This window comes from Rhinolophus sinicus, linkage group LG01 (genome assembly GCF_036562045.2).
Source record: "Rhinolophus sinicus isolate RSC01 linkage group LG01, ASM3656204v1, whole genome shotgun sequence".
NCBI classification, from domain to species: Eukaryota; Metazoa; Chordata; class Mammalia; order Chiroptera; family Rhinolophidae; genus Rhinolophus; species Rhinolophus sinicus.
The window spans coordinates 193564304-193840173 of record NC_133751.1 but is presented as its reverse complement, the minus strand read 5'-3'; the positions used below and the strand labels follow the sequence as shown (position 1 = coordinate 193840173).

The 275870-nt window shown below is 52.8% G+C and overlaps 13 protein-coding genes, 3 long non-coding RNA genes and 1 pseudogene across 54 annotated transcripts; 7 read left to right on the top strand and 10 right to left on the bottom strand.

The window, feature by feature from the left end:
• Window positions 1-21646: 21646 nt before the first annotated feature.
• On the bottom strand, window positions 21647-36516 carry SLC4A3 (solute carrier family 4 member 3). Of its 4 annotated transcripts, none has more exons than XM_074313945.1 (23): window positions 36232-36516; window positions 35333-35476; window positions 34865-35030; window positions 33976-34259; window positions 33711-33826; window positions 33104-33303; window positions 31365-31513; window positions 31026-31206; window positions 30427-30562; window positions 29958-30141; window positions 29399-29498; window positions 28754-28938; window positions 27920-28145; window positions 27521-27739; window positions 26994-27142; window positions 26609-26803; window positions 25893-26111; window positions 25475-25564; window positions 24773-24939; window positions 24055-24308; window positions 23541-23710; window positions 23198-23371; window positions 21647-21982 (listed from the first exon to the last, which is right to left on the bottom strand). In XM_074313945.1, the coding sequence occupies exons 2-23, from the start codon at window positions 35381-35383 to the stop codon at window positions 21905-21907; spliced, it is 3693 nt and encodes a 1230-aa protein (XP_074170046.1). In that variant the 5' UTR covers window positions 35384-35476; window positions 36232-36516; the 3' UTR covers window positions 21647-21904. The 4 variants fall into 4 exon arrangements, with proteins under 4 accessions (XP_074170046.1, XP_074170043.1, XP_074170038.1 ...); XM_074313942.1 differs by lacking the exon at window positions 36232-36516 and adding an exon at window positions 35909-35939; XM_074313937.1 differs by lacking the exon at window positions 36232-36516 and adding an exon at window positions 35638-35906.
• Window positions 36517-45342: 8826 nt separating this feature from the next.
• On the bottom strand, window positions 45343-61142 carry STK11IP (serine/threonine kinase 11 interacting protein). 2 transcript variants are annotated; one of them, XM_019741860.2, is made up of 25 exons: window positions 61045-61142; window positions 60806-60891; window positions 58228-58433; window positions 57953-58027; window positions 57636-57731; window positions 57155-57262; window positions 56970-57041; window positions 55756-55882; window positions 55372-55475; window positions 55144-55239; window positions 54853-54894; window positions 54509-54643; window positions 54245-54329; window positions 52461-52769; window positions 52096-52301; window positions 51304-51420; window positions 51039-51216; window positions 49298-49534; window positions 49093-49196; window positions 48115-48212; window positions 47848-48026; window positions 47549-47630; window positions 47258-47328; window positions 46500-46747; window positions 45343-45729 (listed from the first exon to the last, which is right to left on the bottom strand). In XM_019741860.2, exons 2-25 carry the CDS (start codon window positions 60864-60866, stop codon window positions 45580-45582), a joined length of 3186 nt encoding a protein of 1061 aa, XP_019597419.2. In that variant the 5' UTR covers window positions 60867-60891; window positions 61045-61142; the 3' UTR covers window positions 45343-45579. The 2 variants fall into 2 exon arrangements, with proteins under 2 accessions (XP_019597419.2, XP_019597420.2); XM_019741861.2 differs by having other exon boundaries at window positions 58209-58433; window positions 61045-61072.
• Window positions 61143-65880: 4738 nt separating this feature from the next.
• LOC109452648 (UBX domain-containing protein 2B) lies at window positions 65881-69137 on the top strand (annotated as a pseudogene).
• Window positions 69138-78108: 8971 nt separating this feature from the next.
• Window positions 78109-81280, bottom strand: INHA (inhibin subunit alpha). 2 transcript variants are annotated; one of them, XM_074313911.1, is made up of 3 exons: window positions 80428-81280; window positions 79858-79900; window positions 78109-79115 (listed from the first exon to the last, which is right to left on the bottom strand). In XM_074313911.1, exons 1-3 carry the CDS (start codon window positions 80506-80508, stop codon window positions 78283-78285), a joined length of 957 nt encoding a protein of 318 aa, XP_074170012.1. In that variant the 5' UTR covers window positions 80509-81280; the 3' UTR covers window positions 78109-78282. The 2 variants fall into 2 exon arrangements, with proteins under 2 accessions (XP_074170012.1, XP_019597372.2); XM_019741813.2 differs by lacking the exon at window positions 79858-79900.
• Window positions 81281-81488: 208 nt separating this feature from the next.
• OBSL1 (obscurin like cytoskeletal adaptor 1) lies at window positions 81489-108389 on the top strand. 7 transcript variants are annotated; one of them, XM_019741794.2, is made up of 21 exons: window positions 81489-82791; window positions 84765-85034; window positions 85119-85370; window positions 85536-85838; window positions 86007-86303; window positions 87440-87712; window positions 88893-89165; window positions 89813-90085; window positions 92862-93134; window positions 93932-94207; window positions 94281-94568; window positions 94757-95032; window positions 95631-95900; window positions 96068-96340; window positions 97339-97605; window positions 98523-98635; window positions 99194-99350; window positions 99514-99675; window positions 99972-100076; window positions 100369-100638; window positions 101354-101613. In XM_019741794.2, exons 1-21 carry the CDS (start codon window positions 81780-81782, stop codon window positions 101602-101604), a joined length of 5934 nt encoding a protein of 1977 aa, XP_019597353.2. In that variant the 5' UTR covers window positions 81489-81779; the 3' UTR covers window positions 101605-101613. The 7 variants fall into 7 exon arrangements, with proteins under 7 accessions (XP_019597353.2, XP_019597354.2, XP_019597355.2 ...); XM_019741796.2 differs by lacking the exon at window positions 101354-101613 and adding an exon at window positions 108259-108389 and having other exon boundaries at window positions 81490-82791; XM_019741798.2 differs by having other exon boundaries at window positions 81490-82791; window positions 101350-101483.
• Window positions 101618-107859, bottom strand: TMEM198 (transmembrane protein 198). Its single transcript, XM_019741815.2, has 5 exons — window positions 107727-107859; window positions 107206-107375; window positions 104091-104666; window positions 102871-103073; window positions 101618-102507 (listed from the first exon to the last, which is right to left on the bottom strand). Exons 2-5 carry the CDS (start codon window positions 107369-107371, stop codon window positions 102370-102372), a joined length of 1083 nt encoding a protein of 360 aa, XP_019597374.2. The 5' UTR covers window positions 107372-107375; window positions 107727-107859; the 3' UTR covers window positions 101618-102369.
• Window positions 108390-108557: 168 nt separating the features above from the next.
• Window positions 108558-113184, top strand: CHPF (chondroitin polymerizing factor). The gene is made up of 4 exons (XM_019741804.2): window positions 108558-108871; window positions 109917-110490; window positions 110992-111171; window positions 111490-113184. The coding sequence occupies exons 1-4, from the start codon at window positions 108558-108560 to the stop codon at window positions 112747-112749; spliced, it is 2328 nt and encodes a 775-aa protein (XP_019597363.2). The 3' UTR covers window positions 112750-113184.
• Window positions 113185-113352: 168 nt separating this feature from the next.
• On the bottom strand, window positions 113353-135946 carry ASIC4 (acid sensing ion channel subunit family member 4). 2 transcript variants are annotated; one of them, XM_074313894.1, is made up of 10 exons: window positions 134726-135946; window positions 119359-119503; window positions 119134-119261; window positions 118723-118945; window positions 118209-118265; window positions 116091-116244; window positions 114900-114991; window positions 114746-114825; window positions 114374-114478; window positions 113353-114188 (listed from the first exon to the last, which is right to left on the bottom strand). In XM_074313894.1, the coding sequence occupies exons 1-10, from the start codon at window positions 135305-135307 to the stop codon at window positions 114075-114077; spliced, it is 1680 nt and encodes a 559-aa protein (XP_074169995.1). In that variant the 5' UTR covers window positions 135308-135946; the 3' UTR covers window positions 113353-114074. The 2 variants fall into 2 exon arrangements, with proteins under 2 accessions (XP_074169995.1, XP_019597364.2); XM_019741805.2 differs by having other exon boundaries at window positions 118783-118945; window positions 134726-135758.
• LOC141567313 (uncharacterized) lies at window positions 126836-148403 on the top strand. Its single transcript, XR_012489892.1, has 2 exons — window positions 126836-127125; window positions 145778-148403. It is a non-coding gene; the product is annotated as an uncharacterized LOC141567313 (long non-coding RNA).
• Window positions 142937-149934, bottom strand: GMPPA (GDP-mannose pyrophosphorylase A). 4 transcript variants are annotated; one of them, XM_019741807.2, is made up of 14 exons: window positions 149719-149917; window positions 148926-148980; window positions 148722-148819; window positions 147698-147801; window positions 147242-147428; window positions 146844-146903; window positions 145655-145785; window positions 145027-145041; window positions 144517-144651; window positions 144308-144405; window positions 144093-144139; window positions 143791-143883; window positions 143495-143663; window positions 142937-143198 (listed from the first exon to the last, which is right to left on the bottom strand). In XM_019741807.2, the coding sequence occupies exons 2-14, from the start codon at window positions 148963-148965 to the stop codon at window positions 143098-143100; spliced, it is 1278 nt and encodes a 425-aa protein (XP_019597366.1). In that variant the 5' UTR covers window positions 148966-148980; window positions 149719-149917; the 3' UTR covers window positions 142937-143097. The 4 variants fall into 4 exon arrangements, with proteins under 4 accessions (XP_019597366.1, XP_019597370.1, XP_074170003.1 ...); XM_019741811.2 differs by lacking the exon at window positions 145027-145041 and having other exon boundaries at window positions 149719-149916; XM_074313902.1 differs by lacking the exon at window positions 145027-145041 and having other exon boundaries at window positions 144093-144405; window positions 149857-149934.
• A 590-nt stretch (window positions 149935-150524) lies between these two features.
• Window positions 150525-152784, bottom strand: SPEGNB (SPEG neighbor). The gene is made up of 5 exons (XM_019741822.2): window positions 152562-152784; window positions 152305-152432; window positions 151655-151962; window positions 150934-151075; window positions 150525-150759 (listed from the first exon to the last, which is right to left on the bottom strand). The coding sequence occupies exons 2-5, from the start codon at window positions 152430-152432 to the stop codon at window positions 150621-150623; spliced, it is 717 nt and encodes a 238-aa protein (XP_019597381.1). The 5' UTR covers window positions 152562-152784; the 3' UTR covers window positions 150525-150620.
• LOC141567301 (uncharacterized) lies at window positions 152389-154719 on the top strand. The gene is made up of 3 exons (XR_012489862.1): window positions 152389-152524; window positions 152777-153000; window positions 153607-154719. It is a non-coding gene; the product is annotated as an uncharacterized LOC141567301 (long non-coding RNA).
• Window positions 154720-154834: 115 nt separating this feature from the next.
• SPEG (striated muscle enriched protein kinase) lies at window positions 154835-210545 on the bottom strand. Of its 18 annotated transcripts, none has more exons than XM_074313806.1 (43): window positions 203742-203824; window positions 202683-202725; window positions 201726-201755; window positions 201057-201146; window positions 200638-200974; window positions 196573-197876; window positions 194222-194365; window positions 193608-193790; window positions 184344-184519; window positions 184008-184096; window positions 182941-183116; window positions 180249-180509; window positions 178985-179143; window positions 178688-178877; window positions 178359-178582; window positions 175936-176055; window positions 175602-175706; window positions 174810-175016; window positions 174291-174414; window positions 174028-174203; window positions 171599-171711; window positions 171007-171175; window positions 170689-170785; window positions 170370-170570; window positions 169227-169284; window positions 168554-168631; window positions 168271-168449; window positions 167747-167773; window positions 166941-167093; window positions 166707-166749; window positions 165599-165667; window positions 163360-165331; window positions 162896-163027; window positions 160179-160295; window positions 159862-160029; window positions 159627-159749; window positions 159285-159452; window positions 158544-159153; window positions 157822-158061; window positions 157510-157733; window positions 156584-156659; window positions 156236-156385; window positions 154835-155886 (listed from the first exon to the last, which is right to left on the bottom strand). In XM_074313806.1, the coding sequence occupies exons 1-43, from the start codon at window positions 203772-203774 to the stop codon at window positions 155694-155696; spliced, it is 9531 nt and encodes a 3176-aa protein (XP_074169907.1). In that variant the 5' UTR covers window positions 203775-203824; the 3' UTR covers window positions 154835-155693. The 18 variants fall into 18 exon arrangements, 17 of the variants coding, with proteins under 17 accessions (XP_074169907.1, XP_074169914.1, XP_074169909.1 ...); XM_074313813.1 differs by having other exon boundaries at window positions 200815-200974; XM_074313808.1 differs by having other exon boundaries at window positions 201726-201796; window positions 203742-203807.
• Window positions 210546-216523: 5978 nt separating this feature from the next.
• DES (desmin) lies at window positions 216524-224008 on the bottom strand. The gene is made up of 9 exons (XM_019741859.2): window positions 223333-224008; window positions 222304-222364; window positions 222090-222185; window positions 221767-221928; window positions 221492-221617; window positions 220860-221080; window positions 219264-219307; window positions 217530-217612; window positions 216524-217336 (listed from the first exon to the last, which is right to left on the bottom strand). The coding sequence occupies exons 1-9, from the start codon at window positions 223908-223910 to the stop codon at window positions 217295-217297; spliced, it is 1413 nt and encodes a 470-aa protein (XP_019597418.2). The 5' UTR covers window positions 223911-224008; the 3' UTR covers window positions 216524-217294.
• Window positions 224009-240507: 16499 nt separating this feature from the next.
• Window positions 240508-250918, bottom strand: LOC109452698 (uncharacterized). 2 transcript variants are annotated; one of them, XR_012489838.1, is made up of 5 exons: window positions 250823-250918; window positions 247608-247805; window positions 247129-247233; window positions 242521-242598; window positions 240508-240946 (listed from the first exon to the last, which is right to left on the bottom strand). It is a non-coding gene; the product is annotated as an uncharacterized LOC109452698 (long non-coding RNA). The 2 variants fall into 2 exon arrangements; XR_012489837.1 differs by having other exon boundaries at window positions 240508-242598.
• Window positions 250919-250996: 78 nt separating this feature from the next.
• Window positions 250997-262572, top strand: DNPEP (aspartyl aminopeptidase). Of its 4 annotated transcripts, none has more exons than XM_074313754.1 (15): window positions 250997-251129; window positions 251753-251846; window positions 251931-252019; window positions 252126-252239; window positions 252502-252627; window positions 252849-252979; window positions 253266-253341; window positions 253457-253564; window positions 254312-254389; window positions 255369-255452; window positions 256407-256567; window positions 256939-256978; window positions 257103-257204; window positions 261914-262081; window positions 262434-262572. In XM_074313754.1, exons 1-15 carry the CDS (start codon window positions 251124-251126, stop codon window positions 262482-262484), a joined length of 1428 nt encoding a protein of 475 aa, XP_074169855.1. In that variant the 5' UTR covers window positions 250997-251123; the 3' UTR covers window positions 262485-262572. The 4 variants fall into 4 exon arrangements, with proteins under 4 accessions (XP_074169855.1, XP_019597415.1, XP_019597413.1 ...); XM_019741856.2 differs by having other exon boundaries at window positions 253266-253377; XM_019741854.2 differs by lacking the exon at window positions 250997-251129 and adding an exon at window positions 251523-251656 and having other exon boundaries at window positions 253266-253377.
• Window positions 262573-265640: 3068 nt separating this feature from the next.
• On the top strand, window positions 265641-273547 carry LOC109452706 (regulated endocrine-specific protein 18). Of its 3 annotated transcripts, XM_074313741.1 has the most exons (7): window positions 265647-265897; window positions 269163-269213; window positions 270300-270423; window positions 270630-270669; window positions 270782-270889; window positions 271295-271396; window positions 272739-272866. In XM_074313741.1, the coding sequence occupies exons 1-6, from the start codon at window positions 265828-265830 to the stop codon at window positions 271379-271381; spliced, it is 480 nt and encodes a 159-aa protein (XP_074169842.1). In that variant the 5' UTR covers window positions 265647-265827; the 3' UTR covers window positions 271382-271396; window positions 272739-272866. The 3 variants fall into 3 exon arrangements, with proteins under 3 accessions (XP_019597433.2, XP_074169842.1, XP_019597435.2); XM_019741874.2 differs by lacking the exon at window positions 271295-271396 and having other exon boundaries at window positions 265641-265897; window positions 272739-273547; XM_019741876.2 differs by lacking the exons at window positions 269163-269213; window positions 271295-271396 and having other exon boundaries at window positions 272739-273547.
• Window positions 273548-275870: the final 2323 nt, after the last annotated feature.

The window sequence follows — 275870 nt, the reverse complement described above, 5'->3', positions numbered from 1 at the left end:
CTCTTGACGCAAAAACACTGCAGAGCCCTCTGCCCGTGTGTAAACCCCTATTCTCCTAAATCAAGCAGGATGGAATTTTCTCGCTCTCTCTTAAGTCAGAATGATAAAAAAAACGTCACCCCAAGGCTTTGGGGAAGTGAGAAAAAAAAGCTTCCAGGAGCATATTCACGCACTTGACCTTTGGGCTAAGAGGAGATCAATAGTAGCACAAGAAAGATGCTCATCTTTACACCTTTTACTCTGGGGTGACCAGAAAAGCCAGGCTGCCACCCAGAAGCAGGTGTTCTAAGAAGCTAATGAGGCCCCCTCTGACACCTGAGTGGTAGACAGGGGCTCACCATGGACAAACAAGGTCAATGGTTTTGTAAAATTTGCAAAAGTAAAACATTTTCGTATTCTTGTTCTTAAGACTCCCAAGATAGTATAAACTTCAAACCCCATAAAATCCAGTTCCACTCCTGCCCAGACCCGGGACTATGCCCACAGCCTCTGCCTCCTTCTCACAGGACGTGAAGCTAATTGGCTGGCATACCGACCACAGAAAACAGAGGGTAGAGGAGGGAGGAGTGGAACCCAGGGAGAGGATAGAGCCAGAGGGGAGGAGAAAAGAGCCAGGAAGGAGGAGCTTCTGAAGAGCCCACCCTCCCCACCAAGAGGGCCTCTGAGGGGACTGGTGAGCAGCGAGGCAGAGAACCTGTTACCAAGTTCCTTTGGACTCCAAGTGTAGTCTAGGCACCATAGTGTGGTGGAATCAGCCTGCCTTGGTTCAATACGGGCTTGACCACTTACTGGCTGGGTGATCTTGGGCAAGTTACTTGACTTCTCTGTGTCACAGTTCCCTCATTGGTCAAATAATAAAAGTAGCTACCTCACTGGATTGAACAACCATATGTGTGTAAAATGCTTAGAACAGTGGGGCATATAGAAAATGCTAGATGGTGACAGTGCCTTCCTGCTCTTTTAAACATCAAATGCATAGCTAAGGTATTCTGTCAGCAAGCCCAAGACCACTGGATATTTTGTCACTCAAATCACCTGGCACTTGGCGACACCACCTTCCTAAAAACATCCTAAGACCAGCAAACCTTACCCACTGTGTACTTTCTACACCAGCATAGAGGCTTGTCCATCTTCCAGCATCATCCCCACTTCCTCTCACACAAACTGCCCTTCCCGGCTGCTGACCCCCTTCTCTCTGTCATGACCAAGCCATGCTCTGCAAAGCCTCAAACATTTGTTTTCCCCCAGCAGGAATGCCTTTCACCCTCCCCTCTAAATCCAAATCTCTGAATTCCTGACACTCAGGTATTTTCTTCTCTGTCACTCTTCCCCTTAATTATTTCCCTGTGGCTCCGTAAAGAAAACATTGCTTTGCATTCAGTGCTAATTATCATCTGAGCTTCTGCCAAAAAATGAGAACAAAAAAAGAAACAGACACTGTGGTGGTTGTTACACATAGCCATTCATTCATTCATTCATTCATTCATTCATTCATTCATTCATGCAAACAATGGTTAACAGGTGCCCAGCCTATGCTTAGATTCTGTAAAGGGGCCCAGTGTGATAGAACAGTGAGCATCACGGTCACCTGAAGACTGAAAACACAAAGTCCCAGGTCTGGAGTTGGCCCCATGAATTTGTGTTCATAACAAGTTCCTGGATGATTCGCTGCTGGTTCAAGACTACACTTTGAGTAGCGTGCCACCAAAAGCAGCCCTCACTCAGTGGCTGATCTATGATGATTCATAACTCATAGTCACCTCCCAAGCCCTGTTCACTCACCCATGCTTGCATACCTGCCTCTGTCAGGCCTCTGCACATGCTCTTTCTTCTGTAATACTCTTAACCCCTTCCCTGCAAGCCCCTCCCTCCCTCCACCCTTCCCTACATGGCTTGTCCTACCTCGACACACATATACACACACATGACATTCACTATTTCTGCTCTCTATTTGGCTCCTTCATGGAACTTTCAGAATTTGTATTAGTATTTGTTTGTTTACCAGTCTCTCCCACTAGAATAGAAACTCCTTGACAGCAGGAATAATACCCATTTGATTTTTTTTTTTTTGGGGGGGGTATTTTTTTTTTTTTATTAAATTTATTGGGGTGACAATTGTTAGTAAAATTACATAGATTTCAGGTGTACAATTCTGCATTACATCATCTATAAATCCCATTGTGTGTTCATCACCCAGAGTCAGTTCTCCTTCCATCACCATATATTTGATCCCCCTTACCCTCATCTCCCACCCCCCACCCCCCACCCCCCTTACCCTCTGGCAACCACCAAACCATTGTCTGTGTCTATGAGTTTCTGTTTCTCGTTCGTTTGTCTTGTTCTTTTGTTGCTTTTGGTTTATATACCACATATCAGTGAAATCACATGGTTCTCTGCTTTTTCTGTCTGACTTATTTCGCTCAGCATGATTTTTTTTATGTATCCGCACTGCCTAGCACAGAGCCTGGAACACAGGAGGCTCTCAATAAATATGTTGATTCATTAATTAATTCCTTTGATCAATATTTCATGAGTACCAACTCTGTGCCAGGCATTGTTCTAGATGTTGAGGCTACAACAATAAACAAACGTGGCCAAAACCCCTATTCTTAAAGCATACATTTTCATGGGGGGAGACTGCCAATAATCAATGAGCATAATAAATAAGTATATAATAGGCTATAAGGGGTTAAGTGCTATAGAAAAATAGAGCAGAGCAAGGGAGCAGAAATGATTGGAGGGGGAGTTGGGTTGTAGGCTGACATTATTAAATCAGGGTGGGCCTCTTGGAGAAGGTAACATTTGAGCAAAGACTTGGGAGTTGAGGTAGTTTGCCATGTGGGTATCTTTGGAAAGAGCTTTCCAGCCAGTGTCAAGTCCCTAAAGCAACACTGTGTAGTAGAACTTTCTGTGATAATGGAAATGTTCTGTAAGTACATGGTCCAATATGATAGTCACTAACCACGTGTGTCTGGTGGGAATGGAACTGGGCGGTGCAGCCCTAAAGCACAAACATGTGCTTTTTCCGGTCAAGATGAGAAGTAGGTAAATGCTGTGCTTTCTTCCTCTCACGACCACATCAAAATTACAACTATACTACAGAACAAACATTATTGAAAATCACCTGAAGTCTAGATGAACCGAACTCCTAATTCTAAAGACATACAGAAGAAGCTACCTCAAGACTGGTAGGAGGGGCAGAGACACAGAACAGGCTGGTCCCACACCCATCTGTGACTGTTAAAAATCGGGAGGATATCTCAGCTGCAGAGGTCTCCACCAAGAAGAGTAAGGGTCTCCACCCACACCAAGCTCCCCAGCCCAGGGTTCCAGTGTTGGGAAGAGAAGTCCCCATAACTTCTCTCTGTGAAAACCAGCAGAGATTGTGGCTGAGTGAGACAAGGGCAACTTTAGTCCCAGGTGCTCCTCTTAAAGGATCCATGCACACACTTACTCGTTGATGAACTCACTGGCTCTGAACTCCAATGCTGGGGTAGCAACTCAAAAGGCAACAGGGACATATGGGGAAGAAATGAGTTGTCTGGCTACAGGGCAACAGCTGGAGAGGCAGCTTTCTCCAAGACTGAGGAGTAGATGGAAGCCATTGTTTCTTTGTTGAACCCGCCCCCCACTCCCCTTCCTGGCATGCAGACGCAGGTGGCTGCCTTATCTAAATCTCCGTCAACCTGGATAACACCATTCATTCACCCTGCCCTGGTGATTCCCAGAGACCATGCCCCACCCAACATTTTTGGCACACCCAAACCGCTTCCAGTGGTTTTTCTGTACAAACAGCCTATCTGACCTCACGCTGCGGACTTTCCTAAAATCTCTCAAATGTTCACAAAATCCAAAAAAGCAGCATCTGGCTTCAGCATGTCCCATACATCTTACTAAGCAGCCCCAAGCCCCACACTAATGACAGCCTGTCTCAGTTCATGGCTGGGCTTCTTGAGGCACCTCCAAGCCCAGCACATGTGGCAGCCATCTGTGGACTGCTTTGTGGCTTACGCCAGGTAGCCCCAGGCAAGACACAGGCTGTGGGTAAACTTGGCCTGTAGTGGTGCACCTTCCAGGAGTCCTTGGGAACCGGCACACCTGGAGGCCAGCTTTGGATCAAACCCGAGCATCACCTGGCCACCTCCAAGGATGACACACCTAAAGGGCAGATCGGATAGGCATCAGAACCCCATGAAAGCAAATCTTGCTCCGTAGGATCAGCCCCCTGCACCACAGCTCCTCCACTGTAGTCACGGTCAGTCCTCACAACCAATCAGCCCGAGAGTCAATCCCTACACAAACCACACAAGGGACACACCTGGAGCACCCGGCTCTGGTGACCAGGGAGACTGCACCACTGGGCCCCACAGGACACAGGCCCAAAGACCAAGAGACAAAGCAGCCCTACCTCATATATAAAAACAAACACAGGGAGGCAGCCAAAATGGAGAGACAAAGAAACATGTCCCAACTAAAAGAATAGAACAAAGCTTTGGAAAAAGAACTAAACAAAATGGAGACAAGCAATCTACTAAATGCAGAGTTTAAAACACTGGTTATAAGAATGCTCAATGATCTCAGGGAGAACTTCAACTAAGAAATAGGAAACATAAAAATAAAGATAAAAATCACAAAAAGAATTAATCAGAAATAAAGAATACAATAACTGAGATGAAGAAGACATTAGAGGGCATCAACAGTAGATTAGATGAAGCAGAAGATCAAAACATCAATTTAGAAGATAAAGTAGCAGAAAATACTCAAACTGAACAGCAAAAAGAAAAAAGAATCCAAAAACCGAGGATAGTTTAAGGGGCCTCTGGGAAAACATCAAGTGTACCAACATTCGCATCATACGAGTACCACAAGGAGAAGAGAGAGAGAGAGCAAAGAATTGAAAACCTATTTGAAAAAATAATAACAGAAAACTTCCCTAACCTGGTGAAAGAAAGAAATATACAAGCCCAGGAAGTGTAGAGAGTCCCAAAGATGAACACAAACAGGCCCACACCAAGACACATCATAATTAAAATGCCAAAGGATAAAGACAAAAAGAGACTCTTAAAAGCAGCAAGAGAAAAGCAGTTAGTTACCTACAAGGGAGCTCCCATAAGAGTGTCAGCTGATTTATCAATAGGAACTTTGCTGGCCAGAAGGGATTGGCACAAAATATTCAATGTGATGAAAAGCAAGGACTTACAACCAAAATTACTCTACACAACAAAGCTATCATTTAGAATCAAAGGACAAATAAAGAGCTTCCCAAACAAGAAAAAGCTAAAGGAGTTCATCATCACCACGTCAGTATTACAAGGAATCTTAAAGGTACTACTTTAAGACAAAAAAGATCAAATATATGACTAATAAAATGACAATAACTACATATCTATCAACAATTACTTTAAATGTAAATGGATTAAATGTTCCAATCAAAAGAGAGGGTGGCTGAATGGATAAGAAAACAAGACCCCTACATATGCTGCCTACAAGAGACTCATTTCAGATTGAAAGACACACATAGACTGAAAGTAAAGAGATGGAAAAAGATATTTCATGAAAATGGAAATGAAAAAGAAAACAAACACTGGGGTAGCGTACTTATAGCAGATGAAATAGACTTTAAAATAAATGCTATAACAGGAGATAAAGAAGGACCCAACAATCCCACTTCTGGGTATTTATCTGAAAAAACCCAAAATGCTGCTTCGAGGGGACATGTGCATCCATATGTTCATTACAGCATTGTTTACTATTGCCAAGATGTGGAAGCAGCCTGAGTGTCCGTTGATGGATGAATGGATAAAAAACATATGGTAATGGGTAAAAAAATAGAGGTTGCAAAAAAATGTATACACATTTTAAGAAAGGAAAAAACTGTATTAAAATTGTAATACTCAATATATACCGATAATAAAGATGAATACAAGTCATGTGTATACATTTTTTTGGCACCCCTGGTACAATGGAACATTGCTTAGTCATGGAAGGGAATGGGTTCTTGCCATCTGTGTCATCATGGATAGACCTGGAGGAAACTATGCTGAGTGGAGTATGTCAGACAGAGAAAGACAGATGCAATGTGATTTTGCTTATATATGGAATTTAAAGAACAAAATAAACAAATAAACAAAATAGAAATAGACTCACAGATACAGAGAACAATTTGGTGGTTGCCCGATGAGAGGGGCTGAGGGGGTGGATGAAAAAGGGGAAGGAATTAAGAAGTGCAAACTGGTTGTTACAAGGTAATCATGGGGGTGTAGGGTATAGCATAAGGAATATAGTCATAATATTGTAATAACTATGTATGGTGTCAGAGGGGTACTAGATTTATCAGGGTGATAGATGGGAGGGCAGGGTGAAATAGGTAAAGAGATTAAAAACTACAAATTCGTAGTTACAAAATAGTCATAGGGTTATAAAGTAAAGCATAGGGAATATAGTCAATAATATAGTAATAACTATGTATAACGCCAGGTGGGTACTAGACTAGTCAGGGGGATAACTTCTTAAATTATATAAATGTCTAACCATTATGCTGTACACCTGAAATTAATATAAAATAATATTGAACATCAACTGTAATTGAAAATTTTTTAAAAGGAGGAAAAATGGTGAAGTGGAATAAGAGGTTCACATTTCCAGGTATAAAAGGGGATGTACTCGGCCGGCCTGGTGGCTCAGGCAGTTGGAGCTCCATGCTCCTGACTCCAAAGGCTGCCGGTTCGATTCCCACATGGGCCAGTGGGCTCTCAACCACAAGGTTGCCAGTTCAATTCCTCAGTCCCACAAGGGATGGTGGGCTGGGCCCCCTGCAACTAGCAATGGCAACTGGTCCTGGAGCTGAGCTGCGCCCTCCACGACTAAGATTGAAAGGACAACAATTTGACTTGGAAAAAAGTCCTGGAATTACTCACTGTTCCCCAATAAAGTCCTGTACCCCTTCCCCAATAAAATCTTTTAAAAAAAAAAAGGGGGGGGGATATACTAAATATATGGCGTAGGGAGTATAGTCAATAATATTGTGATAGCGTGGTACAGTGTCAGATGTTTGCTGGACTTAATATAGTGATTACTTGTTTAGGTCCATAAAAGTTGAATAACTACTAGTATGTTGTATACCTGAAATAAATATAATATTGTATGTTAGCTATATTTAAATAAAAATCTGAGGAAAATAAACACTAAGCACGAACACGTGGAGTGCAGACGAGGGAATAGAGGCAAGTAGGAGCCGGTGAACTCAGAAAGGTTAGACTGGATGACAAGGACCTTGCCGGTCCTCACAAGGACTTCAGCTTTTATTCCAAGTGAGATGGGAGCCAGAGGGTTCTGAGAAGAGCAGTGATCTGATACGATTTATGTCTAAAAAGATTCCTCTGGCTGCTGCGTTAAGAATAAACTGCAGGGAGACAAGTGGGGAGGCTGCTGAAGGCGGGCAGGTCAAAGATGATGGCGGATCAGAGCAGGATAGTGACAGTAAAGAAGGTGCTAAGTGCCAGGGTCTAAATATATTTTGAAGATGGAGCCCAAAGGATTTCCTGACAGGTGCTGATTAAAACATACATTACACTCCTAATATATGCCAAGCACTAGCTATGAACTTCATCTAAGCCAGATTTGCCCAAAAAAATGTCACCCAGGCTTTGACTGGTACCAGCTTTCCCTAAGACAGATAGCACTACGGGACATTTCTCACTTTCAGTGTCCCACCATTTGGTCTTCAAACATTGCCTCTTAGATCAGAGCCAATATAGCCTGCTGACACCGTGAAATGTGTTGTTATTATTAGTCACCCAGCATCACTCCATGGTATGTACATTAAGAAAATAGATGACCCAAGTCCTACATAAATCCTTCATTCTCCTGTTTTATTCCCCTGTCCATCACTACCCTCATTTATTCTTAATATTCAGGTTTTGCATTCAAGGCCAGGTCAGCTCTCTGAAGGACTTCCATCTTCCTCCTCTCACATCTGCCCGGTCTTCCTTCTGAGACCCACACACCCTGAGGACGGGAAATTGAATCATCCGTCTTCTGTAACCATATGGATAAGATGTAGTCATTACCGTGTTGGCATTGTTGTGCTTCAGAAGCTAATTAAGACAATTAGCTATTAAATACCAAAAACAATTAAGCTAATTGAAATAAACCATATGCAGTTTACACTCTTACGTAGACAAAAAGTTAACATGTGGCTAGATGGTAGCACTACAGATGTTCTGGAGCAAAAATAAATCAGGGAACATGGCAGCCGAAGACAGAGGTGTCTTGGCACCCAATCAGTTTCCACCATAAAATGTTTCTCAAAACATTTGGCTTGATTTTTCAGAGGTTTCGTCTATATTGAAAAAAAAAAAAGTGTATCCCTGCCCAACTGTTCCTTTCAGGCTATAAAACAGCAGAATCGTCCTGTTCTGCCTCTGACTCAACGCCACGGCTGGCTGCAGCATCCAAAGATGCTCAGAGGAGAGAAGCAGCCTGCTCAGAGGACCTCTGAAGATTATGAGTAATTTAACCAGATCTGTAGGTGGAGAGCAGTTTCCTATGGTGTGAGGTTGTGGCTGGAAGTTTTAGATCACATATGTGAATTCCAAATGGAGGGGTGAGGGATTGAGACCCAGAGGAGAGAAGCCATAGAGACCAAGGGAGACTTTATAAGGAATGTGTATTTATCTGGAATTTTTTTTGGCTGCATGTGCCAAAAAAAATTCAAACAGAATTTGCTTAAGCCAAAAATGGAAGTTAGCTAGGAAGCCTGTGATGCAGGGAACAGAGCCTCAGGGTCTCCCAGGGACTCAGCCTAAATAAGACTATTGTCTGTCTGTCTGGCCCTCTCTTATCTGTCCAGCTTTGTGTTGACCACATTCTGGCTGCAGGGAAGTCCTTTCTTTGTGGCAGGATGCTGCCAGTGCCGATTTAGCAACCCTAGTGGATGAAGAGTACTCCTATACCCAATGTCCCTGTATCCCCTCTTCTGTGCATACCAATGGACCAGTCACTATAGCTACAGTATAAGATAGGATGGTTAACCAGGTACCTATCCACAGGCCCACCTCTCCCCATTCCCATCCCACCTGTGGCCAAAAAGAGAAGCATGGGAGGAAAAGTTTGCTGGAAGAGCATAAGCAATGGCCCCGAGATCAGGGTGCTAAAGAAAGGATCAGCATTGGATGAAAAGAAAGTAGAGAGGACATTGCCTAGGGAAACATATACAGATATCTAGCACTCATAAGGCTCTATTTATTTCCAATTCTGCCATTTATCTGCTGAATATTCAAAAAACAAGATTGACAGCCAGGATTCCTTTTCCCAGCATCCACTTTACCCACACTCCACAAATGCCATGTGTAAAATGAGAGCAGCAATAAAGTAGAGAGAAAATAGCCTTAAGAAGAGCCCAGCTTTTTCCTCTTCTCATAACTGACCTGAGTCAGTATCCATTTTTGAATGGATATTTGGTATTTGGTTGGGAGTAGGGGTAATCATAAGCAGTGATGTCCTGGTAAAAGTTTAACAGCCTGCTATGAAGAGAGGGATACCTAATTTGCAATGTTTGCTCATTTCTATGGTATAGATACTCCCACTGTGGCTAATATCCAACTATCAGTGTGATGTCACTGAATGCATTATTGGCAAGAGAGTCACAGTAGCACATTATTTTAGAATATCTCCACCATACAGGTACAACAGGCATGAATAACTTCAAAGGCATAGATAATAGTAAAAGTAATAAAATAATAAGAAGTGACAAGTTTGAGTATTAAATACCTTTGGTTTTAATATAATGTATTTAATTAAATTTCTATAATTTACTTTTTAAAATTAAGCTTTTCATTCTGAGATCAATATCACAAGAATACTGACCTTGACCCAGCCAAGACACAGAACATTGCCATCACAATAATGACCCCCTCATGCTGCCCTTTTATAGCCACCCACTTTCCTCCTACCCACAGCCCCTTCTTAACCCCTGGAAACCACTCACCTATTCTCTATTTCTACAATTTTGTCACTTTAAGAGTATTATATAAATGGAATCACACAGCGTGTACCCTTTGGGATTGACTTTTTTCACTCTGCATTATTCTCTGGAGATACACACAGGTCATTGTTTTTCATCGCTCACTAGTATTCCAGTTTGTTTAGCCATTTACCCCTTAAAGAACATCTGGGTTTCAGATGGTTGCTGGACTTATCATAGTGATCACTTCTTTAGGTATGTAAATGTTAAATAACTATAGTGTACCCCTGAAACTAATATAATATTGTATGTTGGCTATATTTTTAATAAAAATCTTTTAAAAATAAAATAAAAGTACGCATGCCTCAGGAAGGAAGGAAGGAAGGAAGGAAGGAAGGAAGGAAGGAAGGAAGGAAGGAAGGAAGGAAGGAAGGAAGGGAAGGAAGGAAAGGAAAGAAACTGCCAAACTCTTTCAGAGTAGTTGTTCCATTTCACCTTCCCATCAGAAATGTATGAGTGACCCAGTTTCTCCACAGCCTCACTAGCTTTTGGTGTTGTCACTATTTTTTGTATAGCCATTCTGATAAGAATGTAGTCATATCTTGTTGCAGTTTTAACTTGCATTTCCCTAATGGCTAATAAAGTTGAATACTTTTTTCACATGCTTATTTGCCTTCTGCATATTCTCTTCAGTGAAATGTTTTTCATGTGTTTTGCCTATTTTTTTAAATTAGATTGTTACTTCGCTATTAAGTTTTGGAAATTCTTTATATAGTCTAGATATTAGTCCTTTGTCAGATACGTGGTTTGCAAATGTTTTCTCCTATTTGGTAATTTATCTTTTCATCCTCTTAACAGGGTCTTTTGCAGAGCAAAATTTTAAAATTTTGATGAAGTCCAATTTATCACTTTCTCCTATTATGGATCATGCTTCTGTTGTCAAGTCTAAGTAAGAACTCTGCCTAGACTTAGATACAAAAGATTTTCTCCTATTTTATTCCAAAAGTTTTATAGTTTTAAGTTTTACATTTAAATCTGTGATCTATTTTGAGTTCATTTGTATATAAGGGGTAGGACTTAAGTTAGTTTTCATCTTTTTCCTATGAATATCCAATTGCTCCAGCACCATTTGTTGAAAAGTCTGTCTTTCCTCCATTGAATTACTTTTACATTTTTTGTCAAAAATCATTTGGGCATATTTGTGTGTTTCTCTATCTGAGGTCTCTATTCTGTTCCATTAATCCTGCGTCTATTCCTCCATCCACACCCACAGTCTTGATTACTGTAACTATGTAATTAGTCTTGAAATCAGATAAACTAATTCATCCCACTTTATTCTTCTTTTTCAAAACTGTTTCAGCTATCAGTTCCTATGCCTTTCCATATACATTTTAGAATAATTTTGTCTTTATCTACCAAAACCCTTGCTTAGATTTTAATAAAAATTGCATTAAAATTATATATCACTTTTGGTAGAATTGATGTGATGTTGAGTCTTCCAATCCGTGCATACAGTATGTATCTCCATTTATGTAGATCTTCTTTGATTTCTTTCATCAACTTTGTGTAGTTTTTAGCATATAAACCCTCTACATTTTTGTTAGATTTATATTTAAGTATTTCTTCTTTTTAATAGCTGTAAATGGTATTGTATTTTTAATTTTGGTGTCCATGTGTTTATTGCTAGTATATAGAATGCAATTAATTTCTGTATGTTTGTATTGTATACTGTGGCCTTGTCAAACTCATTTATTAGTTCTAGGAGTTTTATTTGTTTTCTTCTACAGATTTTTTAGGGTTTTCTATGTAGACAATCATGTCATCTGCAAAAGAGGACAATTTTATTTCATCCTTCTGCTCTGTATGGCTTTTTTTTTTTTTCTTGCTAATTGTACTGGCTGGAACTTCCAACACTGTGTTGAATAAGCATGGCAAGAGAGGACATCCTTACTTTCTTCTGATCTTAGTGGTATCACATTCAATTTTTCACCAGTAAGTATAATGTTAGCTATAAATTTTTTTGTAGATGCCCTTTATCACATTGAGGAAATTCCTCCTCTATTTCTATTTTTCTGAGAGTTTTGATCATGAACAGATGTTGAATTTTGTCAAAGGCTTTTTTCTATATCAGTTGATATGATGTATTAACATGGTGATTTCATTGATTGATGTTTTTAATTTAAATAACTTTGCATCTCTAGAATAAGCCCCCCACTTGGTTATGATATATAATTCTTTTTATGTATTGCTGAATTATATTTGCTAATTGTTAAAAAGATTTATTACATCTATATTCATGAGAGATGCTGGTCTTTAGATTTCCTTTTTTGTATTATCTTTGCCTGTTCTTGGTATCAGGGTAATACTAGCTTCATAAAATGAATTAAGATGTGTTCCCTCCTCTTCTATTTTCTGGAAGAAATTGTGTAGAAATAGTGTTATTATTTTTTAAGTATTTAGTAGAATTCTCCAGTGAAACCATCTGGGTTTTGATATTTCATTTATGGGAATTTTTAAATTAAGAATTCTATTTCCTTAATTGTTGTAGAGCTATTCAAGTTATCTCTTTCATATTGACTGAATTGTGGTAGTTTGTGTTTTTTGAGAAATGGTTCATTTCTTCTAAGTTGTCAAGTTTATATGTACAGTCTTGTTCATAGTATTCTCTTATTAGTCATTTGATATCAGGGTAGGTAGTGAAACCATTAGTTTCATTCATAATGGTGGTAATTTTTGTCTTCTCTCTCTTTTTTTCTTTGTCAGTCTTGCTAGAGGTTTGTCAATTATACTGACCTTTCCAAAGGACCATCTCTTCGTTTCATTGATTTTCTTTATTGTTTTTCTGCTTTTTCGTTTTACTGATTTCTGTCCTTATCTTTATTATTTCCATCTTTCCTTTTGCTTTGGGTTGAGTTTGCTTATCTTAATTCTAGATTCTTGAGGTAGGAGCTTAGCTTATTGATTTGAGACTTTTCCTCTTCTAGTATATGCATTTACTGCTATAAATTTTCCTCTCTGCACTTAGTTGTCCCTCAAATTTTGACATATTGCATTTTAATTTCATTGAGTTCAATAACTTTTATTTCCCTTGAGACTTTCTTTTTGACTCATAAATTATTAAAAGTGTGTTATTCAGTTTCCAAGTGTTTGGAGATTTTCCTGTAATTGATATTCCATCTTGATTCCATTGTGGTCAGAGAACAAACTGTATGATTTTAATTTTTAAATTTGTTTCAATTTGTTTTATTGCCCAAGATATATGGTCTATCTTGGTATATGTTCCCTGAGCACTTGAAAAGAATGTGTATTCTGACATTGTTGGGTTACTGTTCTTATAAATGTCAGTTTGATCCTATTGATGGTGTTTTTGAGTTCTGTATCATTGCTGATTTTCTATCAATTGTTCTATCGATTTGAAGTCTCCAGCTATAATTGTGATTTGTCTGTTTCTCCTTTCTGTTCAGTTTTTGCTTTGCATATTTAATAGCCCTGTTGTTTGGTGCACACACATTTAGGATTGCTAAATCTTCTTTGTGGATAGACTCATTTATCATTATATAATATTCCTTTCTGTCTCTAATTGCTGGACAGTGTGAAAGTTCTGACTCTCCACTGGGCCTCCTCTGAGACCACCCAAATGGGAGGGGGAAGGGACCCTCATTACTGCTGCACAGATACAGGAAAACCAGGTCTCCTCTCTGGTCTCCTATGACACCATCCCAGCAGGAATGTTGAGAAGCCTTATCACCATCTCTCAAGACTAGAAGTCTAAGCTCCCAATTTAGCCTTTGTTAGCATGGGTGGGGGTGGGGCCACAGTCTTCTGTGGGTTTTGGCACTTATTGTCTGCAAGTTTTCTGTCTTGCTATGTTGTCCCTTTCCTGGTCCTTTGCCTAGAGAAAGCAGTTTGTTGGAGCTTTTTTTGTCTGCACCCATTGGTATTTCTTGTTGCCAGCTTCTTCAGCTCCAAGTCTGGGAAATATGAGGAAAAAAAAAAAAATCCCAAGAAACTCACTGATGTATTATTCCTCAGGTCCTAAATTCCCTAGCTGGTCTGCCTCCTTCTCTCCTCTTTTGAGAGTCTTTTTATGTTTCTCTTATATATAATGCCCAAGGATTTTAGTTATACTTTTCAAGAGGAATAGGAAGAACTGCACCTACTATAACTTACATTTTAATGGTGGTTGTGTTTAACAATTGGCTCAATTCCCTGAAATTTTAACAATGGGCTCTCGTAAGATGGCTCCAACACAACACTGCTATGAGTCTCAGAGAGTCATAGCCCACTGCCCACCACAGAATCTTAAAAATCACATACTCTTTCCCAGCCTTCCCTGCAGCTTGGGCACAGGTGCATGATATAAGTTGCCCAGACACATCCACCTGAGACCTCGGACTAAGTGCTGGTGATGCAGAGAGGCAGGATAGTAGCAAACCTTCCTGGTAGTCATTCCAGGAACAACATGGCAGCAATACCCATGTTGGCATCCACCACCAGGGTCTCAAACTGGTATTTCATGCTCAGTGGTGGCAGCTTTTTTCTCTCCAAGCTTTTTCTACTCCGTATCTTTGACAGTAATTCTGGCTAATACTGCTTCTGAGCTGGATTTTACCAGTGGTTTTGTGAGTAGCTTTTCAACAGCTTTATTTCTGCTAAAACTGGCTAGAGCTGGCTTCTGTTGGATGCAAATAAGAATTCTGACGGGTGCATATTCCATTGGCTCTCAAACCACTCTGGAAGACAAAAACCTCAGGCTCTACCATGGAACATCCTTATTCTTGCTCAGGGGAAATGATTTGAGGAATAACTTGCAGCAAACAGAGCAGTGGAACTCCACCTAGAAGGGCTTGCTGAGAGGGGCTTTTAGGAGCCCACAGCCATCACGACTTAACATGCTATCTTAGTTGCCAAACACCCTCATCAGCTATTCTGATTCCCCACATGGTGAGCATAGGTTTAATTATAGTCTCTCCCCGTGAGATGAGCTGTTTGGCATTGTATCACACTAACTAGCCTGACCTTGAGAATGAGACAACACCTGGGACACTAAAAATCTTATTTTCCCTTCTCCACTCCCTCTTCACCCTCCTCCCTCCTGCACCACTGAAGACCCACTCACTGGTTAAAGGAAAGGTTTTTAAGTCCTCAAGGTGGCTTTTGTGCACAGAAAAGACTACCCATAGCTTTCCTTGGGTCTTGAAAATTAGTATTTGATTTATTAAATGTATCGTTTCAGAAATTTATGGCTCTTCCTTAAGCTTTTAAAATCAGCTTAGGAATCTTATTATCCTATGTATAAGTCTAGCAAATATTAACAATCACTTTGAGAGGGCTTTTGATTAATGTTCAGTCCCATTTATACACTTAGTTAATTAAACCTCTGTAACATTTTAAGCAGCATTTATAAATTTAATATATTCAATTCCTTTTTAAGTACTTCATCTGACTAAGAAACCTTCCCAAGTACTAAAATGACTCTTAAAGATTTTTAAAATGAAGCACACAAAAAACAGTGACGCTGAAATTCTCTTAACTTTCCAATCTCTATGTAAACTTAGAAAGATTTAAAATCACACATCTCAATCAATTATTCAAGTGCAAACATAAAAAGTAGAATGTTAGGAGTGGCCCATCATTCTAATAGACAAATTCTCATTAAAACTGCATGTATATAATGTATCAGTGGCATGGGCTGAATGCTTGTGCCTGCCCCAAAACTCATATGTTGAAATCTGAACCCCCCCAACGTGATGGTATGTAGGCGGTGGGGCTTTAGGGAGGTGATTAAGTCATGAGGGTGGAGCCCCCATGAATAGGATTAGTGCCCTAATAAAAGAGACTCCAGACAGCTCCTTTGTCCCTTCCACCATGAGGACACAGACAGAAGACGGCAGTTTATGAACTAAGAAGCATGCTCTCACCAGGCACCAAATCTGCAACACCTTGAGCTTGGACTTTCCAGCCTCAAGAGCTATGAGAAACAAATTTCTGTTATTTATAAACCACCCAGTCTATGGTATTTTATTATGCCAGCCTGAACAGGCAAAGACAATAACATATGCACAATTTTTTTTAACTTGTAAATACAGATACTCTTTGACTTACAGTGGGGTGAAATCCCTATAAACCCATTGTAAGTTGAAAATATCGTTAAGTCAAAATGCATTTAATACCACGCTGTAATCAGTTGTTTATCCTCACGATCACGCGCTTGACGGGGAGCTGTGGCTCACTGCTGCTTCCCAGCCTCATGAGAGAGTATTGAAACTGCTAATTGCTAGCCCAGAAAAGATCAAAATTCAAAATTTGGTTGCTACTGAATGTGTATCATCTTTGCACCATTGTAAAGACAAAAACTTGTAAGTTGAACCATTGTGAGTCAAGGACCATCTGTATTAAAACTAGTTTTGATTCCTTTAAACATTTGTGTGCTGAAGTTTAATTTTTCCTGGGCTACTAAAATGTCTACCCATAGGGAGATAATTTCCTTCTCTTTAACTGAGGCTGTTAATCAATGAGAGATTTTGTGTGAATGCTGACTGGATCCTCATTGGTGACTCTATGGACCAATCAGGCCCTAGCTCCTGTCTCTAATATTCTAATTTAAAGATGGAGGTGGCTGAGGAGATCGCTCCCTTAAATACAAGTGATTGATTACTAGTTTTCAAACCACAGTACCGTCCATAACCTTTCTCCAGGGCCCACTCCTGATTTTGCATTTATTTGACACTTAAGGCATGTAACTATATATTTCTCCATCTAACTCTAAAGAATCCTGCATTCTTTTCATACGCTTTGTATCCCTTGAAACTGAAGTTCTTATGGATATTAAAATTTTATCTAATTGAATTTTGATTATTGCTTGGAGTTTTGTCTGATTATTTAGTCATGACTCCCAAAGTCATTCTCCAAGGTCATTGCTCAGCCCCACCACCACACCCTACCTCACCCCCTGTGGTCCTTGACTTTCTAATTCCCCTGAGAAAGGAAAAGTGAGCTCCCCCAAGATCTATGCTCCCTTCCACCTGGGAGGCTAAGGAAAAAATTCTAAAGCTTAGTAATTTCGCCCAGGGGTTGTTTGGGAGTTATCATGGCACTAAAGCCTCCGGCTTCCCACCCTTCTAGGAGCAGGCACTGCAGTGGTCGAGGTCTGTTGGAAGAAGACGGTTCACATAAGAGGCCCTGGAGCCAAACCCCTAATCTCCCAAAAGGATGAGGGGACATAACCAAAGTCGCCAGCTAGTGCTAGAACCCAGGACTCCCAATTCCCAGCCTGTTCTGGCCACTCAACTTCAATGCCCTTAATGAGAGTCAAGTCAGCAAATCCAGGAAAGAGTTCATGGGTCACAGCCCCAACCAACCAGCCCAAACTTAGGGTGTGCTATGTACAGCCCTTTGGTTGCTTGATAAACAGAATAGAAATAGGCATGATTCCTGCCCTTTCCAAAATAAATATACGTACCATGTATTTGTATTTCCATACTAAGGGACAGTGATAATAACAAATGACTTTCAGCTACAGTGGGAATGGGGGGTAGGTCTGTGCCCCAGAGAGCAGAGGCTGGAGGAGAGAAAACGGGGCAGAACGGAGGCCTCCAGGGGTCCCATCTTTGGGGAAAATTCTTACAAAAAAGCCCTGTACACGATGGGCCCTCCAAAAGCCAGAATGAAAAAGCTGCTCTGGCCCTCCATCATTAGCATTTTAAAGAACCACTGGAGAAACAGGAACAGACAGCTAAGATGGAACACGGGCCCTCCGGCTGGCTCGAGTCCCAGCACCATCTCTCAGGCTCCCCATCCACCCTCATCTTGTCTCCTATGGCTCCTGGGGCCTCTGATGGCACTTTCTCTTTCCCACCTACCACTGTCTACTCATCAGCCTAGAATGCAGAATCGCCACCATCTCTCCCTCCAGCTGGCTCGGAAGGAAACCCACAGTGGTCTTTGGGTTTTGAGGATATTATTTTGAACAAACACAGAAAAAGTGATGGCTGTAATTGAAACTACCAAACATGAACATCAAAACATTTCCAGAATTCTTTAAAAGTTCTCCTGGTTTCACCCTTGGCTTTCACTGGATCCTAAATGTGGCAGCATCTTGACCTCATGGCCCTTCTTTCTCTGCCACCTGCTCACTCCTATGCCCTCCATGCACCCCTATGACCAAGCACTGGTGTTTTTTGTTCCTAGGAGACAAACAAGTACAAGCCACAGGAGTGCAGTGGGAGAGGTGCCATGGCGGGCATGCTGAGAGAGCCTCAAATCAAAGTCTCGTCTTGCACGCTCCTCAGTGGCCCCTTCTCTCTGCCACATCAGCCCAGCAGCTCCCAACCCGTTCCATCTCCAGCTGTGCCCCACCTCCTCTCTGTCCCTCACCTCGCACAGACCTGGCAGCCCTATCCTGGGAGCCCCTTGCTTCTGCTCCAGGTCCCCAGATCTACTTAGTCAGCACTTGATAAAGAGTTGTTTAATAAAAAGAAATATTTCCAACTAAAGTGAAAAAAAAAAAGAAAAAAAAACCAGCAGAGTTCTCAAATATTAAATCTTCATTCTGGAACATAAACCCTACAAATATTGGAGTTTGCACTTTGGACAAGTGGTGAGAAGCAATCAGGTTCTCTCTCAGACAATTCGATATCTGGAAACCAAATCCCTCACTTTGGGCTTCCTATTTGCCACATTGGATCAATCCACTGTTCGGTGCTTGTCCAGAACCTGTTTTACTATGGTTTTCAGCCATAGCTTACACACCAGCTGTATGGGCAGCATTTGGCACGTGTGCCCTTGAGTTGTTTTGCCCTTTAATTGCTGCTCAGAATTCCCTTGGTGAGCTGGAAGTGTCAACAGGCATGATCATTATTTGAGTCACCTGATATAATACAAGAAGAGCTGTCACACAGGCTGCCAAACAGAACACATTATTGCCAGGTTCTGTGCCCTGAAGGAGGGGCCCCGGGGAATCCAGGCAGATGGTCTGTGAGCTCTGACAGCCAGACGCATTCACGAGGGCATCGGACGTCTCAAGTGAGCTAAATCCTCAGCGTGGAACAAGGAAATGCCAGCCGCCCTCTTTGCTCAAAGTAGAAGAATGAGTTAGCACTTCTCTGGGCCTGAAGTGGGCTTGAACTTGTCCAAGGATAATGAAAGCTCTGGGCAGCTGGCCAAGATGTGGCCATAACCCCACTCAGAAAAGCGTAACGGGAGGGGTAAGATGGCAATGGACCTGCTAGCCTCCTTATTGGAAGAATGCTGTGCCACCTTGCACATTTGTCAAGTTGCTTCCAGTCTAAAGCAGATGGCCGTGGGGACTGTCACTCAAAAATACCATGGCCTCTAACCTTCCCATGGTCCGCCAGATTTGTGCCACCAGGGCCAGATGAGGTTCCCCTCCACTCATTCCTCTCTACAGCTGGAAGAAGACATCCATCAAGCTGCTCAGCCCCCCAGAAGGATAAGGTTGGAGCATCAGTGAAGTCAGAGGAAACACAGGGGCTACAAATGACTTTGGGACAAACTCCAAGTATCTCCAAATGAAATGATCTGTGATTGCCCAGACCCAATGCCAGGCCAGTTGCCTATCTATGGGTTTGCCACTGTCCCATCATCCCTTGTCTTTCTCCCTTCCATGCCCAACCTGGTTCCTGCTGATACTCCTTTCCTCTCCCATCCCTCAAAGTACCCATCCCTAGCAAGGTTTTGGGTTGCTGCAGCCCTTTCGGTCCTCTCAGAGCCTCCACAGGCCCCCAGCCCCCACCCTGGGTGAGACTCTCCCCTAACCAGGCCCAGCCCAGCATGTTTTGGCCAACTCTGGCCTCCGGTACTTAACTAAACTGCAGCTACCTTCCCTTGGGGTTGGGGGGGATGGGGCGGAGGGTAAAGGAGGGTGGGAATGGTGGTGGTCTTCAAAGGCTCCAGGCTCTTAGGTCTTATTTGTGGCCTAAGGGCCTTCACATTGAGTGACATGTTCACTAGCCAGAGGTCATGTCTGGTTCTACCTTTCACTGAAATTTTTTCACCTATTGTTCTGAGGCTTCAGGGCCTAATTATACTAGAGGCAGCCCTGACAAACCAGCCAGGACCAGGTCTCATTTCCTGTTTCAAAACCCCCACCTTCTTATTTCTCATTTTCCAGTTGAGGAATACCCACAGTTCTCAACTACCTGCCAAGCAGAGATGACTGACACAAGGCATGTCCAATGATGAGCAGAGCCACTCTGGTTCAGGTCGCCTCTTCCTCTCAGGGGTTCAGGAACATGTGGTTCCTTTCAAACAGGGGAGCGTGCCCACACTGAGGCCCAGGGGGAATGAGGCAACTTAACAGAGGGTTCGAGAAAGGAACGAAGTTCTGCATGCAAGCTTCTCAACCAAGCCTGTCTGTGTGGCCCCTGCCATCTCTGCATTTGGAATCTGCTCTGCACACATCTGTGCTGTTGGTTTTTGCATTTGACCTTTGGCCTTTGCTTTACTCCTTGGCAAAGTTCCTCTGAAATTCCCCCTGGCCTTGGCAATCTCAGGGAAAAGGGATTTTGTCCTCACTTAGGCCAAGGGACTCTGTCAGAGGCCAGATACTGTTAGAGACCATCGTGATGCCAGAGACCGAGGGAGTCAGGGCGACTGGAATGAAATGCTTAAACCCGGGTGACGATAATCTGGGACAGGTGGAAGGGCGCATCTCTATAAACACGACCAAAAACAGCTTCACAGCAGTCGGCCCCTTCTCTCCTGACCAGCTACAGGGCTCTAGCTGTTGGCCTGAATACCTGGGAGGAAACTGGGAAAAGGATAAGGAAGTAGGGCCGACTGCAGAGGATATGGCTCACGTGGGGCCGACGGATCCCCGCTCTGGATGCTCACAGCCGACCAGGGCTGTGGAACTCCACGAACCTCTCCCGCCCTCCTAGTGTCTGTCCCAACCAGGAACTGAATGTGCTTGAATGGGATCTTTAAGCACAGCGGGTCCACCAGGTGGCAGTGTTACCCCTGCCCAGTTGGGGCAGAGACCGCAGTGTAAGAGAGCGGCCACCAGAAGGCAACGCAGACACGAGCAGCTCCACCACGCTGGCGGTTGCCTAGCAACTGTGACGCAAAGGGCTCCCAGTTTGCACCCTTAAGGCCTCCAGGTTATTTCTGGCATAACAGACTGTTGCACAAGGAGTGGCCTCAGGAATCCCAGGACTGCCTCTCTTTAAGCCGGGAGACTAAAATGGTCCAGGGACCCCAAATCCAGCACCACCCTGGCGTCTAGGGGATTGGGCTACTGTCCCTGCTCCTTGGAATGCCACAGATCAGGAAAAGAGCATAAAGGTGCTATTCTGCTCTGTAGCTCCACAGCCATTGGGCAAGCTCTGATTTCCCTAGTGCTGAAGCAGAGCAACCCCCTTCTTCTCTCCTCCCCCACCCTCTCCCTTCTAAACTGGGGCAGGATTAAAGGCATGTGACCTTGAGCCCAACCTTGAGCCTCCCCTGCTCCTCAGCTGCACTTGAGGGGGCTCAAAGGGGTGATGATAAGGCCCAGCTCTGACCTTCTGTGGTCTTGATTCTACCCCTTTCCCCAAAGAATTCTGTCCTTGCCTCAAACCTCTCCTGTTTTGATGGCCCTGAAAACAGAATTAATTCTTCCAGTTCTTCCAATTCTAGATGGATAAGTATGACCTGAGACACCAAGACATGGAACCAAGAAAGTGAGGCAGACACAAGACAAGGAGTGTGGTTATAATGAGTTCAACGCCTGTGCCAGTCTGGTATGTGAAAGGGCCTGGGTGAGACAAGGTCAGAGCCCCAGGCAGAGTCAGGGGGCCCCTCGGGCCGTGGCATCAGTAGTGGTTCCAGGCATGTCTCTGGGTCATGAGGAGCCCGCTGGCCCTGGAGCTGGGCTCTGACAGGGGCCCAGGTGTCGGTCACTAAGGTGTCAGGGTCTCTGAGGGGCACCACGTTGGAGGATCACACAGGCATGTGGAGCTCATTGTACTCATCCTGGCCATCCTCATCGAAGTTTGGTTCAGCATCTTCCGAGTCCAGCTGCAGAAGGAGCAGAAGGTCGGGAGAGGCAGGGAAGCGGACTCGCACCCTCCGGTTCTCCAGCTCCTCCCCTGGCCAGCAGCCCTCACTGCTCCTGGACCCTTCCCGGCCTCACTGTCTGCAGGGACCAGGACCCCAGATTAAGCACTTCCCTCAGGCCAAAACCTTCTGGTCACTCCATCACTCCACCCCCAGTGAGACCTCCCAGTAATAATAATGATGATTGCAGCTACCACTATGAAATACTTTCTGATAAAACGGGAAGAGGGCTGTGATGGTGGCACTAAATTTTCTATTTCGAGATTTGGACCTCTGATATAACTTGATTTAACAAGTGTAATTTAGCTGGTGACTTTTTGAAAACTTTCCTTTCTTTTCTTTGCCTTTTACCCCACCACCACCATCACACCTAATGAGTCTGTTTACTATACATTTACTATGCATACCAGTTTTAATGTTTCTATTTACTTTGGCCTTGCATGCCAGGCCCTGAGACTTGGGAGAGGTTTTTTTACACCTGTATGGGATCCACTCCTGGTTCCAATTTAAATCTACATGACAAATGCAAAGGTTGCAGACAGTTTAACCACCACATCTTCCCCCACCATAACGGACAAAGCCGAACGTAACAGATTTCATTACAGGCCGAAGCAATTTACATCCTGGTTAGAAAATATAAAACTTCAGATGAAACAAAGACTCGGGCAGCAGTCTCCAGCAGACTCTGCCCAGCCGACCCTCCTCTTACTTTAATAAAGCTTCCTTCTGTATTTCTACCCATGAGCGAGCAGCCACAATACTTTCCGGGGGCCACTCCTAGTTCCTGTGTCATGTCTGTAGATCATGTTTGGGTGAACGATTTGCAAAAAGATATCCCTTCCTCTAGATGACAAAAATAGGGCTCAGGATGAATTTCAGCACCACCCCACCCCCACTCATCCCTCAGCTAAGTGCTTTCGTTCAATACACAACCTGACCAGCTGTGTACAGCAGCCACCATCTACTCAGTGCTTTACCTGGATTACTGTTTAATCCTCACAACAATCCCGTAAAATGGACTCTGTTATTAGCCCCATCATACAGATGAAAAAAAGATTTCAGAAAGTTAGGCGACTTGTCACATAACTACACAGGTGGTGCAGCAGAGATTGGAACCCAGGTCTCCCTGACTCCAAGCCCGTCCACCTTGATACGGCCCCAAGCACTATCCCTTACCGCCTGCAGCTCCCTGTCCTGGAAGAGCCGGGGCAGAAGGCAACGCCTCAGAGGCACTGTGAGCAGCAGCAGGAAGGGAAAGGCGAGCGAGGCCGCCGTGGACTTGACCACCCAGAGCAGTGCGATGCAGCCCAGCTGGATGCAAGTGAACAGGTGCATCCGCCACGTCTTCACCTGGGGAACGGGCATCGGGTCTCACCACACTCCTACCCGTATCTCTGGAGACTCAGCTCTCCAGGTCCCAACTTATCTTCATAGCCATCCTATCCATCTCTGGCCCAGGAACCCCTCAGACCCCGTCCCCTTCACCCCATCTCCCCATCTCCATGCTTCCTGGACCTACCTTGGTCACGTAGGGCTGCTCAGGATGGTGTTTTGCTGGCATGAAGATGAGCAACAGACGCTGGGACAGCTGGATACCAGACAGCGACGTGACCCCCATGTACAGGAAAATCCCAAAGAGCACGGCCAATGGGATCCGGCGCAGCACAGACCCCATGACAATGGACAGGCCTGGAGGAGGTGACACAGACCTACCTGACCCCTCGAACAGCCCTGTAAGGATGGGCAGGCCTGGAGGGGAAGGGGACCTGGACCATCCAACAGAGGAACTGGGCCTCATCACCACGAGAAGAGTGGAGATGGAGAAGATGGAGCAGGACAGAGAACCAGAAAAGGGTTCATGGAAGGTCAAGAAGCAGGTTTGGGGGGCAGGGCAGGGGCCAGACAGGCTGAATTTGGAGATTCAGAAGAAAACTGGGCCAAGCCTGGAATAGAGACTTGATTTAAAGCCTTGGGGTCCAAGAAGGCAAGTCTGTGGGGTGATGGCCAGGGCCTTGGAAGGTGGACGTTCTCACCCACGAGGCTGGCAATGAGCACGCCGGTGACGCGCTGCTCCCGCACCTCCTGGATCTGGGGCTTGTCGCCAGGCGCAATGGCAGTGCGCATAACAGTCAGGGCGTTGACGTGGGTGACTGAGCGGACAGTGGCAGCTGTGAGCCAGGGCAACCCAAACAGCCCGCAGAGCCCGCCCAGGGAGCCAATCAGCAGCAGGTCCAGGTGGAAGCCGGAGCCTTTGAGCAGCCTCCGCGCCTTCTGGCTGACAATGAGCCTGCAGGGAGAGGACGGAAGGGGGCTGAGTAGCTGGGCGGGCAGGCCAGGCACACACAGCAGGGACCGGCTAGTAGGGGAAGCACGTGCAGAGCTCTCCAAAGAGCTCTCCCCAGGACCTGCCAGCTTCCTCTTTCAAGTTCCTAAATTGAAGTTCTCACATTTAAGCAAATTTGAGCCAAATTCCTATACTGCGGATGTTTAAAACACCACAAGAGCCAGACGCCAGATCTCACCACTTTACTGTGTTTTAACCAAAATGAGATACATGTGAGCATCACAGGGTGAAAGGACATACTGCCGCTGTTCTGAGAACTATCAAGTGCCACGCTGCAAATGGTGGTGGCAACAGAGATCATGTTAAAGCACCAAAGGGAAACTGTGTCCCAGGGGCATGTACCCACCCTTGCTGCCAATCCCGCCACTCCCCACTCCTCTGCCCAGGGTCCCCCTCAGCCCTCTCACGCAGTGATTTGTGTCTCCATGAAGATCAGGATGAGGACCAGGAGGGCGGGGACAGAGGCTGCCACCATCATCCAGGGCGGGAAAGGACGGGCACTGCCCAAGGGCGGGATGAACCATGTACGCTTATGGGGGGAGGTCACCGAGAGCCCCGTGGGCACGGTCAGCTTCTGCATGGCCACAAGGAAGACAGGGTTCAGGGACACTGCCACCCCATGCTAGGAACCCATGCAGCAGCTGCTCCCACCAAGCTGTATGTCCCCAACACCAGGACTCCAGGGAATTTGGGTGTGAACAGGCTTGGGGGAAATTAGTTTTGCATCCTCCAAAATCGCTGTCCCCACAAGGGTCCAGTATAAAACAGACATGGCATACCTTCTCCCCGATCCCCAGAGCTGCCAGAAGACCTGCTGTGGGGACACCTATCATTCTGCCCCCAGCCCCATACCTGCTCCTCTAAGATTCTTGACTAAGGGTCACACATGGCCTCAGCCCCCTGGTGGCCTCCTCAGCTGGACTATGTGGCAGCTTCTGCAAGGCCCTGCCCACCCATCTGTGTGGCCCCAGCAGGTCACTGCCACTCCACTAGGAAAGCTGGGTTCCAGCCCTGATCTTAGCTGCTAGGGCAATGGAGATATGGCATAGCTCGCCTCTCGAAGCCCTGGGGTGAGAACCAGCTGCCAGAAAGAGTCGGAGTTCACTCACCTGTGTGTAGGTATCTGTGATGGAGTAATCCACCAGGACCATCACCAGAATGGAGATGGGGATGCCGAAATCGCCGATGATGCGGCGAGCCTTGAGAAGGGAGCAGAGGTGGAGGTAAGGGTCAGGAGACTAACATGGGGCTTCTTACCCCTGACCACTCTGGGGTCTGAGCTGGTGCCAGAAATTCCCCAACCTGTCCCTTTAAACCCCATGGTGCCAGCCCAGCCCAGACAGGCACTCCTCTCCTGATTAGACTTCTCTGAGGCTTCTGATGGGGTGAGACTACACAGACGTGGTTTAGGTCCATGGGTTGACTAGAAGAAGGGAGCACCCCTTCTCTGGAGTGCAGCCTGGCAGTGACAGCAGGAATGAGTGTCTCACAGGGACTCTACAGGCCCTGCTCCCAGCAGCCACGCACCTTGCCTCCCAGGAAGCGGCTGTTCCTGAACTTGCGTAGGAAGAAGGCAATGAGAAAGGTCCCGAGCATGAGGATGAGGGACAGCAGAGCCGTGTTGGGCTGGTTCCTCGGGCCTGGCGGCCCCTCAGTGGGGGACAAGGCGCTCCCATTCAGGTCCAGCCCAGCCTCCAGTGCCCCCTCAGGGGGGTAGAATGGCAGCAGTGGGTGCTCCATGAACACCTGTGTGGGTTATAAGGTTGCCCTAGCACTCACCTGGCCAGGTGACCCTGATTGCATCACCATCAGTACACCTGCAAGGGAAAGACCTACCCCCTCACATACCTGACCAGGCAGTAGTAACACTGGACATCCTCTCTCTCTCTCTCTCTCTCTCTCTCTCTCTCTCTCTCTCTCTCAACACACACACACACACACACACTGTACAAAAGATGACCCAAGGACACCCAGCCCCATAGTGCTAACAATGCCCACTCTTTCACATACCTGTGCAGGTGAGTCCTGCAGTTCTGACCGATACTCTACGGGTTTGGTTCGCTCCCCTTCAGCTCAGACCTAATACAGGGTGTCCCCAATCCCCCACGCCCACACCCAACAGAGGCCCTCTTTGTCCCCTCTGACCCAATCCTCCATGCCGCTCCCTCCCATGCCCTCCCTGGGCACTGCCCAGCCCCCATCTGCACCCCACCCCCCACCCCCAGACCTCTCTGGACCTCCACCTTGTACAGCTTATGGAAGGTCTCATAGATGAAAATGAAAGAGATCAGGAAGGCAAAGATCTCCTGGGTGAAAGGCGAGATGTAGCGGACCAGGAAGCTGCCCTCAGCGGCCACCAGGGCAAGGACGAAGACCACCAGCCAGAGGCCAACCCACACCCGGCCGGTGAGGTATTCCAGGTCCTGGGCTTGGCAGAACTGGTGGCCAGGAGGGAGGGGTGGTTACCGCATGGGTCTGCCCTGGACATCAGGGCCCCACAGGATGGGCTGGGGGTAGGGGGACTCCAAGGGGAAAGGAGGGAGAGAAAGCAGGGACCTGTCACCTGGCTGAGGGACTGGGGAGTGGGGGGCAGGTGATGCCTGGGGAGGGGAAGGGCCGGGCTGTCACCTTGAAGAAGGCTTCTTCGAAGACCAGCAGAGGCCCTGAGAAGCCAACCACAAGCAGTGGCTGGGCCCCCAGCAGAGAGAAGAGGACTCCAAGCACAGCCGTGGACACGATCAGCTCGGACACACCCATCAACCCCTCCGTCTTCTCACCTAGGGCGCGCAAGGGTCAGTGGGATGGCCCTGGCCTGGCGCGCACCTGGCCCCTCTTCCTTATCTAGCTTTCCCTAACCTAAGGACCCCAAAAGAATGGAGCAGCTGCCCAGAGCGATAGGGCCCCCCATTAGTGCTATCCCTTCTGCCCCCTCATCACCAGCCCCTCAAGGTGATCACAGGATCCCCCACCCCTTCTCACTTTATAAGTGATCCCGAAAAGTGACCCCAAAAATGATCACTAGAATTCCACGACCCAGCAGCTCAAGATGGTTATACCGTCACCCATCAGGCCCGAAGCTGAGCACTGGAACATTCCGACCCAGAAACCATGCAGGTGCCGCTGAGCCCCCTCAGCTCTCCTCCCTGCCCTCTCACCTAGCAGCCCCCCAAAGGTGATGGCCGGGCTGAGGGCAGCAAAGTAGATGAAGAGCACGGCTGCCACACACTGGGTGTGCAGGGCGTCGCGCAGGTCACTTGGGTAGTGCGGGTACCGGCGCTTCACATCCCGGATAAGCCCCCCAAACACTGAGCCAGTCCGCAGCAGGGGGTCATCTTCAGGGGTTGCCTCCGAGCCCCCCAACTCCACTGACAGCTCTGGGGAAACAAGGGGCTGCTGGAGCCCAGACCACCCCTCCTGCTTGGACGTGCTCAATCCTTCCCAGCCTGGGCAGAGTGGAAGCCACAGACAGGCCTCTGGGAGTCAGGACAGGGCTGGGGTCACAGTCTTAGGAGCTGTGGGGGAGTGAGGGGGGTCTGGGGTCCAAAGAGTCTGACCTTTCCCAGGGGCCACATAGCCTCCCCGGGTGGTCATGTCAACTTTGGTCTGTTCGCGTTCCCGTCGCTTCCTCAGCAGCTCTCGCTGGAAGGCAGCCACGGAGCGTAGCAGGTCCCGGCCCTCCACCTCCGACGGGGGGATCACAATGCTGCCGTCCAGGAACTCGCTGATGGCACTCAGGAGGTCCTGCCGGTCGTCTGCTTGGTAGGCAGCCTCATGAAACAGCTGAGGGCAGGAAGGCAGGGGCTGAGGGGGTCCAGGGAACCCCTGGAAGGGGGCTTCAGGAAGGGGGTGTTGGGACGTTCAGCTACATACCCAGGTCCAGGCCAGTTGTCAAAATTATGACTCACAGCCCTGCTGGCCAGCCAGCAGCCACAGTCCTGAACACTGCCCCCTCTGAGTGCCCTCTGTTCCCCTGGGAGCCTCTAGCCTTTTCCACAATGCAGAAACTAAAGGGGTAATGCCTGGCATACCAGAGCGCCCATGCGCTGTAGGTTGGTAAGGATTTCGACCATCACCCCTGGCTAGAAAGCCCAGGAGAAGCCATAGCAAAGACCAACACATCCAGCCCTCCCATTCAAATCTCATGTCATATCCAAAACGTGGGGGTCTGGGCTGCTTCTCCCCCTGCATCCACCTCCCCGTCCCAGTCCCAGCTGTGAAGGGCTCTCTTTTCTCCCCTCAGCCAACAGCCCTCTCCGCCACTCCAAAGCACTGCCTCCACCCAGCAGGGCCTTGGGGCACCCTGGGGGCAGTGAGAGGGACAGGGAACAAGGAGGGAGGGCTCAGGGGAACAGGCCTAGAGTGCCCAGCCCATGGGCTGCAGGACCAACCTTGTCAGACATGAGGGTGGCAATGGAGCGCCCAAGCTCATGATAGTCAGTGCTGGTGTGGCGGGGACCCAGCATCACGAAGAGGAAGCGAACCGGCACCGGGACCTCAAGCACAGACTCCAGCAGTACAGCCTCACTCAGTCGCACAAAAGCTGCTGCTGGCTGCTCTAGGAAAGGCACACAGCCTGGGGAGAAAGCGAGGTACAGGGCGCTGGGCAAAGGGGAGAGGTCAAGGCAGGCCCTGGAGGGGACTTCTCAGGCCACCATGTACAGTGGAGCAGGTAGTGCACTGCATAAAGAAACCCCAGTCTAAAGGAGACTGATTCCTTTATATGTTTGTATATTTGTCACAACTGACCAACAGATGGAAATTCAGGGTCTTAAGGAAGGAGTGCTTTTTCTAATTCTCACAAAGGAGCGATATGGACTAGCATTGTCCAAGACAGCAGAAAAGTGGAAGGGAGGCAGGCAGAGGACTGGGGAACAAAGGGCTGGGGGCAAGACTGGTTGTGAGGAAGAAGAAAGGCAGATGAGGGCCTGGGTAAGGATGGAAGAGGCAGCCTGCAGGCCAGAGCTCAAGACAAGCAGACCACAGTGGAGGCACCCCCCTGGGGCCCCTGCCCCCAGCACAGGAGCCCTCCTTACCCACGAGCACCACAGTAGCCTCAGCGTCTTCGGGGATCTTCTCCAGCAGCTTCAGGCTTTTCCCCCGGTGACCATCTCCCCCAGGCATGTGCAGGGGCTTCTGAGGACGCAGAACTGGAATAGGGCTGGGACCCAGACGGGAGGCCGTGGCAGGCCTCTCCCTTCTCTAGCTCTAGCCCTGGACTCTGTCCTCCAACCCCTGGATGCGGGCCCTGCTTTCTCCCACCCCAGCCAGGGTAGGGGCTGTTGGTGATGTGCCCCCATCAGGAGGGGACCAGCATAGAACCTAGACCCTTTCCCCAAGCCCCCCACAACCACCTCAGCCTTATCTTGTTGTTTAAATGGCTCCCCTGTATCAGCCACATCACCCCATTTAAACCTTCTATTTCTCCAGAGTAGGCGTCCCTTGTGCACGTCCCCTGTAGGTCCCCCCACATGCCTAGTATAGTGCCAGGCATCCCACCTCCCTAACCCACTCAATGAAGCCGTCAGTGGTTTCCGCTGAAACTGGAAGCCCCCTCAGTCCCCCCGGCCCAGGTCAAAGCACAAGGTGACTGACCTCCTTAGCATCCGGGTCATGAGGCCAGAGTGGGGCTGGCTCCCCCAGGTCATCGGCCATGGTAGGAACCGCCCCATCAGGGCCATGGCTCGGGGTGGGGTGGTGATTGCCCAGGACTGAGTTCACGCTGGAGCTGGACGTGTTTCGGGGAAAGAAGCCACTGTCTTTGTCATCGTTGGGATGGCTGGGGAGAGGGCAGAGGGGGCAAGGCCGGTTAAGAGGAGAGGCCAGCCCTTGGTGGACTGAGGTCATCAGGAAGTGAGACATGGAGGGTCAGGGCCTCTATCCCACTGCCTCGGTGTAAGAAAGAACTTTCTAATAGCCGGTGCTGTCCAAAGATGAATCAGGAATGAGCTCGCCATCACTTGAGGTTATCGAAGCAGAAGCTGGAGAGTCATGCAGGAGAGTCTGTGCTCCTGGAAGGGCAGCTGAATCAGGAGGCCCCCTCCCGGGCACCCCACCCTGGCACCTGTGCTTCAATAGCAGGGTACGCAGGACACTGGCCCTGTCCTCTGGCCGGATCTGGTCGGACACAATCATGGTCTCCACCACAAGATGTGCGATGCCTGGCAGAGTGGTCTGCTCCAGGTCCAGGAGTGCAGCTCCTGGGGGCACAGTCGGGGGCGGGGGGGAGGGACATGGTCCCATCAGATAGGAAAACGCTGCCCCTCCACCCAGCTGCCTTGCTCCCCCAGGGCAGGCAAATGTACTGGGTGGGCCAAGCGCCCGACACACCCAGGCAGATACAGTTTCCTGTGGCCATAGCCCAGCCAGAGGAATGAGGGCACGGCCGCTCCTCACCCAGGGAAGGGAGTCATTTGTTGCTTTACTCCATGTCGACTGATACCTACTATGCCCCAGGTATAATGCCAGGTACCAGGAGCACAGCCCTGCCCCTCAGAGCCTACGACTGTGCAGGCAGTTGGACTCCACATCCCCAAAGTGGCAACCAGTCCTTAGCCGGCCCCAGGACTCCAAGAAGTGGTCCCCGGGAGCCAGGCAGCCTGGCACGGGCCTTGCGGTCTAGGAAGAGGGCATGCAGCCCCAGGGCCGTCTGTGGGTCCCTACCATGGGCGATGGTCCTCCTGAGTTCCAGGAGGCTGCGGAAGGACAGGGAGGCCACGTGGGGCTTTCCCCAGCGCTCTGTCTCTTCCTCCACATCCTCTTCAAACTTGATCCAACGGGCCGTCTCCCGCCAGTGGGGATCCTGGCTGCGGTCCAGCATCAGCTCGTTCAGCTCCACGAACACCTGGGGTGGGTGCCAAGGGTGAGAGTCTGGGGGTCAACCAGGTAGGACCAGCTGTCTCGGGAACATGGCAGCAGGGCAAGGCGGGGAGGAAGGGAAAGGGACGCTCTGGGGAGGAGAGGCAAGGGGAAGCTGCAGGCCCACCGCCTCGGGTCCTGTACCTCGTGAGGCCTCCGGTCCAGCTTCTTCTTCTTCTTCTTCCTGCGCAGGATGGGAGCCGTGCCGCCAGGACTGCCCCTGCCGCCCTGTGTCCGAGATGGCTTCTTCACTAGGTGCCGACGCATGCCAGGGTTGTCCTCCAGCCGGTGACCTGCAGAGAAGGCGGGCTTGGCAGTCCCAGGGGTCCCGCTTGGGGCCTCGGGGTCATGACCAGCCTCTCCAGACCCCTCTCTGCCCAGCCAGTCCACTTGGTGGGTGCCACAGTCACCCAGGGGCCTTGCCAACAGGACCACCTTGTTCAATGCGGCTATTTTCAGAGACTGGGGCCCAGAGAGGAGGAAGAACTAGCTCAAAGTCACAGAGGGCACCACTAGCCAAGCCACAGTGAAAAGGCAGTCCCTGCCACGGCCACTGCCTCTCACATTGGAGTGCCACGATCCACATCAAGTCGCCAGGCCCCAGCCCCCTCCTCCCCCCGCACTTTCCCTGAGCCCTCTCTTGGCACCCACGTCTAACCCCATAGGTACAAATCCGGGCAGAATCAGGCAGAGCCTCTCTCCCTTCCTCCCTGCCTACCCCTTCCAAGCAAGCAGATGGGGAAAAGGCCAGCAGCCCAGTTACTCACAAGCTGGTCCCCCTGCCATGGGGCTCAGATGGCCCCGGGTGGACTCCCACAGGTCACCGTCCTCAAGGTCCAGCATGAACATCTCTAAGTCCTCTGAGGCCAGCGAGTCTCGAGGGCTGGGAGAGGGAGCCCTCCCAGCGCCCTGGCCCTCGGCATCCCGGGGCTCAGGGCTCAGTGTCCCATTGGGCCCTGTGACCTCCTCCAGCAGACTCAGCATTCCCCCGACAGCCAAGGCCTCAGCGCCTGCTCCCTCCCAGAGCCCCGGCTATCAGAAGAGGTAGGAGCCTGGACAGCAGTGGTCTGTGTCCAACCAGAGCTGGAAACGGCTGGGCCTTCGCCCCCGACTACCCACGTCCCCAGGCCTGCTCCCAGCTGCTTCCAACCCAATACCCTGGATCTGTAAACACGTCCTCCCTTTGACCCCCCCCCCCCATCCTGCCACTACCACTGTTGCTGCCATCGGATTGTTCCTGTCCCTGTCCTCGGGCCCTGGCAACTTTCCATGACGTACTGAGCTCAAAGCCCTCCTCCCCACCCCCGCCCACAACTGTGGTTCCAAGAGGGAGGAGGGTGGGTCAGCGATGTCCCTGGCCTGGGCACAGAGCCCCATGGGTGATGACAGGTGGCACAGAAACCATGGCGCTGATAAGATGGAAAGAATGTGCCGAGATCACAGCCAGGTCTGGCCAAGAGTGGTGCGATGGGAGGGGGCCCAACATAGGGAGAAGCAGGGCCTGGCAGAGTGGCTCAAACTCAGGGGGCTGGTTTGAAGGGGTAAAGAGTCGGCCCTGAGAAGAGGAGTCTTGGGGGAGGGGAGGATATAATGATTCTCCAAACATCATGTGGAAGGGGGGCTGCCTTATTCCGGGGGTGACTCAGAGGACAGAATCAGGACGGAAGGTCAGAGGTGTCGCAAAGGGAAATCTCAGCTCCAGCAACCAGAGAGGTGGCTTGGGGAGGAAGTGAGCTCCTCATCAGTGGCCACATTCCAGAAGACAGGGATACCGCAGAGGGGCTTCAGCCTTGGGTGGGGAGAGCACAGAGCCCCTCCAACGCCCTCCCAGGCTCAGTGTGCATGGGACTGGGCCACGGGGGCTGCCACTGGGTGTCACTCACTCTTCATGTCGTCCAGGTCTGCGGAGCCCAGCATCTGGGCCTCTGCCTCATCAGTGGGCACCTGCTGCTCTGGGCCACCTAGGCTGCCCAGGGCACTGCCTGGGCATAGTCGCTCCCGCAGATCATAGCTGGCTGATGGGCTCCAGGGACGGCTCTTCTCCCCATTGACTCTGGAGGCCCGGGCCCGGGGGCTGGGAGAGCTGAGGAGGCAATATGACAGCCTTGGACTTGATAGGGAACCACAATGGAGATGGCCATGTTAGGGGGCTCCTTTGCCTCCAGCTTGGGGCAGGGCCTACAGTGGCCCTCTGGGCACTAAACATAGGCTTTCCTGGGCAGAGAAGGAAGCTCACCTCCAACATCCTGTCCCCATCATGCTGGTCCCCCTTCCTCTCAATTCCCATCCTCCTCTTCACTCTGACACCCTCTCTCCTGAAGGACTCCTTTCCCTCTTGGTCCTCCGGTTCTCTCCTCCTTGTCAATCATGTGTACTCTGCCTCCTCTGCCCCTCTCTTCCTTGCTTCTTCTCTGGGGTCAGAGCTGGACACACTCTCCAGGGTCAGGAAGGAGCCTGGGACCCCTTCTGGGCTGGGTTAGAGGTCAATACCTGACGGAGTGCTGGGGGCTCTTGTCAAAGCAAGAGCCCCTGGAGGGCAGGGGCTTGGTGAAAGCAGCCCTCCCCGAGAGGCCAGGGCTGTCATCCTCGTCACTTCCAATGGAGAACTGTGGACAAACCAGACATGCCCTGGGCCCCTGCCCCAACTCAGCCCCCAACCCACCGCTCAGCCTGACCGAGGCCCCTTGTCGCATCCTCCCCTCCTCTCTGCACCCCTCCCCCAGAAGCCAGCCCTCCTTCAGGAACACACCCCTACCTTTGCTTTCTGTGGGGACCCTGAGGATGGGGGCCCCACAGGCTCGGCCTCAGATTCCCCTTCCTCCTCCTCTTCTTCCTCCTCCTCTTCCTCCTCCTCCATCCCGGCTCCCCCTTCCTCCTGAATAGGAGGGGTCCCCACAGAGGGGGCAGCAGAGGTTTTCTCCTTCTTCCTCTTCCTCCTGGTTTGCCGGGCAGAGGCAGGGGGCAGTCGCCGCAGCTTGTGGGGTGGAGGCAGGCGCACCGAGAGCGGGTGGTGGGTGTGGTGGGATGTGTGCCGATGAACTGGGGGGTGCAGGAGAGCCGGTTGGGGCCCCCACAGCAGAAAGGGATCCCACATCACCCTGGGGGCACACACCTTATTCTAGCTCAAGGCCTCAAACAAGGGCACCCTAGTCCTTCCTCCAGAGCCAGGCGCCCCCCCCCCCTAACACCTGTGTCCATGTCCTGCCGTTGGTAAGGCCTGGTAGAGTGAGGGAATGGTAATGGCAGAGGGGTGGTCATGAAAGAGGGGTGGGGGAATGAGAGGGCACGATACAGCAAAGAAAAGTAGAGTCAGAAGAGCTAAGGAGGGGAGATGAGAAGGCAGAGGCAGCAGGGCCAGGGGTATGACAGACCCTGGGGGAAGACGAAGGTCACTGAGGGAGGCCTCAGGGCCATCTCCCTACATCTCTCCTGTGACTGGGGCCCGGGTCCCCTGGCAGGTGGACAGGCAATGGGTGAGTGAGGCAGGATGACTTAACATGGCATGGTGGCCCAGCACAGCGTCCAGCACAGCGTCCAGCACAAGATGGCACTGGGGTGACCAAGCCAGTGGAGAGCACGGTGATGGTGGCAATGAAGGTGATGGTGGTGAGGGCGGCCACACTAGGGGTCCCCAAGCTACCCACACTCAAAGTCTCGCTCGCTGTAGCTGCGGCTGGGCTTCTCAGGGTCCCAGGCTGGGGGCTTGCTGATGAGATCCCCAAACCTGCTCACAGCCAAGGTCTTGCCCAAGTCATCATCCTCCTCCTCCATGTCTGGACTCAGAGGGGGCTCCTCCAAGGGCACCCGGACCTGCAGGCTCAGACAGCCTCTCCTAAGGAACCTTGACCCATGAACACGCGCACACCCACCCCAACTCCAAGCCCTGGGTGGGGGCGGGGAGACCAGCAACCTCCATCTTCTTCAGCCCCTTCTCCCCAGGTCCCAGGGCTCGGGAGGTGAGGGGGCAACAGACCTGGAAGAATAGCAAAATACCCTCTCTTTTTCCATATCCCCCAGCCCAGCTCCATCCCTGGGTCTGGGGGTCCCAGGGTCAGCCAGAGGCCATCCCTCTCCTCCTTGGGGTCCCTCCCCAACTCCTGCGCGTCAGTCACCTGGGGTAGGGGGGAGGCGCCCCCGGGCGGCGGGATCACTCCGTTGGCCATGGCCGGAGAGGCAGCTTGCGAGGTTCTAGCTCACTGAGGGATCCGTGACCCGGGTGAGAAGAAGGGGGCGCTGCGGGGGCCTAGTGGGAAGCCCTGGGGGAGGAGGGCGGGGTCAGAATCCTCCCGCGGCCGCCCTCTCCCCCTCCCCGAGCCCGATCCCCCGCCTGCCAGAGCGCCCATCCGAGGCCCCGCCACGCCCGGGACACCCTGGGGCCCGGCCCTGGCCCGCCGCGCCCCGCCCCGCCCTGCGGTACCTCGGGGCTCCGGAGCGTGCGGGGCCCCGGCCGGCTGCCGCGCCCCATCTCCTCCCCGCCCTCGCTCCCGGGCCTGTCGCCGCACAGGGCAGGATGGCCGCGGGGCGCCCGCGGCGGCGGCGGCGGCGGCGAGCCGGGCCGGTCAGGCGAACGTGGGCGCCAGAGCCCGCAGCCCGCGACTCCACCTCCTCGCGCTCGGCTCCGCAGCTCCGCCGCCGCCGCCGCCGCCGCCGCCGGGCCACACAATGGGAGCGGGCGGGCCGTGACTCACCCCGCCCCAGCCGGTTCGGCCCCCGCGCGTGGGCCCGGCAGCACCCCACCTGCCCGCCAGCCCCTTCTCTGGGTGCCCCACGCATCGCTGGGGGCGGGGGCACGGCCTTCCAGTCCCACAATCCCCAGATTCCCTCCCCCAACTTGTTTTTAGCCTTCCCTCCCCTCAAGAGCCCTTGAGGCGACCCCTCCAAAGATAAGCCCCTCCAACGTTGGGAACTGAGCTCACAGCACCGGGAAGCACCCACCACCTTCCCCGATATAGCCCCAGATGTCGGGCTTCTGCTGCCATGCACCACCCAACATTTGACCTTGGTACATTACCTTCCCTTCCCCCGGCCTCCGCTTCTCCACCTGTAGCTAGCGGGCCTGGAATAGGAGTATTCCAAAGTTCCCACCGGCTGTCAGATTCTGTGGCTCAGTTTCCATCCACATCTCCTTCTCCTCTGCCCCGACTCCCTGAGGTCACATCTCCTTTTCCAAGAGCAAAGGTCTTTGGAAGGAACTACTGGGTCCCAATTTGAATGTCCAGGGTCTCGCTGAAACTGGGCACCTAGAGGAAGGCCATGTGCATAACGGCCCCTGGCCCTGGATAATATGCATTGAGGCCTCTTCCCAGAATCCTCAGGAAAACTTAAGAGGATGTGCAGGGAGAACTGGGGAGGGAGCTGATGCGCAGGGCAAGGTGGAACTGTCCAGGCCCAGGAGAGGGGAAAAAACTCCTACAGGGGGAGAGAAAGGTGCTGGCCGTGATGGTGTGGGGAAAAGGTTTAACCCTGCGACCTTGGACATGTAATTACCCTCTCCAACCCCTGCCCTCACCTGGGTCTCGGCTCAACCCAAAAGAAGATTTTCTAGATTCAGAGCCGCACAATGGGGAGAGGGGCAGGGCAACAAGTGAGTGTTGAATCCTCACTTTGCTTTATGCCAGCAACTATGTGCTAGGCGCTCTCCAGACCCATCTCAGCCTTCCCACAACCGAGATTCAGGTCGGCTTGTTGACCTGCCGTGGTCACAGCGGAGAGTAGGCCACCAACACAGCATCACTGGTACATGGAAGGTGACTGTCTGAGCCACAGCCATTTAACCACTGCAGGCCTCTTTCACTAAAGGATATGCTCTTGTCTCAACAGGGTATTGAGAGGGTAAAACAAGACACCAGTGTGGGAGCCAGCTGTGTGTAAGCAGAGCATGTGAACTGTGCCCCAAACCTCAGACGTGAGACCTATCTGTTATGGGTTGAAGTGTGTCCCCCCAAGATTCATATGTTGAAGTCCTAATCTCCAGTACCTCTGAATGTGGCCTTATTTGGAAATAGCACAGTTACAGATGTTAAGATGAGGTCATACTGGGGTAGGGTGGCTCCTTTTCCAAGATGACTGGTGTCCTTATGAAAAGGAGAATTTGGACGCAGACACACTCAGGGAGAACACCATGTGAAGACTAGAGTTATGTTGTCCCAAGCCAAGAAACTACCAGAACCTGGGAGAGAGGCCTGGAACAGAATCACCCCGAGCGCCTGCAGAGGGAACATGGCCCTGCCGACAGCTCGATCTCAGGCTTCCAGCCTCCAGAACCGTGAGATAATACATTTCTGTTGTTTAAGCCACTCCGTTTGTGGAATTTTGCTCTGGCAGCCCCACACACTAATACGCCATCCCAGTCCTTTGCCACTCTAAGCCAGGCAATTCGGTTCCAAGTCTGCCTTGAGTGTGGTTGGGGCAGAACCTTCACTTCCTCAGAGATAAGCAAGAGCCTTGGGGCCTTTCCCAGCAGGAACGCTGTGGAGGGCTGTCTGATCTTCAGTCTGCCTCCCACATCTGGGTGCTTGCTGCTCATGGCCCCAGTGCCACTCTCCTACCCCATCAAGTCAGACAGCAGCTACTTTAATTCCAACACAGCCTTTGGCGGGTCCTGCCAACCTGGGACCTCGTGTACCGGGCCCTGCACACTGACGCCTTACAGGAACCACTCTGCTCGTCCTCTGCGGCCCTGCCCCTCCCCAGGGGGCATGCTGAGCACAGGTCCTAGTGTTCTTGGACCCTCAGACAAGAGACTCTCCCACCCTACCCACACTCAGCAGCTTTGGTCCCTAGCCTTGTAAGCCCCTCCCTCTATCTCCTAGCCTCTGAGATGACAGAAGTGCAATGTCCCCTCAAAGGATCCGTAGGCACCCAAGTTCATCCCTCCTTTCAGGGTGGAGGTGGAAGAGATGCTGACAGCCCGCAGTTGTTCCGAAGCAGCTCGTCCTATCGGATGTCAGCGTTCGCCTTCATTATTCCCACTCCCACCTCCTGGCATCCTGGGTGGGGCTTCTTCATTGTGTCCTCCTGCCTCCAGCGCACCTGGGATTGTCAGTCCCTAGAATGTTCCCAATGGGGTCTTCATTCCTGGCACAAGAGTGCCCTTGTGTGCACAAAGGATGGCCAGTGTGTGTGTGTGTGTGTGTGTGTGTGAGAGAGAGAGAGAGAGAGAGAGAGAGAGAGAGAGAGAGAATGTGTGTGTGGTCGCCCTGTCTGCTCCCAACTCAGAGCTTGTAGATGCTCAAATGGTGACAGGAAGGGTGACAACAAGGGCAGAAGCTCAGAGTACCCCCTTACACCCTCCTGCACAGCCCAGTCTGATTTCAGTGTCCTCACCCTGAACTCCCCAGATACATTTAAGGAGACTGCATCTTTGCTCCTAGAAGCCTTAGAGGGGAGTGGTTAAGCATGGAGCCACGTAGCCTGGGGTCATAGCCCAGCTCTGCCATTTGACAGTTGCGTGTCCTTGAGCACGTTATTCCCCCTCTATGGGCCTCAGATTCCCCATCTGCAAGGCAGTGATGATAATGGGGTTGTTGAGAGGATGAAATGAGTCGAACCATGTAAAGCACTCACGACGGTGCCTGGTACATAGTAAGCGCTCAATAAATGTTAGCTAGTTTCACTACCAGTCAAAGACACACAAGCACTGGAAAGCCCTCGGTAGCTTGCAATATGAAAATGATGAAAACACACACGGAACAAGTGGAAGTGGGCAATCAGTCTTCCAGCCAAATCAAAGATACCAACCATGCAAATTCATGGTTGAAATAAAAGAAAACAGAAAGATCGGAATCCCTTTGGCCTCCACCAGGGTAGATTCTGACACTCCTTGGCCAATGGACCAATCTTTGCATTTGTAATCCTAACTTAGCAGGCTAAAGAGTTCCTGGAAGATGGTAGGATGTGGGTTCAGGTAGCGCCTAGTTGTCAGACTGACCTGGACTTCCCTCTTGTTAAAAAATAAATGTTATTTTAAGAACCTAAAAAAATAAAAATAAAATAAATAATATCTCCCTGCTCCGCAGAGCAGAGCACCCCATGCCATTTGCTGCTTGACAGGCCTCGTAGTGAGTAAGACCTTATTTTTACAAGAGAGATAACCTGTCATTGAGAAAGAGCCCAGACTCTGGAGTTAGAGATGCTATATATAAAATACCAGTTCAATGCTTGGCACAGAATAAGTGCTCAATAAATGTCATTCTTATTATTTACTATTGTTGTTACTCTGCGATGGTTCATCTCCTCCTAATTCTTGTGTCCCTCAGTAAACCTGGACTCAGCTTTGAAACAAAGCCAATCCCTGGACAGCACTGCCTGTCCCTAAAGGTTCTTTCACCCCCGCAGGGCCCACCTTTCAGCTCCAGAGGTACAGATTCATCTGTGGCTAGGGTGACATTTTGACTTAGGAAGCTGTTTGTCCTTTCTTTCTCCTCCCCCAACCCCACTGGAGCAGGCAGCCTTCTTTAAATTTTGTTTTTGGGGGATGGGTAGGACAGAAAGCCTGCAAGCCTTTCTGCCTTTTGTTCCTCCTGAGCCAAAGTCTCAGCAAGCCTAGGGAGGTTTGCAGAGGAGGAAAATGAAAAGGTTCGTGAGAGTAGGTGGCCAGAAGCTGGGGAGGGGGAGGAAGGAGGCTTTGCCCTCCCCATCAGTAAAGCAGAAGGAGGTTTCCCCACGATGGGGGAGGTGGGAGGGGGGCAGGGAATGAGTGAGGTCAGTGAGTCCTGCCAACCCCATGGGATGGTGCTTGAAATAAAAGGTTATTTTGAAAATGCTGTAAAGTAATATTTCATGCATACTCAAGAGCGTAACCTGAGACCCACACATTCACTCTACACCGGGCATTGGGTATATATCAGTGAAAAACCCTGACATGGCCCCTGCCTTGGGCAGCTTACAGACAACGAACAAGCAAACACATACATTTATAATTATAAAATGTGGCCAGAGCCATGGAGGGAAAGCACTGTCACAGAGAACATTCAGTCGGCATAGTTAAGGACATGCTCTGTAAGCAAGAGACAATTAAGCAAAGGCCTGAAGGAAGAAAGAATCAGCCATGCAATGCAGGGTGGACAGGGGAAGGGAGGGCATTCTGGGCAGAAGGAAGGGTTAGGGGAGGCCCCACGACAGAAAAGAACAGGTACTGCACGGATATTTGGGTGCTGAGGATCTGGATGGTTTTTCTGGTAGGTTGTGTTCTCCCTGGAACCTGGTGCCACAAGGGGACAGATTTAAAAGGACTACAGGGTGAACCACGGTGGCCATTCTAATAGATCTAGTTTCTGGCAAAGAGAGAGAGAGGGCCGGAGTTTGAGATCCCCTTGGTGAGAATCACCTTTCTTAACCTAAGCTTAGTTTCCTCACCTGTGAAATAGAGATCACACATTTCTTTCAGGGTTGTACTGAGTACGACAATGTCAATAAAATGATTAGTACACAGACGGGCACAAAGCAAGTGCCCAAAAATGGCCATTATTACGATATTCTCCTGCCGTAATCTTCCTCCTCCTTCATGGCCCAGCTCCCAAGTGCCTTTTTCCACTCCCTCGCTGGACTGTAAGCTCCTTGAAAGCAGGAGCATGTCCGATTCATCCTTATATTCCACCCTTCATTCCTCTCACATGGAGCCTGGCACACTTTACCAGCTCAATAAACACCTGTGGAATTGAAGGTGCGTGCACAATTATAGTACCTAATAAACTGAGGAATGTTTTTGTGGAGGACAAAGAAGTCACTGAACCCTAGATGATCAAATGACAAAGGATGAGCCAAGAACAAACATGGCAGGACTTGCTCACATGCCCAGCAGTGTTTGAAGCACACTGCAGCAATGTCCACTCCTGAACACACACATGGGCAGTAAGACACAGGCTGGCCCTCTCCCGATGGATGGCAAAGGGCATTTGTAGGCAACAAAGCAGGTTGTAATAACTAACAGGCAGGTTTTTAACCAGCACTTGCTTTGTGGTTCACATGGCACTGCCACGTACATTACTGCACCCAACAATTTTGTGAACTGGGTAAGTTATTGATTAGCCTCAAGCCTTCACTGTCGATGAAAGCACCATGGATGAAGAAGGGCAAGTTAAATAGTGAGCCACAAAAATAAGGCACAATCCTGGATCTTTGGAATGTGACTGCACGGTGCCTTCTCCTCCATGAGCACCACGCCACACTGACTCGTGAGTGGGAAGATGCAAATTACTGCATGTGCCTGGAGACGGGCAAAGCATCACACACAGAACCATGGCTGAATTTCCACCCACAGCTAACGGATCTGGGCAGGGTCTTCTCAGAAGCTACTGCAGCCTCTTGACAAAGGAAGAAGGACGTCACCCCTCACTCCACATGAAATGACCATCAGGAAAAATGGACCCTCTCCAGAAAGATGGGTCCTTCAAGCTCACCCGCTCTCCCCCTTCCAAAGCCTTAAGAATCAGTATTTATACCACTCAGTTGGTCCACTGTCCCTCTACGGTCTCATATACATTTTTAAATATAATTTTGAATCATAGTACATTGAGAGCTTAAAGTTTAGAAAAGAAGTAAAAACAACTCACTAGCACCCTTGCCTCTTTCTGCCTTGCCCTCATCTTCATCCCCCACTGACCATTTCTGTTTATCCCTCTAGAATTTATGGGTACAAATAGAATCAAACACGAGTCTGTGTTTTATCCCCTCCCACCTTTTTTCCCACAGAAAAGACAGCACCGTGCTATGGACAGTTTCAGAGAGCGACTCCTTTCTCTCCACCACGGCTGCCAGCAAGCCCGAGGCCACAGGTGGGCGATCAATAAGCACTTGTTGGAGGGGAGAGGCCAGCCCGGACAGACACATCAATCTCCGGGGACAGTCCAGGGGGTGGAAGGCAAGTCCTGCTGACTGACGTCCGCGCACAAGTGCCAGTGACATAGCAGGCCCGTCTGCCCAGAGTGCACCCTGGCACCTTCTCCTGGTGAGGTCCAGAGCTAAAGGTCACACAATTCCAGGCATGGTAACAGCCTCACCCTGACACTTCCTCGGCAGGCAACAGCAGCACCTGTCTTCTGAGTCGCCAGAGAAAGAGCACCTCGGGACAAAGGGTTTAGAGGGTGTCATTGACTTGTTAAAGAAGATAAAGCATCAGAGATCTTAGGCACAAAGACATGGAAGAAGCAGCAGCCTCACAGGGCTTTGCCAATCACCTGAAAAATGACTGGATGTTATTCTGCCCGTCTGGACCATGACCTGAAGGGGCTCCTGGGAAAGTGCTTGGACTGGGCGGCCTCCATGAAAGGCAGTTCTGGGCCAGAGGCTGAGGAAGTTCTTCCTCAGCACCAGCTCTGGCTCTTGTTTGCAGAAGGTGCAAAATCACCGATGGGGAAGGGGGTGTGTGCACTGCCAGGAAAGTGGACTAGTATTTTTGGGAAGTTTTAATTTGCTTCAATTAAAAATTCAGGCCAGCTCTGAGCAAAACAGAAGTAGGTGAACTTCTTTTCCGAATCTCTGCACAGTCCTTTCTGGGCCCCTCCACCCGTCTGCCAGCCTGTCACCAAGGGGCCTCCACCCCAGCCAGCATTTCCCAACTGTCACACCATTTCCTCCTCACTCTCCGGCCAGACCAGACCAGGGCCCTGCTGGGGAAGGGAAAGAAACCATCGTGCTCCACGAGACAGGAGAAACCCCACGTCTGGGGCCTCAGCACCAGCCTTCCAGGTCTGGGTCACTTCTATATACTGAGGGCTCTTTTCTTGAGCTAACTGGCTCTGTATCTTGTGATCAAGGGAGTATGAGAAACACTGGGGAAGATTAGCTGCTTTAAACAATGCACGGAACATAGTAAGGGCTCACTAAGCCCTCCTTTTAGGTTATTACCTTCACCATTATTTAGAGGTGTTCCTCAGTAAATCTTCAAGAAGGGGAGCTTTCAATACCGGCTCCACCCACCCACCCCCAGTTATGGCCCAGAGGAAGTAGTTGCCATGAGCCCCCGGGGAACCCCTCCCCTGCACTGATACGGCTCCAATGGGCTCAACAATAGGACGTGTGTCCTTCTGAGCTCTGTCCTGTGAAGGTATAAATACATTCACACATTCAGTGACTATGAGCGCGTATGTAGCGCACACATTTCGGCACAGGGACGTCGCTGACCATGGGGGTCAGGAAAGGCAGAGCTGTAAGAGCAGCCCGAGACACCCCTGCAGCCTTCTCCCACCGGGGCCACCAGTCCCTCCCCCCACACCTCCCGCACCCCAGAATCCGGGGGTCCCCATACCAGTCCTTCAAGAGTAGGGCCTGAGGCTGAGTGACTGTCCTCCAGGGGCACTGATTCTTTCCCACATACTTCTACCTGCCTGGGCCCCAGGGCTTTGCAGAGGACTGGCGGGGACCAGGGTGGTACTAGGCCCCCGGGGTAATTAAGCCTTCTCCAGCCTACTACAACCAGCCCCCACCTCCCCACCCAGCCCCCCACCCCGAAGGCCCCACCTTGGACTTCCCCAAAATGAAGCTTTACAGTGAGGCCTAAGCTACCTGAACACATTCCTCCCCCAGGAACCCTAAGTCAAAGGCCTTTTGGGGGGCAGGAAAAGTAACCCCCAGACCACTGTAAAAGAACCACCCGCCTTGCCCTCTAGGTCCCCATCTTCCAATGGTAACAGGTGGGAATTCCAGAAACATAGCCGCCCCCCACATTCAGGTACAGAAAAATACTTTTTCTCTATAACTCAACTTTATACTTGTAATGAGCCCCCATTAGTAACCAACAGAAAAGTTAACCTCGAACAATCAATTAAACTCAGCCCAATCATAGTGATTTAAACTCCATCAGTTCAAGGCTAACTGGGTCACATCCCCATTTGGGGGCTGGGCCTAACCATCCTCCCGCGGTGAGCACAGCTCACTCCCAGAGCCCACAGAATCCTCTGGCCCACCTCCACTCTCTGGGCAAGAGAAATGTGGGCAACTGTCACCAGCCATATCCTGCCAGTTCCTTCCAAACTGCCATTCCCATCCGCCCCGGGGCATGGGGATCATGTGATAGGTCCCTGTCCTAATTCCAAACAGGGAACAAGGCACAGGGCGCCACCCTGAGAACCCTGCAGCTAATGCTCTTCTCTAGAAGGCCTCCCCTCTCCACACTAGGAGTTCTTATCTATTCATGGTCCCTTTCCAAACCCTTCTTACAGCTCATCCCTTTCACCTGAAACCTAAAGATCCGTCATCTTTGTTCTCTCCAGTTCAGCCGGGAGGGGTGAGAATGACCCGTGAATTAATACGTCAGCTGTTATAACATCCCACCACACTCTGAAGCAAAGAAAATCTTCAGATATAGGGCAGCTGTACCTGCCTGTCCTGGTCAAGTGCAGGATTATTTATATTCGGCTCAAATTAGCTGAAGCCAAAAATTAAAAAGGAGGGGGTCCCCATTAGCTCACATGACCTAGAATTCCAGGGGTATCTGCCTCCGGGCACAATTGGACCAGGGACTCCAAGGATGCCAGCAGCACGTGTCCCTGCTTGCCCCACCTCTCAGCTCTGTCTTCCACGCTGCCAGTTCAGGAAAGCTCTCCCCTGGGGGTGAGCAACCCTCAGCGGGGAAACCTGCCTTTCTCAGTTGCTCCAGCAAAAGGCCGGGACTGGCCCTTTGTAGGCCAAGTGGGCTCCATGAGCACTCCAGACCAATCACCCTGGCCATGGAGACAGAGGTAAAGGAGTGGGGTCAACTCGGCCAGACCCCCGGCCTGCGCAAGGCCGTGCTGAGGAGGCGGGCAGAAACCAACAGAGGCCGACCCCACTCCACACACCCTCTTCCCAGTCACCCACTGCCAAGGGCCTCAGGCCCTCATTGGCTCCCAGTTGAAATTCCAGAGTGAGACTCTAAGTGGCCCAGCTATTCATAGGCAGTGATGTCCACACTGGGCCACATGGCAGGTGCGGCCGGCTGAGGGCTGGTGCCCACCACGCGTCAGGGGTCCTACTCGAGCCCCTCCGTGGGGGCAGAGGAGGGCTGGAGATATGCTCTCACGGTACAAACAAGGCTGCCTGGGCTGCCCACTGGGGAAGAGCTACAGGTGGGGCAGTTCCTGTTAGAAGAGGTACAAGAACCACAGCCCTCACAGCTGACACATCGAAGGACCTCCATAACATCTAAAACGGAAACAGCTTTATTGATACCTGAGAAAACAGTGCTGGAGAAACATTCCTACGGACCACTGAGCCTGTCCACTCAGGCCAGATCCTCCAGAGGCCCGACTGTGTCTCTCACCTTCCCTTGGGCCGTGGGTCATTTGGGGCCTCACTGGCCAGCACCCAAAGGCTAGAGTCTGGCAAGAGAACATCTGCAACCATGGCTCCTGCGGCCAGGGGCAGGGGCGGTGTGGAGGCCTCAGCGGTCAAGTTCTAGAGCATCTTGGGTCACAGTGCGGAGTCGGATGGAAAACAACTGTTCCCAGGGCTCCCGGATCCAGGCCAGCACGGCCGTCAGCTGCTCCAGACACACAACACGGAGCGCCCAAAAACTCTCCAGCCGGGACACCTGGCAGACCAAGCAGTGGTGAGGTGAGACTCACAGAGGGCCACACCAGTGGGAGGGAGGGGAGGCCTGGGGGGGGGGGCGGAGTGCTCAGGGAGCACCCACTGCCCCTCCCTCCTGGCTCATGGCCTCCTCCCCTCCCCAAGCCTGTGTCACTCACTCCCCACCAAAGATCCTGACTTTTTACATGGAACCCCATCAACACGAACTGAAGGCCCCCGAAGGGCTTTCACATTTACTATCTTGTTTCTTTCATCTTCCCTGTTTTCCAGAATGTAAGTTCTGGAGTCCATCCCAAGGAGTTGCTTGGGGTCGTTGCTGGCTCTACCACTTGTGACCTGGGCAAGTTGGTTACCAGCCCCAAACCTCAGTCTGCTCATCTGTAGTAGGACTGATAACAGTGCAGGCTGCAAAGGTGAAAGGGCTCGCACAAGGGCCCAATCAAACACGAACCCAAAGCAGCAAGAGCTGGGGCTTCAGTCAAGGCCGCGCAGCTAACACAAGGCTTGGCTCCAAGTCCAGGGTGTTTTCACGGCCAAAGCAGCCTCCCCTCTACTTACTGCTGTCCAAACACAGTGAACCTCCCAGTTCTCTGCACCCTACTTCTGTGTTCTCACCACCTGACTGTCCAAGGCAAGTTCCACACTGCCACAATTCCTAGCCTTCCTACCCCCACTTCTCACACGACACACCATACCCACTCATGATTTCTGTCTGTCTGTCTGTCTGTCTCTCTCTCTCTCTCTCACACACACACACACACACACACACACCTCATCATAGAAGACCAGCCGCAGATCCCCCGGGGCCGTGCGATACAGCAGCACGGAGCTCAGGCTGCTGAGTGGCTGCTGCTCCCTGACACGCAAGGACGGGCCTGGCCCCAGGGGCGGGGCCTCCTCAGAGGCCTCGCCAGATGCTGCTGGAAGAGGGGCCTCTGCCTGGGACCCTACAAGGTCCTCCTCTAACAGGTACAGGGTGGACGGAGTCAGCAACAGGGACACAGGGCAGGTAGCAGGGCCTGGAGGAGAAGACGCAGCGTGAGGCCCAGAGAGGAAGGCACGGAGGAGCCCAGACCGGGTGCTGCTTGGGAGGAGAAGCGAACCACTGAGGTGGCCACAAAAGCCGCCTGTGCCTCTAAGGGCCAAGGCCCTCCCTTTTCCAAACTCCAGGCATCTCCAGCCTCCAAAACCTGAGGTGCAAGACAAAGGAAGCCTGCCCCGCCACCCAGTGCTCTCAGAAAGGAGGATCCGCTCTCACCTTCTCCAACAGGATGAGGTGGAGCAGACCCAGCCAATCGGCTCCACTTCACAGAAAGCCTGGGCCCAGAAGCAAAAGTCTCTGGGCACCTGAGGCCCAGGCCACCTCCCAGCCCCACCCACAGAGGCCAGGAACACTGAGGGGGTCTCTTGGGTACGCCCATGAGTGACAGGAAGTCCAGACTCCAGGAACTGAGAAATGCTACAAGGGCACCCAGAGGCACTGGTGGCCCGGACAGTGAACTGGGACAAGAGGGGCACAGCGTCCTCACCTTCAACCAGGAACACCCGAAGATAGAAGAACCGGGGAGGGTCCGAGGAAGAGTCTCTTTCCAGCAGTGGCCTGAGGGGAGGCAGCAACCCCGGGAAGGAGTGGTCAGCGAGGGGTGGGAAGGACTCTGGGGCAGGAGAGCGGGAGGAAGGACCAGGCCTGTGGGCCTGAGGACAGGCGACCAGCCCAAGTGCCAGGGCCCGACCACGGCCGGGGCTTGTGGACGGAGGGCCTGTGCTCCCAGGGCGGCCGTGTGGATGCCAACCCTGGCCTCAGCCTCCTCCTGACTCACCAGAGTCGGTGCTTTGGGGTCACCTCCTCCTCCGTGGTGCTGACACTGCTTCTCCACGTGGGGGGCAGAGACTGCAAGACATCTGGACAGAGCCAGTCAGAGACAGGGGGCCCTCATGAACACCTCTTCTTTCCCAACCTCTCCACCTCTCAACACCTTCCCATTCTCCATATTTCTAGATTTCAGAAACTTCTCCGAGGGCTGAGTTCCATTACCTATCTTTCTCTACTGTGGGTGCCAGCCATGGGAGCTGTGACCGCCCTGGCCCGCCCTCCCTGCCTCTCCCTTCCCTCTCTCACCAGTGAGCTCCTCTAGGAAGGCCCGACAATGCTTGGCATCTCGGGGCAGCAGGACACAGCTGCCTGCCCCAGCCGCCCACTCCAGCCGCAGGCTCTGTCCGGCCAAGCCCAGCTCTATGCAACTCAGATCCTGTAGGGGGACAGCCAGGGCTGGCTGGAGCCAGCTAGCTGGAGGCCCGCTGTGGAGAGGAGGGGCAGAGTGGCCAAAAAGAGTGAGAGGGGAGTGAGACCCACAGGGGAGCCCCGGCCGCAGCCCGGCTCACTCACCAGATCTCCCCCGTCACCTTCAACACATAAAGCCTGTGGTCAGACACAACCACGAGACACAGACACTCCCCAGGCTGGCCTGCCAACACCAGTGGCACCTAAGGGGAAGGGGAAGTTGATGAGAAACGAGACCAGGGAGGCAGCTGCCAGACCGAGCGCTGACCGTACCTCCAGCCTGCTCATCCCCACAGCTCACACATCCAGCCTCTCCGTCGCCCCCGCCTGCCTCCGATTGCAGCAGGCTCTCAGCAGGTCTCCCTGCCTGGCATCGTGTCCCCTCCACTCCACCCTCCACACTGCCAGACTCTGTTCTAAAACACAAAACTGGTCATCACTCCCCTGCTCCCAACCCTCCAGCAGCTCCCGCGGCCCTTGGGATCAAGTCCAAACTCCTCAGCAGACACAAGAGGTTGCTCCTGAACTGGCCCCTGCCTGCCTGTTCAGACTCCTCTCGGGATGCTCCCTCTAACCGCCACCCCCATTCCAGCTGCCCCATCACAGGCAGGTCTCGCCACTAGCTCCTCTCTCAGGCCTCCGTGCACATGCTGCTTCCTTTTCCCACAACTCCTTCTGCTCCCTCCTCCGAAACTCATCCTTCAGGACTGGGCTTCGCCATCACCTCCCCACTCAGGCTGGATCAGATGCCCCTCTAGAGCCTTCGTGTGACTCCGCCCTTCACATCACACAACCGCTATCTACTGCTCACACCAGAATATAAGATCAAGGGCAGATCCTTAGTGTCTAGCCTAAGCTAGGTGCTCTGCAGAGGAGGCCCAACAACATCGTGTATTTATAACAATGACAGGAGTATCATTTATCGAGTGCTAGGTGCTGTGCTAGGCAGCTTAGAGACATGCGCTCTCACGGACGCCACGCTCTATATGGCGGGTAGTACACGCCCATGGTGAAGGAACAACTGAGACTCAAAGACCAAGGTCTGTGCTCAGAGGCGCGGGGCAGTGCTGGGCTGGCACAGACCTTGACGCAGCACTGGAACTCCTCCTGGGCATCGGTGAACACCTCGACGTCCAGGAATAGCCGGAGTCGGTGGTCCACCGAGCGGAGGCCAGAGCGCTCAGGGGCTGGGGACAAGCAATGGCCCATCAGCCTGCCCCGGCTGCTACGGCTCCGTCTCAGCTGCCCCCATAAGTGCCCCTTTCCCTCCCCAAACACCTGTACTCACGGGGGCTGAGGCTCCACCTGTGCTGGTCTGCGATCAGTGCCTGAGATGGGGCACTGTCGGCCCTGCTGCTCTGGTCGCTGGGGTCACTGTGGCTGGGAGGGTCATGGACAGCACCAGGGGACTGCGAGGGAGCTGACGCCTGCTCTTCCTGTGTCTTCTCCACACTGGGGGCTCCCACGGACAGAGCCAGGAGGACCACGTGGTCACTACCACAGTCTGGACACACAGCAGGAAATTCTGGAGAGAGGGGTGGGCACAGTCTCCATGAACCCCCCACACAGAACCACGACCCCCCGTCACACTCATAACGCTCCCCACCCACTCTCAGACTCACCTAGGCCCCCACCTCTGGCTTCGCGCACGACCCACCCGCCTCCCTCTGCAGGGCCCTCATTTCGGATTTTCTCAGAAAGGGCCAAACGCACCCAGGCCCTGCTCTGGTGCCCGCCCACGGCCCGGGGTTGATCGTGGCTTCCAGGCTCTACCAGCAACGTCTGAAAGCCCCAAATCCACAGATTGGGTCCAATTCCAGCTCTACCACTTAAAGACTGCCATCTAAGCTATAATGACAAGTCACCTAAGCCAGGCTCCCGCCTGTAAAATGGGGGCCGTGGCTGTGTCTATTCTCTAGCATTGCCAGGATGAGTGTCCGAAGCAGGTAAAGCAGCCAGGACACAGCAGCAACGAGAGAAGAACCATTGTTTGGGCAGCTGCAACACGGTGGGCCTGTGCTAGACTCTAACAGTAGTATCGCATTTTACAGGGAAGAAAAGCACAGATCAAACAACTGATGCCCCCTCCCAAGACCACAGAGCTGGGGGTGGCAGCAGCAGTGACTCTGTTTCGTGCCCTGTGCCTGGGGCCTTTATGTCACGTTAGCACCACGGGGCAAACTCACTCTCATCTCTGTTCTGATGAGGTGGCCGAGGCTCCAACAAAAGCAGCAATGTCATTAATGATGCCACCACTGAAGGGACACCCAGGCGCCACCTGACCCATGGAGTACAGAGTTCGGGAGGAAGGGGGGCTATTTCCCTGCACACAATGCACACAGTGCCCTGCTGCTGCCTGGGCAGGTTCAGGGCGGGGGGCAGAGATGGGTCCATTCTGTGAGTAACATGTAAACCCCTGCTCCAGCTGCAGCCAAGAGGAAAGGGACTAATAAAAAGCACACGTTTCAACACGAGTGTTATCAAGAACATTTCTTTCTTCTTCAATGTCTGCAAAGACACAGCTTTTTGACTGGTGTACAATGGAAAAAATCTCTCTTCTTAAAGAACAGAAAGTGAAGAGAAGCCACGAGGCATGGGTGGGGCTGAAGCCGCCTCCAAGGTCAGTCAGGAAGGACCATCTAAGCGACTCCCAAAGCATCACGCTCAGGGAGCAGCAGGACAGTCCGGTAACGCACTGAGGGCGCGGCAGGGTTGAGGTTGTTTCGGAAACACTAGCCAAAAGGGGGAAAAGCCTTCGCCTTATGAAAAAATGAGTACGTTTAAACAGTGACAAAGATTGTATTTCCTGACTTTCAGAAGGGGAGAAAAAAGGGATATAATTTCTTTCTCTCTTTCTCTCTTTCTTTCTTTCTCGCAAATGTAGGAGGCAGACGGTTTTATTTTTCCTCCAGGCAGAAAGATGGTCTCCTTTCTTCCCTGGGGGTCTGCCTCCACATTCCCTCCCTCAAAGCCATTTCCCTGTAACAGCAGGAGGCACGTGGGCAAGGAGGGCAGGGGCGGGCTTGTACCTGTGTTCTGGAACAGAGGCCTCCAGCCTTCCGCACTGTCCAGTCCCAACCGGGTCTCCACTGGCTTGAACTCGTGGCCACAACGTAGACACTGGAGTCTGTCCCCCAGCAGGTCTCTCGCTTCCCCAAGCTGACACCGAGCTGCGGTGATTGCTGGGGTCAACACAGCAAGCAGCTCCTGAGACGGGGGACCGGACGCAGCTGTGAGCAGGTGGAGCCCAGCCCCCAGCCTTCCGGTCGCCCACCAGCCTCCTGGGCCCCTCACCTGGACAGCGGCTTGGGCATCAGGCTCCAGCACCACATAACGACGTAAGTGCCGGTCCGGACAAATGTAAGAGAAGCGCAGAGTGAGGATGGGGGCCCCAGAGGGCAGCTCTGAGCCCTGTGGGAAGAGGGGACCAGGAAACAAGAGCACAGGGATTAGGGGATACCGAGGGCACAGAGGGAAACAATAGCTCTGCACTCCGTTCTAAAGCTTTTGCCCACATCTGCACTCCGGCCCAGAAGCTCTACTCCTGGGCCAGCCTTCTAAGCCACCTGGGGCTGACACTGCCCCCCAGCTCCATCCTCAGTGCCAATGAGAGACTGTGGGGACATGCAGCCTGGTACCCGGCTGTCGTGCGGGGTGGCCTGCGAGGCCTCTAGTCCCACTCCCCACATAAGAACGCAGGATATGGTGAAGCCAAAAAGGAACACCCACGGAGCCACAGATGAGGGAGTCACACCACTATATTCTCGCTGGCGGCATCTGCCTCTCTGCAATCCATTCTTGCTAGCTCAGCCACCATCTTCTTGCTAGCCCCCATTTTCCGCTAGCGTAGCCACAGCAGTTGTATTAGTGGCCAATGGCTCTCTGGTTACAGCTGATGGCCAACTAGCCACAGCTGAAGGCCATCCAATCACAGTTGATGGCCATTTACTATCTGAGCCAGCACCTTTCCACGTGAGGCCGAGAACCTGGAAATTGCACTCCTGGCTCTGTCCCCACACCGGTACCCAGAGCTGACTCCTGGAAACAGCCCAGCACCTCTTCCAGAACCCCCACACCCACACACACCTCGGGTACTGGTTCCCTCTGGGCTTGGGTCTCGGACTCTATCTCAGCTGCCTCCAGACTCTGGAGCTCAAGCCGTTCCAGGGTTCGAGCTGCTTGGAGTTCCACCTCAAACAGGTGGCTGGAAGTGACCCGGAGGAAGCACTGCCTGCCCCGCACGCCTTGGGGTCCCTCCAGGGGACACACCAATATGGGGCGACAGAGCTCCGCTGAGGAGAGACCAAGAGAGGGAGCCTGTAAGGAGGGAAAGGTACCAAGACTCTGCCCTCCCACAGAGAGGGCCTCTATCCACAAGGGCTCAGTCACACCACCCCTGGGTTTTCCTAACTCTCCCCAAGACCCTGCCCGTTGGGCCCCCGAGCACTCACCTTCCACTTCATTCTGCTCCTGCTCCTCCTCCTCCTCTTCCTCCTTTGGCTCCAGGCCCACCCTGACCTCCTCTGCCATTTCCTGTGGTGACTCGTTCTCTGAGGGCACAGGGCCAGTTGGGGGGCTAGGCATAGTCTCCGGGCTCAGGGCGTCTGGGGGCAGTGTGCTGAGGGCAGGGGTCTTGGCGGCAGCCAGAACAGGGGTCCCTGAGGTCTCCAGGTGATTCCTATACTGCAGCCAATCACGGCCAAACTGCTCCCGGAAGCTGTTCATGAGTTCAAGTTCTCGATGCTGCTGCACAAAGCGTCCTGGAAAGGGGGGGCATACAGCTTAGCCAGCCCGCACCACCCCCACCACCACCCCCGACAACCACAGCGGCTCCTGTGAGTGTTCCACAGGGTGAAGTAAAAGTGTGTGTAATAGGGTGGGGGTCAGAGAGAGGCTAAAGTCTTCCCCTCAGCAGCATGTCCCTAAGTGTGTTTTACGGAACACTATGGTCACATGCAATTCACAACTGCACATCATATGCTGCTTTTGGAAATTTGCAATACGAGGTGTCATCAAACAATACGGTGAATGTTTAAACAAAAAAACTTTATTACAGCAAAAGACACGTTGCCATTAATCCCCCTCAAAATACTCCCCCTCGCTTCAAACACACTTAGCCCATCGTTCTCGCCACTTTCTGAAGCAGTTCTGTAAGTCCTCTTTCATGAGTCTCTTTAGTTGCGCTATCGTGGCTGCCTCTGTCCTGAAATCATTTTGACTTTAGGGAAGAGCCAGAAGTTGCACGGTGCCAGATCCAGTGAATAAGGTGGATGAGGACACACCGTAATATTTTTATTTGACAGAAATTGCCATATGCCAGAAGTGATGTGTGACACAGAGCATTGTCATGATGGAGGATGATTTACGGCACAGTTTAAAACACACCTTCTCTCAACCATAGCTCACACCCGACTGACTGCACTGAACAAGTTGAAACTTGTCACACACTGTTACTAAGGTTTGATGTACCACTTCCCGTATTGAAGATCCCTGCCTTTCTGTTTGATGGCACTCAGCAGCAGCATTCACCGTATTTTGTGATCGCAACGAAAAGGCCCCATGTCACACATCACTTCTGGTATATGGCAATTTCTGTCAAATAAAAACTTTACGGCGTGTCCTCATCCACTTTATTCACCAGATCTGGCACCCTGCGACTTCTGGCTCTTCCCCAAAGTCAAAATGACCATAAAAGGTAAACATTTTGAATCAATTCTGAACATTGAGGCAGCCATGACAGTGCAACTAAAGACACTCAAAAAAGAGGACGTCCAAACTGCTTCAGAAAGTAGCTAGAATGATGGGATAAGTGTGTTGAAAGAAAGGGGGAGTATTTTGAGGGGGATTAATGGTAATGTGTCTTTTACTGTAATAAATTGTTTTTTATTTAAATATTCACCATATTGTTTGATCACACCTCGTACACACTAGCACATTTAAGGACCTGTGATGTCCTGGAGGAAGGACACCTCTTTGTCTAACTTAGCATCTCCCAAACATATCTGGCCATGGAATCCTTTTGACAACCCACAAAATTAATGTTCCTTGCAAAACACTTTGGAAAATGCTGCACAGAGGCAGTCTCTTCTCCTTCCCCCAAACTAAAAGGAAAAAGGAAAAGACCAGAAGGCATTCTACAATGCTCCACTCTACCAAAAATAAAGTTCTCCCTAACCAGAAGATTAAGGAGCACAGGCTGGGGAGAGGGAGGCTTGGGGGTAGGGAGGCGACTTACCAGCCGGGGAGGGGTCCAGAGTCCGGGGCTCTGGGTCTGTATCACTGGGTTCTGAGATACTTGCCCGCCTCACACGGACTCGACTCTGAGTTTGGATAGAAGGATGACACTCTATGAAAGCAAGGCCTGGCTGCCCACCCAACCTCACAAAAACCACCCCACCCACAGCAAGGGTAAGGCCTTACTATTCTCAGTCCAGCGACAACCCAGAGCCCCAGGAAAGGGACCCAACCCCAGGCACAGGGCAGCTTGGACACCATTTACCTTAACCTTACGAAGCGGCGGCTGGGCTATGACGCCCCCTGAGGACAGGCTGTCACTCAAGTCAGCGCCACCGGAGGTTTCGGTGGTACTCCCCACTGGGCAGGGCAGAGGTGGGGTCTCTGAGGACATGGAGGTCTGGTGTGTGACAACAGGAAGGAGAAAGAGGTCGGAGCCAGAAGAGCACCTCTGCCCTACCCACGCTGGACGAGAGACAGGCTCTACTCTCCAGCTGACCAGGAAGACCCTTACTCTGGAAACCCGTTTCCCTCAGCTCACACCCTCCCTTCCCGTCCTCCCAAACCAGTCCTTGCTGTCCCACTCCCGTCACTCCCCACCACACTAACCTGAAAATCAGTCAGTGACAAGACTTTTCCATCAAGAAGGAACTGAGCAAAGATAAAGGGGGAGGAGGCCGTGTTGGTGGAGCGCATGGCCTGGGGGAGCTCCAAGCCGGGGCGGGAGCCCTCCTAGGCCTGTAAGAAGTCAGGCTCAGCAAACGGTAACAGCATCATAAGCAGGGGGTCCAGGCTGGGCCCCGTCGCTAAGGAGGGGGTGGGGAAAGGCAAGAGGTGCAGGGGCGGGGGTGGCACTGGCCGGGACAGGGAAAGCGGAGCGGACACGAGAGGCTCACTCACCCCGGGAACAGCATCCCTGACTCGGGGTGACAAGTACTGGGCGGTGGCCACTCGGTGCGCAGGGTGAAACCACAAAGGGTTCCCCTCCAGGTAGAGCTGCGGGGCAAGGAGGAGACAGAGGTGGGCCTTGGGCCTCCCTGGGGGATGAAGGGCACTGACCACAGCAGCATGGGAAGGGGGGACAGGCGCAAGCCTGGCTCCCAGGTCTTTGAAGCATCCAAGTCTCACCTTTCGGAGCTCAGCCAGCGGCCACAGCGGCGACAGCTCTCTGTGTGCTTCCAGCAGGTTGTATGCCACGTCCAGGTGCCGCAGGTTCCTTAGCTGCTCCAGGCCTGGGGTGGAGGCGAAAAGGGAGGACAGGCATGTGAGTGAGAGAGAGGGTGGGGGGAGTGGGATAGGGTCAAAGGGGTGGGGTGCTGGGGGAGGATGCAGTAACAAGACAATCCTGGGTACCTCAGACCTGCCCATAAGCCCACATGAGGCTCTAGCAGTACATGGTTCCTGGGGCACACTGCCACCCTGAGTCACACACCGCCCCATCCCCTCCATGTTTGCCCTCTCCCCCTACTCTCTACCCCCCTCCCCCACACACACACACTCTCCTCCACTCACCATGCAGACTCCGGAGCTCATTGCCTCGCAGTATCAGGGTCCCCAGAGCAGGCCCTGAGGGTCCCATTCTCGGCACCAAATGAAGGTGATTGTAGGAGATGTCCAGATGGCAGAGCTCAGACAAGTCCTGGGAGGGGGTGGGGGGGACAAAGAGTCTCTCCTTGACCAAACTCCAGCCAGAAGCCTCTGAGCCCTCTTCTCAACTACGCCTCAACCTTGGCCTACGAAGACTGCAGACTCAGCACAAACGATTTCATCCACCCGCCCACTCTCCCACATTAAAAAACTTGAACAAATACTAGCATAGTTTCCAACAGCTCCAGCCCACATCCCTAGAATGACAACTCCAGCTCCCTTACATTCCTGCCTAGAAAAACTCAAGGTTGCCAGAAGAACTGAGTTTGTCCCAGGCAACACCTGAAGATGGGGCCCGTCTCTCAGCCTCTGTGGGAGGGGAGGGGCCTAATTTTGATAAGTACCAGTTAGCAAACCTAGACGGGGTGGCTTCACATGGACCAACGTGTCCTTCCCGCTTTTTGTAAATTTCCACTTCCCTGACTTCAGAGGAACCCGACTATAGACTTTGGTCAAGGAGGGAATCGGCTTAAGCCCCTGCTGGTCCCCTTCCCACTCTGTCACTCTCATGTGTCCAGTTATCTCTGTAGAAGTTGAACTTGAGTTCAGTTCACGCTGAATAGTTTATTACTGATTAAAATAGTTTTACAACTGATTAAATGCCACAGTAGTTTATTACTTAATAAACTACAGCGATACGTCATTATTATTAAGATCTACTCTTACCACTTTAACTAGTGTCCAGCTTGTTTATCTCTGATAGGGAGACATGGGAGAAGGGCTCGTCATCACCATCACAAGAGCTGCCCTGCTCTGGGCCAAGCCCTGGGCTAAGGAGCAGCAGATACTCTTCACAATCATTAACACTACAAAAGCAGGTACTCCTATGATTTCCACTTTATCGATGAAGAAACCAAGAGGTTACCCTGTGTCCCAAGTCACACAGGGATTATGAGCTGCGATTTGAACACTGGTTTGTCTTATGCTGAGCCTGAGCCCCCAAACAGCACTGCCTCCCAGGAGGTGGCTCCACGGGCGGCAAAAGCAGGTGGGAGCATAACCGGGCCCAGGAGAGCGGGTCAGACCAGAACGATGAGAGGCCCCAGCGGCGCCACCCCCAGCCAGGCTGTCATACTCACCACCAGGAAGCCCCTGCAGTCCTGGAGTTGATTGTGGCTCAGGTTTAAAAAGCGCAGAGCTGACAAGAGACGCTGGGGTGGGTGGGAAGAGGAAACAGAGGATCGGATACCCCCAGGCAGCCAGCTGGCCCCCCGAAGGGCCTATCCCTGTCATCCCCCAAACCGCTTTCCTCTGAGGCACTCACCAGTGAGCTGTCTAAGGCAGTCAGTGCATTGTAGCTGAAGTCGGCAGAAAGCAGAGCCAGCCAGGGCAGCGCAGAGCAGAGGTCGCCACCACAGGCTGACAGGAGCTCCTGAGACAAGGTGCTCGGTCACCTCCACTGTCCCATCCTCCCCACACCAAGGCCTCTCTCTGTGGCCCAACTAGTCACTTATTCTTTATACACTGAGCTCAGTCTGAAGATGCAGACTGAAAGAAAACCCTGGGCCCTGTCCCCAAGGAGTTCACTGTGGGGAGAGTAAGGAGGCAGACAGGAGAATATTGACTACAATATGGTCGGCGTGACTGTACACATACGGTCAGGCACCGCGTGCCGTGGGAGCACAGCGGAGGGAGCAAGTGCACAGTGCCGAGGGAGGTGGAAGGGGGCAGAGAAGGGGACCATCAGAGCTTGGTCCTCCGTGCTCCTCAGGAAAGGCACCCGGCTCACCGCCCATCCTCCTTACCTCCAGTGCCTGGATGCTTCTGCTGCAAACCAGGGTCTCCAGCTGGGAATAGATGCCACGGAGGCCGTGGAGACAGTGAACAGGGACACCTCGGAGCTGGGGCAAAGGAAGGGAACAGGGAAAAGGTGACAAAGCCAGCTATGGTACAGGGAAGCAGTACGGGGAAGAGAGTGGATGCCACATTACTGCAGAGCAATGGGTACTCTCAGGTCTGGTGCCCCCCACACCCCACCAAAAGAGGCCATCTCTCTTTCCCCATCCCCCAAAAGGCTCCCTCCAGCTGGTTCTGTGCACCAACATCCCCCAACACCCCGTACCTCCAGCTGCCGAAGGGACTTGAAGGGAAAAATCTTGATGGGCCCTTGGAGGCCAGGACGGGGGACATGGATGAGCTAAAAGAAAAACATTCAGGTCAGTAAAGCCTGGCACATGTCCCTTTCCTTGGCATCTCTTCCTTAGCACAGCCACCCAGAGTTGTCACATCTTCAGATCTGAGCCCTGAAGACTTCTTGCACCCATGCTATACCCCCAGCCCCGCCTCCACTGTTGTCCTGGGCTTTTTGTACATCCTACCCCATTCCCATCCCAGAACCTTGAGTGAAAGTGTTTTCTGCAGCACATCGAAGAGGAACTGAAGCTGAAGGATGATGGGGGAGTCGGTGGGGTGGGAGGGCAGAGCCACAAAGCCTGTCTGGCCAGGGCCCCACGGCCCCAGGTACAGCTCAAACACGTGGTTCAGCTGCTGCAGTGTGGCAGTCAGCAGGCTCAGTGTGCTACAGCCAGACAGGACCACATCCCCTGCAGGGAGAGGGGCAGACAGGAAGGAGGACGTAAGGAAACGGTCTTTCTCTTTATTCTGAGACTCTGTGACCCCAGCTTACACCCACTCCAATCTATATGTAGATTCTCCATTGCAGGATCAAACTTTGTATCTTCACTGCACTTAAAAGCCTTCAACAGCATTATCTTCAGAAAAAGAGTCCTGATTCTTCAGCCTGATATATGAGATTGCTTCACGACATACCTCCAACTTTTCTAAATTTTCTTTGCCCTTTTGATCTCAAAGCCAAGGCTGGTCTACTCACAGTGCTGGAAACAGAGTCAACTTGGTTCCCGGCTCCCGCATTTTCCAACACATCCCCTTCCACTCTGCCCAGCCCGACACCTACTTCCTTCGGGCAGCTTTCTCAATACACAAATTTTCACTGTAATTATTCATTTTATATAAAATTTTACTGGATGTTTCATCTTTTTGGGGGGCAGGGGGATGTTACAAAAGTAATATGCACACATATAGAAACTTTTAAACAATACTAAAATGCATGTCATAGAAAGAATAACCACTCATGATAGGTATTATTACTGCCCTCTATGTTAAAACTGCTCTCTCCAATGAGACTGTCATCCTTTAGGTCATCTTGGGTATTCATCACTGCACCTAAAAAAGTACAACTACAAGGTAGGTATGGAGAATTTTTTTTTAAGTTTTTTGAAAAAATAAGGACAGAGTCAAAGGATGTTGCAGCAATAGTACAAAGGGGTCCCCCTATACCTTTCACCCAGTTTCTCCCAATGGTTGTATTTTATATATAATATCAAAACCAGAAAATTGGCATTGGTACAATGTATATACAGAGAGTGCCAAAAAAATGTATACACATTTTAAGAAAGAAAACAACTGTATTAAAATTACGCTGATGGTCACCACTTTGAGCACATCTTGTAATTGCAGAAGTTAAACGTGACTTGTGTTCATTTTTTGTTATCGGTATGTATTGAGTATTACAATTTTAATACAGTTTTTTCCTTTCTTAAAATGTGTATACATTTTTTGGCACCCTCTGTATATATATATATATATATATATATATATATATATATATATATATATAGTCGTATGCCATTTTATATATATATATATATATATATATATATATATATATAGTCGTATGCCATTTTGTCGTATGTGTAGATTCCTATAACCAACACCACAATCAAAATATCAAACTATTCCATCACCACAAAGATTTCCCTCCTGCTACCTCTTTATAGTCACGCACACACACCATCATCCCTAACCCCTGGAGCCAAGTCAGAGTTTTGCTGAGTAAATTAACAAATCCTATAACCTTGCATGAAGGATTTTCTATGCACCAGACACTGAGGATAGATACAGATGTGGTTCAAGGACTTCTCCCACCCTCAAAGAGCCTCCCAGTCTAGAAAGGAAGATAAGACATGTGCAAAGTTAATAATATAAGCCAGTCGTAACTGCCGTACAGCGAGGTTTCACAGATACTATCAATGGGAGTGCAGAGAAATGGAAGGCAGCTAACATTCATTAGGTAATTGTACCAGACAAGTCTGTTACTTCATTTCAACTTCATGAGAATCTTCTAAAGAGCACTGTTAACCCCCTCTTACAAACGCAGAAATTGAAGCTCAGAGACGTTAAGAATCTTGATTGAGATCACATAGCTGGTAGGAAGTTGCTACTTCTGTCTGATCTCAAAGTGAAGGCTTTTCTACGACTAATGCCAACCACGTATTGCACTACTTGAGTCCACCGTGCCCAGACACAGAGAAGAAACTGTAACCGTAGCTACACTCATTTTGAGCACTTACTACACATGCAAACACTGTACTAAATGTTTTATGTGAATGAGAATTAGCTCCCACAACAAACTTTGAGTTAAATACAATCATTATGCCATTTTGCTGGTGAGAAAAACAGACTCAGAAAACTCAAATACTTTGGTGAAGTATGCAAGACAGTTGGGATTGCAACTCAGGTGGGTGTGACTTCTAATTGTGCTCTTAACTATGCTATGCTTTGCCACGCAACAATGATAATGACCAGTCCCTGATCTCCAAGGGCTGAAAGCCAAGTAAGGATCGCCTCCCTGTGAGAGGGTCAGAGAACGCACGGAAGGCGTGGCACTAGAATTTGGCCTCGAAGGCAGGCTAAGGTTGAGCTGTCAAAGAAAAAGGACACTGTAGGTAGCGGCACCAGAGCGAACAAATCCCAGAGAAGCAAAGAAATGAACTGACACCCAAACCCTCGTGACCCTAAACAGCTGCAACTCCATGACTCTTAAAGGGCGTGTCTCTGAAAGGTAGAAAGCACCCCCACCTCGCTGCAGCACCAGCTCAACCGGAAGTCCACTCACCGGACTCCCGCAGCAGCCCCGCGAGCTTCCACAACAGGGAGTCCCGCGGGACGGTCGTCATGGCCACAGGACGCTGGGGGCGGAGCCTGTGGAAAGAGGAAGCGGAAGAGCCTCAGGTAGGCCAGGACTCCGCGCAAACCAAGGCCTCGCGGGGAGAAGAAAAGCAAGAAAGAGAGTGAGGAAGAGCGTCCTCCATGGTGCCCTTTCGAGGATCATAAGGCCTGGTCAGCCAAACTCACCCTCCTGTGCGGTCCTCCAACCAGATCTGCAGCCCGGCGCCTGTCAATGACAAACAGGAAGTCCCACCCCGGAAAGAAAGCGAGCGGCAGATACTACCGGAAAGCACACCTCCGCTGCCGGAAACCACGCCCTAAGTCGTGCAAACGTGTCGGATGGGGGCGGTGCCCACTGGCTCGGACGGAGGCGGCCCTTCGGTCCCTGCTTCTTGGGCCGGGACTTCATCCCCGAGCTGGGCCCCCACCATCTCCACCCCTTAGTGGGGCCCTCGCAGCCTGGGGCGCCCGCTGGGTCCGCCAGGGCTCCTCCCCGGACCAGGGAGGAAAACCTGCCTTGCTTTTTGCAGACTTGGCGGGGAAGCAAAGTTTGCAGAAATTGAATTTGCTGTTAGGAAAAGACTTGTCCAAAGCAAACACTCATTTTCCAACTAAAAGAGAGCGTGTGTCCTCCATAGCAAGGAGTTTTTCGATAAGTGTGAAAGACCTGAAGCTGGCGGAGGTGCCACTTACGAGGTTCCCTTGGCGCTTTTTCCTTAATCTCCCTCCAAGCTCGTTTTTTTCCCTTCAGCGGTGTCAGGTATTCACATTAGTGATTGGGAACACTCCATGTACACCTAGTCCTTTGCTTTTGCTGTGCTTCGTCGCATCACACCGGCATCGAAAAGTAATTATTCAGGTTTGAAAACAGAAAACAGGTTCACAGAGGCTAGGTTACTTGTGAAGGTCATTCAATTAGTAACTGATTGCGCCAAGACTGCCAAAGTTTCTTGGTTCCAAGTTCCCCTTGGAGCTTTCACCTGGCTCCGGGTCAAATACTAACTAGATTTAAGCTTCTTTCAATGAAAAGTCTCTTAACGGAATTTCTGGTTTTCAAGGAGGGTTTGTTTGTTTTTGGGCTTTTTGGATTTTTTTTAATGAAGTGCCCCTTTCTGATTCATTTCAAAATGAATCTAGTTGAGAGTAGGAATAGGTTCATAATCATCTTTATCCCAAGTTGCAAAATTTTAAAGGTTGTATTTTCTAAAGATAAAATACTTTAAATGGCAATTTATGCCCCTAAACCATACAATTTGACATGGTATACTACATGTGATCTGAGCCAAAAGCCTAAAAGGGCAGTTAAATGGAATAAATTGAAGCACACTGTGAACAACAAAGCAGTATGCAAATATAAAGTTAAAAGGGGCTTGATATGTTTTTATTGAATTATTAATCCTGTAACCATGTGATCGTCAGTCCCTATTTATCGAATCACCTGGAACTCGGGAGGGAGGGTTTTCCCATATCATTGTCACTGCCAACTCTAAGCCTCTTAGGCAAGAAGAGACAGATTCTTTTGAAGTTGCAGTATTTTGAAACCTATTTCAGCAGTGCCTCCCAGCCTACAGAGTTTTTCTGAGAATTGCTCTATTCACACGGGTGACCCACTGTAGCCAAATTTGTTCTACAACCCCTTGCTTCCCAGAAATGTGAAAGTGGGACAGAGAGCAGCTAAGAAAGCGGAGCTCCAGAGGGAGAGAAAAACAGATCTACTGAGAGAAGCAGCAACAGGAGACAGCAGTTCTTTTTCTAGCCCCCTTTTGAGGCCCACTCCCCTTTTTGCCCTTTGCCTGCAGGGGAGGCTTTGGCCATCATCCAAAGAATTTTTTTTTTGGCCTAAGTTTCAGTGTATTTGTGTAAATTGCTACCCTAAGAACCATGACTAAGACAAAACCTTTTCAAAAACTTAAAGTCTAAAAAAGGAATAAAATTATTCCATTCACCATAACAGGAAGAAAAAAGAGAGAGTATATACCTAGAACATTTTGAGAAATATGCCAGATCTATAAGGACATTAGAAATGACCTAAGTAAATGAAAATGTAACATGTTCCTAATGAGAAGATTATTCAATGTAATTCAATATTATAATGATGTCAATTTAATGCAATTTCCTTCAAAATTCCAATGGGAAGATTTTGGAACTTAATAAGTTGATTCTAAAATTCCTCTGGAAGACTAAACACATGAGCACTGCCAAGGAATGTTGAAGAAAAAAAAGAACAAGAGGCACTAATAGGGGCCTTGCCCTACCAGATAGCAAAATGTCCTAGGAAGCCTCAGTAACCAAAGCAGCATGATACTGACACAGAGATAGACACATATTGATAGAAATACAGAAATAACCATGACTACATGAAAATTCTTTTATTATACACAATAAAATTTATTTTAATCGTATAAATAATGAGTTCTTCAGTAGTTTTGAGACAACTAGCTATCCATCTAGGGGACAAAAACTCAAGTTCCTTCCTTCATACCATGCACATTGAATTCCAGAAGGATCGAAAAGCTAAACACTGTTTTAGAAATTAAATCTAAAGTCTCTTCAAAGTCTGAGGTTCAAATCCACTTCTTACAGAATGATCTTTATTTAAAAAGGTATGCAATGTTATTTAAAAACAAAAATTGTCCTTGGAAAGTATTGTAATATATATAGCCTGCTACTGCATAATTTCATATTTCCATGAATGCATTTGGGTTTCTCAGAGAAATGCTATGATAGCACGCTCTTAACATACAACCACTCCTCTGAATTTTATTCCCCAAGAATAATACTCCACCTAAATCCGCAGCTGGACCTTCCAAGCACATGACCTAGACCTCCCAGCACAGCAGTGGATCTCACACTAGAGAGGCATGCACGACTCATCCACCTCAGGCTTCACACCCCACATCCACAATGTGTAAGGAGAGAAATGAGTTGTAAGCAGCTGCCACTGGTAGCTTCCTGCCAGCCCTAAGCCCCTAAGTTCCCTGGGGTAGCCTCCGCAACATGCATGCAATCAAAGAGGCAAGGAAAGGTGTGCTCATTACTAGTTTAGGCAGCAGGGATGGAAAGAAAGGAGAGGATATCTTCATACAAGAAGGACTAAGTCATTGGGGGTGACCAGTTAGCTCAGTTGTTTAGAGCGTGGTGCTAATAACACCAAGGCTGCCAGTTCAATCTCCACATGGGCCGCTGTGAGCTGTGCCCTCCTTAAAAAACAAAAACCAAAAACCGACAAAGTCAGCTACCGGGGAATACAGACCTCAGAGTCCTTGTCCAAAGCCAACTTGTTTCTGCTACCTTGGAGCATGCAACCCCCTGCACTGTTGTGCACAGGGAAACAGAAGTAATAGTTCATCTTTAAGACATGCGCCGTTGTCCTGGATCTAGACCTTACTACTCTGATGCTGCAGCGTCCTACAGCAGATCGGATGACAGACGCAAGGATTCCTTCAAAATGAAAATTTCACACTTGAAATTGTGTTTGTGGGTGGGAGGGTGAAATTGGGTGACCTACTTGTTTCATCAACTAGATATCTTCATGGAGTGGGAAAGAGGGGCAAATGGAAGAGAATGAAGAGGGGTGACCATTACCTCCAAAAATAGTGTCTGTGTGGCTGGTGCCACTGATCCCAGCATTGAGTAGTCAGAGGCAGTTTTTTTCTACATAAGTGACCACACATTGTGTCTCTTGGCTCTGCTACTAGACCTAGCCACAAAAGAATCCCAGGAATTGGCCCAGTCATGAAAATCAAACGTATGGGACAAACCAGCAACAATGGAGGAAGTCTAGCATGAGAACTCTGCATTGGACAGTGACCAAGCAAGCCCACTAGAGCCTTCTTCCAGGAGAGACTAAACATGAGATACACAGAGGGAAAGCTGGAGAGGCAGAAGCCAAGCTCAATGCAAAATCAGAGAAGCCAGGGGCTGAGAATGGCTGACTAAAAAGGAAGCAACAAAATAACAATATTCCAGTGACCCAGCAGCAGCTCTCATCACCCAGCCTGAGGGGACTTTGAAGTTCTGCACAAAATACACTAAGGGATTCCCTGAGTGGCTTTCTGGTAAACCTGAAGTCACCTGACAGTGCCTTTAATTCTTTTCGTTATCTATCCTGGAAACCCATGGAGTCATCTGAGAAGGGGTTACAGAGTGCTATAAGAAAGATGGGGACCTTGTGCTTAATTCAGAACCCAGAAAGGAGAAGATGAGATGAACACTACATTCTCCATTCCAGCTGGTAGGAAAAGAGCAGAAGCCTGATAGGAAATGTGAGTGGAGGTATCTATGGAGAGGGAGGAAAGCAGGCAGAGAGGAAGTCACTGTTTCAGACATAATCTGCAGAAGGCCTGTTGGCAAAGTCAGGTACATATGTGACATATGTCTTCCATCTCAATTCTCCCTGCACACAGGGCTGGAGAAAGGAGGGAGATGGTCCACAGTAAGGGAGGAAGCTGCAACTATATAGCAGTAAGACCTGCAATGAGAAACATGGGTCAGTGGGGAAAGGAAATGGGAAGAGTGAGGGCTAAGGGCTTAAGGTCTCCAGGGCTTAGAGAAGTGAAAGGCAAAGGCTGCTTTGGAATCTCAGAGCCTCTTTAGAACCTCAAAGTTAGAGCAGTCTTTCATTCTTTCATTCCTTCAACATGTATTTACTGAGCCCTGATTATGTGCCAGATCCTATGCTGGATTCTGGGTAAATAAAGGAGACAACAGTATTGCTCTTGTTCTCCAGAAGCAGGCAGTGTGGTGGAAGAGACAGACGCCAACAATCAAGTGTCAACATTGTGTTTGCTTCCTATTGCTGCTGCAACAATGTATATCAAACTTAGCTGCTTGAAACAACACATTTATTATCTCATAATTCTGAAGGTCAGAAGTCCAAAATGGATCTCACTAGGTTAAAATTAACGTGTCAGGAGAGCTATGTGCCTTTCTAGGAGAGAAATCTGTTTTCTTGTTTTTCCCAACTTTGACAGGCTGCCCATTTCCCTGCTTTGTGGTCCCGTCCCATCTTCACAGCCAACAATGGCCAGGTGAGTCTTTCTCATATCACATCGCTCTGACACTAACTCTTCTATCTTCCTCTTCCACCTTTAAGGACCCTTGTGATTGCATTGGGCCCACCTGGATAATCCATGATAATCTCCCTATTTTAAGGTCAGTGGATGAGGAACCTTAATTCCAACTGCAATCTTAATTCTCCTTTACCCTGTGACATAACATTTTCATAGTTTCTGGGGATTGGGATGTAGTCATCTTTGGAGGAGGGGGCTTTTATTTTGTCTACCACAAACATGATGCATATTATGGTAGAGATAGTGCTGTGGGAGATGGTTCCAGTCCAAGATTGCAAACTGAATACATGCTGCAGCCTCTCCCTCCCATCCCAAATGGTTAGAAATAATGGAAAAGTTATAAAACTAAGTAAATAAATTCATAATCGCCCAGGACAACGAGAGCCCTTGGTGGACCAGAAGCCATGATGAATCTCTGAAAGATGGATGACAGGTGGGAACTTGTCAGAGAGGAAAACCACAGCCCCAAATGTGCGTGTCACAGCAGACTGTCACAGGAGGTGAAACCATACCAAGAGCACTGTATGCCCAACGAGAGTGGCTGCTGGGAGCTCCTGACAGGGCACTGATTGTTCAGGGCGGCACAGCAGGCACCAACAAGCATGTCAGCTACTCCCCACACACTCCCTCTTCTTGTCTCCTGGGGCCAAGAGACTCCAGCAGAATTATCTGCCTCCAGGCAGGAGCGGTGGATGTGACATCATTAGGTGGGGACAAAAGACAGTGTTCCTGGTGACTGGTACCAGTAGGAGGAAAAGGAAGGACCCACTTGCAGATGAGCTGCCAAAATACCCCACCCAGCAGTATATGCCCCTGCCAGACCCTGACTGACAACACATTGTGATGTATGCCATGACATCGTCTTACATCCCTTTTGCTAAGGAGTGTACAATCAGAGAGGACAAGCAGTCTAACGGGGAATCTCGGATAAAGGATGAACTTCCAACCAATAATCACCAAACATTTTCAGAAAGTCAACATCTTGGAAGACATACTAAATCCAACGTACAGAACTTTCACCCAGTGAAATCGCTCATAGAGCAAGAACAGGACTTTAGAATAATGATAACATTCCTGGAGGCAAAAGGATATCACATTCACTTTTTTAAAAAGCAACTGAAAAATTGAACATGGTTATGAAACAACAAAAATCACCTCAGAAGAACAATCGGAATGAGCACAGCTAAAGGGTATGTGTATGACCCAGAGGAATGGACAAATATGTTTTTCTAACCCACAGTACAAGATAAAATACGAAAAGCATTTATTAAAATAAAAAGCTGAAATATTCAGAGGAATGATCTAAAACTTTCAATATCATCTAATAAAAGTTCTGGGGTAGAAAATAGAAAGAATGTGAGAGAAAGTTATATTTGAATAAATGAAAGAAGAAAATGTCCCAGAATTGAAGAAAACCATGAATTTTCAGATCGAAAGGGCCACCAAGTGCCAATCAGGATCTTTTTGGCACCAAAGGTTAGTTTTAAAACTAACATGCAGATCTAATGGGATGCAATTTCAGATGTCATGATAAGGAGGAAATCCTGAAAACTTCCAATGAGGAAAAAAAAAAAAAAGAACTACAAAGGTATAAGAATCATATTGACATTACATCTCTCACAGAAAAACAGGACACAAGAAGAAAAGAGAGAGGGTTTTTCAAAATTCAAAGGAAAAACACCTTTGAATCTAGAATTATATAAACAGCCCCACCATCATTCAAGGGTGAAAATAAAAAGACTTTTTCAGTTGGGGGCAGGGTTCAGAAAGTTTATCACCTACAGACTTACTCTGAAATAAATAAGAAAAGAGGATAAATCAGCACTAAGAAAAATGAGTTCAAGAGGAAGAGGCGAGAGGCAAAAACAATGGTGAAAACAAAGACTTCAGTAAATTTGTTCAAACTAAAGAGTAGGACAAAATAGACCGGGGGAAAAAAAAAGAGGAATAAAAGAAACATTGAAAGGATAAGAGCCCCAGGAGCTGGTGGTGAAAGATGGTGAGGGCAGCACCTAGCCCACAAAGTAAGAGAGGTCTTAGGGACTATGGACCCCAAAACCACAGGATTTGCAGAATTTAATCAGAATGTGAAGACCTTGCAAAAAAAAAAAAAAAAAAAACACCCCTGAAAACAACCAAAGTGATAATGTATCAAGAAATACATTGGCCTTGGCAGAATTATATGAAGATGAAGTGAAACGAAAATCTTCCAAATCTGATAGAATTAAAGTTAGTCTTAAAAACTGCATGAACACCATCTCAAAGGTTTTCCTGCTATTGAAGATGTGGTCACTTGATTAATATAAGGTGCTGACCAGCACGTCACGCCACTGTAAGGTTCTTTCTATTCAAGTGAACGTGAATAGTGGATTACAGATAATTTGGCCTTTTACTGGGAAAATTGTGAATGAATTTTTTCAAAGATACAAAGGAATATGGGACTGTCCCTCTGAACAAAGCCTCAAGACCTTTCGGTGATGATAAATCTGAGTCATCTACACTTAGAGGATACAGATCGGGTATTCCTTTTGTAAGCGGTCTGAATACATGTAATGGAGAAATCAGCTGCAGACTTTGCATAAACTGTGGGGCAACAATTTCAGTTTAGATGGTGGAGAAGTGAGACCTTACAATGACCTAACACATGCTTAATTTCTGGAGTCTGTTAAGGGAAAGGTGATTCTTATTGCATGCATGCCTGAAATTCAACAACTTACACGTATTAGAAATCTTTTAAAGTGGCATTATTGCTGGCAGAAGATTTAAAACAGGTTCCCCCAGGAACTTCTGCAACTGGTTCACGTAGGCCAATTTGGATATGGAAGACCATCAAGTCAAGAAGACATAAAACCTAGGAAAAGGTTCGAGACTTTTAGTGGAGAAAATAAAGTCTTACATCTGAAATAGGCCTCCTTCCTCCCCAGAAATGGAGGAGAAGTCAATTCTTAGGGCAGTTTTTTTCCTAACGATGATTTAGTGCCAATGACAAAAATTCAAATCAGGTTAGCAGATGAGAGCCATTTGATACAAAGATGCAACAGTGAGAACAGGATCTTGGGTGTCCTGGATTTTATTGTCCAGTCCCATCATGAATTTGCAACATTTAACTTTATTCTTGTGACTTCATTGGCAAACAGAGAGCTAACTGATGAAAGCCTGACACACAAAGCAGATATTCTTAACACTGTGATACTCCAGCAGCTATAATAATGTTACTCATATCCATGCAGTAGCAGGTAAGAAAATAGTGTCATATTAATAACACTTCCAGCATAAACACGATCAAGTTATTTTTATTACTTTTACAGATACATTTTGGGTTTGTTTTTATTCTATCTGCAGCCTCATTATAGATAAATTTGTATTAGGGATAGATCTTGAGATAAATATGTTGAGTTTTTAGTTTGCAGGGCTGGCTAATGTTGATAGGTTTTAAACATCCAGGCAAACCAATTTGTTACATGCTCAGTGTTAATGTAACAACATTTATTTGCAGGGAAAAAATGAACAAAACCCCTTTTTGATAAACGCATTTGATTACATTTGCATTAAAGTTTCTTTTTCCTTTTTTTTTCTTAAATTTTTTATTGGAGAATATTGGAGAACAGTGTGTTTCTCCAGGGCCCATCGGCTCCAAGTTGTCCTTCAATCTAGTTGTGAAGGGCGCAGCTCAGCTCTGGTCCAGGTGCTGTTTTCAATCTTATTTGCGGAGGGCGCAGTCCACCATCCCATGCGGGAGTTAAACCAGCAACCTTGTCAAGAGCTCATGCTCTAAACAAACTGAGCCATCCAGCTGCCCCTCCAGAGGCTCAGCGGAGGCTCAGTGGCAGCTCATTGTCTTCAATCTAGTTGTCTTCAATCTAGTTGTGGAGGGCGGAGCTCACTGGCCCATGTGGGAGTCGAACCGGCAGCCCTGTTGTTCAGAGCTGGTGCTCTAACCAACTGAGCCATCCGGCCAACCCCAATGTGTTCGAGTTTCTTGTTGCTGCCTTGGCCAACAACCATTAAGAAACCTTTTTATCAAGTAAATTGAAGTTTCTGTGATATATCCTGAAAAGTGTCTATCTTCTGATTTTAAAACAGTTTGATCATACAATAATTATTTCTGCTACTAAGATTTTATACATCCTTTTTACTTATTGATTTAGCTGTATTACTAGTATCAAAAAATACAGTTCAGCATTGTATTTTATACAGCGATGACCATCATAAACTAGAAATAAAAGACATAAAGGTCAGCGATCCTTGAGAAGCTGTGGTAAACAGCACTTTAAAGTTGAATAATTACAATGCCTCCCAGAGCCTATCTTGATCACATACATTTACACATTCAACACATTTTTCTAGGGGAACCATTATATATACTAAACACTGTCCTAGCTGCCTAATCCAGTACATATTCTATTCCAAGACAAAAACTAGTGTAGAAATTTAGGAATTTTTTTTTTTTTTCAGGCATGCTGGATCTACCGAATGGTAAGCATAAATGTTTGCATTTCTGCTAAAACTGCATATTTCCAAAATGAGGCATGCTATATTAGGAATGATAGAAAAAGCTTTCTTTCCTTCCCAGACACCACTTCATCTTTGGTGACTCCTGGTTAGTTTCCTATTGCTGCCATAACAAATTACTACAAACTTAGTGGCTTGCAATAACAGGTTTACCACCATCTGACAATTCTATAGGTTAGAAGTCTAACATGGGTCTCGCTGGGCTACAATCAAGGTCACAACAGGCCTGCATTCCTTTCATGGGCCTCTAGGAAAGAGTCATTTCTTTACCTTTCCAGCTTCTAGACGTCGCCTGCATTCCTTGCCTTGTGGCCGCCTACTTCCATCTTCAAAGCCAGCAATGCTGCCTCTCTCTGAGCCTTCTTCTGTCATCACAGCTCTCTGACAACAGCCAGGAAAGGTTCTCTGTATTTAAAGGACTCATGTGATTAGATTGGACCCACCAGATAATTGATGTTTATCATCTCCCACCCCATCCTAATGTCTGTAGTAACTTTAATCACACCTACAAAGTCCCCTTTGCCATGTAAAATAACAGGTTCCTATCACAGGTTCCTTCAGGAGGCTCCAAGGGGGAATCAGATCTTTGCTTCTTCTAATCTGTAGAGCAGGGGTGTCCAAACTTTTTTCAACGTTTTTCACCAAGGGCCATATGCGGTAAAATACACAAACAGCCGGGCCACTCACTCGAGGTGAAGTACGTATTGCCTCACCTGGTTTATTTAAGTAAACTAAATATATTTTTGGAATTTGCTGTGGGCCAATTAACAATGGATCGTGGGCCGCAGTTGGCCCGCAGGCCGCAGTTTGGACACCCCTGCTGTAGAGGCTTCTGGCATCCCTTGGTTCATGACCCTTTCACCCCAATCTCTGCTTCTGTCCTTACATTTTTCTACTACCAACTTTTATTCTTCTGCCTCCCTCTTATAAGGATTCTTGTGATTACATTTGGCCTCCCCAGGTAACCCACGCTAATCTCCTTATCGCAGGTTGCTTCACAATCTCATCTACAATGTCCCTTTTGCCATATAAGGTAACATATTCACAGATTTGGGCATCAGGACATGGAAGGCCATTATTCTGCATGCTACAGTCCCCCTTCACCCCAAAGAGTCACATCCATCTCAAATAAATCCACCCCCTCCAAAGGTGCTCAAAAGTCGCAATCCATTACAGCATCAACTCAACATCCAAAATCTTATCTAAATCTCACCAGCTTAAAAGTCCCACATCTCGGGCGGCCAGATGGCTCAGTTGGTTAGAGCGTGAGCTCTGAACAACAGGGTTGCCGGTTCGATTCCCACAAGGGGCAGTGATCTGCACCCTCCACAACTAGATTGAAGACAATGAGCTGCCACTGACCTGCTGGAGGGGCGGCCGGATGGCTCAGTTGGTTAGAGCATGAGCTCTTAACAAGGTTGCCGGTTCAGTTCCCGCATGGGAAGGTGGGCTATACCTCCTGCAACTAAAGATTGAAAACAGCAACTGGACTTGGAGCTGAGCTGCGCCCTCCACAACTAGATTGAAGGACAATGACTTGGAGCTGATGGGTCCTGGAGGAACACACTGTTCCCCAATATTCCCCAATAAAAATTAAAAAAAGAAAGAATTTAAAAAAAAATGTTCCACATCTCATTATGTAAATTACCTAAATCAAGTATGACGAAAATTTTGGTGTGATTCCTGGGGCACAATTCATCTTCATCTGTGCACCTGTGAACCTACAAAACAAGTCATCTGCTCCCAATATATTAGTAGAACAAGCATAGAAAAAGCATAGTTACAGACATTCCCATTCAAAAAGCAGAAAATTGAATGAAAAAAGGAGCTACCAGTCCCAAGAAATTTAGAAATTCGGCTAGGCACACCCCATTAGGTTTCAAGGTCTGGGAACAATCTTCAGTGGTTTGCAGCTCCATTCTTTGGGTTTGTGACTCCTTCTCAGAGTCGTCTTTCTTTTTTCATGAAAGGTTGCACATCTATGTAGCTGAGTGGTTTTATCAGCTTATTTCTTGCCTGTAGAATTTGGGAGTGGGTGTCCAACTGCTTTCTTTCTTTTCATCCTCTCTCTATCTCTTTCAATTTAAGATGGCAATGTTTCTGCTGACATAACATTCTCAAGAAACGTGTGGGTCTCCTATGTATGTCATGGAAGATAGTAAGCTCTGCCACAGATCTTTCCTAGATAATATTCATACCATCTTTATTTTGGGATATGGGTTTTAATACTAGGAGTGCTAGCAGAACTGCTACAGGATAAATGTGCTGAGTCCACCACCACAGAGAAACCCTTTTCTCAGTGTCATAATATAGTTAGAAGATTATTCACAAGTCTTCCCCTCAGAATAGGAAGCCTTGCTCCTTTTCACTTATTGAAAACAACTTGGATAATACATAAATACCAGTCAGTCCCAGTTCAAAAAGCTTACCAGGGATAAACTGCACTTTTACAGAAACAAAATCGTCTTCCCAAAGGAATAATTTATTGGGGGGAAAAAAAATGAACATTTTAAATAAAAGGGCATTGTCATGTTTTGGATTAACAAAACGGGAAAAAAATTAACCAAATCCTCTAAAATTATTTCAAATTTCATTCTTGCAGTTTCTATTTATCAGTTAGGTAGAATGCCTATAAGTGCACATATAAAAATAATTGTCATTTTGGTCTATAATAGTCTTCCAAAATATAGAAGTTTATATTAGGAGAGAAGTGAAACATCCAAAAGGGACGAACAATACTTCCACATATGCTACATATGTTTTGCTTAATTTAGAGTTGTTTTCCTGAATTCTTTTTATTGCCGCAGTAACTACCACTTTTAAAATTTATAAACATCTCAGAAAAGATTTTGGAACAATGAGGAGTTAGACAACCATGTATGAGGTCAGTCGCTTTGCATGATGTATGTAATCAAAAAGTTTGAAGTGTCTGCTTACCAATGAAGAATGTTTTCACTGAAAAAAAAAGATAAGAAATTTCAGAGATTAAAACTGCAAAAAAAAAAGTGATTGCTATCTGCACACGTGTCCTGGAGCTAAGATGCCCTCATTATCAACATACACAAATAGTTTCGTCTCCTCGGCAGACAAATTTGAAGAACAGAGGAGAGATGGTGTGGTAATGTACTAGAGGGGTGGTGTACAAACTCTGGAAACAGACTTCTGAGGTTCAAAGCCTCACTCCACCACCTACAAGGGATGTGACTGGGTAAATTACGTAATCTCTCTGAGCCTCAGTTTCTTCATTTGTGCAATGGGTGTTGTCATGCAGGGACTCTAGTCCTGCTCCCTGCACAAGAACGCAGGATATGGTGAGGCCAAAAAGGAACACCCATGGAGCCACAGATAAGGGAGTCGTACCACTATGTTCTCACTGGTTGCTGGGTTGGAGACACAGGAAGCAGGAGCCACACGATCTGCAATCCGCTGTCTGCTTCTCTACCAACCAATCCCACTTGCTAACCGCAATCCGCCGTCTGCTTCTCTGCCAACCAACTAACCCCCTTGCCAGCGTAGCCACGGCAGTTCTATTAGTGGCTAATCGCTACAGCTGGTTACAGCTGATGGCTACCAAGCCACAGCGGATGGCCATCTGATTATAGCTGATGGCCATCTACTACCTGAGCCAGCACCTTTCCACGTGAGGCCGAGAGCCTGGAAACTGCTCTCTGGGACTCTATGCCCACAGGTATTATAACCTCCTAGGGTTGTTGTGAGAATTGCATGAGATTTTAGTTGTAACATGCCTGGCACATAGTAAGCGCTGGGTACATGTTTGTTATATAAATAATAAAATTAACAAAAAAACCTTATTTCTTGGGGGGGCAAAAATGTGATTGGTAAGAAAAAAAGAAGGTAATAGCAAGACTGGAAAATAAGTCAAAGATAGCTCTCAGAAATAAAGTGAAAATGTTGCAGCACATCCATAAGACATACCATGACAGGGAGACAATTTCTACAAAGTAGATGTATGTATGTAAATTCATAGAAATAGGTCTGGCAGGACACTTACCTCCGTGGAGGGGACAGGAATTGGGAGAAACTATCAAGGGAACCTCAGCATTATTTTTAATATTTGAATTTTTACTGTGAGATTATATCTATGTGCTACTTATGAAATCAAAAACAAGTAACATTTTTTTTAAAATCAACATTTAAAAAACACACACAAAGTGCCCAGGAAGCAGTGAGGAGGGAGTGGCTGACCAGCACCCCAGGGAGTCGCAGAAGAGATGACATCAGAATTGGATCTTAAAGGAGGCATTGCCTGAGGAAAGGAGACTGCTGACTGGGCAGCTTGACAATAAAATGATGTATCTGAGGAATGACGGGACTTTGTACCAACAGAGTGTGGGTGTGTGTGGTTGGGTGGAGAGAGGAGGGAGGATGGGTTTAGGGTCAATTGTAAAGGGCACAAGTACCACACAAAGCAGGTTGAGCTTTGTGTAGACGAGTGTTTAAGCCACCTAAGGGACATGATCACAAAAGAAGAATCCTCTAGCTGCCAGGCGGAACAGGCACTGCGGGGATAGGAAGGGAGTGACTCTTGGTGACCGGTGAAGGAGGCTGCTGAATTGCTCGATCAAGAATTGCCCCCTAAATGATAAAATAGCATCCGGGTAGGGAGAGAGAAAGGGCTTCGTGTGAGAGATAATAAGGAGGACGGACCAACAGTACTTTTTTCTCAGCATCTACCTCACCTTTTGGGGATAACTGTACCCTGTTTTGGGGATATCACCTTTTTTTCACCTTTAGTCCTTGTGCTTTAGGCTCTGGGCTGCAGGGTAGGACACAAGACCTACGTCATTAACTCACTCTGTTTCCTCAGGCAACCTTCTTGGAGGAGCACATAACCCTAATCAGGACAATCAGGCCACCAAGACTCCTGAGGGACTTTTGCAAGCAAACTCCCTCCTGCTAGACCAAGTAGTGTGATGGTGAGAGCCTGGGGCTGCCCAGGCCTCCAGGGACCTGGGATGGAGCTGCCCCAGGGGATGCAGAGCCTAGAACTGGATCCTTGGAGCATCTTCAGAGCCCAGAATAAAGCCCACCTTAGCCAGCTGCGCTCATGCACTTGGTATGAGCCAGTGATTTATTTTTTATTTTTGGTCTAAGCCAGGTTAGGTTGGGTTTTCTATTCAGACTGACTCCGAATGAAGAGTACTCAAAATGTCCATAATAATTAGCACTGGGAACAGGGAGAATGTCTGGAGTCCACTGCTCTTAGTCTCAGAGCAAGGAGTGAGGACGAGAGACGTCCTTAGCCACTGCCGGCCCTTCTTAGGGGCGGCCATATCTTCCTGATTTGCTAACTTAGCAGAATCTAAGGCCGTAAGACCCTGGAAGGGGTGGGCCATACCAGTGACTCCCGGATTTTAGGACTTCGCAGATTCCACCGATTTGGGAATGTCCTAGATTTCATCAGCAAAATTACAAAGAAAAATCTTAGGGTCCAAATTAGAATTGCCAAATTTTAATTTTGTTAATTAAAAACGTTTAAAACAAACAAAGAACTACTACCTTCTACCATCATCATCATATCATGAAAGAAACAACATGTTGCCACACACAGAAAAAAAAAGATAACTTTAGAATAAAAGATAGCACTTTAACATGAACCCTTTTGGTTTTGTTAAAAGATACTACGTTGTACTCAGTTCTCTCACTGTGTCTCAGATACATGAAAACTTTTTACCAGCAACCCCATCTGCTTAGCGGCCTAGCGCAGAAGCCGTGCCCTTCAGCAGGGTCCCCAGCCCTCCGCCCTCATCCACATCCGTGGGACAGGGAAGTCTGAACAACACAGGGTCCTAGGTGGCCCCAGCAGGAAGAAGGAGAATCCTAAACCTGGTAGGAGGATTAAAGATCCCAGGGAAAGGCCCCACTCGGGCAGGGAGGACCTGACAAGGGAAGGAAGCCACAGCAGAGAGTGGCATTCGGGCAGGCTTGAGGGAAACATCCCAGTCCCAGCACTGGCCGACCCCCCGCAGCCCTCTCCCCAGACGACCATCTGAGGGGCTGCCACGCTGGGTCTAATGAAGGTGCTGGCAGAGACTTGGAACTGTGAGAGGCAAGTCCCCCTCCAGAGCCACAGAAGCCTCCTTGGGGATTCAGCATCAACAGAGACTGGGGCTATGGCAGGGACATGGCCGTGGGCTCTTGTGCTGCAGGGAACAGTAGCTCACTGAGCTCAGCTGAGGTAAGGGAAGGTGTGAGCCTATAGGATGCCCAGATGGGATTCTCTCCCCTCCACATCTCCTTCCTGGGGAGGTGCTTACCTGCCCACCCCATGAGCTGGGTTAGTAGGAGGGAGTTTTCGATGAGTCGCTCTGTTAGCAGAAATACACACTGCAGTGGTGCAGTCAGTATCAGAAAACGCTCTAAACATCCCCAACCTTCTGCATGACACCTACCTCCCTTAAAGGGAGACTGGATGGAACCAGCTGGCTGAGAGCCAGGACCTGGGGCAGGACAGCAGGAGCACACGACTGAGGGAGAAGGAGGAGAGTGAAAAAAGGAGGAAGGAAGGCTCTGGAAGTGGGGCTCCCGATGGCCAATCAAGGCAGGCAGAATGGACTGATAGGAGACCCAACGGGAAAAGGAAAAGGTTCCTTGCATCCTGCTGTGGACTCGGCACGTACACAAAGGGTGGACACAGATTCACCCAAGAGCATACTTTTTTCGGCAGTAGGCTCTGCCTTTCCATGCTTCCAACATTAAGGACTGACTGAGTTAAGGGGTTATCTAAAGACACACAGGGCACATCAAGGAAGCCAAAGACTTCAAGAACCCAGATTCCAGCACAACCAGGCTTCATGAAGGGCTACATGATAGGTTTGAGGGAGTCCCAGGCCCTCAGCAAATTAAAATCCTCAGGTCTTCATTCTGTCTCCTCTCTGCCCTTGTCAACTTTCAGATGCTGCCAACTCACACCATCTCTCCTTTACATGCCACCCAAGTTCCTGAGACACCCAAGGTCTGATCAGCTCCAAACATCTGTCTCAGTGGGACCCTAAGCCATGATCTCTGGCCGGTCTAGAATCACCTGACCTTGAGCTAGGTATCCATCAGCTAAGGCATAGAATGGTGGGGAGGGGCTTCTGGGTAGGCACTATAAGTACAGCAGTTGCCTTTAGGTGTGGCAGGGCAGGCACCCTGATTGACGTAGCAGGTCCAGCTGGCATGAGGGCCAGTTCTGTCTCCAGAGTGGCTGTCAGGAGCTACAGCACCTTTGCGTCACCAAGCATTGTAGCTTCCCACCAGATATACATCCAATTCCAGCTCTATCTTTCTTTTTTATTTTTTAAAATAGTGAGTCCAGTTTGTTTTTGTCTTGTTTTGCTTTTAATTTTATTGGGGAATATTGGGGAATAGAGTATTTCTCCAGGGCCCCTCAGCTCCAAGTCGTTGTCCTTCAATCCAGTTGTGGAGGGCGCAGCTCACCGGCCCATGTGGGAATCGAACCAGCAACCCTGTTGTTCAGAGCTTGCGCTCTAACCAGTTGAGCCATCCAGCTGCCCCCTCCAGCTATATCTTGAACCCCAGATCTCTGCGGTCAAGTGAGGCTGAGTGACCTAAGATCCTGCAGTCCCATGCTCCTGGGGCCCAGCCCTCCCCTCCACCACCCACTACCGCCATATCAGAAAAGCCGAGAATGCATGCCAAGTCATATGCACTGGGTTGTTTATTGTCACATTGCTCATGGGACAGGGGTGAGAGGGACAGGGGAGCCCTCAGACAGACAAGTGGAAGAGGGGGGAAATGGGAAACATCTATTTTCCAAATTCTGTTCTTCCTCCCAGCATGTGATGGTGGGGGCTCGGCCACCAGCAGGACTCCCTTAGATGCAAGCACAGTGCTGCGTGAGAAGTTTGGGCACCGTCTCGTACTTGAAAGAGTAGCCTCCATCCGAGGTGGTGCGGACACGGAGGGGCCTCATGGTTCCCGGGAGAGCAGCACAGCAGGGCTGGGCCCCTGGCACCAGAGAAAGGAGCTGGACAGGGGTAGGGGGAACCCCAGGGAACAGGAGAGGCCCGTCTGGTTGGGTGGGTGGCCCACAGCCACCGTGACAATAGTGGAAGATGAAACTGGGAGGGTGCACGATCCACTGTTCCCAGCCCAGCTCCTGGAAGGAGATGTTGAGGGCTGCCCTGTGGCAGTGGGCATGGGCAGCGGGCTCCTCTGGAGGCCTCTGCAGCAGGCGCAGTGCGGAGGGAGACCAAGGCCAGGGCAGCGGGGGAGTCGAGCGTCGGGCTCTTTCCCCTCGGCTAGGTGGCTTGGCCCGTGTGTGGGCCACCAGGAAGGGTGTGGTCTCAGGCTTGGCTGAGCAGGAACAGAGGGGACAACGCAGCAGTAGCACCAGGACAGGTTGGGTCAGCAGAGGGAGGGCAGAGGCAGCCAGGTTTAGCACAGCCCAGCGAGGAGGTGCCTGGCCCAATGACACCGGCACCGCTATGGGACCCCCGGATGACAGAGCCAGCAGGTCTAGCAGGGGCCCAGAGCTATTGGAGGCCGCTGTGCCCTGCCTGTCCAGTCCCATGTGAAACCACAGCTGGGCGGAAGTCACCTGGCGGCTGCGTGTGTGATGGGATGGCCGGAACATGTATGTGAAAAGGCCCTCCTCAGCCTCCCGGGCCAGCTCTCCCGCCGCTGGCTGGTCCTCACAGCTGGCACCTGCAGGAGACAGAGGGAAGGGAGAGGGCAGCCCTGACTGGAGGGACGCAGCTGCCATTCGTGAGCCTGCCCAAACTCCACTAAGTGCTCTGCCAGACTCAGGACGCCCCCCAGTCTGGGGAGAACTGACAGACGCTCCTCTTCTGTTACTTCATCACAAAAGGACTTAAAAAGTACAAGACATTGCCAACTTCTCTCAAGTGTTTTTACCAATTAATATACCCATCAGCAATGTGTAAGAAGCCCTGACACTCTACCTTCACCAACACTTGGAATCGTTAGTTACACTTAAATTTTTTGTTCATCTTAAAGTGTGAAAGGGCACCTTGAATGGAGTATAGGCAGGCATTTGTAGGATTACTCTTCATATCTTTTTACATGTCAATAATAGTATATAACAAAATTTTTAAGTAACTCCACTTTAATAAGATACGTTAACACCAAAAAGAAGGAGGAGGAGGAGAAAAGACATAGCTGAGAATAAAGGACAGTGCTTTCTAAGAAAGTGCAGTTGGCATCCTTACCCTGACAGGTATACAAACTACACTAAACAACCACGGACCAGCACCAGGTGAAGGTCTGGCAATTGGGGCTACACTGCTACATGGATTATCTCATGGATAACGTCACAACGACCGACCCATTTTTGGAGATAAGGAAACTGAGGGTTAGAAAGGTGAAGTGACATTGAACTACTAAGTGGCCATTCCGGGATTCCACCTGATCCCAAAGCCACACTTACCTACTGTGCTGCAGGGGGACTGAAGCACAGGGAGGCAGGGGTCCTAAGAGAAAGGTGAGCCAGATTACAAGAAAGTCCAGCCAGAGCAGGCCTTTACTCATTGAGTCAGTGGAACATGGGGCGGTGAGAAAGGAACTCAAGAGAACGTAGACTAGTTTCCCAACAAATCTTTCTCCTGCATCTCTGTTGTTTCTGTAGTCTCAGCTACTTGGGGCTAAAGAAAGGTTCAGAACAGGGAGCAGGGGCAGACATAGGAGGAAAGTGGCAGGAAGAGGCCACGCCCAGATATCGCTGACTCTAGAGACCCTTAGCCTCCCAGGAGACTATCTCCCGGCTACCTCGTATGAGCCATGCACTCTAAGTGCAGCATCTCCCCAAATCCTGAGCGGTAGACAGTATTGCCCATTTTATACATGAGGATACAGCGGCTCAGGGAGATTTAGTCATTGGCCCATTGTTGCAAAGCCAGTTGAATAGCAGGTCTGGGATTCAAACCCAGATCTGCCTGCCTTCCAAGCCCGTGCTGTCCCACACTGCTTCTCAAAGTCACCAGTTCCCCACCCTCATTACCTGTGGCTGGGAAAAGGATGGCCTGGGAGACATCCTCCTCCTCGGGCTCAGAGCCCCTGCGCATGGAGCCCCCCACAGCATGTCTTCGGGGCAAACGCCTGACTCCAAGATCTCTACTTTCACGAGTCACTGCTGGGGACCCCAAGGCATCCAGGAACAGGGCCCTCACTTTTGCCAAGACAAGTTCCCGGTCCACCTCCGGCCCATGGCAGCTATGCCCCCGCTGTGGGGCCACCAGCAAGAGGAGTAGCAGTGGCAGCCGGAGCAGCATAGCTCACCTGTCCGTGACAATGGCGAACCCACAACCTGCCCTGTGCCCCTCTGTCAGGGTCTGCCCAGGACCTCCCCCACTCTCCCTTCCCCATGCCACCACCTGCCTTCTTCTACCCTTCTCATCCCAGTCTTCCCTAGGCCTTCCCACACCCTGCAGTCCGAGTTGCCCCTGCCATGGCATTGAGGCCTCCTATCTCTGACGCAGATGTCTGTGACCCTGAGCCTTATCTCCCACTCCCGCCAGGAATGTGGGGGAGGGGGCTGGTGAGGGTTTTTCACCCCAAGTGACCTGACTCTCGCATACAACCCCTTCCCCCTACACACACACACACACACACACACACACACACACACACAGAGTCACATCCCAGCACCCAGCACAGAAGTGACATCAGGTGGAACAGGAGGCTGGGAGCTGTGGCCTGCCAGCTCTTAAAAGTGTTATTTGTTAAGGTGACAGAACACACCAGCCCCTCAGACCTTCTGGGGCCCCTTTCAGACAAACAGCTGCTGGGTCAGTCATGGGGGGAAGGGCTGAGGCTGGAGCTAGAACTGGGGTTAGTGCGGGGGGCAGGTGGTCCCGCCTGCTCTAAACTTAGCCTGGAGGAGCCAGTCTGGGCTCTTGTCTTCCAGCTGTGTCATCAGAGAATATTTTTGGGATTGGCAGCTGCAGGCGCCTCTGCCACTCAGGCCCTAGCCTGGCGGGAGGTTGGGGACCTGGCGGCGGGAGGTGGGAGGGAGGAGGGGAAAGAGGCCCAGGCTGTGGGAGGGGGCTGGGAAGAGAGGCTTTCAGGAGCAGGAAGCCAGGCCGCGGGCAGAGGAGGCCGCGGGGCCCCTCGCTGTAAAGGCAAACAGGAAGGACTGCCCCCTGAGCTCTGGGCCCCCGGCCCAGGAATCGCCGCCGCCGCAGAGCTGCCCCTCCGGGTCGACGGTAAGGAGACGACCCGGGAGCGGGCAGCCAGAGGGAGAGCTCCACGGATCCCCAGGCCGGGTCCCCAGACGCGCCCCGCCTCCCGGGCTCCAGGCCTCCGCCGCCCGCCCTTCCCCAGCGCAGCTGCGGGTCGTTTGCGGCCGCCGCGATGAAGGCGGGCTCGGGCGATCAGGGGAGCCCCCCGTGCTTCCTGCGCTTCCCGCGGCCTGTGCGGGTGGTAAGTGGCGCCGAAGCTGAGCTCAAGTGCGTCGTCCTGGGGGAACCACCGCCCATTGTCATGTGGGAGAAGGGCGGGCAGCAGCTGGCGGCCTCGGAGCGCCTCAGCTTCCCGGCCGACGGCGCCGAGCACTGTCTGCTGCTGAGCGTCGCGCTGCCCACCGACGCGGGGGTCTACGTGTGCCGCGCCCGCAACGCGGCCGGGGAGGCCTACGCTGCGGCCGCCGTCACCGTGCTGGAGCCGCCGGCCCCCGAGCCGGAGCCCCAGCCCGCTGAGCGCCCGCTGCCGCCGCCCGGGACTGGGGAGGGCGCCCCGGTGTTCCTGACGGGGCCCCGGTCGCAGTGGGTGTTGCGGGGAGCGGAGGTGATGCTGACGTGCCAGGTGGGGGGCCTCCCCGTGCCCACGCTGTACTGGGAAAAGGATGGGATGGCTCTGGACGAAGTGTGGGACAGCAGCCACTTCGCGCTGGAGCCGGGCCGCGCCGAGGGCGACAGGGGCGCAAGCCTGGCTCTACGCATCCTGGCGGCTCGGCTGCCCGACTCTGGCGTCTACGTGTGCCACGCCCGCAACGCCCACGGCCACGCGCAGGCGGGCGCGCTGCTCCAGGTGCAGCAGCCTCCCGAGAGCCCGCCCCAGGACCCCGATGAGGCCCCCAAGCCTGTGGTGGAGCCGGTCAAGTGCGCGCCCAAGACCTTTTGGGTGAACGAGGGCAAGCACGCCAAGTTCCGCTGCTACGTGATGGGCAAGCCCGAGCCTGAGATCGAATGGCACTGGGAGGGCCGCCCTCTGCTCCCCGACCGCCGCCGTCTGATGTACCGCGACCGCGACGGCGGCTTCGTGCTTAAGGTGCTCTACTGCCAGGCCAAGGATCGCGGGCTCTACGTGTGCGCCGCGCGCAACTCGGCGGGCCAGACGCTCAGCGCCGTGCAGCTGCACGTCAAAGGTACGGCGGCACCTCCTCCCAAGCCCTCCCAACGCCAGCCCCCTTCGGTGCCCGGTGCTGCCCTAGAAGGCGTTTTGGGGGTGGGGAGGCGGAGTACCAAAATGCCATTTCCTGCCCGCCTCCCGCCCCCAGGGATTCGGATTTAGTAAATCTCCAAGGTACCCAGGAGCTTCTTAGCAAACTCCCCAAGTGATTCTGAAGCAGATGGTGGAAAACCTCCCTTTGATTAAAGGCTTTAAGAAGTGATTGATGGACAAACCAAGAAGAGCCTAGAACTCTTCTAGTCCAGTGGTTTTCAACCTTTGTTATTTTACTTCCCCTCCCCCAATAGAAATCCCATCTGTGCCCCCAATATATAAGAAAGAGAAAAGAATCCTTTTATGGCAGTAAATTTCTAAGTCCAGATTTATAATGTGTACTTAGAAAGCCAATCAATGAGAACAAGGAGGCTGTGTTATTGAATATACACATTTTAAGTGAAGGCTGCGTTCATCACCGGGTCTGTGGGAAGGCCTGGCTGCAAGCAGTCACATCGAGAAACTCTTGATTCATAGTAAAGGTAAATCTGAGGGATAAAAACTGCTCTGTGATTTTGGACTATTCTTTCATTAGGCTGCTCTCCCCAGCTTTGCAAGAAGAAGGTGAAGGAGAGGAAATTTATATTTCAAAGTTGAGTCACCTCAACAATATCTAATAAATGCTCATAAACAGAAAACAGGGGAGAGCACCCCACACTCACCCTGGAAGATAAAGCTCTCCATAATAGGAATTCATCACAACCTGCAGGATTATATCTTTCGTAGTTATTGCCCAACGTTTTCCCTCAGGGGAAAAAAAGTTGGCAGATCTCCTGAGCCCTGCCTGGCATGCATTCAAGCATGTGGCACCTGTGCCATGGTGGTGTCCTCAGGGGTATGGTGACATGCATACACTGCCAGGCAGGCTGAACTCTAACTCCATCAAGAGCGGGGAAAAGCCCAGTGGGAAGGCAGGCAGACCTTCCCGGAGCTGCACAACAAATGCACTTTAGCAGCCCAGGTGAACCTACTGGTCGTTTCCAGCATCATGCTTTTTTTTTTTTTTTTTTTTTTTTTGCCCAAAAGAAATGCTTAAAGTACTTTAAAAAGGAAATGCAACTCGGAGGCCGGCCCAGTGGCTCAGGCAGTTAGAGCTCAGTGCTCCTAACTCCGAAGGCTGCCGGTTCGGTTCCCACATGGGCCAGTGGGCTCTCACGCACAAGGTTGCCAGTTCAATTCCTCGAGTCCCACAAAGGATGGTGGGCTCCGCCCCCTGCAATTAAGATTGAACACGGCACCTTGAGCTGAGCTGCTGCTGAGCTCCGGGATGGCTCAGTTGGTTGGAGCGCGTCCTCTCAACCTACAAGGTTGCCGGTTCGACTCCTGCAAGGGATGGTGGGCTGCGCCCCCTGCAACTAGCAATGGCAACTGGACCTGGAGTTGAGCTGCGCCCTCCACAACTAAGATTGAAAGGACAACTCGACTGGGAAAAAAGTCCTGGAAGTACACACTGTTCCCCAATAAAGTCCTGTTCCCCTTCCCCAATAAAATCTTTAAAAAAAAGAAAGAAAGATAAAAGGAAATGCAACTCAGAACCTTGCAGAATTTGTGCAGTGCCTCTGAGGGACCCCAGGGAGCAGTTTGAAAATCACTGATGTGGTCCAAGCCTTTCTACCCCTTTCCCCATTTTACAGGTATGGAAACTGAGGCCCAAGATCACTAAAATGGCCTTGCTGGAGGTGATGTGGCTAGTGAGTGTCAGGGTCAGATGAGAATTTAGACCATCTGATGTCCCTTTCTTGTGGTTTTTGTTTTTCTATGATTCCACAATGTCTTCGTGCTCCAGGAGAAAAGCAAACGGCATGAGCTAATGTGGGTGTAGGTATTTGATGCTAGGAGGAGTCTTCCTAGTCTGGCCTTCTCCAGAGCCTTCTCTGGTCTCTCCCCTCTCCACAGAGCCCCGCCTCCGCTTCTCGAGGCCTCTGCAGGATGTGGAGGGCCGGGAGCATGGGATTGCCGTGCTAGAGTGCAAAGTACCCAACTCCCGCATTCCCACTGCCTGGTTCCGTGAGGACCAACGGTTGCTGCCCTGCCGCAAGTACGAGCAGATCGAGGAGGGCACCGTCAGGCGCCTTATTATCCACAGGCTAAAGGCGGATGACGATGGCGTCTACCTATGCGAAATGCGTGGCCGGGTGCGCACTGTGGCCAACGTAACAGTCAAAGGTCGGCGGGCCAGCGGGAGGAGGCCGAGGCTGAGGCAGGCAGGTGCCCTGACCCCAGGCTAATGGACTCCCATCCACATCTCAGGGCCCATCCTGAAACGGCTGCCCCGGAAGCTGGACGTCCTGGAGGGCGAGAACGCAGTGCTATTGGTGGAGACACGAGATGCTGGGGTGGAGGGGCGCTGGAGCCGCGACGGGGAGGATTTGCCAACCACCTGCCAGAGCAGCTCTGGCCACATGCATGCCCTGGTCCTTCCGGGGGTCACCCGAGAAGATGCTGGCGAGGTCACCTTTAGCCTGGGCAACTCCCGTACCACCACTCTTCTCAGAGTCAAATGTGAGGGCGTGAAAACACGTAGGCAGACTCCTCAAGGGCTAGACAGGCTGGCCAGGGCGGGAGGGTGACCATATGCCAGAGTCAAGATTGGCAAAATGGACTTAAGATGGGAGGGCAGTAGGAGGCTGGAGCTGGGCTTGAATACAAACTCTGCCTTTGTCCCAGGCGTCAAGCACAATCCCCCGGGACCTCCAGTGTTGGCAGAGATGTTCAAGGGCCACAAGAACACGGTCCTGCTGACCTGGAAGCCTCCCGAGCCAGCTCCTGAGACCCCCTTCATCTACCGGCTGGAGCGGCAGGAGGTGGGCTCAGAAGACTGGATCCAGTGCTTCAGCATTGAGAAAGCCGGAGCCGTGGAGGTGCCGGGAGACTGTGTGCCCTCCGAGGGCGACTACCGCTTCCGCGTCTGCACGGTCAGCGAACACGGCCGCAGTCCTCACGTTGTGTTCCATGGATCAGCTCACCTTGGTGAGTCGGTCCTGCGAGACCCGGCCTGTCAGTGTCTCTATCCCAAGTCGCACCCTCTCTTCCCTTCTGCAGCCCTTGGTCCCTGTCCTCTTAAATGCCTTCCACTGGCAAACCTCTGCCCGCTGTCACCACTGTGTTTCTGATGGCTGTACTCTGTCCCCATCTCAGTGCCCACAGCTCGCCTGGTAGCAGGTCTGGAGGATGTGCAAGTATATGATGGGGAAGATGCTGTCTTCTCCCTCGACCTCTCCACCATCATCCAGGGTACCTGGTTCCTTAATGGGGAAGAGCTCAAGAGTACTGAGCCGGAGGGCCAGGTAGAGCCTGGGGCCCTGCGGTACCGTGTGGAGCACAACGGCCTGCAGCACAGACTCATCCTGCAAGCCGTCAAGCACCAGGACAGCGGGGCCCTGGTTGGCTTCAGCTGCCCAGGAGTGCAGGACTCTGCCGCCCTCACCATCCAAGGTTGGTGCTAGTGGGACCAGGATGGGCAGGTAGGGCCAAGACACAGGTCCTGTTGGCAAAATGAAGCAGATGCTGCTCCCATTTCTCACATCTGGGCCAGGAGAGTAAGGAACATCTGTGGCGGGCTCAGAGAGAGGACCCTGTCCAGAATGCCAATTTTCAACTCACATGCATCATCACACAGGGGACCTCTTGTGAATTCGTTAGCATCATATCCAAATCCTCCATTGTGCTTTTTGGTTTACAGAATTCTGTCACATTTGTCATTTCAGAGACACAGACCCTGGCGCCTAGACCCCTAGCTTCCTGCCCTATCATATAATCACTAACACTGTCATAGCTACTTTCTGTGTGCTAGCCACAGCCCTGACCACTTTACATATATTAATTAACACAATGCTCTCAATAGCCCTACAAGATAGGTTCTTTTGTCATCCCATTTTACGGATTGGGAAACTGAGGCCCAGAGAGGTTAAGTGACTGGCTCAAAGAAAGCCACGGAGCTAATGAGTGGTGGGACTAGAGTATGAACCCAGGCAGTCTGGCTCCAGAATCACACTCTGCCACCTGTGGAGACAGGGAAGGAGAAGGAATGAGGTTCCCTGAGGAGGACAGCTCTTAGTGAGGGCCATAAAGTTCAGGGAACATGCTGGCATTTGCCATCTCACCATTGCTGGAGATGGTAAGGCCAATCAAGGAATTCCTCGGCGCCCAAGCACAGGGCCTTCAAGCAGTGAGCTGCCAGCATCCTGGGCAGAGGACAAAGTCAGAAGTAACCAGCAGCCAGAGCAGCGTTTCCAAAATGCAACCCAGGGTCACCAACATCAGAATCACCTGGAAGTCTGGGTTATAATGCAGATTCCATGGCCCTTGTATGACTGGAGAGGAGGTGTCTAAGAATCTACCTTTTTAGCAGGCTCCCTAGGAATTCTGCCCACTGAAACCACTGCTCCTAAGAGTTGATATGTAAGCCCCAACCTATTTTTTAAAATTCCAACAAATGTGTGGACAGCAGTTGTCTGGCTTGATGTCTCCCCCCTCTACACTTAGCACGTGCACGGGGGGGGTGGGGGGGGTGTTTGTCCCAGGCAGTGCATGACGAGCGCCTGTGTGTGACCGCGCTTCTCCGCACGCAGAGAGCCCGGTGCACATCCTGAGCCCCCAGGACAAGGTGTCTTTGACCTTCACGACCTCAGAGCGGGTGGTGTTGACATGTGAGCTCTCCCGGGTGGACTTCCCGGCGAGCTGGTACAAGGATGGACAGAAGGTGGAGGAGAGCGAGTCACTGGTGGTGAAGACAGATGGGCACAGACACCGCCTGATCCTGCCCGCTGCTGAAGTCCAGGACAGCGGCGAGTTTGAGTGCAGAACAGAAGGGGTCTCGGCCTTCTTCAGCGTCACTGTCCAAGGTCAGGAACCATTGCAGCCTGGGCTCTTCCTGCTGAGGCTGACTCTGGAGCCATGCAAGCCCTGCCTTCTGGTCTGCCTGCTTGGGGGGGTCCCTGCCAGTGAGGTCCTGGTGGGCCAGGGGGCGTGTTTTCAGATCACTGCACTTGCTTCTTAATCCTCCCATGCACCAGCACCCTCCAACACACTCGCCTGTTGCAAACCGTCTGCTGGGGTAGAGTGGGGGGAACTAAATTCAACTAAGGGAAGGAGGGTGGGAGCTAACGTTGATTGGACATCTACTAGTCAAGTACTCTGCTACATACTTCAGGTATATACTTTCATTTAATCTTCACAACTACGTAGATGAAGGGCAATACATCTCCAGTTCACAGAGGAAAAAACTGAGGCTCAGAGAGGTTATGTGACTTGCGCATTATCACAGAGCCAGCAAACTCCCCAGCTGGGTTCACGCCCAAGACTGTGCTTACCCACTGCCCCAGGCGGCCAGAGTCAAAGGGAAGCGTTAAGTGCAGTGGTCCAGTGGTTCTCAGGAGCCAGGCCATGTTCTGGCTGCTTCAGAACCACCCTGGGAAGTAGTTATAAGTGTGCCTGTCCAGGCCCCCCAGACTGCCCGAGTCAAAATCCACAGGACAGAGCTGAGTTTCCTCTCTGGGAGGGCAGCTTGGGAAACACTGATCTAGCTCATCTCACTGTAAGTGGAAATCCTGTTTCAGCTCCATTGCCAGAAGGTCCTGTAGCGCCTGCCCGAAGGCACCCAGTAACAAGAAACTACCTATATGGAGCAGCTGTCCCACTGTGGCACCCCTTTCTGCCCCACCCACAACCAGGGCACTGGGGGCTTCTTTGTAAAAGCAGCAAACCTGGCCCTGATGTGGCACGTGATAGCGACCTTCTCTCAGCCTAGACAAAGACTCTCTGTGCCTGGCCCCTCCATGCCCCACCCCATGACCTCTGATCCTCTGGGGACTCACAGAGCACTGGTGCCACGTGATCTGTGACGCCTCAGCCACTACATTTGCAGTGTCCCATGTCATTACCCCAGACGCCCCTGCACAGCATGGACTCATCCACCCCCCCCATGTCCTCCAGAGAAGAGACCGTGTCCTGGTCAAGCAGCCAGTGTGGACTCACGTCTCTTGTGTGGGGGTTTTCTGTGACCCTATCTCTGCTCCCCCCCAGACCCCCCAGTGCACATCCTGGACCCCCAGGAGCATGTGTTTGTGCACGCCATAACGTCTGAGTGCGTCATGCTGACCTGTGAGGTCGACCGAGAGGACGCCCCTGTACACTGGTACAAGGATGGCCAGGAGGTGGAGGAGAGCGACTTCATGCTGCTGGAGCACGACGGACCCCATCACCGCCTGGTGCTGCCCGCCGCCCAGCCCCCCGATGGGGGCGAGTTTCAGTGTGTCGCAGGAGACGAGCGTGCCTACTTCACTGTCACCATCACAGGTGGGAGTCCAGGCAGGCGTATGGAACAGAAGAAGGTGCTCCCTGCTCCTGCCTGGGCAGCTGTCACACTTTCACTCCTGTGCCCGGCCTCCCTCCCCCAGCTGGTAACATGCACCCCCACCCATGGTCTGCACCCTAAGTTTCAGTCACTGCAAGAAATGCATTGTCACAAACACGCTGGTCGTAGCTACGAGTACAGAAGTCACAGGGAAGCCCTGCCTTTTTCATCCTCCTGAAGACCCTGCCAAGGAGAACTTGAGGGAAGACAGTACTGCTGGAGGGCGGGGTGTAGGACAGGTGGGCACCAGAGGGGTCAGAAGATCTGAGGCCTGCAGGAGACCCCAGCTCCCTCTGGGCACCCAACCCTCCTCTCCCTGGTCCCATCCTTCATACTGTCACTGTCCCAACCTAGAGAATGTGGAATACTCTACAGCTGAGGCTGACAACGTGCCCCTGATGTGCTTTGGTGACTGGTTTTGTCTCCAGCTGTGAGTGACTGAGTAGCTGTGAGACTATCCAAGGGAGGGCCCTCTTGTTCAATACGTGGCCTATTTTCCCGGAGTAGGGAACAGGTGTGGCTCCTGCAGGGCAGCAGGGCCCATAGGCCCCAGCCCCTGACGTTCGGCCACAATGTCCCTGCCCTCCAGACGTCTCCTCGTGGATTGTGTACCCCAGTGGCAAGGTGTACGTGGCCGCCGTGCGCCTGGAGCGCGTGGTGCTGACCTGCGAGCTGTGCCGGCCCTGGGCCGAGGTGCGCTGGACCAAGGATGGTGAAGAAGTGGTGGAGAGTCCGGCACTGCTCCTGCAGAAGGAGGACACCATCCGCCGCCTGCTGCTGCCTGCGGTCCAGCTCGAGGACTCCGGCGAGTACTTGTGTGAAATCGATGGCGAGTCAGCCTCCTTCACCGTCACTGTCACAGGTGTGGGCCCACCCCAGCTGCCCAGGGTCCCCAAAGGACAGTCTTGAGCCCTTGGAACTGGCCACATAGCCCCTAGCTAGCACACTGAGGAGGTGGGGCTGTGGGTGCATGTACCAGGGCTCTGCCTGAAGAGCCCAGGGCCCCCTATTTGAGTGAGCAGGCTCCTCCCGGCACCCAAGGTCAAGAATAGTTATGCCCCACCGGCTTATTTACTGAGCACTTTCTTTGCGCCAGGCAGGGCCAGGTGCTACGGGTAACTGGTGCGTAATGCAGATCTGGCCCCTGAGGTCAGCTGCCAGTCTAGCTGGGGCAGCAGCTGTTAACCAGGGGTCGCAAATGGGCAGTCCCTAGGGCCCCATGCAGCCCACAGATTTGTTTTGTTTGGCCTGCAGAATCTTACCAAAGTCAGGAAAGTTCAAATAACAATCCGGAGTTATGCGTCCTCTTGAAAAAGCCGAAGACCCGGCGGCTCTGGTCCCGCTTCCCCTCATGGCGACGAACAGCTGGCACTGAGTAGCAGCTGCCCCGTCACACACGGGGCCCACATTCCTGTCCCGCCCTCCCCACCCTTCCTTTTTTTTACTTCTCCCCAGACCGCTTCAGCCACTGACTTTACTTACCTGGCCCCTGTGGGCATGAGTTTGCGACCCCTGTGTTAAATCAATATACACGCAAATAAATGTACAGTGACACCTCGTGACAAGTGCTGTGAGGGACAAGGTCAGAGCGTTCAAGAAAGCAGAGCAGGAGAGTCGGGGAGGGCCTGGGAGAACGTTGCTGTACTGCCTTGGGCTGGCTCCGCCTGCTTCCCTCCAGGAGCTCACAGCCCGGCAGGAAAGTCAGACACTGTAGAGGGTCTTAGAGGGTGGGGGGTCAAGTGTCTTGACGGGATGCAGTGGGAGCCTGAGGCTCTGGGCGCTAACCTGGTCGGTAGGCAGGAAGTGCCTTCAAAATGGATGCTTGGAGCAGGGGCTGTTAGCAAAGTGGGGGTTTGGGGTTTGGGCTGAAGTTCGGGGGGAGAATGTTCAAAGTGAGACAAGCACAGGACATTATGGAAGAGAGGGTCATTCAGTGCCGGAAGCTTTGGGGCTGCAGCCCACAGTGCCAATCCCAACGTGTAGGTGTGGGGTGTGGGGGTGTTGGGGGGTCGAAGGGCCTAGGCAACTCAGGGTGTCACCGAAGAACCCTGTTGGCTGCAATGGAACAAGTGTCCTACTGCTGGCACAGTCATGTTGCACGCCCCCCCCCGCCCCGCCCTGCCCTAGGAAAAATGCCCTAGCCTAGGCTGAGCGTCTTAGGCTCACTCCCTATACCTCAAATAGTGAAGCCTGGCACACACAAGCCAACGAGGCCTTTCTGCACATGCTCTGTCCCATAGTGAGTCCCTTCAAGCTCTCCCACCCCAAGCCCTGGCCAGAAATAATGGCCACAGCCGGACACATGCCAGCCCACATTTGACCTCCCCACAAAACACCAGCATCTTCACAGGGAAGTTCACACACCACCGCCTGCGCTGGAGACCAGGGGAAATCAAATCTGACGGTAGGCTGAGGTCCCAGGGCTGTGCGGGCGCCCCTGCCCCATCTCCACCTCCTCCACATCCTACTGCCCCCGTACCCTCCCTCGCCCTTCAGGCGGCTGCACTCTGCAATAGACCAGCTTTCTGGGCCCCAGAGAACCAGCCTGCATCTCTAGACTCTCAGAGCAAGCCCAGGTAGGGAGGTGGATTGCAGAGGCAGAGCGTGTGCTGGTGGGCTTGGCTGCCCATGCTCGCGCCCCTGCAAAAAGCGAGTCCGGGAAGCTAGCAGTTCCCCAGCCCGGCCACAAGGGGGCCGAGTACTAAAGGAGCACTAAAGTGTCCTGGAGAGAAGATTCTGAGAGATCCCCCAGGGTGTGTGACCAGGTCCGGGCTCAGTGCACCCTCACCTACAGTATTGACGTAGTTTTTGCTCTATGGAGGAGTAACCACTTTCGAGCAGTTGGAGATGTACTCCCAGAATCCGCGTTTAGTGTCCCTGGGAAACTCTCAGACAGGTGTTGGCAACTCATGCACAGATGCAAAAGTCATTACTAAGTTCCCGCAAGCCTTGGCTTGGAATCCCTACCACTACTTGCAGAGTCTGAGCCTCACTTTAATAGATGGTAGCTCTTCCTCCTGCCCTAGAGTAGGTGTAGCCAGCTATGGAAGTTGCTTAATCACTGTGCCTCAGTTTCCTCATCTGGAAAACAGAGATAAAACACTACCTACATCCTAGGATCACTGTGAGGGTTAAATGTGTAAAGTGCTTAGGGCTGTTCCTGGAACCTTGGTTATAGATGTATTTGCTATTACAGATCCACTTTCGCTTATCCACAATTCTGAAATCCAAAGTCTATGAAAATCAAAAGGCTTTTGGGAAGTGTGGTATTATTCCAAATCTTTTTAGGAAACCCTAAGCTATTTGTACTCTTTAATTATCCTGCTGAGAGTGAATACATCTCTATGTTACACTGAAGACATGTTAATGTGATTGATTAGGGGAGTTGCCCCAGTGAGGGCGAAGGCCTGGTGGGTATGTGACATGATAAATGCACCATTTCTGGAATCTGAAGCATTCTGCATTCTGGCACACCTCTGGCCCCAGGGATTTCAGAGAACAGATTGTAGACCTATGATTCCTTGTTATTATCCTCATTACTCTTATTATTGTGGGTGACAGGGACTTCATGCTGCCAGATGGCTCCAGGGAGGCTGATGGTGAGTTTGTGACAGCACGTGATTGCCCCCACTCTGCAGAGCCCCCTGTACGCATCATACACCCCCGGGATGAGGTGACCTTGATCGCCGTGAGCTTGGAATGTGTAGTGCTGATGTGCGAGCTGTCGAGGGAGGATGCCCCAGTTCGCTGGTACAAGGATGGGCTGGAGGTGGAGGAGAGCGAGGCCTTGGTGCTGCAGAGCGACGGGCCCCACCGCCGCTTGGTGCTGCCTGCAGCGCAGCCCGAGGACGGGGGCGAGTTCGTGTGCGATGCTGGAGATGACTCAGCCTTCTTCACTGTGACCGTCACAGGTGAGCAGTCGCCAGAGCACCCTGGAGAGTTAGAGAGGCAGGAAGTTGAGGGACAGAAACCCATACCTCCCACTTCCTGCATCTTAGGGGCCCCCTTCTGCCTCACACAGCCTTCCCCTGCTCCAGCCTCCAGCCACCTCTCCTCCCCCAGCCTCCTTATTCTCAGCCATCAGAGAGCCCTGGCTGGCCCAAATCAGGTCAGGACAGTGAGCAGGGGCCTAGTGGAGAGACTCCAGCAATTAGGAGTACTCATTCATTCATTTATTCAACAAATACTTATTGAGCAACTACTAGGTGCTAAATAAACACTGTTCTCGATGCTGATGGGTACAGTAGTGAACCAATAAGAGAAAACCTGTCTTCACAGAGCTTGCATCTGAATGAGAGTGGACAGATAACAAATAAGTGAAATAGATGTTTTTTCAGGTGGTGTAGGTACATCAAAGGCAAAGCAGGGAAAGGGGATAGGAAGGGGGGTGGGATAGAAGGGGTGGGCACTGGGGTCAGACAGATCTGGGCTACCTCTTTCTGTCCATGTGTCCTTGGACAAGTCACTTCCCTCGAAAGAGGCCTCAGGTCCTCGTCTGTAAAGCGAAGCCAGCAGCGGTACCCCTCTAGGGAGTGTCAGGAGTAGAGAGAAAGGAGCTGCAATGTGCTTAGCACAGTGCCTGGCACACAGTAAGTGCCTTTGGGTTGTAGCTGGTACCATTCCCAAGAGCTACGCTGCAAAGGGAGAAGGCTGAGTAGCTTGCAGGTGAGGTTGAGCCCACGTGCCCCTCTCTCTGTCCACCCACCAGCCCCACCAGAGAGGATTGTGCGTCCGGCAGCCCGCTCTCTGGACCTGCAGTTTGGGGCTCCAGGGCGTGTGGAGCTGCACTGCGAGGTGGCCCCTGCTGGGTCCCAGGTGCGCTGGTACAAGGATGGGCTGGAGGTGGAAGCATCAGACACCCTGCTGCTGGGTGCTGAGGGGCCTTCTCGCACCCTGACCCTGCCCCACGCCCGGCCCGAGGATGCTGGGGAGTATGTGTGTGAGACCCATGATGAAGCCGTCACCTTCAACGTCAGCCTGGCTGGTGGGTGCTCTTGGCTGGCCCTGGTGGGGAGGTGGGAGCAAGCCTGAGCTGATCCCCTTCTCTCTCTATCCAGAGCCCCCCGTCCAGTTCCTTGCCCCAGAGGCAGCCCCTGGCCCACTCTGTGTGGCCCCCGGGGAGCCGCTGGTGCTCAGCTGTGAACTGTCCCGGGCTAGTGCCCTTGTCTTCTGGAGCCACAACGGGAGACCAGTGCAGGAGGGTGAGGGCTTGGAGCTACATGCCGAGGGCCCACGCCGCACCCTCTGCATCCGGGCTGCAGAGCTGGCCCACACAGGCCTGTACACCTGCCAGGCCGGGGTGGCCCCAGGAGCCCCCAGCCTCAGCTTCACTGTGCAAGTGGCTGGTGAGTACAGCCTGGGCAGGAAGTGTCAGACTTGCACCCCAAACCCATGGGTTTCCCTGCTTCTCTAGCATGCCTTGTCCACTGCTTGTCCCCCCTCCCTCAGTACCTTTCCCCATATTGCTTCCCGCTGCCCTCTTTATAGCCCTTGAGCCTCTTCCTCCCAGTGACCCCCAGCTCTGCCCCCACAGAGCCCCCCGTGCGGGTGGTGGCCCCCGAGGCGGCCCAGACGAGGGTTCGTAGCACCCCAGGCGGGGACCTAGAGCTGGTGGTGCACCTCTCCGGGCCGGGGGGCACTGTGCGCTGGTACAAAGACGGGGAGCGACTGGCGAGCCAGGGGCGGGTACAGCTGGAGCAGGCCGGGGCAAGGCAGGCGCTGCGGGTGCGGGGGGCACGGAGCAGGGACGCTGGGGAGTACCTGTGCGACGCACCCCAGGACAGCCGCATCTTCCTCGTCAGCGTGGAAGGTAACAGTGCACCCCTCACACCCTTTGGGCCCTGGCCCCCCAAGGTCCACACCCTCCGCACCATTTTCGGATCCCCTTATCCCCCACCCCACCTCTCTGCCTCTGGCTCCAACCAATTCATGCATAACTGTTCCTTGGATGGGGACTCAGGGTTCCCTTGTCCAGAAACCCTCAAATAGGAAGAGGCAGAGCCCAGTGGTTAAAAGCAGGGGCTCTGGAGTGACCCACCCAGGTTCCAATCTAGATTCTGCTTCGCAGTAGTTGTATGACACTGGCAGGTTACTTAAGCTCTCTGAGCCCCAGCGCTGAAGTGTGGGGATAGTACTTGCCTTATAGGGCTATTGTGACAGTTAAATGAGATAAATAGGTCCATGGTAAATAATTTATTATTATTAGGGAGTCAGAGAAGTGGGGTGCCAGGCCAGGATTCAGAGGAGTTGGCATCTAGCCCTTTGGGACACTCCCATGGCTGACACACAGTAGGCCTCAGGAAAGGTCTGTTAAATAACAGGATGAGGGCCTGTAACCTCTAGAGGGGATAAAAAGGAGGGAGGGGGAAAGACCCAGCCCACCTCACTGCCTGACCACCTCCCACCAGAACCACCGCAGGTGAAATTGATCTCGGAGCTGACACCACTCACCGTCCATGAGGGTGATGATGCCACATTCCGGTGTGAAGTCTCCCCTCCAGATGCCGATGTCACCTGGCTGCGCAATGGGGCCGTTGTCACTCCAGGGCCCCACCTAGAGATAGCCCAGAATGGGTCAAGCCGCACACTAACTGTGCGAGGGTGCCAGCTCGAAGACGCAGGAACCATGACTGCCCAAGCAGGGGGCACAGCCACAAGTGCCCGACTCCACGTTCGAGGTTTGGTCCTGATGGGGATGAAATTGTCTTGTTTCCTGTATCTATTCTTCCAGCCCCAGCCCTAGCAGCCTTGACCTTGTGCCCAGGGACAGACCTGGGAGATGGAGCAGGGGGTCAGCCTCCAGGTCCCACCAGGCTCCATGGCGTCCATTCCCCTTCCTCCCCAGAAACAGAGTTGCTGTTCCTCCGGAGGCTGCAGGATGTGCGGGTGGAAGAAGGCCAGGATGTGTGCCTCGAAGTGGAGACAGGTCGAGTGGGTGCCGCAGGGGCCGTGCGCTGGGTGCGAGGTGGGGAGCCCCTCCCCCCTGACCCTCGCCTGTCCGTGGCCCAGGATGGCCACATCTACCGCCTCTTCATCCATGGTGTCGTACTGGCTGACCAGGGCACATATGGCTGTGAGAGCCACCACGATCGAACTCTGGCCAGGCTCTGCGTAAGGCGTAAGTGCCCTGTCCTCTCCGAGCACCTCACCTGCCCCATGGCACAGCCTTTGCTGACTGGCCCAGGGCCCCTCAGACCCCCACCAAAGTGCCTCTTACCGCTGAGGCAAGTCAGCCCTGGCTGACCTCCAGGAGTGTGACCTGAAGCAACCTGCCCAAAGCAAAACTTTGCTTTTTCTAATGTTGTCTATTTACCTTAGAAGTCCATGTGGATTTTGCATTCCATTTCATATGTCCGTTGGCTTTGCTATAAACATAAATATACTCCAGAAAGACGTGCAGTGTTTATCCAGGTTACATGGGCCCATTTCAGAAGCAGGGATGGCTGGCAAATAGCACCCCCCACGCCCCAAGCTGGAGCCCTCTATTAACTATGTGACTTCATGCAAATTACTTAACCTCTCTGAGCCAAGTCTTCTTAAAAATGGGGCTGATCCCTACTTCAAAGGTCTTTGGAAACATTAACTGAGATAACACAAAAAATGGCCATGCAGAGCTTGGTAAATGGTTCTTGTTGATGATACATATTCTCTTCTAATTTATTTCATTCATTTAATCACAATAAACCCATGTCTCAATGCTATTCAACTTGTACAACTGGGGAAACTACGGCCCAGAGAGGTCAAGCAGTTTGCAAAAGGTCACACAGAAGCCAAACTATATGACAGAGCTATGGTTCAATCCTGGTGTGTGTGACTTCAAATCTTGTGCTCCTTCCAGTGTCACAGCACCCCTCACCCAGACTCCTCAACCCTCTAACCACATGTCACCTCTTTTTGTGTCCCCTCTCCTAACTCCAGTAAGCTCCTCTCTCCCCCTAAATCTGGTGGGCTGTGCTCCCTTCTTCCTGCACCGTGGTTCTAAGCTTCATTTGATAGGCCCTTACTAGGTTGTGTTAGGGGTGCTGCAGGTAGAGCCAATGGGTGTGTGAACCTCCCGAAATCCATGCCCAGAGCTGGAATCCTCATCCTCCCTCTCTCCCCATCTCCCCCCACCAGCAAGGCAACTAAGGGTGCTGCGGTCTCTGGAAGATGTAACCATCGTTGAGGGGGGCAGTGCCACCTTCCAGCTGGAGCTGTCCCAGGAGGGTGTGACTGGGGAATGGGCCCGGGGTGGAGTCCGGCTGCATCCGGGGCCTCAGTGCCACATTCACACAGAGGGCCACACTCACCACCTGGTACTCAGTGGCTTGGGGCTGGCTGACTCAGGCTGCATCTCCTTCACTGCGGACTCCCTGCGCTGTGCAGCTAGACTCACCGTGAGAGGTGCGGCCTCCAGGACTGCTGTCTGCCTGCTGACTGCCCTGGGTGTGACTCCACTGATCCTACTACCTGTGTGGCCCCCACTGACCATGCCTGTTCCAGTGTGTCCCTCACTACCTCTCTGCCAGAGTGATTCCCCTGACCCTTTGGCCTCGTGTGCTGGCAGTGACTGGCCTGACTGAGGGGGGCTCCTCTGACCAGTATGATCCAACATGGCTCCACTGACCCCACAGTCCCTGTGACCCACTGACTGTGCCACTGTGAACATGCCTGTGCCAGTGTGGTCCCTATTGCCTGCCTGCCTGACCACGGCCCCACTGACCATGCTGCCTGCTGTGACCACCTCTGCCTGCCTGAGTGTGCCCTTCTGACCACTCACGTCCCAGTGATCCACTGTGCCTAAGGTGACCACAGCAACTCTGCTTCAGCGTCCCCCATTTTTGCTTCTAGTCCAGTGTATTCCCCACTGACCACAGCTGCTTAGGGTCCCTATCTCCCATTGCTCCTCTGAACCCATTATGTCTCTCACTGTCCATTGTCTCCTGTTCATTCCTGCCAAGTGTGGCCCACACTGGCCATGCCTCTCTACAGGTGACTCCACTGGCATCTCTATTCCAGTTCCCCCCATGCCCCTCTAGCAACAGCATGTCCCCCACTGACCACCTTAAAGTGTGACCGCCAGCTGGCCACGTCTGCCCCTTGACCCCTATAATCCCACTGTGTCCTGCACTGACCAGCTTTCCCAATAGACCACTTGTTCCCACACATCCCCCACTCACTTGGCCTCCACTCATCACCTGTCTGAATGTGCCCACCACTGACCCCTGGTGCCCATGTGTGTCCTTCCTGGCCCTGCAAGCTGGGTCCCCATCCTGCCCTTACCCCTGCTCCCTGTGTGCTGTCCTTTTTCCACTCCCCAGAGGCCCCAGTGACCATCGTGCGGGGGCCACAAGACCTAGAGGTGACCGAGGGCGACTCAGCTACGTTCGAGTGCGAGATTTCCCAAGCCTTGGCTGATGTCACCTGGGAGAAGGTCAGAGCCCAACCCCAGCCCAGCCCACCTTGGCATCAAAACAACAATAATACTCAATACAAACAACTAATACTCAATGAGCACATGTGCCTGGCACTGTGCTCAGATGTACTTTACATTTAATCCTTTAATGTTTACAACAACCCTTTGAGGTAGGTCTTGTCATCGCCATGTTATCTATAAGGAGACTGAGGCTGGGTGGGGTGAAGTATTGCCCAGGGGCAGACAAAAGGGGTAGAACCCATATTTGAATCTAAGTTTGCCTAATTCCAGAATCCACGCTCATGGCCGGTGTGATGGGTACACGACTCTGGGATTCCCGCCCTCGTGGCGCCCCTTTTCAGCTCTAATGTCCCCAAAGGGTGACATCTTCCCAGTGAGGCTCCCGGCACAGCCCGCAGGCGCAGAACGGCCCGACCCCAGTGGGGAGGACACAGACAAGCATAAACGCACCTCAAAACCGCTTGGCATCAACAGAGGGCGCCGCTGCCTCCCAGGGGCCGCGGCCGCCGGTGCCCAGCCAAATTCACCCCGACCCTCTGCCATTCCCGCCCCTAGGACGGGCGCCCGCTCACTCCCAGCCCTCGGCTCAGGCTCCAGGCCCTCGGCACGCGGCGCCTTCTCCAGCTGCGGCGCTGCTGCCCCTTGGACGCCGGGACCTACAGCTGCGCGGCGGGGCCGGCTCGCGCCGGGCCTGTCCGCTTGACCGTGCGCGGTGGGTATGAGGCCCTGTCGGGGCCGGGTACTGATGTGGGCTCGAGGGTTGCAGACCCGCCTTCTCCCCCGACTGACTCTGGTGCTTCTTGGGAGAGGGGCGTGGCGTGGGCAGGGTCGGGTGCCTCCGTCCCGCCCCGCCTCACTCCCCGACTCCGCCCCAGAGCGCGTCGTGTCGGTGCTCTCAGAGCTCCAGTCTGTGCGCGCCCGCGAAGGCGACGGCGCCACGTTCCAGTGCACCGTATCCGAGGTCGAGACTACCGGGAGCTGGAAGCTCGGAGGCCGCCCACTAAGACCCGGAGGCCGCGTCCGCATCCGACAGGAAGGTGGGGCAGACTGTCTACCCACTCAAGCCCCTTGCTGCCCCGCCCCCGGCTCACACAGACCCCGCCCCACTAGGATAAGCCCCGCCTCCAGCTTGAATGGGCCCCGCCCCACGGCCCAAAGAGTGGTCTCCCTGATTTTCCGTGGCCCCGGGCTCTGAGGTCTCAGTCCTGGCTGGCTTTTCTTACCCCTCGGCATGTTAGTTCCGCCCACCCCAGTGCACATGGGGACGTACTCCGGCCCTACGAACCCTCCCCAGAGACGGCTCGGGCCTTGCTAGCGCGCCCCTCACCCTCAGGGAAGAAACATATTCTGGTGCTGAGCGAGCTGCGCACGGAGGACGCCGGTGAGGTCCGCTTCCAGGCGGGACCAGCCCAGTCCGTGGCTCAGCTAGAGGTGGAGGGTAAGCGGCTGTTTGGCGGCGGCCAGGAGTGGGCATCACCTTCCCTGGGACTGGCAGGCTGGCAGCTGGTCCAAGGAACGCTGCCTCCCCCACCTCCCTTCCTGGGGCAGGTCACAGGGGGCAGTGCGTTTCCTGAGGAGGAGATGGGGAGAAGGAGACTTTGAGTTGGGGGTACAGAGGAACAGGCCGGTGGCATAGAGATATGAGACCAGGAGTGGAGGCCTCAGGGGGAGGGAAGATGCGTTTCTCCTCTGTGTTCCTATTAACTTAAGCCCTCGTCCTCCACCCCCAGCACTGCCTCTCCAGATGTGCCGCCGCCCTCCCCGCGAGAAGACGGTTCTGATCGGCCGCCGTGCAGTGCTGGAGGTGACTGTGTCCCGTTCCGGAGGCCAAGTGTGCTGGTTGAGGGATGGGGTCGAGCTGTGCCCGGGAGACAAGTACGAGATGCGCAGCCATGGCCCCACCCACAGCTTGGTCATCCATGACGTGCGGCCTGAGGACCAGGGCACCTATCGCTGCCAGGCCGGAGAGGACAGCGCCCACACGCGGCTGCTGGTAGAGGGTGAGTGAAGCTGGACTGGGCAGAGGTCAGAGGGTCAGGCGGTCTGGCGAGGCAGGAGTCGCCTAGGAACTCGTGGGTTGAGACACACCTACTGAACGTTTTCCAGGACTGGGAATGGCAAGTTGGTTCTGGGATGTGTTGAAGGTAGGGAGTGGGGAGGCGGGAGATTTCACCCAGGCTGAGGAAAGGAGGGAGCTGCGTTCTCAGCAGGAACCACTTGCTTCAGGGCAGCTGTTTGCACCTTTCTACACCCCTTCCTGTCCCAGCTTCTCCTCACTCCCTCCTGCCTCTGCACCATGTTTGTCTCTCCTGAACACCCCATTTGTACCCGAGTTCCTCCTTCCCAACTACTGGCTCCTGGTCTTTGGCCCCCACCTATCCCTCCTGCTTTCTGCCCAGCTGGCTTCTGCTGGTTTCAGTGAGTTCAATATTAGCCTGGGCAGACGGCTCCTGAGCTAGTCCCATTTCTTTCTTCTTCCACATAGGAAATACCGCACCCTCCACCCAAATTTCTGCATTCCCTTCAAATGTCTTGCCCAACCCCTAACCGACCCCTACTTTCCTGCCCCCACTGATAGCCCTGACAGAGGCCCAAAAAGGGTGGGGCAGAGGGTAAGGGTCTTTCTCTTCCTCTGTGGGTGCCCAGGGTCTGCCAGGGGAGGAAGGTGGTACCCACTCTCCCCAGCCCCACGTGGAGTCATTCCTCTGCAGGTAGCTAGGAGGACGGAACCAAGCCAGGCGGGTGCCCTCGGACAGCTTGGAAGGCGCATGCCCTTACCCCGGGCAGGGGTGGGTGGTAGGGGAACAGAGGTGTTGGGAGACAATAAAAGTGGTGCAGCCCCTTTCCCTGGCTCTCTGTGTGAATATAGGAGGGCAGATCTTGCCTGGAGCCCCTGTGTAGTGAGTGACTCAGGGACCAAGAGCTACAGCACTTCAAACTTGGCCCATGGAATTGCCATCTACTGAAGACCACCACTCCTGGCAGAAGCCACACAGTTTGGCACATTTATAAAAGATGTAAAACAGGATGGGGTAGGGGGGAGACAGAAGCATGAGGTGTCCAGGGTGGCATGACAGACACCATACATGCACCGTGCATTTAAGCCCCCTCCCCTCAGATCCCTCCCCAATCCAGCCCAGAATAGCACCCCCACTCCTATCTCCTGCTATTGCCCTCAGGCTGGTGGCTTTGTAGAGGACAGGGGACCAGGGTGAGGGGTGCTGCAGTTTGCCCCATGGATCAGGACAAGAAGCCTTACATGAGTCTGGTTGAGAGGCAGAGCGATGAGGGAAGAAGGCAGACCTCCTCCCTTTAGACATGCAGGAGCGTGGCTCATGGGACCCCAGCAGTGGGGAGGAGGTGGGGCCAACCTTGCAGAAGCCCTACTGATCAGAAATCTAAGGCAAGGGTCCCAGTGTCCTCTCCAAGCCCACCTCTCCACGCACACACACACACACACGACACACTCATAACCCTGAGCACACCCCAATGGGGCTCACACCCCACATCCCTTAGGAGCCCCTTGGGAGCTTGGGAGGGAGCTTTCCCTCAGGCCAGGCCTAGCCTGAGACAGGTCCTCCCTTCTAGCAGCCAGGCCAGTCTTCTCCAGGTGGAGAGAGGAACAGCCATAGGCCATGGGGCCAGGCAGTCTGGGTGGTGGCCCAGCAGGCCTCCCCAAGCTGACAGAGCTGGTGACCACAGAGTCCTGGTGAACAGGAGTAGCTATACTGCTATACTCGCACAGGAGGCCCTGAGCAGGCTGTCAGTGGTCCCCGGGACCCATATTCATAGTCCGTGTCTGTGGGCGAGGCCATGAAGGAGCTCAGTGAGCTTCCTGTCTGCCGATCCCGGAAGCTCTGGATATAGCTCTGTGGGAGAGTAAACACAGGTGTGAGTACAGCCACAGACCCCTGCCCTGAGAGCCACCTCAAGCAGACATGCTCTCCCTGTACCCTCCCAAACCTGAGATTCACCCCAGACTCTGTAGGCCCAGGACCTCACCACGCCCATAGTCCTCAGCCTGAGACTCTGCCTCATACCATCCCTCATTAAAATTCACGCTGACACCTTTCCTCCATCCCAGGGCTGGCCCCTCAGGCTGCCGGTGCAGGAGTTACAAAGGGTGGACAAACGATAGTGACCAGCTCTCTGGGGAAGGCCCAGTCCTGCTTGGACAGAGTTTACAACACTCTTTTCTCCCCATTCGGACTGGAGGAGCTCAGGGTGCTCACCGGGGAGAGGACGTCTCCATTGAAGCGTTTGATGGGCACAGGCCTGCGCCGATAGGCAGGGTCAGGGAGCCCAGGCCTTGGAGGAGCCCGGGGACCTCTGGCGGGAGTCCGAAGGGGCCTCTTCTTGCGCCGCTTCTCCTTGTGCTCTTCCTGCTGCCGAATCCGCATCAGCTGCACACGTCGTCGCTGCCGGCTGATGACCACTGTGAAGGGATGGGCAGAGAAGGGTCTCACAGGCCCACCTGCCTCATCTGCACCTTTCCTACCTGGGGGCCCCAGGTTTCCAGATTCCCCTTTCCTTTTCTGGTCTTCCACCTTCCAGATGGGACTTCCATTGTTCTTTACCTCCAAAGGTCTTTATGGAAGATTCCTAGACTTCTAGGTACCCCCTCCCCAGCCGTTATCCCCCTCCCAAGCCCTAGGTGACTTGCCAGGACCAGCCATCATCATCTCTCTACTGGACAACCACAGCTGCCTCCTCACTGGTCCCCCTTCTACACTTGCCTTCCCTGGTGTTTTCTACACTCAGTATCCAGAATGAGTATCCCAAATACTAAATTAGGTCATATCCCCCCTGCTTTAAGTCTCCAACAGTCTCTCACCGCCCTTCTAATAAATTCGAGTCCCCCAGAGAGCCCACACAGTCAGCGTCCCTCAGTCACCACACTCCAGCCCCGCTTCCTCAACAAGCCAAGCCCATTCCTTCTTGGGCACTGCCCTTGCTAGTCCCTCTCCTCTAGTTCTTTGCATGGCTGGCCCCTTATCTTTCAGGACTCTACTTAAATTTCACCTCTTCCAAGTGGTCTTCCTTGAGCACCCTGTCCATAATAAGCTCTGCAGATCACTCTTTCGTATTACCCGACTCATCTCTTTCATATCACTCCACACAACTGGAGTTATCTTGTTTGTTTGCACATCTATTATCTGCCTCCCCCAACCGACTGTAACCCCATAGGGATAGGGAGGGACCTTTTCTGTTTTGTCTCTGCTGTATCCCCAGTATCTGGAATGGGCTCAGCATGGAGCCCACTGCCCCATACATTGTTGTGGAATGAATGGTGCCACTGAGACCCCATCTTCCCAAACACTGAGCGAATAACTTTTCTAAGCCTGTTGAGGTCTTACACTGTGGGTGTGTACAGCTTCTTCCCCCACTCTGCAATTGCTCGGCCCCGCCCCCACCACTTGTCTCAGGCCCACCCCGGCCCATGCCCTCTCACCTTCCGTGTGGGAGTCCCCCTCAGCCGTCACCCGCCACTGCACCAGAACGCCCATCAGGCTGAGCAGGGGCCAAAGTGCCAGCAGGGCCCAGCTCCGCCAGCAGAGTGGGGGTACAGGGGCAGCTCGCAGCCGCTCCACAGCATAGCGCCCCAGCAGCAGCAGCTCAGCAAAATAGTCAGCGGCAGTGGCGATGAGCGCAGCACCGGTCACGGCGGTGGCTAGGGTGGTGAGTGGGCGGGGCCAGCGCAGCGTGAGGAGGGCGCAGAGCAGGCCGCCCCCCAGCAGCAGCCCCAGTGGGCCCCACACGGAGCCAGGCTGGTAGTAGGGCGCGGAGCCCAGAAGGGCAGCAGCGGCGAGCAGCAGACCGAGCAGCAGCCCCACCAGGAAGAGGCCCACACTGCGCACCAGCATGGCCACCAGCCCGCACAGCAGCCCGATGCCCAGCGCGATGCCGGCACTCGCCCCGGCGCTCAGCTGCGTCTCCAGCACCCGCTCTCGGTAGCACAGCAGGAAGATGACCACCGAGCCAAACAGCAACCCAGTGAGGAAGAGCACTGCCTTGAAGCAGCGGTAACCTGGAGGGGAACAGGGGCTAGTGAGGGGCCAACGTGAGGTCACTGGGCTGGAGGCAAGAGGTCAGAGGGGTCAGGGACATGGAATCACAGGAGAACCAGAAGCAGGACACTAAGATCAAAGGATTGGGGGTCACGGGGGTCCTGAGGGAACCAGTGATGGGGCCACTGAGGTCAAGGGCGGTCAGAGAAAAAGGTCATTGGGAGTCACATGGAAAACGGAGAGACAGTCATTGAGATGAGTGCTGGGTCTTTGAGGGTCAGAGGAGTCGGAGATAGGTCATTGGAGTCAAGAGTGAATCAGTGATAGAGTCATTAGGGTCTTTGGGATGATAGGGGTCAGAGAGATAGGTCATGGGGTCACAGGGGGATCAGCAATAGAGTCATTGGGGTCTGTGGAGAGGGATTGTTCAGAGAGATGAGGTTTATGGAAGTTAGAAAGAATTTGAGAGATGAGGGTCACACAGGTTCAGAAAGATGAGGTCTTGGATGGGTCACAGGGCTTCAGAGACATGACAACATTAAAAGGTTACAAAGAGAACAGGGAGGCAGGGTTATTAGGGGGTGGTTCCAGAAGGTGAGGTCTTTGCAGGTCAGGGGGATTGACAGACGAGGAATCATTGAGAGTGTTAAAGGGTTTCAGACGGGGTAATACTGAGGCCAGAGAAATGGGATTATTGAGATCATGGTTGGGAGAGGGGCAATCAGGCAATGTGATCCTAGGGACCAGAGAGTTAGAGAAATGGAGTCGGAGGAATGAAAGGTGATGAGATAAAGGGGTGGCTTGGTGTCCCTAGCGCTTATAAGGGCTCATAGGGAGCCAAGAGGATTATAGGGTGAAATAGTGGTTGTTGAGTTTCAGGAAAATGGAAGTTATAGGGCCATTGGACCCATTAAGGGTACCTGGAAGAGTGAGGGACTTGTAGATCCTGAACAGTTGGGAAGATGGGGGTCAAAGGGTCAGGGAGAGGCAAAGAGAAAAGTCAAAGAGGATATTCAGTTCGAGGAATGAGAGCAAGCATCAAAGTCTAGGAGGTTTTGGGCTCAGAAAAAGGAGTAGGGCATATATAAGGGCTCAGAGTCCGAGGGCCAGGGAGTGAGGTCATCTGACGGGTAGGGTACCAGGGAAGCCCAGGAAAGGGAATATCAGGATGCACTGAGCAACTGCAGAGGAAGTGGATCTGGATAGGGGAGGGAGTGAGGTGACACAGACTCTTTGGAGGCCCAGAATGCGTCCTGAACCTTTAGAGGGGCAGTTCCTCCTGCCCACTCTGCAGTTGTTCAGCCAAGACTTTGGGGGTGGAAGAAAGGGGACCATCTGGCTCTCATTCCCAACTACTACCCAGCCATTCTAGGGGGGAGGTATAGAGGTATCAGAGCACAAGTCTCGCCCCACCTCTGCCCAGCCTGAAATCCAGACCTCTAAGCTTCCTTTGCACTTCTTCCAGTCACTTATAATGCTCTTCCTGCAGGCTTTCCTTGGGATCCCCAGCCTATAGAGCTCACTCTCCTCTCTGAAGTTCTACAACTCTTGCTGTAAAGTCACTGGGCACATACTCCATCTGGTAGCATTGTGCAAATTAGAAAAAGGTGTGCCTTCCTCTAGGCAAAATAGCCTTGTGCCAAGGCCTAGAGTTGGCAAGTGGAACATGGTTTGATTTCAGGCCCCACTTGCCTATTCAACTGATCTCCCTTGTATAGTACCCATTCTACACGACTGTTCACAGCAGCCCTGATTATTGGAGCCTGCCTTGTAGGAGATCTCCGTGTGTGACTACCATCTAGCCTACCCTACAGCTGATCCTTGAACAACACAAGTTTGAACTTTGAGGGTTCACTTATATGGGTGGGGTTTTTTTTTTCAGTAAATATACAGTCATCCCTCCATATCCCCAGGTTTCGCATCCATGGATTCAACTGACTGCAGATTGAAAACAGTATTTTGGATCCATGGTAGGGAATCTGTGGATGCTAAGGGCCAACTTAAGTTATACATGGATTTTCGACTACACCCCAAACCCCTGTGTTGTTCAAGTGTCAACTGTAATATGTATCACAGGTGTGAACGTTCCAGAAACCTCTTCCCCATCTATGCTCTGTGGTAAGGAACCATGTTTAATCACACTGCTAAATATTTTTAGTGCCTACCTAGCACAGTGACCCAAACACATCTTTACCACAATAGCTATTATTTATTGAGTCCCTACTAATTCTCACAACAACCCTATGTGAGGTAAATATCATTGTTCCCACTGTTCAGATGAGAAAACTGAGGCTCAGTCAGGTTAATGTGCCCAAGGCATCACAATTAGCAAGGTACAGAGCCAGGTTCAAATTGAAGCATGCCTAATTCAAAAACCTGTGTTCTCTAGGATCTAGAGTCTAGATGATCTACAAACATGTGGAATGAAAGAAAGAAAGAAGTTATTTGTGGTGGTGGCGGTGGTGGTGGTGAAGTTCTGGAGAAGATTTGGGGTGCCTCAGAAAAATAACTTAGGGAAACAATGGGGAGCCCAGATGATGGATGAGATGGGGGTCTCACCGAAGAAGCAGTAGACGACTCCAAACAGACAGCACATGATGCAGACGAGGGCCGGCAGTGCCTGGTACCTGCGCTCCAGAGGCTGTTCACAGGGTGCACCCCAGAAGGCATCATCTGGCTCAGGGGGCAGCAGCTGAAACCGCAGTGTCGCCACAGTCCCCGGCATAATGCTGGGAACAGAAGGGAGTCACCCTCCCAGGTCAGCCTGACAGAGGAAGTTCGAATCAAGGAGAAGACCTGGGTCTCCACCAGGATGGGGTGAGAATAGGAGTGGGAGAACGAGGCAAGGACAAAGGAGTGGTGCCCACATCAGGCAGCTCTGGAAGCATCCCTAAAGTGTGTGTGGGAGGCGGGGGGCAAAAGACAAAGGGAACAAAAGTGCCTGGCTAGAGGGGCTCAGAATGAAGAAGTTAAAAGGGGAACAGGGTTGGGGGGAGATGAGGGCGGTGTGCTGCCCGTGAGAAGGAGCAGCCAGGAGACTCCTCTGTGGGCGGCTAAATCTAGGATTGTCCAAAATCTACCTGGACTGGAGGCGACCTGAGCTTCTGGGCGAAAGAGGTTGTGCAGGGGCCGGAGGGCCCGGGGTTGCGGGGCGCCAGAGGCCCCAGCTGACTGGGGTCTGAGAAAAGTCCGTCGTGTGGGGAAGGGGGCTGCTGGGCCGGAGGAACCTCTCTCTGCGCGGCGGCGGCGCCGCTCTGCCTCCAACACCGGCTGGCACTCCAGTCCTGCGGCGTCCGGGTACTCGGACTGGACCTGGGGAAGTGAAAGAAGCGGGAACAGGGGCTCGGGCTCCCCCAGAGCAGCGGCCCCATGCCCTGATCCCGCCCGCGGCCTTTGGTGCTGATGGACAGCTCCGGCCTCGGCACCTGACGTCACTCAGGGCGCACCATCCAGGCAGGGGCGGGCTGCTTCTGACGTCACCCGGGACGCACCAACCACGCCGGGGGGAGCTAGGGGACTCCGCCCCCGGCGTCTCCCTCTCCGGCACTGAGGAGGGGGCACTTCCGGGGGTCCTTCGCCTTTAACCTCCCCCTTCTCCTCCCTCTCCGGTAGCTGGAGCCCGAGACCCCACCCCAGGGGCGGGGCTCTCGCAGTGACACGTAGGACAGCGGTGGAGACTCCCGCGCGGAAAGCAGGGACCCTAGGCGGTACAGAGCGGCGGCTGGAGTGGGATAGGAGCGCGGCGGAGGGGATTCGACTCGGGCTGCGGGCTCTGCTCGGTGGGGAGGGAGCGGACCCGCCAACTTGGCCCAGGCCCTCCGGATCCGCCCCCTCCCCGGTCCCGCCCCCTCGGAGCTTCCTCTGGCTGCTCTGGAGCTGCTCCGCGGCCCGGGGCCCACGGTCCGGGCGCCATGCGGGCATCGCTACTACTGTCGGTGCTGCGGCCCGCAGGGCCCGTGGCCGTGGGCATCTCCCTGGGCTTCACTCTGAGCCTGCTCAGCGTCACCTGGGTGGAGGAGCCGTGCGGCCCAGGGCCGCCCCAACCCGGAGACTCTGAGCTACCGCTTCGCGGCAACACCAACGCGGCGCGCCGGCCCAACTCAGTGCAGCCCGGAGCCGAGCGCGAGAAGCCCGGGGCCGGCACAGGCGCCGGGGAGAACTGGGAGCCGCGTGTCTTGCCCTACCACCCTGCACAGCCTGGCCAAGCCGCCAAAAAGGCCGTCAGGTAGGGATCAGCCCCGCCAGCCCCATCCCCTAGGCACCGGCCGACGTGGGCGTGCTGGGGAGGACGCCGGGGGCCGGGTCAGGCTCCGGAAGGAAGGGACTGGCTGACCAGGAAGTCTTTGGGCCCCGATAACTTCCGACAGCCCTGCTTCCCCGGGAGCTGTGGAGCCCATCTGAAGCCCTCTCTGGGCCCAGTCCCGGCCTGAGATGCACTTGCCCGCCTCTGTGCTAATCGGCCCGACCCCATGGTCCCCCAAAGATCCTCTTAGCTCCCTGGCTGGGATGTTGGGTTTAGAGAAATTATTGGTATGTAGAGTGGATTTACAGAGAGAGGGAAAGAGAAAAGAAAGAACAAGGATTTACCTGTATCTTTTGTTCCTGTGTGGGATACCTCCGGGTGAGATTAGTGGAAGAGGAGTGATGTAGCCAACCCATTAATGCCTCTGTCGATAATTTGAAATAAATTTTCCTAAGTAACACTGAGTTCAAATTCCAGTTCTGTACCTTAATCTTCTGTGTTATGGAGGGTAAGTTACTGGAACCCCTGAGCTCCAGTTTGCCCCTCCCCCAAACACACTCAATACGCCTTTATGCCATATATTCCATTACATCATTTATGTGATGTATTTGTTGTATAATGGCATATTTATATAGAAATAAGTACTATATACATGATGTGTAGAGTACCTATGAGCCAAACATTTGCCAAAATGCTTTAAATAAAATCAACCCCATTTTTCAGATTTGGCTACTGAGGCTCCAACAGGTTAAATAACTTGCTCAAGTACACAACTACTTAGTAGTGAAACTGAATCAGACACACAATATTTTTAATATCTGCATGGATATTGCCATCTCCCAAAAGCACTATGTAGGTAAGGCTATTTCACTGAAATCCTTATGACCCCTGAGAGAATTGTTATTCTTATCCTATTCATAGGTGAGGAAACAGACCCAGAGAGGACATGACCTGCAGGAGCCTATGTATGCTGCCTCCTACCCGCCCAGTTGTCTTTTTGATAATTTTGTGCCGTCTCCTCCCCTAGGACTCGCTACATCAGCACGGAGCTGGGCATCAGGCAGAGGCTGCTGGTGGCAGTGCTGACCTCACAGGCCACATTGCCCACGCTGGGCGTGGCCGTCAATCGCACGCTGGGGCACCGGCTAGAGCGTGTGGTGTTCCTGACAGGCTCGCGGGGCCGCCGGGCACCATCAGGCATGGCTGTGGTGACACTGGGCGAGGAGCGACCCATTGGGCACCTGCACCTGGCACTACGCCACCTGCTGGAGCAGCACGGCGACGACTTTGACTGGTTCTTTCTAGTACCTGATACCACCTACACCGAGGCTCACGGACTGGCGCGCCTAGCTGGCCGCCTCAGCCTGGCAGCCGCTGCCCACCTCTATCTGGGCCGGCCCCAGGACTTCATCGGCGGAGAGCCCGCCCCAGGCCGCTACTGCCACGGAGGCTTTGGGATACTCTTGTCGCGCACACTGCTGCAGCAGCTGCGCCCCCACCTGGAAGGCTGCCGCAATGACATCGTCAGTGCGCGTCCGGATGAGTGGCTGGGACGCTGCATCCTGGATGCCACCGGGGTGGGCTGCACAGGCGACCACGAGGTGGGGAAATAAGCTGCCCCACTGGTGCCTCCTATCTGAGCTTGTGCACTTCCCCTGAGAGGCAAAGGGGTGGTTGGCGATATAGGCCTGGGTTTCCATGACAGTTCTGCACTTTTCTATGCCTGTGACCTTGGGTAAATTACTGAATTTCCTGAGCTTCAGAATCTTCATCCATACCAATGGGAATAATTATCGCTAAGGGTTGTTATAAGGATTAGAAAGAAAGGGAACCTTGCACATAGTAGGTGTTTGCTATTATTTTATTTGAGCACCCAGACAGCTCTGAGATAGGATGCATGCCCATTTCATAGATGAGCTAGCAGAGGCTTGCCCAAAGGTCACACAAGCTCGCAACTAGTCAAGGTACCTAAACCCACATCATTCTGACTCCAAGTCCACAACAGGTCATAAGATGGGGAGATGAGCCATACACTGTGAGGCGAGGTGGGGAGGCTGTCCCATCATTCTCCCCATGTGGACCCCTTCTCTTTCTCACTGCAGGCAGTACACTATAGCTATCTGGAGCTGAGCCCTGGGGAGCCCGTGCAGGAGAGGGACCCTCGTTTCCGCAATGCCCTGACAGCCCACCCTGTGCGTGACCCTGTGCATATGTACCAGTTGCACAAGGCTTTTGCCCGAGCTGAGCTGGAACGCACGTACCAGGAGATCCAGGAGTTGCAGGTATGGGCCAGGGAATGGGGGGGGGCAGGTCCTGAGAGGTCTTAGCCCGCGAAATAATAAATGAACACTGGAATCACAGAACACACCAGTCCTTGTTTGTTTATCTCTTTTCTGAGAAGCCCCCCCTGCCCCGAAACCCCTATTTTAACTCTCAGGCTGCCTCCATCTGTGGGAATGCTAGGTGGGAGGCCCTAGGAGGGCAGAGGTTGGCAGGGGACTGGGGACCCATCGTGAGTGGCACCTGCTACCTGCCCAGTTCTCCAGCTGTGTGCTGGCCTCTGGGGTCTCTGTCGCTCATAGTCTGTTTCTCCAACCCAGTGGGAGATCCAGAACACTAGCCGCCTGGCAGCTGATGGGGAGCGTGCAGCCTCCTGGCCCATAGGCATTCCAGCACCATCTCGTCCGGCTTCCCGCTTTGAGGTGCTACGCTGGGACTATTTCACTGAGCAGCATGCTTTCTCCTGTGCTGATGGCTCTCCCCGCTGCCCGCTGCGTGGGGCTGACCGGGCTGACGTGGCTGACATTCTGGGGGCAGCCTTGGAAGAGCTCAACCGCCGCTACCACCCGGCCCTGCGGCTCCAGAAGCAGCAGCTGGTTAATGGCTACCGACGCTTTGATCCTGCCCGGGGTATGGAGTACACACTGGACTTGCAGCTGGAGGCACTGACCCCCCAGGGCGGCCGCTGGCCCCTCACCCGCCGGGTACAGCTGCTACGGCCACTGAGCCGCGTGGAGATCTTGCCTGTGCCCTATGTCACCGAGGCCTCACATCTCACCGTGTTACTTCCTCTGGCTGCGACTGAGCGTGACCTGGCCCCTGGCTTCCTGGAGGCCTTCGCCTCAGCAGCACTGGAGCCTGGTGATTCTGCAGCAGCCCTGACCCTGCTGCTCCTGTATGAGCCACGACAGGCCCAGAGGGCAGCCCATGCGGATGTCTTTGCACCTGTCAAGGCCCACGTGGCAGAGCTGGAGCAACGTTTCCCTGGTGCCCGGGTGCCCTGGCTCAGTGTGCAGACAGCTGCCCCCTCACCACTGCGCCTCATGGATCTGCTCTCCAAGAAGCACCCGCTGGACACGCTGTTCCTGCTGGCTGGGCCAGACACAGTGCTCACGCCGGACTTCCTGAACCGCTGCCGCATGCATGCCATCTCTGGCTGGCAGGCCTTCTTTCCCATGCACTTCCAGGCTTTCCACCCGGCCGTGGCCCCACCACAGGGCCCGGGGCCCCCGGAGCTGGGCCGAGATACGGGCCACTTTGATCGCCAGGCAGCCAGTGAGGCCTGCTTCTACAACTCCGACTATGTGGCAGCCCGTGGGCGGCTGGCAGCTGCCTTGGAGCAGGAGGAGGAGCTCCTGGAGAGCATGGATGTGTATGAGCTGTTCCTGCGCTTCTCGGGCCTGCATGTGCTGCGGGCCGTGGAGCCAGCGCTGCTGCAGCGCTACCGGGCCCAGACGTGCAGTGCGCGGCTCAGCGAGGACTTGTACCATCGCTGTCGCCAGAGCACGCTTGAGGGCCTGGGCTCCCGCACCCAGCTCGCCATGCTGCTCTTTGAGCAGGAGCAAGGCAACAGCACCTAACCCCACCCTGCACCCCTGAATCCTGGCCTGGTGGCACTTCTCCCCCAACCACTTAGAGCCACCTGCCAGCCTCTCTGGACAGGGCTGGCCACAGCCTCAGACCCCAGGGCAGCCCACTGGCCCCCTCTCTCTGGCTTTGTGGGTCCTCAGGCTCAGGACAAGCCCTGGGGAAGGGGCCCTCAGAGCCACCTCTTTCTGCCCCAAACCCAGTCTCCTTGCCCCCTGACGCTGCTGATTCAAGCTATGGCCTCAGTATTTATGCAGTACTCTGCCTGACGCCAGCGCTGCCTCTAGGGTCCGAGTCCTGGGGGCTGGGCTGTAGATGAGTTGTTGGGGAAGAAGGGAGCTAAGAGAGGAGGATGGGGTGTCTCCCAGCTTCTCCCTTCTATACCCCTGGTGAAGATCCCTGCCTTTAATAAACTGGCTGAGTGTGGACTGGTGATTCTGAGTTTTTGGAAGGCAGGCATGGGGGCAGGAAGGGCTGGTGGTGAGGATGGAGGCTCCCTGCCCTGGCGGGGCCTGGATTCCCTTCTCCCGGCGACCACGCTGTGCGTGTACCTAGCCCTGCTCCATCTCCTAGCTCGGTCACACAGACACACAGAATTCTTTATGCCGCTTTATTCCTAATTTCATCAGCACTTTTTAAAACCAAACTGGAGGCAAAGAGGCCTGAGAAGGCTTCTTTCCTCACCCCCAAGCTCAGCCAGGGTCTGAAAGGTCTGCCTGCTCCCTGCGGGGGGGTGGGGGGGGGTGGTCTTGAGGTCGGGGTGGGGCAGGGGGAATTGGGAGCTGGGCCAGGCCTGCTGGGCCACCGGCTCCCCCTGCCAAAAGGGGAGCTGGGCCTGGAGAGGAGTAGGAAATAGGCGTAGACGAGTAGTCCTGACTCCTGGGGGCCCACCCTCTCCTACTGACACTCCAGAGCTGGGACCCTGGCTGCCCCTGAATCATCCGCCCCCCATAGACCCACCCCCACCCTGTCCTCCCTAAGTATATACAAATGTACAGAGGGTTTCACCCCTACCGGGGTGGGCCACTTCCTCCACCTCCCTCTCATCTCCCCTCCTGTCCCCTCCACCAGGGCCCATGGCCTGCTCTCCAGCCCTCCCTGGGCACCAGCCTTGGGGTGGGGGGTGTGAACCCCCCATGGAAAGCAGCTGGTGCCAGGGTTGGTGAGAACAGGAACTGAGTACATCTGGTGAGCACCACCACCTCGCCCTCAGCCCTGGGCTGCCCCCCGGCATTCTGTCACAGAAGCAGGAGGATACTACACTGGGGATTCAAGGAGGGGTCCCAGACTCCTGGGTCCTTTCAGACACAGCATCATCTTAGCAAGCAAAGTCTTCAAAGAGGCCTCCTGGGGGGCCATGCGGGTGGTGGTGGTTGGGGAGCAGGCTGCTGGCTCCCCCACCTTCAGCCCGGCCTCGGCTTCGGCAGGGACTCTGAAAGGTCAAGAGGGAAAGAGTTCAAGCCATGCCCCCAAGCCTCATACAACCAGCCTTGTTCCCTGGCGCAGAGGCTCCAAGGGAGCCCTGGAACCCCTCCCATGGGCTGGTACAGAAATCATGGCAGGTATTCAGGCCTGGGAGAAGGTGCTGGATGCAAATTGTGTAGGGCTCATCCTTACCTGCTCCTTCAGCTCCTGCAGCCCCAAAGTGGAGATGCCCCCTGTGGAGGTCCGCAGAGGGGTCTTGGGACGACGCCACACCCGCTTCAGTCGGTCCCAGGACACCTAGGGGTCCAGGGATAGCAGCAGCTCAGGAAACTTGGTAGAGAACTGGCTGCCCAGCACATTCGCACTAGACTCCCTGACCCCCCACCCAACCCCTTCTCCTGACTCCTGTAGCCAGTCGGGGACCCAGGCAAAGAACGCAGAGCTTGACTTCCCAGCCCGACCAGCCTCACCAGCAAGCCCGCGCCGCCCCCTGCTTATCCCAGAGCCCCTCTGCTCATTGCCCACTCGCTGTCGGGGTGGCCCCCGCCAGGCCCTGCTCCTTGCCTCATAGATGTAGTCGAGGATCTCCAGCAGGGTGAGGATGCTGGCCCCAATGAATAGGCCCATTTGGCCCCCGAGGTCCCCTGCAGAGCAGAAGAGCAGAGTCAGAGGGAGCAGGCTGCGCTGAGCCCCCCATGGCTTCGGGGCCAGATCTCACCCAGCAGGGCTGACAGGCCGTAGGCTGCTCGCTGCTCCATGGCCTCGGAGGTCAGGGCTTCGAAAAAGACGTCTAGGACCAGGAAGTTCTCCCTGTGGAGACAGAGAGAGGGCGTCTACGTGGGACCACCTTCCTGAGGGGGCGGCTCGCAGGGACATCCCAGGTCCAGCAGATCCTGCTCTGAGACCCAGGAAGCTGGTACCTACCCTCAGAATCCCACAGCCTGTGAGGGGAGGCAGCCACAGATGCATGCTAGCTTCACACTCTAGGGTCAGCCAAGGGCCCCGGAGAGCAAAAATGCCTACGCCTGCAGGATTCCCTCCTGCCTTCTCTAAAGCAGCAAATAGTGCTCGTGTTGCCTCACCCCTATACCTCTCTAGAACTTTCAGTGGATCCCTATTGCCCGAAGTCCTCTCCAAAATTCCTCTTCCTGACTTCCAAGACTGCCCATGATCTGTTGCACGGGGCCTTCTTACCTGCTTCTCGTCCCCCTGCCACACAGGCTGGTCTCCACATCGTTGCACAGTTCTCTGACTGGGGTTCTCCTCTCTCCTCCTCTCACAGACCCAAATCTGGGGTCCTCAGAGGCCCAGCACACACCTCCCCTGCTTCCCCTACCCCATGCGCATTCATCTCTCCTGGGGCCTGAGAAGCAGTGCCACACATCACACATGGGTTCATCCACACATTGTAGGCTTTGTGTCACAATCACCCCTGTCCCCACAGGACCCAGCCCTGGGCCTGGCGCCCAGAGGACACTCAGCATTTATAGATTGGCTGCAGGCTCAATGCAGCCCCATCTGCAGGCCGCCTTATTTCTCTCCAAGCCCTTCCAGTTTCTCTCCCTCAGCACAGCTTTCACGCCACATGCATTTAACAGCTCCCAGGTTGCTCGGGGAGAAAGACACGTAGACAGAGAGTTCTAAACCAACGGGTACATGCAATGACGGAGATATGTACAGGGAGCCATGGGGGCTCAGATGAAAGGCACTTGGACCAACCAGGGCTTCCCTGGAGGTGGAGACACAGGATGCGACTGGGAGGATGGGTTAGAAAAGGTTTATGAAAGGCATTCCTGGCAAAAGACTCATGATCCCCATCTTCACCATGCACCAGGCCTGTGGAGGGTGGCCTTCACCACACACACGCATGCGCGCGCACACACACGCTCTCACACAAGCACACACATACCGTATGTAGGTCTCATTGCGGTTGTACTTCCTGGCCAGGTACCGGGCTGAGCCCCTGTTGGGGATCCTGACCATGGAGATTTCTTTCCCGTAGCGGGTCAGGTTGCAGGGGGTAGGGCAGAAACACGGGCCCTCAGAGCCCCCACCCAAGGAGTCTGCAACACAGAGGCACCAACTGCAGTGGGGGGTGGGTGGCCCAGAGGCCCACCAGCTGCAATGAGGAGGCAGAGGAGCTGTCCTGAGGCGGCCACATCCACACGTAGGGCCTTTACTGGCCAGCCCTGGCACTGCCTAGAGGAGGCTGGCTGGGGGTCTCTTCCTGGATCAGCTTCGATTTACCCAAGAAAGCAGGTGAAGGCAGAACCACCCCCAGCACCCTCCCACAGGCTTGTCCCTCGGTCCCCCAGCCCCTGGGTCAGGGAGATCCTCATGGCTCAGAGGGAGGGCACAGCCCATCCACCAAGCTAATCAACCATATGAGGCCTCAGACACACAGGGACTTGGAGAGGATGCTGGGATGAATGGGTGGGTGGGTGGGAGCATGGATGGATGGATGGATGGATGGACAGATGGAAGTGAACAGGATGTGTGTGCTCAGTATGCTGGGTTTTCTCTGTTCGCCCCTTCAGATCCACTTTCCATTCTCCTCAGCCTTCCTCTGAGCCCTGGAGGCTGAGCCCTGCCAAGTGTATCACCTAGACTCCTTTGTCCTCTGGCTTTGGGTTGGGTTTGGCCCATGGGAGGCCCCAGCAGGATCAGAAGGCATGGAGGGGAGAGATGCTAGGGTATTTCTTTCCCTGGCTTCCTCACTGCCAGGCTATAGTTGGCAAAGGCTGCATTCCTCCTCTTGTGCCCACAGCTCCTCTCCGTCAGCCTTCTTGGACAGTCACAGCTCTCTCTCTGGGTTCCAGTCGCGCTCCCTTCCTTTATCCTCCAGGCCTGGGAAAGGAAAGGCTTCCCTGGTGTTGCTAGTTCTGTGGAGTCTCACCATCTCTTATGGTTCACTTATCCCTGCTCACACTTCTGTTCCTTCACGAAACACTCTTCAATCACCCTTAGATTGACGCGGTGGGTACGTGGGGCAGGGAAGTTTTGATGGGAGCTACTATCTCAGCATCTCAAACCCCTTACTTCTCTCCCCTCCACGGCCTCATCTCTGGATCACTACACTTTTCTTCTGACCAGTCACCCTGGTTCTAGTGTCCATCCCTACCTATGTATTCTCCACATCTAATCAGAGTCATCTTCCTAAAACCACACAGCATTCCTGCCTGGCCTTGAGCCTTTGTTAGCTTCCCAGAGCCTCTTCTACTATTCCCCTCCCCCTTCTCTGTTCTCTGACTTCCAGCCGCAACTGATCGATCATTCAGTGCCCCACACACCCGCTCTTTCTGGCCACAAGGTTTTTAGCATGTGCTGTTCCCACTACCTAGAACATGTCCCCCTTTTCACCTGGGTGACTCTTACGCACTCTTCGAGTCTCAGCTAATCTGTCACATCCTCTAGGAATCCTCCCTGCCTTCCCAGGTAGGGCTGCACACCCTCCCTGGGGCCTTGTAGGATCCCTGAGGTTCTCTACCCGAGGACTAACACAGTGCATCATAAGGCCTGTCCACAGCCCTGCCAGGCAGTGAGCTCTGCAAGAGCAGGGCTCTTGTTCCCAGCTCACCTCCAGCACCAGGGCAGGTTGTAAAAATCTGTAGAATGAATGAATGAATGAATAAATGAATGAATGAATGAATGAATGAATGAAGTGCAGATCAGGCGAGACCTATGGACAGACTAGGGTTTGCCTTACCCACACTGATAGCCAGCAATGTGTTTTTCCTCACAGCAAGAAAGGAGTCATTTCACTTCCCAGCAGAGATAAGCTCATTTGCTGAACCAAGAAGCCTGGGTTCTCTGCAACACCCCCACCCTGCTGCCTCCACTTACCCAAGTGTCCACACCTGCAAAGGTCCGCAGACCCCTGGAAGTGTGGGGTAAGGTTCAACCCCCAGGAAGAACCCCTCCCCCAGGGAGAGACTGGGAGAAGAACCGAGGAAGTGAGGAGAAAGGTAGACAGAGAGATGAAGAAGAGGGTGATGGAGAGGCAGGGCAGGGAGAAGGCAGCACGAACCCAGTGTGTGGTCAGCACATTCAATGTAGATATTTGGTGGGCAGATGGTCTCGTTGCCTGAAAGGAGAGAAGAATATTCCTGGAGTCTATGGTTCCATCCCCTCCACCTCACCACATTCCCAAATGTGGGCACCCCTGTACATGCACACACATGTCCAAAATGTGCGTGTTTGTACATACCTGTGTAGACCTGAGTGTCTATATGCTCATGCATATAAGCATGAAAGTATACACACACACACCGGCACACAAACATGCACGCCTGCATGCACGCACGTATGCACACATACTTGTAGGCATGTGTTCAAGCACATGCACACCACCCCCACCAGTCCACAGGTACAGTGCAAGTGAGCACATGTATGCAGATACAATTTAACATGCATGTGTGCGTTCCATGTGCACATGTGAAAACAGGCATAAATCCCAAACAAACACATGTACATTCAATTGGTATAGACACGCACACGTGTTGTACCCATGCATCTCCCGTGCATCTGAGCAGTGCTCTGACCCTGGAAGTTCTGGAGCCTGGCAGGGCAGCACGGAGGGCTGGCGGGGGTGGGGCGCCCACCTGGCATGTGCACCATCCGACAGTGGCAGCGCTGAAGCACGGCCTCCTTTTCACAGCGCAGCCGGCAGGCAGACACACTGTAGGCTGAGTAGCCCTGAAGTTCAGGCTCCCTGAGGCCGTTCTCTGCCCGGCAGTTACCCCAGGGCTGGGGCAGATAGGTCAGCTGCAGAGGTGGGCATGATGGTGTCATGCCCAGGATGGCCACCCCGTCCTCCAGTGCCCACAGCCCCAGGAAACTCCATGGGTGGGCAGGCAGGCTGTGAGCTTCAGAGGGCTGGTCTGGTCAGCATCCCCTCTGAGCCCAAAGGCCCATCCCCATGCCCAGCCCAGGGCCCAGCTGAAGGTGTTCACCCGCTGTTCCTGGCAGGCCACGAAGGTCTGGAAGCCTGGGGACACGCCGAAGCCCAGCTGATGGATGTAGGGTGGCTCCTCTTGGCTGTGGATCTGCACCCGGATGCCAGCCTCAAACGATGTCTCATCTGCACAGTGGAGATGGAGACGTTTGGAAAGCCAGGCCAGGCCGATGGCCCCAACTGGAGTCCCCAAGGTGGCCCTGCCCCTTTCCTGCTCGCATACTTGTCTCTCTCCAGATGGGCAGGTACTCCTCCTGCTGGATGTCCAGCATGATCTCCAGGCCGCTGCCCATGCCCCCTGCCCGGCTGGGAAGGGAGCTCTGCGGATCCGCGTTGAAGGTATAACACTTCCCATAGCGAGTATAGACCTGGGCGGGAGAGAGACGAGGAGGGGCGATGAAAGGAGGGGCTAAGACTGCTCCTTAGGCTTAGGGTTCCCTGTCCTCCCTGAGGGGCTCTAGACCTGCCTGGGCAGCCCTGCCCTATATCCCAGCAATCAGTCTACAGCCCAGAGCTCTCACCTGAGCTCCATCTTTTAGGCTGACATCTCCCTTAGATGATTAAAAGGCATCTCCAGCTTAACAAATCAATAGCAGAACTCTTGACATCTTCCCAAATCCTGTCCCCCACCATTTTCCTCCTCTGAGTAACGGGCCCCACTATCTACCAAGTTTCTCAAGTCAGAATCCCTGAACTCCTTCCTCATCCCCCACATCCAATCCAGCAGCTGTCCTGGGCAAATCTACTGAAATTCTATGTAGAATCCATCCACTCTCCTTCCATGTCATGTCCCCCCTTTTCTCGTCCCACTTTGGCCTTGGCAGTGGGCTTCTAACTGGTCTCCCTTCAGTCCATTCTTGCCTCTCCCTCCAGGCCATTCATACCGAAGCCAGAGTGCTCCTTCTAAAATATATAGATCCAATCAAGTCACCTGCAGGTCTTAAGCCCAACAATGGCCTTCCATTTCCTGCGGAAGAAAGCCAGACTCCCTCCCTAGCCTGCAAGTCTCCACATGATATGACCCTTGCCTCGCTCTCCTGCCACTCCACCCCCAGGTCTCTTGACAAATTCAAACTCATGACATGCCTTCCTTCCTCAGACTTTTGTTCATGCAGTTCCCTCTCCTGGAATGCCCCCCCCCCAAATCTTGGCACGGCCAGCTGTTCATCTTTTAAGCCTCAGGTTAAGTATCCCTTATTCAGAATCACACTCACCACACATGTTGATAGAATCAACCCATCAACGTGGTGGTTTGCTCAAAGTACTTATCAAGACCTGAGGTGATCTTGTTTATCTATTTGTCTGCTTGTTCAATGTTCACCTCTCTCCCTCAATAGAGTTTATGCTGCACAGGAGCAATGAGTCTGTCTGGTGTCGCCAGCATCTGGCCTAGTGCCCGGGCGAGCGCAAAGAACGCTTTAATAAGCAGTTACTGCAACACTGAACGAAACCCATCTCCTTTCTCCTCTGCGGAGAGTTCTCCGGCATGGACACCAGATGGCGCTGGCGCCCCGGGGATGGAAGTCGGGGCTGCCACAGGGAGGTACCGTAGCTGCGGTGGGGATTTGCAGCAGCTGGGGTGGGGAGGAGGCTGAGGGAGAGGCGGAGGCAAGTCCCCCCCCCCCCCCCCGCCAGGTTCACCCCACAGAGACGAGCCCCGGGGTCAAACCCATCACAGGCAGCACCTTCCCTGGGGGCAAGGGGTCGGCGCACTCAATCACTCTCTCTCAACTCCCCCTTCCCTCTCCTTGGGAACATTTTCACACTGGTAAAAGCTGGGAGAAAAGGCATGAGGAATGTTAGGGAAAAGATATTTTAAATGCCTCGATTCAGAGAGAGGGTGTAGAAGAGAGAGGGGCTGGGTTGAGGGCAGTGGGAGTGAGAAGTTCTAAGAACTGGGGGGCTGGGGGCGCCCTTGTGGGGCAAGGTTAAATTGCCCATCCTCCATAGGTTAATTGCCCTGTGGATCCTCCCCTCTCTTACAGTTCCTCTATAACCCAAATACTCTACCTCAGATCCCTAAAACAAAAACAAGCACCATGCAGTTTACAAAACATGGCAACATCTACTGCTATCCCATTTCATCCACTCAGCAACCCTGGTATCAGGTAGGTTGAATTAGCCAGATGATTACAGACAGGAAAACCAGAGCTCAGAGAGGTGTTATGACTTGCTCAAGATCACACAGCTAATCAGTGGGAGAGGTGGAACTCATGTAGAGGCAATACACAACCTATTCCCAGTAGGTGCCTGCCGCCTTCCCCCCACCCCAAGCCCCAGCTCCTGTTTCAGCCCCACTCAGCTGAAATGAAACGGTAGTGTGATCAGACACCCATCACCTTGTCTGCTAGCCCTCCTTTGTTTCCACTCCACTCCTATCGATATCTTCCTCACTCTTCTCCATATTTGCGGCCTCTCAATTTCTCACTTCCTCACCTGCGTCTCCCCTCCTCCTTCTGCACCCTAACCACCTTCTGGGTTTGAGTCCTGATCCTGTCTGTATCACCCCTGGCCAACTCCCTGCCGTGTGTCCATCTGTGGGTCAAGAGTGGGCGACACTGACAGTCACAGAGCACTCCCTCTGCCCCAGGCACTAGGCTAAAGGCTCTCCATGCTCTTTCCAATGGCATCCTCACAACCACCCTAAATCCTAAAGATAAGGAAACTGAGGCTCGGATGGGTGGGCTGCTCTGCCAACTCCAAGATCAGTGCTTCTCAAACTTCAATATGCACAGCAAGCACCAGGGGATCTTATTAAAATGCAAATTCCGATTGTATAAACGTGTTGGGGTCGGGCAGGACTGAGATTCTACATTTCAAACCACCTGCTGGTCTTCAGACTGCACTTTGAGTAGAAAGGCCCTCGATGAAGGGGGGAAGAATCCAGCAAGACAGCCTCAGTCTAGACCTGTGCTCTCCCAACATGTCGCCAGAAGGAGAGAAACCCTGAAGGGGGGCTGGGTGCAAGATTCCTGGTGTGGGAAAGGCAGATGGGGGGAATATGTAAGTATTTGCCCCAAATCTCAAAGCACCCACCCCCTTCCTGTTTCGGGCCAAGAAGATGTTGGAATCAGCTTTTGCTGATGCAGCCAGTTCTGAGCTTACGCTCCAATTGAGACGCTAAACAACACATGGGCTGCGTGGGGGACCCAAGTAGTGAACTGCTCACTCATGTCCCCCAGCATGCAGCACCACTCAGCAGAGCCCTGAATGCCAACAACTCACGGTCTATCTACTGTTCAGCCTCATCCATGGTACTGTGGACTCCCTGAGGCCAGGAGCCCTGTTCTACCATCTTGGCATCCCCAGGGCCCAGTGCAATTTGCAGGAGGCATGAGGTGAAGGGAAGGAGTACAACGGTGAACACTATAAAACATCTCCATTTGTAGCAGGTCCTATGCTAGGTGTCTTTGATCTATTTTCTCCTTTGAGCCTCTAAGACAACCATGTGAGGTAAGTATTGTTGCCCCCATTCAATGATGAGGAAGCTCAGAGAGGGACAGTGACTTGGCTAAGGACACACAACAAGTAAATGACAGCTGAGGTTCAAGCAGAACTGAGCCTGATGTCAAAACATAGTGGGTGCTTATAAAACACCTGGTGGGCATGCAGTGAATGAATGACCGGTGCAGATTCCTGACCCTGAGTGGGATTGGGGCAGCCTCCCTACCTGATACCTCCCACTTGGACACACAGACACATGCTGCATGACACTCAGCCCAGCCCTGTGCAAGGCCAAGCCAATGGGGAAGGCTTTGGCTCCCATGGCTTTGGAGGACAGTGGTTATCTGGCACCCCTGCCTTGAGGTGGCTATGCAGAGTTGGGGATGACAAAAGGAGATGGGTAGGACTCTGGGTCTGATGGATATACGCTGCAGAGAATGGACAGGCCAGGCTGGCAGGACCAGGCTACCTGCACAGCCCGTCAGGCCCAACTGCTGGGGAGAGCCGAGCGTTGCTCAGGAGATGGAGACGATCCCTGGGTCAGGCAGGCAGTGGTGGGTGGAGCCGCCAGCTCCTAAGTGGCAGAACTCTTGTGGCAGCACAGCCCACAGCCTCTTCCATGGAGACGGCACGGCCACTCAGCCACCAGGTCCCACTGGCTGTCCACTGCTCTCTCCCTCTGGACTGGTCTGGAAGGAGGGTGTGTGTGCGGGAATTGACAGTCCAGGGCTCAGCTACAGAAAGGGGCAGTTTCCAGAACGGGATATACCCTGATGGGTTGCGCTCTCCAGATCACCCACCACCTGCCCTCAGCCTCAGGACCCTGTCCCCATCTCGGACCCCACCTCCTCCTTTAGTCTGGCCCTCCCTCCTCTCAGCCCTCCCTTGCTCTCTGCCTTAGCTCCCAGGTCCACCACCCTGGCCTTAGGCTGAGCCCATGGCCTCCCAGCGTCCTTCTGGACCTAGGTGGACAGCTTCTTGATGAGAATCTGTCTGCACGGCATGCAGACCCTTGAACCCCTCCACCACTTTCCTTCTGGCCAGCCTCTGCCTGTCCCCCATTAATGTTAGCCTGGACCTGCCCTGGGTTAGTGTGTCTTCCCAGCCTCTGTCCCCTGATCTCAGACTATCTCTCAAGTCCCTCTCTATCCTCCAGGCCTGTCTGTCCTGGGCATCTGATCGATTATCCATTTGGCCTATTTCTCTGTCCCTTGCCCTCCATCTCCCTGTCCATCCCCAGGGCCTATGTCTTTCCCTCCCATTGGCCTGGCTGCCCTCCCAGCTTCTCTGTTCCTTTGCTATCTGCATCGCCATCCTGTTTGCTTTCCTCTCTGTCTATCCCTTAGTTTAGCTGTCCAGTGTCTGTCTTTTGTCTTCCTCCTAGAATTTTCCCTGGGCCTGCGGCCAACCCCCCCCCCCACCCCCACCCCCGCCAGGAACTCCTCCCCTGGTGCCCTACCGCCTTCTCCCTTCACCCCCCACCCCCAGGTCTGCCCCAGATAATGATCAGGGGTTGAGAAAGATCTGAATGGTGGCTTTTCTCATTCCCTTGAGTTCCATCTATTCACAGCTCCCATTTGGCTGGCTGGCTGGCTTGCATTCGCCCCCACCCTTCCCCAGCCCCTCATCCTCCCTGCAGTCATGGAGCCCACAGGGTTAACAGGCAATTAGCAGGTCCAGGGCTCAGAGCTTCCAGGGAGAGGGCCTGGCCTCCAGGAGATAAGGAGCAACCAGAAGCAGCTGAAGGCTGGGCTAATCCCAGGGCTAATCTGCAGCCTGGCCTTTATCTCCACTGCCTTCTGGGCACCCTGCCTCTGCCAAGGCCCTGGCACCTCCCCCCCACTTTTCCATGGCAACTTCGTCCCCCCACATTCCATCAGCCCTCCCCTGCCGAGGTCCAGCCCCATGCCTCTCACTTAGGTCCCTGGGATCAATTCCCCCTAAGCCTGCAGTGCTCTGGAGTCCAGAGTGGGTGAGTGGAAGGAGGTACATCTTCATATACCCTGGCCAAGGACTAGCACAGGGGTCACACAGCTCCCGGCCCAGCTTGATTCAGGGGTGGGTCAAATGTCTAAATTCAAAGCCTCCTCCTTTTGTATCCTCACCAGGGGCAGAGGAAGGAAGATGGCACCAACCCAAAAAGCCTGGGGTGTCTGTGCTGTAGGAACCTGGACGTCACTCAGTCTGAACCCTCACTGTACAAAGCCCAAAACACAGCCTGGAAATGACAAGTGCATATCCAAAGGCACACAGTAAAAGGGGGCAAATTCAGAATGAGAACCCAGTCCCCCTCCAACAGCCCCAGCATTTTCCTCTAACCTTAGTTACCCCCCCACCCCCAAGTCGAGAGACCCTGGTCCCAAATCCAGCTGCACCACTGATAGCCTGTGTAACTTTGGTTAGTGAGGTGATTTATTGACTTCTCTGGACCTCAGTTTCCTCCTCTGTCAAGTGGGGACAGAAATTCCTGCCTGACTTATTTCACAGGGTGGTTGTAGGTCTCAAAAGAGACAAAGTATATGAAAGCCATTTGCAACGTGAAATCATATACATGAGGCCTCAATATTAGTAATAAGAGTGCTGTAGAGACCAGTAAGCAGCAAGCCGGGCAGAGCTCGACCACTGGCTGCGATGCCGGAAATAGATCCACATAAGCTTCCTAACATGGGAAGGGGCACATATATTGGAGCCTGACAGAACAGGGTTCAAATCCTGGCTCTGCCACCAACCTTGGACTAACAACCCTGGGTACATGATTTAACCTCTCTGAGCCTAGGGGAACGGGGAGTCCTCCTCCTAAGGTTAGTCATGAGGATTAGAGCTCAGTTCAGAGTGATGCGTAGTAGGTACTCAAGAAAGTGGGGAGCCCTTTTGGGGACTAGAGCTTCCTGCCAAGATTATGTAGCCGTTTTGATCTTAGATTCCCAACTGGGCCCATTGTCACAGGGCCTGGTGCACTTGGGAGAAACAGTGACAGTGCTTCAGAAAGGATGGAGCTATGCCACATTGAAACCCCCAGGCTCTCAGATAGGGCTCTCCCACCAGACGAGAGGCAGCATGGAGGGCACAGGCCAGAAGCTCAATGTGGTTCACATCTGCGCCCTGCCCTTACTGTCTGTGGGATTTGGACTCAGTCATTTTACCTTTCGGATCCCCCATTTCTCATCTGTGAAATGAGAATAATAATAGGCACCTTTAGGCGGCTGGATGGCTCAGTTGGTTACAGTGCAAGCTCTCAACAACAAGGTTGCCGGTTCAATTACCACATGGGATGGTGGGCTGCACCCCCTACAACTAAGATTGAAAACGGTGACTGGACTTGGAGCTGAGCTGCGCCCTCCACAACTAAATTGAAGGACAACGACTTGGAGCTGATGGGCCCTGGAAAAACACACTGTTCCCCAATATTCCCCAATAAAATTTATTAAAAAAATAATAATATTAAGCACCCTTCAGAGGTGTTATGAGGAAAGAGCTAATGTACGTAAATAAGAGCTACAGCTACCATTTTAGTGCTTACTCTGTGCCAAGCACAGTCCTAAGCGCTTTATATAAATTAATTCCTTAATCCTCACAAAAACCCTAAACTGGCGGTTTCTTCTCATCTCCATCTTACAGACAAGATAGGAGACCCAGAGAAGGCAAGGAGCCTGCCATAAGACGGCAGAGCAGTCCCCTGAGACCAGGCAGTCTGGCATTGAAGTCTGTGCTCACAGCCAGTGTGTGATCAGACAGGCGCATCTGGTACCGCACTGACAAACAGTAGGTGCTCAAGAAATGGCGGGTGTTCAAACAGCACTTATTTGGCCAACACTATCCCTGGAGGCTGTACCGTGTTGGGTACTTTGCTTGGTGCTCGGGATGACTCAGAAAACAAAATAGACGGTCTCTGCCCTGAAGGAGTTTGCTGTCTAGCTGCAGAGACATTCATTCAAAAAGTGTTTATTGAGCACCTCCCTCTGAGCCAGGTATACAGCAGTGTTGCACAGAACCAGCAATCACAGGTATAGACAGATCATTACCAGTTGTGATTGGTGCCATGATGGGGAAACCAGTGCAAGTCCTCTGACAGTGGATCAGGGGTTCAGTTGGGTAGGGGGGTAAAGCTTCCCAGAGCAAGCCTAATCACCCACGCAGGAAGGGCATCAGACCATGCCACAGTCAGACAGAGGTAGAATACCCACTCCCCAAGCAGGCCTGGCCCCCTTCCCTACCACGTGGGCAACAGAGCCTCCCAACCCCCACCCCCACAGCCACCCAGGTGCTTTTCAGGGAGACTTCCTCCCAAAGTAGAAGTGCTGTGGGTCTAGGAGGAAAAGACACAGGGTTTGTTCAACTGTAAATATGTGAGGGGTGGTGGAAGAGAAGTAGGACCGCGTTGGGTCCAGGCCGCGTGGCTCTTGGCTGAGGCCCAGCTGGAGCTGGAAGCCAGGGAGAGCTTGGGGCCGCGGAAGAACGCAGTGATTTCAAGCCAGCGCCGCGTTTCCACCGGAGAAGAGAGTGCAGGGCCTCCAAAACGCAAGTAAACCGCCAAACCTATTCCGAGGTAACTACCGCTTAGGCCTTAAACCCTAGAAAGTCAATTTTCCAAGCGGTAATACTTTTAATATGTAACGAAGTCCTTTCCTGACATTCCCACTCCTGGATGCAAAGTTGTGCGTTAAGAGTTTTGCTTACACAGTGGAGCATACACACCTACTGCCGGGAGAGAATTCAGGAGCCAAGAATTAGAAGGTGGCAGTGGGTGGGTGGTTGTACGCCGCTCCGGACCCCATCGCCCCCCAGCCCCGCACAAGCACCTTGGCGTCCAGGCCCGGCCCACCGGCACCCAGCTCCTCGCCACCCCCTCCTTCCTCCCGCGGGGCAGGCATCCATCACCGCGCCCGAGCGCCCTCCCTCCCGTCTCCTCCGGGCTCCTCCGCTCTCTTCCCTGGGTTTGCCTCATTTGCATTCCCCCGGCTCCCCTCTCCTCGACAAAGTGACCTCCGCACACAGCGGCGCCAGAGGCTTCCACCGCGGAGGGAGCCACCGCCGCCCGCCCGGCCAGGGAGGGGCGAGGGGGCGCGAGCCTGGACGGCCGGGCGGGGGTCCAGTGAGAGAGCTGCAGAACTCGGGCCGACTGGCGGGCCCTGGAACTGCGAGAAAGGCTTGGTGGCGAAGGGGCGGAGGGACTCGGGTGGGATTTGAACGCACGACCTCAGGTCCCCAGCGGGGCGGGACTCGGACATGAGGGCAGAACCAGGACAGCGAAGCTGCGCCCCAGAAACGGAACCCCTGCTTGGAAACGGGCTCCCCGACACCCCGTTTCCCTCCGCCCCACCACTGGAGAGGGACCAGGCGTACGGGGTAGTCGCCCAGGGGTACCCAGCCCTCTCGAGGGCTGCCCAGCCCGCGTCCCCGCTCCTGTGACCGGCAGAGCTGCCTCCCCTCCCCCCCACGCCGTTTGGTATTTACACCTTTCACACATTTGTAAGCTATTATCCTGTCCACGCTTAGTCACCGCTGAGCCAAGCGCCACGGATTTAGCTCCTTTAATCTTTCCTCCTAAATCAATCCTCTATTTCCCCTTAATCATCCCGTGGCTCCTCTCTGAACTCTCGCTGCTGCCTCGGCTGCTGCAAGCCAATGCCTGTCTCTCTGCAACGGCTCCCCCTCCAACCCAAAACGGGGGTCCCAAGGGCATGGTGAACATTTGGGGAGGTGGGTTGGATTTCCAGCACTGCCTGCCCCCGACCTGGGGGGCCAAGGCAAGAAAATGTACCCACCCTCTCCCCTTTTGGAAAACACACAGCACTTTGAACCTTCTCCACCCTCGGGGTCTCTGTCCTCCTGCCTTCCCACCTCCATTCATCTGGGATGGGTCCAAGACCCTAAGCCTGCACCATGATTTGCAAAAAAGAAAAGAACCCAAAAAAACCACCCTCAGGCCTCCTGTCCACGGTTCTGGCTGTCCCCACCCCCTCTGCCCAGCTGCTTTAAGGAGGTGTCATTGCCGGGAGAGCCTGGAAGGGCAGGGAAATACTGAGAACTCACCAGCCCGAGGCTGCCCTCTTCTCCCCTCCTCCAGGGTAGCTGTGTCTCTCCTTGACCACCCTCAGTCTGCACCTGGCATTCATTCCCTCCCCTCCACCCAGGGGCCTCAACATGAGCTGCCCTGAGGCTCATCACTTCAAATGCTCCCTGGGGTGCTCCCTCCTTCCTGCCCCCCCCCATACCTGATCCTTCCTGAACCCCAGCCTGGGCCTGGCAGAGGCAGCCCTGCCGCCAAGCCACGAGAGGGAGCAGATTCCTCTGGGAAGCAGAAGGGCAGGGGTGGGGATCCAGGAGGAAGCAAGGGTAGGAGAGAAAAAGGGAGGGCGGGAGGGGGACATGGGGGCCATTTCTTCAAATGCTAATCAGCATCTTCCGGCTGCCGTGAGAAGCTGAGCTGATAATGAGCCCAGCTCAGGGCTGATTCCTGATTAATGAAGAGGCCACAGGGCTGCTGAGTGGGGCCGGGTGGGGCACGTCCCTCATGGCACTTCCTGCTGTCCTTGCAGACCGGTCCTTTGTAACAGTAACAGCCCCTGCCCTTGGCTGCTGGGCCAGCACCACTCAAATACCCCTCTGCCAACTCCATTGGCCAATGGGAACTGAGAGTGCCCCCTCCAGGAGGGGCCGAGGGGCAGCAGCCAGTGGCAGGGCAGGTGAGGGCAAGCACACTGGGTTTCTGCCATCTGTGAATTGTAGGTAGTTCTCAGAGTATTGTTTTTTTCAATCAGGAAAAATTTTACTAAAATAAGGCCTGGGGCTTCTCTGGACAAATTGGAGGATACCGCCCTCCCCATCACAACCCCGCCAACACTGGGCATCTCTGACCACAGGGCAACAGTTAGGCTGGTATGGCTCCCTTTAAGGATAAGCCATCTTCAGTTCTCCTCAGACCCCACCTTTCCCTATTATGCCCTCCCCGGCTCGACCTGCAGGGCTCCTGAAGTCAGGACCAAGCTTGAATTACGGGTTCAATTAGATGTTCTCAAGTTTCATGCCTCAGGAGAAGATGGGACCAGAGGGGACCGAGGGCTGGACAGGGGGTGGGGGTCAGAGGTAAGCTCATCTGGTAGTAAGAGCCCTGAACCAACCTCGGTGGGAAGCCCGTCCCTTCCACAATCAAGGAGGCAAGGGGCAGCCCTTAGTCCCCAGTGGCAAACGTATGGAGCTGGGATATGCGTGCAGAAGCCCCTCCCATGACCAAGGAGGGTGAGCAGAGACCGTCAATATTGGCCTGACCACACCAGAGAAGGGAACAGGCTCAGGAGGAAGCTTGGATGGAAGGCAGGGGATTGCTAAGGGGCCTCGAATTGGGGGCCGAATTGAGGGCCAGGGGAGCCAGAGAGTGGTAAGGGCTTGCATGCTGCTTCGCTTGCCTCAGAGCTGTCCTGGGTGGCAGTGGGGTGGGGCTGAGAGAGGAGGGAGGAGGGCGGGGAGGGGGACTGCCCAGCTGGAAGAGGCCTTGTCTAATTGTGCCTGATTAGTAGAGAGGAAGAGAACAGGGCGAGTGATTAATAGTCGCGGCAGTCACCAGCATGTGTGGAAGGAGGTTTGGGAGGGGGAGGGAAGTCAGAGCCTAGAGGGAATGGATACAGTGAGGCACCCACAGGTCCCTGGTCACCCTACCCTTCAAGGGCTGCTTGGAACCCTGAGGACCCCACAGAGGGGCAGGGCCCTACCCCTGCCTACTCAAGGATTCTTCATCTCCCCCGTACCTCAATTTTCCAGACAATAGAATGGAAAAGACCAAGGTCATGTCCTGTACCTGTAAAGAAAGGTGTACTGCTCGTGTGGTGTTTCCAGACAGCTCAGTGTCCCCACTCAGATCAACATGGGACCTCAGCCCAGAGATTAGATGCCAGGCTTCCAATCACAGCCCACAGCTGTCGCCTTCTTCCCTTTGATACCAGTTGGAGTTCCTAGCCCCACCCAATCTTGCAGACGGAACCTCTTTCCTAGGACCAGAGCTGCACTGTCCAATACGGCAGCCACTACCCACATGCGGCTATTTGAACTGAACCTTCATTTTCTCTGTCACACTGATCACATTTAAGATGCTCAATAGCCGGTGTGGCTAGAGACGGCCATGTGGGGCAACGCACACACAGAACATTTCCATCATCACAGAATGTCCTGTGGGATAGCACTGATCTCTCGGGCGTGTGCACACTCCTGCACCTATGCATGTGTGCATGAGTATTTGGGAGCGTTGGATAGCATGGGAATGCAGTACTAGGCCAGGGGAAGCGTGTGGGCCTGAGGGTCTGGAAAGGGGAAGGCTAGGTGATGGAGAGTAGCGAGGATGCCAGCTTATGGTTCAGAAAACGGCAGGTGGTGCCGGGACCAGGTCAAAGAGAGACAGGAGCTGGGGTGGTGGCATTACAACAGCTGACACTTCCAGAGTGCACACTGTTTACGTCCAGGCAGTGTGCTAAGCCATCTCTTTAATCCTCACAATCACCCAGGTTTTTTTTTAGGTTCTAATATTCTAGTTAATGACTATGGAAACTGATGCTTACAGAAGTTTTTCTGAGTCCTCCAAGGGCACATAGTTTAAAGGGTAGAGCCGAGGTTCGAATCCACACGGTCTGGCTCCAGAACCCATGCACCTGGCCGCCCCATCATACAGTCCCCATCTGAGAGGAGATACTGAATATTAGAGCCACCCTTGCATTTTACAGCTCCAGAGATGAAGCCCAGGGAGAAAGTAACTTCTGCCTTCTAGGAAGTGGGCAGGCTGAGAGCAAGCAGCAGTGGGCTAAGTCTAGATGGGGCTTGGAGCGCTGGGGTGGGGGAGAAGATGGTGGCAGGAAATGGAGAGGAAGGGGAGAGCATACAGGTCTTGGTGGAAGTAGGAGGTGGGAGTGAGTTGGTAGGAGACTGAGTGGGGAGGGGAAGGGCAAGAGGAGAGAGAAATGCTGGGTGGGCTACGTGGAGGGGAGCATGCGTAGAAAGGCGGGAGCCTCCTCACCACCCAGGAGACTCTCCAAAGCTCACCCAGCCCCGCCTGGCTCATCCCCTAAGCCTTCCCAGCTCCCTTTGGCTCAGGGTGGTCTCTCTCTCTGAACTCAGGCTATTACTATCCATGTACCTAGTTTGGCAATTAATCCGGGCATCTTACGACACCACTTGGCTTGCATGGCTGGTTAACTCTTTCATGGTTGGTTAAGCTTTTGAGTGTCCCTGTCCGTGCTCCACCGCAAGACTGTAGGCTGCTTGAGGACAGGGCCTGGGGACTGGGGCTTCCCTTCTTTGTTCTCCCCCCCCCCCGCCCCCCGCAGCACCTGGCAGGGAGCCTGGCATATGGTAGGTAGGGGCTCAGAACGCCATGTTGATTGAGTGACTGACTGACTGGGAGTCAGTGAGGGGATTTCAGGGAGTGTAGGGGGAGAGCAATTGCAGTGGTAACAGAAGCAAGAGCAGCAGCTTAGGGGACTGGGGGAGGGTGCATTACCCAGAGTAAAAATAGGCTGGAAAATGTGACATTTATTAACTTGGATTCCAGAGGAAAGGTCACAGCAGAGTGGGAAGTGGAAAGGAGGAAACAGGGAAAGCAACAGAAAACACAACAGCCCCTTCCCCAAAGCCTGTCTCTGACCATCTCCCCACCCGCACCCTGGCAGGTTCTCCACCAACTGGTCTTTGTTTCCATGTCTCCACCATATATCCCAAATCCCTATCGTGGCTCCGTGTTCTCACCACGGAGTCTATAGTGGACCTCATGTCCTCATCAGAGACCCCATGTCTTCATCTCCATACCCGTTCTCCCATCTTGCCCCCATAATACACCCCATCTTCCCCATTGCCATGGATCATGGGCGCCCATCCCAACCCATAGTCCCAGGCCCTGTGAATTTGCAGCAGTCTCAGCCCTAGAATGCCAGGTGCAATGGACAGTTACACTCAGCAGATGGGGGGTGGGATACAGGTAGAAGGGTATGGGGTCTAGGCTGGGCGGGGGACAGGGGGTAGGATCCGAAGAGAATTTCCTGTCCCTCAATGCTTGTTTTGCTTCTCCCCCCTCGCTGTCCTGCCTCAGCCACAGAGATGAGACCCACAAACTTGTACTGTCCTCCTCTCTCCAGCTCCAGCGTTAGCAAAGGCCTGTGGGAGACCCACCTTTATCCCTGCCTGGGCATCTGCAGGATTCAGAGGCACTCGCCAGCCTGGATCAGGGGACTCCCTCTTCCCATATCCTCCAGCACGTCCTCCATTCCTGGGGGCTGGGCAAGAAACCCCTGCCTCCCTCACCTCCCTCACCCCTCCCTCTCTTCCTCCCCTTCTCTCCACTGAGGTTTCATTACTCTTCCCCTTTCTTTTCCACCACAAGCCAGGGCATGGGATACAAACTCCTGCTCAGGGACACAAAGCCCCCATTGATTTCTGCCCCAAGAGCACCTGCTAAGACTGGGCTCTGTCCCCCCAACTTGGAGGGGTGAAGGATGTCAAACAGAGGAGCCCCATGGATCCAAAAGGCCACATTCACACTCCGCACCCCACCTCTTTCTGGGAGACTCTCACAACCCTGGCTTTAGGAGGGGTGATTTTTTTTCCCTAAAAGATGGGTCAGCGCCCTCTGACTCTTCTTCCAGCACAATCCTCTACCTTCTGTCCCTTCCTACATTTCTACCCAACCCCCCTCCCCCAATGGCGGGAGGACCCAGGGGCTACAGGAATGGTGGAAGCCAGGCATCTAGTGGGAACATGTGTCCTAGTGACACTGAGGCAGTGACTGAGCGAGAACCGGGTGGAGAACAGCTGGGCCATGAGGAGGGAAAGTCCCCCATCTCTGGGGCTGGCACTGGAGACTGGCCTGGAGTGGGTAGCATGTTAACAACACCTATTTACACATGCACTGGGCAGTGGTACATGCATGAAAACACACACGTATACAATGCTGGGAGTAAACTGGACTGGGGACAGGCATCTCCAGCGCCAGGAAAAATAGATACCCTGTGGCTGGGTGAATGGCGCACTGATAGACAGCATGTAAAACACACCCCCACACTCACACACTGATTTGGGGAGGTGTGCCTGGGAGGACAGCCCAAGCCGACATACCGACTCCCGGTGACAGTATGTGTGTCTGTATTCACACATGTGAGAGATGGCGCCAGCAGCCCCCGTGGGGAGCAGGGGTTGAGGTAGATGGAGGGGTTGTCACAAGAGGGGATGGCATCCATGGCGTGACCCTGTCCTCGGCAGCTAAGAGCTGGGATGTGGGCATGGAGACGAGTGGCTCCCTGGCTGTGTGGGTGTGTAGGTGTGCACATGAGAGTAGTGGCAGGGACACTGAGTGTGTGACAGAGAGTGTGCAGGAAACTGTCCCCGAGCAGTACGTGTGTGTGTGTGTGTGTGTGTGTGTGTGTGTGTGTGTGCTGGGCAGCAGTGAGGGTGAGCCGTGCACATAAGAAGAGTGAATGAGTGATTCTCAGTGTCAGAGCCAGAGCCCGGCAAGGGAGCAGCAGGAACCAGGAAACGGAGGGAGGGCCTGGAAAGCTGGAGAAGCCAGAGGGGCAGCATGAAAGAGAGATGTGTAAGGGAGTCTGTGAAAGGGGGTGTGTGTGAGAGACACACAGAGACAGAGAAGAGACACTGGCACCCAGTGTACAGGAAGATCGTCTCTATCCAGCCGGCCAGTCTGGCCACCTCCCCAGGAGGCAGTCTGAGTGCCTCCCTTGCTGGAGCCCCCCCAAACACCCTCTCCCCATCACCCTTATTTGGCGGGGAGAAGAATCCAGTAGCCATAGAAGAAAAAGGGAGCAAGAGAAAAGTGGGGTCAGTTAGTCCAGCCTTGGCATTCCTTCCATGCAAGCTAACCAGCTTTGGGGCCCCTGGTCCCACTCCAGGAACCCCCGCCCCAGACCTGGGCACTGCAGCAGCAGCAAAGCCAAGAAGAGGAGCAGCAACGCCAGGGTAAGCCCCTGAGTGTCCCCTGCTCCATGGCTAGGGAGCCAAAGGGAAACACCAGGCTTGGGTGAGACGTGAGGCCAGCCTCTGGTGGCGGAAGGAAGGGAAGCCCCGTTGAGGATGCCCCACGCACCACCCCCACCCCCACCCCATCCCCGCCAGCTTCTAGCCACCCCAGGCCGGGCGGGCCAGCTGGCAGGACTCACCACAGAGAAGTTGCTGGCGGAGCAGTGATGCCCACTGAAGTTGCAGCTCTTGAGCATGTCGGCAAGCTGGTGGCCAGTGCGGTTGAGGATGTCTACCATGTCGGGCTCTGGGTAGCGCAGGCCGGCGGCACGGTGCCCGTCCCGGTCTTTGGGGGGCAGCCCTGTCAGATTGGCCAGGTGGAAGATGTCAGCATCGCTGAGTGCCGAATGCCGGAAGCGGTTGATGTTGCAGAGGGTGACAGCTGGGAAGCCTGCCGCTGGGGCTGGGGCAGCGGGGTCCCTTGCCACCAGGTGAGGCCAGGTCAGGTAGCCCCGGGCCAGGCCTGCCGCCTGGTACAGGAAGGCAGCCAGCGAGGTGAGTAGGGCCAGTGCCCACAGGGTTCTGCGAAGTCCATGGGGGCCTGGGCCACAGGCCCGGCCCAGCCCATGCAGAGTGCTCGTGCTGGCAAAGGTGGCTAGGTCCCGGGGTGCTGCTGCCCCCTGCGCAGCCCCCAGGAGGCTCTGCTCATCCCCTGCCTCCTTCTCCTTGGGTTTCGCATCCTCCTCTGCAAATTTGATTTTGCACACAATCTCGATCGGCATCTGTCCCCAGCTGCTGGGACTGGCCGGAGCCTCCTGCCCCTGTCCCTCCCTGGCCAGCAGCCCCCGGTGCCCTCCGGAGTGGTGTTGGTGGCAGCGGCTGCTCTTCTAAACTCAGGGCAAGCAGGAGGAGGACAGGGACAGGGTGGGGGCCTGAGGTGGGGGAGTCGCTCCCACTCCCAGCAGCTCCGCAGCCCTGGTGCTGCCTCTGCCGCTGCCGCCTCTGCCGCCGCTTGTCTCTCTCCTCGATCGTCTCCTTGTGGCTTCCCTTATCAGCACCAGCACAGCTGTCAGCCCCTGCGTGTGTCCCTGCGAGCGAGCGAGTGAGCGAGGGAGCAGCGCTGCTCCGCCACGCGCAGCCCCAGCCGCTCCGCTCAGCATGTGCTCCGGAGCCCACCCCGTGCTTAATAATTCAGGACATGTCAACAGTGTTTCACCGGCAGCATGGCAGCAGGAGCCAGGCCTGGGGAGGGGGCAGCCCCCAGCCCAGGGCAGGGATCCCTGGTCCTTGCCTGAGCCCTGGTAGGGCTGACCCCTAAACTCTCGCTATACCCTAGCCACTCATGGGGTCCTCACATGGTCCCACTCCCAGGCCACCCAGGGAGGAGTGCTGTACCCGGAGTCTGTGGCTCATTCTGCCACTTTTCTGGACCACGCCCCAGGAAGGGTCAGCCAACTCCATCTCCCGGCTCCTGGCCTCCCTGACTCCTGACTCCAGCACCCGCCACCACCCGACCCCATTACCCCACCCACAGTAGCTTCCAGAAACTACTTAGCAGAGCCACTTGTTTGAATGGGGGCGGGCAGAGGAGAGCAAGATAGACAAGGGGACAAAGGTGAGGCCACCAACGTTCTCGGCTTCCCTAGAGGTTTACTCCCGATGTTCACACCTACCATACTCTGCCCCCTTTGGGATGCTGGTCACCCCTCCACCACTTTGCCCCACCCCCAAATTCAGTCACTGGAGTATCTGGGAAGAGGGCACCCTTGCATATCTGTGGCCACTTTGCTTCCCCAGATGTTTCCCAAATTTCTAGCCACAACCAGATTGGGTGTGGGGAGGGGCTGTTGGGTGAACAGGCCAGGGAGCAGAGAGGCCAAATGGTACTGGCAGGAGTAGAAATGTGCCGGGCTTGGATGGCAGGAAGTGCAATCCTGAAGAAACGACGCAGGGGGTGCCTGGCAGAGTGGAGTAGGGGAGCCCTGGGGTGGCTGCTGTCCTACCAAGGGGAGGCAAGCATATGGGCTGTTATCACAGGCAGGGACGGCCCCTGTTGGCAGGCCAGCAGGAGATGCCTCGGTGCCCCCGGGTGGGGGTGGTCACAGTGAATAACATGTGCTCTGGGGGGCCCTGTGAGAGCATGAGCCCTCATGGGAGAGGAAGCACTTGTCCCCTAGAGGAGGGGGGGGCTGATTAATCGGGGCGCTAATGAGCAGCAGGGAGAGGAAGCTCAGAGGGGCGGGGGAGGCGGCTCCATCGATCTGAGCCGCGGAACCAGCAGCTGAAAAAAAAGTGAGAAGGGAATCGATCTGAGGGAAACGGCAGCTGCTGGGGATTAGAGCCCGAGGTCCACCCGCTGCCCAGTGGCCACCCCTCCCCTGCGTCAGACCTGCCCCCCGGTGCAGCCCCTGCCTGGCCCTGGGAAGAGGGCCCAGCAATGGTTGCCCTGAGGGGCAAGGAGCCACTCTGCCCCCCCTTGCTGCAAGACTGGGTCAGTGCCATCCTCGTAGGTCACCCCAGTATGTAGCCCGCATACCCCCAGGCCCCTGGCCATGCATGACACCCTGCTGGGGTTGTCCCCAGCCTCTCCTCAAAGTAGCTTCCTCAAGGGCCCTGTGGCTGGGTTTCCCCACAAGCTGGGAAGATAGACCCTGGGCATTAGGGGCTGCATCTGGCAGCATCCCAAAGGGGGGAAAGGGTTGGCCCTGGAAGCAGCTGTGAGTTAGCACTCAGAGTCTTCAGGTGACCAGATAGCCCTCTCTGCCCCCTGTCCAGGCCCCCCCCCATGCTGCCCCCCCCCGCAGGACTTCCAGTCTAGACCCTTCCAGTGTTTCTCCCTCACCTTCTTGTCCTCCCCCAGCCTTTCTCTTCCCCTTTCTCCTAGTATTGATTTTTCTTTACTGTTTTTTTTTTTTTTTAAAAGGTGATTTAATTGCTTTTTTAAGGTTACTTCAGTCTGGGGCTCTGCCAAGAAAGCGGGGAGCTGCCCCCCAAGCTTTCCCCAGTACTCATTGCTGACCTGGGCTCAGTGCATGTCCCTAAATTTCCCTGCCATCCATTGAGATCATGGGGTCATACACCCCCGAACACACTGGTCTCCTTCCTGTGCTGAGAGCACACCCTCTTTCATCCTGAGGGCGGGGCAGGAAGCCTTCTACCAAGTTGGATGGTAACCCAGTGTGGGGGGAGGAGGGGAGGCTCCAGGACACTGGGAAGTGGAACAGCAGTTAACTGCACGCACCCCCACCAATGCCCCACAGCCAGCTGTCTCCAATTGTCCCCAAGTCCCCATCATCCAGTCTCCCAGACCTCCAGGAATCTGGTTATACTCAGTGGGAGTCCCCCACATACATCTTTTCAGCCCATCCCTTGGTCTCCACCCCCACTTCTCCAGCCTCTTATGTTCCCCCTTCCCTCTACACCCCCTTTCTCTCTGGCCCCCGTCCTTTCTCCCCTCCCTCTCCCCGCTTCCCTGCCTGCCTCCCTCTCTGCCCGGCTGCAGTTGGGTGATAATCTCCCTCATTTAGCCTCCCGGCTGCTTCCCCGGCTCATTGCCCAGCTGGTCCCTGGGGCCCAGCCCAGCTTCTTCCCCACCCCCACCCCCAGCCCAGCGCCCAGCTACCCTATCCCCTCCCTGCTTCCTCCACTCACTCCCTGGGGACCAGCTGCCCCCTGCAGTGAGCATCTGAGCCAAGTTTGGCTGGCCAGGACCGGAGCTGGGTGTGAGCGAAAGGGGAGGGATTCTAATTGGGAGTGTGGGTGCTGGGCACTCGGGGATCCAGGGGTAGGGGTGGCTGCAGGGTCAGGCTGCGAAGCCTTAGCAGGTGTCCTCTGTCCTCCAGTTGTCCCCATTCCCCAGAATTGTTCCAGCCCAATTCTCCGCCCCCCAGGGTGGAGCCCCCTAGGCTTCCTGACCACAAAAGAGAATGGTGGATGGACTGAGAGGTGAGGTTGGAGTGGCACCTGTGCGTCCTGACAAGGCAGGGTACGGGAATGGGGGCCAGAGGATCAGGGAGACGACAGGGAGGGCAGGATGGTTCTGACTCGGAGCACTTGGGAGGCTAAGAGGTCTGATTCGGGCAACATGCCCAAAGGCAGACCTGGAGACCCCCAGGATCCAGCTGGAGGGCTCTAAGGGCGCCTCTAACCCCTTTCTGCATCGGGGCGTCTGGGGCTCTGCCTCTTCTCCCAGCGCAGGGACCCCCAAGCTGAGCTGCGTTTGCCCCTTCCCACCACGTGTGGGCCTCAGACTCCTTGTCTGGGTGGCCCCATTCGTAAATGACAAGACCCCCAAACTCCTAGACAGCATTCTCCTAGAGTCTCCAGCCTCCCCCCGTCCCACAGGACACCCCCTTACCACCCTCACCGTCCCCGACACCTGTCCCAGACCAAGGGATGAGCCAGTGTGGGACAGACAGGGACGGGAAGGGACAAGGTGGGGGGAGGCCAGGACTGGGCAGGCCTGGCTGGTGAGCGAGCAGCAGTGACAAACGGGCTGTGCGGGGGCCGAGGGGCGGGGGGCGGACGGCGGCTGATTTATCTGGGTTATTTATGCTGCGGACGAGGCAGGAGAAGCGGTTAATGAGAGTCCCAGAGAAGGGGGGTGGGGAGGCCCGGACGTGATCTGAGGCGACTTAGGAGGGTTAGGGTCCCACTGCCAGGCCCTGCCCCCACTGCCCACCAGCACTCTGCACCCCCAACCCTGTCCTAGGGCCAGCTTAGCTCAGCCCCGACCCCTGCCCTGTGGCTTCTACAAAAACCCCATCCCCTTTAGGGATACCCAAGCCAAGCCAATGGGTCACGGGGACTGAAGAGACCAGATCCAAGATGGAGAAGCTGCTGGGGGGACAGGCGAGGGGGCCAGGAAGGGGAGAGCAGTGAAAGAAGAAGATGAAAAGTCTTGGCTGGACAGAAACTGACCACATCTGTGGGGCCTTCAGGGGCCGGGGGAGGAAGCCAGTGTAGGAGTGGGTGGGCAGTTGGCAACTCTTGACCGGAGGCTGGCGAGAGGGCAAAGGGCACTGGGGTGCAGATCTGGTGTCATCCAGGAGCCATCAAGGGGCCTGAGAGGCAGAGACAGGCTGGGGGGTGGGGTGCTGGTCAGGGAAGAGAGAGCCAGGGAAGGAGGGGGGGAGAAGATCCAGGGAAGGAGGGGGAGAGGGCTTTGCAGCAGTGAAAGCTGCTGGGAACAGATAAGGAGGCAAAGCAGCAGGAGGGATTAAAGCTCTGAGGGGCAGGGGCGGGGGCAAGGCGTGGGACACGGAGAGGAGGGGCGGAGGGGGGGGCGGGAAGAGAGGGTTGAGGTCAAGACATCCAGGCCAAGGAGATGGGAGAAACGAGGGCTATCAAAGGGTCAGGATTTAATCAGAGGCCAAGATGTGGTCATTGCCTAGGAAAGACGGAGGAAAGAAGGGTCCCCTGCTTATCTCTTCTGGGGAGGGGGTGTGTCCCACCATTGGTGATTCCCCACACCCTATACATGTCAGAGGTAGCAGAGCTAAGCAGACAGGTGTATTGCTGAGGGTTGGGTGGAGGTAAGGGGCAGGGCCCACCTTGGGAGCCGCTGAGATCTGGCAAGACGCTTAGGGCACAAAGCACCGCGAGGTGGGCAATGAAACCCAGTGTCACTGGGAACGACAGTCTACGGTGACCTGCCAGTCCGCCCTGGCATGGAGACCTCATCATGCCAGGGTGGCAAGGACCAGCGTTTCAAAGGGGTTTTTTTGTGGGGAGGGGTATGGGCATGGCAGGTGGCTTCTCCAGGCTCCCGCCTCAGACCAGAAGCCCCTTACCACCCCCAGCCCTCCTGTTCTCCCAGCTTCCCAGAAGGGTGTGCTTGGGGAGGGTGAGGCCCTTGCACCCTCCAGATGAGAGCCCTGGGCGGTTCAGAGGTGGCGGAGGGGAGCCCCAAGGGGAGGAGGAGGAGGGGTGGGGAGAGTGGAGCGGGGGTGGCGGGCGGGGCAGAGTAATTGCATGTTTGTCAGTTCTCCTGTCTCTGCACATGAGGGAGCGTGTGTGGTGGTGGGTGTAGCTTCGCCTCAAGGAGTATGTGTCTGCTGGCAGAGGTGTCAGTGTGCCTGTCTCAGGGGTCTGGGCTCTCCTTGGCCCCCGCCCCCTTTGTGTTTTGGGGATCATGGCTCTGGGCACACCCAGCTGTGCTCCGTGCTGATGCGGCAGATGTGGCGGGGCCCCAGCTGTGCCTGCTTCCCAGAGAGAGGGAGGGGGCTGCAATCTGCTCCCCCCCATAATGGCTGCTAAGTGCTGGAGGGAGGAGATGGAGATGGGGGTGGGCCTGGGTCCAGGGCAGCCCCACCAAAGGGGCAGGAAGGAGATTAGGGCCCTGCCCCCGCCCCATCATGTCCTGGCCAGCCTCCTCCCAATGTGTTCTTGGCTCGGCTTCTCCCCCTCGCTGGCTCCAGAAGCCCATCCCAATCTCTTTCCACACTCAGTCCCCATACCCAGCTCCCCTCCCCAGTCGCCCCATCATGCTTGGTGCCAGGGACCCGGCCCCCAGCTCGCTTCCCCGAGCTGATTTTACAGAATAATCTTTTTATGGAAACCGAAAAAAGCACTAATGGCAGGAGCGCACCCCTCCCCCGCATTCCTCCCCCGTCATCCCCCACTTCCCAGCCCAGTTCCCTCAGTTCTCCCTTCTCTACCCCTCCAAGGGGCCAGCACCCTCCTATCCCTACAGGGACAATGAGGTCCCAGAGGTGATAGAAAAGGGGGCTCCCTGCTCTCTCCCCTCCAGAGGCAGGGGGCTCTCACATCCTGGGCCCTGAGCTGTGCCCTCCCACAGTAGACAAGGCTGTAGAGGAGTGGGGGGCATTACAACTTCTCCTAACATCCCCCACCCCCTCCCGCCTGAGTACATATACACACACAACAGTGACTCCATCAGCCTGGGGGGTACATTACAAAGACCTCAGCTTCACTAGCCCCCTCTCACTTCAAACACTGACCCTTTCCCCTTCCAGTGCCTCTCCCCACCATGTCCCCACCCCCCACTGGGCCTAGGAGGGGGGTCCCGGGGGCCAGGGCCTGACACAGACTTATTGGATTTCACGGTGTTTTGCTGAGAAAATAATTAAATTATCATATTTATGATGGAGCTGCCATGGCCTCTGCCAACCACTTGGAACAGAAGGGTCAGGACTGGGAAAAGGGAAAGGACCCAGCCCCCCACCCCTAAGGCCCACCCCTCTCCCAGCCCCTTCCTCAGGGAGTTGACCCCAGGTCCAGAGTAGGTATCTGCGGCCTCCTCCCAACCCCACGCAGAGGTGATGTAAGGTCTGGGCTGGAGGCAAGAAGCTGAGGAAATGGAGGGGGCTGAGTCAAGCAGGTTAGAGGTCAGGACTGCTAACACCGGGTATTTCCGGCGCTCTCACACCGCCTGCAGGGAAATCACATCTAGTCCCATCCCCATGTCACCCTCAGCCCAGCTCCTGGACAAGAGCATCTCCCAACTGCCCAGCTAACGAAGCTATGAAATCCTGGGCTCTGTCCCAGACCCTCATGCTGATAACGAGACCCGGCACCCTGCCGCCTGCACCCCTGCCTGCTGCCAGGACCCCCTCCTCCCTCCTACCCACACCCTGCCCCCCCATTCTCTTCGGGTAATTAGATTCCTCTCAATTAGCAGATTACGATCATTACCAGCTCATCTGGCAACTAAGCTCCGCACCCACAGCTGGGGAAGGGGGGGGGCACCAAGAGGGGCATGTGGGGGTCATGGGAGAGCACGAGCGACGCTGGGTTTCTCAGGGGCTTCCGGAATGTAGAGGACTGGGACCTCCTGAAGGGCAAAGCCGCGGTGGTGGGAGGTGGCCAGGTATCCTCCCCGCCCAGAACAACGCTGCCTGCTGATTACAGACCCACCCTGCCTGCCAGGGGAGTAGCAAACAGACACCAGGCCTCTGGAGGGCCAGGGAGAAACGCCCCCCACCTGCCAAAAGCGGGGCTAGGAGCGGAGGTAGCTGGCAAAGCATAAAATGGGCGGGGCTGAGGCTCCGCGAGAACCAAGGACAGCAGGTGTTGGGTGATCAAACCTCGGGCCTGCGCCCCGCACCTCACTGCCCAACTGAAATCCTTCACCCTTCCCTTCGGAAGCATTCCGCTCCCGGGCCTGAGTCAGGCCCAGTGAAGAGGAACAGGGAGGCAGGCAGGCAGGCAGCGCCAGGGTGGGGGTGAAGGCGGGCCGGCAGGCTGGGAGCCTTGAGGGCCTTCCTCTGGAGCAGTGCGAGGCTGAGGCAGTGGGAGGGGGAGATTTACCAGGGCTCCAGATTCATTATTCATGAGCCCGCAGCGAGGACTCCAATTTAAATGCTAATGTGGGGGGGCCTGACTCAGCTGCCCCCCTTCCACCCCCACCCCCACCCCAGCCCAGGCACAAACGGAGTCCGTGCAGGCTCCAAGGTTCATGGGGTTTATTAGGGAGTGAGTGGAGACGGAGCCCGGAGTCCTCTGCCCACCCACGTTGCTCCGGGTCTGTGAAGATCCTGCCTGGCGTCTCAGGTCCATTCTAGACAGAGGCTGGAGGGGTCGGAGTTGGGGGGGCCTTCTGACAGCCCCCTCAGAGGATGATCTGGTTGGTAAAGCTTCGGCTCAGCTCCTTGTGTGGCAGAACAATCGAGTTCAGGATGAGCACCTCAGCAGGGATCCGGACTCGGCAGCCTGCGGCGTGGACAAGAGCACCAGGGGGAGGCCATGGAGGAGACGGGAGGGGGGAGGAGCTTGGGGCCACTGCCATCGGGAGGCATCCCTCCCTGCCCATCTGTGCTCTGGCCCGGTGCCCCCAGTGACTCACACAGGGCCTGGCACACAGCAGGACTTGGTAAATGTTTGCTAGAGGAAAACACACACACACACACACACACACACACACATTCGTGCATGCACAAGTGCTCCCCACAGATCCCACCCGGCACCTGTGGAGGTTTCTCAGCCCCGCATCCCCTGGGAAGCCATACCCAGGATGGTGATGGCAGGCAGCAGCTTCCCATCCTTGAAGAGGCTCTCACTGTCCATGTGGGCTCGGGGGTCGTTGGGGTTGGGGTCATTGGGGGTACCCTCCACACGGGCCCAGCGCCCCACACTGCTCCCCCAGCCCACAATGCTGTGCAGAACACACGTGTGCTCCTGCCAAACAGGACATTGTGTGTTGGGGGGTGCGGTGAGAGGGCACCAGACGCAGAGCCCATGGGGTCCAACCCTCCCCTCAGCCTCATGGGGCGCCAGACCCTGCTGCGTGCGCCCAGGTGCTTACCTGAAGCGTGGCTCCATGGAGGACAATGCTCTCTCGGAGCCGCACACCTTCGCCCACAGTCACCCCCTCCCCAATGGAGACATTGGGGCCCAGCTGTGGAGCAGAGCACATACCATAAGTCCTGGAGGGTCTTGAAAGACCCCAAATCCAGTACCCTCACAGAACAGATACGGGGACGGGAACTGCAGGAAGCTGCGTGACAGGCTGTTACAAAGCAGAGACCAGCACTCCAAGGTACCCAAACCGCCCCACCCATCCTGACAGCCACCTTCCAAATCTCCCTGGGCTGGTCTGCCACTTACCACAGCGGACGGGGCCACCTTAGCTGTTGGGTGGATGTATACGTTTCCTAGAAGCAGAAGAGAGGACCTGGAGACAAATATCCCAAACCATATCTCGTTCAGGGAGAGGAGGGATTGCAATTTTACTTCTGCGTGTGAAGTCAGGAGCCATGGCTCTGAGGGGAGAGGGGGTTGGGGTGGGGGGCAGAGGTGAGGAATTGGGGCAGGGTGGGTACCTCGGATCCGTGGCCCCCCCATGTAGTGCTTGGCCAGGCGTTCTGGGTGAGTGAGCTGGTACTGGCCCAGATAGAGGCGGGAGGCATACAGAGCTGAGCTGAGGGCCACAGAGTGGAGCAGGAACTCAGGGGCCAGCAGGGCCTGTGCCCACTGCTCTGCAGTCTCAACCCCTGGGCGACCCAGCCCCAACCAGAGGCCCCTGCCATACCCTGCAGACTTGATCTGGCTCCAGATACCATCTGTGAGATGCACGTAGATCTGGCCCTGCCCAGCCAGGGCTGAGAACACATCCTGCTCCAGGCGGATGGTGCCTGCCCCCCGCCACAGGCCTGAAGAGTCCTCCCTGGCAGAGGAAGGGATGCTGACATCAGTACCCCAGCTGAGACCATCTGTGGGGCCAACACAGTCTCTCCAGGATGGGAATCAGAGGGAACCCCACCACCTCGCAAGGTCTGCTCAGATTCTCTCCAAAGGGATGCTCACATCCCAGGAAACTCTCCCACTGCTCACACACATCACCCCCTCACGGTCCCAGCTGGGGCGCTATCCCAGGAAAGCCCTTGGCATACACCTGCTGCCTATCTTGCCCCCTGTCCAGAAAGAGTGACAAGACTTGGCTTCCCCTAATTTTCCCGTCCTCCTCCCCACCCACACCTCTGAACCCCACCTCCAGTCCCCCTCCCTCTCATTGGATGGAATGAAACACAGACAGACTCACCCCAGAGGAAGGCAGCTGGTGAGGGCAGAGACAGTCACAGAAAGAGAGGGAGAGGGAGATGGTAGAGATGCCAGCTCAGCAGAAACAGAGGCCAGGAGAGACGGAGAGAGAAGCAGAGATATGGGTGGGAGTAAGAAGATGGCTATGAGTGAATGAGGCGTGAGAGGGAATGAAGACAGGGAAGCCATAGAAGGGAACAGTTCCTAGGCCTAGGAGGACCACCCTGGGACTGTGACTTGTTGCGAGCAGGGCTCTGGGATGCTATGCTCCAAGTGGAGCCTCCTCAGCTCGTGTGTGTGTGTGTGTGTGTGTGTGTGTGTGTGTGTCTGCATCCAAGCATGTGTGCGCCCAAGTGTGTGTGTTGCCGTCTGTTCTGAAAGACATCTCTGGGACACTCAGGGCTTAAAGAGAAATGGACCAGAAGGGAAGTGGGCAGGCAGTGATGGGAAGAACTCGGCTGGATAAGGAAGAGGGACAGAATGAGGTTAGAAGGGGAGGGATGGGGCGGCTCAGCCGGAGATGACAAGTGGAAGGGGGAAGGTGAGCAAGTTGAGGTGGAGACAGCAGAGACTGGGGGGGCTGTAACTGGGGGTACTTGGGGGTTACAGGGCCACGGGGCCTGCCTCACAGTTGTCCATCCTGCTGATTACGCTGGAAGACATCCCGAAGGGGCTTCAGGGCTTCTGGGGAAAAGAGGTAGATGCCGCAGTTGATGATGTCACTAACGAAAGTGCTGGGTTTCTCCACATAGTGCAGGACCTGAGGACAGAGCGTGCTGGGGTCAACAGAGGAGGGGCCACAGCCACCATCCCCTAAGACCTCCGATCTCCAGGTTCTCCCTGCTGCCACTGCAGTGTCTTCCTAAAACGCACAGTGCTTCTTGCCACTGACCTTCAACTTCATCTTTACGATAAGTTTGAACTACCTGCCTTCTTCCCAATCCTCCCCACCTCCCAGTGCCTCCGGAATACAGCTCCAGGCTGCTGCATGCAGATGCCTGGAATGCCCTTCCTCCGGAAAACTCAGCTTTCAAACCCCAGGTGACACGATTGCTCCCTCTCTACGTCCACTCTTGTCCACCCCAGAGTTAGCTCAGCTCTGGGCATTCCCTGTCTTCTGGCCACACCTCACCCGTGGTACCTGTCACTTGAAGTGGTTGATTTTTGACTGTCTCCCACTAGACTGAGTGCTCCTGAGAGGCAGGGATTGTGTCTTTCTGGCTCTGTTCCTTACACCTAGCTAGTGCCTAACACAAAACTGTGCGCACGTGCGCGTGTGTTCATATGTATTTTTAATACTAAAGCTTGAACAAATGAAAGGGTGTGTGAAAGTCAGTTAGCCTCTGGGGCAGGGAGTTTCAGAGACAGGGGCAGAGATCATCTGTCTTGCCGGTTATGTTCCCACCTTCACAGTTCTGGAGGCACGATGCTATTTCCTGCCTCCATACCTTTGCACATAGTGTTCCCTTTATCTGCAATGCCTTCCTGTCTCCTTCATCTTGACATACTTAGCTCAGACCTCACCTCCTCCAGGGAACCCTCCCCACCCTCATCCAGGTAGGCTGGGTTGGGCCCCTTTTGTGTTGCCATAGCACCCTGTGCATATGTCTATTGGAGCACTACACCCATGGAAATTAACTGTTACTTCTTCACTGATCTTTCTTAAAGGCACAGAAGAGGACCAACGGAGGATGTGCCCCACCTGTTTGACAAGCCTGGGGCCCACCCCATACCATTCCAGCATCCTCTAGAGGCTGATGGATGGGAGAATGACGATGGACAGATTAGGCACCCAGCCAGCCCCCTCTCTCCTCTCACCTCATGTGTCTGTGGATTCTCTACAATGCAGCCGTAGTTGAGGGATTGTGTCCTGTTAGCCTGAAAGACAGACACATCGTAACCCGCCTGCTCCAGGGCAGCAAGGCCTGTTTTCTTTTTCTTGCTTTCCCTCCCCTATGGCACCTGGCACGCAGCTCCGCCACTGACAAGCCTTCAGCTGGGGTGAGAACTGACAGCTGCCCTCCCCCTCCCTACTTCTGAGTAGTCAAAAGCATCGGGGTCTCCACCACCACTTCTGGGGTTTCTGGCACCTCTCCCTCCTAACGCCCGATTCCACTCCAACTCCCTGGGCTGGTCCTGCTTCCCCGACAGCCTGTATTCCAGGAACCTCTCTGGATCACCCCTTCGACACCCTCCAGCCTTCCAGGGCCTCTCACCGTGGTGCCCAGGAGAAGGAAGGGGTGAGGTTGGTGTCTGTGGGCAGCCAACATGGCACTCAAGGGGAAGTCAGAGCAGACGTCAGCATTGAGCACGAAGAAGGCTTCGGGGCCCCCAGCCAGGATCTGGTCCCGGAAGTGGTAGAGACCACCTCCTGTGCCCAGAGGGGCAAATTCCTGCAGGTACCTGTCCCCAGGGAACCCAGAGCCAGCTCAGTGAGATGAGAGGAGAAGGCTACCATGAGCCTAGGTACCTGACCTCTCCTTTTCCCAGAATACATCTGCCCAAGGCCCCCAAAGAAACAATATATTCAGGGTTTCAGGGATGCCCAAATAAAAATCCTCCTAGTGTGAGGGTGACCTCTGGCAGATGCTAACTCAACCCATTCCCAAGAACTCAAGACGCCTGGCACCACTCCCCTACACCCATGCAGCACATGCGCACAAACACCTGACCTGACCGGAAGGTTAAACTCTTGCTGGGCAGCTTCTAGGAACCGGGTAAGAGGCTCATCGGGTTGGTAGAAGCCAATGAGCAGAATCTCCTGCATCCCAGGGACCTGAGAACAAGGGAAGAAGTTAGGAGAAAAAAACACATCTGACAGGAGAGAATGACAGCAGAGAGAGATGCCTGGTACTGGCCCAAAGTCCAGACCCACAGTTTCAGTCTCAGCTGTGGTGCCCTGGACACTCACTTCACTACGCCGGCCTGATCTCTCCTGTGGACAATGGGAGAGTCAGAGGAAGTCTCAGTCCCTAATCTTTCAATCTTTTATTATTCTACTATTCCCCCCACACCTCCACATCTGAAGCAGGGCTCGCCCTAGGAAAGGTTGTACCTACCAAGTTGCATTAAAGGATAATCCATTCATTTCCCCCCAAACTTATTATCTGTCAATCTGAGCTTGAGATCAGTGTGAGGTAAGGATAGCATTTATCAAGTGCCTACCTTGTACTAGGTACTTTACAAATATCATCTCTAAGCTTTGCCACCGCCACAAAGTGGGACTAATCACCCCCACTTTACAATTAAGGAAACTAAGGCTGAGAAAGGGTAAGAAATTTGCTCAGTGCCTTATAGCACGCAAAGACTGGACTTAAATCAAAACCTTGCCTATCCCAATACCAAAAACAATAAAGGAATTAGCTCCATAATGAGCAAGGGTAGTAAGATTCTGTTCTTTATTAAGGTTTCCCATGCTACAGTTTTAAGTTGTCTCTAAGATTCCTGCCTAATCTCATTCCATGCTTTTAAAAACTGTTGTGAATTCTGACCAAGAAGAGGCCAGATGAGACTAGATAAGGGAAGACAGCAGCACAGCTGCCCTGCGAACTCCCAGGCGGTGCCATTCACACTATCATTTGTAAATGGTGGTCCCTGGAGTTCTGCCTGGTGGGAAGAGGTCATGGTTGGAAAAGGAGGAAATATGACATGAGATGAGCAGGAAGTGAGGTGGGAGCGGGAAGCCTATGGAGTTACCTGGGCACAGGCCTCAATGTGGTGCTGGATCATGGGGACCCCTGCCACCGGAAACAGGGGTTTGGGCACCTCAAAAGACAAAGGCCTGAAGCGAGTCCCTGGGAGAGGACAGAGAAGCACGTTTCAGCTTTCTGCCTCCCTCTGTCCCCACCCCACCAAGCACTCCAGCCCAACCTCCTCCATTCTCTCCCCCTGGCTCCTCACCCTTTTGAGGGCCTCCAATCAGGATCACAGCCTTAAGCATGATGACGAATGCTTCCTAAACTCCAAATCCCAAAAGAGAAGTCAGGCTCAGATCTCATACCCCAACCCAGAAACCCCACTCCTACCTCAACCAAACCCCAAATAGCAACACTGAGCCGTCTCTCTCCCAGGATGTAAATCCAAGGTTCAGTATAGTCCCTCCCTGGGCAACCACCTCATAAATCCTGCACATCTCAAACCCCAACCCAGATTCCAGTCGGCCTTCAAACCCGACAGTGATTCCTCCCAAATTCTGAAATCTATACCCTGCAGTTTGATCCCTAACAGACTTCCCTCTGGCCACAAACTCAGAAACTCAGCAATAGACCTTTTCACACCCCAAACCTCAAAAAACCCAAACCCCCAAAACCACCAATTCCCAAATTGTTTATCCTCACTCTAGATGTTAATCCTTGAATCTCAATAGTGAACCCTGAATACTAAACCTCAAATCCTGAATGAGCCCCAAATATTTAACTACAATCCCAAGAGTGAATTTCAAGTATTAAACACTAATCTACATTTGACAAATCCAAACCCTAGCAAAAACTCTCTATATGCTGCTGAACCTGAATCTTAAAACTAACCCCTCGGTGCTGAATCCTGAATCAAGACAGGCTCCCTTGGCATCCCAAATACTGAATCTACCAACCCCCTGAGTCCCAATATTAACGACAAGTGACGAATCTCTGAATTCAGAGGGCTGACTGCTGACTCTAAATCTCACAGCTGATTCTGTCTGATAAACCCTAACCTCGCGTATCCAGAAGTTGTGGAACCAGCACAGCACCGAAGGTACGGAGAGCCAGCCGGGACCTCCAAGCCGCCCTCCGTCCAGGGGCCGTCCGCTGCCCTCTACCCCTTTCGCTACCCCTCCATCAGATCCTTTTACCACTAGCCCCCTTTATTTCAGCTCTGCCGCCCGCTACTGCTTGCTGCTTCCGTGCACGTGTCTTCTCGCAACTCGCGAGAACTTCGCAAAGTCTGCCGGGGATTGTAGTTCTTAAGCTCCTTTCCCTCTTCTAAGAGGAGAAAGGGGGGGGACTTATAGGCGGATACGGGGCGTGGCCAAGGCATCAAAGGGGCGGTGCTAAATGAAAAGAAGGGTGGGGCCTGAGAAAAAAGCCTGAACCCGGATTAGGACCAGGAGCTGTCTGGGAATGGGCCCAGGGGTAGCTGCCAAAGTAGAGAACTAAGTCACGGGGAAAAGCGGGACTAGAGATGAGAGGGCGTGAGGTCAGCCTTGAAACAGGCATGGCCGGAGTGCAAACCCTCCACGAGGGGGTGAGGCTTGAGGCATACAAAAGAAAAGAAGGCGGAGTCATTGACGCCTCTGCCCATCCTGGGAGGTGAAGGAGCTTTCTGCCGTGAGAAAAGCCTATCTCAGAAAAGCCTATCTCAGACTTACTGTCTGTAAAATGAGGTACTGGACTAGACACTCTCCAAACTTCCCTCTGACCCCAACATTCTGTGACCTGGGTGTGTGGGTCTGGAAGAGTGTGGGTACCGGTGGCGGGGAGAGGAAATGGCAACTCAAAAGAAGAGAATCGACGAGGAGGGTCAAAGAGAGCAGTTTTATTAAGCAAGATGGAGGGGGCTTGTTGGTGCTACCCACACCTGGGCTCGGAGCCTGGGCGAAAGGTCCGAGGGTCCTTTTCAGGCCACGTCCACGCGAGCGAAGCTCTGGTCCATACCCAGGCTGTTCTCCACGTACACTTCGTACTTGCCACTGTCCTGGGGTGTGGACCGGCGGATGGTCAGCGTCGTGGTGGTGCTGCCGATCTCAAAAAACACCCTGCGGGGGGGGGGAGGGGGGGCAGCGGGTCAGTTTACGCGCTCCCAGGGCCGGGCTAATTAGCCAGCTCTGTTCTTCGCTCCCAGTTTCCCAACCCCCGTCCCACTCCGCTGGTTTGCTGGGGCCCGGGCTCCAGTTCCAGGCTCTGCCCTTGCGGCAGGTCCCCGCCCTCGCCTGTCGTCCTCCTCGATGTCCTTCCCGTCCTTGGTCCAGCCCACGTCGGGGGCAGGCTCGCCCATGATCTCCGCGCTCAGCGTCACTGTGGTGCCCTTGCGCGCCTTAGTGTTACCCGGTCCCTTTTGAATTTTCGCCGGCACTAGAGGAAGGGAAAGGGAATGCGATCCAGTGAGTGACCTGGAGGTGAGGCGGGGCAAGGACAACACCTTCCCAGCTAATATCAGCCCTAACTACGAGATGGATCTAAACTCGCTTTAGCAACTCTAATCCCTGCCCCCCTACTACTTCGTAGGGCTGCATGGAGGATCAAAAGGGACACTACGCGTGAAAGCCCAGAAATGGTCACACATCTCGCAGTGCCTTGGAGGCAGCTCCGGGTAGTGGAAATTGCCCCCCCCCGGGAGGGGGGAGCCAGAAGACCAGGGCTCTACCCCTGGCTCTGCCTCTAGCGCGCTGTAACCTTGGGGCCCTGAAGTTGAGTGATTGAAACCCATAGTGGACTTCTTAGCCTGGGTGGGACAGGATCCCGAGGTAGGGAAGGACTACCCAGCCCACGCGGCGCGGCGCCCTGCTCTGTACCTCAGGCTGTGCCGGGGGCTGGGCTGGCCACATCCCCATCCGAACGCGGCTAGGCCCAGCGATAAACGTGCGGCTGGACCCGGCTGCGGGCTCCCGCGGGGTGGTGCTGCTCTGCGCGGTGCACCTGGGGCGCTCGTACCTTCCACGAGTATGCGCGCCGAGTCGGAGCACTGGCCGAAGGGGTTGGTGACGTTGATGCTGTACTGGCCCAAGTCTGACAGCTCGCCATCGCGCACCACCAATGCGACTACATCAGGGTCCTCAAAGATGTAGCGATACTTGGGCCCGTCGCGCAACTCCTTGCCGTCCTTGCTCCAGCGGATGAATGGGTCCGGGAAAGCCGAAATGCGGCAAGTCAGCTTGGCCGCGCTGCCCTCGATGAGCATCACGTCCTTCAGCGGCTCCAGCACTCGAGGTGGCCCGTTCTCCCGCAGCTCCTTCCGGGACCTACCCGCAGGCAGGGTCAGGGCCCAGAGCTCCCACGACACTGTTCCCACCCGCCCGCAACCCTGTCGCCCGCACACCCTACCCTGCCTGCCCCCTCGACCCACTAGACCCTTAAACATGGCGGTGGGGAAATAGGAAGGGGGGCCGCTCCTGAATCGTTACCCTAATATAATGATCTACTCCTGTCTGCCATCCTTCCAACCTCAGTAACTGTTCTCCCCTAAGTCTAATGACCCTAGCGGTCCATGGCGCTATGTTCAGTACCCCCCACCCCCAATGCAGGAATGGGATTTCTGCAGGTCCAGCTCCCTTCCTTCCGAGGGCTCCAGGGCTCTTCCTCACCTGTGGCCCCGGTAAGAAGCCTGGATGCGAATGGCCGCTTTCTGGACCTGGGGGTCATTGATATCCAGGGTACATCCCGGAGGCGGGGCCGCAGCTGCCGGTTTTTTGGCGGGAGCTGCTTTGGACATCTGGGAAGCGGAAAACAAACGCAGGGGTCCAGGCTGACACAGAGACTGAGACCTTCAGCCTTTCCCCTTCGGTTTCAGAACATCCCCGGGATGTGAGTATCTAGCGCTGGTCTGAGGATCTGGACTCACCGTGGAGTGGGGGGTGGGGGTTGGCTTCAGGACTTGTGTCAACTAGCTGGGTAGCAGGCGGCACGGAGTTCTTCACGGTAAGGGCACGGGCAGGTGCTCAGCCCTGGGTCCTGGTTTTATACATTGCTCCCCTCCTTGCCTTGTTTGGAGTGGTAGCCCCAAGCCCCCCGGGACCCCAGCCCCCGCCCCCTGACCCAAGTAGTCTCCTTATTTAGCCCGAGGACGCCTGGGATGCTGGCTCAGCCGCTGGGACAGGCCCTGGAGGGAAACTCGAGCTTCTCTGGGGTGCACCCCACGTCAATGCCCTGACAGCTGGGCAGCTGGACGCAGCCCCATCCCCTCCCAGGGCAGGGGGCATCCATCCCACTCCCAGGAGGACCAGACAAGGTTCCAGGCGGACAGGAGATTCAGCTGCCTGCTGGGGCAACTTTACACTCAGGTCAGTCCTTGGACAATGCAACGTGCCCTTCCCGGGAACACCATAGGTTAAGGGATGCGAGTGTTTGTGGGAGTGTCCCTAAATGAAGCCAGAGTAGCGGAGGACTTCAATGTCCATCCAGCCAATTATGAGAGGGCCACGTGGCTGTCAGGACCAATCTGTAAGTGCCTTTCTCCCCCTCCCCTGCCCCAAGAGTCTAGGGTTGTTATTTCTGCACTGTGCCCTCTGGTGGTAAACTGAGATAATCTAGAGGGGACCTTAAAGATTTTTGAGACCAGCATCCCCTCCTGCCACCCCCATCTCCCCTTGTCCTCCATGTGACATGGCAGGGTCTGGCTGGGTTACTCTGTCCCTGGAGATTGACTCAGCAACTTTAGGTTGGTCCAAGCACATTTTGGGGCAAAGCTGGTGCATAGGGGCGTCAGACCACCTGGGTGAAGGAGTTAGGTTAGCCTGTAGACATGCCTGGAGCCCAAGCCAGGGCACCAGGTAAGAGCATTTCTTCCATTCACTGTAACTGCCAGGCAGGGTGTGGAGAACTGTCACTTTTTGATCAGAGCAATTTTGACACAGTTCTGCTAGTATAAATTACCTTTGCTCCTCCAGGTTTGGAACAAGCAGTTCACATGCCATTTCCAATGGAGATTGGAAGGGAGCTCAAGACCACAAGGGCATGGGAGAAGAATTTTACCATTTATCAAGATATGAGTTCAGGCACCTCATTTTTATATGGAAACACTTGCAGTGACTAGGGGATTAGAGATTCTCACAGGCAAACTGTATATCTTCATTGCTAAAATGACAGGTGAGCAAGGGTCTCTCTGGTCCCTTCCAGCTGCTTTAACATCCTGTTGTTTTATGATGATGAGGATTGCCTCTTCCCTGGGGTCTTGAGAAGCCAGAGAGGCTGGGCTGGGCTGGGCAGAGGGTTGTTAGGGCTCCAGCTAGGGAGCCCTCAACCTCAATCAGTAACACACCAGCACCAGTTCTCTCTGCTCATGGTGGAGGCTTTATTTCTGTCAGTGTCAATAACAGTTTTCAAGAGGTGAAAGGGGAGGACAGTCCCTCTGGAGCTGACGAAAACTGGCTCCCCACTCCCCCCACCTCAAGGCAGGGCAGCTCAGTTCTAGGACCCAGTGACCATTCTGTGGCACTGCAGGAGCGCAGCTAGAGGCAAGGTGCCTTCACACCCAGCAGACCCCTCAGCTTGCTGTGGAGACCAGAAGGTCCAGGCTGAGTGTCCCTGGGACCTAGGAAAGTGCTCATCTGTGGCCCCATCACAGCAGACATGTTGACCGGAGCATTCACAGCTGCCCTGTGCAGCTGGTGCCCTTATCGGTGCTCTAACACAGAGTGTGGGGCGTGGGGCTCTCCTGGTCTCCTCTGCAGCTCTTCACACCACCTGCTCTTACCAATCATCATCCTAAAAGCCCCTCTGCTCCAGGATTCAGGACTAGAGCAGAGTGAAAGGCTGAGCCGGGATTGGGGTGTGGGCCAGTCCATTCCAGAGCCCAGCATCCTCCAAGATGTGATGACGGAACATGTGAGAAGAGGTGGGGGCCACCAGAGTCTGGTTAGAGGGTGGTGGTGGGGATTCAGTGGACCTGCCAGGATTCCAGAAACTTCAGAGAGAGAGAAGCAGACTGAAGTTTCTCCTCCCTCTGGGAATAAGGGAGCGGTAAGGGGCCAGAAGGCTTAGGGGAGGGGGCAGACAGGTCCAAAGGTGCTAGCTGGTATACCTGGGCTCTCACTGGCCCAAAGAAAACTGGAATGCTCCTGTCCCAACACCTTGCATCCCAACCCCAACCATCTCTCCCCATAGACTACACGTAGGTCTTGCTGCTTGCTGTTTTTATTTTCCTTGTGACAGACAGACAGCTGCACAGACAGCTGGATGGCTGGGGGGACGACATGAGCAATAGGGATTGGATGGAAGGGAAACTTCATAAAAGTCAATAAATAAATAAATATGAACGAGAAGAAGGGCGAAGGCCACAGAAGGGCAGTGGGGACATCCTTGGGCCAGTACAGAGGGCCCAGAGCTGCATCCCCTGGGGCAGGAGGACAGGGCTGGCCTGAGCGGCCACTGCCTCCTGCCTCCAACTGTCCATACCTTCTTCTGGGATGCTGGCAGCTGGCCCACCCCATCCGCCTTGAGTCCTTTCTCGTCTCCCTCCCGCACCTCGCTGCCCTCTCTTACATGCTGTCTCTGCCACTCTGACACTGTCTCCATGTCCTGTCTCTGCTTCACTGACACTCCCTGCCCATGGCCTTGGCACCCTGGGCTCCTTCCTTTTCCACCTCTCCAGCCACTCACACCCTCCTCAGTTGGTTTCCCCCCAGATGCACTGTCCCCTACCCTAGAACCTTCCTACTGTCTCCCATTCTTTTCTCTCACTTCCCCATTCCGTTCTTGCCCCTATTTCTGCTCCTGACTCCACCCAGCCTGGCCAACAAGTCTCCCACTCTGGCTCTAGCCTGGTGGCCATTGGCTCTGGCCTGGTGGCAATGGCCGAAGCCCGGGACCTCTGTCCCTGCGGGTCCATGAGGTAATAGCCCGACCGGATGTTGCTGCTGGTGGTGTCCGAAGCCCTGGGCCCACCCGGCTCAGCGGGGGCCCTGGAATGTCCCGAGGCATCAGCGGGAGCCCCAAGTGGAAGCCCGGGGCCAGGCTGTGGTCCTGGTCCGAGCCACTAGGAGCTGCCTGGGTAGGAACGGAGCAGCACCTTGTGACGGGTGGCAGCCTCTGCCCTGCGGCGCCGCTGCTCACTCAGGAACTCCTTGAGCCGGTTGGTGGTGAAGGTGAGCGTCTGGCGGCGCAATTTCATCAGGTAGGCATCCTGAAGCCACGGGTGGGCCAGGCAGTCCTGCAGGGAGGGCCGGCTCCTGCCAGGCAGGACCAGGGATGGTGAGCTTGGAGGGATGGACTGGAGCAGGGCGGGGCTCTGTCCTCCCATAGATCTGTCCCAATCTTGGATTGACCCCTATTGAATGACTTTGGACAACTCGGGCTCAGTTTCCCAATCTCTGGAATGGGGACAGTGATTCTGCCTATGTCATAGGGCTGTTGTAAGCTTTAAATGATGGGTATACAACCGTTTAGTAGTAGTTAACAGTGCATTATTAATAGGGGGCAGGGCAGGAGTTGGGGGATTTTAGGCATGGGCCGGGCCGGGGCAGTCCAAGGCCAGGGGCAGGGAATGCTGGGGGGTTGGCAGGTGTGGGGCTCACTCACCAGGGATGTACTGAGAGGACCTTTCGCAAAAAGAGGGTGGCGCTTTGGGAGGTGTTGGGGTATAGCTGGAAGGCATCGAAGCGGCCCCCCACAATACGAGCCTCTGTCTCCTGGGGATCTGGTTCATAGAATGGGGAGCGTCCACTGAGCCTGTGGTAGAGAGAATTCAGTTGATACACGTGAACTGAGGGTCAACTCACAGGTCCAGGGGCACAGCACTGAGGGACAAGGCTACCCACACGTGGGCACACACACGCATGTTTGCATGCATGTGTACATTCACGTGTGCTGGGGAGGTGGGAAGAGGGCAAAGGGTACAGGCAGAAGGTGGGTCCTGGGGGCACTCACATGATGTAAGTGAGCACACCCGCGCCCCAGATGTCTGTGGCAGAGCCGATGGGTTCTCCCCTCACCATCTCAGGAGCTGACAGGAGACAGAGGCCAAGCTGAACCAGTTTCCTGGTGGCAGGGAAGCAGGGAGAGAGGCAGGGGAGGCCCCGGGGGCTTGAGGAGCAGGACAATGCCCAGGTCACCAGACCATGGGTCCAACCAGAGCAGCAGGCCCTGGATGACAGCAGGCAGGATGGGAGTGGGGGTGGCCCCCAGGGGACATTTGGGAACCTGAGGAATCAGCCCCGGTGCTGAATGGTGGGGATTCCCAGAACTACAGAGTTGCTGAGAAACAGGGTCACTGGCTCCCTCGGATCAGCTCCAAGGGAGGTGCCCATTCACAAAGAACACGGCCAGCACAAAGAGTAAGAGCCTTTGAAATCGGCCTGGCTGGCTCTAATTCCAGGCCTGCCCCTTCTAGCTGTAGGACCTGGGCACTGCACTAAACCTGTCTGGCTCTCCATTTCCTCATTTGTGACGTGTGGGTTGCAGAATAACTCTAAGGAACAGAGATAATGAACATTAAGTAATTAATGGGTAGCTAAACGGTAGCTGGTTTTCCTTATTTATATAAATTAGTAATTGATCCTCCTGTCTTTCCAGCTTTATCAAATCCTGGCTTGACCATTTAAAACTGTCTGATATTGGACAAATAACCTCACTATGCCTGTTTCCGTGACTGTAAAATGGGGGTAATGTTATGCCAATCTCCAGGGCTATTGTAAAGATAAACTGAAAAAATCCCACGGAAAGGACTTCGATCATTGCTTGCATACAGCAAGCACTCAATAAAGGCACACATGTGGGTCAAGTGAGGTGAGCTCTGGCGGCTGCCTCTTTGGCAGTACCCTGACCCCCCACCCTGGCTGGCATGGTGCCCTCACCCATGAACTCCAGCGTGCCCGTGCGGTGGCCAAGGGGCTGCAGGGCCTGGGGGTTGTAGGGCTGGGCACTGCCGAAGTCCACGATCTTGAGGGCGTTGTCAGGGGCCAGCAGCAGGTTGTCTGGCTTGATGTCCAGGTGCAGGATATGGCGGCCATGGAGGTAGTCCAGGCCTTGGAGCAGCTGCACCACATACGTGGCCACATCATCCTCTGAATATCGGAACCTGGGGGGCCCAGGGGAGGCAGGTGATATCCCAGATCCCAGCGCAGCTCCCCCTACTCTTGCTCCGTTCCCTCAGAATGCCCAACTACCTGTCGCTGAGCCCACAGAGGAGCTCCCGGTTGCCACAGCTCTCAGCGATGAGTACCAGGTAACGTGGGGTGATGTAGGCCTCGTGCAGGGACATGAGTCGCTCGTGGTGCAGTGTCCGCAGCACTTCATACTCCTGCAGGACCCGCCGCTTGCCTTCAGCTGCGTAGGGCACAATCTTGGCCACGAATGTTCGCCCAGTGGCATTCTCCCGACACGCTCGCACTACACCAAACCGGCCCCTATGTGTTGGGGGGACACCACAGGCTCAGAGGAGAGATGGGGAAACCTCCATGGTGAGGGCTAAGCGGGGGGCGAGCATGGACCCCTGGGGGCAAGAATGCAGTGGTAGCAAATGTGGGCTCTGGAGTTCAATCCTAGGCATTTGGGTTCAAATCTCAGTTCTACCACTCAGTGGCTCTGCACCTTAGGCAAATCCCATAAGCTCTCCTCTCTAACCTCAGTTTCCCCATCTGTGACATGAGTGAGGCTAATGATGCAGTGGCTCCCTCTCCAAGTTGTGAAGATTAAATGAGATCTTATGGCTACAGAGCTTAGCACAATGCCTAGCCCAGAGAAAATCTGAACTCAATAGTGCTGAGGACCCAATCTCAGCACCGCCCCCACCCAGGCCGGGCAGTCTGCTCTTCTCTCTGAATCCCTGTGTCCCTTATGTTCTACCCACTCCCCCTCTGTCCCCCTTCCCTTCCCTGGCCCTGCTTGCCTGGCCTTCTCCTCCAGGAAGGTGTAGGGTTTCTGAGGGGGGCCCTGTCGAAGAGTGGTGCTCTCCGGCCCCAGAGAGCTGGGAGGACCACCCCCAGGGGAGCTGACCATCTCCTTGGCTGGACTGAGGGTCCGCACAGTTACCTTGGTGGGTTCAGGAGGGGGCTCAGGGGCTGGGGGCTCGGGGGCTGGAGGTGCAGACACAAAGGAGGTCACCATATACAAGGGAGTAGAGGAAGACACTGGTTTAACCCCTTGAGGGGTGGAGGCTGGGGTCGGGGTCCCAGTGCCAGGGACAGAAGACTTGGGCTCACTTGGGGGGACCAGGGCACTGGGTTGGGTGGGCTCTGCTTGCCGGGCAGCCTGCAGGCCCCTGTGCTTTCGTGGGGGGGTTTGGGGTGGTGGACCCACAGCCTTGAGTGAGGACAAGGCCTGGCTAGGAGGTGATGAGGGGCTGACAGCGGCTGCCTTGGGGGGGCCTGGGGGAGTAGGAGCTGTAATGGGGGTCGGGGATGGAGCCAGTGAGGTAGGAGAGTCCAGAGGTGGGGCCCTGGCTGGCCCTGAGGTAACAGGGGCATCTTGGTGAGCAGCAGGTGGCCGAGAAGAGGAATCTAAGTGGGGAAAAAGAAATCATCACCATGGCGCCCCCTGAGGCAAACCCCTGGTACTCCAAAGAGTGGGTGGACCCTGGGCTCGTGGTCCCCTTCCTTCTCTGGCCACCCTCCCCTCCCATCTCACTGACCTTGCGTGCCCCTGACGAGGACCTTCTCAGAAGGGTTGCTGAAAGGCCCTTGTCCGGCACGATTGGCACAGGCCACACGGAACCTCACGGTCACGCCAATTGGTAGGTGGGTCACATTGTAGTAACAGTCGGGGATGCCTGAGCTCACAGGGTGCCAGGAAGACTCCCCTGTATGCAGCATGGGGGAGGAGCTGAGGTCACGGATGGGTGGCCCAAACTCCCAGTGCTATCTGTAAGGAGCCCAGGGAGAGGACGTCTGCCCGCGGAGGGCGCTTGTCTCCCTGGCTTCTCCACCTTCACTCTGCTGTCCCCTTCCCCCCACCAGCCTGTGCAGTCCCTCACCATCCACCCGCCGCTCCAGGGTGTATGTGCAGGGTGCCCGGCTGTCTCCTGGCTTCCAGATCACCAGTGCCGTGTCCTGGTAGGTCTGGGGCACCTCGGGAGGAGCTAGCTTTCCTGGGACACCTGGCAAGAGTAGGGGAGACCCAGTGAGCCCTGAGGCTCCAGCTTAGGGCCCATCCAGCCCTGTCCCAACATCCCCCATCACTGCCCCCCTTGGTCCCTGCCCCAGGCTCACGGGCCACAGCCACGGTACAGGAGCTGGTGACGCTGCCTAGGACATTGGTGGCTGAGCATTCGTAGAGCCCAGCATGGCGCTTGCCCGCCCGGGGAATACTTAGCAGCTGCCGCCCGTCTTTGCAGGACACGATGACCACCGAGGGCTCTGACCGCAGGGACTGCTTGTCTGGGTGTGGGGAGGAGCAGGAGGGGGGAGTGAGGCTGCATGTGTGCTCTTCCAGCATCCGAGCATCCCCAGGTTCCACTCCCCCAAGCATCCCCAGGCCTTGAGGCCACCTGCTGATGCTCCTCTCTGGGGAGAAGTAATCTCCTTACCTTTCATCCAGGAGATGTGAGGTGCAGGGCAGGCCGCTGGCAGGCAGAGCAGGGTGGCTGCCTCTCCCTCCAGCAGCACCTGGTCCTTGAGTTTGATGTGGAAGACGGGGGGAAAGTCTGGAGGGAGAGCAGACAGCCATGGATGTCTGTGGGGACCCCAGCTCACTTACTGATGAGGGAGGGGATGATTCGAGGGAGAGCTGGGGAGCAGAGTAAAAGACAGGGAAAGTAGAACCCCTGGCCACACCTTCGAGACATTTTCTCTTCTTTGGGGCGAGCACCACTCTCCCCAGGCACTCGCTGTGTGTAGAACTATCTTTTCCTTTCACTGACTATTGGAGGTGCTTATTAGCAACCTCCTATGTTGGTGAATCGCTTAGAGCAAGACCTGGCACCACATTTAAGTGCCTATATCATTTGTTAAATAAAATGAAAACAAATAAATATTGAAAATCTGCAGTGGTTAAGATCCGACAATACTCACTCCCTCTGAGGTACCACAAGGCAAGGGAGAGGAGCTGGAGACCTGAGCTGAGACTCCTGGGGTTGAACATAATGTTCAGTCAAAATGTGCCGTCTCAAAAGATCTGAAGTCAAGGCCACATGGAGGCAAAGGCTGGAACTGGGTCTGCCTCCCTCACCCTTCATCTACACCTTCTAATACTCCTTCAGCTCAGCTAAGTGGTGAGAGCTTTTGAAGGGCCAAGAGACAGTATCTGCACGACCTTGAACCATGTCTTGTCTGTAAATTGAGGAAAAGAATAACACCAAGCTCATAGGCTTGTTGTGAGAATTGTAAGAAGCATATAAAGTGCTTAGCATGTGTCTAAGATACAATAAGTGCTCATAAATGTTAGCTCCTGTTGTTATGATTAGCTTGTTAATATGCCCAGTAGAAAGCCAGGCACAGACCACCAGAGAAAGAGGTTATTTCAACAAAGCTGGCTTCACAGTGGGCTGGTGAATGGGCCATGGCCAGGCTGCAAAAGGGCCAAGGTCTCTGGCCCAGGGCACCTGGCCTGTGGCTCTTTAGTGCCATGAGGACTTGCATTCCTGCTCCCTGGCATGTCTCTTTAGAAATATCTCAATCTGGTCCTCGCCACTGGGGGTGGGTGTGGGTGGGTAGATGGACTTTTTTCATGTGGGCAGAGAAAGCTGAGGGGTAGATACCCCTAGGAGTCCTAGCTGCTGCCTGTCTGAAGGTCCAGGAGGGAGTGGGGGTGGGGTGAGCTGGGCAGGAGAGGAATGGTCAGCAGGAGGGGATGTCAGAACAGCAGGACCCAGGTTTCCGGAGGATGGGCCCCACACAGGCTCCAACATTAAGTGAATACAGTTTTGTCAATGGCCGCCTCCAGCCCAAGTGAGGGTGCAGGGTAGGGGGTAGAGAGAGGGAGGCCAGGATGAAAGATGACCCTGTCCCAGCTCTGCCAGTCCTAGCTCCATCCCCCCAGGGGCTAGCCCTAGTTGGTTAAGTGGACACAGGACAGCCTTCTTCTGCGGGAAGTGGGGAGAGGATGAGGTAGGGAGACCCTGCCTCAGCAGGAAATCAGCTGCACAAGCAAAACGGACTTGGGAGGGAGGCCCTAGGTGGGAAGGAATCAGCTGTCCCCAGGCCTCTGTGCCTCCTCCACTCTCTCTGTCTTATTCCCTCTCCTTTTCCACGCCTGCCCCCACCCGCTGGCCTCCCTCCCTCCTCTTCCCTCACTATAGCCCCCACTGCTCACTGCCTTGAGAAAGTCACCCCAGCTCCCCGGCCAAGCCCAGCTGAGGCATGGCTGGAATGGTTCAGAGTTTTATCAGAAAATGAAAAAGAACTGGTGACTGATAAAGATCCTGCACATGGCCTGGCTTGGTGGGCCTGCTCCTTTCTGCAGGAAGGTCTGGGAAACCTGGCCTCCTGAAGCCTTTTCCTTTAGTACCCTTTTTTCAGGTGAGGGACCAAGGTGACCACAGGTGTGGAATACCTGCCTCCCTGCAGCCCAGGGAATATCCTGTGTTCCCCTCCCCCTAGCAAAGAGCCCTGGAAGCTGTTTGTCCATGAAGAAGTGCCTTCTGCAGGGGCAGGGGGGCCACGAGGGGCAATTGAGTGTTCAGAACTGTAGAGAAACGGAGAACTGGGGAGACAGTCCGGATTGTGGACCTCTAGGCTGGGAGAGAAAGTCTGTCTTTGCTTGTAAATTTTTTTTTTTCCTTGTACATTTAAGCCTACACACATCAGCATCAGCATGGGGGCTGTGGGGATAGGGGAGCCCTACCCTGAGATCCTTCAGAACTACCCCCCCCCCCTTACAGAGACTGTCTAGGCTCGCCCACCAGGAAGAAGGCTAGCCGTGAGTATGGGGTCCCAAAGCTGCTTCTGGTGTCTGGCTGCACAGGGTCATACAGTCCAACTCTCTGGCTGCTGTACTTACTACCAGCTCTGTGCCTTCGACAAGCTACTCACTTAGCATGGCTGAGCCTGTTTCCTCACCTGTAAAACAAATAGTTTCTCAACAATGTGGGAGGGTTGAGTGAGGCATCTCTTGTAATAAGCTCTTACTTCTTAAGTAATCTACTTGGCATTGCTAATTACTGGCAGCTGCTGCTATGATTGTTGTTTTTCTGACTCCAGGGCCCTTCCACCAGTGCCCAGGCTCCTCAAGGTGGTCCATCTCTCACCTAGCTAGGACTTTCCCCTAGGGCAGGGAGGGCCTACTCACCCGGCAGGCCTCTCTTACCTGACTCGCTGCGCACGTACTGGTCACCCAAATCCTCCTGGACGCTGGCAGAGAGGTTTGGCTGTGATGACCCCTTGTTCTTCCGCAGGCGAGAGAGGCCCCATCGAGGCCTGCTCCGGCTTTCCCCAGAAGCTGTGGAGACCCAGGGGCCTGAGCACCTGCCCAGCCAGTACCAGACAGCTCCCATCTCCCTGCAGCCCTCAGCCCAGAGCAGTAGCGAACATCCATCCTTGGCCAGGCCTGCTCCCAAGCCGACCTCTGTCTCTCGGCCGCTGGCAGCTCCAGCCCTGCCAATTCCATTCTCAGGGCCTCCAGCACCTCCTCAGCCTCTTTCCAGTGGGTGTCCCTGGCCCTCTCCTCCTCCCAGACCTTCCTCCAGCGCACCCCACCCTCTTCGGCACTCTGCACCTGTCACCCCAGCTCTGTACAGGCCCCTGCCCACCCACTCGTGTTCACACATTCACCTGAGCCGCCAGACGTGCCACTGGCCTCGGAGCCCAGGGACTCCGCGGAAGGCGTGGTGGCGCCAGCCTGGGCCGCCAGCTGGTTGTGTGGGACGCCGAGGCGCCGCAGATTCTCTCCCTCGGACGTGGCCCGGCGTAGCCGTCCGAAGAGCGGTGTGCTGCGGCCCGACGCGCCGCCCGAATCCTCACTGCTGCCGCTGCGCTGCAGCCGGCTGGACAGCCGCTCCAGCGTGGAGCTGAGCCGCCGGCGCACCGCTAGCACCGGGGAGCCCCGAGCCGAGCTGCCACCCTCCGAGCTCTCCCCGTCCCCGCCGCGGGCCTCCGAGGCCGGGTGGCGCTGCGCGGGCGGGGTCCGCCGCAGCCGCTGGGACAGCGACAGCGAGAGACGGCGGACGAGGCCCGGCTCCCCGACCGCCCTGAGGTCCTGAACGGAGCGGGAGCGCTCGGGCCGTCGCACCATCTCCAGTGGCGTTCCCGCCGGGCTGGGCCGGTACATGCCGTCCTCCTCCGCCCCGCGAAAGGGGCCGCGCTCCTCAGAGCGCGAGCGACTCAGCATTCGCAGCCCCCGCGACAGGGGCGACTCACGGCTGCGCTTAAATTTGGCCTCAAACACGGCCTCTGATTCCAGGTTCTCGATGCTGCTACTGAGACTGCTACCTGGCCTGCGGGGCACCGTGGGGACCAGGGCTTTCTCTGCCGGCACTGAGGGACCCGCGGCTGAAGGCACGCGCTTGTCGGAGGCTCCCGGAGGTGGGGAGGCCACCCTGGCGAACACGGCCGGGTGGGACTTGAGCTCTGTCGCAGGTGCCACAGGGCCCTGCTGGAGGCTTTGCGCAGAGCCCGCTAGCTGCAGGGACTGCATGATCTGGGCATAGGGTGTGAGGGGGGGTGCTGGGGTCTGCAGAGCCACAGGGGGCTGTATAGGCTTGGGCGCTGGGACTGGTTCTGCCTTGGACTCTGCGGCCTTCTTTTGAGCAGGCTGGGGTACCAAGGGCCGGGGAGCATCACTGGGTGGGGTGGCAGGAAGTGCTGAAGACTTAGGGGCACTGGGTTTGGGGGCACTGGGTCGCGCAGGGCTGGGTGGCTGGGTCTCGCTGAGGGCAGACAGGGAGGAAGACTCCTGTAGTCTGCGTGCCCCAAGCCGGGCCACAGGGATCTCAAGGGGTGCCCCAGCACGGCGGTGCCGGCCCCGGGGCTCTCCCTCACCCTGTGAGAAGCTGCTGCTCTTCTGCAGGCCCCGAGTCTCAGGTGGAGGCTGGTGTTGGGGTGCTGCCTCGCTGGAGGCAGCCCGTGCCAGCCAGGGGTCCCGGGCACGGCTCCCCAGGCTCTCTAGCAGGGGACCCCTGAGGCCACTGACCTTGCCATCCTCAGGGCCTCCCCGCAGCAGCCGCTGGCGCAGGGCCTGCAGCCTCTGGGCATACTCACCCTCTCCCAGGCCTCCTCGGGTCAGGCGGCTGGCCCCCGGGCTGGGGCTACGGCGCTGTGGCAGCTCCACAGATGCTGCCTTGTGCAGGCCCCGGCCCGGTTCCCTTGGCCCGGCCCGGGGCAGGGCACTCTCAGCGGAGCTGCCCCTTCGGAGCTCTCCCCGCAGGGGGCTGGGCCCAGCAGGGGGCTCCTGGCCTGGGGAGGGGGCAGCCTGAGGGCTGGGGGTCTCCTGGTCCTGAGAGGGAGCCCTTCCCTGCTCTTGCCACTCCATACAGGTGGCAGTCCCAGCCTCTGGGGTCCCCAGGGCCTCATCCTCAGTGGGAATGTCAGTAAGGGACATGCGGGAGCCCGAGAACTCGGGCTGCAGTGGTCGGGGCACTGAGGGCAGCTCCTCCAACTCCTCTTCTTCTGAGTCAGAGGAGGATGAGAGCCCCCCACTGGTGGGTGGTCTTCTGGGCACGGCCACCCACACCCGCTCCGGGGGTGCCCGCAGCAGCTCAGGGATGGGGCGCAGCACCAAGTGGCACTTGTAGCTGATCTGGGAGCGCTGGAGACAGAGTACTAGAGTCAGACCAGAGGGAGCCCTGGGGCTGGATTGACCCACTCAGGCCCACCTCATTTCTTGGGGGAGGGGAAAGGCCTAAGGCAGGCAGAGGGTCAGGGGACATGGGAGAAGCTGGGAGTTGAGAGAATAAAAAGCGTATGAAGATAGATGAACAGGATGTGAAGGCACATGACAGAAAAATGGCAGGATTAGAGAAGGCTGCAGAATGAGAAGGTGGAGGGCACAGAAGCAGGGCCCAGCCAAACTTACCTGCCACCTCCGCCGGGAGAGGAATAGCTTTAGGTGATCCGTGCTCACCTCCGCGCCCTTTGCCTGTGTCTGCAAACCCAGGAAAGAGAGACTTAGGTTAAATCCTCTGTCAACTAGACCCTCGATGTTTAGCAATGGAGGGACAAAGTCCCCAGGAGGGGACAGTGGACTGGGCAGTATCGAGTCCAGACTCCTGCGGGTCCTCTTCCCCTTAGATCTGTCACAACAACTCCCACAACCAAGGTGCCCACATGTGGACCAATCCTCCGACCCTAAGTGGAGGGGCTGAAAATTGGTGGCTCCTGTGGGGTGGGTTTTGGAGCTCACCCCAGGGCCCAAGGCCCTGTCCTGGTACACCGGCTGCCCTGGGAGGCCTGTGCTTGGGCCCCTGACCTGGGCCCCACTGCCCAGCTCACCATCTGTCTCCATGTGGAGCCAGCACCCCAGACATCTGCAGCCTGGTGGGCCAGACCAAGACAGATGCTTCCCTCAGTCAACCACCCAGGCTGTCGTCTTTGGAGCTCATTTCTGATCTGGGAGACAAGGACCATTCTCCAAGGACAGATACCAGAACGACCTCAGCCTTCCGTTGACCCAGCACAATGCTCGATGCATAGTTTCTTCAGTTGCTTTTTCTGGGTCATTTGCTGAACCTCACCCCCCTCACAGTTTGGTGCTGTGCCCTGTGGTGCTGGGGTCTGAAGATAATGAGTGAGAATTCTGCTCACAGAGAGCTCAAAACCAAGAGGCCAGGCCACCTACCAATCACAGTATGTGGGCCCAGTGCAGGACAGAGGTGGGCACACAGGAATGAGGAGGACCAGGGTTTGTCTTGAGAGCCAGGGAGAACCCTGATGAAGAGCCCCATGATGTGGGGGGCGGTCCAGCCCTGTGCCTTGGACGCCATGATATCCCAACCTGAGCCTGTTTCCTTAACAAATTGGGAGTAATACCTTCCTTTGCACAGCTATCGGGAGGCTCATAGATCATAAGTATATAAAATGCCTATCATGGTAACTGCACACAGTAGGTACTCAATAAATGGAGCTGTTAATAACGTTCTCCTTCTTCTGCCTCTTCTACCAGGACTTTGCAGAACTAGACTCACTTTGAACCAAGGATGCTCCAGAGTCTCCTCTGCGGTAGGCCTCCTGTAAAGAAAGGAACGAGGATTAAGAAGGGATTTATCATATATTAATTCAGTCAGTCAGTCAATAAATATTTGGTGCAACAGGGCCTCTAAGGACTTGGGAGATTGAACGTCTAAGGGCAGAGGCTTGGGCAGAAGTAGGGGGTGGCCTGAGGGGACTCCAGGTGGGGGCTCCCTGGCCCGAGTACTCACAGCCGATCCTGCACCAGCACTTTGATAAGGAAGCCCCGGGCCTCCCTGCTCAGGCTCAGGAACGTGGTCTCCTCAAAGGCCACGTTGTAGTTTCGGATGTTCATCAGTGTTGTCCGATCGTTTTCCCCAACGAATGGGGAGATTCCCGTCAGACTGCAGGGACGGAGAGGGCTGAATGAGAGGTGGGCAGGGCCCTGGGGCTCAGGCAGAGATGACGGGAGGCATGAGGACAGGGCTGGGGGCCCCTGGGTTGTGGGGCAGGCAGAGGCTGGGTGAGTATGGGCAGAGGGTAGTCTCTCAGCCTCTTGTCTGTCCTGTCCCCTTCCCCCCTCCCCAGGACAGGTGGGGAGGCAGTACTGCCTTGGGACCTGGGCAACCAGGTTCCTGCCCGAGGCCCACACTTTAGAGGACCCGATCTGTCCCTCATCCACCGTGGCCTGTCCTTGAGGTGAGGTGTCTGTGCCCCCCTGAACCTGAGCCTGCCCCTTCTAGTCCCTGCTGGACAGTCAAGACCTTGAGTTCCTGCATAAATGGCACTGAGTCTGCACCGGCCTTCCTCCAGTCGGCCAGTGTGCCCACCCCTTATGAGGGGTATGGTGGTGGGCAGACTTAGACACATAGGCTGGGGTGTCCACATTCATGCTCATGGGGCCCCTTGCCATGCAGGAAGGAGCAGGGGGTGTAGAAGAGAAGAGGTGGGCTGCAGGCCCCCAACTGGTCTGTAGCCTCAGGCCCTGCAAATGTCAGGGGTGGGCCTGCTAAGAGACTACAGGAGACGAGGGCCCTGAGTGCAGAGAGGTCCTTACCAGAGGAAGGCAACGACGCCCACGGGCCTGTGGGGAAAGGAGAGTGGCTTGGTCAGAGGACAGCCCACCTCCCACCGGAAGTGAGCAGTTCTCAGCTACCATGAATCTAATGAGAAGTGTCCTTTCTGTGAACACTGCTGTGGACAAATGGACATAGGGAGGCCTCCTTTAGGGGGGACTCTGAACCCAAAGGTCCAGGCATCCCTGGAGGAGTCAAGGGTCATGGCAGGGCCAGCCCAGGGAACCATTAGGAGTCTGGGAACCAATGGACCATACCTGCCTCACCACGGGGAGGCAAGGTGGCTGCAGAGGGGAAGGCCACAACCCAGGAACCAAGGACTGCCAGGCCTGAGGCCTTGAGTGGCCAGGTCATCCCTGTTTGATGAGGGGTGGGTAGTAACATGGGCAAGTGACCCCGTCAACTGTCAGAGAAGAAATCTGGGCTTCATAAAGCTCCGCTCCCCAGCATGGCACCAAGGGTAGCTGCCCTGGCCCACCCCCGCAGCTCAGTATGCCAACATTACCAGATGTCAGTGACGCCAGACACAGGGGTCTGGTTGACAATCTCGGGCGCCACGAACTCAGGTGTGCCATATTGGCAGTACTGGGGCTCTCCCGGAGTCAGCTCCTGGGCATTCCCAAAATCACAGATCCTCACCTGCTCTTCACCCTCTGCACCATCCCATACCAGCAGGTTCTCAGGCTGCAGGACACAAGGCAAGGTGTAGGAGCTGAGTGGAGGAGAGGACACTCCACTGCCTGGCTCCCACAGGGGCTGCCTGCTCCCCACCCCCACCTGCACCTCACCTTGACATCCAGGTGCAACACAAGGTTCTGGTGCAGGTAGCATATTCCCTGTAGCACCTGCTGCACGTAGGCCCGGATCTGTGGAAACAGGTGGCCCAGAGTCCATGGGGGAAGGGCGGGATGTTATGTTTGATCACCACCAGGGCTGTGGCAAGAGGTCAGGCCATGCTAGGGAAGTGGCCTTCAGATGGCTGGTGGGGGGGGTTGAAACACAGGTTAGGCTTGCTGAGATCCAGGGCCTCCATGTACAGCTACGCAGGTCGGGCACAGCACAATTATAGAAGGGAGCCATTTACATTATAATAAGTAGGCTTGTGCAGTGCGCAACTCATACAGTTCTACATGGCAGGACACTGGTGAGACCGAAGAGTCTAGGTAGGTCTCCTTCTGGGAGAAATGTCTGAGGAATGTTTACATGAAAAATATCGAGAAACGACAGTTAGGAGCCAGGGTGCATCTACTGAGATTTACAGAGGACAGTGCAAGTCCCAGGGTGGGGGTCGGGTCTGATGGGGGAAGGGGGCTCTGCTGCCTGCCTAACAGTGCTCTCCACCACCACCCATGGTCTATTCATAGGCATAGATGGCATACCCTGGACCCACCCCTCAGTCCTCAGAGCTCAGGTGGGTGAACGCTAGTGCCCAACCTGACCCCTGCCACCCACTGCCCTCACCTCAGACTCACACACGGTGGGTTTCCTGGCCATTCGCTCTAGCAGCTCCTCTGTGCAGCTATGTCCTGGATCAAGGAGAACAGTGACCAGTGCCAACCGCCTGGCCCTCCTTGGGCAGTGCCCTCCACCCCCAGAGCTCAAGTCAGATCCCAGCTCAGCACAGGGTTCTCCTTCCCTTTAAAGCACATCTCATACCAGTTATGGATTGTGTCTTCACCCTTCCCTGTTCTCTGGGTGCACAGATGGGACAACCCTGCTTGAACTCTCATTTGCTGTGGGATCCCAGGCAAGTCACCAAACCTCTCTGAGTCTAGTTCCCTCAGGTGTAAAATGGGGATAACCTCCCTTCTTGCCCAACCTGTGAGGTATTTATAAGGATCAAGTTAGAGCAGAATTTTGTTGACTGTAGATGGAACTTCTTGACTCTATTTGAGAATGACCTAGAAGGCCCATGACACATAAATAATTGGTCATTTTGCTGAGGTTTGGGTTCTAATAATGCAGACTAGGAAGATGATTTGAAGGACATTGTCAGCTTGCTAGTGGGAGTGACAAGCTAACCACCCAGGATCCTTACCATAGTGTGCCTCTGTTTAACCACAGCTCTCATGCAAGGCTAAAATCTATTCTTTATGGAAACAGCCTCCAAATAAAGCCAAGTACTGATGCTCACCTGAAATGGGGCCACTTCAAATGTTTAGATACAATGTACTGTATTTCGTGATAAAAATCACCTGTCTTTTGTTAGCTGCATGATTTCAGGTGAGTTATTTAACCTTTCTGTACCTCAGTTTCATTATCTATAAAATGGGGATGATAAAATTCCATGAGATAGGTGTACATGAGGATTAAATAGGTTAATATTTGTAAACCTCTTAGAACACTGCCAGGCACACATTAAATGCTATGTAGGTTTAAACTAAAAAACAAAAAACGTTAGAGTCTTCAGACTCCACTCAGTGAAGTATAAGATGCCTTCAGATCTCCCAAGTGTAAATGGACACATTTTGTACAGGTAGTCAGCCTCTGCCAACTGTCAATGGGACCACTTTGTAAAGTGTGAAACATGTTGTTAATTGGCTGTTAGAAGGACCAGTCATTCAGGCCACATGTCCCCCAGACACCCAGCCAGTCCCAGGATACAGCTCGGTGACAATGACCAGTCCCCTACGCCTCTCAAAGGCCTCATGGAAGTAGAGGACGCAGTCATGCTGGAGCCGGGCCAGCAGCCGGGCCTCCCGCCACGCTGATGCCTTTGGCTTGGCCTGGCTGGGGATGAACTTGGCCGAAAACTCCAGGCCAGAGCTACGTTCCACCACACGCCGCAGGTAGGAGAAGGCACCCCTGGGTGATGACACAGAGAGAGGATGGGAGTCAGGCATTGCTGCAGCCCTGGCTGTCCACACCCTCCCAGCCCTTGGCCCAGGCCCTCTTGGCCCCCGAACCCCTCTTTGTCCCACACCTGCCAATCTCCTGATGGATGTCATAAAAGTCACTGAATCTCCTTCCTCGTTGCTCCTCGTCTTCCCTGGACCCCTCCACCTCCATAGCTGTCTGAGCTGGGGAAGAGATTCCTGGTGTTAGATGTGGAGGGCAGAGACTGGGACAGGCAGGGTAGATGGAGAAGACAGAAGAGGAGCAAGAGCGTCAGGGGCCCGAGGAGGGGTCCTAGGGCTGAGGACGTGGGGGTCAAGGAGAGCAGGGCCCGGTGAGTGACTCCTTGCCAGGGACCCACATCACATTCCTGCGGGTGAGCACTCTGCCCTTCTCCCCTGCCCACCTGAACGCACAGCCAGCTCTGCTTTGCAGGAGACCTCTCCCGCCAGGTTCCGGGCGGTGCAGGTATAGACGCCTCCATCCTGGACCCCCGTGCTGAGCACCACCAGCGAGCACTCGGCCTCCTCATACACGAAGCTCACGTGGCTACTCTCGGTCAGCAGCACCTCATCCTACAGAGTTGGCCGTCACCTCCAGCCTGGGCCTGGCTTCACCTCCACCTGGGACCCAGCTTTACCTCCGTGCCAGAGACTCAATCTCAGCCCTACCTTCAGGACCAGGAACCCCTCCTCCCCGGGGCCTTGCTCACCCCAGGACCTGGAATTGGCTCCACCCTTATCTTCCATTAATAACCCTGCACCCCCCAATTAGTCCCCTGGTTCCTCCAATCCCCACCAGCGTCACTGAGCACCCCTGGGTCGCACTTCCTCCCCCTAACTGAGCCTCTGACAACACATTTGCTCTTCTCTGTCTAGGCTCCCCTCCTCCTAAGGTCACTGGACTCCTCCCCCACTCCCAGGAAACCCCTCCTCCCTCCTCCCAGGCTCCTGGCCAGCCCAGGCTTGGACTCCCCCAGGACTTCATCACCCTCTGACCTTGTACCACATGATGTCCGGCAGTGGTTTCCCCTCAACCACCACAGCGAAGCGAGCGGTTTCTCCAGCCTCCACCTCCACGTCCTCCATGATGGACTCAAACCGAGGGGCCTCTGAAACACAAGGGGTGGGGTGGGGAAGTAGACAATGTTGGAGTCACAAGGGCCTGCCTCCTCAGCCTCTCTCCCTCAGCAATCGGTTCACCAGATGCCCCCTCACACCTCCCAGAGCCCCAGCACCTCAACCACTGGGGCTCTCAAATTCGCCCCTGGAACACCAGAGGTCCTTGCCTGGAACAAGCACTCTCCCTGGAAATGCATAGGTAATGGTCTCCAAATCTCAGAAAACCTAAGTCAGAGGGTTCAGGCTTGCTTTGTTTGACCTCCCGTGTTCATCTGCCAGCTTTGAAATTAGGAGATTCTCACACAAAAAAGAAATCTGGATTTCCTGCCTCTCTTGAAAAGTCAGCACTGGCCATCCTGAGCCTCTTACTGTATTAACTGGCTGGTGCAGAGTGGCTCAACGCTGCCCCCTGTGGGTAACTGTCCTTCTGCACAGTCCCACTGCGGGCTTCTTGGACTGCACGGTCCTGGGCCCTGCAGGCCGCTCAGCCTGTGACCCTGAATGAAGTTCACCATGGCATTGCCTCTGTTTTTATGTTTTCTCCCTGAATCTTGCTTAACTATTTAAAGGGCCTTCTACCACCTGGAAGCATGCAAGGTGGGGTACCGGTTCTCAGCTTAGTTCTCCCACTGTGACTGTGATTTTATTCTCAGCACATATCATGCGATGGTGTCATTTCCTTCTAAAGTGGCTCCTAATTCTCATGATGGTATTACAGATGTATTCCAAATTGCTTTGCAGAGGAGCCTGTGACTTCCTAGTGTTCCCCTCTTGAGCACATTTGAGGATCTCGGCTTTAAGGGGAATGGGAGTCATCGGTCCCCGAGGGAAGAACAGGGGTGCTGGGCATGGACCACCACCCATCACAGGCACACAGCCTGGTTTTATACAGATAAAAGGGGAGGGCATCCTGGGAGTGAGGAAGATGCTACAGTGGGGCAGCAGTGGATGAAAGGGACCATTCCACTTGCCCTGCCTGAGGATGGGGCACAGTGGGAGACGGGGTAGATCCAAGCCCCAGGCCTGTCTAGTCCTGGCCGGCTGGGACACAGTCTCCCTCAGTCACTGTCTGTGGCAGGCCAGGGTGCAGGGGCTCTCGGTGGCCTGGGCCTCTTCCTATATCTGGGAAGAAAGATGAGTCCTGCAGACGGTACTATCAAGGAGCAAAGTGGTGATTGAATAGGAAGTGCCAGGGGATGGGACGAGGGGAATCTGGGCAAGGGAAAGACACGTAAAAGGGACACCAGGGGCCCAGACGACCTGTGGCCCCCCCATCCACCATCCACAGTGGGGCCAGCAGGGCTCCCCCATCTCTTCCTCACATACTTTCCTGCCACTTCTCTTCCACTTTAAAGAAGCTTTACCTCCCCTCTAGGAATCTGGTTTCTAGTCTGGGTGGGGATAGTGGGGGCTGGGGGGTGGGCTCTACGAAGGTCAAAACTGGAAAATTTCAAGTCAACTTGAACAGTCTTTTCAAAGCAACAGAAAATGTACCCATGATAAGCTTGCCTGTGCTAACTAAAATGTCACTTTCTTTGTATTCGGTTGGAATTGTATCTACTCAGCAGGTAACACTGTTTAGCTGGCGCTGGTCCGAAGTTCTGAGTGGCAGTTACATATGTCTAGAATTAATTAACAAACCGGAAAACAAGACAATTACTACTTAATGCATGCTAGGGGTTGCAGACTACATCTCTGAAGGAGAAACTATAAAGAGGGTCCTCACTGCAAAGATTGGGAGGCTCTGTCCAACAGGCTATGCAATGGGCAGCCAGGATCCCCAGAACTGGGAGTCTCGTGATAAGATGTGCTCTCTTGGGCTTTTTCTTTTTTAAATCGACTTGGTCTCCCTACATTTTTTACAGTTGAGGTACTATTTCACGTTGTGTTTAACACAGGAGCAAAAAGCACCCTCTGGCTTTGGAGTTGGGCATCTCGGCTTGAATCCCAGCTCTTGTACTTATTAAGTGTGGGACCTTGGGCCTGTTACTTAGCACACTCTGAGCCTCAGTTCCCCCATCTGTAAAATGGGGATAATAACCAACCTTCATCTCACAGCATTGGTAAATAGTAAATGAAATAATACATCTAAGATACTTAGCACTGAGCCTGGTGCATACTAGGTGCTCAATAAATATCTTACTAGTACTATTACTGTTATTACTTAGTAGTACTGGTATTATTATAGCTATTGGATGGATAGGCCTGAGAGGGAAGACCTGAGACTGGCAGGTGCACCTGGGGGTGTGAGGAGAGGGCTGTGGGCCTCAGAGGGAGGAGAGGGAAGGAGGCCTCCTGTCACCCACCTGCCAGCTCCAGTGTGACCGAGCAGGCCTGTGTGCCGTGGCGGTTTCGGGCAGTGCAGGTGAGAGGCCCCATGTCCCGGCGGCTAACCCGGCAGATCCGAAGGCAGTACTGGTCATCATCTGGCTGGCTCAACTCATACACACCTGCCCGTGCCTCTAGGAGGGCCCCTCGGCAGCTAAGGGAAACGACAGGGAGGTCACCCAGGATGGCTGGAGCTGGACTACCGCTTGTGGGAAGTGGGGCATGCAAGGCGGAGCCCCACCTCCTCCAGACAATCTGGGCCTCCACGTGGTTAAAGGTGACGGTGACGCTGGCAGGCTGTCCCTCCACCACATACACGATGTCTGGCTTGTCCAGCACAGCAGGTGCCTCCTCCAGGGGCGGGCCTAAGAGGAGGAGAGTGCAGGCTCTATGCTGGGCTTGACTCCAGATCCTTAGTACCCACTGCTCCTTTAACCCTCCAATTGCCCTGTGAGCTCCATTTCTACAGATGAGGAAGCTGGGGGAAAGGTTGAGCACTTTGTCTAGGGAACACAGCTAGGAAGCAGCAGACCTGGGACTGCACCCCCAGCGGGGCTGAGTCCACAGCCTCAGCCTTGCCCACTAGGAGTGCTGCTTTCAGGAGTGAGAAGAAAGCACCCTGACCGCCAAGGTAGCGCCCAGCCATGCTGTTCCTGTCATAGCTCTCATACCCTGACCAGCTCTTGAGCCTCCACCTTGGGGACCCAGTCTCCTGGCCCAGCAGCTCCCACCCCCACCTCATAAGACCATCCAGGCTCACCGCGCTCCAGGAGCTGCACAGGCTCAGAGGGGGGCGAAGGTTTGCTGCTGCTCTTGATGGTGGCGCTGAGGACCCGGAAGACGTGCTGGGCCCCCTTGCGCAGCCCCATGGCCGACCACCCAGGCTCCCGCAGGCCCGTGGCCAGAGCTGTCCACTGGTCCGAGCCCAGCTCCTGGTGCTGCACAGTGTAGGTCAGGGCGTCCGGGTCTGGTGGGGAGGCAGCTGCTAGAGGTGGGCATTGCTGAGGCGTCCCCCACCCCCATTCAGCTGGCTCGGGACCCGAGAGCTCATCAGTAGTCTGCTCTGAGGACCTGCCTCAGTTTCTCTTGTTGCTTCTGCTTGCCCCTCATCTGCTCTTGCCCAACCACTGGCTCAGAGCCAACAAGGTGCCATGAATGGGGTCCACAGGCATGGAGGGAGCTTGACTTGTATCGAATTCCCTGCTACTATTGCAGGTGGGGAAACTGAGGCACAGAGCAGGAGGAGATCGTGAACAGGGAAGGAGAGCTTCTTCCCAGGATCACAACCCAAGCACCCAACCCCTCTGAGAAAGAGAAAGGAATGTGGTGGCCCCCTTTGTCTCCTCTCCTGACCCCGAGCCAGGCCTTCACCCACCACGGAGAGGAGACAGGTAAGGCTGCTCTGGCTGTGCTCCCAGTACTGTCCACTCCCATCATCCCATATGCTTCCCTGGGCCCTGCCCTCCCCTCTTGGCTCCCTTGGCACCCCTGCCCGAGCTTGCCCTGTCCACGCCCCCACCCCCACCCCCAGCCCGGCGTGGCCCTGACCCACCGATGGCCATGTCCAGACTCCTGGGGGGGTTCCATGTGAGTGTGACCATCCTCCCAGTCACAGCCACCACCTGTGGGGCACCATCTGGAGGACCTGGAACCACATCTGAAAGCCACAAGTTAAGCATCTGCTGGGTCTTTTAGGGCCCAATGGCTCTGCAGGATCACTAAGCCTTGGGCTGGGGACTGGGTGGCACAGCCACAGGGGTGGGGGCAAGGCCAGATGGCTTCCCAGGGGACTGAAGGAAGGGTGCTGTTGCAAGGGCCCCTCCTTCACCCAGCCCCTTAGGTAGGCCAGATACTAGGCTGTGCAACTGGCCAGGAAGGTGCCTCACCTGTGACATAGAGGTGGGCATAACAGGCAGCTTTGCCCAGCTTGTTGGCGATGACGCTCTTGTAGACACCAGCATGCTGAGGTCCCACAGCAGGGAACACCAAGCGATGCACATCCCTGTCTGGGGGTGGGGGGGACAGTGATACTGGGCCTGAGCTAGGAGGATACTTCGAGGGGTGAGCCCATGCCACACCAGGCCTGGCCCTTCAACCCCTCCCACTCCTCCACTCAGGGAGGAGGTGAGGGGGAATGGATTGGCAGACAAGCAAGAAGTGTGTCCACTGGGTGGCAAACCCTAGGTCCAGGCTGCCAAGTTTACACCTGCAGCCCTAGCTCCTCCTGCCTGTCCCTTCTGGACTTCACGCCCAGCGACTTCTCGCCTTCCTCCCACACCGGTTCAACCAACCTCTGCAGCCTGTTGATTTCCCTTCTTCTCCGCACCTCTGGGGTAGGGGTGCACACCTCCGTGTCCAAGTTCGGAGAAGGCTTTGTTCCTAAGGCCCCTCCCTCAGTCCCCTCTTCTCAATCCCCATGGCCACTGCAGTCCCATTGCCAGCAAAGACCCCACAAAAGCCCTGCACTAGTGCAGTCCACACTCGCCAATGGCACTGCATGTTGCCTCTCGACCTGGAAATTTTAAAGGCACCTATACTACATATGGGAGGCAGACAAAGTCCTCAGCCTACATGCCCATCTGGCCTGTCTCTGGCTAGTCTTCCACCATCTGACCCAGACAAGCCAGTATAGGTCCCTGAACAAGCCACAGAAATTCCATCTCCAGGTCCTTTGCTCACAAAATTCCTCCCTTCTGGAATATTCTTTTCTTACTAAGGTCTCCTTCACCTTAAAGACACAGTGCAGGTGAGCACCAACCTGGGAAGCCTTGTCTGCCATATCTGGGAGGGGCCCTTTTCACCCCATCCCTGATGCCCCCTAGGACCTCCAGCAGAACTCAATGCCTTGCATGCAGTAAGTGCCAAATATATTATAAATTACAATAAGAGTTAAGAGTTGTTTGCTCTGTGCCTAGCCTATGTCAGCTACTTGACATGCATGTTCCCCTCATAATCCCTTCAACGACCCTGCAAAATTATCCTCATTTTACCAATGAGGTCAGAGACATTAACAGACTTGTCCAAGGTCACACAGCTAATAAATGATGGAGCTATGGCTTGAACTTGATTCCCTCTGAATTCGAAGCTCTTTCCCTACACTGTGCTCCCTGAATGGTGATAAGGGAGACTCTCCAGAGGGGACGTGAAGGGGAAGAGGCCTGCACTATCCTCCTTCATGTCAGGGCTGTCCCCAAACACCCCTCCCTTCCCTCAGTGGTTATCTCTGCATGGAACAGTCACCCACTCATTTATCTCTGCTGACACTATTTATAAAAGAAGAGAAACCAAGGGCTGCCACTGACCCCAGATTCATACAGAAGAGATGCCAGCTGAGGTTCTGAGACAGACACCCACCCAGGGCCTCAAGCAGAACTTCTATCAAGAGATAGAAAGACTGTGGGCTAAGCAAAGACAGCCACTGAGGGAGGGGGCTGAGGAGGTAGGGCACGGGTGACAGGAGACAGTCTGGTTAGGAGGTGGAAGCCAGAGCCAGACAGTCCTTGTCTGTCTTTGAACAAGTCCCTGTCTCTGTAAGCCTCAGTTTACCCATCTGTAAACAGGAATAATAGTCCCTGCCTCACAGGCCCCTAGTACGGAAGGTGAGGTCATCCACGTCAGGCCTTCAGCACTCAGAGCCTGGCGAGTTTTGTCACACGGAGACTCCGATTCCTTCAAGGCTGGAACTGAGATACTCCCATGAGAAATACCCCAGGTGGAAAGGACTCAGTCCCAAATACGTTCCTTTGTATTTTCTTCCCGCTCCTTCTTTATTTGCTGTTTGTGAACAACCTGGTCAAGCCTCCTTTCGAGGCCAGACACTGCCCACACCGGCCTTTTCACTGAAGGCCTGACAGGCACCGCTTTACCAACAAGGATGGCAATGGCGGGAACAACAACAGCAATGATCAGAAGACTTAACACGTACTGACCACTTGCTATTTGCCAGGCCCTGCTCTAAGTGCTTTACACGTATTCACTGATTTAATTATCTTAACAAGCCCATTACAGATGAGGAAACTGAGGCACAGAGGGGTTCTGTAACTTGCCCAGTCAGCAGCGGGCTGTACTGCCTGTCCATCAAGTGCTAACGAAGCCACCAAGGCCCAGAATGGTGACTCAGCAGATGGGTGCTGTGTAGGCTCGAGGAAGGAGGCAAAGAGCTCATAGCCCCTCTGGGCTCCCCTCCCCCCGATGCCACATCCCTGACCAGGTTAGAAAAGGAAGGCCCGAGGATGGAGAGACGGGCGGGCACTGCAAGCAAAGAGGGTGCTGGAAGGGACACTCCCCAGGGTACCCCCCAAACACATACACTGTGTCATGCGCCGGTCATCGCTGCTCTGGATCCGGTGGCCATTGTGGAACCAGCTGATGGTGGGGTAGGGCAGGCCAGTCACCTGGCATTCAAGCATGGCCTCCTTGGCCAGTCCCACCTCCAGGTCCTGCAGTGGCCGCAGGAAGTCAGGCATGGACAACCGCTCCAACTCGCCATGCTCTGGCTCCTCAGGGATAGATGGCATCTTCTCCAGCTTTGAGCTGTAAAAACCACACAGCTGCCCAGAGTCCCAGAGCGGCACCACCCACCACAGGGCTAGGGCCCCACAGAGGCAGCCCCAGAGCACCAGGGGCCCCAGGTGGTACCTGGGCCCAGTGGCGGCCGTCCGAGGCTCCTCCACGTAGAGCTGGGCCGAGCAGTGGGCCTGGCCATGGGTGTTGGTGGCACTAACTGCATAGAGCCCCTCGTCCTCACTGCCCACGTGGGCAATGTGCAGTGAGTGCAGACCCCCGTCCTGCCGCAGCCGCAAGTTCTCGCTCTCTTCCACAGGGCGGCCTGGGGGGGTGAGGGGGAGGGCGGGATGCAGAGCAGCCTCAGCAAGGGGCCCTACTCTCTGGCCCTTGGAGGACCCCCAACATCTTCTGCAGGGTGGAGGGCTATACCAAAATGAGTCCAGGTCACGGAGGGCGGCGGGGTGCCGCTGATCTTGCAGTCAAAGCGGGCGGCACGGCCTTCCAGCACTTCCACGTCCTCCAGCAGCCGGGTGAACAGGGGCGCCAGCGAGGGCCGCACAATCAGCCGGGCACTGCAGGTCAGCTCATCTAGGGGGAAAGGTCACCACTGGGGCAAGAAAGGCCATGGAATCCCAGGCACCCCAACCCGCAGGCCCTGACCTCATGCTGGGCAGGGAAGGGCGCTGGGCCAGGAGCTGGAGCTTGGGTAGCGCTTAGCAAGGTCCCTGGGCACTGGAGCGCGGCAGTGGGCAAGATCCAAAGACCGGGCCTTCTCAGGAGGGTAGAGGTCAGCAAGGGTGGCAGCAGGATGCCATGGTGGCTGGGGATATGACAGGTGTCCAGGCCCCGGCCTGGTTCTCCCCTTCTCACCTCACCTGCCCACCCAGGATGCTGCTCGGCTCAGCGCTAAGAGAAGGGCCCAGAAGCCAAGCCCCTTCCCTCCCCCACATCCCTTTCCCCTGCCTTTGGAATGCTCCTCTGCACCTGGGTTGCGCCCCCACTCCCTCCCAACCACCCCAACCCCAGAGCCCCTCTGCCCCAGTCTATCGCCCCACACAGAATCTTCTGGGAGAAACAAGAGCCCCTTATGCTGACCTGGTCCTTTCCCGCTTGCAAAGCCCCTCCAGTGTCACCTTAGGTGCTCATCACCATAACCTGGTGAGGCATTGTTTCCACTCTTCAAACGAGGACGGGGACCAGGTCAGAGATGTCATTAATAATAATAATGGCTGACATTTATTAGGTGGCACCCTTCGCCAGGCGCTGTGCTTTGTTCTTTACATTCATTATCTCATTAATCCTACCGATCCCCTACGAGCGAGGCATTATCATGATCCCTTTTTACAGATGAATAGTCTAAAGCTCAGAGAGATGAAGTAACCTGTCCAAAGTCACGTGGCGGGTATGCGGCAGGGCAAAAATGGGAACCCACATCCAGGTTGGTCTGCCACACTTGAGCAGACAGGACCCTAACAGGAGCGACAGCTAACACTGACACAGCGAGTCCTTGGTGCCAGATGCTGCTCCAAGTGCTGGTTTTACTGAGGCAGGTGGACTGCGCCATCTCCCACCCACCGCTCTTCCCCAGGGCGATGGAGCCTATCTTATTCTGCACCCAGCTCCTTCACCTCCAGTCCCCTCCCTCCCACTCTTGGGTACCCACGGCAGCCCTACGGCCCGAGAGGGCATTTACCTTTGGCTGTGCTGAGCTTGCAGGTGTAGACACCACTGTCGTCCTCATGCACAGAGGTGAGCAGCAGTTTGCATTTTCGGCCATCGAAATGCATCTTGCATTTGAGCAGCGCAGGCTGCAGCAGGCGGCCGCGGCTCATCCAGTCTACCTCCACGTCGGCAGGACCTGCCACCAGGCACTCAAACAGCGCCATCTCCCCGGCCCCCACGTCCACGTCCTGCAGGGGGGCCAGCACGGCCAGGGACCGGCTCTCAGGGTGTGCTGGGGGAGGCGGTCATGGGGGGCACGCATGGAGCAGAGACATATGGGGCAAGGGAAACACACACACGCACACACAGAGAGACAGACAGACACAGAGAAAGAGATGCATTTTGTTCCTTTGCAGACAGGGAAAACCCGCCCGCCTGGCTGGCCAGGGCAGCAAGGAGGTCCCCCAGGCCTGGCTTCAGGATGGCAACCCCAGCTGGGCCAGGGAGGGGGGTTTAGGGGAAGTGGACAGGGAACCTGAGGGCCAGGTAGGGGCAGAGACGGCGGCAGAAAAGAAAAAAACACAGCACAGCAGCTGGGTACAAACTGGACTTTATTTGAGCTAAGAAACAGGTATTTCCGAACATCTCCACGCCCACGACAACAGGACCTACTGCTATGCCAAGTCTGCCTGACTCCCGCATGCCCAGACAGAGCCTCCCGGCCCTGACAGCAAACGAGGGAGCCCCAAATGGACCCTAAACCTGCCACAGCCAGGACTCCGCCAGGCCTCCTCATCAGGGCAGGGGCTGGGAGCCTCTGGCTTTTGGTCTCTTTTGAAACTGTGTTGTGCCACTTCAAACCTGTTTCTGGAGTGGTCAGTGCCCTGCCTCCCATCGTGAGCTCCTTGTCAACAACAGCCTGTCCCTCTGGGTCCCTCCATCCTGGGGATGACATGCCCTGTCTCTCCCCCTCTGCCTCACCCCACACCAGCTTGGAGGCCTCCTTCCCTGACTGTCACAGACACACAGACAAACAAACGGATAGACAGACAGGGCCTACAGCAACAGTAGCTAGCACATGCACTCGCTGGGTGTTCCCCTGCAGGGAAAGCCTGGGGTGGGGGTCTTGATACCCCTGATGGCCGCCCCTTCCTGGTACTCAGTCCGTGTGGGGGCTCCTGGCCTGCCCAGCCAAATGTCCACTTGGGAAGGGAGGGTCCATAGGGGCCCATGGCTATCCCAGGATGCTGCACAGGGAAGGGAGGGGAGGGGAGGCTGGAACAGGGTCCAGGCCGGCAGGCCGGCAGGGTCTGTGGGCAGGAGGCAGTGAAACACAGCGAGGTCCGAGAGGTGCCTGAGACAGGGGCGCGGCTCGGAGGGTAGCGGGGGGAGCGCAGGCGGCCCCCTGAGCTCACTCGCCTGTGTACAGACAAAAACCTCAGTCAGCAAGCGGCAGGTTAGTGCAGCACACGCACACGCACGCACGCAGACCTGGCTAGGACCCCCCTGCACGGACAGCTGCCTCTGAATCTGCCAGGGTGGCACTGCCACATCCAGCTCCCCCAAGAGCAGCCCTGGGGTGGGGGGTGGGCAGCCAGCCAGAGGCCAGGTCTCTGGGGTTCCTGGGCAGGTAGAGGCCCTGGGCAACCAGGGAAGAGGCATTCACAGGCATCAGGAGCACCCCAAACTGGGGGATGTTGGGAGGAACCCCAAAGAGAGAGAAGCACCAAGACGTGGGTTAACACAGAGAAGCAAGGCAGAGCCAGACCCTAGAGGAGGAGCAGGCCAGGATTATGCTGCAGGGGGGTGTGGGCGGACCGAAGAATTCAGAGACTGAGGAGGTGGCAACCCCAGGAACAGGAGGCACAGGGCCGGGTAACTGAGGCAGGCAGGGCCCAGCGGAGGTGACCGTGACTGTTAGGGTCCAGGCTCCAGCAAGGGCCTGGGGGAATCTTAGAAGCTCTCAGAGTTGGCCTCTGCCAGGAAAGGAGGGATGATGGCTGAGTGTGGAGCCGAGGAGGAGTTTCCAGCTCTGAACTGCCCACAGGGAAAGGGAGGTGGAAGGAGAGGAAAAGCACCAGCTCCTAAGGGTAGCCTGGCTAGGGCTGCCCTCTGCACTGCCTGAAAGGTCCCCTGCCTTTATGCCCCGACTCCGGGACCCAGCTAGCTTGACATTTCACAGCTCTGTTCTCTCTGGCACCCCTGGGGTCCCTGTGATGCTCAAATCACCCCAAGGGCCCCTCCGAACGGGTCCAACTATCAGACTCTCCCCATCGCCACTCCACAACCACAACAGCTTCTGCACAGCAATGGGATGGGGAGGGGGCCAAAAGGCAAGAGAAAGAGAGGGAAGTGGGTGTGAGGGAGGGGCCTGGGAAGGGCAAAGTGACAAAGGCTTAGAACAGTGTGGGGAGAGGATGGCCGGAGGCAGGAAGCAAGGTCTCTGGCTGGCCATCAGGGGCAGTCGGGATTGACCATGGGGGAAGGCAATACTGTGTAGTGAGCTGAGCACTGAGCAATTTGCTGTGTGGCCTTGGGCACGTCACTTCCATTCTCTAGGTCTCAGTTTACTCAACTACAATATAAGCAGCTAAACTTGGGGACCACGAAGGCCCTTTCTGACATCCCATAAATGATATTGTGTGAAAGTTGGCAATTGGACAGGAACGCAGCCAGGACCAGGTTGGGGGGGACGGGGTTCATGGAGAATGTGAGGTACTCACCTCGGACCTCCAGGCGGGCCTCACACTGACGAGCGCCATACTCATTAACCGCTTTGCAAGTATAGAAGCCGGCATCACCCCGTTCAGCGGCCAGAATCCGCAACCGGCACAGCCCACCCTCTGCCTCCTCCGCGAAGCGCCGCTGGTCTGGGCGCACGGGCTGGCGGTTCCTCAGCCTGTCGGAGAGGCAAGAGCTCAGTCCCCAGGCCCAGGGTCCTCACCGGCACAGGCAGGGAAATGGGGGTAGAGAGCCAAGCAGGCCTCTGCTACGCCCATATCATTGGGCCCCTCCCCAGACCTGTCTCACCGACCATGGGCACCCCATGGTTAGGGTTAGGATTTACCCCTGACTCTGCCATCCCACCTCTGCCAGGAGCTTCCAGACCACCTGGTTCTCTCCTTTCTAGGAACCTAACTGAACTTAGAGTAGTGCTATGCTATTCAGCTCTTAATAGCTCTTAAATTTCCTCATGTCTTATTTTTACTTATTTATAACGAACAGATAGCTTTCCCACTTCCCAAAAGGGATATAAAGTAACTTACAATGTTAAGAAATCACATTGGGGATGAGACAATCAATTAAAAATGAAAAATAGAACCCAAACCAATAAAAACCTAAGTGAACTAATCAAAGCTCCAGGCACCTGGGACATAGTACCACAGATGGGGCCCACATTTAACTCTGGGCTCTGGAAGCTCAGAAACAAATGGCTCCATTTGGGCCCAGCAGAGGGCTGAGCACAAAGCAGGCCTCAAAACTCACCCTGTTGTCAACAGACAGGGATGGGGGTGGGTAGCCTTCTCCAGCAGTGAGATGGCTCCAGGTCGAGACCATTGGTTACCCAAACCCCTCCTCTGAGAGGGAAGCTTTGAATGAGCCCTGAACCCCAGGCGGGAGCAGGGGCAGGTTGAGAGGGGAATGGCACCACTATACCTGGGATGTGGCCTCCTGTAGATCATGGAGAAGTCCACAAAGGGCCCATTCCCTTCCACCCAGAGCCAGGCCTCACAGAGCCAAGCCTGGAGCAGAGGGAGCTGGCAGGTGGGGGTCAGTGACTGCTACTCACCAGGAGACCACTGGCTTGGGCTCCCCCTGCACTCGGATGCTCATGGTGACATCTTGGCCTTCTCTTACTGACTGGTCCATAAGTGAGACCTGAAAGGGGACCCCAATGTGTCAGGGGAGACAGTCAGCGCCCAGCTTTGACTCCTGGAGGCTGGGAAATCTGGGACAGAGGCCTCTTCCACCCCAGTCTGACTGAGGCTGGCTCTGGGTAAAAAGGGTTAATGGGGCAAAGCTCCAGGCTGTGCTGAAACCTGGTGTGGCCCCAAGAGCAAGGGGCTACATGAAGGAATAGGGTTTGCCAGGGGGCAGGGGCTGGGGCTAGCCTCAGGGGTCTGACCTTAAAGGTGGGGGGTGCCTTGGAGCCAGTGTCAGAGGAGCGGCGATTCTGGCTGGGACTGGGCTTCATGGTGGGGGTTTGGGGCCAGATCTCCCCGGGCTCTGGGAACTCCTCTGGGGGGCTCAGGTACTCTTCGTCAGAGGTGATGGGGCTGCTGAAAGGGGATGTGGACCCACCTGGAGGAGAGGCAGAAGAGAGACAGTGGCACAGAGTGAGATGCCAGGGGAGGAAGGGGGGCAGAGAGGATGAGAGAACTAGATGGATCATTCTGGGGTCAAAGACCTGATAAGGTCTGAAACTCGCAGAGCCCCGAAGCTGAGGCAGCTCCTGCAGTCCTGCCCTGCCCTAACTTCACTTCTGGGGGCTCCCCCACGCTTGCTGAGTAACCTTGCCGGGTGTTTCCTGTCCCTGAGCCCCTGAATCCTGCTCTGCCATAGAATCTCCCAACACTGACCCTGCTTATCCTCCTGTGTGGGGAAACCATAGGGAATAGTCTGGGACCAAGGATTCCGACAGCAGAGGCACCGCTGCTGGGCCTTGTGGGAGACTTGGAATTCCACTGGAGTGGGAAACCCACATTCCTGGCACAGAATCACAGGCTCCTAACGCAGGTGGTTCACATCTCTGGACCCCAGAGTGGCACAGCCAACACACCCATTTCTTGGGTGAGCTGGACTTGGTGCAGAGGAACACACATCTCAGACAAGCCCCATCCTGACCTCAGAGCCAGGGCCAATGAGGTGGCAATGTCCAGCCTGCCCTTCCCCCTCTCCCTTCTCAGCTTCCTGCCCCAGATACCCCAGGGGCACCTGTTGGCCCCAGCCCTGGAGCATGGACCCTAAAACTCTCAGGGGATGGGAAGGCAGAGTTTGAGTCATCCACATAGAAAGGTGGCTCAGCCTGGGGAAGAAAAGGGGGCACCAATACGGCTTTGGGGGAGGGGTGTCCCCAGGGCCCTGACGCCCTCCTCTGCAACTGGCCAGGGGCCCAGCCTCACTGAGCTGGCTCCTAGCCGACTGCCAAATACAGACATGAATCTTCCACAGCCCCCTGGCCCCTCCTCCCAGTTCCCCACCCCAAACTCCTGTGGCCTGGCCCCCCGCAGAGCTGCACCCCAACTCACCTCGAGACTCTGCACACGGACCCCAGCCTGTGCCTGTCCTGAAGCTCTGCCCTGGCACCAGGCCCTCCTGCTACCTGCCCACTACCCACCCCACCAGGCTCCCCAGGAAGCAGGAGCCCAGCTTGCTCTCAGCCCCACTCACTGGCTGACCCTGCTGAGGCTCTGCATGGGGACCTGGGGGAGGGGAAGGAGCCTGAGGAGGGGAAGGAGGAGGTGGGGGCTGGCCTGGTGGGGACAGGCTGGGTGGCAGGCAGGCAGCTGGCTGGGAGGCTGAGACCACAAGCAGCCTGGGCCTGGAGTGGAGGGGGAGGAGAAGGGAGGGGCAGAGCGCAGCTCGGCTGTATTTAGCCACCCTGCTCATTCCCAAGCAGCAGGATCTGCCTTTTCTCTCCTTACAGCTTCTGGACCCTGACAAGCACAGAGCCCCCTCAGTGGTGCCTCCATTCAGAGTGCTGGGGCTTTGGTCCCCAAGAGAAGAGGTGGGTAGCCTGCACTGAAGCATCTAAGACACTTACCCTGACCCATTCGTTTCCATGTGTCCACCAGGAGAGGTACTGATGGCAAATGGCCCCCGTGATGCCCCCTGCTCTGACCAAACCACCAAGATCCCCGACAAGCGCAAATACTACAGAGCCAGGCCACGCCCTCTTTCCTCTGGTGCTGAGAATCAGAGAACTGTCAGGAACTTCGGCCTCCTTCCCAGAGAAGTCCCCCTCAGTCTGAGGGGGTCCAGAATCCCACCTCTGCCTCTCCATCCTGCCATGGCAGGTTTGACCCAGCAGCCACCCCGGGACACTGGGCCTTCACCCAACACCCTTCCTACAGGCACTACCAGTTGGCAAGTGTCCCTCACCCAGTCAGCCCCACCAGGGCCAACAATCAGGATTCAGGCTGCTTCCCCCAGGAACCCCTCACAACTAGCACCCATCTGTATATGGGCTGGGGAAGGGGCTTGGAGGCAGAGCAGGAGAGTAGGGGAGCTGCTGAGAGGTTACGTGTCCTTCTGGCTCCTCCTATCACCCCTGCCCAGGGCCACATTCCCAAGCTATGACCTATGTTTCCCAGCACTGCCAGTGAAGAAGGGGGTGGGGACCAGCAGAGGAGGGGGGCCTACCATTCAGGCTGGCTGTTAGGAGGTGGGGGTGGGGAAGGAAGTCATTCAGAATGGTACTTGGTGAACATCTGCTTGGGGCTTGGCCACTAGCTGATGCTGCGAGCACAAGCATGACCCATGGAGGCGGGCGCCCCCTCCCCTCTGTGGAACCTGGTGAACTTCAGGGTCACCTCCAGGTTGGACTGCTCTAAAGCCACTCAGCCCGGGAGGGAGAGCAGAGATTAAAGCAGATGGGCAAAGTTTGCAGGGAGCCTCAGAGACTCCTGGTGGTGGCTGGGGGAACAGCACCCTGAGGGCATCCAGGGACCAGGGAACCCAGCGTTCTCAAGCCCCTCAGAGAGGGGCCTGTAAGAGCACCTAGGCAAGAGGCTCAGGCTACAGAGAAGGCAGAACTAGGCCTCTTCGAAACAAGGCCATGCCCCCACCCCTATGTACCACAAAACTGTGTGGATAAGGAGGCTGATCAGGGATCTCTGTCTCTGGGTCCCAGAGCCTCTGGGGTTCCACCAGACTTCAGTACCATCCCACTTTTCATTGGCCCCACCACCAAAACCATCTTTGTAAGAATCCCTACATCCCAGCCTTGCTCCACCCACAAGCCTAGTTCTCACTGTTGGAAACACTGTCAAACCAGCAAGGGAGTGGGGAACAGGTGTCCCCCAAACCTAAGATGCACTTAATTGCACCATGTAGGTGCTGCCCCTACACACCCCACCACCCCAAACACGCTGACAGTGTGTACATGTCTGGCCTTTCAACACTGCTCCCAGGTCAGACTCACTTGATGAAAACACTGGCATTGGGGAGTCCACAAGTGGGGGCGTCCTCCCTCCCCAGACCAGTGCATCCAGTTCAATACATGTCCCAACATTCCCTGAGGCGTTCTCACAGTGGATACTGTCACAGCCACTTTACACGAAAGGCGTCATGCAAGGCCCTGTACATCAGGGATTCTCAGAATGGTGCTTGAACCACCTACATCAGGACTACCTGGGAGCCTGTTTAGACCATAAACTCCTGGGCCTTACTCTAAACTGAAAAATTAGATTTCCTGAAAGAGAAGTCAGGAAACTGCATTTAAAAAAGCACCCAGGCGATTCTTATGCACATAAAAGTTTAGGGACCCCTGTGATCCTCATGGAAGGAGGATAACCCAAAGAGGTAGTATCACCAAGTCCCACCTCACTCAGCCACCAAACTTCAGGGCAGGGCTCAAGCTCGGGGATCTGGCTGCACAGCCCACATGCTTCCCACTGTACCACCTGGCCTCCCACCTGGCGCCAGGTCCCTAACTCTACAGCAGTGGTTCTCAAAGTTCACCGTGCCCCAGAATCACCCAGAGGGCTCCTTAAACCACAGATTGCTGGGCTCCACCCCAAACTTCTGATTCCGTAGGTCTGGGATGGGGCCAGTAATATGCATCTCTAACACGTTCCCAAGGTGATGCAACGCGCCTGGTCTGGGGACCACACTTTGAGGACCATGGCTCTGTGATCTCCTTGGGCTCCCAACCTCCGCTCTTAGGCAGATGCTCATCACCCTTTGCAGATGTGTCTCCCCCAGCTTCTGTGTGTCACCCAGGTTGTTCCAGGGGCATGGAAAGTCACAAGGGTCTCTACCCCCACTGCCACCTCACACTTAGTCCCTGCAGTCCCCCAACTGTCCAGGAGGGCCTCCAGGTGTGGCTGCAAGGGCTAAGAGCAGCCAAAGCATGGTCATACACTCAGGAGCCTTCTGGCTGTTAGGAATGACAAGCCAGAGACACAGATGGCAACTGGGGCATGGAAGGGCCACAGGAGTGCAGAGAGCAGGACATTACTTTTGGCTCAGGGAAGAAGGGGGAACTGAGGGAAGGGATGGTCCTAGAATTAAGAGTTTGGTTTAAACAAGAAAAAGCATGTCTGGCAGAGAAAACCACATGAGGAAATGTTCAGAGGCAGAGAGTACGTGCAGAAAACTGTAGTTCAACTCTCTGGTTAGGGAACTAGGTAAAGAAGAAAGCAATGGGACCTGACGATGTTAGAGCAGGTCCCTCCCGATGCCTCAGCTGCCTGCAGCCACCCTCAGACCATCTTCAGTTCCAGATGGTGGAGGCCAGCTTCAGGACTGTGGCCTTCACTCTGAAGGCAAAGGGAGCTCCTTGAGGCGTGTGGAGAAGGGAGTAGCGTGCTAGAGGTTAACAGGCTTGCGAGTGGCCGCGCCATTCACAGTCTGCTCTCCACATGGACTGTCTCAGTAAGTTCCTCCAGACGCGATTTCTTTAAATGTCTGCTGTGGTAATCCCACCACAGAAGTGAGGAAAAAGGAGGACACAGGCCCGCCTGTAGGTGGGAATTTCCATGGGTCTTGGTCATTAGTATCTCCCCTTGGAAAAGGAGAAGAATTGTGCTGAGAATGTTTTGGTTTAAAAACGGACAAGGAAGCAGAAAGAATTTCACGCAGTCAGCCTGACCTAGCTATGGAAGGTTAAGTTCTTACGTATGATTATTCAGGGCTGCTGTATATTAGATGAAGCGTTGGGGCCCACCGTAAATTAGGTCCCCATTCTTCTGATTGGCTGCGTGCAATGACCCCCATTCTGAGGTAGCAGCCCTGGGAGGACACCTGTTAGGGACAGACCTGCTTCTGGTAGGCAGAAGTGCAGAGGGTGGACAGAGTCTGGCCAAGGGACCGTGCTGCTTTTTTAGATGTTGTCCAAACCCCACCCCTATGGAGGGGATCTTGGAATGCCACATGGCCCTACCAAGGATGGAGAGTGGGGCCATGTGGCATTCCAAGATCCCCTCCATAGGCAGCCATTCCCTTCGCAAGGGAGAACTTGCTGTACCAGGGCCAAGGCCAGGAGAAGAGGGGGGCAGACAGTGGTACTATAATTTCTTTCCTTTCCTTTTATATTCAGGAACCCCCAAACCGCCTCTTTTCTGTGGTGATGGTGTGGGATCAGGAGATTTGCTAAGCCATATCCTCTGGCCAACACGTCCTTATCTAAATCTTCAGCCTCACAAAGCTTCACAAATCTTACTGAGGCAACCCAGGAGTTATAATGATCCTAGCTGTACAGAAAAAAAACATGGTGGCCAGCTAAGGGAAAGTGAAGAGGCCAAGGTCTCAGCTGGAAAATGCTCGAACCTTGGGCTCCAATATGTGCGACCTGTGCGTGAGGGGCAGACTGCAGGCGGCAGGACGGGGGGCCAGGTGCACGGAGCCTCTCGTGGTCCCCTTCCTCCTCACCAGAGCCCTTGTGGGAGAGCCAAGTGTGTGCACACAGCAGGCTCACAGCCTCGATGGAGGGGGAATCAAGAGAGAAAGGAGAGATAAACCCCAGTCTGACCCACTCGCAGAGGCATCGGCAGCCTTGCCCTCCCCACTCTGTGAGCTCATGAGCACAATTCGACCTGAACACTGAACCTCTTCCGAGTAGAGGAAAACGGAGAGAATGGTGCAGTGGTTAGGAGTGTAGACTTGGGAGACCCAGAGATAGGGCTTCAAATCACAATCCAGCCTCCCAATGACCCCTGCTCCTAGAGCTAAGCACCCCAAAAGGGGAACCACTAGCCACGGAGACTGTTTAAACATAAAACAAAATGAAATGAAAAATTCACTCTTCAGTCACACCAGCCACAGTTCAAGTGCTCAGTAGCCACATGTGACTAGTGGTTACCATATTAGACCGTGACATGTAGAATATTTCTATCATCATAGAAAGTTCTAGTAATTAGCACTACTCTAGAGCAATTTACTAAAGCTTTCCAAGTCTCAGTTTTCTCATCTGTTACATGGGCATAATAATAGAACCTATTCCACAGGGTGGAGTAAATGTGAGAACCCAATCAACACAGGGCCTGGTACATACGAAGTGCTCAGGAAACGCTAACTAGCCAAGTTATTTTCATCTGCCACCCACACTAAGTTTCTTGCTTCACAGGTGAGTATCTCTAACACCCTAAATTACCTATTGCTTATAACATTCCTAGGCAGATTACAGATGCTCAGTGAAGGTGCTAGCCTTGTGCTATCTCAGTGTCACTTTACTTGTCATGTTTTCTTCTTCCCATCTGCAAACTGGGAATAACACCACCTGTCATGTCCCTCCAAAGGATACACAGTTGACCCTGAACAGCACAGGTTTGAACTGTGAGGATCCACTTATAATACACGGATTTTTATCCCCTAATTGATCTGCGTAGTTCAAACCCATGTTGTTCAAGGGTCAACTGGTGGCTGGCAATCTGCCTATGCGGAGGACCCAGTAAGTTATATGCAAGAACAGTAGGTGCCCCTAACTTTGTTCAAGGGTCAACTACATATGGTGTGAGTGACGTAGCTCAAGTAAGGGAAGTGATGTTAAAGGGTTTGGAAAAAAGTACATGGCACTCTCCAAACACATGAGACTGTTTAGAGACATAGCACTTGGCATCCAGTTGGTACTCAATAAACGCCTGTGTGATGGATGCAGGCAGCTGCGAAATGCTTAGCTCCGGTTAAGCACACTTCTCATACACCATTCCCCCTTCCCTACCCCAATACACACACACCCTTTGGGAACTTGACGGTGGTGTCAGCAGTTATTCAGTGGGGTGGGGCCGGGGGGAGGGACCCATGGTTGCCTAGGGCTGCCAGAGCTAGTGAGGACAGACCCTGCCCCCCCCAAACCACAGGACCTGAGTAACTACATTCTCCAGTTGCCGATTCCCTGTTTCTGTGGTTCCGAACCAGGAATTAAGATCCACAGGCCCTCAAAAGCAAGCCCTGTTGGAGTGGACACCCTAAGAGGGCACCGGGCAGCCAACCCTGGTTACCAAAGGTGGGGGGTGAGGAGCAAGAAAAGGAGGTGGTTCCACAAGGCCTCTTCCCACAAGACACTACACACTCCTACCCCACCTACAGCCACAGTGCCGGACACCCTTCCCTAGCCCCAATCCCTCACTCCTTATAAACAAAGGCTTGGGACCCTGGACCTTGCCAAATGTGTATGCCACCCACTGGTTCCGCCCACTCCTGCTGCTCTCCGGGACCACTGGCCCCTGTCCAGCTTCTCTGGACCAAACAGTGCCTTGTAGGGTAAGAAAGTCTGCTTCCTCCAGGAGAGCTGAATCTGGACCCACGTGCCTGCCCCTCAAGCCTGGGGCCTGGAGCCAGCCTGACTTTCGGGCGCTGTTCTCCGGCTGCAAATCCTGGTGTAACTGACTGATGCGATGCAGCCTTTATGGGTCCCCAGGATGGAAGAGATACAGAGATGCTGTGAGAGGCTGAGGACTCAGCAGCTGTGGGCTTGGCAAGGGTGGGGAGGAGGCCCCAAGGCACAGTCTAAAGAAAGGGCAGAAAAGGAAAAGGCAGCTTCCCAAAGCTTCAGAGCCTCACGGAAACCTGAAGTCCTATGCACAACAGCACCCCTTAGTAACACTAGCAACTAACATTTGTCTGTAGCTTTATAGGTCATAAAGCTCGTTCACACATTTGCTTTCTTTCATGAGAATCGCACAATTATCTCTGGTTTACAAATGAGGAAACTATAATGCAGGGAGGAGGTTCTGGGCAAAGACAGAAATCCCAGTCAAGTGCTGACAGCTGCCTTGCCCCAAGCCTCCTTCCCAACCTTAAAAGGCTACCAAATGGCCCTGAGCCAGCATTGGGGCACCTTCCCACTCCACCCCTACCCTTCGCCAAATCTCAGTCCAATCCAGGTATTGACCAGAGTCCTGGAGCCAGGCCTGGGCCCCTTAAGAGGAGCTGGGAGTTGAGTCAAAAGCCAGATCCCAGAGGTAATGGAAGGACAGAAGCACATTATGGAGGGAGGAGTATGTTTCAGTGAGGTGGGAGGGGTGAGAAGGAAAGAGCCTAAAACCTGGGCTCCTGGGAGGGGTCTGTAAGCTAAGGAAGATGAAGACCTGCCCTTCCATAATGCCAGATAGGTGTTACCCAAAGGACCTCCTGCAGGACTGGCACTCAGGTCAGATACCACCAAGAACTCCCTAATTATGAAGGTGTTGAGGCTCTGGGAACACAGCAAGACAGGCTCTGAAATCTTGTCTCCTCCAGGGCTGAGTGAAAGAAAGGGACAGAACAGGGTGTGCTGTTCCCCCTCCTGACATGCCAACCCCTCCTGCTGACTGTCTAAATCCCCGCCCCTTTCAGGACCCTGACGTCTCTCAAGCCAGCATCCCACCACACTGGCCGGCTGTGTGACTGTGCTAGGTACATGGTTCATCTGCCCTGCACTGTCTTCCGACCAAGGTCCTCTAATCGAGGTTGATCACCCAGTGGTAATATCCTTGAGGGCTGAGTTTGCATCTTTTCTTTCTGAAATCCCCTTTCCCAGCTTCATCTCTCCCCACCCCCCACTGCCCCGGGTCAGCGCACTGTCAGGCTCAGCAACCTGAATGGGTAGACCTGGCCACATACACGGACACCAGTCCAGCCCTACCCTGAGCCTGAAAGCAACTGGGCTTAAACCCAAAGGAAATAGTCCGACACCAAGTGAGGACTTTCATAAAAATAGAAAACAAGGCAGCTTCAGCCACTACCACCTCCCAAGGGGTGCTCTCAGCTGTACCCTCTTTAGGGCTTTGGGTTCAACAGAAAGAGCAAGGGACGCACTTAAAAGCATCTCTTTTTACTGGGGTGGGGAGGTGCTGTTCTAGAGAGGAAATGACCTCAGAAAGTTCCTGATGGCTTTTAAGCCCGTTGAGCTGGAAGAGTCTTTTTCTCAGAGACTCAAGGATAATTTGCTTTCCCCACAGGACCCTGTTCAGGGAAATGCCATGAAAGGCTGGCATTTAGACAATGTCTGAAGACAAATTGCAGTGACTTTATGAATTGACCAGCTTGGTGTGTGCCTTGGGAATTTGGCCTCTGACCTAAGGACAAGGCCATTTAAAATGCTTCTACCAGAGCAGCCAACACAAGAGAACACACTGTGCACACTGGTTGAGAGCCAAGCTCTAGGCTGGGAATGGTAAAGGAGCCGAGGCCCACAGGGAACAGTCACTGTTCAGCCCACCCAGCCCCAGGGCCCAAACGTTCCTACCAGGTCTCACGGCCAGCGTGGCAGCGCAGCTGGCCTGGCCCAGCTCGTTGGTGGCAGTGGCTGTATAGTTCCCAGCATCAGCGGCCTGGGCCTCGCGGAGCAGCAGGGTGTGCCGCTCGCCCTCAGCCCGGATGAGAAGGTGGCCATCACTGCACAGCACAGACCCATCCTTCTGCCAGGACACTGCGGGGAAGCATCAGGGTGACTGAACTGCCATGGCCCACAAGGGCCCACTGGGACCAAACTCCTCCTACCCCACGCATCCCATACACAACCAAAATCCTCTCCCCAGCCTAGGGAATTTGGAGGACTCCCCTCACTCACAGAAGCCCAGGCCTGCCCTCCCCCCGCTCAGGGAATTCTGGGGAAGCTCTAACACACACACACACACACACACACACACACACACACACACACACGTCAGGCCATTCCGCCCATTCCTGCTGCTCTCCGGGACCACTGGCCCCTGTCCAGCTTCTAGAAGGCCACTGGACGCAGGGGCCTCTGGCCATGGAACAGATGACTGCTCCTCTTCCTCCATCCCTCCCTCCAAGGATTTGAAGAACTCCCCCTCCGAGTCTCAACCAGAGCTGGGCCCCAACCCCAGAGCTCACCTTGCGGCAGGGGGTTGGCGGTGATAATACACTTGAGTAGCACATCTGCCCCTGGGGCCACCACTGCATTCTGCAGGGGGATCTCAAACACGGGGGCCTCCAAGGGCTCTTCTCCGGCAGACACATAGGAGTCATCTGAAGACTCTGCCGAAAACAAGGATGACAGGTAAATGGACCTGGTCCCTGGGAATGATGCAAGGGGACAGGGTGTGATGGCAGCCCGAATCCTGGAGAGCCAAACCCAGACAGAGGGGCTCTAGAAGGCGGGAGTTGAGGAGCAAAGGTCTCTTTCCTGTATGTCCTGAGACAGAGAAGAAAGGAAGGCAAAAGGGGCGTTCTCAAGCGAGACAGGGCAGCCAAAACTCTATATTAGTATGGCTACTCCTCAACTGCAACCTCAATTAAGTGTTGGTTCTGAAGGAAGGCAGGGACTCATGCTGTGTCTTTACCCAAATCGGTCATCAGGGACAGATCAGGCCCTGAGGGGCACAGGATTTTACAAGCTTCCACATAGAGAGGGCAAGCTGATAGCAACCTGAGACTTAAGCAATAATAATGGTGTCACAGGGCAACACATAGTGTACTGTCAAATTAGTTATGCCTGACTCTGGGTGGCGGGATTTAAAGATGATGTAATACAGAATTGTACACCTGAAATCTATGTAATTTTACTAACAATTGTCACCCCAATAAATTTTTTTTCTTTTTAAATTTTATTGGGGAATATTGGGAAACAGTGTGTTTCTTCAGGGCCCATCAGCTCCAAATCATTGTCCTTCAATCTAGTTGTGGAGGGAGCAGCTCAGGTCCAAGTCCAGTTGCCATTTTCAATTTTTAGGTGCAGGGGGCGCAGCCCACCATCCCATGTGGGAATTGAACCAGCAACCTTGTTGTTGAGAGCTCGCCCTCTAACCAACTAAGCCATCTGGCCACCCCCCAATAAATTTTTTAAAAAAGAATAATAAAAGTATATGAAGAGGCAAAAAAAAAAAAAATTAGTTATGCTGCTGGATTCAAAAAAGGGAGCAGCTGGTGGGTCCTGTAGCCATCTGAGAGTCCCCTTAAAGATTAGCTTGGATTCTGTCCATTCACTAAACAGTAACACTGTACTGCACTGACTACATACAAAGCTCTGTTTGGCACCCAGAATACAACACAAAATAAGATGTGGACACTGCTTACGGGACGCTTGTACACACAGAGATCTCTCTGGGTATTTTCCAACACTGATGTTCTATAAACTAGATAAAGCAGAGTGCCAAAAGAGTAGTGAGAGTCCCAATTATGCTGTCTTCTAGCTACACAACCTTGGGCAAATTAGATAACCTCTCTGCACCTCAGTTTTGTTATCTGTACGATGGAGCTGATAAATAACACCCAACATCTTGCAGAGCTGACGTACAGATTAAATTAACACCCCTAAGGGCCCAGTTAACACAATGCCTGGGACATGGCTGCAATAATGGTGGCTAGTAGGATGATGGACAGGAGTCTAATCATTTCTAAAGGTTTTGAGGTGGCAATACTTACATGAAAAATAAAGTAATTCTGCTGAAGGAAAATACAGGATGGTGAGTGCAATGAAAGAGACACTGACAGGGTCTCCTAGAAACAGCTGGTGGGGCATCTGGCCTGGGGAAGCAGCAGGGGCTGGCAGCAAGTGAAGGATGGCTTCCTCTGCCTTGCTCCAGGAGTGGGCACCAAGTTGATGTTCAGGATGAGCAGAGTTAGGGGAAGAGGCATTCTGGCTATTGGCCATCACCCACAGGAAGATGGGGAGACAACACAGAGGCTGGCATGTGACCAGTCACCTCAGGGATGCAGAGATTCAAGGATGGGAACGAGGAACATAGACGGGGAGGCTGGGTCAGATCTTAGTGGCGAGGGATGGGTCAGGGGATGGTGCCAGGATGGGGAAGGCAGAGATGAGAGTTGGCTGGTCCAAAGCTTGCCTGTAACAGGAACCTGACAAATTATTTATTAAGACAGGCTTCCATTTCTTCCCCCACAGAGGAGTGGGCTGTGGAGGAGCTCTTTAGATCTCCACCAGTGTCCTCCATCAGTTAGGTCCTTGACCCTATAGACTAGAAGGCCACTGGACACAGGGGGCCTATGGCAGGGATCTGGGCTTGGGGGTCTTTGCTCACATCTTGGCTCCACACAGCCTCCATCAAAACACATTCTGCCTCACCAGCAGGCAGCTTTTAGCACAGCGACCTTCACAACCCTTCACTCAAACTTGAGCTGGGGTCCACACCCTCCCTGGGAAACCATACCCTCGCAACTGCCTACCAGCCTCCCTCACCCCAAAGGCCCTCTCACCCATGTCCCAGCAGTTCCTCAGGCCTTACCAAGTTCAGGCGAGGTGGGCCGGGCCCTGCGACCTCTCCCCTGGCTGCGGCCCCCTCGGCGGTCCCAGGGCCCCCAGGGACCGTCCTCCTCAGGCCCTCGGCGCAGCCTCTTCTCGGCCTCAGGCCCCGCCCTGTTCTTCTCCAAGGTCTGGGGCACAGCAGCGCCCTCCTGGCCCGGCGTGGCCCATGGTAGGAAGCGCACGGCCTGAGCCGGGGGCTCCCGCTTCCGACCCGGGGGAGCTTTCGTCCTGCCTTCGGGGGTATCGGCTGGGGCGGGGGCCGGCACTGGGCTCCGACACTCCTGGATGGCTCTGCCCCGGGTCAGCGGGAATTGGTCCCGGCGCCTAACCTCCTGCTGCGGGCCTTCCCCCAGCTCTGTCCTGCCCGCCGGTCCGCGGCTCCGGGGCCTCCCCGGCTCGTCCCCGGGCCTCCCAGCGACGATCGGAGGCGGCGGCTGGGCGGCGGCAGGGCTCACGGCCCGCGAGGTCTTGGGGGTGGAGGGCTGGGAGAAGAGCGGGGGTTCGCCAGGCTCTCGAGGAGAAGGGGCGCGCTGCAGCGTGGCGCGCAGTGACTCGTGTGAGCGCACCAGCTCCTCCCGCGACGTGGAGCGGCGGATGCGGCCCAGCTCCTGGGCGAAGCGCAGCTCGAGGTCGGAGGCCGGGCTGCGCTGCCGCGTGCGCTCATCCAGCGAGGCTGCCTTCTGCTGGAACAGGCGGCGCCGCTCGGCCACACTGCCCGCCGGCGCCCGCAGCTCCTCCTGTGAGGCCCCGGGCGAGCCCCATGGCGCGTCGCCCTGGGACTTGGGCTGCTCCAGCGAGCGGGCCTTGCGCAGGGGCACCCAAGGCCGCAAGGGTGCCGGCGGCGAGTCGCTGCGCTCCAGGCTGCGCCGTCGCTCCTCAAAGAACTGTAGCTTGTCCAGGATGCGGGAGCTGGCGCGCACCAGCCGCGGCGAGCGGCCCTGCGCCGACAGGCGGCCCGAGGCCTCGCTCAGTGGCGTCTGGGGCCGGGACTCAGCCGTGCCCGCTAGAGAAGGCCCCGACGACTTGGCCTTCTTCCCTCGCTTCTCTTCGGCGGTGGTGCCTTCGGGCAGCACCAGCTCCTGAGTACGCCGGTGGGGCGACGTAGGGGTGGCGGGGGGCTGAGTGCTGGGCCCCGGCGGGGGCCGCTTACCCACCCGAGGGGACGGTGGAGGCAGCAGCGCGGATTTGGAGGGAGGCGGTAGGGTCGGGCGACGTGGGGCTTCGCTGGCCGGCTGAGGCTGAAGGTCGGGCTCCTCCCTGTGCAATCCGCTCTGAGGGACGCTGCTGAGGAACCGAGACGAAGAGGGTAGAAGATTCAGGGGGGCTCTCCTGCTAGACCTTCAGGAGACAGGAGTTGGGCAGTGGGGCATGCTGGGAAGGCTTGGAGGTGACATGGGCCAGACCTCCGCCCCCTCCCCGCAAAGAGAAGGCACAGCCAGAGCAGGTGCTGGGGAGAGGTGGTGGCTCTAGCACCAGAACACCGGGCTAGTGGCTCTGTCCAGGTACAGACTCAGCCCCAGGGGCTGGGGCCAGCCCCCTCCCTCCAGCCATGGAAGCTGGGAAATAGCAGAAACAGAACTTAGCGGTAGGAGAGAAAAGAATGAGGCTTAGGATCCAAAGGATGAAGTGGTGAAGGAAGGCGGAAGGGTTGAATGGGGAGGGGCCCTCTCAGGAATGTAGCCTCCCACTCATTCCGGCCCCCAGCTGGCCCCCACAGCCCTGCCCATCCTCAACAGGACATATCCCCTTCACAGCAGCCCCAGAAGAACAGGCTCCAGCCTTCAGAGCCTTCTTTCTGGAAGCAGTGCCCCATCCCTGGGCTTACCTAGCACCAACCCAGACCTGAGTCCCTCACCAGTGTGGACAGGACCCAGCACGCAGTAGCTGGGGTCCCTGGGGTGGGAGATCAGGGCACCCACATCCCCGTTCTCATTGATCAATCTGCCCCCAGTCTAAGCCTTTGACTTTGTCCCGTCCCTGGGAAAGTTACCTGAGTCTTTGGAAGTCTCCTGAGAAGCACAGAAGCTCCCCAAAGGGGTACGCTCAGAAATAACTCAGCTCAGAAATAACTACTGCGTGGGCTGGAATTGGGAGTGTGGGAGAGGAGGTAGGAAGAGCTGGTCAGCCCAGCGTGCCCCTCTCACCTACAGAGATTTGAGGCCTAAGAGCTGGACCTCAGTTTCTCCCATCTTGACCCTTCCAGGGCACATCAAACGTAAAGATTAGCAAGAAAAGGAATCTGAGATGTCAGCATCACACCTGATACATTAGAGAGAGCTTAATAAAAAGTTGTGGAATGGCTCACTGAGTACTTATTGCGTGTCAGGCATGTACTAAATGCTTTAAATGCACTGAGCACTTAATCCTAGCAATGCTTTGAGGTAGGAACTGTCATTAGGTCCATTTACAGATGAAGAAACTGAGGCTTAAAGAGGTAAAGTGCCATATCAAGGTGAGACAGCTAGGAAATGGTTGGTGCTAGGTCTGAAACCCAGGAAGTCTGACTCCTGAGCCCTTGTTCCCTCCAAAATGTCTGTGATTCTGGGGGCACAGAAGCAAGGAGAAATAGGGTACTGGTCACAAGGAAAAGTCCTAGGGGTGCCTGAGTATAAGGATGCTTTAGACTACGTGAGTCAGCCACCCCCACTGCATACCCCACCTTTGACATTGGGGGCAGGGGCCGGGACACAGCCACCCATATACCCTGAGAGAGTGGAACCATAGCCAGCCACCTGCAGGGAGGCAGAGTCTACTTTGGGGGAGGGATAGCAGAGTCCCTGAGGAATGGACTCAGGGAACTGGGTGAGGCATGGAGAGAAATAAATCAGAGCAGAGGAGGCCTCTTGCAGGCAGTTTTGAGCTCCAGGCCAGCCTCTGTACCACAGACATCACTAAGGAAATGGGTTCCTCCGAAGTTGCCATAGCAACTCCAGGCTCCCGCTGGGGCCTGGCAAAGACAGACAGGGAAGAAAAAGGCAAGTCTAGGGCATAGGAGCACCTGGCTAATGCCAACCAGATAAAGCAAGGGAGCCTCTCCTGCCCCTGCCCAGACTTCTACCCTGCCCACCACTAAACCACTCCAACCACCCTCAAAGCAGCCTCCCTGCACCAGACTCCTTCCTTCCCATCCATGATGGTACCTCCCCCACACCCCCACACAAATCAGTCCCCCTCTCAGGTCCCCAAATACCCCCCAATACCTCTATCATCAGCCATTCCCTTCTATCACAGCACTCCCTCCTGTATCTGCCAGTCCCTAAATCTCCAAAAATGGCTCCAATGCCTTATTCCAACATCTCTCCTCACCGCCCCCCTAGCAGGACAACCTTCAGCCCCATTCTCAGGCATTGCCCACAAGATCATCCCAGGCTCCAGCCTCCATCATTCCAAGCCCTCTGCCTCCACCCCAGCTCCCTGTCTCCATCCCTCCCTGCTCCGTGCCCTTGCCTCCCCCACACCCCACTTCCTCCTGCTTTCCCAGGCCCCTGGCCCCATCTGCCCTCTGACCACCTCGCTCTCTTCTCTCTCCTGGTTGCGCTCTTGCTCCCTTGCTCACGCCTGCTCTCCCGGGAGCTGCTGTGGTTCCGTTCCTCCCAGAAAAAGGCCCACATGGGAACAGGAATGTGCAGAGAGATGAAAAGGCAGCAGCTGCTGAGACAGCAGGCACGGAGGGGGCCCCTGAGGGGGGGAATCCTGGGGACAACTGGAGCCTGAATGGTCGAGGTGGGAGAGGGCCCCTGGGAAAATGGAGACCTTGGAGGAAAGGAGGAAAGCACAGAGGGGTCCACAAGACCATGGAGATGGCACGGTGACCAGGACAGTGGGAGTGGGAGGGTGTGGGTGGTGATGGCACAGGAGGATGGTGCAGTGTGGGAAGATAGAGTGAGTAGCTGGGGCCAGAAGTGGAAGCAATGGGGGGTGGAGAAGTGCAGCGGGGTGGATGGTGCCCTGGAGATGGGGGTGGAGGCTGATGGAGCGGTGAAGGGCAGTGCAGGACAACATGGTGAGGTGGGAGAGTGCAGGCCCACGTGAGGCCATTACTTACACGTGGATCGAGAGCGCCCGTCCTCTGTACAGACTGAATGCGCTGTCATACAGGTCACTGGCCACCGAAAGGCTATCCTCTGACCCCCAGCTTGCGCCCACCAGATTAGCTCGAGACGCCCGTACCAGCGGCTCCACCCCCAGGTGCCGTGGCCAGGCCCCGGTTGTCTGTGCTTGCCTTGGGCTGCCCGGGGGGCGGCGGGTGCCACCCCTGCTGCCCGCTTCCTGCTCCAGGACCGTCTGCCCGCTGCCCCACCAGCTCACTTGCTCCTCTGAGGTGCCTGTCACGGAGGTCGGAGGTGTGTCCAGGGAGGTGCCCACCAGGGTGTCGGAGCCCCCTAGAAAAAGGAGCACAATGAAGCCCAGGTGCCCCTTGTGGGAGGCCTGCCACCTGCTCTTTGAGCATTCCAGAGAGCTCACCCGTGGGGGTGCTGAAGGTCCCATCATCCCGAAGCTCCAGGTGTTGAGTTCCCTGCACATCGCTGATGTCGTCCTCGGCAGTCTCTGAGTCTGGAGAAATAGGGGCCTGTGTGGGCAGGGCCCTCCTCTCTCGGACTCCAACTCTCCCCATGTCACCTCGTACCTCCCCCACAGCAGTCTGTCTTACCACACTATGGGCCTTCTGACACCTACCTTCTCCCCTCTTTGGCTCCCCACATCCCCCTGCCCAATCTGGGCTGCTTACGACTCTCTCGCTCCATCTCTGGGGCCCTGGCTACTCACCCTTCCCTCCTTGGTAGTGCCCTCCACTCCCTCTCATCCTCCTCCCAGACACTTTATGGATTACTAAGGACTCAGCCCCAGTCCTTCCTCCCCTGTCACTGGTTGCTTAAGTTCCTGTGCAGCCCCCCAAATAACAAGGTCCTAGGCTCCAAGGCTCTAAATGCTGGGTTCCAGTACCCCAGGAACAAAGGGGAGTCACCTCAGAGTTGTACAGTCAGGACACTCGACCAACCGCAGGGCCAGCCTGCCCTCTAACCCCAAACCATCCGGAACTCATCAGGGTGCGGCTAAGGCAGGGTGAGGAGAGGCTGGCTTGGGCAGGGAAGAGGGGGGAGTGGAGGGCTCGGGCAGGAGCCAGTTTCCTACCGTAACTTTGCTTTCTGCAGGAGCGGAAAACTTCGCTTCCATAGGAGCAGCAGGAGAGAGACATGGACAGACTGTTATCAGAGCGTTTGTGGGGTAGGGCATGATGGGCAGGAGAACAGAGTGGGTATGAGGGTTCCCAGTGCCCAGAGATGCCCTGTGGGGACAGGGTGGGGGAGGGAGACACCTGAGATGGGGAAAGCTCTCTCATTCTTGACTACTTGCAGGCTCCCAATGTGCCCAGATCTGGGGAGCCCACATGCTCTGGCTGGTTATTCCAACTACGTGTTATTCTGTACTCTTGGCACTTTTACTGGTGTACTCACTGACCACACACACGTACGTATGTGTACACACACACACACACACACACACACACACACTGCTGGTGCTCAGCCCTGCCACAGACCCAGGGCCCCAATGGGGGGGGGCAGGCCCATCCACTATTATAATATTTGCATTGTGCTTTGACCCCTCCTTGCAAATCACCCCCCACCTATTCTGCATCAGAATGTGACAGGAACGCTTCTCCCCATACCTCTCTTTTACTGCTGAATGGTCCTCAAAAATGCCCAGTGGTTAGGCTAGGAGCAAAGTTTCCTGGGCTTATTTTTAATGTTCCCAGATTCTATCAGGTTCTGTGCCTCAGTTTCTCTATGAGTGTCATGACAAGAAGGAGCCATGTACTGGTGGCCAAAGCATGGCAGTGAGCTCATCTCCGCTTGGCCCCATGGATGGAGAACAGCCTATGGTGGGATGTGTAGTGAGCCCCCCATTTCCCTTTGCTAGGTCCTCTCTCAGCTGCAGGGCACATGGGGGCCTTCTTGGGTGGGTGGGTGAGTATGGGTGTGGGGGGGCCCACATCTCATGGGCTGTCTTCAGGGCCTGGGTGCCTCATGAAGGGACATGGACGAAAAGAAGGAGGCATGGGCTAGGGCGAGAAGCCCACGGTCCACGCACCATGGGTGAGGCGGCCAAAGGCCCGGCGGGAGTGGCCGGTTTTCTGAAAAAGAAAAGCCAGAATGAGTTGTTGAGGGGAAGGCTCACTGGTGATGTCCCTATACATCCTGTCCAAACATCTATATCAAACAGAAACTCATTCCAGGGGCCAGTGGGTGGGGGGTGGGGAGTGGACAGAGATCCAGGGTGACTAGCTTCCCTGTAGGGAATGTCTCCACTCTTCCTTGCGTGTCAGCCCTCCCAGCTAGAGCTCAGCTTGGCTCTAGGGAGGAGCAGAGGAGGAAGGAGAGGACAGCAAGGCTGCAGGTCAAACGCTGGGACAGAGACTCACAGGACTGGGAACCTGTGTGACACCCCCAGAGACAGAGGCGAGGAGACCCGATACGGGGCTGACTGATGTGACGGAAGAGATGGGGGGGTTGCTTGGATGACTGGGAGATGGAGGGATGAGGACACAGATTCCTGCTGAGAGGAAGACAGACACCTGAAATAGGTGTCAAGCGGGAGGGGAGGGTGATGGGGGCAGAGGGCAAGGTCCCCCAAAGGGCCAGAACCGCAAGAATTCAAGAAGGAGGCCCGGGTAGGCAGAGGACAGAGCAGGGCTTGGGGAATTTATTGAGCTCGGCGAGGATCCCTGTGCCTGGCTTTCAGGAGCTCCGGAAGATGGAAGGCTCCAGGGTGGGGAGCGGAGGAAAGCCAGGCGGGGGCCAGGGCCCGGGTTGGCCAGAGGCGAGAGAAAATGAAGCCAAGTGGTTAAGAAGCCAGTGTACACTCCACGCCGAAGGCTGCGCAGGGACCTCCCCGGGTGGTCGGGGGAACTGCGGCTGATGGGGAGGGTCTGCCCTTCCGCGCAGGGAGGGGTGGGGGGAAGCTGTGCGCTCAGATCGCAGATAGGGAGCCCTCCGCAGCGCGCCCGGCTAGCGGCCACCGCGGCCGGGGTGAGGCGGGCGCGGCTCCAGAGCCCCCTCCCCCGGGCCCAGCCGTGGTGACCCGCCCTCCCTCCAGGGCTCCCAGCCCTTCCTGCCCCCTCCCGGCGCCTCCCGCCCCCGGAGCCCTCACCTGGAAACGCTTCTTCACCCACAGCTTCTTCATGGCGGGGGAGGGGGCCGGGCGAGCGTCCGGGCGAGGAGGGGACGGGCGGGGGCGGGGCGGAGTCGGAGGCGGGGCCGGGGGCGATCCGGGGGCGGGCGGGAGCCGGCTCTGGTGGCGGAAGGAGCCTCCGGGCCACTGGAGCCCAGGCAGGGGGAAGGCGGCGGCGCCCAGAGCCTGCCCCTCCCCCGCCAGATGGCACCCCACCTGGCGCCCCTTTCCCTGCCCTGCTCCCCTGGGGCAGCTATCACCTGCCTCCCCGCACCTCCACCTTGCATCTGCCTCCCGGACGCTGGGCACATAGGGAAACTGAGGCACAGAAAGGGGTACAGTGGCCCCATGAGAAATCGGGCCAGTCTCTCATTGGCAGCCCAACGCGACCGCAACGCCACCCCTCCCGCCTCCCGCGGGGCCACTGGAAGGTCAGCCGCATCTCGACTTGCTCACTCCACAAACATGTGCACATGGACCCTGTGCCAGGCGGTAGGTACCCAACTTGCCGTGGCTGGAACACTCTGCAGGCCATAGCGCCGGGTAGGGGCGCCTAGGTGGTACTCTTGGCAAGGGTCCTCGTGGATGGGGGCTACGTGCTAACAGGGCCTCAGACTATGAAAATCCCCAGGTTTCTCAGGAAAGCTAGAAAGGGCATTCGAATTTCTTGATGGTAGGTATTCCGTCCCTGTAGCCTGGCGCACGCGCACGTGCACGCACGCTCAAGTGCCCAGAGGTACTCTATTATTCACAAATAGGACCCACTTTCTTGCTCACGCCAACTTCCTTCATCCTCCTCCCATTTAACACCATGTACACTTTGCCTATACAAAACTCTACCCCTAACCCAAACAATCATTATATGTTTCTTAAGCATGTGCTAGTACCAGGCGCTTTGTACATGTTACCTCATTCACAACAACCCTGTGAGCTTGAAACTCAGAGAAGTCCTATCACTTAGCCAAAGCCACACAGGTTGTGTGTCTCCACGTGTCCTCCAGATCCAAATTCCCATCCCAGCACACACAAATAGTGCTACTCCTGGTTTCTGAGATGTGACTACTAAATCATTATCACTAGCACTTATTGCATGCTTAGTGCGTACTGTCCATGTTAAACACTTTATATGAATAAACTCATTTAATCCTCACAACGGGGGAGACTGAGGCACAGAGAGATTACTTGCCCAAGGTGACACAACCAATAACTGGGAGGTCCAGGATTCTAACCCACGCACTGTGACTGAGTTCAGTGACCACTATATCATAAAGCCTCACATGCGGATTGGTCCGTGGGTTCCCTAACTATTTCTTGAAAGCATGGGTCCAAAATAAATATAGAGCCAAACTCATGAGTTTTATTCAGCCTGCACAATATTTTAGGTGAGGCAGGCATGCTCAAGTTCAGCCACTGACAACAGCACCTTGCTTATTATCAGTTTCTACTTGGCTCCTGAAGTTATTTGAGTTTGCGTTCCCTTTATTTTAAAGTTTATGGTCATGTCTTATACATTCTGGGTACATGCAGGCGGTCCTGTGTCCCAGACCCCCAGAGACAAATGTTTCATGTACAGACACATGCGTGGGGACGTGCACTGAGAGGGTACACATGTGTGTCCATATCAGTTCCAGCTAGAGACCCTAGATGCCCACAGGCTCTTTCCCTGCCTACCCCCAAACACACCCATTCACAGATGGGGGAGCTGAGTGAGGAGAAGGGGTAACTTGAGCCCCTGTTCCCCAGGAGAATCTGAGGGGCTGGCACATTCCATAGCAAAAATAACCAATGGGCAATGGGCGTGAGTGATGGGACAGCTGGGCCGAGGAGAGGCCCGTGGGATTCTGTGTTCCTGCTCTGGGCCTGCTCTGCTCACCCCCACAAGTGCGCTCTGGGGCATGCTCTCAGGGTGGGCCCCAGATTGCTCCATTTGTCCTCTTTGGCTATGCTGCTGTGTCCCCCTGCCATTTCCCCAAACCCAGACTTCTAATTTCTGCACTGCCAGCATTTCCCCTTCCAGAGACAACCCAGGTCATCATGGCATACCTGATCTCTCATGCAGACCCTCCTCTGAGCCAGGTACACCTGCTCCCCTCCTCTTTGCCCCCTCTCTTTCCTGCCCAGGTTCATGTTCTCCCTTCCTTCCTCTTGCTTACCCTGCTCTGTATTTCTGACACACTATATATTTTTTGCTTATGTTTATTGCATGTTTCTGTCTTTCCTCACTAGAATGTAATCTTTAGGAGGACAGGAATTTTGGTCTTTACCCCCTCCCCCAGGCACTGAAACAGAGACTGGCGCACAGTAGGCACTCAATAAACACGGGAGGGGGTGGCAGAGCTGGGTGTGGAGAGGAAGAGGGGTGGTGGGGATGGGGATAGTAAATCTTCCCAGAGCAGCTCATTCATCTAGCCTTTCTCTCTTCTCTGTCGTGACCCAGACCTTTTCCAAGAAACAGCTGGAGAAGTGACCAACTTGCATTCTACTTAGGATCTTCCTGGGGGGACCTGCCTTGCTTTAAGAAAGTTCTCCCACTTGGGCTTTGGATGCTTTGGGGCCTCTCTGCTTTTCTCTTTCTTTCCTCCGAGATCTCACTGCTTCCACTCTGGCCGCTCCTCCTCTCCTGAATAGGACTCCGCATGAATGAATGGTGACACTCTCCATGCCCATCCCCAGCTCCATACTAGTTCCCTCCTGGCTTTTCATCCAGATTCCCAAATTCCAGGTGGAAAAGATAATCACCGAAGAATATACCTCAGCACAGGTTCTGGTATATTCCCCACCTTTCCCTTGTCTAAACCGGCCCTCTCTCCCTATCCCTAACCTCTCCATGATTTCAAATATCCGCATGGTTCACTACCATCTGTTGACCTTTGGCCCTTCTGATTGACACCAGAGTCTTCCAGACCCCGGCTATGAAACTTCAAAGTAACATGGTGAGAATCGTCAGCTTGCTCCGTCTGGACTGTGCCCTGTCCTTACCCTTCTGTCCTTTACTGCAGGCCTTCCCCTACAGCCACATGCCCCAAGCTTTGAGGGTGGCATTTACTCTGGTCACTTGATTTGCATAGGGCTCCTCAGCCCATGCCGGTGTGAGCCTGGTGTTCTGAAAGAGAAGAAAGCCTGCCTGTCTCGGAGACCGGGCCAGACGATGACTTCGGGGATATTGGCAGAAGGATGGTTATGATTACAGATCCTTAGTTTTTGCACACTTCTCTTTCTGAGGACAGGCAATGTGGACCTAGACCCAGAGGCTTTCAGATCTGGCTCTGCCGCCGCACTAGCCATGTGATGTTGGGTAAACTCCCATTTTGAACCTCAGTTTTCTTATATGTAACCTTGGGGTTAGGTGATTAAATAATGAAATGAGATACTACAGGTATCCTGTGTTTCTGCTATCTTCACTGTTCCTATTCTTTCCTCGTTTCTACACCCTAAACCCACCTTCCTGTTTCCCATCTTTCAAACTCTCCAGCCTGCAGTCCACTTGTCTTCTCAGGGCCCCAGCCTCCCCCATCCATGCCAGTCTCCCTGCATCCTTGAATTCACATCTCAGGCTTCAGGAGTGCCAGGAACCTTAGCATCACCCCTTGCCGAGCCAGACAGCGGTCCCAGCCAGGAAACTGCCTCCTTCCCTCTGCAGCCAGGTCCTGGCTGAGCTTCCTCGAGAACCCTGAAGTCCTCCCACTGTTGATCGCAACCAAGAAAGTTTTCCGTGAGTGAGTCTGAGCAATGCTGAGCTGCTTGCCCAGCTGTCCCTGACCAGTACCTATCATTGGGCAGGGACTGGTGGGGGGATGGCAATAGGAGGAGGAAGCCAGATTCACCTGGTCAGTCCCCCAACATCACCAAAACAAAGCCCTTCTCTCCCCCAAATCATGTGGGGGGTGTGTAACAGTTAAGCGCATGGTTCTTTGCAGTAGGACAGACTGAGGTTTCCATCCCTGCTCTGCCACCTACTATCTATATAGCAGGACATGTCATTTCATTCCGCTGCACCTCAGTTTCCCCAGAGTTGCTGTGGGACCTAAATATGTCCAAGGAGATGATAACATATTGCCACACAGTAACATACTAGCTATTAACACTATTATAAATTACTACCAATTAATAATAATAAGGCTGCTCTTGGGGTAAAGATTTAACCGGTAGGAAAAAGTTCTTAAACGTGATGTGCTGAAGCCCAACCCTCTTCGTGTTTTAACATGACTGTCAAAAGGCCCCAAGTCCAGTGCCACGGCACCCAGGTTCTTTTCCTTTCCCACATGCTGTTCTACCAGAGCAGCCTGGAGACTGGCCCCTTGACCTCCATCTAGTATGCCCAACCAGGCTTCAGCTCTGCCTGCCATACCACCCAGGTTACAGAGGGGCTGAGGAGACAGTACCGTCACTCCACGCCATTGGGGGACCTAGGCAGGCTAGGAGGCTCTTGTGTTCAGACAGGCCAGTCCTGGGATACGTTCCATACAATGGACAGCTCACCTTCCCTTTCTCTCTCCTTCCTCCAGAACTCTTTGAGTAGTAAAGAGCTTCCAGAGTCAAAGCCAGGAGGATTGGGTTCTTAATTCTGGGGCAGCCATAACTAGCTGTGTGCCTTTGGGCAGATCTCCCTGTGCTCTGGGCCACAGTGAAGTCACCTGTAAAAGGAAGCGTCTGGAGCTGTGGTTCTCTGTGGTCCTTTCTAACTCGAAACAAACCTTGTGACCACCACGCTCCTTCCTCAGCACTTCCTTTTCCATCCCTAATATCTCACACTCCACTGTGCTGTATTCGCATCAATCTGTCTATCATGCCCTTCGATTTATGTTCTGTTTTCAGCCCCCTTACGGGACCAGAGCTAAGATTCCTAAGAGGTCCGATCCTTCCCCAGCTCAGAGGGCTGCCAGAATGGGCCTCATCCTCCAACACCAGCCGGGAAAGCCTTTATCTAGCCAATTACAAAGCCAACCAAGAGAAGCCAGCCTTGGACCGGTTGTTGAAGATTGTTGGGGTGGGGGGGGCATGGTGGGGCTGGGAGAGGGGAGATGCTGGCAGAGGGAGGCTGAGCCCCTGCTCCATCTCCTGACTTGGCTGCACCTGAGAGTCGTCTTTCCCCTCCAGCTTCATCCCTATGCCTCCTCCTCAGTCCCCAAGGATGTACCCTACACGATACCACCCAGATGGATTGAGAATTCCCTCTTGAAAATTGCCCAGGACATACTCAGTGACCCCCAAACTCTTTGCCTTCTCCCCTAGCAGCACTCTATTTCCTCAGAATTCTGTTTCAGTCAGCCTGAGGCTCTGCCTTCGGCCTAGAGAAAAATTGGCTGGCTTAGGGGCTGAGGAGGTCAAAAAGGAAGAGCAAACATGGACCCAAGGAGAATTGGCCCTGGCCAGGCACCCACACCAGCCCCAGCAGGACCCCGAACACCAGGCCCAGCCTCAGTCCCCTCTACTCCTGCCTTGGACTACCGTCTGTCCCTTCACACAGGAACCTGGCACTCTCTGCCCACAGGGCAGGGTCCCAAGGACCTGCCTGAGCATCCCCTTCCACGCCCTCTGAACTTCAGCTAGATACGGCCCGTAGGCTTTCCACACCAACTCCGCAAACCCCATCCCTCCGCTGCTTATACCGCCAGACCCCTCCACAGCCCACACACATATGCACAAGCTCATGCACAGGCTGACATGTGGATTCTCAGGCACTCACCTCCACGCACGCTTGGGAGCCCCTAGCCCTAGCTCCACCTCCTGACGCCCTGAACCCTATTTACTCATACTTGTCCACCCACTGGCCTCTTCCAACCAGCCTGGTGCCGAGCACACCAACCTGCCCCAGCAACAGACTGCCAGGACCTCTGACCCATCCTCTCAATACTTCAGGGGGACCAGGAGGGCTGGCTCCCTCCCTTAGCCCTGTTGGGCTGGTCAGGATTCTTAAGTCTAAGTTACTGGAGCTGATGAAGACGATTTTCCACAGGGGGCCTTTTGCTACAGGGAAACTAGGAGGGTGTCCACTATGAAATTCCCAGAGAGGCCTGAGTGGGGCTCAGGCTTTGCTTACCCAATGCTGACCCTTGACCTCTGACCTTCCTGTGGGGAGCTTCTCTACCTTGGCACCCCTTTCCCTGTACTTTCCTCTTGGTGGGTACTTCTGGATCAGCGCAGCTGAGAAGCCAGAGCACCTGGGAAGAAGTCTGGATGAACCCACGTGGCCAGGGGAAGCCCTTCTCTATCTCTGATCACCCACCCAGCCGCCACCTCCCCATTACCTGGGACCTCCAGCACTGTGACAACAGCCTCACAGCAGGCCTGGCCCCGCTCATTCTGGGCCCTGCAGCTGTAAACGCCGGCGTCCTGCGCCCTGCAGCTCCGCAGCCGCAGACAGCTGGGCTCAGGGGCTGGTGGGGGCAGGAGTTGCCCATCACGGAACCAGCTGAGGCTGGGCTGGGGCGTCCCACTCACCACCACCCGCAGCCGCAAGTCACTGCCCACAAACACAGCCGCGTCCTTCAGGGGCCGCAGGAAGACTGGTGCCCCCATCACGGCACCTCCGCCGGCCCCCACCTTGGCCCTCTTCGGGGGCACCCCGGGGCTCGGGGGTGCCCTCGTGCCCGCCTCCTCGCCTCGTGTGCCCCGGGCTTTCTGCATGACTTCTTAGAGCTGGGCTGTGGGGACGCTGGAGCTGATGGTCACAGGGGCACCAGGAGGATGGTGCCCTGGAAGACGAGTCCTGGGGGGCCGGCACCCTGCCTTCCTGCTGCCCGCCCGCCTTCGGCCTGTGCTACCCAGAAGGTCACCAGGGCGGCCAGCCGGCAATTGCGCCTCGGGGGCTATTTTTAGGCCCCCCGGCTCGGGTTTCGAGGGAGCTGTGGAGGGAGGGGGTAGCAGAGGAGGGGACTTGGACTCCACTCGGCTTCTTCCTTCCCTCCAGGGGCCCCCATTGTCCCCTCAAGTTTAAACAGGTCCCAACCCTCTCCCCGATGGTGGGTCTGCACCCAAGCCCACTCCCAGAGTCAGGTTACCCCTGGGCTCAGTCCCATTTCCCTTCTTCCCTACTCTCAGGTCCCTGAGTCCCAGGCCCACTGGGCTAGAAAGAGGGACAGGAGGTCTTGGATGATTTGTCTGAGAGGCAGATAGGAAGGAAGGCCCAATGGAAGTGAGTAGACAGCCCGAGAGCAGGGACCAGTGGCTCCTGCAGCCTCCATGACAGCCTGGTGAACAGTAAGACCAGGAGCCGGGAGTCATGGATTCGGGCTCTCAGCTGGTCTTGCCTTTACTTGCTGGGTGACATCAAGTCTCTCAACCTGCAAATCCTAAACTGTAAAAATGGGTTGTTGAATAGGGTTGCAAGAGGAGGAGAAGAATGGTAAGGACATTCCAGGCAGAGGAAACAGCATGACCAAATCAGAGCATGATGACAGTACACGATGTGTTCTGAGAATCAGAAGAGTTTGGAAGGATTGAACTGCAGTGGGGAGGGGTGAGTGGAGGTGGGAGATGGGCCTGACCCAGGGAGCTTTGCTTGCTAAGTCTGTATCCTGATGGCAGTTGGGTGCCACTGCAGGGTGTTAAGCGGCAGGATAACATGGTCAGAGCTGTGTGTTAGAAGAATCCCTATGTCAGCCACAGTGTGGAGAGTGGATTGGACATGGGAGAGTTGGGGGCCAGTGAGAACTATGATTCGCAGAGTAGGTGCCTGTTAAAAGTACAGGTACCCAGGCCCCACCCTCAGAGACAGGTTCAGTAGGGGGTGCTGGGAGGGTCCAGGAATCTGCACATTTAACAAGTGGCCCAGGTAACTCTGATGTATCTAAAGGTTGCACTTTGGAAAACATCAGGACAGGACATAACCACTTCTAAAAGTCCAGGTGAAGCTTTTGCGATGGTATAGTTCTGTAACTTGACTGCGGTGGTGGTCACATGAATCTACACATGTGATAAAATTGCATAGAAATAAATACATTCATAGGCGCACGCGCGCGCGCGCGCACACACACACACACAAATGAGTGCATATAAAACTGGTAAAATCTGAAGAAGGTGGATGAACTATGTCAATGGCAATTTCCTGGTTGTGATACTGGATCATAGTTATGCATGTTAAGATGTTACCCAGGGGAAACCAGGTATACAGGACATCTCTCTCTGCGTTGTTTCTTATAACCACATGTGAATCTACAATTATTTCAAAATAAAAGCTTTTTAAATACAGTCTAGGTGAGAGGCACAGGCCTGACCTTGAGCCCTGAGGGATGAAGCCTGGGAAGGCAGAGAGCAGCCGCCAGAGGAATCCTGAGTCATTCGGAGATGGGGAAAGCTTCTCTTGCTGTTCCCTCCTTATCCCCCACCTTCATTCTGGGAGACAGAAGCCAAAGTGTGCTTATGTGTGTGTCCATGGACAGGGTAGAGAAGAAACAATTTAAACACTGAATTATGACTGAGAGCCTTGAGGAATGCAATTATTTTGTTGTTTGCACACATTAAAGCTTACTCTTTGTACTGTGCAGTTCTCCGGGTTTTGACAAATGCAAAGAATCATGAATTCGCTACCCCAGGACCATACAGAACAGTCTGATCACCCTAAATATTTGCTTGGACATCCCCTTTGTAGTCAACCACACCCCCTCTACCAGCCCCTGGCAACCACTGATGGATGATTAATTCTTAAACATAAATTGAAATCTGAAAGGTAAAAATGTAGGGGCAACGTATTGCAAGTAGATGGAATATCAAGTACAAAGGACTAGAGACTGTCCAAAACCACCTAGCACTGTGCCTCAACGATTTGCATGGAATGCAGCAGGTGGTCTGTAAATTTTGGCTGGTTGGTTGGTTGGTTGGCTGGCTGGTTGATTGGTTGGTTGAATTAAATAAACTGTGATGTTGAGCAAGTTATTTAACACCTCTAAGTCTCAGTTTCCTCATCTGTAAAATGGGAGTAACCCAACTCAGGGCTTAGTCATTCATTCAACAAATATTTTTGAGTTCCTACTATATACCTGGCACTGTTCTAGGCACTAGAACAATATAGCAGTGAACAAAACGGACAAGGATTCCTGTCCCTGTGTTGCTTATATTCGAGGAAGCAGACAAATATAAAGAAATAAGAAATAATAAAGATCGTGAGAAGGAGATAAGCACTGTGGAAAAAATGGAGCAGGGTAATGGAGATGGGAATGTGCTGGGAGCTTGTATTTTCAAATAGGGTAGAGCCTTGCTACCTTGTTTCCCCCGAAATAAGACCTAACTGGAAAAAAAGCCCCAGCATGATTTTTCAGGATGACATCCCCAGAACATAAGCACTAATGCGTCGTTAAGAGCAAAAATTAACATAAGACCCAGTCTTATTCTTGGGAAACACGGTAAATGAGGAAGCAAATGGTGCAGATATCTGAGTAGGACTGCTCCAGGCAGAGGGCTCAGGGAAGGGCCAGGTTGGAAGGAGTGAAGGGGGGATAGTGGAGGGACATGAGGTCAGACAGGTAGCAGGGGCCAGATAGCCTATATCTTGTAGCCCATGGCATTTTTATTCCTGGTGAACTGGGAAGTCATCTCAGAGGATTTTAAGCTGAGGAATTACATGATCTGACTTAGGTTGTTGTGATGGCTTTAAATTATTATATAAAATATTAAAATAAATATTAACTATTTAAAAGGGCCTGGCACAGAGCCTGGAACGTGGCTTGTGTCTCCTGTCCGAGTATTTGCAATAGGGGCATTCGTTGATGTGCTCAAAGGGATATGTGGGCCTGGGAAGGGAGGGCAGAGGCCGGGTGGAGTCGCTGGCGCCCTCTCCTGGAGGAGCCTGCACTAGCTGTGACAGCAGGAAGCCGTCAGGCTCTAGCCAGGCCTGTCACCCAGGGCAGCTGTCTGCAAGGCGCTCATCTGTCCCTCAGAATGGGCCCCACAGTGCCCTGCGGCCTGGCGCTGGGCTAGGTGTGTGCTGCCAGTCTGCCCTGCCTAGCGATCACAAGCCTATGGTGTCATGGAAAGCGATCTGGGCTCTGGAAGCCAAGGAGCCTGGGGCCTGGTCCTCCTCAGCCACAGATATGCTGTGTGACCTTGGCAGTTTACCCCACCTCTCTGGGCCGTGGGGAGCTTCCTCCGAGTCATGATGGACCATGTGCCTGGCACATGGCAAAAGCTCAGTGAATATTGGTTGAATCAGTGAATGAAGTGGGAGCCATTAGCCTTCCTGACAAATACTTAATTTAGAGAAAAGCAAATAAAAGCACCCAGTGAGTATTCATTCAACAAGTATTTAAATTTTTAATGAACACCTCTATGAACCAAGCACTCTTCTGGGCACCAGGGACACGATGGGGAATAAAACCAATAAAAACACTTGCCCTTGGTTAGCTGACATTCTAGGTGTTGAATCAAAGGTCATTGATGTATTTTCATATGTGTCTTGGGCAAGCTTGTGGTAAGAAGAGGACTAGGAAATGGCGAATGGGTGGAATGCACTGTCCCGAGGGGCAGGGGTGGGAGGGCAGCCAGAGTGGACAGGCAGGGTAGGAAAGTGCCCGCTGAGTCCTCAGTTCCTGGCTTAGGAACATTTTCGCCTCCACAGTCCTTCCTACTCCACCCCCTCAGGTGGGGTCTGAGTTGGTCAGGAATTGGACCCATGGGTCCAGCAGGAAACCTGTCAGTCTTCTGTGAGCGCTCTTATTTCTTAATGTACAGAGTATTGAAGGAAAAGATACCAAGTATCCCCAGAAACGGAGAGGTTTTGCCGTGGAGGTGATGGGGAATGTGTGCATGACACATAAGACCCAGATCTTCTTTGGTTTATTTTCATCCATTCTCTGGGAGCACCACCTCCATCTCCCTAAACTAGCTTCTCTGGGTCACTGTCCACTTCCCAAGGAAAGAGACAAAGCCGAGGACTTAGAACCAAAATTTCTAGTCCCAGGAAGGCTGTGCTCAGAGAATGCTTCCCCACTGGCGACACAAGGTGAGTTTGGGCCCTCTGTCTTCTCTGAGGACAGGTGGGTATTCGACACAGGACACAGATGTGTGCTGAGAAGGATGAGCTTTCTGACTTTCAGAGCTGTCCCCAGCTAAAAGGGGGCCACCATGGAGGGGTGAGTTCTCTGACACTGGAGACATTCAAGCACAGCTCGATGACTGCTCATGAAGGCTGGTGAAGGAATTGCTGCATCGTGGGGGTCATTGCCTTCGAGGTCTGACTGTGTCTAAGATTCCTACACTCCCTCCACTTGGGTGACTAGTCTGCACCGAAGCTTTTCTTTGGAGGGTGGGGCTGCCTCTCAGACCTTCCCTGATATATGTGTCCCTTTGTCTTTTGTGGGGTGCACATAACTCATTCAGGAGTGAGAATGAGCTGCGAGGCTCCAGAAATTACTCACAGGGGCACACACCACCTCTTATCCACCTGGGCCTGGCCTCCAGCAGGTGTTTCTCTCACACAGAGACTAATCCAGGGCCTTTAGCAGGCTCAGGGACGAGCCCCTCACCCCTCCCTCTTCCTCCATCCCAGAGTGAAGACACTGGAAATGCCATTTCTGATTTCACTTGGAGCTCCACTACAGGTTGATTGCAGGAAGTTCTAGGGCCTGAAGGGTTCCCCCCCAGGAGCACCTGGGAAAAGCAATGATCGTGAGTCACCAGTGGCCTAGGGAGAGGACTTGGGGTGTGGCAGGGCAAAGAAAACCACAGAGAAGGGGTCCTTCTTAGAAGGAGGGACTACACAGCCCAGAGGGGAAGGGGCAACTTCTGAGCAGGGCCGTGTCCAAGGAGGAGAGAAAGTTTCTGGAAGAAAACCAGTTGGGAACATCAGACTAGAGACCTGAAGACTAAAACCCCATTAGGTTTATTTCACCTACAGATGGTGAATTTATCGTGTTTGTGATTTCTACCCTCTTCCTGTCTCTACAGGAGAACCTTTAAATCTGTGAGGAGTGACAGGAAGCCTGAAACCTGCATGGATCCATCAAGCTTCCGAAATCATTGATCTACCTGGAATTTATTTTTTGGAAGGAGTGAAAAGAGAGACAGACAGCCTTCCCTCCTGCTCCCACCCCATGACTCCCCAATTGCCTCCAAGCCCTGTGTTGAGTAATCAAGGTTTCCCCACAGAAACCTTCAACATATCTGTGTGAATGTTTTGTTCCACAATTTCCTAATTTTCTTTTCATATGTCCTATGTTCTCCTCCCATCTTTCCAATTCTCCCAAATTTTCCCTTTAGTATTTTAATTGAGATAGCCTTGCATTGAAATTATAGCTTAATGGGGGATGAATGGACATCTTTAGAGGATTGGGTCTTCTCCAAGAGCAAGATAAGAGCTTTCCACTTTCCTTAACCTTGTTATTTTTCCTGAATTGACCCTCGTGTACAAAAGGTGCTCCAGCAGGTTTAATGAAAAGAGGCTGTAAGCTTCTTTGGGGAAGGAACTGGGGGAGCCCTACTTCAGAGCCAGTCTACAGAGAGCAGGGGTGACCTTCAAAAAGAGCAGCAGGTGGTGTCCCAGGCCCTGATGACCCAAAGGGGAGTAGGAGGCCCAAGGGGGACAGTCCCAGACTTGGGGCCTAATAGGTGTCTGTAGTTCCCCTACAAAAACCCCGTCTGGTCTCCTTCCCCATATGCTACACGCATACAACAAGGCTGGGTGGCTCTGGGAACAGAAGGTGTGACAGGCCTTGGGGGATAGTCTGGCTGGGCAGGAGGGCAGCACACAGTCCCTCGCGGGGGACAGTTCGATAGGGCCCTGGGCGTCCTTAGGGAAGACTGGGCAGTCAAGACAGCAGGGAACATGCTAGACTTGTGCTTATGTTTTTATTGTTTCTGTCCAGAGCCCCTGCAGTGGGGGAGGGGCAGGCACGGGGAGGTGGGCATCCCTGCCACCTGCCTGAGACCGCTCTCTGCCTCTCTCCTTTCCTTTCCTCTCAGCATCTCACCTACCCTCTCTCCTTCTGAATCTCCTGCTCCCACATCTGGCACCTTCGGGGGTTCCTTCTTATAGCCCCTGCTTGCTAAGCCCACCCTGGGAACGTAAGAGACTATGGGGTCAGTTTAGTGCCCCCAAGCAGTCTCCACAGGGGCTAGTCCCCCAGTTACCTGCCCAGCTTACTATGGAGGAAGCCCTTTGTCTCTCTGACCCAGGCTGGGGAGTAGGGAGGTCCACAGGGCTCCATCCTGATCATGTGGGTCCCAACACCCTACTTGGATGGGGCAGGCCCTCTCCAAACCAGAGGCTAGAGCCTGAGGTTACAGAGGTGGGAATGGCAGGGTCACTACTCTGCCTTGGCTCCACCTAGGCCCTACCCAGCACACCCCAAGGGTGACTAAGACCCAGGCTCACTCAATTCCAACATCCAGGACTTACACTGCTGGGGGCTGCCTATGCTCGGCAGGGATGGGCCATGTCCCCTGTGGGGACCGTAAGGGGAAGTTGGTGAGCAGGGGTCAGAGGCTGTGAAGGGAGCACTGTGGCTGGGTGTGGTGCCCTGGGATGGAAGGAGGCTGGCTTCAGGAGGCAGTGAGGACAGGGGCAAGGGCGGTCTCTGGTGGCAAAGGGGTCTCTGGCTTTAGAGCACCTCGTGTTGCTGCTGTGTGGCCTCACTCACGACCTGGGAAAAAAGGGAAACTCAGTCCAATCCAGCGCTGGGAGGATTATAGAGCCATAGCCGTCCGCCCCCACCCAAGCATGGCAGGACCCCTTCTCCCCCCAGAGAGGGGCTCGAACAAGCACAGCTGGTGGAAAGCACCCGGCTGACAGCCCCCAGATGTACCCCACAGCCCCCACCAAGGCAGACCGCTCACCTCCCCATCTCGGGTCTCAATGGTCTTGATCATCACTGTCTTCTTGGTATGGACCTCGGAACCCCTTTGTTCAGGGCTTGTTTCTGTAACAGATCCACCCCCATGCTCAGCCTGACCAAGTCCAGGCCCAGGCAGCTGCAGCGGCTGGGAGTCCATCCCTGGTCCATGGGGCAGAGCACGGAAGACTCCCACCCCTTCAAGATGTGCCTGGTACTTTCTCAGCAAAACTTTTATCACCTGTCCTTGAGCCCAACACCCAGCAAGTGGCACTGCAGACCCCAGGGCCGGTCCCATGGCTGAGATGGGATCAGAAGCCAACAGATGTGCTCCAGGTGTGGGCTGGTGCAGGAGGGTGGGACTCCTGAGACTCAGGCCACTCAGCATTCCCATCCCCCACACATCTCCTTGCTCCCTCTCTGTCCCTGGGCTGCAGGAGAGCCCTGCATGAATTTGTACCCTGACAGTTAGCACCCCAAAGCCCAGTCCTGAGATACTCTTTTGGAGGATCTCATGGTACTCAGGCCCCTTTAAAATTCCGGATGAATAACTTGATATCCTAATGACAGAGAGACGGACAGGAGTCAGTCATTGATTCAGTGTGTTGGCAGCCAGTGACTTGCCCCTCTGTGCCTCAGTTTCCTCATTGTGAAATGGTAACAATAATACTTGCCCTATGGCGGCCACAGGACTATTAATTTCAAAACGTATTAAGCAGTTTTAAACGCAAGGCTCACACGTGGTGTCTGCGATGAACATTGTAACTTGGCGGAGCACAGTATGTATTTTTTCCTGATGGAAATGCACATCGAAGATATAAATGGTTTGGTCTAGGAAAGGCGAATGTGCCAAGGACTCTGACTTCCTTTCCTAATGTATCATTATAGTGTGTTTTTCTGCTCTCCAGGTTGGAAAGCCATGCAATCTGCATCTCACTAATGGCAGAATGGCAGAATGCCCCAGGAGCTCCCTCTTCTAATTGTTTGGCTTCGCTAGGGTTTGGCTTCATTGTTTCAAACGTGCACCCAACATCTTGCTCCAGCACACTGGAGATGTTCAACAAGCAGTTGGGAGGGGGGCAGGTGGGGGGGTGGCACTTGGCAATTTGCCATACAGACACTAGGTGGTGGGAGCCTTGTAGCCCAGTGTGAATGGTTCTAGATGCTCCCGCTGCAGTCCCCCAAGGACACTCCTGGTTCCTTCAGAGTTTGGGTACGTCAGGAAACAGAAGCTATTTGCTGATACTCAATAATCCCACCAGGTGTAGGGGACGTGCTCAGTACAATACCATGAGATTAAAATACATACAAATACAATAGTTTAGTGGTTACCAGCGGGTAAGGGGGTGGGGAGTGGGAGATGAGGGTAAGGGGGATCAAATATATGGTGATGGAAGGAGAACTGACTCTGGGTGGTGAACTCACAATGGGATTTATAGATGATGTATTACAGAATTGTACACCTGAAATCTATGTAACCTTACTAACAATTGTCACCCCAATAAATTTAAATAAAAAGATACATAAAAATAAAAATGAAATGAAATAATAAAGTACTGTCAAAAGATGCCTCTACCTAAACTTCCTCCCTTGCCCCCGCAGCGGCCCCATTTCTCATCTCCAGACCCCAGCCCTGTCCCCATGGTTCCATCCTCTACTCCTGGGTGGCCTTGGGCAGTGCCCATGCTGGACTCCAACCCCTTGCCACCCCAGCCTCCACCTGCCAACAAGCACTCACCTCGGAAGTTGAGGGTGGAGAAGGTCTGGATAGGAAGATTGATCCTGAAAGAGGAGAGACCAAATCCCCATAGAATTAGGACCCTCCATCTCTTCCACCCATTAAAGCTTGCCCTGGTCCTCTCTCTAAACAACATCCTCAGCTGTCCCGGTCCCATGAACCCCAGCACTCCCACTATCACACTGCTCAAGGTATGGGATCAGAACCAACTCCGGCTGTTCCAGGAACTATCCTTTCTGGAAGGATCACTCATTCCGTCTATTCCTTCTCTAACCTGCTGACATGACACCAGACCTCCTACCCCACTACCCTCTCCCGTTTACCAGGGTTTCCTTCTCACTCCTGACACTGCAGGGTGTATCCATAGCAAGGCTGGGTGACATCCATTGTGTGTGCCCACCCTCCAGGCAGGCTGGGAACTTCTGACCCACCCACGTGAGGCCAAGTTCCAAGAGCTGCCATACCCATGTATGCCTAGTGCCAGGAAAATGCAATGTGACTTTAGCTACCTTAAAACGCCATTATATGTACGTGTTATACGAAACCTGAAATCTCTCTTTGTGTAAGTCTATATCTAAATATGTCTGCTCAATAGCTTAGTGGTTACCAGAGGGTAAGGGGACAGGGTAGATGAGGGTAAAGGGGATCAAATACATGGTGATGGAAAGAGAACTGACTCTGGGTGGTGAACACACAATGTGATTTATAGATGATGTAATACAGAATTGTACACCTGAAATCTATGTAACCTTACTAACAATTGTCACCCCAATAAACTTCAATTATAAATAAATAAATAAATAAGTCTGCTGATTTTTTGAAACTTCAGATGTTATCATTTTTATGAGTATCAATGGGCATCATTTTTTTGAGCTAATGACCTATTTTAAATTGAGATTAAGTTTACATTCAGTGAAACACACAGATCTTTACTGGGCCATCCAGTGAGTTTTGAGCAATGTCTACATCCATATAACTATGAGTCTCAATCAAGGTATAGAACCTTTCCTTTCCCCCAGCAGGTTCTCTCGTGTCCCTTTCAGTTGTACGGTGTTTTCTGTGTTTAGAGGTGAGTTGACAAGTCTGAGTATGTCCTACTGGTTCTTTTCCTATGAGCACGTGTGTGTGTGTGTGTCTGTGTGTGTGTGCATGCTTGCGCACATGCACCCTCAGTGCACAAGCCTCTGTACCCTCTCTCTTAGCCTGCATTCAAGCCTCTCTGTCTCTCCGTCTCCCTCTGTCTCCATCTGGCCCCTCCCTTTCTTTCCTCATCATTCCTCCCTTTGCTCTCATCTCTCCCTTGACTGGCAGTAATACTTTATTTTATTACCAGTTGCTGAACATGGTTTTATGCTGCTAGTTCTTAATTCTGAAGGTAGATGAGGGAATACTTACATTTCTCTTTTTATAAAAGCTATTAATTAAATCACTTTTTCCCCGGGTGGCCTTGATTAATTCTCTGCAATTAGTGGAGTGGTGGACTCTTGTATAAAATTATTTCCAGATCTTGTTTGAGGTGATCCTGAGCCCCGTCCCCCAGGGCAGGAATGAGCCCCCAGCATCTCTCAGAATGCCAGCCCCCTCCTTGCCCCTCACCGGCTCTCCTCGCCCTCCAGCAGCTTCCGGTAGGTGGCAATCTCTACGTCCAGGGCCATCTTGACATTGAGCAGGTCCTGATACTCCCGCAGGTGGCGGGCCATCTCATCCTTGAGGTGCCGGATCTCCTCCTCTAGGCGAGCAATGTTGTCCTGGTAACCGCTGGCCTCACTAGCAAAGCGGTCCTCCAGCTCCCGCATCTGCCTCATCAGGGAATCATTCTGCAGGGGAGGGGCGACTAGGTCAACATCAGGTTGTTGGGGGTGGGTGGGTGGGGAACACTAGGGTCCCAAGATGGACAGCGACACAAACATCTGGGGCTGGCAAGCAACCCCAGAGAGTCAGGTCCAGGAATTGTCAAACCCATCTCAGCCAGGGAACCCTGAACTCAAATGAAGTGTTATGTGGAAACTCAGAGAATAGAACTGATAAATGTTCAGCCTTCCCTGCACCCACATAGGAGCCCCATGATTTTCTGAAAGCCCAACTGGTAATCCACCTGTTTTTACTCCTGTGGCAGATATGAGGAGACGGAGGCCCAGAGAGGGTATGTGATGGGCCCATCATCACAGACTGAGGGTGTGAGGTACGGGCAGGAAAGGCTGAGCTGGGTGAGGTAAGCAGGGACTCACAGTGCCCTTGAGGGCATCGATCTCGCAGGTGTAGGACTGGATCTGGTGTCGGTACTCCATCATCTCCTGCTTGGCCTGGCGCAATGCGTCATTATTCTTGTTGGCTGCCTGGGTCAGGTCAGACACCTAAAGGCAGAGAGGGGCCCTGAGATGATGCAGGCAGAGGTGGGCAAGGGAGCATGGAGACCCTAGCTCACCCTCCTCCCCGTGGATGGAGCCACAGAAAGCAACTCCAAACCTGGGATTGAGGGGGAGGGAGGGGCCAGGCCGCCTACCTTTGACTTGTACCATTCCTCAGCTTCTGAGATGTTCTTAGCCGCGATGGTCTCGTACTGGGCCCGGATGTCCCTAAGCGCGGCGGTGAGGTCTGGCTTGGACATGTCCATCTCCACCTGGACCTGCTGTTCCTGAAGCTGGGCCTGCAGCTCTCGGATCTCCTGCATGGTGCAGCTGGGCTTCAGTCCCCTACCAGGCACCCCACCCCCCAGCACCCTCACACCTCCATTCCCAGAGCCAGGCACTACCACTGTCCCCCACCCCCACACCACCTACTTTCACCAGTGTCTAAGGACCCTGGGGAGGAGGGCCCAGGGCATACCTCTTCATGCACTTTCTTAAGGAATGCAATTTCCTCGTTGAGAGATTCGATCCTGCGCTCCAGGTCAATGCGCGCTAGAGTGGCAGCATCCACATCCTGGGAGAGGTCCAACAAGAGGGACAGGGTCACCTATCACCCAGGAAGGGCAGAGGGAGACCAGGGGCCACACAGGGGGAAAGAGGGGTAAGGCTGCTGGGGGTCCAAAGAGGCTCACCGCACGGAAGGCCGCCAAGTTATTCTCTGCTTCTTCTTTTAGCTGAATCTCCTCTTGCAGCCTGGTAGGAACAGACAGATGGAAAAACAGACAGTTGGTGGGGATACTAAAACTGGCCCTGGAGATGACTGGCCTTGGGCTGCCCAGGGAGTGGGCTCAGGACAGAAAGGAAAACTGGCTGCTGGGTGGAGACAAGAGGCCCCGCCCACCCAGAGAGTGGACAGGAAGTGGCCCAATCTCTGCACTAGAGCCACACCCTGGAAGTCTATGTCCCCACCAGACTGTGACCTCCCTGGGATTAGGAACAGTCTATTTTATCCACTTCTGTGTTCCTGGTTTGCAGCTCCAGCCGGGCCTGTGTACGTGCTCAAATGATGTTTGTAACCTGGGCAGCAGGGTGGTGACTCTGCTCACATGGGCTCTCAGAAGCAGGACCCATGAATACTTGCTCTATACTTGCTGCCCTTTCCTACTGGGAGCCCGGTGAAGCCCCATCTCTAAGTTTTCTGAGGGCTACAGTCCCCCACCCACTCTCCCATTCCCTCTAACTTACCCATTCCCTTGTGAAATGGCACAGCCTCAGCCCAGCCCAGGGGCAGATTCCCTTCTCTAACCCCCTCCCCAAAGCCTCATCGCAGAGTAGCTGAGAGCTACTGCTTGGATTCCCCACCCCTTGCCCTTCCCAGCTGGCCCCAGATTTCCTGGTCTCCTGTCCACCTCCCCCTTCCCCTCTGACTGCACTTGGACCTCTTTCCTCCACCCATCTGCCTGCCTGACCCCCATCAACATCACCCCAGTATCTTAAGACGCTTTTTCAGGGGGCTGTCCACAGGGCCCCTGGTCTTCCAAGGTCTCCCATTTCCACCCCATCATGTCCCCCCAAAAAACTGCTTCGCCGAACAGGAGCACAAGGGAGAGCCCGGAACCTATCTCCCCTCGGGGGACACAAGTAGATGACCTTCTTGGGGGCAGGAAAGGGTCCCTGGCGCCCAGCGTGGACAAGGGGTTCTGGGAGCACCGGGTGCTCACTTGGCCTTGAGCCGCTGCAGGTCGTCCAGCAGGTTGTCGCGCTCGACGTCGACGCGGGCGCGCTGGTTGGTGAGCACCTCCACCTGGCGCCGCAGCTCGCGCAGCTCCTCCTCGTAGATCTCAGCGACCCGAGTGGGCTCGCGGGCCTTGAGCCGGTTCACCTCGGCGGCGAGCACCGCGTTCTGCTGCTCCAGGAAGCGCACCTTCTCGATGTAGTTGGCGAAGCGGTCGTTGAGCTCCTGCAGCTCCACCTTCTCGTTGGTGCGCGTGGTCAGGAACTCCTGGTTCACCGCGTCTGCCAGCGAGAAGTCCAGCAGCTCGCCCGCGCCGTAGGAGGAGGGCACGCGGGCTGTCCCCAGCCGGCTGGCCCGCAGCGACCCCAGGCCCCCTGCCCCGCCCGACGTGCGCGACACCTGGTACACGCGGGACGACATCGAGCTCGAGGAGCCCTTGGTGCCGAAGCCCGCGCGCGAGAACACCGGCGAGCTCAGGGGGGAGCTGAGCGGGAAGGCCGGGGACCCGCCGAAGGTGCGGCGGTAGGAGGACACGCGCTGGCTGGACGAGTAGGCCTGGCTCATGGTGGCGGCGCGGGCGAGGCTGGGCGGCGCGGAGGAGGCGGCAGGCGGGCGGCCGGCCGGAGAGTGGATGCGGAGAGGGGAGACAGGGCCCCCAGCCGTCCGCACTATTTGTATCCCTCCTGACATCAGCCCCCGCCGCCCCTCCCCTGACAGCTGCAGGATCCTGCTGTCCTGCCAGGAAAGGGCGGCCGCTGGCGTGGGGGTGGGGAGGCCAGCTACCCCGCAAGAGGCCTGTGCCCCCAGCCGGCGGGTGGGGGGCCCTTGAGGGGTGTAGGAGTGGCTGGTGGACCTAGGAGGGCAGAAGACAGGCCGGCCTGTCAACGACTTCACCAGGGCTGCGGCTTCACCCAGGCTGCGAGCATGTTTGGAAGCCCCAGGCAGGCCCCATTCAGCCCTTGGGTGCCTGCCTCCTCCTGGGGTTGGTCAGGGGAGATAGTCCCAGAGAGGCTTCCACTTAGTTTGAGGGTCTCCTTTTTGCTCCAACATGAGACTTTGGGTCATTTACTGAAGGGACAAGGCCTGTTCCCAAGAAAGTCTCCAAGTCACCTTTTTTCTAAAGATTCTCTAGAAGTGGCAGAAGTTTGGGAGGGCTCAGGTGAAGACCAGGAGACCATCAGTCAGGCCTAGAGGTGGGGAATCTCTGGCAGGCCCAAGGATGGGAGGGTGCCCTGGGGGCAGAGAGCAATCCTGGCCAGAGCTGGCCTGCTCAGGTATGTCCACTGGAACCTGGGTTCTAGCTCTGAGCCTCAGTTTCCCTCTGGACTAGTATAGGCCCTTTTCCTCACCCCCACCCCCACCCCTACTGGTGAAGGTGGGGCCTCAAGTTTATAAGCAACAGGGTGATTTCCAGAAAGGGTCTGTTCCACTTTCAGTTTCCAATCACTATGTACACTCACCTCCGTGCCACCAACTTCGCCTGGCTTCTGCCCCCTTGTATCCACCCCACCCCTCTCTGATTCATCCCCCTACTCACACCACCACCCACAACCACACACACACCAGGGGTTTGTGTTTTGTCAGGAGCCGCATGTCAACCCAGCCATCTCTCTGGCAGCAACAGCTGCCAACCCAAAATACCAGAGCTGGTATTTATAGAGGAGAATGCATGGGTCCGGGAAACATGCGCACGGGAAAGGAGCTCTGGGGGGTGGGGACCGGGTACCTGAGGAGGCACGGGTGTCAGACGGCTGAGGAAGGCTTGGGGTGATAAGCCCCACACGCTTCCTACCCCCATAATGCTCCAAGCCCCCAGCATAAATGGAGGCCGGCAGAGGGCTTGCACGTCCCTTCACAGCCTACCCTGCTTCATACAAGGTACTGGCTGACCCCAAAGGACATCCCCACTTCTCCATGAACACTGGCTGTCTCTCTACACCTCCACCTGGCACTCTACAGGCCTCTCTTAGGCCTGACCCTTTTGGAATGCGAACCTTGGGAACACGGTGCTGGTTTTCCCTAGCTCTGCCATCACCAGCAGGACTAATAACTAGCAGACAAGTCCTTTATTTCTGTGTCCTCCTTATAAAGTGGGAATGTTAGTCTTGCCATGTCTATCCTGTAGGTGGTTAAAGAGGCTCAGGTCACAATATGCAAAAATCCTACCTTACATGTATTGATCACCTACTGTATACCACTCTGCTGAGTACTCCACACCCATGATCCCTAATTCTCCAACAACCCTATGAGGTGAGAACTAGTATCATTCCCATTTTGTAGCTCAGGAAGGTGAGGCAGTCTGACACCAGAGCCCATGCTTTGCCCCCAGGGTGGGTGTGAATGTGCCAGGTGACCTGTAAAGGGCTTTGTTACTGCTGTGTTTTCAAAGCCTTTTCACATTAAGTGTCTAATTTTTGCCCAAGAGACAAGCTTATGAGGTGGGTAGGGAGTTCCAGATATTCTTAGCCACTCTTTGAGTCACTGCAAGCTGTTGCATTCTGGTTATTTTTGTGTCTTGTCTCCCAAACTAGATTCTAGTTTCCTGAAGAATTCTGGAGACCATGTGGATTCTTAGCACACCCCAGGTGGCACTGTCCTTATCATAGTTCAAAGTAGCCTGAAAGCTTTTTTCCCCCTCCCCTTATTTTGGTAGCAAATGTTACACACACACACACACACACACACACACACACACACACACACCAGGAGTAGACAGGTGACTTAGTTCCCAGTCAGTCTTAGAACCGCATTCCTCTCACTGCAGTGATTGGCTCAAAGGGTGGGCCTGGACCTGAGCAAGGCCAGTTAGAGAACTCCCCTGGAATTTATAGATGGAACTGGGATTACTAAACTGGAGGCTGTGGCAACCATGTTTCTTGCCCTCTGGGGAGGTCTTTCTGGAATAGAAGGCAAGAGAGGTCAACAAGCAAAGAGAGGCAGAGACACTTGGAGAGGAGGAGAATGCCAGACAGGCAACCTAAATTCCAGCCCTTGGGGCCCTAGTTCTGTGCTCTTTCCTCAATTTTGTGAGCTCCCTCAGTGTCCTTCCTGGCTTTGGGGCTAATAAATCTTTCCTTTTTTCACTTAAGGCACTTGGTGGTGGCTCTTTCACTTGTAGTGAAAACAATGTTTTGAATAATCTACTGTCGGAGACTATGCACCCATTTCCACGATGCTGGAGAGGACAGAACATCTTGGGGACTCCTCTCTGTAAACAGCCTCCAGACCACATAAGGAAATTGTCCTTTGGACCAGCCCAAGGCCTCAGTTTCTTGGTGAAATGAGGCAGAAAATAAATAAATAAATAAATAAATAAATAAATAAATAAATAAATAAAGCAAGCCATCTATTCTCTAGTCAAAAGCAACATCTACCAGTCTTGGCTCTGAACCACTTGGGGCTGTTTCCAAAATTCAGTTTCACCCCTGAGGATTTGCTGCCATGGAGGGCAGCAAAACAACACTCTGAGGCTTGGAAGGCAGGTGAAAGAAGAGCACTCCAAGACATGTTCTGTTTCCGCAGCAACACCGCTGGAGTAAGGGTTTAGCGTTCTCAGGGGGCCACTTAGAACTGGACACACTAAAAATTATAATAATGTACCTGGATGGGTAACGTACCCAGCACAAAATTCAAGAATTCCCATTCGGTCGGTTGCCTTTTCATGCTGTTGGTAGTATCCTTTGATGAAGAAAAGTGTTTAATTTTGATGAAGTCCAATTTATCTATTTTGTCTTTTATTGCCTGTGCGTTTGTTGTCATATCCAAGAAACCATTGCAAAATCCAATGTCATGAACTTTACCCTTTTGTTTTCTTCCAAGAGTTTTACAGTTTTATGTCTTTGATCCATTTTGAGTTAATTTTTGTATGTGGTGTAAAGGTAAGGATCCAACTTCATTCTTTTGCATGTGAATATTCAATTTTCCCAGCACCATTTGTTGAAAAGACTGTCCTTTCCCCGTTGAATGTCTTGGCACCCCTGTGGAAAACCGTTAAGCCGTGTACACGAGGATTTATTTTGGGGCTCTCTATTCTAATACCATTGGCCTGTATATGTCTGTCCTTATGCTTGTACCACACTGTTTTGATTACTGTAGCTTTCTAATGAGTTTTGAAATCAAGAAGTTGTATGAATTCTCCAACTTTGTTCTTTTTCAAGATGTTTTGGCTATTCAGGGTCACTTGAAATTTCATATGAACTTTTGGATGGACTTTTCTATTTCTTCAAAAACACTGGTGTGTGGCAGGGTGGCTGGTTAGCTCAGTTGGTTAGAGCATGGTGCTGATAACACCAAGGTTGTCGGTTTGATCCCCGCATGGGCCACTGTGAGCTGTGCCCTCCTTAAAACAAACAAACAAAAGAAAAAATGGGTGGGATTTTAACAGGGAGTGTATTGAATCTATAGATCACTTTGGGTAGTATTGACAGCTTAACAAAAATAACCTTCCCATCAATGAACACGGGATATCTTTCCATTTATTTCTGTCTAATTTATTTCAGCGATATTTTGTAGTTTTCAATGTACAAGTCTTTTTCTTTTTTAAGATTTTATTGGAGAAGGGGAACAGAACTTTATTGGGGAACAGTGTGTACTTCCAGGACTTTTTTCCAAGTCAAGTTGTTGTCTTTTCAATCTTAGTTGTGGAGGGTGCTGTTCAGCTTTCAAGTTGTTCTTTCAGTCTTAATTGTGGAGGGTGCAGCTCAGCTCCAGGTCCAGTTGCCGTTGCTAGTTGCAGGGGGTGCAGCCCACCATTTCTTGAGGGACTCGAGGAGTTGAACCAGCAACATTGCGGTTGAGAGCCCACTGGCCCATGTGGGAATCGAACTGGCAGCCTTTGGAGTTAGGGGCAAGGAGCTCCAACTGCTCCGTGGAGTTGGAGGTCCGGAGATGTTTCCAAAATTCAGTTTCACCCCTAAGGATTTGCTACCATGGGGTCGGGCCAGCCCCAGTGTACAAGTCTTAATGTCTCCTTGGTTATGTGTATTCCAAAGTATTTTATTTTGTCAAAGATTTTTATTAAAATACAGCTAACATACAATATTATATTACTTTCAGGAGTACACCATGGTTATTGAACATTTATACACCTAAAGAAGTGATCACTGTAATAAGTCCAGCAACCATCTAACACCATACCATGCTCTCACAATGTTATTGACTATATTCCCCACGCTGTGCATTACATCCCCAGGACTTCTTTGTTTTATACCTGGAAATTTGAACCTCTTATTGCCCCCTCCCCCTGCTTTTTTCATTTTTCAATTACAGTGACATTCAATATTATTTTATATTAATTTCAGGTATACAGCATAGTATTTAGACATTAATATAATTTAAGAAGTGATCCCCCTGACTAATCTAGTACCCACATGGTACTATACATAGTTATAACCATATTATTGACTATATTCCCTATGTTTTACTTTATATCCCCATGACTATTTTGTAACTACCAATTTGTACTTATTAATCCTTCACTGTTTCACCCTGTCCTTCAACCTCCCTCCCATCTATCACCCCGATAAATCTAGTACCCATCTGACACCATACATAGTTATTAAAACATTATTGACTCTATTCCTTATGTTATACCCTACATCTCCATGACTACTTTGTAAACAGCCAATTTGTACTTAATCCCTTCCCCTTTTTCACCCATGCCCCCAACCCCCTCCCATCTGGCAAACATCAAAATGTTCTCTGTATCTATGAGTCTGTTTCTGTTTTGTTTGTTTATTTTGTTCTTTAGATTCCACAAATAAGCGAAATCACACTGCATCTGTCTTTCTCTGTCTGTCATACTCCATTCAGCACAATGTCCTCCAGGTCCATCCATGCCGCCACAGATGGCAAGAACCCATTCCCTTCCATGGCTGAGCAATATCCCATTGTGTTGAATATGCACCACCTCCTCTTTATCCATTCATCCATTGAGGGACACCCAGGCTGCCTCCACATCTTGGCCATTGTAAACAATGTTGCAATGAACATATAGACGCACACATCCCCTTGAGGTAGCATTTTGGGTTTCTTTGGATAAATACCCATAAATAGGATTATTGGGTCCTTCTTTGTCTCTTGTTATAGCCTCTAGTTTTATTAAAGTCTATTTTGTCTAGTGTAAGTATTGTTACCCAAGCTTTGTTTTTTTTCATTTCCATTTTTATGAAATGTTTTTTCCATCCCTTTAGTTTCAGTGTGTCTTTCAATCTGCAGTGAGTCTCTTATAGGCAGGGTATGTAAGAGACTTGTTTTCTTATCCATTCAGCCACCCTCTCTTGTCATTGGAGCATTTAATCCGTTTACATTTAAAATAATTGTTGGTATACAGTTATTGCCATTTTATTATTCATATTTTTGCTTTTTATTTTTTCCATTTTAAAGAAGTCCCTCTAAGATTCCTTGTAATACTGGTTTGATGGTGATGAACTCCTTTAGCTCTTTCTTGTCTGGGAAGTTCTTCAGCTATCCTTTGATTCTAAATGATAGCTTTGCTGGGTAGAGTAATCTTGGTTGTAGGTCCTTGCTTTTCATTACTTTGAATATTTTGTGCAAATCCCTCTAGCCTGCAAAGTTGCTGTTGAGCAATCAACTGACAGTCTTGTGGGAGCACCCTTGTAGGCAACTAACTGCTTTTCTCTTGCTGCTTTTAAGATTCTTTTTTTTTTTTTTTCAGCTTTAATCATTAGCATTTTAAATTATGTGTCTTACTGTGGGTTTTTGGATTCATCTTCTTTGGGACTCTGCACTTCCTGGGTTTGTATGTCTATTTCTTTTGCCAGATTAGGGGAGTTTTCCATCATTATTTCATTAAATAGGTTTTTAATTCCTTGCTTTCTCTCTTCTCCTCTGGTACCTCTATGATGCGAATGTTGGTACACTTGATGTTGTCTCAGAGGCCCTTAAAGTATCCTCATTTTTTTTTGGATTCCTTTTGCTGTTCTAATTGGGTGTGTTTTCTGATACCTTATCTTCTAAATTTCTGACTTGATCCTCTGTTTCATCTAATCTACTGTTGATTTCCTCTAATGTATACTTCATTTCAGTTATTGTACTCATTTCTGACTGGCTCTTTTTAATTTTAATTTTTTTATTTATTTTTATTTTTTTTTTAAGGAGGGCACAGCTCACAGTGGCCCATACAGGGATGGAACCGGCAACCTTGGTGTTATCAGCACCACGCTCTAACCAGCTGAGCTACCTGGCTACCCCCTTTTTTATGTTTTCTATCTCCATTTTTATGTTGTTTATCTCTTTGTTGAAGTTCTCCCTGAGATCACTGAGCATCCTTATAACCAGTGTTTTGAACTTTGCATCTGGTAGATTGCTTGTGTCCATTTTGTTTAGTTCTTTCTCTGGAGCTTTGTTCTGTTCTTTCATTTGGGATATGTTTCTTTAACTCCCCATTTTGGCTGCCTCCCTGTGTTTGTTTCTATTTATTAGGCAGAGCTGCTATGTCTCCCAGTCTTAGTAGAGTGGCCTTATGTAGTAGGTGTCCTGTGGGGGCCCTTGTCACCTGAGCCAGGTGCTCCAGGTGTGTCCCTGTGTGAGTTGTGTGTGCATTCCTGTTGTAGCTAAGCCTTGGTTGTTGTTTGCATGTCAGTAGGAGAGATTGACCCTCAGGCTGATTGGCTGTGAGGACTGGCCATGACTACAGTGGAGGAGCTGTGGTGCAGCAGCTGACCCTATGGATTTGCTTTAGCAGGGCTCTGGTGTTTGCCTGGTCCGCCCTTTGGGTGTGTCATCCTTGGAGGCAGCTGGGTGAAGCTTCAGCTCTGTCTGAAGCTGGCCAACAAGCGTGTCAGCCCTGGGCCCTCCTGGGAAGGGCCCCACGGCAGGCCAAGTTCAGTAGCAGCCTGTGCTCTGCCTGGGGCCACTTGGCATGAGCCACAAAACAATCCGTAGATAGGTGCCACCCACACTAGGCTTTGAGGTGGCTCAAGAGGCCAAGCCATGAACTGAGGCTGGCTGTTGTTAGTGCTGGTCTTGGGGCTGTTCAACAAGAGGTATGGGACATGCTGAAGCCCGATGCTGCTTGTTTGGGTTTTGTGAATCTTTGATAGATTTAGGAAAGTCTGCAGCATGAGCCAAGACAGGCTGGTTATATGGAAAAGCCACTGGAAGTGACTTGGGTGTGCCCAAAAGTTGGGTGGGGCGAGGTCTCAGGGAATCACCAGAGTGGCGCGAATGAATAATGTTAGCTAGGTTGATGGAGACTCAGATATGCTGCCCACATCCATCTGGACACTGGTCGCCAGAAGGCTCACCCCTCCAGTCCTTGCTCTGAAGCCAGACAATTCAGTTCCTCTCTATATGTCCCTGGGGCATTTCAAGCTGCTGCTCCCGTGCTGGAGCTCAGAGTGAGTGAGTCTGTCATCAAGTAAGTCTGTGTGTGGGCCCTTTAGGAGGAGTACCTGGGACTCTAGCCACCCTCCACCTTACTCAGCCACAATCTCTGCTGGTTTTCACAGCCAGAAGTTATGGGGACTCCTCTCCCCCACACTGGAACCCTGGGCTGGAATGCCTGGTGTGGGGTTGGGACCACTCACTCCTCTGGCGGGGGTGGGTGGGGTGCGGCGAGCTGAGATACCTTTTCTAATTTTTACGGGTCACATGTGAGTGTGGGACCAGCCCATTTTGTGTCTCTGCCCCTCCTACCAGTCTTAAGGTGGCTTCTTTTATATGTCCTTAGAGGTAGGACTTTGGCTTACCTAGATTTCAGGTGATTCTCAATGATGATTGTTCTGTAGTTTAGTTGTAATTTTGATGTGGTCATGAAAGGAGGAAAGTACAGTGTTTACCTACTCCACCACCTTGACCAGAAATCCTTTTTGATGCTATTGTAAGTTAAATTGATCATCTAGGGTTTTCCCTGCATTCTGTTATTGTGGTGTATTATACTGATTGATTTTTCACATCTTGAAACATCCTTGCATTCCAGGAATAAATCCCACTTGGTCATGGTACATAATCCTTTTAATGTGCTTCTGAATTTGGTTTGCTAGCATTTTGTTGAGAATTTTTACATCAATATTCACAAGGTATGTAGGTCTGTAGTTTCATTTTCTTGTGTATGTTTGTCTGGCTTTGTTATCAGGATAATGCTGGCCTCACAGAATGAGTTAGGAAGAATTCCCTCCTCTTCAAATTATTGGAAGTTTAAGAAGGATTAGTATTAATTCTGAAATGTTTGGTAGGATTCACCAGTGAAGCCATCTGGTCCAGCTCTCTTCTTTGATGGGAGGTTTTGAGTCATTCTTCTTAATATCCTCATTTGCATTTCACTGTATGGATTTGACCAGCTTATTTGGCCAATTTTTTATTGATAGGCAATTATATTGTTTTCGACCTTTTGCTGTTATAAACAATGCTGCTACAAACATTCTCAGGACACACGTTTGAATATATAAATTTAGCAGTCATATTATTTTATGGTCACAACCTCTTACTTGAGCTAACTGATATTGAAAATGGGAAGGTCCACTAAGGCAGACCATTTCATTCAGCATTTGTCAGAAAAAGAGGACAATTTATAAATTTGTGTACATGATATGGTACCTTGCTCACAGTGGGTGTTATCTATACATTTTATTGAATCAGTTGAAGAAGAAAGTCCATCCTGAAGTTTGCCTGAGATCTTCCCAGATTACTCTGATCTTGGAGAGTTGTGGAAACTTAAGGTTGGAGGTAACTTCATAAGTCATGAGGTTGACCAGTCCCATGCCCCCACTCCTTAGTTAAGGCCTAAATCTTCTGTACTGTGAATAGCAAGCACTGTTCCAGCTTAAATCCCTCCACTGCCTGGGAACTCGGCATCTCCAGGATGCCCATTCCATTCCATAAAGAGTCATTGGGTACCTACCACATCTCCATCATGGGACAGTGGACAGTTCTGCTAGAAAATGTTTCCTTATATTTAAACTCAGGTGATGTGTCTCTGCTATGCCATTTATTCTAACCTGGGAGCCAAACAGAGCAAGAACCTCCCCCCACCCTTCACAGAGCTGTTTCTCAATTATTTTGGGGGAGTGCTCATGCCTTTTGGAAATCTTGCCTGTCTCACGATTGCCATTTTCTCTCCTTTCCCTGAAGTACTGAAGCAGAAAACCCAAACTCATGGTGGCCCCCAAGACCCCACAGGGCTGACCCTGTCTACCTTGCCCATCTCAGCTCAGTCACCTCTCCTTTGGGCTCATCTCACTGCAGCCACACTGTGTCCTCTTTTCTGTGATACTGCCAAGTTCTTTCCAGCCTCCAGACCTTTGCACTTGCTGTTCCCTGCCTTCTCTTACGCTCAGTATCTAGAGGGTTTATGGATGTGTGGCCAGATTGCTGAACCCCACAGAGGGCTCCTTGGAAGACAAGGGTCCTTCCAACCCATGGGATCTCCCAGATCCCGTGGACGACATGGATAGTGGGAAGGTGGCTGGCGTGGGCAGATGGCTGGGGTGAGGGCACTAACCTGGCCAGCACAGAGCTTTTGGACTGAGAAAAATGGAAAGAGGTCCAAAAGGAGAACATCTGAAGCACTATTCCACCTTACCCTGTCTGAGAGCATCTCACCTCCTCTAGATCCATGCCAGGATTCCTGGTGTGAAACGGCACTGAAGCGTCCATCCACCAACTGACACCGACCTCCAGGGTTGTCCTTTGCCCCTTTCTCCAGAACTTCTCCTTCTCCTCCTCCTCTTTCTGTTTCCTAGCGGAGGACCTCATGTTTCCATCCCAAGCTTGGTTGGGCCAAAGAGGCCACCATTGCATGAGAGTCTTGGGGACAGTGTGGCAGGTATGAACTTGGGCAGCCTGGTTCTTGCCTCAGCTTTAGCACTTGGTGGGGAGATGGGAGGCCCAAGCCTGTAGATGTGGGGATGGGTGGGTCGGCCAGAGGCTAAGACATGGTGTTTATCCTGGGGGTTCACCAACTAACCATCTGTGCCCCCTGGGCAAGTCCGGTTTCCTCTCTGATTTTGTCATGCCCAAGTGTGAAAGGGGATCAGGCTAGGTCATCTCTGAGGTCCCCTCAACTGCTGACATCCTGAGTCTCTGGGCCCAGGGGGGACAGTGAGTGGTCCCCAGCTATGCCCTTGCTCCCTGATGCCTCCCTGCCTGAGTGCTCCCAGAGCCTCGCCCCCCTCCATCCACCTTCCCTCAGCTGTAAGGCTGGTTAACCTCCACAGGCTGCTGAGGAGCAGGAGTGACTGTAAAAGGGAAGGAATGTCCAGAGGCAATTGTTTCTTCCTGATATCACCAGGGGGGAGGTTGAGTTGGGGGGCCCAGCCTGAAGGCAGTGTCAGGATTCTCCATGAAACTCATCTCTCCATGCTGCACCGCACCCCTCCCTCCTTCCCCGGGGGCTCAGCCAGCAATCCATCTCCTCTCATCTGCCAGCCTCACATCTCATTAATTGAAGACCTTCAGGCCTCCCTCTCCCAACTTTCTCCACCTGACCCCAGACCCTTTCCTGGGCCCCTTCCTTCACTGGCACCCCCACCCCAGTTCTCATAAATCCCTACTCCTGGTCCTTATCACCCCCACAGCCCTGACCTAGCGCCTTTTCCAGGGAGGCCCCACACCCGGCTCCAACCCCCTCCTGCCCAAGCTCCTTTTACAGACATGGAGCGCTAAGGGTTTCTGCCAAAGTAGGAGAAGTCTGAGGCTAATCTCACCTCCTCCCAGCCCCCAACTTCTCCTACCAAATAGGACATCTCTCAGGCTGGGGAGGAGGGAGGGAGGAAGAGGAGAAGGGGGAGGAGAAAGCTGAGTATCAAGGGGGAGGAGCTAATCGAGAAGTTGGAGGTGAACGTGCTTTACAGACTGTGAGCATCTTGCAAATTTCAGGTGTTATTTGCATCAGTAAGAGAAGGGATTGGGGAGGATGGGGATAGAAATCAAGTCAAGGGAAGGGGAGGGGACTTTGATAGCATTAAGGGAAGGTCCCTGGGAAGACACCTTGATGCGTTGGGAGCAGCATACGGCTGGAATTGAGTTGGGAGGCCAGAATGCTGGTCAACTCTGGATATGCTGTGTGTTGTTGGACTGGCCACATCCCCTCTCTGGGGCACAATTTCTCCTTGTTTAAAATAAAATATTCTGGATATCCCTCCCTATATTCTGACTCCAAGGAAAGGAGTGAGAGAGGCCCTTTCTACAGAATCAAAGATTTGGTGCCTCCCTGGGCAGCCTTGTCCAAAGCCTCTCTGCTCACCACAGACTCACCATCAAGCGGGACCCCAGAATAGCACCAATCCTACCACACGTTGATAAGATGTGGCTACACCTGCCAGCAGAAATTGAATCAGCTTCCTCCTTAGACATAGGTTCTCCCTCCCGCCTGCCAGGCCAACTCTCTGCCCTCTCCCCAGATCTCCATCTTCACTGTGTGAGCTCTTGGTCCTGTCCAACAAAATAAATGCAGCCCCCCTTACAGGCTCTCAGAGTCTCACATCCTTCACCACATCCTTTGACCTCCCCACAATTCCCAGGACATACCCCTAAGCTTCTCCAAATCCCACCCGGTCCTGAGCCTATTCCTGAAGAGGCAGAGATCAGAGGCAGAGGAGCCCCCTGGAGAAAATGCTTGTTGGCTGGGGATACCTGGGTGAAAGAGGGGCAGGGGTGCCTGAGAACTGGGGTGGGAGTGTCTTGGGGTGAGTTGGGAGAAACTGAGCCATACAGAATAGCACTCAGCCCCATTCCACCCTCCATGGAAGATTTCACAGGGTCCTTCACCTACCCCTGGATTCACACCCTAGACAGCCTCTAAGGCCTAACTCGAATCCCTCTGTAAGCCCCTTCTTTCTTTCTCAGACCTTCACCCAGATGGAGAAAAGCAGCTTCCTCTTCCCTGGAATTCTCTTGTCAGGTTCTTAGTGCCATCACTCAACCCTCTCTCCTCCCTGATTCATTCATTCCTTTCATCTTCCCTCATCGGCTTTTTTTGGTTTTAGCCCCTCCAGTTTGGTCATATCCCTGCTGTCCTGGGCCCTTTCCAGGTTTCCTACATCCCTCTGAGGCTGTGGGGGTGCTTTAAACAGAGCCTGAGCAGGCTGGCAATGACCTCACAGGGCCACTATGCACAGTTGCTATATATAGCCTTATAGTATCATCCTCCTCTTCCTCCAGCCAGCTGAGTCACAGTAAGCTTGGGGTCCACTCAGACCCCAGGGCCTTCTCTGCCACTCCAGACAACAGACCCCCACAGCACCTTGAGCTGTTCTGGCTGTTGGGTGGGCTGCTTTATTCTCCAAACCATCCTAGTACACAGTGAAAGTGAGTCTTGGATTCCAGAAGACACCTCCTCTTGGGCTCTCAATACTTTTATAGCCCCAGGCATTCATCCCTTTATCTTCTCACACCTGTCTAGATAGCCAGCCAATGGTTTAAATCACATTTGACTCCAGAGATATGGGGAGGTATGGGGAGCAGCTGCTGGGCCGCTACCTGGGTTTAAATCCTGGATCTATCACTCTTGGGCGAGTTACTTCACCTCTTGGGGCCTCAGTTTCCTTGTCTGTAAAATGGTAATAACAGCATAGGTTTGTTGGGAAGATTAAGTGAGAAACCATAAAGCACTTAGCACAGTGCCTGTGCATGGTGAGCATTCAGTAGCTGTCACTCATTACTAAAATTTCCTCCCCTTTGACTGATAAGGAAACTAGCTCGCGGAGGTCCACGGGCTGACCTGAATCATTGCTTCAGGTCAGCAGGTGAGGGCCAAGATTAAGAGCCAAGACTGCCTAACTCACACCGACGCTCCCTATCAGAAGCTCTGCTGCTTCTGAAAAGAATGCAGTTACCACTTATTGAGTACCTACTATATACTAGGCATGGTATTCTGGATACCTGCCATATAGACATCACTGTATCTCTAATCCTCACAACGCTGGGAAATAACTAGTATTCTCATTTTACAATTATAGATACTAGGCTCAGCGAGGTTAGGTAAGTTCCCTAAGGTTGCACAGCAAGTAAGCACCAAGCCTGGATTTGAACCTTAGTCAATGGCTCTAGAAGCCCCACTAATTTCTGTGCGTGATCGCTAAGGCTTTGCCACAGATTGATTTAACAGGCTCAGTTCTAGGTCCTTCCCCTTTTAACTCTGCCCTATCAGGGGATGTCCACTGAAAAGCCCCTTATCCACTAGTGGGCAAGTCCCTCCCGACATTCTGCTCTGCTCCTCTCCCCACCCACCCTGTTTTCCAGAGAGGAGCTTGGGCTGGAAGGAAGCGGCTGTTAAGGAGTCAGGCCCCATCAGGGGAAGTGTCTGGTCTTTATCCCGCAGGACCTGGGGGCACTGCAGATCCCCTATGTGGGGAATAAAGAGGCCAGTGGGGGCTGCTCTGCCCTTTGCCACCCTCAGGCCAGCCAGGCACTGGGGCTCCCCTGCAAGTTGGAGAGGCTCCCCCGAGTGCACCCTGGCCCCAGACTGCCCCCAACTGGCCTAGGAGAAGGCCTCGGCAGCAGCATCCGCAACTGTCCCGAGAGGCTGCCTGGAGGATTAGGACAGGGGGTGGGGCTTGATCCTGCAGCCATAGGATTCAAAAGAAATGAGGGGCTCACTGTCAGCTCTTGAGGATTTCCACTGCCCCAGAACCCAGGCCCCAGAGCCACCTAGAAACGTCCCAGATACACTCCCCTTCCCAATTTTAAAGATCTCGATAAACAGTTTGTTGAAAACAGAGCACTGGAGTTTTTTCTCCCACCCACAGCAGTAAGAACCCTACACCCCAACCTTCCCGAAGAGACCCCCTAGTGACCCTCCCCATCCAGCCTCAAAGAAGTGGGCCAAGCCCTCCCCCTCTGTCCTTCAGGCTCCCCAGCCACCCTGCACACCAGAATAGACCACTGACCACCTGCCCTGGAGACTGGGAGGGGCCACAGCTGGTGCTGCCACTCAGGCTGAGGGAGGGGCCTGGGAAGAGGAGGGGGACTGTGGCAGGGCGCTCCAGGGACCCTAGCTGTTTCCAGTTGCTCTTCTGTGTGGTGCAGAGCTTCCCACCAACACCCTAAAAACAAGTGGTGCCCCCACTTCCCAGCCAGGACAAGCTTGGAGCTCCAGACACCCTCTCAGGACGGGGTTCAGGCTGAGACTCCACCCCTGCTTCTTCGCCCTCTCTGGTTCCTGCCCCCTTCCCTCCCTCACCACGTCAGGCCTCTTCCCCAATCCTGCCTGTACACCTCCACCTCTAGGTCTGTCTCCACCTCCCCCACGGTCTCTGCCCCCTTCCCCTCTCTGGTGTCAGGGTCTCTGCCCCCACCCCCAGCTCCAACTGAGGGGATGCCCTTACTTGCTGACCCCACATTCCAGCCTTACTGGGTCAGGAGGGCTTCCTGCCTAGTGTGAGATCCCTGCCCCCAACCCCTGCTTCCTCAGCCTCTCCAGGCCGTCCAGCTGCTGGCCCTCTGCAGTTCCCTTCTCAGACACCTCCCCCAGCCCCAGGCCCAATTTAGCTCCTTTAATCTTCCCTGTAATCCAATCTGGCCATTTCCTGAGCACACACTGCACTTCCCAAACTGCCAGTCCCTGGAGAGGAGTGGGGGTAGGGTGGCCTCAGCTCTTCCCTGGACTGGTGCACCCCCCACCCCTTGCGGGGGCCCTCCTGCTGAACCCCTCCTCTTCTCCACACCCGTAGGAGGCCCCAAGAAGCTCTGGCTACACAGGCCTCTGCCATCTGGCTCCACTGTAGCCCAGGCCTGAGACAATCCTGACTCTTCACCTGCTTTCCCACCTTTGCTGAAGGCCTGCTCTAACCCAACTTCCCAAATTCCTGAGTACAGACTGTGGAACCAGAACGCCTGGGTCCCTAATCTCAGTTCTGCCTCTTACTAGCCACTTGACCTTGGGCGGGTTGCTTCCCTCTGTTTCTTCATCTTTAAATGGGGATCATAACAGTGCCTACCTCAGAGATGGCTATGAGGATTAATTGAGTTACTTTATGTAAAGTGCTTAGAATAGTTCTAGGTACACAGTGAGTGCTTTTTAAATGTTAAACAAAAATTCTCTTTTCTTGCTTTATATTACAATGAGTTTATTTCCTCCAAGTTAAGACACCACGAATTGTGAAACACTTCATTTATTTAATAACATTGTTTCAGAGGGGAAAAAAGAAACATTGCCATATGACATGTACAAATTGTCCATAAACCATCTTCCTATTTCATATGTGTGTAAGTTGTTCAGTAGCAATATCTGTGTAGCATACTCATCTCTCTGCTTCGCCCCAGACAGTGCCCTTTTCAGCTTCTGTGCATTCATTGTTGATGGTCGGTGCCCAAGGGCCTGGATTTGAGTCTTTACTCCCAAATTGTATTTAGCTGAGCCACCTTAGGTAAATTATTTGGCTTCTTTAAGCCTGTTTTTTTCCTAAATAGCCAAGATAATTCACAAGAATTGTAGTGAATATTAGAGATGATATATGTTTAAGGCGTTTAGCACCGTATTGGATATTCAACCCAGGAGAGCTATCGATATTATGATTTTAAAACGTTTGTAGAGTTGAATCGCGGCTGTCCAAAGACAGGGGAGGTAAAGGAGATCTGGTATTACATGGTCGAAGTGCCCTCCAGTGGCCATATCGAGGAAATGCAGCCTTCCTGAAGTGTTTGGCGAGTCCCTTTGCTGGTCCAGAAACTAACTCAGCCACCCCACCCCAGGCCAGGCTTATCTAACCCAACTGGAATTCTTCACTGTATCTTTCCTTTTACAGAGGCCTTAGGGGCTTTTAAAAAGTACTTAATAGGATAAGAGACTAAGGGCAGAGCGTTAGCCCAGGAAGGCTACAGCCTGGACGTACACTGTCTCTCAAAGTTTGTGGGTCCAGGGCCTTGAGGCAGGGAGGTAGGACGGTGTAATGCTGTGTGCTGGGCATCAGTTGTCTTCTGACCCGGACACCATGGGATCTGGCTGGTGAGAGACCCCTCTTGCTGTCCACATCCAAATATTTATCATAGAATAAGCATGGCCCATTTCAAGTATCTGTTTCTGGGCTTCTATAGGTTTGTCATTTGTTCACCCCCCTCCCTCCCTCCTTCCCTCCCTTCTTCCCTATATCCATCATATTTCTTTAAAAAAAAAAAGATTTTATTGGGGAAGGGGAACAGAACTTTATTGGGGAACAGTGTGTACTTCCAGGGCTTTTTTCCAAGTCAAGTTGTTGTCCTTTCAATCTTAGTTGTGGAGGGTGCCATTCAGCTTCAAGTTGTCCTTTCAGTCTTAGTTGTGGAGGGTGCAGCTCAGCTCCAGGTCGTTGCTGTTGCTAGTTGCAGGGGGCCCAGCCCACCATCCCTTGCAGGAATCGAACCGGCAACGTTGTGGTTGAGAGGACGTGCTCCAACCAACTGAGCCTTCCGGGAGCTCAGCAGCAGCTCAGCTCAAGGTGCCATGTTCAATCTTAGTTGCAGGGGTCAGAGCCCACCATCCCTTGTGGGACTCGAGGAGTTGAACTGGCAACCTTGTGGTTGAGAGCCCACTGGCCCATGTGGGAATTGAACCGGAGGCCTTCGCTGTTAGGAGCATGGAGCTCTAACCGCCTGAGCCACCAGGCAGGCCCCCATCATATTTCTTGAACGCTGGCTGTGTACCAAGCCTGACGTCCTAGATGCTGGGGGTTACAAAGATCAATCTAATACAGACACCAACACTGCCACCAAGAGTTGTTCACAATGTCCCAGACACCACATGCAGAGTTAATCCTTGCATTTGAGTGTTTATGACTTCTCTGTGTGGCTGAGTGGGAGGGCAGAAGCAGAAACATCAGATCCAGGCTGATTGCCCCCATGAAGTGTGTTCCTAGTGGAAGCTTTGTCTGGCCAGGTTTGGAGCCTGACTTCCTACTCCTGGGCCACACTGTTCCTCTGAGAAATGCTCCCCGTCTCAAACACTGACCAAACTCCCAGCTTCACCTGCACCAGGGTCCCTGATCTCCTTTCCCCTCCCCACCAGTGCCCTTTGTCCAGGGTCCGGGGCTGAGAGTCAGGGAGGGGTAATGTGTTTTTAACCCACCTTGCAATGAATGGCCTGGGTAGGGATTAACTTGCCTAATACTTAGCATCCAAACCAGCTCTCTGGCCAACTCCCCACTCTCCAGGATTGCGAGGAAGGAGCCTGACTCTAGAGTCATTGGATGGGAAGGTGGCTGGCGGTGTCCAGGGTCTATCTTTGCAGAAGATGGCATGAGGGGAAGGAAGAGCTGGGTGTTACAAATGTGTATTGATCCTGGGACTCTGTTGCCTCCTTAAGCTGCCATCCTCCCTCCTTCCCTTCATGATCAAGCTTCTCAAATGTCTTCCCGCCCCTTCCTCAGTACCCCATAGCCTGTTCCTAATTGTTGTATGTCCTCAAAATTCTTCCCAGCTGCAGAAGCCCAGGTCCCTCACTGGGTCCCCTCAACTCCTAGACCAGTGCTATCCAAAATAAATATAATGGGAACCACATATGCCCTCCTAAATGTTCTAGGAGCCACATTTTTAAAAAAGGTAAAAGAAACAGGTGAGATTGATTTTGATAATATAGTATACTTAACACAGTACACCCAAAATATTATCATTTCAACATCTCATCCCCACGTGTCCTGTCTCCCCAGGGAAATCAGAAGCCCCCTGGCTCACAGTCCTCATTCCATTCATCCCTGTATCTCCCATGGCGTCTTAAAGCTATGCGTATACTCAAGAGGACCTCCACGCATGTTTGTTGATGGGAGTGAGTTGGGATTGATTTTTGTGGTTTAGTTATGGCTGTAAATGGTATTTTATAGATTGCTTCTATAGATGAACCCTGCTGCAATATTAGCAGAAACAAGCAGCGTAGTTGTCAGCAGAGGCCTTGGGGCAGATGAGGCTCTCTGAATCGGGCCGGGAAATCCTGCCAAACCACATACCATATCTCTGGCTTAAGAGCCTGTCATGGCCACCCTGTGCTCCCCCCAGCAACCCCATCGCTGTTAAACCTCGGATATATAGCCCCTGTCAGGGTGCATTACACACAGGATGTGTCTCCAGCATTCCACCACCAGGCTGGGAGCTCTTCAGAGCAAAAAAGGAGTTCTTCAGGCTGATGAGAGCCTGATCCCCAACAGACGCACAAAACGTGCTCCTCAAATGGATACATGAATGGGTAGCTAGAGCCAGCGAACCCTCTCGTGTTCATGCACCCCAGAAATCTTGACTGAGCACTTACTGTGTCAGGCACTGTTCTAGGCACTGGGAGTTCAGCAGTGAACAAGGCAGCTGTGGGCTGTGCCCTCCTGGAGCTCACCTTCCGGTGGATAAGAAAACACACAAATAAAATAATTAGCACACTGACTGGGGAAGGTAACAAAGGCTGAGCCTGAGTATGACGGTCGAGCTCTTCAAATAAAGAAGAAAGGCTGTATCTGTTGCCTCCTGGAATACAGGAACTCTCCCTGCGCTCAGCAGTCATCATTTAGATATTGGCCATTCCTGTATCAAACTGCATTGATGATGTCATAATGGACCCTGTGGCATGGACTAAGGACTCTGCAAGTTGGAGCAGAAGGGCTGAGAGAGGGGGAGGAGCTTCCAAAAAGAAGGTAGTAGGTCCAGGCATTGTCCTTTCAGCCTCTGAAAGACCTGGCTGGAGAGGAGGCAAGCAGGTGACCACGGCGCTCAGCCTTTATGCCGCCTCCATTCGCAACAACTGGCTCCCAGGCTACCATGAGGCCTGTCTCCAGGTTTGTCTTCAGTGGGAGTGTCCCAGCCAGTGCAGAGTGCCACTCTGTGAGCCATGCAGTATCTTAGGGATTGTGGGGGATAAAAAGATGAACGAAACATGGCCCCTGCCCTCAAGTTGCTGACAAATTAGACCCTGAGCAAGTGGTTTACCAGAACACAACTCCTCATCCTCTTGGCTCACTCAGGACGAGCCCTGTGCTAAGAGTTGATGGAGTCATTCCAACCAGCCAGTGTGGGTGCTTCTCTCCATGTCGCCCCACAGTGTGGCCGTGAGCTCAAGGACAGCCCCCATGGCACATGTGTTTTTGAGATTACAGATGAGTGTTTCTTCTCAGGGTGGTCTAAGGATAGCAGAATTATTTGCAGCATGGGTTAAAAATGTACATCCCTGGGCCTCAGCCCAAACTTTCCAAATCAGAATTTTCAAGTGTGGGGCTCATGAATCTGCATTTTAAAAATCACTCTGGGTCATTCTTACCCTAGGCACTGCCCTAGAATTGAAACACCTACCACAGTTCCCAAATCCCACGTCTGGCTGAGCAGGGTCAGTCGGTTTCTCTGTCCAAGATGGGTGTGGGCTTTTAGTATTTTTATTATTGATGAAAAGCCATGATTCATAGACTGCTGGTGGCCAGCTATCAGCTTGGAAGGAATCAGAGGCTATTGAGAACAGAATTCTCTATCTTTTCGACCTATCTATAAAATGCTTACCTGAGCAGACACTGTTTAAAGGCCATTAAAATACCAGACACAGAATAACCAAGTCCCCGGAACTTTATAGACATATTTACTCAACCCCAAGTGCTTGCAAAGAGTAAATAAAAGGGAAGCAAAATGAGCAAGCATCCCTAGAAATACGAACTGAAAGTAAATAGCCCTGTTCACTAAAATAAACAGGACAAATCCAGCAAGGATTACATGACCTCTTGTCAGACAGACTCAGAGCCAGGAATGGCCCATCTCAGCTTCCTGAGGAATGAGAGATGAGGGCCTGTCCCTGCCACCTCAGGGTGTGCTCCGGGAGCGCTGCTTCGGGAGGCCAGGGCCAGGCCTGCAAGGGCAGACATTACCTTTGGGGAGCACGAGTGCTCCCCAGACCTTCCTGGTAGCCTGCCACAGGGTCTAAAAAAGCTCATGATTAAAGATCAAGAAGTGTGCCCTAAAAGGTCTCTGATACAATGAGAATTCTCTGGAGGTGGAAGGTGGAGCACCTCAAGTCACTATTATTTGCCTTTTATTCAGTAATTCAGCGAACATTCGTTTAGCTCTTGCTGTGTTTCAGGCCCTGTGCCAGTCACTAAAGATATCAAGAGGCATCTTGATATCTTGAAGCATAAACCTGGTCTCAAGTTGCTCACAGTTTAATATGAGATAATAATAGCTGACATTTATTACTCACTATTCGACAAACTTCATGATAAGGCATTATCTCATTTAATCCTCATAACATTATGAGGTTATTACTGTTATTGCCCCCCATTTTACAGACGAGGAAACTGAGGCTCAAAGTCTGTGGTATGATGGTAAATGTTTAACACCTAGCTCTTTGGAAGAAAAAAAAAGCCCTAATTTGTTGTGTTTGCCAATGTTGGTAGTATAAATCCTGCCAGGCCAGTTTCAAGCTAGCAGCCTGACGTCATTGTATGTGGAGTTGCAAAGAGATGGGTGTGAGCTGACTCCAGCATAACACTGCAAATATGACCCACAGCTAATCAATGGAGGAGCCAGGATTTGGACCCATGTCTGTCTGATCCTAAGCCCATGTGCATAAGCACTTTGTTACATTGTCAACAGCTACATAAGATCGTTGACATTCAAGAGGAAAGCATCTTAAGACCTTTGCAAAATGCCAGATTTACAATGCTCCATAAAGCTTCCAAGGTTAATAATCAGCACTTCCTTATGTCTCCTTGCTTTTATCACCAACAGGAACAGTTGGTTTTCTTTTGGGGGCCATTTAAAAAACCTTTTATTTTGAAATAACTATACATTCACAGGAGATTGCAAAAATAGTACAGAGAGGTCTTGTGTACCCTTCACCCAGTTTCCCTTAATAGTTACATCTTACATGACTACAGTACAATCTCACAACCAGGCAAGTGACACTGTTAAAATGTATGTGTAGGGGCCTGCCCAGTGGCTCAGGCAGTTAGAGCTTCATGCTCCTAACTGCGAAGGCTGCCGGTTCAATTCCCACATGGGCCAGTGGGCTCTCAACCACAAGGTTGCCAGTTCAACTCCTCGAGTCCCGCAAGGGATGGTGGGCTCTGCCCCCTACAACTAAGATTGAACACTGCACCTTGTGCTGAGCTCCCAGATGGCTCAGTTTGTTGGAGTGCGTCCTCTCAACCACAGAGTTGCCGGTTCGACTCCCGCAAGGGATGGTGGGCTGCGCCCCCTGCAACTAGCAACGGCAACTGGACCTGGAGCTGAGCTGCGCCCTCCACAACTAAGACTGAAAGGACAACAACTTGAAGCTGAACCGCACCCTCCAAACTAAGATTGAAAGGACAACAACTTGACTTGGGAAAAAAAAAAAAAAGTCCTGGAAGTACACACTGTTCTCCAATAAAGTCCTGTTCCCCTTCTCCAATAATAATAATAAATAAATATAAAGGCCGCTGTGTACTTGCACATCATGTACAGTGGCTACTAATAAAAAAAAAAGTGTGTGTATAGTTCTATGCCATTTTTTCTAGGATTGCCAGATTTAGCAAATAAAAATACGGGATAGTCAGTTAAAAAATTTTTTTTCGTGTAAGTATATCCCATGCAATATTTGGGACATACTTATGCTAAGAAATTATTCTTTATCTGAAATTTAACGGGGTATCCTGTATTTTATCTGGCAGCCCTCATTTTCTCATGTGTAGCGTCATGCAATGACTACTATAATCAAGGTCCAGAACTTTTCCACCAGCACAAAGATGTTCCCTGTGCTACTCTTTTCCTGTCAGACCCATTCCTTCCCCATCCTCTCTAGCCGTTGGGCAACCACCCATCCGTGGTTCATCTCTATAATTTGGTCATTTTTTTCACTCAGGATAATGCCCATGAGATTCAGCCAAGTTGTTTCAATATCAACAGTTTGTTCCTTTTTATAGCTGGGGAGTATTCATTTTCACAAAGAACAATTATTTAAAAATTTCATTCATTCAATAAATATTCATTGTATATCTACTACATGTACATGGTGCAGTCACGGAACAGGCTGCAGTCAGGGTTTGGGGTTTTGCCCAGCAAGTAAGCAAATCCAGTGTGGGCAACGGACTGAAGGTACATGCCAGGGAGGGACGGCAATGATGGAACATGTGATGTATGCTGGGTAAGAGGAAAACAGAGACCAGAGGAGTGGAACAGGGAAAAGATAGGATTACTAGTTTGTAGTTGTGTAGGTGAAGCATTGATGGAGTTGGGTACTTTTTGTGAAGGTTTCCCTATCTCATCCTTACCGCAGTGTATGTTTTGTTTAACATATTAACATCCAAAGAAACATTCCATTCACTCTCCCTTCCACATGTAGATACAACTTCCAAATCAGAACGCAATACAGCTTTCGGAAGGCTTTAGTGTTAAATGCTAACCAATAAATGCTTACTAACTTAATCAGCGTGCAGAAGAAAACAAAAATTATACTCACAGAAAGTACTTAAAATTCATCTTTTCACCTGTTACTTTTAATATTTATTTATTTAGTTTTTAAAAGTAGGTAATAAGTGTATGTAGAAAAAATTTTAAAAGTGCAAAAGGATTTGCAAGAAAAAGGAAGTGTCCCTTTCACTCTAGACCTTCAGCCCCTCCATTTCTTCTCCCCAGTCAGTTACCATTTTCTTGTGACTCCTGACATATTTTAAACAGGTAAGAATATATGTGTGTGCCTGTGGTCTACACACACGAACGGCAGCATCTCGTAACTGCTATTCTGCACCTTGTTTTTTTCACTTAGTATATCGTGGACATTGCTCCCTGTCAGTACCTATAGAGGTGCTTCGTTTTTTCCTTTTTTGTAACCATATAAAGGACTTTTTTATATTTAAACCTCCCTCCTAGAACATAATTGGTTGGAAATTGTAATCTTGCGTGAGCTACTCACCTCAAGGCATCCTGGGATTTCGTTCTTAATCAGTTCAGTCTTGCTCGGAAAATAGAACTTGAGCAGAAGACACGTTTTGGAAACTAAAGTGCTCTTCCAACAACACTGTCAGAGGACAAAGTACGCATACAGCGTTATGCGAGCTCCTATCATTATACCCAGAAGCGAATTATTTATTCACTTAAAGCACCAAGATAACTACCAGCAACGAGATACCCAGAGCTGTCATGGCATCAGGAAATCAAGATCACCTGATTCAGCTCCTGTCTGCACGCATTTTAGCCGATAGCAGCAGGACACACACACACACACACACACACACACACACACACCACCTCATACCTTCTCTTCCTTACAGCATTGCTTTGGTCTTTTGTATTCTAAATCACCCTTAATAATTATGTGACAAATTACTACGTAGGAAGCTTCTCTCATAAACTAATGGGTCAGAAAGGGACATGCATAACAAATCAACTCACACTGAAGTGTGTGTCACAGGCACATGTTAAACCAAGAAGATAAACAAATAAATGGTAGCATTATAAACACCAGCTAAGGACTGGGAGGAAGATTTTCTCAGGAGGCTGAGGGCAAGAGTGAGTCTCAGAAACTCTTTTTGGTTAGCTTCATATCCAGTACCATCCCCTTGTCCACAGATGACCACTCGCCTTCCAAACCTGGGGGGGAAAAAAAAAATAATAATAAAAAAAATAATAAAAAAAAAATATATATATATATACCAAAAAAAATTTAGAAACTTAGCTCATTGTGTAAATTTTACTTAAATGCTCTTGTCCTATAAATATTATTCTGCAAATTGCTTTTATTCACTCAAAAATATATTTGGAGCTTTTTTCTATAATACATAAAGATTGACCTCACATTAATTTTTTACGGCCACATGGTAGTCAATCACTGTGTATCAAACATTAATGTGCATTCAAATCAGCTGGGGAGCTTGTTTAAGACTCAGATTCTGATTGGGTAGGATTGGGTAAGTGCTGGGGTTCTGCATTTCTAAAAAGTTCCCAGGTCATCAAATCACACTTTGAGGAATAACGATGTAGAGTACAGGTGAAGTTGTGTGCTAGAGCCAAGTTGGACCAGCTCATAGGAACTGATTGTAACATTTCCAGGAATTTTGTGATCCTGTTGTTAAACACAGCAATCATTAAAAAATTAAATTATATAAACTTACAATTAAATAAATCATATTACAAACACAGATAATAAATACTCAAAAATCATCACTTTCCTAATTATCTTACCATAAATCTATGCTTTTGAGGTTATGTCAATTTTAAGTCTATGATGGAAATCTATATAATGCTATGTTTTTGAGTATCTCTTCCCAACTCCATGTTTAGCTCATGATGCCAACCTGGAATTGCCACAGGGAGTCTTTATTTACCCCACAGAAATTGAGTATAAAGGCATGCGTTACACCAAGCCTTCTCCAACTCTTGGTATTACCAGTTTTTTTCATTTTTGCTATACTGACAAATGAAAATGCATTTCCCTCGTTTCAGTGAGACTGGGTCTCTCATATGTTCATTCCTAGGACTTCTAATAGTATTTCTTATAGGACGTTTTTACTATTATATTTTCCAGTTGATTATTGTACAGGCAAGCCAATGATTTGAAAATCAGGCCACCCCTCCTACCAGCTCTAAAAAACTGTCAGTTTATTTTCTTGGAGGTTCTAGGTAATGTTATAACATAACCTACAAATAATGACACATTTTATTTTTCCATATACTATGTAATTGTTTATTTTGTTTTGTGGAGCTGGCTCTGACTGCAGGTCCACACTGACTACTACTGGCAACAGCTCATCCGTGTCTTATTCCTGATTTGAATAAGAGCACTTCTGTATTTCCCCACTAATGTCTGCTGTAGGTTTCTAGCAGACAGCCTTCATCCTTCCTCTTCCTGGTTGCGTAAGATGATTTTGTTTTGTTCTATCAAGAATGGATGTTCAGGGTCGGCCTGCTGGCTCAGGCGGTTAGAGCTCCGTGCTCCTAACTCCCAAGGCTGCTGGTTCGATTCCCACGTGGGCCAGTGGGCTCTCAACTACAGGGTTGCCAGTTCAATTCCTCGAGTCCCGCAAGGGATGGTGGGCTCCGCCCCCTGCAACTAAGATTGAACACTGCACCTTGAGCTGAGCTGCCTCCCGGAACTGGCAACTGGACCTGGAGCTGAGCTGCGCCCTCCACAACTAATATTGAAAGAACAACTTGACTTGGAAAAAAAAAAAAGAAAAAAGGCCTGGAAGTACACACTGTTCCCCAATAAAGTCCTGTTTCCCTTCCCCAATAAAATCTTTAAAAAAAAAAAAAAAGAATGGATGTTCACTTTATCATTTATTTTCACTTTCTAAGTTACCCGTTTTGGTGATACTCGAATTTCTCACATTAACATGTACTTCGTTTTTGTGATCAGAGGAACATTAAAGATATTTCTTTTTTTTTTATTTTTAAAGATTTTATTGGGGAAGGGGAATAGGACTTTATTGGGGAACAGTGTATACTTCCAGGCCTGTTTTCCAAGTCAAGTAGTTCTTTCAGTCTTAGTTGTAGAGGGTACAGCTCAGCTCCAGGTCCAGTTGCTGTTGCTAATTGCAGGGGGCACAGCCCACCATCCCTTGGGGCAACCTTGTGGTTGAGAGCCCACTGGCCCATGTGGGAATCGAACCGCAGCCTTCCGAGTGAGGAGCACGGAGCTCTAACCGCCTGAGCCACCGGGCCGGCCCCTAAAGATATTTCTTTAAGTCTCCTTCCTTTATACATTGTACCCCTGTTTCAGCTCTTTTCACTGTTCTCAAATGTGTCCCTTCCCCAGTAGCTGGACAAGAATGTTCTCTCCATGTCCCACTCAGCACTGAAACTTTGTACATAATGTCATTTCAATAATTGGTTAAGGAATGCCATGCATTTAACCCGTCACCTAGCGTGTATATTCTTGAACACTCCCCTGAAAGAGCTACTCCTTTGAAGTGAGGGGTGTAGGACCTTTCCCACTACTCCCCATTCCCTGGACATTCTCACCCCAGTACGTAAATGCTCCATCCATTTGTCATCCCTGGAATGTTGATAACACCCCTGGTGGCAGGACCTAGGGGCCACCAAGAGCCCTGACCAGTATCTATGGTTAGGCAGGTGCATGGGTTTTTAAAATTGCTATTCACCACTTCTGACACAGAAATATTGGAATTGCCTCCAAGAACACATGGAACTTGTTTTTTTTTCTGTCGTCTTAAGATGTGGAAAGAATACAGAGGGTATCAGAGTCAAATCCCAGATGCCTCCAGACAGCTGTGTGATCTTGGGCAAGTCATTAACTTCTCTATCCCTCAGGGACCTCCCATGTAACACTAACACTTCCCAAGAAAAAGAAAGGCCCAGAAATGATCTGAGAGTGGGTTGTTCCAGGCCCCTGGAATTAATTGAGTCCAAACCCCACCTCTGCCATTTCCTATCTTGGCTAGGTTAGTCATCTCTGTATTTATAGGTTTGTTCACATTAAATGACAGTAAAAGTACAAAGTTGATAGGGCAATTGTGAAGATTAAACAAGATAACACGTTAAGCTTAATCATACAGCTAAAGCTCATGGTGAGCACTCTATGACCATTAGCCATGTTCCTATCATTATCACAGGGTGCCTGGGGCGAGAAAGAGCACTTTGCACAGTACCTGTCCGACCAGGTGAGCTGGTGGGGCGAGTTTCTTCTCTGACTTTCTGACCTTGAAGAGGGCGTGTGGGGGGGCGATGGTTGGTGGCTGTCATACTACCTCCCGGCCGGCAGAGGGCTCCCGCCACCACCGCTGAGGGCGCGGAGGGGGCGGGGAGGAAGACTCGAGGTGGGGCGAACGATGGGGGCGGGGCGGACGGTGAGGCCTGGAGCGGCGCTGCGCGGGGCCGAGCCAGCGGCAGGAGTGGGGGCGGGCCGACTGCAGGGCCCAGGTGGGCGGATACTAGCCGGTATCCGGGGCCATGCAGGTACGTGCCCACCGCTTGCCCCGCTCGAATTTCTAGCTCAGACCCGTTCCGGCGCCCGCTCGGGCCCAAGCTCAGCAGCACGCTGAGTGGGGTGGGGGCCGAGCCCGACCCAAAACGAAACCGAGAGCCTGGCCCGGAGTGACCTGACCTTCCTGGGGTTGGAAAAGGGTAGCCTGGGAGAGGCTGGGGTGGGGTGGGAACAAGGGATGGGGGGGGAGAGGTATTCCCTGGTAAACGGGGCTTTAGTTACAGAAGGGGGTCGCGCACGTGGTTCAGACCAGTTCAGAGTTAGGAGCCAGTTTGGGAGCTCAGAGTCCGGAACCCGACCCGGATTTCCCAGCCGGGCGGACACTTGGGGGTGGGACTTAGCGGGCGGGGCTAATGCTCGGACTAGGGGGCGGGGTGTCTTGGACGAGCTGGACTGGAAGCACCGTTGGGGTGATACTTTGGCTGGAAGGCACAAACTTTCAGCGGAGAGAGGTTCGGCCCGACATCTGCGTCTCTCTGTGGGAAAAGGGCAGAAACAGGTCTGAGCCTTGGATCGGTCACTTTGGGGGGTTGGGGTGGAAGTCCCTGGAGCCTGGATGATAGTCGGTGTTATTTAGAGCGCTCCCCTCTCCTAGGTGGCCATGAGCGGCAGGGCCCGCAAAGAGGCGGTGCAGGCCGCGGCCCGAGAACTCCTCAAGTTCATAAACAAGAGCCCCTCTCCTTTCCACGGTAAGTGACCAGGGCAGCGGAGGAGGGTGGGCGGGTGTGCCTCCTACCGGCTTCTGTCGCGGTGAAAGGGTTCTTTCTCTATAGTTGTTGCCGAGTGCCGCCTCCGCCTCCTCCAGGCTGGCTTCCATGAACTCAAGGAGACCGAGACCTGGGATATCAAGCCCGAGAGCAAGGTACTAGGGGTGGGGTAGAGACTGAAAGGCAGCTCCCTAGGCAAGGGACTCAAAGTCCCGTGTGCCAGCTGGCTGGCTAATCTAATTCAACAACCTCCCCCCCCAGTACTTTCTGACCAGGAACTCCTCCACCATCATCGCTTTTGCTGTGGGAGGCCAGTATGTTCCTGGCAACGGTTTCAGCCTCATTGGGGCCCACACAGACAGCCCCTGCCTCAGGGTGAGGAACTGGGCTGTTCTGGGATGGGGGAGGCATCAAAGGGGGAGAGAAGTGGGCAGAAGAGAGCTGGGAGGTACACATTGGGGGATCTATTCCTTGGAGCAGGGAAAAAGTTTTGTCTTCCCCTTCTTCACACTCTGGGTCCTTCTGTCACTAGTGTTCCTTCTATGTTACTTCGCTTGTGGATAGTCTGTCTCGTTTACAGATCATGTCGTGCAGCCTTCTCTGACTTCCCATTCCCATTCCCCGTCTTCACACTCAGGTAAAACGGCGATCACGTCGCAGCCAGGTGGGCTTCCTGCAGGTTGGTGTGGAGACCTATGGTGGTGGGATCTGGAGCACCTGGTTTGACCGTGACCTGACCTTGGCTGGACGCGTCATTGTCAAGGTAGTAATTGGGGTTGAACCTGGGAGGTTCTCAGCTTCAGCTACCTGAAGATTGATTGTCACCTTCCTTCAGAGGCCCTGTGGAGAGCCCTCCCCTGCAGGGAAGGGGGTGGGTAAGGGCAGTCCAGCTCAGAGGACCACCTTGGTTAGTCTGTGTGAAGTGGGAGCTTTAACTAACTGATTGGGAGGCACCCTGGGCTGACCCTGGCTGGTCGGCCACAGTGCCCTGTCTCAGACAGTCTGGAGCAGCGGCTGGTGCATGTGGACCGGCCCATTCTTCGCATCCCGCACCTGGCCATCCATCTGCAGCGAAATATCAATGAGAACTTTGGGCCCAACACGGAGATGCACTTGTGAGACTGGGCGAGGGCTGTGGTGACTGAGAGGGATGGGGTGTGGCCCTAGGTGACGGAATGGGCCCCAGTGGGACTTGGGAGATCACTATCTCATGGTGGCCACAGTCAGGTTCTGTGTTTGGGACCCACTTGATGTCTGAGGGTGCTCAACAATTCTGCCATTCGGGGGACGAATTGGGAATTAAAGGGCAAGGGCTGTTCCCCATCAGGAGATACCTGAGCTTAGGGGTACCCCACCCTGCTGTGCCCTCCCCACAATCCCTCCTCACTTGTCTCCCCACAGAGTTCCCATTCTTGCCACAGCAGTCCAGGAGGAGCTAGAGAAGGGGACTCCTGAGCCAGGGCCCCTCGATGCTGCAGTAAGACAGTCCCTTGTTCACAGGGAGGGTGAGCAGGTAGGGAAGGGACTGATCCCCTTAGGAGGGGAGAGGAGGAGAAGAGCAGAGCCTCCTCCCAGCACCCTCCGCCCTGCAGGATGCCCGGCACCACTCGGTCCTCCTGTCTGTTCTCTGTGCCGATCTGGGGCTGAGTCCTGAGGATATCGTGGAAATGGAGCTCTGCCTGGCAGACACCCAGCCTGCGGTGAGGAATGAGCATGAACTTCTGTGTGTGGGGGCGGAGCCTCGGGGACACCAGCCTGCCCCAGTATGTCCCCTGCAGCACTGTCAGCTCTGCCAGTCCGTCAGTACTCTCGTCCCCGTTCTCTGCAGTAGACACGCCTCCCCTTGTGTCCAGGACAGTGGTTCTCAAAAACGGCAGCTTCCTGCTCCAGCCCTGCCTCTTGGGGCTCTCTGGGGTGCGGCCTGGGAATTGGCTTTTCCACAGATTCCCCAGGAGTTTTTGCTAGAGTTGTTCCTGTCTCCTTTGACCCATCTTAGCTCTGAACCTCTGAGGGCAAGAGGGCTCCATATGGCCACCCTTTTTCTGGAGCCTGTCCGCAAGTCCCTGCCGGTTGCTGACAGTCGGAGATTGCTAAGACTTTGGATGTCTGATCCTGTTTGAATGTATACTGAGTTTCTGTGTCTTGGCTGGTGTCCTCCTCTCATTATTTCTTTAGCTTTTCTTGTGATCATTCAGCCCCTTTTCCTGTGCCACAGGAACTGGTCAGGAAGGGCAGGTCTCCACCGTTCTATCCCTCAGCTCCAGCCTAGCCCCATTCACCATTCTCTGCTCAGCTCTACACAGCAGGAGCATAGTCCAAAGCCAGGGGTCAGGGACAGGTTGTGCAAGGAACCAAGGAGGCAGCTTAAGCTAAAGTCCTTGGGCGCAGGGAGAAGCAGGTGAGTCAGGCATGGGACTAAAGGTCAGGCTGACTGTTTATCTTTCTAGGTCCTAGGTGGTGCCTTTGGGGAGTTCATCTTTTCCCCTCGACTGGACAATCTGCACAGCTGCTTCTGCGCCCTGCAGGTGAGCTGGGGCATCTCCGGGCAGCACACAGCACCAGGGCGACTGCCTCAAGCCCCAGCAGGTGGTGAGATAGGCTCTGGCCACCCCCACAGTCTGCTGGTGCTGGTGGACCATGCGGAGGGGCCTAAATACTGCAGCCTCAGCATCACTCTTCCACCACATCCTTGCACTGGCCTGGGGCCTGGGGCTGTGGTGAGGAAGGCTGAGAGGTTGTTTAGGGCACCATGGTGTCCTGTCCTGTTCCTGCTGCCTCTCTAAGTTACCCTTTACGAGGGAAAGGCCTTAGCAGCCCATCAGGCAGTATCATCCACTTCCTTCTGCTCCCCAGCCACCAGGCGTAAGCCCACCCAGCCTTCTCTTTGTGCTTTGGAATCTCAGTGGGGTGGTCTTCCTTCATCTTAGCCACCGTGATATTTTCACCTTCTTTCCACACTTGTCGGTTTCCTCTCTCTTCTATTATCCACGCCCCTCTATCTACCCTTTTCACACTTCTTCTCCCTTCCCCAGCCTGTTCTTGGAGACAGGCTTTGGGCTGTCATTGAGACCAGAGCCAGACCTGGGACTCATCCGCCTCTGCTGCCAACCAGCCAGTTACAGCTCCTCGATGAAGCCACAGTCCCCTCCTTGGACCCTCCTCTTTTCATGGAGGCCAATTAGTTTGCCTGATCATGTAGTCCTTTTGACTTGACGGGATTCTCAGCCCTTCCCCTCCACCTTCCACGTCCTCCTGCCTTTTGCATGGGAAGGTATGGGAGAAGAACACCCAGAGGGTGGCTTCTCCCATCCCGTTGGAAAGGTCCCCCACTCCCCTTTGCCAGGCAGTGCCCCCTGAGATGAAGGCCAGTGAAAGCCTAAGCCTGCTTCCATCTGGCCATGATGACAGCAGGTGGGCGGGGATGGGCACCTCCAAGGTGTTGGTGGGCTGAGTTATGAAAGCAGGAGGGGTGAGGGTGATACTCTTAATCCATCTCCAAACTAGGCCTTGATCGATTCCTGTGCAGCCCCTGGCTCCCTGGCCACAGATCCCCACGTGCGCATGGTTGCCCTCTATGACAACGAAGAGGTACACGGAGGGCTCTGGGGAGGGTCCCCTCTGGGGAGTCTTTCATGGCCAGCCTGAGCCAGGCACCCACTGTGAGCCAGCGGGGCAGATGCTGTCTGTGCTCCCTTAGCACTTGGTCCCCACTGGCGCAGCATTTATCTGCCCCTGCCTCTGGTGTGACCATACCTCCCATATTTTTCTGTGTGCCACATGGTGAGCTGCTGGAGGACAAGACTGCCCTTTCCTCCTCAAAGCTCCAGGGCTCAGCACATGATGGGTCCTCATGCCTGCTTACGTTAGGGTGCAGTCGTAAGGGAGCTTGAACAGCTGGGTAGGTTGCCGTCGTGTAACTCCACCAGTCAATTAGCAGTTTAGGACAGGTCTCTGCCATCCTGAACACCTGGCTTCCATCTCAGGATCCAGCATGGCTGTTCCAGCTCATGCCATCATGTCTCTACTGAGTTAGTAGGAAGGGAGAAAGGGCACAGGGGGAGTGTGTGGCCATCCTTTTAAGGGCATGACCCAAAGGTGGCATTTATCACTGCCTGCATTCCACAGAACTTAGCATGGCTGTGTTTAGCTGCAAGGGAAGCTGGGAATGTCATCTCTAGCTGGGTAATTATGTGCTTAGCTGTAACTTGGGGGTTCTGTTATAGAAGATATCATGGACAATTAGCGGTCTCTGTCACATGCATAAAAGAGGATTGGCCTTTGTGGTAGGGCATCTCTGCTGAGCCCCGGATAAAATGAGGGTCAGGGGAGAAGGCAGGCAGGCAGTGCAGAGTGCTGATTTCTTTTCCCGAGATGACAGGATTATTTGGCCCCAGTCCACCTTCAGGTGTTTTTGTGGCACAGGGTTGGGGAAGTTGATAACACCCCACATTCCTCACCCACTGACTCAGTGGGGTTCTGGGCTAGCGTGGGAATTGGGCCCCTCAGCCCAGACCCCCAGAGCCAGGTCTCTGCTATTGCCAGGTGGGGTCTGAAAGCGCCCAGGGGGCACAGTCGCTGTTGACGGAGCTGGTGCTGCGGCGGATCTCAGCCTCACCCCAGCACCTGACAGCCTTCGAGGAAGCCATACCCAAGTCCTTTATGATCAGTGCAGATATGGCCCATGCCGTGCACCCCAACTACCTGTGAGTGTACCGTGCCTGTTCTCGCACAGCTGGAGCCCCGGGCGTAACCCTGGCCTTCAGCCCTTCCCTCTTCCCCTTCTTCATGCAACTGGGAGGTTCAGTGTGGGCTTCCTTTGACTATTCCAAGGCCCAGCTTGGTCAAAGCCATGGAATGCCAAACCCACTTATGTTGAACAGGCCCTACCTGCAAACTTATTTCCATATATTGCTAGAGGCTGCCTGGAACACTGTTTAGCATAACTGTGGTCCTGTTGGGCTATGTGGGAAAGCATGCCGTGATCCATTAGTGATGTCTGTTGTGGGAGAGGTGGGAGGTGTTGACAGGCCCACCTCACGTTTGTCATCACTGGCCCTTAATCTGTCTCCTACAGGGACAAGCATGAGGAGAACCATCGGCCTTTATTCCATAAGGTGAGGTGCTCCTGTTTCTCCTTGGGGACTTGGAAGCCTGGCTGGTTCTGGGCCCCATCTCATTCCCTCTGGGCCCCTCATCCATCTCTGCCTCCCCCTCGATTCTTGGTTTCCCTCTCCCCAGGGCCCTGTGATCAAGGTGAACACCAATCAACGCTATGCCTCAAATGTAGTTTCAGAGGCCCTGATCCGCAAGTTGGCCAACAATGTCGGGGTGCCCCTGCAGGTGAGAGTGGGCCCTGCCTGGGAAGCACGGGGAACACAGGCAGATGGGCCTCCAATGTGGGGGGAGCCCGGTAGATAACCTTTAGTGGAGGGGTTCCCAGTAGAGAGAGGAAAGCAGGTTTTGGATATAGGCAGAGCTGGTATCAATGCTCGTTGTGCTGTGGTGCTAGCCCTGTGACACTGGACTAGTCCCCTAATTTCTCTGAGTCTCAGTTTCTGTAAAATGGGGGTAATAACAATGCCTATTCTGTTGGATTTCTGTGAGGATTAAAGGTAGTGTGCTCATGGCACACCCAGCTCTCCTGTGCCTCTGACACAGCCTGGGGGCTTCCAGAAGGGAATTTCAGGGCGGGGGGGCTTGGAACTCCAACTGCTCCTTTTCATTCTGCCTTGGTAATGGCCCATCTAGGCCATAGGTGCAGGTGTAGACGCAGGTATCCCTCAGAGACGTGGTGGTTTGGTTCAGACCACCGCAGTAAAGTGAATACAGCAAGTCACACAAATCTTTTGGTTTCCCAGTGCATATAAAGGTTACGTTTACACTATATTGCATTATAGCGTTATGTCAAAAAATAACATATATACCGTAATTTAAAAATGCTTTGTTGCTAAAAAAAGGCTAACCGTCACCTGAGTCTTCAGTAAGTCACAATCTTTTTCTGGTGGAGAATCGCCTCGATGTTGATGCCTGCTGGCTTAATCAGGGTTGTGGCTGTATCACAAGATTGCAGCAGTTCAGTCATATCTTCAGTTTACTTGCTCTTCTCACCACATCTGCAGTTACTTCCTCCACTGAAGTCTTGAGGCCCTCAGGGTCATCACTGAGGGTTGGAATCCTTCCAAACTCCAAAGTGTTGACATTTTGACCTCTTCCCATGAATCACAAGTGTTCTTAATGGCATCTAGAATGGTGAATCCTTTTCAAACCAAAGATGGTTTTCAATTACTTTGCCCAAATCCATCAGAGGAATCATCATGGCAGCTGTAGCTCTACAAAATGTATTTCTTAAACAATAAGACTTGAATGTTGAAATGACTCCTTGAACCACGTGCTTCAGAATGGATGTTGTGTTAGCAGGCATGAAAACATTAATTCCATTGTCCATCTCCATCAGAGCTCTTGGGTAACCAGGTGCATTGTTAACAAGTAGTAATATTTTGAAAGGATTTTTGTTTTCTGAGCAATAGGTCTCAACAGTGGGCTTCAGATACTCAGTAAACCATGTTGTAAATAGATGTGCTTTCAGCCAGCCTTTATTGTTCCATTTCTAGAGCCCAGGCAGAGTTGATTTAGCATAATTCTTAAAGGCCCTAGGACTTGAAGCGTGGACTTCAACTCAAAGTTACAGCTGCATTAGCCCCTAAGAAGAGAGTCAGCCTGTCCTTTGAAGCCAGGCATTGACTTCTCCTCTCTAACTGTGAAAGTCCTAGATGGTGTCTTCCAATATAAGCTGGTTTGTTTACATTGAAACTCTGTTCAGTATAGCCATCTCCATTAATTATCTTAACTAACCTTCTGGAGAACTTGCTGCAGCTTCTGCACCAGCACTTGCTGCTTTAGCTTGCATGTTCATGTAACAGGGATGGCTTCTTTCCTTAAACCTCATGAACCAACCTCCGCTAGCTCCAAACTTTTCTTCTGCAGCTCCCTCACCTCTCAGCTTTCATAGAATTGAAGATAGTTAGAGCCTTGCTTTGGATTAGGCTTTGGCTTAAGGGAATGTTGTAGCTGGTTTGATCTATCCAGACCGGTAAAACTTGCTCCATATCAGCAATAAGGCTATTTTGCTTTCTTATCACTAGTGTGTTTACTGGATAGCACTTTTAATTTCCTTCAAAAACTTTTCCTTTGCATTCACAACTTGGCTAACTGGTGCAAGAGGCCTACCTTTGGCCTGTCTTGGCTTTCGACATGCCTTCCTCACTAAGCTTAGTTATTTCCAGCTTTTGATTTAAAGTCAGAGTTGTGTGACTTTTGCTTTCGCTTGACTAATTAGAGGTCATTGTAGGGTTATTAATTGGCATAATTTCAATATTGTTGTGTCTTGAGGAATCAGGAGGCCTGAATAGAGAGAGAGAGAGAGAGAGAAAGAGGAACGAACTGCTGGTTGGTGGAGCAGTCAGAACACAGACATTTGTCAGTTAAGTTCACCCTCTTATATGGGGCGTGGTTCTTGGTGCCCTGAAACAATTACATTAGTTAACATCAAAGATTACTGATCACAAATCACCATAACAAATATAAAAATAATGAAAAAGTTTGAAATATTGTGAGAATTACCAAAATGTGACAGAGACATGAAGTGAGCCAATGCTATTGGAAAAATGAAGCCAATAGATTTGCTCAACTCAGGGTTGCTGCAAACCTTCAATCTGTAAAAAAAAAAAAAAAAAGTGCAAAATAAGATGCAAAGTATACCTTTGTAGAGAGAGAGAGAGAGATAGATAGATAGATAGATAGATAGATAGATTAGATTAGATTAGATAGATGATAGACATGTAGGTAGATAGATAGAGGCAGGCAGCTATGGGCAAGTCGGGGGGGGGAGAGCATCCCGGCCAGAGGGAACGAGTTCAAAGGCCCCAAGGGAGGCAGCGGTGAATTTGGTCTGTCAGGAGGGGACAGGGCCAGATCTAGGGAGAAAGCAGGGGAGGGAGGTGAAGACGCCATCATGCAGGGACTCCTAGGCCAGGGAAGCTGTTTGGATTTCCTTCTGAGACAGTGGGAAGACATTGGGAGGTTTTTCTTTAATAACTTATGGCAAAAGTAGGACATGTGTACTTTAGAAAATACAAATAGAAATAAGAAAATAAAACATGAATCCCCAGAGATTTATGTATATTCTTCCAGATATTTTTCTGTTTATATACTTAACACACTGTTTTAAGAAATGAAATCTTGGATGTAGTTTTAGCTTCTTCTTTTCACTCAGTACACTTCCTTTTTCTATTCCAGTAAGTTTTTATTTGAGCACATTTATATCTCATCTAATCTTTCAGTTTTCCCCACTTGTCCCCAAAATAATTTTTACAGTTGTTTGTGCCAACTTAATATCCAGTTCAGGACCACATGTTATATCTGGTTGATATGTTGCTTAAATGTCTTTTAATGTAGCACACTCCCCCTCCTTTTATTATTGTTATCATTATTATTTTTATTTTTAATAATATTGACTTTGGGGCTTGTTGAAGAAACCAGGCTGATCATCCCGTGTAATTCTCGCTTTCTGAATTTGCTGGTTGCTTCTTCACGGTGTTGTTCAGCTTGTGCGTCTAGCTTCTGTATTTCCTGTAACCTGAATTCATATCTAAAGTCTTGATGGATTCAAGTTAAATATTTTTGGCCAGAAGACATCATGGCTGGTGTGTCCTTCACATTGTATCATACAACTGTTATCTGTGTGATCCACCTTTGGCAATGATAAAATTGACCGCTGGATTGGGGGTGCTCTCCAATCCCTCCATCAGATGGGGGTTTTCCTTGTTGGACTGGACAGTAAACCTGTATGAGCGATGAGTCTCCATCAACCAGACATCTAAAGGTTTTAATCCCATTTGATAATCCTTGCCTAAATCAATAATTTCATTAGAGTTTACTGAAAACCACTCCTCCTCCCCCCGTTCATCCCTTCTACATTTCATTTCTTTTACATTTATTAGCTGCCATTGTTCTGTGAAGTGAAACTTTTCTCCCATCAACGAGTGCAATTTGGTTATCATGAAGTACGGTTCCCACTAGAAAGACAGGATAAATGCTCATTCTTTTCCTTTAATAACCAGTTTTCAAGGTGATGTGTTTTAATAGCCTCCTCAAATGGTGACAACTAGGGTGTTTTTTTTCTTTTCCTTTTCTGACTGTCATAAAATCATAGATTTTCATTGTTTCAATGTTATCTGATGCACCACATTCATTTTATTTCATCCTCAAATTGTCATAACTGAGCAGTGGGAGCCCTTTCAGTGCAACTCCTGTGTCCTTTGACATGACTCTTGGAAGTTTTCTTGCTTTTTGGCACAATAAGAAATTGCAGGCTCAGCTTGTTCATGTCTCTCCCTTCACTTGGTAGCGTTTGAAGTATAATGATATTAGAGACCATGGTCTGGCACCATGAGTGTTTGTTGTTATTGAGGGGATGGGGGCATAGCTAGGAAAAAGGATATGTATTTTGAAAATCTTTAGTACTATAATTCTTATTTTAAAAATAACAATAGTTATTCATTTATTTGATTTTATAATTGTTTTCCTTTACACTGAAAATCTTGATATCTAACATAATTTTCTTATCTTTTTAATGTCAATAGCAATATTTTAAAAAACACTGAAACTACTGGGTGATTTTCCTTGGTGTGTGTATGGGGTGGGGGTGGTGAGTATGTATTAAGCAAGAGGGTGGCATAAAGGATACTTTTTTTTGTCCTCTTGCCTGCTATGTGGAGAATGGATTCTTTATGGGAGACAAGATGGTGGTAGCTGGAAATAGGGTGGTGTAGTGTACATGGAGAGACTAGGACAAATTCAGAATATACTGTCCTTTGGGCCTGCGATTTAATGTTGGTTTTGTGATTTTATGCTGATCCCATGCACGCTCTGAGGGGGTAGAAGTGGACTGTCTGCCAGGCGGCTTTCAGCCCTGCAGTTGTAAGGTGACTTCCTCCTTGGCCTGCATGAGCACATACTACATGTTGCTCGTGACCCTCTTCTTTCCCCAGGATCTCATGGTCCGGAATGACTCCCCCTGCGGGACCACCATTGGACCTATCTTGGCTTCTCGGCTGGGGCTGCGCGTACTGGATTTAGGCAGCCCCCAGCTGGCCATGCACTCCATCCGGGAGACAGCCTGCACCACAGGAGTACTGCAGACCCTCACCCTCTTCAAGGTGATTCAGCTGGGCTCCTTCCCCCTCTAGTACCTGGATTGGTTGCTAGGGCAACATCGCCATCCATCACTAAGTGGATGGCCTAGGTGATGGGGCTGGTTGTGTTGGTGCCACCAGGTAGAAAAAGAAGGATCCCCCTTCTTCTCAAGGCGCAGGGGCCCTGATCAGCCCCCAGAAGACAATGAGGGGACAGAGAAGGGATCGAGCGGGGATGGGAAGACGGGGGCTGTTGTCAAGTGTGGGTGAAGCAACTACGCTTGTCTTGCTGGGGCCTGTGTTGGCAGGAAACGAGTGGTGGGGCATCCGCATCTCGTCTCCACTGATTCCAAATCCCATGTGCCTCCCATTTCAGGGCTTCTTTGAGCTCTTCCCGTCTCTGAGCCGTAACCTCTTGGTGGATTGAGGCCTCTTGGAAACACTGCTCTTGCATTTGAGAGGGGAAGTTCTCAGCTGAGCCGAAGCTGGATTATTAAAGTGGATTTTCACACAAACTCATGCTGTTGTGCTTATTTGGCGATTGGAGGAGTGGGAGTTCAGCCTGACTTAAACCTCTGGAACCAGAACAGATGGGGTGGGGTGGGGTGCAGGTAGAGAAGACCCCAGCACTTGGGGGTTGATGGCGGCCTGATTTCCAATCTCTTTTCTGTAAACTCATGCCTGCAGTGGGCAAAGGATAGGTAGATCCACAGTGGGAAGGTCATTTCTCCCATCTTCTGTCTGTCCTCTTGGGAAGTGGCCTCAATGCTCTTCCCTACTTCCATCCCAGAATAGTCCTGAAGCCCAGCTCAGCCCTCTGAGGTCTCAGGACTTAACATTAGCCCCACCTGCTCTGTCCCCAAGCTGCCCTGGGCTGCCCAGACTGTCTCTCACCCTCATCCCTCCCCGCCCCTCCCAGGCACTGCAAAGAGAAGGGTACAGGCTGGGCTTCAGCATCACCCTGCATCAGCCAGTTCACTTGTCAGCAGCTGCTGCTGTTACTTGATAATCTATTACCAGGGAAAACAATTATCACTGAAAAAATCAAAATGGGAAAAATCACAGTCGCCTTAAAAACTCTTCCATCAAAATAATTGCACTAACCAGTATTGTTCCAATTTTCTGGATACCAATATAAAAATTTATATATAAATAGGACCCAAGATTTTTAACCACTTAATATGATGCATAAAACAATAATAATGCTTGTGGGGTTTAAGATAACTAGGTTTACATAAACTATGACCACAATAGCATCAAACTCAGGAGAAGCCAACAGGTTCAGGTGTACCAAGGTTCTTGCAATGTCCAGGAAGAGAATGAAGGAATACTATGAAGTCAAGAATATATACTGTAATTTTTAGGAAATCCATTAAAAGAATTTTAAGAGTTTATAGCTTCTGTTATGGGTTGAATTGTGTCCCCCGAAAAGATGTTGAAATCCTAACCCGGGTACCTGTCAGTGTGATTTTATTTGGAAATAGGGGTGTTTGCTAAAGATCAAGATGAGGTCATCAGAGTGGGCCCGAATCTAGTATGACTGTCCTTACGAAAGGGAAATTTGGACACAGACATGCACAGAGGGAAGAAGAGACGAAGATGTGGAGAGTGCCGTGTGAAAAGGGCATTGGCCAGCTGGGGGCTGCTTCTACAAGCCAAGGAATGCCAAAGATCATTGGTAAACCACCAGAAACTGGAAGGGGCAAGGAGCTTTCCCTACAGGTTTCAGAGGAACATGATGACCCTACCGACAACTGGCTTTCTGAATTCTAGCCTCCAGAACTCTTAAGACAAATTTCTACTGTTTTAAACCACCCAGTAGTTTGGTATTTTGTTACAGCAGCCCTGGGAAACAAATACAACTTCAAACTAATTGAGTGGGGAAAATGGGATAATAAAAAATAATCAGCCCATTCTGCAACTTCAAATGGTTCAGCAAAACCATATTATGTACATATATGTAGGTAATAAAGTAAAATGGATTGAATCCAGGTCAAAAAGTATTGACTTGAGGTGGAGAGATGGGTGTTCATTGTACTATTCTTTCAAATTTTTTGTATGTTTGAACATTTTTATACTAAAATTGTGGGGATAATTTTTTAAAAATTCAAAAGGGGGAGCAATGAGGAAGGTGAAGCAATAGAAAGCACTAAGGTGTCAGACTGAAACTCAAATATACCTAGTTATATATAACATTCCAAATAAGTGGACTAATTATATCTCAATAAGTTTGTTATTTAAAAAAAAAGAATAAGTGAACTAAGTATTTCAGTTAAAATACAAAGATTGTCAGACTCAACATAAAAAATTATAGCTGTTTACAAGAGACACACCTAAAATAAGATACAGAAGGTTGACAAAACATTACTATAGATTTGTTGGTTTTTGAATTCCATAAATTTCATATATGTAACCGTATACTCTTTTTGTACAGATTCTTTTCCCCCCAAATGTGTCAGGCTGTTGATCAACATAATTACTTTTGAGATTTATGTTGTTGCATGTGGAAGTAGTTATCTTTTTTATCGCTGAATGTTATTTCTTTATGTGAATACACCATGATTTTTTTTTTTTTTATCCTGATGACATTTGGGTTGCTTTCAGTGTTTGACTATGATGAATAAAGTTCTTAGGAACATTCTTATACCAGTATATTTGTATATAAATACTCATTACTCTTGGATAGATACCTACGAGAATTGCTAGGTTATAGAGTAGATGCACATTTAGCCTTATAAGAAATGGCCAAACAATTTTACAAAGTGGCTATGCATTTTACTCACCCACCAGAAATATATCAAAATTCCAGTTGCTCTACACCCTCAACACTTGGTATTGTCAATAAGAAAAGTCAGACATCTAAACTTCCAAAAAATAAAAGAGGAAAGAACACCAATATTACCCTGATAACAAAACTAGACAAAGACATCCTTTATGAATATGGGGGTTGGGGAACAAAATGTATACACAGGACTTGTATTCATCTTTTGTCACGGGTATATATTGAGTACAATTACAATTTTAATAGTTTTTTCCTTTCTTAAAATGCGTATACATTTTTTTGGCACCCTCTGTAAATGCAGACATTCTCAACAAAATAGCAAACTGAATGCAGCAACAAGTAAGGGTTATACACCATACCAAGTAGAATTTATCTCAAGAATGCAACTAGGGGACCCTGTGTTTAGCAGTTTAGTGGGGATTCTAGAGAGAGGGGTCAACTATGTCAACAGCAGCCCACTTTTAAAAGCAGGGCTCTGGGGCCGGCCCGGTGGCTCAGGCAGTTAGAGCTCTGTGCTCCTACCTCCGAAGGCTGCCGGTTCGATTCCCACATGGGCCAGTCGGCTCTCAACCACAAGGCTGCCAGTTCAATTCCTCCAGTCCCACAAGGGATGGTGGGCTGCGCCCCCTGCAACTAGCACAGCAACCGGACCTGGAGCTGAGCTGCGCCCTCCACAACTAAGATTGAAAGAACAACAACTTGACTTGTTAAAAAGTCATGTAAGTACACACTGTTCCACAATAAAGTCCTGTTCCTCTTCCCCAATAAAATCTTAAAAAAAAAAAAAAAAAAAAAAGCAGGGCTCTGACGCCAGGACAGGGAAAAGCGGGGTTGGGGGCCTTGTCACCACCCTCCATAATTGGCCGCGCTGCCAGAGAGGGGTGCGCAGAGCTGCGGCTCCGGTTGCGGTTCCCGCAGCAAAGCGAGCGCGCCGGGGGAGACCAGGCAGCGGCGGCGGCTGGCGCGAGCGGCCCGGGGCCCAGCAGGGATGCGTCTGATTCTTTGCTTCCTACTGTTGAGCAGCCGCCCCGGGGGCTGGGACGCCGTTAGTCCCCAGGGTCAGGAGGAAAGCCGGGGGAGGGCGGGAGCGGTCCCGGGAGGAGGGGTTGAGGGGCGGTGGGTGCACAAAGCTAGGAAGCTCGGGAAATTGTAGGCGGTGGGAAGAGGAAATTAGATGGCGTCTTGGAGACGGGGGAGGGGTGGTGGGTTAAAAATCAGAACACGGAGGCAGGACCGAAGAGAAGCGGAGCGAGGGAAATTTGGGGGTCGGGGGAGGTTCCGCAGGAGGAATGGAAAGGACCTCCGAGTGGTCCAAGGGACACAGATCCAGGCCACGAGGCCACTGGAGAAACAGGAAGTGCCGAGGGTCCAGGGCGGAGGTGCCTGGAGCTGAGGGCTAGGCAGAAGGAGCCGGGCCCGCGGGCATCCAGTCCCGACCTCGGGAGGAGACTGGGCCCAGCCAGGCGCCAGGGCTTCCCCTCCAGCCTGGGGAGGTGGGTGGGGGTGACACGATCGCAGGTTAGAGGGATGGCTGCGGGCGGGAGCGGCAGACGATGTGGAGGGCTTCTAGCCTTCCTTGCACTCGCGCCTTTTCCCCTCCACCGTGTCTGTTCGCCGGTCTTTGAACTTGGAGACCAAGGCAGAGGACTTTGTGCGGCGCTGGGGTTTCTTAGAGGGCTGGGTGGGCGCGAAGCGCGCCAGGCTCTATGCGGGTACTTGGGCCCTTTCATTCGGGAGCCGCCTCAGTCCCCCCCGCCCTGCACCCGGCCCAGGGTTTCCAGTCCTGATCACTGCAGGGGCTGTGTCCAGGGTCGCTCCCTTTACCCTTTGCCTTTCAGTCCTGGGATCTCTACCTCAAAGACACAGCTCCCCTCCCGAAGTCCCTTCCCCCACAGAGCGCTGGGCTCTCTCGCTCTAGCGAGCTTTTCTCTCTCTCTCTCTCTCTCTCTCTCTCTCTCTCTCTCTCGTTTTAAATTCTCTTCTTTATTTTTGATAATTATCTTCTATCTATGTCCGGAGACAGTGGTTAAGTTTCCTTTTAAAATAATTTTACTTGAATGAAAAACATGAATCAATTTAAAGGAGTAAGCCGATAACAGTCCAGTGGCACAAAGATAAGCCAAGAAATCATGCCGGTGGTTATCACATAACTGCAGTTTGGGGAAAGTTGTTGTGGGGACAGAGTCCCAGAGAGCAGTTTTCAGGCTCTCAGCCTCAAGTGGAGGGGTGCTGGCTCTGGTAATAGATGGCGGTCAGCTGTGACTAGTTGGCTGTCAGCTGTAACCATGTAGCAAATTAGCCACTGATATAACTGCTGCGACTGCGTTGGTTGGTTGGTTGGTTGGTTGGTTGGTTGGTTGGTTGGTTGGTTGGTTGGTTGGCAGGAAGGCAGGCAGAGAAGTAGAAGATGGATTGCAGATTGTGTGGATCCTACTTCATGTGTCTCGACCATCCGCCAGCGAAAATATAGTGGTATGACTCCCCTATCTATGGCTCCCTGGGTGTTCCCTTTTGGCCTCACCATGTCCTGCGTTCTTATGTGGAGAGCGGGACCAGAGACCCCGCATGACATCCCGCATGACAGTTGTGTTAAGCTATAATGCTTCCATTTTGATAAACTAAATTTATTGGTGACTTATAAATAACTTTTTTTTTTAACAGGACTTTATTGGGGAACAGGGTGTACATCCAGGACTTTTTTTTCCAAGTCAAGTTGTTGTCCTTTCAGTCTTAGTTGTGGAGGGCGCAGCTCAGCTCCAGGTCCAGCTGCTGTTGCTAGTTGCAGGGGGCACAGCCCACCATCCCTTGTGGGACTCAAGGAATTGAACTGGCAACCTTGTGGTTGAGAGACCACGTTCCAACCAACTGAGCCATCTGGGAGGCAGCTCAGCTCAAGGTGCCATGTTCAATCTTAGTTGCAGGGGGCAGAGCCCACCATCCCTTGCGGGACTCGAGGAGTTGAACTGTCAACCTTGTGGTTGAGAGCCCGCTGGCCCATGTGGGAATCCAACCGGCAGCTTTTGGAGTTAGGAGCATGGAGCTCTAACCGCCTGAGCCACCGGCCCGGCCCCCCCCCCCCCTTTTTTTTAATAAATAACTTTATTGAGACATAATTCAACCATGTAGTGGTTTTTAGCATATTCAGAATGGAGTTGTGCAACCATCACCACAATCAATTTTATAACATTTCATCATCCCCCAAAGAAACCCATCCTCTTTAGCAATCACTAACTATTCTTCCTTCTAATCACAGCCCCACTCAACCAATTTAGACAACTACCAATTTACTTTCTGTCTCTATGCATTTATCTATTCTGGACATTTCATATAAATGGAATCATACAATACGTAATCTTTTGTAACTGCCTCCTTTCACTTACAATAATGTTTTCAAGGCTCATCCATGTTGTAAATGTATCCACTTCATTTTTTCATTAATGAATAATATTCTATCATATGGCTATATCGTATTTTATTAATCCATTCATCAGTTGATGGACACTTGTTTCTACTTTTTTGGCTGTTATGAGTAATGCTGCTATGAACCTTCATATAGAAATTTTTGTGCGGACATATGTTTTAATTTCTTTTGTGTGTACACCTAGGAGTGGATTGGCTGAATCGTATGGTAATTCTATGTTTAGTGTTTTTGATGAACCACCAGGCTGTTTTCCACAGCAGCTGCATCACTTTACATTCCCACCAACAGTATATAAGGGTTCTAGTTTCTCCACATCCTCACCAGCACTTGTCAGCACTTGTTATTATCTGTCTTTTTTATTCTAGCCATCCTAGTAGGTGTGAAATGGTATCTCAGAGTGGTTTTGATTTGCATTTCCCTGATGGCTAATGGTGTTTAGCATCTTTTTATGTGCTTCTTGGCTGTTTGAAGATCTTTAGAGAAATGTCTATTCAGATCCTTCTGAATAGACATTTTAAAATTGGGTTATTTGTCTTTTTATTGGGGTCTTCATTGTTAGGATCTGCTTGTGAGTTGGAGGAGGAGAGAAATTCAGGACGGAAAAAAACAAACTGGATTCTCTCCCATCCCACTCCATCTACCTGGATTGAGGAGGGCCTATATGGTAGGAAGGTCATTCCCCACATTGTGTAGGTGGGCATACTGTGGCTGACAGGAAAAGAAACTGACTGGCCAGCCCTAACTCTCTGAAGCCAGGTCCCTTGCTTTATTCTTCCAAGGATTACAGAACTCCTTGCAGCTCTCTTCTCAGGAAGCAGCTGAACTCCTTCCCCCATCCCTAGCCTGTCTGTTCATTCAATTTTTGTAGCCATCTGAGGCCCTTCTCACCTGTCTGTCCACAGGCTGCCTCTTTGCCCGAAGTCTCTGCTCTTACATAGAAGTCGGTGCCAAGGGTGAGTGAGACCCAGAAGACGAAGAGGCAAAGAGAGGAAGTGAAGGGATAGTGGGGAGATACTGGTAGGGTGTGCTCCAGAAGCTTCTGCCTCAAGGAGAGACCAGAGCGCTGTAGGAGAGAGGCTGGCCCTGTCAGATATTGAGGTAGAGAGGGAATCCCTAACTTGGCATTAAAAGCGTCTTCTTCAAACTTTTCTGCCGAGCTTTTTCATCATACCCACCTCTAGAGCCTCCCCTACCCAGACCCTGGGCAAGACAGGGGTGGTGGTCTCCCAGCCCCACAGGGGAACTGTTCACACTTGGACTCTTTAGAAGGCACAGTAGAGGCAACTAGAAGCCCCTGGAAGAGGCCAGCATCCGTTTTCTTGGAACTGGTCCAACCCCCTGGTGCTCTCCGAGTGCTCCAGAACCAAGAATCATGAGGTCCCCAACCAGAACCCCTCCCTCCCACATATCCCAGACTCTGACCTGGGGCAGTGGGATGCTCAGAGTGTATGGCAAATAGAAGACATGAAAGATGGGGGGTGGAGAGTGGGAGGTGATTCCTCGGAAAAAAGTGTGACCCTTCCTGAAAGCAGAGTTTTCATGGTTACAGGGTTCAGAAGGGAGCTCTGCTTTGAGTTCCAATTACTACTACTAATAATCATAGGGTCTAATGTGTGAGTATAATGCCTTAGTGTTTTAAAAGCACTCTCCACCCTCAACCTGATTTGATTCTGACACAGCATCATTATTAAATTCCCATTTGATCGCTTACTATATGCCAAGCACTGTGCTAAGAAACTTGTATGCATTACTTCCTTTAATTTTCTCACCAATCCTATGATGTTAGTCATTTCATGGATGAGAAAACTGAAGCTCAGCAAGTTGAATTAAGTTTCCCAGGGTCACAGAGCTAAGAGCAGGGATCCAAATGCAGAGATGGGCAGAAGGCAAACTCCTGTACACCAGCCAGTCTGACCCCTTCAATGCCCTGTGGTCCTTATGCACTTTGGGAAAAGCAAATTGTAATCACACTCTGATTTCTGGGATGGGCCAATCATACTGTCCCAAGGGTAAACTCACTCTATCCTTTAACCTTGCAGGACTGTTGTGGAAGGATGGTGTCACTCCGGCTGTGAAGACCCAGAAGATACCCAGGCTCCATGCCCCAGAAACCTGCATGAGGAATGGGCAGGCAGACTTTGCCACCAAAACCACTGAGCTGAGGTGTGTGAGGCCTGTGGTTTGGTAGACTGAGCAAGTGGGAAGGGAATGAGTTACAGCTACAGGTAGGAGCTGTCAGGAGTCCAGGGAATAGCCTATCTGATTTCAGCCAGAAGCAATCCCATGATCCATTAGTGATGTCTGCTAATGGAAGGGGTTAGGATGCATGGCTCCTATTTGCTGCCCCTGGCTTAATCTTTGTCTTCTAGGGGCAAGCATGAAGAGAAACTTCAGCTGTTGTTCCCTAAGGTGAGATTCCCTCAGGGATTTTTGAAATCCTTCATATGAGCCCCATCTCTTTCCCTCTGGGCCCTTCCGTCCTTTTCTCTTCATCCTTGACTCCTGGCTTCCTTCCCCTCAGAGTCTAGTGACTGAGGTGAAGAGAGAGCACTGCTTGAAGAGCACTGCTGAAGTGGTTCCAAAAGTCCTGAAGCAAGAAATGACCAACCATGGCAAGGCCCCACTGCAGGTGAGAGGGCCTGGCCTTGTCCAGGAAGACTGAACCCACCAAGGGCCTGTTTAAAGAGGGAGTCAGGATGAAGAAAGGGATAGACATTGGCTAATGAGCCTGAAGGAGAACCTTCTGGAAGAGGGGGCATAGAGGTTGGGAAAGAACAGGGCTTTCAATACAGACAGAGCCAGGTCAATCTTGGCTCTGTCGCTGTCCAGTTGTGATGTTGGGCACATTACCTAAGCTCTTCAAGTTCCTTCTTGAAATGGGCATGATAATAATAGCAACTCTCCTGAGTTTCTATGGGGATTAAAGACAATATGAAAAATGCCTGCCAGGGTTGCTGGATTGAAGGGAAATTCTTTCTTTTACCACTAAAGGGCGCCCACACTTCCTCAGTCTCTCACAGACACCTTTCCACAGATTTCAGCCACTGTGGGTGCCAAGGCTGGGATCCTGCACTGGCCTCTTGTTCTGGAAGATCAAGCACAGAGCATGAAGGGCCTGTAGGAGTCTACTTCAGAGGTCATCCAACTTTTAAAATATATGGGCTCTCTGTTTTTCTAAGAAAATCTTGAGTAGGACATGACACGAATCCCCATCCTATATAGCTTCTGTCCTTAAATAGGAGAAGAGTGGTGCCCAGAGCCCCTCACATTCAGCCTCCCTTGCTCTGCACTGTGGTGTTGAGGAAGTCACCTGGGCAAGGCTCTCAGACATCTCTTGGGACCCTTGAGCTCCTTGGAGCCCAGATAAAAAAAACCCACGCATCTAGTAGTTATCTACCCACCTTTCCAGCTGAAAAATGGAGTGGACAAGCATGGAGCAGGCTGGACCAGGTGTCCGGACTCCCAGCCTGCTGCCTGCACAGCCCCAGCCCGCCTTCATAGACCCCAGTACAGGGTGAGCTGCTTCACACATCTCTCCACACTACGGATAGCCTGAGAAGGTGACATTTGAACTTTGACCTAAATGGCACAAGGAAGCAGCCAGGGAAAGATCTGGAGGAAAAGTCCCCAAGGCAGAGAGAATTACAAATACAATTTCCCTTACGTGAGATTGCAGGTCTCCTTAGGACAACAGACAGAATGGCCTGTGGTGGAAGGTGAGCTTGGACAGTAGGCCCAGGACTGCTTAGGGCTTGTAGTCTATAGGCAGGGGTTGGGTTTTATTCAAAGTGCAGGGGGAAATCATTGGGGGATTTTAAACGAAGGGACTAGGACAATATGATAAACATTTTATAAAGATATACTGATGGCGCTGGAAAACGGATTATGAAATGGACAAGAGTAGAAACAGGTAGACCTGTTTGGGGCTCTTGAGTTGTCCAGGTGGGATCTGGTGGTACCTTGGACTAAGATCACGGCAGCATCACTGGGAAGGCCCTAGCTGGGCTCCATCCAGAGGCAGTCTGCACCCCAGTGGTGCTTCAGCTCCTCATCCCTTTCAAAGAAACTGGTCTCCATCCCCGTCACCATGGCAGCCATGCTGCCTTAGCTTAGATTGCTTGCTGGACCACACAGCTGGTCCTATGACTGACCTCATGATGGGGAATGGTTGTCATGGGTCTATTAAGTATGCAGACAACTTGCTGCCATTCTCCTCCAGGCTCAGGGGACCAACCAGGTCTGGCTCATGGAAAATCCCAGAAAGGATACAGGATTAGAGATGGAGCCCAGGCAACGGCCTATAGAATTCTATTTCACAGGTCTTCCAACTCTCAGAAGTGCCTGAGTCACCCGTCTCGTCTCATGGCTTATTCAGCTGCAGACTGCTATTGAGGCTTATTCTGAATTTGGTGGGGGAGGAAGTGACAACCCTTGTCTCAGTGCATTCATTGAAAACCCCTTGTTTCTCCCCGTTTTAGGATATCTTGGAGCCATTCCCTAAGGACTCTGGGGAGCCTCCTATCCCCCACACTTTCCCTTGTGCTCTCAAGAAGGGCAATTTTAGGCTGACCCAAAACTGGATTATTAAAGCCAATTTTCAAGCAAACTCTTTCTACAGACTTTTCTGGAGGCAGGATGGGTGGGGTTTGGACCTGCCCAGAGTCTCTGAGGTGACATGGGAAGGATGGGGTGTGGGGTACGGAGAACACAGCCCCTGGTTGTGCTGAAGGCCTGGTTTCAGATCCCTTTCTCCTCCCATAGATCATTTCTAAAGCAGGTGAAGGCAAAGCAGAATTGCAGCTACAATGATAGCCATCCCCACCTACAGCTTCCAGATGTGTCTTCTTGATCTTCTTTCCTTTTGTAGAAGGAAATCCTTCCCTCCAGACCCAGGTCAGGCAAGCCTTGGACTTTGCTCTGCCTTTTGAGGTTCACAGTGCCCTCCGGGCATTAGGGTCCTCTACGGAGCAGTCATACCAGCCCCAACCCCAAGAAATCATACAGAGAATTCTACAACCAAAGGCTATGCACATGTAACATTTTGATGCCTGTGGGCAGTTTACCCCTGGGAAAGAGGAGACCAGCCAACATTGCTCAACCTATCCAAACTCCAGATGTCCCACGCCGTGAGCTTTATATTTCTCAAAGCACCTTCACACTCAGCTCAGTGGATCCTCACAAATGAGAGCACATGGGAAAGTATCCAAGCCACTGTCTTAGTCCATTCGGGCTGCTATAACAGAATCACATAGAGTGGGAGGCTTATAAACAATGGAAATTTTATTTCTCACAGAAGGTGCCTTCTTGCTGTGACCTTACATGGTGGAAGGGGCGAGAGATCTCTCTGGGGCCTCTTTTATAAGGGCACTAATCCCATTCATGAGGACTCCATCCTCATGGCCTAATCACTCCCAAGGGCCATCTCCAAATACTGTCACCTTGGAGCTTAGGTTTTCAACATATGAATTTGGGGGCTAGGGTGGGGAACACAAACATTCAGACCATAGCACCCATCCACTTATAGAACCCACAGAAATTAACAGACACCATTCTAGTAATATAGGCTTAATCACGTTGCCAATGTATATCTTCTCCCTTCATCCTTGCATCTAAGGACATAGCTAAATATAACACTCAACTCATCATATCAATTCATACAGTACCTACCTAGTTCTCATTAGTTAGGTTGACTCCGACCACCTGCCCTACTTTTTCCCATCATACATTCACTGTCCTGGCCACTGCAATACATGGTTCCTGCCTCAAAGCAATGGAAGACCAGTCAGAGAAGTGAGTCATACATGTAACATATTCATGCAATGGATAGTTATTGAATACCTGTGTAGCAGACCCTGCAGTTGCCCTGATTCATACCCTGGTCTGAATCTGAGCTTACCTGCAGCTGCAGGTGGAAATTATCTGTGCATGCTGACAGCTTCCCACATCAAACCCTGGGCTCTCTGCTTCTCCTATGGGTCTTCTGGAATACCAGAGGAAGTCACCTACCTGTGCTCAAGACAGCCCTGAAGTGTCTGGATTTAACAACCCCCCTCCCCCCAGGCAGCCCTCAACCAGTTAAAGATTGAGTTTACTGGAGAGATATGCCAGCATATCCTTTCCTTGATGGGTAAATCTGAGACACATTCTATACAGATTCTTGGGGGCTCCCAGTAGGGTTCACTCCCAGTTCCCCACGGTGATGGTTAACTTTACATGTCAGTTTGACTGGGCCCAGATAGCTGGTAAGACATGATTTCTGAGTGTGTCTGTGAGGGTATCTCTGGAAGAGATTCGCATTTGACTCGGTAGACTGAGGAAAGAAGATTACCCTCACCATTGGAGTTGAGCATCATCTAATCCATTGAGAGCCCAAATAGAACAAAAAGGTGGAGGAAGGGCGAATTTGCTCTCTCTGCTTGAGCTGGTACATCCTCCCCTGCCCTTGGACATTGGTGCTCCTGGTTCTCGGGCCTTTGAACTCAGATTGGGATTTACACCATCAGCTAGCACTGTTGGAGAATGTATTGGTAAAGGACAAGAATGGAACAGGTAGACCTGTTAGGATGTATTGTTTTGGTCGAGGGGACACTTGTGGCTTGGACTGGGCTATCACAGTGAGTTGAGCACCTCCAGTTGGGCCATGCACTCTACCAGAGGCAGCCTGAAACAGGGGGAATCCAGACCCTCATGCTCTCCAAGGAAACAGCTTCTGACTCCTGTCACCATGGCAACTGTGTTTTATCTGTCTGGACTGGTCACTGGGGTGACATCATCAGCACCAAGTGACTGATGCCCACAATGGGAACTGGTTGCCGTGGTGCTAAAGTGTGTAAATAAGAATCTGCCATTCTTCTCAAGGTTAGGTCCTTGACTAGCTCTAAACCTAAGGGAAAATCAGGGGAGGGAGAGCTCAGAAGGGAACCAAGGAGAAGCCAGCTGTCAGGCAGTTGCTGAGTCACTACGCCTCAGAACTTGCCCAAATCAGGACTGCTACTAGCGCCTGTCATTTATTGGGGGAGGGGGAGTTTTCATTGCAGGGGGTGGGGGGGTTCTCCAGCACATAAACACAAATTCCAAGTCCAAAGAGCTTCCTTGAACTGTTTCCTTCTCTGAACAAAACTTGGAGGCATCCCACATCCCCCACCCCTGCATTGCCATTCAGGTTAGTCTAGGACAAACTGCTTCTGGACTTTTAAAGTGGGTTTAGTTGAAATTCCTTCTGTAGCCTTGTTTGGTGTCAGGACAGGTGGGCTCCAGCCAGACCCTCTGAAGTAAACTATGTAGGACCAGAACAGAAGGGACATTTGGAGCAGGGATATAGAATAGATCCTTGGTGCAGATGGAGGCCTGGTTTCTGAACCTTTTCTCCTTCTGCACGTCATTCATAGTGTGAACACAAGGCAGGGTAGGACCACAACTGAATTGCAGTCTTTCCTCAACCACTCCCCTGCCGCTACCCACTACACTTTATGGTGGTCTTTTTCCCTTTGGGAAAGGAGCTTTCTTTGAACCCCAAGTCCAATAGGCCTGAGAACCTCCTCAGTCTTCTGAGGACATTACTCGCAGCATCAGGGCCCCCTCCAATGAATAGCGAAAAGCACAGTATCAGT

What these genes read in the sequence shown, in the direction of transcription:
- DES (XM_019741859.2), bottom strand. Translation starts at nt 223,910, where the DNA reads ATGAGCCAGGCCTACTCGTCCAGCCAGCGCGTGTCCTCCTACCGCCGC. An exon ending in TCGATGCCCTCAAGGGCACT is followed by an intron (nt 221,081 to 221,491) that starts GTGAGTCCCTGC and finishes CCTCCCCTGCAG; the next exon opens with AATGATTCCCTGATGAGGCA. An exon ending in CTGGAGGGCGAGGAGAGCCG is followed by an intron (nt 219,308 to 220,859) that starts GTGAGGGGCAAG and finishes CTCCTCTTTCAG; the next exon opens with GATCAATCTTCCTATCCAGA.
- GMPPA (XM_074313902.1), bottom strand. Translation starts at nt 148,965, where the DNA reads ATGCTTAAGGCTGTGATCCTGATTGGAGGCCCTCAAAAGG. An exon ending in GAGTTTAACCTTCCGGTCAG is followed by an intron (nt 147,429 to 147,697) that starts GTCAGGTGTTTG and finishes CCCTGGGGACAG; the next exon opens with GTACCTGCAGGAATTTGCCC. An exon ending in AGAATCCACAGACACATGAG is followed by an intron (nt 145,786 to 146,843) that starts GTGAGAGGAGAG and finishes CTCTGTCCTCAG; the next exon opens with GTCCTGCACTATGTGGAGAA.
- DNPEP (XM_019741856.2), top strand. An exon ending in GCTGCTTCTGCGCCCTGCAG is followed by an intron (nt 254,390 to 255,368) that starts GTGAGCTGGGGC and finishes TCTCCAAACTAG; the next exon opens with GCCTTGATCGATTCCTGTGC. An exon ending in GCCGTGCACCCCAACTACCT is followed by an intron (nt 256,568 to 256,938) that starts GTGAGTGTACCG and finishes TGTCTCCTACAG; the next exon opens with GGACAAGCATGAGGAGAACC.
- LOC109452706 (XM_019741874.2), top strand. Translation starts at nt 265,828, where the DNA reads ATGCGTCTGATTCTTTGCTTCCTACTGTTGAGCAGCCGCCCCGGGGGC. An exon ending in GGACGCCGTTAGTCCCCAGG is followed by an intron (nt 265,898 to 269,162) that starts GTCAGGAGGAAA and finishes GTCTGTCCACAG; the next exon opens with GCTGCCTCTTTGCCCGAAGT. An exon ending in ATGGCAAGGCCCCACTGCAG is followed by an intron (nt 270,890 to 272,738) that starts GTGAGAGGGCCT and finishes TCCCCGTTTTAG; the next exon opens with GATATCTTGGAGCCATTCCC.
- ASIC4 (XM_074313894.1), bottom strand. Translation starts at nt 135,307, where the DNA reads ATGCCGATCGAGATTGTGTGCAAAATCAAATTTGCAGAGGAGGATGCG. An exon ending in CAGGCTCCAGAACTTCCAGG is followed by an intron (nt 118,266 to 118,722) that starts GTCAGAGCACTG and finishes CTCTCCTTTCAG; the next exon opens with GCAACGAGACCATCTGCCCA. An exon ending in TGCAGGAGCTGAAGGAGCAG is followed by an intron (nt 114,189 to 114,373) that starts GTAAGGATGAGC and finishes TTGACCTTTCAG; the next exon opens with AGTCCCTGCCGAAGCCGAGG.
- INHA (XM_019741813.2), bottom strand. Translation starts at nt 80,698, where the DNA reads ATGCTGCTCCGGCTGCCACTGCTACTCCTCTTGCTGGTGGCCCCACAG. An exon ending in CATCCTTTTCCCAGCCACAG is followed by an intron (nt 79,116 to 80,427) that starts GTAATGAGGGTG and finishes TGTCTCCTGCAG; the next exon opens with GTGCCAGCTGTGAGGACCAG.
- STK11IP (XM_019741860.2), bottom strand. Translation starts at nt 60,866, where the DNA reads ATGACGACCGTCCCGCGGGACTCCCTGTTGTGGAAGCTCGCGGGGCTG. An exon ending in AGTCCCTTCGGCAGCTGGAG is followed by an intron (nt 57,732 to 57,952) that starts GTACGGGGTGTT and finishes CCTTTGCCCCAG; the next exon opens with CTCCGAGGTGTCCCTGTTCA. An exon ending in GGAGCAGAATGAAGTGGAAG is followed by an intron (nt 52,302 to 52,460) that starts GTGAGTGCTCGG and finishes GTCTCTCCTCAG; the next exon opens with CGGAGCTCTGTCGCCCCATA.
- CHPF (XM_019741804.2), top strand. Translation starts at nt 108,558, where the DNA reads ATGCGGGCATCGCTACTACTGTCGGTGCTGCGGCCCGCAGGGCCCGTG. An exon ending in GCTGCACAGGCGACCACGAG is followed by an intron (nt 110,491 to 110,991) that starts GTGGGGAAATAA and finishes TTCTCACTGCAG; the next exon opens with GCAGTACACTATAGCTATCT. An exon ending in AGGAGATCCAGGAGTTGCAG is followed by an intron (nt 111,172 to 111,489) that starts GTATGGGCCAGG and finishes TCTCCAACCCAG; the next exon opens with TGGGAGATCCAGAACACTAG.
- TMEM198 (XM_019741815.2), bottom strand. Translation starts at nt 107,371, where the DNA reads ATGCCGGGGACTGTGGCGACACTGCGGTTTCAGCTGCTGCCCCCTGAG. An exon ending in AGTCGTCTACTGCTTCTTCG is followed by an intron (nt 104,667 to 107,205) that starts GTGAGACCCCCA and finishes GTTCCCCTCCAG; the next exon opens with GTTACCGCTGCTTCAAGGCA. An exon ending in GGGGGACTCCCACACGGAAG is followed by an intron (nt 103,074 to 104,090) that starts GTGAGAGGGCAT and finishes ATCCCTTCACAG; the next exon opens with TGGTCATCAGCCGGCAGCGA.
- SPEG (XM_074313783.1), bottom strand. Translation starts at nt 210,389, where the DNA reads ATGCAGAAAGCCCGGGGCACACGAGGCGAGGAGGCGGGCACGAGGGCA. An exon ending in ACGGCCGCCACTGGGCCCAG is followed by an intron (nt 178,583 to 178,687) that starts GTACCACCTGGG and finishes TGGTTTTTACAG; the next exon opens with CTCAAAGCTGGAGAAGATGC. An exon ending in CCTGGAGCGGCGGGTGGATG is followed by an intron (nt 159,453 to 159,626) that starts GTGAGGGACTGC and finishes TGCTGCATACAG; the next exon opens with GGGAGTCTTCCTGGCACCCT.
- SPEGNB (XM_019741822.2), bottom strand. Translation starts at nt 152,432, where the DNA reads ATGTCCAAAGCAGCTCCCGCCAAAAAACCGGCAGCTGCGGCCCCGCCT. An exon ending in GGCGCGCATACTCGTGGAAG is followed by an intron (nt 151,076 to 151,654) that starts GTACGAGCGCCC and finishes CCCTTCCTCTAG; the next exon opens with TGCCGGCGAAAATTCAAAAG. An exon ending in GACATCGAGGAGGACGACAG is followed by an intron (nt 150,760 to 150,933) that starts GCGAGGGCGGGG and finishes CCCCCCCCGCAG; the next exon opens with GGTGTTTTTTGAGATCGGCA.
- OBSL1 (XM_019741794.2), top strand. Translation starts at nt 81,780, where the DNA reads ATGAAGGCGGGCTCGGGCGATCAGGGGAGCCCCCCGTGCTTCCTGCGC. An exon ending in TGCCGCCCTCACCATCCAAG is followed by an intron (nt 86,304 to 87,439) that starts GTTGGTGCTAGT and finishes CTCCGCACGCAG; the next exon opens with AGAGCCCGGTGCACATCCTG. An exon ending in CTTCACTGTGACCGTCACAG is followed by an intron (nt 93,135 to 93,931) that starts GTGAGCAGTCGC and finishes TCCACCCACCAG; the next exon opens with CCCCACCAGAGAGGATTGTG.
- SLC4A3 (XM_074313945.1), bottom strand. Translation starts at nt 35,383, where the DNA reads ATGGCCAACGGAGTGATCCCGCCGCCCGGGGGCGCCTCCCCCCTACCC. An exon ending in CCTTCCATAAGCTGTACAAG is followed by an intron (nt 26,112 to 26,608) that starts GTGGAGGTCCAG and finishes TAACCCACACAG; the next exon opens with GTGTTCATGGAGCACCCACT. An exon ending in TCACAGATACCTACACACAG is followed by an intron (nt 24,940 to 25,474) that starts GTGAGTGAACTC and finishes GTGGCCATGCAG; the next exon opens with AAGCTGACCGTGCCCACGGG.